General features: G+C 46.7%; 1 protein-coding gene across 1 annotated transcript; it reads right to left on the reverse strand.

Annotated features, from left to right (window-relative positions):
- Positions 1-7265: 7265 nt before the first annotated feature.
- On the reverse strand, positions 7266-241959 carry GSG1L2 (GSG1 like 2). The gene is made up of 5 exons (XM_085616721.1): positions 241659-241959; positions 121830-121877; positions 108805-108957; positions 107225-107336; positions 7266-7566 (listed from the first exon to the last, which is right to left on the reverse strand). Exons 1-5 carry the CDS (start codon positions 241957-241959, stop codon positions 7266-7268), a joined length of 915 nt encoding a protein of 304 aa, XP_085472847.1.
- Between the last annotated feature and the right edge of the window lie 46399 nt (positions 241960-288358).

The following is a 288358-nucleotide window of genomic DNA, read 5'->3' on the forward strand; positions in this document are numbered from 1 at the left end:
AGGAGTTGGTGTCAACAGTCATCTGTGTGGATACTGTTCCCAGAGTCGAGGGACCGGACGCTGCTCGACAGGACACAACACAACTGCAACAGGGTGAGTGACCACCAGGTACTGGGGGGACGGGTGGAGATGGCCGCGATGGCACACATGCACAATCAAGCAGAGCACAGTGCACACCCTCAATGAATCTGGGCCATCGCCCAGTGCTATAGACTGTCACAATGTACAATGCCATGCTGTCTGAATGCCAACATGTACCATGTGGCTACATACATGTGGACACATTGCAATACACCATCTCCCCTTCACATTGCAATTCCACCATCAACACCCCCTGCAGAGCAGTTCCAGCCACTCTTCACTGATGACGAGGAGGACAGCCCCAGCATCGACGCACAAGCCCACCTAGAAATCATTGACATCATCCGCGACTCACCTCCAGGATCAGGGCTGTCCAGCTGCATCGAGGAGACCCCATCCACCACCCAAACCACACAGCAGGAGGCACCCACGGCCTGGCAGTCTCCCAAGACCCCCCAGAAACAACACATGGCCTTCCAACGCCATGTGCTGGAGGGACAGAGGGAGACGGCTGAGCAGGTGTAGGTGGGGTTCGACCTCATGGCTACCAAACTGGATGCCATCCATGGGTGTCTAGGCCCGCTCCATGGTCTCCAACGAGCCCTGACTGACATCGCTGGAGTCCTGACGTGGAGAGAAGAACACCTGTCAGCTCAGAGGGGCTCCAGCGATACCAACCGTGAGCTGGCACGCATGCGGAGGCTCATGGAGGACATGGTGCGGATGGAGGTGGAAAGGATGGCAGCCACCGCTGCACACCAGCGAAATATAGCTGGGATCTACCATGCCCTGCAGATCCTCATCATGGCATTGCTGCCACAAGGTGTTGCGATGATGAATGCTGCTGGCCCCACACCATCCACATCTTCGCCCCCTGGTGTGCCATTGCCTCACAGTGCAGCAGACGTATCCACTCCGGCACCTGATGTGTCAGTGGCACACAGTGCCTCAGCCGGTACTGCAACACCACAGGTGGGGCAGAGCACACATCCGGGGACGAGGATGTGGATGGGTTTGTGATCAGGAGGCACCAGCATTCATTTCCGCCACCTGGCCTGTTTCTGCTTGGTGCCGCAAATGGCCCCATGACCTTCCACTGACCCCTGATGCAGTCACCTTGGACAGCGACATGGACTGCCATATCCTCTTTGATGACCAATGACATGGCGACCAGACTGCGGACTGTACCCTTTCTCTTCCGCAGTACTTGTCATCCCCGGATGGACTCTGGCTGGCCCTCCATGGGCCCATATTGTGAAGTGTGCTCGGCATTGCCCTTAAGCGCTCCAGCTGCAGAACTGCACTGGATGTGCAATAAACATCCAGTGAAGCACTGCTGTGTTATGTCTTTCATCATTAATGTATGAATGTGTGGATGAATGTAGGGACAGTGATTTTCCTTGCGTCAATGATGCTCATCCTGTGGGATGCCAGTCACAGGGTGCTACATTGCATGTTGTGTACCGGGTGCCGTGGACACTACAACAGGGACACACGCATCAGTCACTTCCATGTCCGGACATGGACTGAACCACGCCCAGGGCCCACGAGTCATTGTTGCAAGCCCTGCACTGGTCCGGTGTACGGCAGGCCAGAGCACTCTGCTTACGTTCCGAGGGGGGCCCTCATTGCTACCCATCGCAGGGGTTCTCGCTGGTAGTGTGCAGGTCACTGGTCTTGTTGTCAGCATGTCACAACCACTCCCTGAGGGCAGGTTTGCACACACGCCACACCCATCCGGCACAGGCGTCACAGGCCATGTGACTCCACCAACATAAGGGACCGACGACGTCACATTCCCCTTTGTCGTTGGTGACTGGATGACGGGCGTTCCACGGTTCTCAATCATAAAGGGCCCATGAGTTGTTGTGCACAGGGTTAGTGGCACCCGAGGCCTTGCGGCCATCATGGGCCTACCAACACATGGCGCTGACTGGGGTTGCACAGGGTTAGTGGCACCCGGAGCATTGCGGCCGGCACAGGCACCCCGCCACGGGACAGTGACTTTGGGTGCATTGAGGAAGGAGCACCTTAAGCTGCTGAGTGGGTGTGCAGCCTGCGATGATGCCCCATCCCGGCTGTCCTGACAGCTCAGGTTTTGTGTGCCCTGCTGGACCGCAGTGTAGGCCAGAGCCAGCAGCGCGGGCCTAATGCCCTAAGGCCGGGTGCACTGGTATATCTCCTGCCGTGGAGTAATCAAGACCCAGAACCAGTAGCGGTCCGTGGAGGGAGTTCGGTGGGGCAGTGAGGCGGGGCGGGGGAGCGCAGGGTGGGGAAATGTAAACACCGGTATATGGATGAACGGAGGTAAGTACACATTTAAATAAATAAAACGAATTTCGTTGCGCGCGCTACGAAATTCGTTTTATTTATTTAAATGTGTACTTACCTCCGTTCATATATATTCTGGTGTTTACATTTCCCCACCCTGCCCCTCCCCCGCCCGGCCTCACTGCCCCACCGAACTCCCTCCACGGACCGCTACTGCCCAGCACCAAACGTGAGGCCTGGGTGTGCATGGGTGGGCATGCTCCGATGGGCGGCGGGAGGGGCTGGGGTGCCTCTGCCTGGGTGTGCATGGGCGGGCAGGCGATGTTGTCTTGTGCAATTGTGTGTACTGTGCCAATTATGTATCTGGACTCTGTTTCAAATGACGGGTCTGTCTCAGATGTGTGACCTGGTGAACTGCTATACATACTGGCAAGTGGATGGAGACACACCAGTGGCAGCAGGTGAGCAGTGTGGCCTGGGTGCGCAGGGGTGGCACTCTCTCTCTCTCCCTCTCTTCTTCTCTCTCCCTCCCCGTCTCTTCTTCTCGCTATCTCTCTCTGTCCCTCTCCTCTTATCTCCCTCCCCTCTCTTCTTCTCTCTCTCTCCCCCTCTCTTCTTCTCTCTCTCTCTCTCTCCCCCTCTCTTCTTATATCTCTCCCCCTCTCTTCTTCTCTCTCTCTCTCCCTCTCTTCTTCTCTCGCTCTCTCCCCCTCTCCTCTTCTCTCTCTCTCCCCCTCTCTTCCTCTCTCTCTCCTTCGCTTTCTCTGTGTCCTTTGATGTGCGCAGGACACACCTTCTCATCATGACTTTTGTCTTGCAGGCTGTGACCTACTGATTGTCACGAGGGGAGCCGCCATGTGTCTTCATTTAATTTCAGTGTTCATTTTAATGAAGTTTCCTTTCTTGCTTCAAATGTGTGATGCTCATTTTTGTGACGACACATGCATGTCACCAGTTGTGATTGTGCGACATCAAGCGGATTATTTTGTACATATTTAGGTGTAGCTGATGTAGCATGTCTTTGGTCAGAGGGGTGCCGGGGAGGGGAGGTCAAGGGGGTGGTGGCGGCAGGTGTTGTTGCTCTTTCGGCCCTCCGGGCTGCCTGTTCAGGTGCATCTGCTGTTCTTCAGGTGTGGCTCTGAGCTGTGCTCCTTTTTGTGGTGCAGGCTGTTGTCCGACTTTGCAACAGGTCAGAGCAGGTGTTATTTTCCCGTGCCTTATCACCTGTTTTGTGTTCTTATAGCAGTTCTGGCTGGTCGTTGTGAATGTTGTGGAGTGGTGTTGTCGCGGATTTTGGCACTGGAACCCCTACTCTGCATCTCATTAGCGATAGATGCGGGGGTCATCTGTGGCAATGTTTTTTGCAGCTGCTATTGTGTGTAAACTGGTGCTGTGGGGTGCTAACACCAGCTTGTGATTGGGGCGATAAGTTTATCGCAACTTTGGCTGCGATAAAGTGCCGTTAACGCAGCGATAGTTCTTTGTGAATATGCCCCATCCTGTATTAAATCAATCTTGAAGGAGCAATGACTGGACCCAGAAGACTTTCCAAACTACAGAACCATACCTAGAGGATCACTGAAAAAGCAGCTCTTTTCCAGATTTCAGAATTCACTTAGACAAACAGTCCCTCTATACCCAATTGGCAGTATTCATACTTGGAAAACACAGCAAATCAATGCCTATTATAATCTGAGAGGACCTCAAAGACACTATTGATTCTGCTGCAATTACTCTAATAATGCTAGAATAAATCTTATCTGCTTTTTGCACTATTAACCATCAAGTACTAGCCGAAAGAATAGTACTAAGAAGAATAAAGCCACACCTCACCATTTTTACCATAACCACCCTCACAAAATGTTATGTCCCCCAAGATTACACATCTACTCTTTTTTCATATGTAACTGATACTCTTCCTGAGCCAATCAAACCCCTCATAATAAAATGTTATATCTGTGCTGATGACACCCTAAGTATTTTCAAACAGGAAAGAAACATCAGATCTTTGGACTTCAAAACTTATTGTACAAACTAACTTCACATAACTTTAAGCACATTTTCTCGCAAACACAATATCTGGGCAGAGGAGGGGTCACACATTTCCCCACAAGAATAAAGTAATGGTGGATATCTTTTGGACACAAAATCAAATAGCACAATTCTGATATTCCACCAATAGTTTCCTGTTTGAAGCACTCTGATCCTTAGAAACTAGAGGTTAAAACACTAGGTCTTCAACATCTAACAAGAACTACAGACTCATGCTACAGCAGTCTTCTTTATAAACAACATGATTCCGGTACCTAGTAAGAACTGGAATCCCCAAGCACAACCATGAACATACTGGGTAAAGCGTGCTGCGTCCCTTTTACTTACAGCTAAATGATGTAGTGTGTCCCTGAGGTACTGCCAACATAAAGCATACAATGTGACCCTTTTACTCATGGCTGAATAATCTGTTGTATCCCTGAGGGGCGACCAACCATGGTCGCCGATCCTTTCCTCATTGCTGTCACCTAAAGAGGATGAGCATAGATGAAGATGCTTAGCCCAGGCCATCTGCTCACTCTCTCTTGCTTTTTCCTCGCTCCTTGCCCACCATCCCCTTCTGGACCATAACCTGGAGACGCAAAGGTATACTAGCAATGGTTCTCCTAGGACAACAACATTAACAGTACCCCAGATATGAATCTTCAATGCAAACCGAAGGCAAATTTATTTGGATCAGTTGGATATGGTGTAGCACAAAGGGCTGTTCTTAAAGAATACTTTTCCATGGATTGCTTTTAAGCTGGTCAAAATCTGGGGGTTCAAAATCTTGAATAAAAGAGAATACAAGAGGGAAGATAAAGTTACCTATAAGTACAGGGGGCTGGTAGGTGTTTAGGGTAATGTGGGTGCACCTAGGTCTCACATTTTGTTCAGAAGTACACTTATTTCAGAAGATTTTGCCAAAAATTGAAAGTGATAGGAAGTGAAATATATTGACCCCATTGTCAAGTTCATTGGATGTATTATGAATTTAATATGTGCTAGCTTACATGACAAACATAATGTAGTTGTGCTCCCCAGACACTTATTTAACTGTAATGAATGACTGACTCATTTTCAATTAAGGACCGCCACATATAAGTGAAAGAACAACTCATATGTAGGAGGGCTGTGACTTAGATATAAGGGTAGCACGGAAGGCACTCTCCATCATCACACTACATCAGCACAATTGACTGAATTTTCGGTCATAAAATTCCACCCTCATATCTGGCAGGGCTCCAGGATAGAGGAATCACACAATTGATGAAAAGTCCAAGACACAGCAACATGCAATCTTCATACTCCCCTGGTTGCTCCGGTAAAGTCTTTCCTTTAAGGAGGAATGAGCCGTTCTCCTGGGGTTAATCAGAACAGTGTTTCAAGACACACAGAGTTGCTGACAAGTAGGCATAGTGAACCATTGCATCCTAGAACCTCAAGTAAGGTACAAAGAGTAATTTCTAGTCATTGACATATCACCTGGAAAAACTTCAAATTCTGCAACTACTGACGACTTGTGCAATATCTCTAATTTCTAAGGCAGACGATGCCATAGATATTATCTTGTTGATGCATTCACATATTCAAAACGTGCATACCTCATTGGGACCCACGTGGGAGAGAAGGCTTAGAAAATTAATAGAAAATAGGCAAAAGGATCATTAAAAGATTCTTGTCTGATACAAGTTATTCCCTTTGTCCCACCAAAGGTAAATTGGAAAAAAAAATCAAATTATAGGTATGTTATATATGAAAATTTAGAAGTCAAGACACACCTCTTTGAAGAACACTACAGCACAATGCAGTAACAATCCAATAGCCAGCTACTTCTCCAATCACTAGTTGATTGTGTGTTTGCGTTTGACCTTGTAAAGCACTATTTTGCCTTTTTAGCTAGGTTTGCGCTATACAAATCTCACATACATACAGGTTATTCTGCATACCTTAAGGGCACCCTACATGCTACAGAATATCTCATCCAGTGCCTGAAGAAATATAATCACATCACTCCCATTCTGATCAAAATCCATTGGCTTCCCTCGCTGGCCGGCACCATCTTCAAAACCAGCTGCATAATTTAAAACCTTTCCACCATTTACACAAGCTCACCATCTTTGGTTGTTCTTGGCAGACCCGCAGCCAGAACACCATCAGTCTGCAGACGAAGAAATGTGAAAAAGAAAGTGCAAGGCAGCAGACTTTCCATCTGTGCATCCAGGATCTGGAGCCACATCCGATATCTATCAGGACCGCCCTGATTCTGGTCTAAATCTTGGAAAGAGTTGAAGACTCACCTCTTTAAAGAGCAATATATCACACTGCATTAACTAGTAACAAACCACATACGTTTCCTGTCACTCGTTGACTTTATGCTTGTCTATGACCCGGTATAGTGCTCCGCTGCCTTTTGGCTTTGTTAGTCCTATAGACATACCACATAGATGCATACCTCATAGTGTCATCCTGCTAGCCTGACTTCATGCCAGGTCAATCCAGCGATAACACGACTTAAATAAAGGTAAAGAGCAATGTAACTTTACAAAGAGATCATATGGGGGTTAGTGGTTCAATATCTCTAATAAATGGGAATACAAGAGGGAAGATAAAGTTACTTAGAGGTACAACTAGTGTAAACTAAAGCTCTGATCTGAATACCACTCCCCATGAAGGCAATCTCAGTGGTAGTGCAATTAAACTGCTTTGGAGTTGGCTTTTTTTTTTATAGACCAAGAACTGCTCTTATTTTTGGTTTCATAAATGACAACAGTCTTTATAAAACTGTTCAACAGCCACTGTTGTCTGTTAAATTTGAAAATTGCCTATCAAAATGTGCACAGTAACTATGCACTGTCATAAAACACCTTTTGAATGAGCCCTTAGCAGTATTCCTCCGACGGTGCTTTGGTGACCATATTCACTTCTGCAAACATTGAGGCGCTGTTTGTGTTATGTCCATTAACAGGAAGGTCCATCAGGTTGTCTGTAGTGCTGTGGACAGTTCCAATATACATATCCCAAACCTGCTGTGCAGCTGCGCGTGCCGGCATCTTGTGTTTACTGCTCAAGGTTCTTTCGAGATTCCTCTTCTTGTGTTTGAATTCGAGAATGGTTTTCGTGTAGCGGTTAATTGTAGTCACAGAGGCGGCCATGCAGCAGGTAAAGGATCCCCATGCAAGGCTGAAAAAGAAAATCGGATGAGAAACGAGAGGCTGGATGGCTATACATGTCATTAGATCATGAACAGAAATATTCCTCTTGCAAAAGCACATATTCGAATGAACCTAAATGTTTCCCGAAAATGTATTACTAATGTAGAGATTGTCCTTCGTTTAATACACAGAGAGCCTCTGGAATAAAGCGATCCCGAGACCTCAGCATTTTCCACTTCATTATTTAAGAAAAATAAAAAAGTATTGATCAGATTGTAAAGCGACTCGCACATCATTATAAGATGATCTACTCCAGTAAAGATAATAAATCTGTTACTCAACAAATACATTAAAATGTAGTGCCAGAGGGCCTTACTGTGGATAATCACAATAATTCACCACAGTTTACCCTGAGTCAATGTGATGTATAGGTCTGCATCGTAAGCAATGGTGCTCTCCTTTAAAAGCGCGGCCTTTACCTTGAGCATAAACAGTCAAACAAAGTAACGTGCACTAGTGCTGTGATATAAGCCACAATCTTTAACAGCTAGTCATTAAAGAGCATAAAACGGACCCTCCAGCATTTCGGGGCAGATTTATGTTCCCTGGCGCATCCCTGCAAATCAGCATGGATGCGCCAGGGAAGATGCGTCACGAAAGTCTACCCTTGCGCCACAATAGATGCGCCGCATTTACAATGCAGCGCATCGTGGCGCAAGGATAAACAGATGCGTGACGCATCTGATGGCGGAAGGGTGGCGCATTGCTGGAGTTGCGTCGCAAGCGTGACGCAGCTCCAGCAAGGCTCGGGGGTGCCCTATCGTTACAATGCTGCGTTAATCCTTACGCCTGCTTCAAGCAGGCGCAGGGTTTTGACGCAGCATGGCCGGAAAAGTGACTGAGTGAAATCTTGTAGATTTCACTCAGCCACTTTTCGGAGGCGTTCCTATGCCGGAACGCCTCTCCCTACGTGACGCATCTCCCTAGATGCGTCACGTTGTAAATGAGACGCAACATGGCACAGGGTTTACGCCGCCGCTGCGTCATAAAAGGGACGCAACGGCGGCGTAAAAGTGGCGCAAGTCCGTTATAAATCTGCCCCTCCGTGATTTGCTAAATTAACGCAAAATCAGCGGAGGAGTGCGATGAATGCAATATTTATCTTTTTGGCCGCAAAAAAAGATCTCCGTCAGACAGGAGAAACATGGTGCAATTTTATTGGCTGTATGCCCAACGTCACAACGTGATGCGGTACAGCTGTGTTTGCTGCCTGCTTCCTCCTGCCGCATTAGGAATTACAGAAGTGAAAGAACAATTGTGTCCATGATTGTACAGGCCGCCTCACAGAACAAAGGGGAAAACAATGTTGAAAGAAAGAAAAGAGAACGAAAGTAGCACTTCACTGGCAAACTCTGTAAAGTGGCACTAATGTGTTTGGGTGTGAATAAAACCAACCTGGCCACTTTGCCGCCAATTTGTCTTATTTGAACATATTTGTTTTCTTTCTTTTGTGTCTATGTCCTGAGGCTGCACATTGGAAGGTAAAAATGTCTGAAATAGACTACATTTTATGCAATGTGTTTTTTCTTTTTTAAATCCATCTCACAGGGGGACGAAGGAAGGTAATGAGAGGAAAAAGAGGAACAGCAGTGGTGGCTGGTGACTTTTGAAATTGGTAGGGCGTAAAAAGTTATTTCCAACTTTCACAGCATGAGCGAAGCAGCCACATGGTCCCAAGGTCTGTACTGCAAATTGTAAAAGCAGAAATCCTGGGACCAATTCTGGCTTCCCCTTGACTAAAATGTGTGATTCTAGGCAATATTTTATTCCTCCAAGCCTCCCTTTTGTTCGTGATCACATATGAATGCACCTTAAAAAAGTTCAGGAGTATATGGTCTGTAGAAAGACGTTATGTTTCATTTAACGTTGCGTCATGTTAATGTTCATGTTTCATAAGGAACTAGGCCACATATGTGCCGTGTTTCGATACAAAAGTAAGCTGGGATACATGCCTGGGAGTATTATGGGGCATTTTAACAAGGCGGCGATATGAAATTATCGCCGCTTTTGCGTCCGTTTTCGGGCGAAAAGCGGCGATAATTTAATCGCCTTATCAGCAAAGACACACTATCGCGTGTCTTGCTGACTTAGCGCCCGTTTGCAGCACGCCTCCGATCGCATCGCTAATGAGATGCAAAGGAGGCGTACCTGACAAGACTCCTTGGGAAAATATCGCGAAGGCAGCTTCGCGATATTAACAAGGGAGGGTAGCGATATTTAAAATCGCATTAAGTATGCCTTAACGCAGGAATTTAACGTCTGTTAAATTCCTGACTGAGGCATACTTAACATGGGGGGTGGATTTTGTGGCTAAGACCACAGGCCCTATCATCTAGGATATCGCCGTTTTCCACCATGGAAAACGGCGATATCCCAACTATCTCTGGAATTTTTATTGCCTCGGTGATGCGCGTTGTTAATAACGCGCAAACTGGGTGATAAATTCCAGAGATAGCTGGCGATAAATATGCAAGCGCTAAGCGCACTTTGCGATATTTATCGCCGGCCCTTGTTAATATGCCCCCAATTGAGAGAATTCCCTGCTTATACTGGTGTGCTGCAGGTTCCACAACAGATAGGATCCATTGAGCACAGGGCATAGCACTGGAGTCTCAGCAGACAAATATTTCAGCTGCAGAAAAAGCCAGCAATATAATTTCTACATTTCATCACAGCTAGATCAACTTTCCTGTATACTCCCATCATGCTCTGGTTCTTGGGCTGTAATGAATTCAGCTCCTTTCTGCTGCACAGCCCAGGACCTCCACAGAGCCCTGCCTCGCGCTGCCCATCAGAGCGATCCCTGGACAGGAGCCAGCCAGCGGAACGCAGAACACAATGTGGCAGGAGAAAGGAGGGCACAGGCTGCGGCCAGGCGGTTGAACACACGTTATCGGCCCCATTAGTGCTGAACAGTAAACTGAAGATGTGAATTAGAATGGAAGACTAGTGTATTGCAGTCCTATCCGATTTCCAAATATTGTAGCACTCATAATGCAAATGATAAAGTTCCTCCTAAACGTATTAAGCAACTATAGTAATTATGCAAAACTGTTTTAACCTCAGAATATACAGAAAACAAAACAAAAAAAAGACTCACAGCGTGAAGGGATGATCGTCATCGTTTATTGATTACTGCCGGGATTCTTTGTGAGTAGATTTCTAGACTTCCGATGCTGTGGTCGAGGTTGCTTTGTGCCGAAGAGCTAGTGCCAACGTAGCTCTTGTGATATTTTTTTTATATTAAATAGCATGAGAGCTGTGCCGGGATTCGATGGACAAATCAACAAAGTGCCCCAGTTAAGATATAGAAGGCCGTGTTAGCTGGCCCAGCCCCGCCATGAAGACAGGATGAATTTTCAGTTGAGACGGCTTGAGTACGCATGTCAGGCTGGCCGAGACCAGATACCAGCCAATCCGTCAAGCGCAGTTAATTACACAGGTCCTCTGCTGTACATGCAGCAGCCATGTACCTCCTTTCTATTGGCATGTGGCATCATGCCATTTTCGTCCAACGGGGCCAGTGAAACAAACAATGAGGCCTTTGATCAGAGTAAGTGGCAGTGGCACGAAATGAACGAAACTTCAGAAAAAATAACAGAACAGTGTTAGAAATGGGATTTCTGGTTGGCTGAGGCTTGCGCCAAAGCCAGGCAGAAACCACCACTCTAGTCAGGGCTGGGGAGTTACACGCCAAAGATAACCCCTGCTCACCCCCTTGGTAGCTTGGCACGAGCAGTCAGGCTTATCCCTGAGGCGATGTGTAAAGCGTTTGCGCGCGCACCCAGCAACAACACCCAAGGCCCACCACAAAGGAAACTCCACACAAGGTATTCTATAAAAATAACCTTTGTATTATACACAACACATTAGATAAAAACACACACTCTACAATGTGCCAACAGGCACGGGCAGAATTTACAAGGGATTATATATACAGGGGACAGGGCCACATGGACCACTGTCAGGAATTAGCACTTTGTAGGAATAGCAATTAGAACGTAGGAATAATATTTTAGAACATAGCACATACAATCACTGTAGCACTAAATTACACCTAGCACACAACCAGTCACTACTGGTATCAGGTAAGTACCACCTACGCAACCCTAACCCCCTTAGGAAAATATTGCGCAGGGAATCAGGACCTCACTGGCACCACCTGTACTAGGGAGAAAACAACCACCTAAGTATCACTATACCTGTAGGGGTCTAAGCACATAAACACATGATGCATAACATTCAGAGGTGTAAAGCAAAGCACATGACGCATAAACACATTCAGAGGTGCAGGAAAGGTACAATGGCGCAAAAACTCACATTAGCCACTATCTGTGGCAGTCCCTGGGCCAACTGGCCTAGTAGGGGCAAGGACGCCCTGCGTCCAAATGTTAGGGCAAGGCTGCGCAAGCTGCGCCAGCCAACACACAGAGGCCACAACCTAAACGTTGCAGCTGCCCACTAAGTGCTGGGCAGCTGTAGGACAAGGATGGGGCCAACACTGGAGCCTGGCAGGCTCTGTCCAACTGACTGTCCCCTGAGCCCCTCTGGGCTCAACACAAAGGACTGGCCCCTGGGAGCCTCGCTGGGCTCAAACAACTAGAAATGCCCCCTAGAGCCTCCGTGGCTCTGAACTACGAATATGCCCTGGGGCAATGTTGGAGCCTCGTGGGCTCTAAACCAACCATGCGCCGTCGTTGGAGTCCCGCTCGGGTGACTCGCGAGCCTCGCAGGCTCTCAAAGCAATGTGCCTCTTCGTTGGAGCTACACGGAGCTCTAGGGTAAAGGTGGGGGCGACGTTGGAGCGGCCCGCTGCCTTCCGGGGCCGCTCTACTGACTCAGAAATGCCCCCGTAGCGTTTGCACAGGTAGGTGGGGGCCCCCTCTCTGGGGACCTTCTAAACGAGATCACCCCGACGTTGGAGTCCCGCTCGGGGGACTCGTGAGCCTCGCAGGCTCTTACAGTGCTTGGGGAGGCTAACCCGGCTCCCCCTTCAGCCCCCACTCACCAGGACTTCGATGGGCTGCTCCGACGGGCTGCTCCGGTCAGGCGATGGGGACAGCTGCAAGGGAACACGCAGCTCTCCCACCTCCTCTGTGGCTGTGGGGCTCTCCTGGCACACGGGAGCCCCGCTTACTCGCAGACTCCCTGGTTCCCGTCTTCCGCCCAGTGCAGGAGCGCGGGGTAGGCTCCCGTCGCTTCCTGCTTTGAAGTCCCGCCCACGTCCCGACGGAGGTCGCCTGACTTCCGGGGACGGACCGGGCCGCTGCGGTGATCCTTCTTCGGTGGTTGCAATACGGGGTAGGCTCCCGTTATCAGTTACTGCAATGTCCCTGGCAGGGTGGGCACCTGCCAGAGGACTCTGGAATCGGCACAAGCGGGGCACACGCCGGGTGGGCACCGGCTAACAGAATCAAAGCGCTCCTAGCGCTACGGTCAAAAAGGAAAGCGCTTGCAGCGCTGAAGGCCAGTCCAGCGCTCCCAGGCGCTTAGAGCCACAGGTCCAGCAATAGAGCGCTCCTGGCGCTAAACGGCAATTAAAAGCGCTTCCAGGCGCTTGAGGGACACAATAAAGCGCTCCCAGCGCTTTGGGGCAAATTACCACAAAGTCCAGCAAAGTTCTTCCCTGCATGCAGCAGGGCAGGGGTGGGGGGCAAGGCTGGACCCAGAGCCAGCTCACTGGGCCTCCAGGCAGGGAGGTAATCCAAGTGGCGGTCCTCTGGTCCAGCAGCAGCAGCAGCAGCCCCCCTCAGGTAAGATCCTGGCAGAGAACAGTTTCTGTGGGGACACAGCCCCATTTTTATACAGGCAAACCCTTTGTTCTGGGTTCAGGGTGAGGGGGAAAACCAGTCGCAGCTGGTTGGGGAGCACCCTTGATGTGCTCAGCCCCTCATTCTATTCACTGGAAGGGCTAGGGTCGTCAGTCGCACCACAGGGGGCGGGGCCAGCATTGTGTTTGGAAAACCCTGTCCTATTCAGGACTCAGGTGGACTCCTCCCACCCATCTAGCTGCTGATCTCCCCATTCACCACTGGGTGACTCATCCTGACACTGGGGAATCCCTAGCCCGTCACATGACATGACCAGCCAATCACGCGACAGACACACTGCACACAGAAGTGCCCACTTCTAGAAGTGGCACTTCCACACTAGGTACATGCACGCCGCACACATCATCGCGCAGCATTCACTCCCACGAGTCCGCACATACCAAACTCGGGCCTGCACACCCCATGCATCAGGAACTACTAGGGACACATACATTCCCCATGCATTCCTATGGGAGGGCAGGCCTATCTCACCACATGCACTCAGAGCACGCACGCACTTTACCCTGAGACACAGGGAAAGTGCGCAGAAACCAAAAAAATTACCACACCAAGTCACCAATAAAAAGCCAAAAAGTCCAGGGGTGAACCTGCCAGAAGGGCCAAGTCCAACACAACCCCCTTCCAGCCAAAACGCAGGGCAGACCAATCACCACCGTGATGGACTTCCCTGCTTGGGGCGATAGAACACGGACGCGGGCCCGCAACTGCATGGACACCCTCCGGTTCTACGCCACGGTGAACCCATGGAATTCTTTTTAACACCACTGTCTGGACCAACTGGGCTACCCCACTGGTACTCCCAAGCTGTCCGCGGCCAAGACCAGGCCCTAGGCCACCCAGGTGCCACTGGTCTTTGCCTAACCACAGAGTGGGGGGTAGTAACCCCTGGCACATAGCGGCCATTCTCCACTCTTCCTCTCTGAAAGACAGGACTAGACTGCCACTGGTTCTCCAGCCTAGGGTCTACACCCTCAGGCGGACCAGGAGTCTCAGGGAAAGCTCTCCTCCCCCTACCTCTTCTCCTAGGGTTCCTCCTCCTCTGGCGAGGGGTACACCTAGAACGCCATTCCAACCCAGGGTTTAACCCCTCAGGTTGTACCGGGGGCAGAGGTGGGCTCTCCCACCCTCTGCACCCCCTTCCAGAGCCCTGCTCCCTACCAACTGGGGCGGTACCTCTGGAAGAAGAACTGGTCGGGACGCTGGTTACAGACGTCCCACCCTTCAGGTCAGGCTGATCCCGAACCTGGCCTTCCAACCTCCGGCCTAGAACCTTTGGTGGAATAATTGCCTGGCACTCCAGGACTTCTGGGGATTTCCACTCCATCCCCCTGAGGCTATCAAAGGACACATACGTCAAGCGACTGTCTGTCTGGCGCTGATCTCCCGTCCCCTGTCCACCTGACAGTGCGCGGAGATCCCCCAGAACAGAAGTGGTGCCACCCTGGTCACTACACGGGATCCTAGCCCAACTGGGTAGTCCCTGACCCACAGGCTCTTCCACTGGGAAACTCATCCCCCAATCACTCCTCACACTGGTCTCCTGTACCCTCCCTACCGGAGCGGTACTGCCAGACTCTAGAACCACAGGAGCCCTGGTTACAGGTGCTCCAGGTCCTCTACTCACCAGGAGATCTCCCTCAAATGGGCTAACAGGACAGCCTAGGTCCCCAACTTGGTGTTCCCTCATGGAACCATCCAAGTCCTGAGGCAGGGTTTTGTACGTCAGGGGACCCTCGGTCACCCCCTCACTCCTGCTCCACTGAGCCAGGCAGTGAGCCCCTACACCCTCCTCGCTATCCTGGGACCTAGCTGGGCTACACTGAGCCTCTTCCACCACGCTGGGCTGGAAGATACCTGACCCACTACTTTTGGAGTCACTCCCTAATGACTCTAGAGAACCTCTAGCCCTTTCCCAGCGCTCTGCTTCATCTCCAAGCTCAAATGGGGCAGACACCCCACACCCCAACAGGTGTTGGCGCAACCCCGGTGCACAACAATTGAGCAGGTGTTCTCTGAGAATCAGATCACACAGTTTATCATAATCAGATTCTGCGGGAACTCTTATCCAATCAAACAGTGCATCCTCACATTCATCCACAAACTCCTCCCAAGACTGGTGAGACAGTTTCCTACTGCCCCTGAACTTCAACCTTAACTCCTCCTCCTGGGGAACAGGTACCAGACTGGGGGGACTGGGATTGGGATTTCCTACACTGGAATCTACATCGCTACTACCACTGGACTCAACCCTCCCTGGGGAGCCCAGAAAATTAAAACTGCGCGCAGGGGATAGTCTACCCTCCAGAGCTACTTTGCCTCTGGTGGAGGCCCTCTCAGCCTCCTCTACCCTCTCCCGCGCCAAGACCCACTCAGTCTCTCGCTGTTGCTTCCTGGCCTCCAGCTGCGCCATAGCCTGAGCATGCTCTAACCTGAGCTTCTCTAACGCCAGCTGGTGCTCCCTTTCTTTCCTCCTATCTTCCCACTCCTCTGGGGACAGGGAAAGGGATGAGGCGCTGCCTCCTACGCTGGACCCAGCAAGGGACGCCCTACCTATGGGGTCCTCACTCTCTACTGGCGTCCAGGTATTGTCATCCTCTACCTCCTCTTCTGACTCTTCCTCTGTACAGTACCTTTCTAACTCCTGCCTCTGGCGCCAAGCTAGCTCATAGGGATCACAAGCAGGCTCCATTCTGGCGGACGTTATGGTAACAATTATACAGGGAACCTAGGGGTCTGAGTTTCACACAGGAGCACACAATTCACAAAAAGATTCAGCAAGCTCTCTAACCCAGAGAACTCACACTCACTTGCCTAGTGCCACACACCATTTATCCACACACACAACCCTCCCCTCGGACTGGTAAGGCAGTTTCTACCACCCCTGATTCCCCAACCTGACCACCACGTGACACAGGTACCAACTCTGGGCGCAGGGCGGGGGACAAATGTACAGGACACTATTACGCTGCCACCACTGGATCCCACCCTCTGGTGAATCCAGAAACACAATGCACTAAGGGGGGTGATCTACCCTCCCGAGCTAGGGACACCTAACTCACAGTGCACACAAACACATTTCCAAAGAAATGACGAGTAAAAACAATTTTAAAACAATAATCCCTATACCATGTGATTTATCTCAATGCAGAGTTTTGTAGTGCGGCCAGTTGCCGCTGCGGTACAGCGCAAACGCAAGTCCAAATCCCACCGCTGCCACCAATGTTAGAAATGGGATTTCTGGTTGGCTGAGGCTTGCGCCAAAGCCAGGCAGAAACCACCACTCTAGTCAGGGCTGGGGAGTTACACGCCAAAGATAACCCCTGCTCACCCCCTTGGTAGCTTGGCACGAGCAGTCAGGCTTATCCCTGAGGCGATGTGTAAAGCGTTTGCGCGCGCACCCAGCAACAACACCCAAGGCCCACCACAAAGGAAACTCCACACAAGGTATTCTATAAAAATAACCTTTGTATTATACACAACACATTAGATAAAAACACACACTCTACAATGTGCCAACAGGCACGGGCAGAATTTACAAGGGATTATATATACAGGGGACAGGGCCACATGGACCACTGTCAGGAATTAGCACTTTGTAGGAATAGCAATTAGAACGTAGGAATAATATTTTAGAACATAGCACATACAATCACTGTAGCACTAAATTACACCTAGCACACAACCAGTCACTACTGGTATCAGGTAAGTACCACCTACGCAACCCTAACCCCCTTAGGAAAATATTGCGCAGGGAATCAGGACCTCACTGGCACCACCTGTACTAGGGAGAAAACAACCACCTAAGTATCACTATACCTGTAGGGGTCTAAGCACATAAACACATGATGCATAACATTCAGAGGTGTAAAGCAAAGCACATGACGCATAAACACATTCAGAGGTGCAGGAAAGGTACAATGGCGCAAAAACTCACATTAGCCACTATCTGTGGCAGTCCCTGGGCCAACTGGCCTAGTAGGGGCAAGGACGCCCTGCGTCCAAATGTTAGGGCAAGGCTGCGCAAGCTGCGCCAGCCAACACACAGAGGCCACAACCTAAACGTTGCAGCTGCCCACTAAGTGCTGGGCAGCTGTAGGACAAGGATGGGGCCAACACTGGAGCCTGGCAGGCTCTGTCCAACTGACTGTCCCCTGAGCCCCTCTGGGCTCAACACAAAGGACTGGCCCCTGGGAGCCTCGCTGGGCTCAAACAACTAGAAATGCCCCCTAGAGCCTCCGTGGCTCTGAACTACGAATATGCCCTGGGGCAATGTTGGAGCCTCGTGGGCTCTAAACCAACCATGCGCCGTCGTTGGAGTCCCGCTCGGGTGACTCGCGAGCCTCGCAGGCTCTCAAAGCAATGTGCCTCTTCGTTGGAGCTACACGGAGCTCTAGGGTAAAGGTGGGGGCGACGTTGGAGCGGCCCGCTGCCTTCCGGGGCCGCTCTACTGACTCAGAAATGCCCCCGTAGCGTTTGCACAGGTAGGTGGGGGCCCCCTCTCTGGGGACCTTCTAAACGAGATCACCCCGACGTTGGAGTCCCGCTCGGGGGACTCGTGAGCCTCGCAGGCTCTTACAGTGCTTGGGGAGGCTAACCCGGCTCCCCCTTCAGCCCCCACTCACCAGGACTTCGATGGGCTGCTCCGACGGGCTGCTCCGGTCAGGCGATGGGGACAGCTGCAAGGGAACACGCAGCTCTCCCACCTCCTCTGTGGCTGTGGGGCTCTCCTGGCACACGGGAGCCCCGCTTACTCGCAGACTCCCTGGTTCCCGTCTTCCGCCCAGTGCAGGAGCGCGGGGTAGGCTCCCGTCGCTTCCTGCTTTGAAGTCCCGCCCACGTCCCGACGGAGGTCGCCTGACTTCCGGGGACGGACCGGGCCGCTGCGGTGATCCTTCTTCGGTGGTTGCAATACGGGGTAGGCTCCCGTTATCAGTTACTGCAATGTCCCTGGCAGGGTGGGCACCTGCCAGAGGACTCTGGAATCGGCACAAGCGGGGCACACGCCGGGTGGGCACCGGCTAACAGAATCAAAGCGCTCCTAGCGCTACGGTCAAAAAGGAAAGCGCTTGCAGCGCTGAAGGCCAGTCCAGCGCTCCCAGGCGCTTAGAGCCACAGGTCCAGCAATAGAGCGCTCCTGGCGCTAAACGGCAATTAAAAGCGCTTCCAGGCGCTTGAGGGACACAATAAAGCGCTCCCAGCGCTTTGGGGCAAATTACCACAAAGTCCAGCAAAGTTCTTCCCTGCATGCAGCAGGGCAGGGGTGGGGGGCAAGGCTGGACCCAGAGCCAGCTCACTGGGCCTCCAGGCAGGGAGGTAATCCAAGTGGCGGTCCTCTGGTCCAGCAGCAGCAGCAGCAGCCCCCCTCAGGTAAGATCCTGGCAGAGAACAGTTTCTGTGGGGACACAGCCCCATTTTTATACAGGCAAACCCTTTGTTCTGGGTTCAGGGTGAGGGGGAAAACCAGTCGCAGCTGGTTGGGGAGCACCCTTGATGTGCTCAGCCCCTCATTCTATTCACTGGAAGGGCTAGGGTCGTCAGTCGCACCACAGGGGGCGGGGCCAGCATTGTGTTTGGAAAACCCTGTCCTATTCAGGACTCAGGTGGACTCCTCCCACCCATCTAGCTGCTGATCTCCCCATTCACCACTGGGTGACTCATCCTGACACTGGGGAATCCCTAGCCCGTCACATGACATGACCAGCCAATCACGCGACAGACACACTGCACACAGAAGTGCCCACTTCTAGAAGTGGCACTTCCACACTAGGTACATGCACGCCGCACACATCATCGCGCAGCATTCACTCCCACGAGTCCGCACATACCAAACTCGGGCCTGCACACCCCATGCATCAGGAACTACTAGGGACACATACATTCCCCATGCATTCCTATGGGAGGGCAGGCCTATCTCACCACATGCACTCAGAGCACGCACGCACTTTACCCTGAGACACAGGGAAAGTGCGCAGAAACCAAAAAAATTACCACACCAAGTCACCAATAAAAAGCCAAAAAGTCCAGGGGTGAACCTGCCAGAAGGGCCAAGTCCAACAAACAGAAAATAAATTAAAGAATTCAAGCTGCTTTAATTTTCATGGGGTATTGGCAGTCCAAATTAGTGGGGCAACGCTCCTCTGCTCTTATAAAGCAGCCGTCACTGAGGGTAAGAGCTGCTTCTTGAAGTAAGGTTTTCTACAGGTGAGGAGGAGTGATATAGAGAAAGAAAAAAGGGGAAAGAGAGAGAGAGGGAGAGAGAGCAGAAGAGGAGATACAACCGGCAAAAATAAGCGAGAAGCGAGGTGACTTTTTAATGTTTCCTGGTTGCAAGCCTCTGCCTCTGGCTCTTTTTCAGAATGAGCACACGTGTTCTCCATACAGGTATAGCAAAATGCTCCAGTCTGGCAGGTCTCATGTCCCTCGTCGAATATTCATACATCTTAAAACTTGAACTGCAGATGCTGCTGCCGGTCAGGTTTGAGCAGCATTGATTTGAAAGAGCTGCATGTCTCGGTCCCAATGCTGTTTAAAGATGAGGAAACAAAAGCAGCGCTTCACTGGCAAAAAGTGAGGCTAATGTGACTAAAACCAACCTGGCCACTTCACGGCTAATTTGTCTTGTTTGAATATTTTCTTTGTTCCTTTTGTTTGTGTGTACCAAGGATGCACTTTGGAAGGAAAAAAAATGTCACAAAAAGACGACATTTTCAGCAATGAGTTTTTTTTGGGGGGGAGGGATCCATTTCACAGGGGATCGAATGAAATAAAGGAGAGGAAAAAGAGAGTAAGCGCTGTTTTGTGAGGTCACGGTTTTCAGAAGGGTAGGAGGAGCGAGACAGAGACAGAATGAGGGGAGTGAGAGAAGGAGAGAGAGAGGAGAGAGAGAAAGAGAGAGAGATGGAGCAGAGGGAGGGAGAGCTGATAGCGGACTCAGTGACAAAAGCAAAATATAAGTACAATTTTATTATTGCCCCTCAAGCTCTGTTAGATAGGCTTTTACGAACATAACATGGGGTGAGTGGCCTATTTCAGTCCATCTGAAGCAGCTGGAACCTGGACCTCTTGTAAGAGTCCTACAGAACCATGTCATCGCAAGCAGAGACTGCAGCAGCCAAGGAAGGTACACTTTGAGAAGCTTAATGGCAAGGAAGCCATAAAACCAAATAACGATCTGTAACCCAAAATCTGCATTCAATAATGAATCGGAATACATTCACTCATGGAACTGTGGGTGCTAATTTCTCCCTGGAGTCAGGATTTCCACAGGTCACTTACTGCAGTTGACTAACTGCTTTGAGGCTGGGGTTCAGGTTACGCCATTGGCTGTCAAACATTGTTGGTGGTTAAAGATTAACAGTCAATGAAATGCTTGAGCAAAGCCTAAGGATGGATTCCTTGGGGGTGTAAATAAGCGACTGGAAGCAAGCAATGGAACACCATGGGGAAGATTTACAAGCCCCGTACGCCCTTTTGCGCCACTGTTGCGTCACTTTTGTGACGCAGCGGCGGCACAAAGCCAGCGCCATGCTGCAGGGTATTTACAACGTGACGCATCTAGGGAGATGCATCACGTTGTACAGCCCTGCACCACATGAAACCTGCGTCAGGTTTCATGTGGGTGTTCCGGCGCATGGGGGGGTGTTCCGGCACAGGAACGCCTCGGAAAAGTGGCTGAGTGAAATCTACAAGATTTCACTCAGTCACTTTTCCGACCCCGCTGTGTCAAAACCTTGCGCCTGCTTGTAGCAGGCATAAGGAGTGACGCAGCACAGCTAGTATAGGGCACCCCCGAGCAGTGCTGGAGTTGCGTCGTGCTTGCGACACAACTCCCGCACTGCGTCACCTTTACGACATCAGATGCGTGACGCATCTGTCTATTCTTGCGCCATGGTGCACCGCATTGTATGGTGGCGCAAGAGGTGTCTGCTGTGACGCAAAATAACTGGCGCATCCCTGCTGATATGCAGGGATGCGCCAGTTCTTGTAAATCTGCCCCCATGTGTTTACTAAAGGATAGAATGAAGCTCCTGAGACAATGTGTGATCTTGGTCAAAAACCCATAACAAACAAAACCAGAAAGAGTAGGGAGTGCACTACACACGTGTGGAGTCAGAGCCATAAGAACTGAGGGTAAGACCATAAGTGAAACCGAAGATGAACTATTGACAAGAAGTCAGTTTAAATTGAAATATCACACCTTCGTTCTGTGACTTTAAAACACCCATTGGCAGGAAATCAATATTTTATTGAGCACTTTTGGCGTGTTGGTACGCACAATAAAATAAATCGGTGGACAAGAAACCTCTGTTTGTGAGAAGGCCAGCAAAAACTGAGATAGAACACAAAAAGCGAATAGGGGCACACCCATGATCGACAAGGAGGAACCGAAGACGGGGCACGAAGAATAAAGGGGAGGAAGCTAGATGAAGAGAGCAGCAAGCAGTGGGAATTATTTTAAAGACACTTTTTTGTTCAGACGGGAATGTGCATTTTCAGGAACATATGTATTTCAAATTATTAAAAGCAGAAAATACACCTTTTTTTCATCTATTCAACTATGTGTGTAGTTGTGAAGTGGCACATTCCACATCTATTTTTTTGCCATTAGAAATTCGCATTTTGAGGACTTGTGTATCTGTCTTTACAGTAATTACCACAGGCTTAAAAATACCAGTATGCAAAATGTTGCTGGCGAAACAATCTCAAACTGGCTGAAGGTGTCACATTTGATCTGGGTCACAGCAACACAGCTCCGTATTGTTCATCATCATGTGCAACCACTGTAATCACCCAGGGACCCTGAACTGTACATCCTTCTCTGATGCAACAACATCTAGTGGTCATCTCATGCACAATGATCAGTTCTCACTCTAATCACCCCAGTGGACAGCACCTCATGCTGCCATGTGAACCCCTGAGTGACATTTCTCAGTGCCCCCTACTCTAAATGCTCCCCTGAGATGCATCACTGGTACTCATTGCTCTGTGTGCATGTGTGTTTTTATGTTTGCTGGGCTTCATTAAAATGGATGGCGTTGGCCTGTGTTATGAACTATCAGTGCATTTTTACCTGTTTGTTGCGTACCTCTTCATGCATGTTTTATACAAGAGCCATACCTACTCGCTTAGTCAATGACTGTTTTGCAAAGCAATTATGATTTGCCTTACAAAGAGCTGAACAAGTGCCTGTGTCTCTTCGCTCAGCTCCTGATAGTTAGCTGTTAAAAAACTAGTTATCTACATAAAGCTAAACACAAACTGATGACACGCTGTCCTGTGGCGCAGTTTAATCTCCTCCCAAGTTATCTGATTATGCCCTGTTAAAAGTCTCCCAACCTGATAAATCCCTTAGATTTCTAAATTACTAAAGTAGAGCTGGACAATTTCAAACCTAAAATTTGCATTCCTGTAGCCGTACAAACCTATGACAAGCTGGAACCAGTCAGGATTTAAAAAGAGTGTTAATACATTTTTCTGTCACCTGGAGCACCTTATATCTCATCCTTTTGGGAAGTTTCACTGTCTTTAAGAAAGCCGGTAGATCAATTGCCGATTCTTGCACCATACGCCTCAATAAACAATGATCAAAGACTCTGGTCCCCTTAAAGAGTCGTATTATCATATTCAGTAGTGCCAACCGATAGTAGGTCTGAAAATGGGGTAGCGCCAGGCTGCCCTGGGTATCATCTAACTGCAGGAATGAATATTTAACCCTTGAAGCTTTTCTATTCCATGTGAATCTTCTAATTAGAAAATCAAATTCTTTAAAATATGAACTGTTAATCTCAATAGGGAGATTGGAAAAATAAATAAAAATAAAAGTAGTATAGACATCTTATTTAGTTCCACCTTTCCAATCAATGTTAAAGGAAGTAGAGCTCATATTTCCCAAAATGGTTTAACCTTATGCTCATAGCAATATATTCAATTGAAAAAGATGTGAATAACTATTCGTGACAAATTTTCCCAAGTAGCAAGTTGTATGCTGAGGATTAAACTGATATTGCAAGGCTTGCTGGAGATCAGTGGGTAATGCATTAAACAAAAGCAACTCAGTTTTGCCTTGATTTATCTTATACCCTATAATGGTGAACTCTCCATTTGCATCTATTGGCCCCTGAATAGTGGACTCGTAAGCTTTCAAGTATAATATGATATAATCTGAAAAAAGCTTTATTTTCGACATCCCTTCTGACCGAGGAACAATAGAACCAGCACTACGAATTGTCGCTGCCAGTGGTTTGATTAAAAATTTAATAAGAAAAGGAGATATAGGGCACCCCTGTTGGGTACCTCTATTAATTTTTACAGAACCTCCTACTTTTGAAATAATAATAATTCTGGCCTCTGAGTCCTGATATAAATTCTTGAGCATTTTTATAAATTAATCAGAAATTCAACTTTGCCGAAAATGCCGAAAAGAGCATGCCAAATTACCAAGTCAAAAGCCTTTTCGGCATCCATCATCACTATCGCTGCTCTGACTTGATGAGTAGAAAAATCTTCTGTTGCTTGGACCAAGAAATTTGTATTTACAATCATAAGCCTGTTGGAAAAAATCAGCTCTAATCCTTGTGGATCCAAATTTGGCCTATGGGACTAATTTGAGAAGCCCATACCTTAGCAAACAATTTATAATCAGCATTTGGAAAGGTTATCGACTGATACGAATTGACATTTATTGGGGATTTGTCTTTTTTAAGAAAACTGACTCTGATAGACTATAAATGATGAAGAAATGCCTTGCCATGCCTTGGCTTAGCATATTAAATCAATTAGTAAGAAAAGGGAACATTTTGCAAATATCTTATATACCTCATTGGTATTCCATCATTCTCACAGGCTTTTACACTGGGCATCTTTTGAACCGCCTATGCTACCTTTGAAACAGAAATTTTCTTGGATATATCTTTTTGGGCAATTGACATTTGGGGTAATTCTATTAAACTAAAATATTGTTCTAGACTAAATAAGGAAACTGAGTACGCTCTCTCATAAAAGTTTCTATAATTTTGCAGGAATACCTGTGCAATTTAATCAGGACTGTCCTCTACACCTACAAAAGCACCTATACCTTGGTTTACCAACAATTGTAACTCCTGTATTTTAGTTGTGCGCATCTATAATAGATTTGCTTGTACACTCTAACACATCCACGAAAGGTAGCCTTAAAGGCCTCCCAAACTACAAATTCAGAAGCCAAATTAAGATTGATGTAAGAAAACTCCTTTATGAAAAGTCTCCTGTCTGCCACCCAAATCTGATCTGCTAACAGAGACTGGTCATACTGCCACTGTGGTCCCTCTAATCTCGGAATTACCAGGTCAAGATGGACTGATTCTATGGAGAGGTCAGAAAAAGCATTTGCCCAAATATCTGTTATTCTCAACCTGATTGTCTGAGGCTAAATGTAATGCAATATTAAACTAGTGTTAAAAATGAGTAGATTGAGCAGTATACAGGTGGTCATGATGCCAAGGAGTGTCTAATTGAAAATCCTCCTTGATAGTAGCAAGAACTCTTGCTGTTTTTGGCTTTAACTGCTTTTTGATTGAATTGAAAATATCTAAGTGCAGGTCTTGGATATAATTAAAATTGCCCCCAAAAATCAGGGGCATTTCTGAGCCCATAGCGAGATTATGAAGATGCATCAATGGTCCCACATCATCAGATAGAGGATGCTAATAATTCATCAAATTCAAGGCAAAGTCCTGAACTGAGAACATTATCCAAAGCCAAATCCCTCTTTCATCCCTAAATACATCCCGCACCGGCCAATCAATAGATCTAGCCAAATAGGAGGAATCACTGATTAAATCTTATGATTTTTATGAAGCTTCAGGAGATCTATCTATCATGAGGGGACCACCGAGACCCAGCTCAATGCTCACCTAATCTCAAATATCCACCTACTATTTTGGTGAATTTTGCTGACTACCTTATTATGGAACAAATATTAGTTTAATTATGAATTTGACACACTTGCCACATAATCTATCTTCTGTTACACAATTCATAGATTAAAAAAAATACCTCACAAAGATCAGGCCCTTTACCAAGTGTAACTGGTCACCTTTTAGTTTGATTGCTTGATTTGGGTGTTATACTGATACTAATAAGGAAAACACTCTGCCCATACAGTTTTAACATGTGAATAAATATCGAAATAATACAGTGATACTGCTACAAAATCTGCTGCATTTTGCCGCAAAATTTGCCTTTTTGTTCTTGATAATATAATATAATTATAATTTTGTTGCATAATTAGGTCATCTCTGTGGCATAAATCCACAGGTCCTGAATATATATCAAATACACATATGCCATCAGGAAGGCTAACGTTTTCTTTTCTTACTCTTTCACCCCTCATCTTGTCTAGTAACTGGGTCTTCTTGATTCTATATGCTGATGTGGTTATCAGAAAATGCTTTGTCTATGCAAATATGTGCATGTTGACTTTACTTATATTAACTCGTATTTGTCAATCTCTGTATTTTGAACATTTTAGCTAATATTTATTTTCAGTATTTTGTAAGTAACTATGGGCCCTACGCAGAAAGGTACTTTTAGCCATCATATTGCATTCATGTCTAGAAGGCCACTAGTACACATGTCTAGAATTCACAAAAGGACTCATGACATATGTCAATGGTTTTATTCCTCAGGATTTCTCCGCCATGAGTGTGGTGAAATCTGCAGTACTAAATTCCATGCAAAAGTGGATAGTGGGAGGAACAAGCTCTGGCTTGCCCTATACGTTTCTCAACTCCCGCAAATATGTACATTTTTAAAAATTCACAGAGTGAAATCCAACACCTTTCCACTGTACAAATGGTCAAAGTGGGGACCCTTCAGCACAGTACTCTGGCCAGAGAGCCCCTGATTAAACCCAGAGCGGGGGCCCCTCCATGTTCCTTGCAGGTGGACCCCCTCAAGTTTTGTTATGCCACTGGACAAATCTAGAAGTACACATTCTAACCCATGCCAGGTGCAGCTTCCTACATATACATTTGGGAATGTGTGTGAATTGAAAAATAAATGTAAAAGTATATTCCATCAGAGATGTAAATCTCCACTTCTACCTTTACCTTTTTTCACAATGCCGTCCTTTATTGTTGTTATATTATTTTTTGATCTGTCACTCTGTGAACTTCTCTTTTGTTGATCATTCATGTGAAGGCCTTTAAGCCACTTTGGCCACTGTCCACATTATATAAAACCACAAATAAATAAATAAAATTAATGATGTCATCTTCTGATCTGAAGGACACAAGTGAATCCTGTGAAGGACATCTAAGACTTCTATTATTCTGAGGTTAGTGAAATGAGTATCAATTAACTGTGTAATAGTAACAGCTAACAACTGAAATGAGCATTTCTGTAGTGTGAAAATGTGGCCCATGTGATATAATTAGGTAAAGTTGCTTGGCTACCTTTCCTGCACCTATTTCATATAATGTGCTTCTTCCACTATGACCTTGTGATTCCTGTTCTCCCCAGACCATGATGCCATTTCTTGTTTTGCAATTTTTATATATTTCTCTGGCGGCGCTTTTCGTCCTGATACTGAGACATTCCAATTTTAGGCATTGTTTTTTATTCAATCTCTAACTTAGATTCACGTCTGCTTGGTGGCAGTAAAGAATGTACAGCATTTTATCAGAATCAGATACGCTTTATAAGTGCTTGATTGGTTCGTAAGTTTATTCTGTGTCTATCTACTGTTGCTTGTTTAAACCATATGATCTAAATGAGATTACTTAATGTCTTCTGTTCTTTTTACATTAATGTGTCGGAATCGTATGTGACACTTAACATTATGCCAGCATTTCCTGTTTATTCTGTGTTTTTGTCTTTCATGGTTAAATTATTAACTGACTAGAATGTGGATGCATACGACGAATGTTCTTTCACCTATTTTGAAAGAGGCGCTTCCAGTAGGTGGTTTTTCTAGCACAGACACGTCCACCAACTGTACTGGGCAAGGATAGGAAACTGACTTCCTTCCCCACTTGTGGAACAATTCTTGGATAAAGTGAGCCAAAGAATGGGAGGAGCAAAGTTTTGCCCTAATCAAATTCCCAGGATTAAATCATCTCCTCATTACAGGCAGAAAGCTTCTTCTCCTTGTAAGTTCCAAGTGTTCCCATGAACCCTAGAGTTACTTTTACTTCCGAATCATGTAATTGCTGTGCCTACTGGCATCAGAATTATCCCAACTGCACCTATTCCAATTTCAAATTCTCACACTGCCATCCAGTTCAGCCCACCTCATATCAAAGGAGCTCAAAAAACATTTGCCAACACTATCTCAGAAAATTATGTTACACAGAAATACTAGGTATGAGAAAGGTATGACCTATCATCTTCAAAACAACACGTGCAATTAGTGCTTTCAGGTACCACATGTCCTCTTACTGACTACTATGCGTGTGTTCCTTTGAAACAAAGCAGAAAGTACTTGTGTGAAGATGGTGAAGAGGGTTTTGCTTAAACCGTATCGTCCAGGCAGAGGTGAGCAGTAGTTGTTTGGAAAACTCAGATAATTATACCTTAATTAGGGAATTTAATGGCTAGATAAGGTATGTGATCAAATTAAGAGTCTGGGTGTATGGCTGGACCGCAATCTTGATCTTAAAGAGCAAGCAAGTAAGGTTGCTGCCTGCTGCTTCGGGATTATAAGAATGCTAAGAAAGATCCTTCCCTTGCTACCCTTCACTGCAAGAAAACTGCTGGTCCAAGCACTGATCTTGTCACACCTGGACTATGCTAATGCATTATATCTGGGAGCCCCACTCACCACTACCAAGAAATTGCAGGTAGTGCAAAATTGTGCAGCACGTCTGCTTATGAACACTTCCAAGGGCCTGTCAGCTAAGCCTGCGCTTACATAGCTTCACTGGCTACCTATCCATGAGAGAATCCAGTTCAAGACTTTGTGTATCACACACAAAGCTCTCTCAGGTAAATTCCCACCCAGCATCAGATCCAGTATCCAACTTTATCGTTCCATATGGTCTTTGAGGTCAGATAATAAACATTTAGCGGCAGTTCTAAAAATAAAAAAACACGAGGCAGAGGCTGTCGTTTTTCATATAATGTGGCAAAACTGTGGAATCTTCTGCCTCCTGGTATTCGTCTCGAGCCTAACTACCTGACCTTCCGAAAGCAATTAAAAACGTACCTGTTCCCCTAACTCTGTCCGTGGTTGAAGCTGCACCGCTATTTGCGCTGGGATGCCCCCGGGTAGCTACGTCCTCTAGAAATGCCTCTTCATTCATTAATTCATTTCCCTTGTCACAAGAGGCTCAAAATTAAAATAGTTGAGTGTTTCAGGCCAAATTATATCTAATATATCATTGATATGTTAATTGGGTTTTCAAAGCTAAGATTCAAATTAATACTGAGGTATCCATAAGGTAACCTTGGAAAAATGTTGACTATGTTTTGTTAATAATATATGACATTGTGGGTTTATTATTCTTTTGAATTTGATTTGGCAGATAAGAGATTTTTTTAGATGAGCATAAAATATAGTTTATATACATTTCCTAAATGGTAATTAAACCTATTAAGTAAATAAGTATATAAAGTTAGTGAACTCACTTTTTTTCTTTATGAAGAGTCATAGGTCTGCAACCAAAAGCCTATGAGTATCATCTTAGTGCTCTGCAACATCATGGTGACCTCACACAAGTGGGGTCTGTACCAAATTACAAAAGCATACAATTTTTACAGAGTACTTGGGTCTGGACCCAATTGGCATGTTTCAGTCCACGGCAGAAGAAAAAAAAATCATGTTTTACATAATATAAAAAAATCTAGAAAATGTTGAATATGGGGTGATTATTATGAACATTTGATATCATCAGTTAGTGTCCTAACAAAGATTCACAAAAGAAATGCTGTCTGAAAACCCAAGCATCAAGATATAAGGGTTAACGAGAATTCCAAATGAATATATGTGAAAGGTTTATAAGTGATATTGCGTGCATTGACATTCACATACATATTTTTCATATACATGATCACATTTCACAGACTAACTTGACTTTTGTTGAGTGTGTGCTCTAATTTCATTTTAAGACCGGAGGTTACCATTATGCATAATATCGTTTAATGCCACTCCTGCAGCACCTTTAAAGAACAATAAACAATCTGGAGTTAGAACACTGCAGTCCGTAAGTAATCCCATCTTAGAACACACTTTCTCTTTTAAATGTTGGTCTTGGAGAAAACGCACATTTAGGTGCCGATTCCGATCCGGTAAAATGAATTTGTGTACGACTCGTATCCGTATATTTTCACGTACGAATCGTACAAGTACTGTACAAATGGCGAAGTACGATTCGTACGTGAAAAATACATACGAATAGCGTCGGGAAAAGGTTACGAGAGGGAGCCGGACATTTTTACGTCCGAATAGTGTTGGGAAAAGTGTACGAGAGGGAGCCGGACATTTTTACGTGCAAATCGTAAAACAGAAGTCTGAGCGCGCAAGTACGTTCCGTACCGCCCGTCCGAATACACAACCGCATGTAAAAGGCCCCGTATGGAGCGAACGCAGTAGCACACATGCACACGGGTAAACTTGTGCCCGGATATGTGTCATACAGCCCCGCCTCCCCCCGCATATGTCAGCACCGTACCCCCATATGTCAGCACCGTACCCCCCCTGTCCACACTGTACCCCAGCCCCGTACCTGTACGCACCGTACCTCAGGCCTGTAGTGCCTGTACGCGCCGCATCCTAGACCCGTACCCCAGCCCCGTACCTGTACGCACCGTACCCCAGGCCCGTACCCCAGCCCCGCACCTGTACGCGCCGCACCCCAGGCGCGTACCCCAGCCCTGTACCTGTACGCACCGTACCCCAGGCCCGTAGTGCCTGTATGCGCCACACCCCAGGCCCGTACCCCGGCCCCGTACCTGTACACACCGCACCCCAGGCCTGTACCCCAGCCCTGTACCTGTACGCACCGTACCACAGGCCCGTAGTGCCTGTACGCGCCGCACCCCAGACCCGTACCCCAGCCCTGCACCTGTACGTGCCGCACCCCAGGCACATACCCCAGCCCCGTACCTGCACGCACCGTACCCCAGGCCCATAGTGCTTGTACGCGCTGCACCCCAGGCCCGTACCCCAGCCCCGTACCTGTACGCACCGCACCCCAGGCCCGTACCCCAGCCCCGTACCTGTACGCACCGCACCCCAGGCCCGTACCCCAGCCCCGTGCATGTACGCGCCACACCCCAGGCCCGTACCCCAGCCCCGTACCTGTATGCGCCGTACCCCAGGGCCGTACCCCAGCCCCGTACCTGTATGCACCGCACCCCAGGCCCGTACCCCAGCCTCGTGCATGTATGCGCCGCACCCCAGGCCCCTACCCCAGCCCCGTGCATGTACGTGCCGTACCCCAGGCACGTACTCCAGCCCCGTGCATGTACGCGCTGCACCCCAGGGCCGTACCCCAGCCCCGTGCATGTACGCGCCGCACCCCAGGCCCATACCCCAGCCCCGTGCATGTACGCGCCGCACCCCAGGCCCGTACCCCAGCCCCGCACCTGTACGCGCCATACCCCAGGCACGTACCCCAGCCCCGCACCTGTACGCGCCGCACCACAACACCGTACCCCAGCACCCTCAACCAGCATCGCGTATGTACGGACCTCACCTACGCGAAAAAGACTCGTACAGAACAAGGACACTGTAAAACAGCACAAGGAGGGTCAATTCGACTCGCACAACACCACAAAACACGTCTACATGACAAAATACATCTCAATGACTGACCTGCCACATCCAAACAGAGGCCCAAAATCACAACCACCTCTTATAACACACCTACCAAAATTTCAAACCCAGCCACACCCACAAATGGACCAATAAAAAGGGCCCACACACACAACCCATGAGCCTTTGCAACAGACCCACTGCTGCCAGACCCCACAGACAAACAATTGCACCTTACTTACACCTTAACTACACCTTAACTTACACACCTTCACACAACCTCCTTCACAAACACCCCCTCTTCACATTTCCACACACACCATCACATTCACACCCACAACCATCCACACCCACACCCCACACCATGCCCACAGACAAGAATCCAAAGTTCACAAGGGCGGAGCTGGACCTCCTTGTCGACGAAGTCATCAGAGTCGAGCCACAGCTGTTTGGAACATTGGTCAGACAGACCAGCATAGCCCAAAAAACTAGCCTGTGGCAGAGGATCGCTGATAAGGTGAATGCTGTTGCGCCCATCCGAAGGACCAGGCATGAATGCCAAGCCAGGTGGTACGATCTGCAGAGGGCAGTCAAGAGGAAAATGAACAAGGAATACGCCCAGAGTAACATCACTAGAGGTGGGCTGCCCCGCAGACCCGTACATTACCATCCATGGGAGGAGAAGGCGATGGCCCTGCTTCTGTGTCGAAGGAGTCGCAGAGCCTGGTGAGTACACAAACAACTCACGTAACATGGGGGAATCACATCCACACCACAAATACACCAAATGCACGCAACTCTCCCCAAGGCCTCACCGCACACAACCACACTCAAAAACCACGCTCATGCCACTAACGTCTCCATGCCCTATTCCCAAATAAAGGCAATGCCATGTCCCAGGCCACACCAACCACAAACCCAAGACTGGATGTCCGGGATGCTGGGAGGGTGGGGCTCACACAACACATTGTGCAACTCAGAATCAGACACCAATGCCCTCAGCCCATATGGCCTAGGTACATACCCATGCACCATGCCCAATGCGCAGGGACTGGCAAAGTACTGACAAGGTAGCTGACACATGGCCCCGCTGTATGCAGCACAAGGCCCTACTGTGACCACTTTACACTCAAACACCAACTCCACAAGCTCAGATATCTAGCACAGGAACTCACACTCACTGTCATGCCAGCATGCACCATGAGGGGACAGACACATCACCTGGGAGACCCAATGACAAATCACACTACACACAACAGCAGGCCCGGTCACACACACCCCCTTACACAAGCACACACCCCCGGGGCAGGCAACGGATTCACCCACTGTCACAATGGACATGTGACACAACAAGACCAAATCCATAGCCAAATAAGCATCCTAGCCACAATTCTACTGGTCAAACACTCAGGAGAACATATCAATCTGTCCCCCGCAACATACCCATCCCCAAGTGTAAATTCAGAGGAATGCTAGGCACATCCAACTACCTGGAGGAACTGTGACAACTTGAATATGTATGAAACATGGATGTGGCATGAAACAGCATTAACATTGTCTCTCTCTCACACACAGGCAATGTCATGGACCTCCCCCCAACAATGGGGGGGAACAATCACAGTCCCAAGCTCAGCGTGAAGATGATCCCACCGGCAGCGACGACTCTCACCACTCCGTGGATGACCCAGACCAACCTGGCCCCTCTGGTGCCCAAGCCCCTGCAGCACCTGCGTCAGGTACATCTGTGCCAACCCCTACCCCCATTCCTGCCACATCCAAGGAGACACCCAGGAGCCCTGCTCGCACTGAACAACAGAGCCAGTCTGACCAGGAGGGACAAGGTTCTCCGGGCACCCAGGAGGAGGCAGACAACCCCGCAAATGCCATCCCTCAGGGGTCCTGTAGACCTGATGTGTCCACAATGGCAGGCCAGGCTCGTGTGGGCAGGGGTGGTGGGAGTGGAGGCAGGCGGAGGCGTGAACCTGACCAGGCAGCTGAGGGAACCGGTATGTCACACATACGCCACATCCTGGACACATACCGGCGTGACACCAGGGGCATCAGCCAGGTAGTGGTGAGCCTCACAGAGATGAAGGGGACCCTCGACGAGATGAAGAACCTGTAGGCCGAGCAACATGCCAGTCAACAACAACACCAAGGACGGATGGAGGCAAGACTGGCTGAGCTCCTGGCGGTGCAAACGGACATGAGCCGTTCACTCCGTCGGATTGCCGACAACATGGGCAACCCTCCCTGTGCCACCAGGGGAAGACCACCACTAGCCACAGGGAGGGAGGAGGAGGAGGATTTGTCCGACGGAGCATCACCAGCATCGTCAAGGCCTGCATCTGAGGGTCCCCCCAGGAAGGTGGGTCGTCCACGGAAAAGACCATGAGAGTCAGCGGACCATCCACATCTCCCAGGTCACCTGGCCTGGCACCTGGCCCTCTGGCGCAACAGTAGCACCTCATCCAATGACATTCTCTGCCACATGGACTTGCTGGTCACAGTCTGACCAATGATGACCAACACTGTGGTCTGGACTCTGATGACTTCCAAAGCAAAGGATCCCATCTCCCCCGTGAACTTTGAATTCTATGCACCCGGTAGAGCACCTTAGTTTATCTACCAAAACACGTACCCCACCCTAAATAAAAATCTTTATTTTTTCATGAGATGTTGCTGTCATTTTGCATTAGTCCACAAAATATGTGTGTGTAAATGTCAAACTATGCATGAGTGTTGAACTAACTCCACCCATCCATACCCTGGGATCTGAGTCTGGTACAGGACACACATGGGTCACAATGTATTATTCAATGCAGACATGGAGCACAATACTCACCTGTGATGTCCTCAAGCTGCTGAGGGGGGGCTTGCAATACTGTGCGGACAGACCTATTTGGAAGAGTATCAATAAGGCGCAGAGGTCATGGCTCATGTGGCGGTTCCCGGGGAGGGAGTTCACAGGTATGTGTGGCCAGGTGGGAGGACTATGTCCTGCATGCTGGAGTAAGGTGGATGTGAAGAATGGTGTCCAGGGCAAGGTTGGATGCACGGAGGTGGCCCAACGGGGTCTCGGATGACAGTGGTACAAGGTTGGTTTGGGTTCGGGGTTGTGGCCTGCCTCCTGAGTGTGGGTGTGTAGTGTGAAGGTCATCCTGTAGCAGACAGTGGTCCATTGCAGCTATCTCTACTGGACGGTGATGTGGCTGGTGCGCCGGATGTTGAAGCTGAGGTGTGCAGATGCACCCTGCAAGTGTCCCGGGAGTTTGGATGTGCCTGCTCCGTAGAGGGCAGGGCAGTATTTGACACGGATGTTGTCGTGGACCTGGGGGATGGTCCGTCTTTCCTTGGAGTGGATCTATCTGGGGATCATGTGCATAATGCAGAGGGTGTTGCAGGCTGAGGCACAGATGCTGGTGATTAGCATGGCAAATGTGAGCAAGCAATCCATGATGCACACCATCTTGTGTGTGTGGACACTGGGTGCTTGTGCAGGGCTCTTGCGGGTGGGACACAAGCAGTTGACCCAGCTGTAAGGGACAATCCTCAGATGTTGACCTCAGTCCTGTACAAGTCCAGCCTCAGGTGGCTGATGTTCAGCCACTCATCAATGGATCTCATGCATTCTTGAATATTAGAACTGGCAATGTCTGCGTCCTTGGTGAGGGTGAGGAGCACCTGGCTGTCAATGGCATACGAGCTGATGATGAGGTGCTGTGCGCATGTGATGGTGGAGAGGGGGGTCCTGGACACATTGTAGATTGACACGCTGAGAGATGATACCTGTGCCATGTGCCTGACGACGACACCATACTACATGCAGAAGCCTTGAGTCCCACTCCCATGGCCTTGCTGGGGTACAGAGCCGGTGGGGAGTAGGAGGGACATGACCTGGTTGGTGTGACAGGGCCTGGAAGGCGTGGCAGCGATGTGTAGACAGTTGGAGTTGCACACTCATCATGCAAAGGTGTTGTGTGTGCGCTTAGTGTGTGCCTGAGAGCAGGCGGTAGATTTGTGGATGGACATTGCTTGGAGGGTGGCTGCAACATCAGACTGTAGTGTGATGTGGGTCATGCAAGGACCTGAGGGGCGTGCAATGTGCACGTTGTATGTGCAGACGGTCCAGCCTTTGGCACCGCGTGGCCGCAACTGTTGCACAGACAAGCTGATGACAGCCAAATGAATGGGTTGAGGGAAGAAGGGAGGAGCATCTTTGATGTGTGTGTGTTGCCAAATCCGGAAACTTCGTGTGCCCTTGCTGCAGGGGCTGCAACAGCAGGTGGCATGTCCTGGAAACTATGCCACAAGTTGACAACAAAGACAAGGATGTCAGAAAGGACAACTGCAACAGGTGTATGTAAAGGAAGAAGTGTCCGGTTTTCCATGGCACACCCAGAGACAATGGATGCACAATCACCAAAGATGACTGACACCGGATCAGGAAACTGAAGGCCGAGCTGTGCACAGGAAACACACCCTCAGCAGGTGTTGACGGCCCGTTGTGGCGACCAACATGCCTAAACACATACACAGCCATGGACTTCATGCACAATAGAGAATCAAATACATGAAGAACAGCATGCATGTTGCTAATCTACACATAGACTCATATGCACAATCAACTATGCCAGAGATGCCGCATGCACAGTGGCAAGAGACCTGCATTGACAGAGATGAGGCACCTTGGAGGGTGAGGAACACCTTTATTACTCAGGCTCACACCCATGGAAATGCATCAATATGAACAGACTCACAGGTCTTTTGGATGAACATGTGGGACCTACACTGGACACCCCCTTCGCACCACAGATGCTGTAAATCCATTCAACTGGCACACAAGTGAAGGGGGTGAGCAAAACACCCCCTGCTGCACACGGAGAGGCTGCAATTCCCCATTGAGCCTCTCATGGGGATGTCCCACACTATGTCCACCCGTAGCATCCCGTATGTATCAGAGGGAAGTTTTACACACATTGAGGCCTTCATCACAATCCACAATCCCATTACAGATGACTGTCACGAAGTGTGACTATCAATTCATGTGAGTCATGCTACATGTCATGTGCCCCATGGTGAGTCGACATGTATGCATAGTAACCAAACCTGCACAGGAGCAGTGCCCACACATTACAAACAACTACCACACCCAAAATGCCTTGCTGCAATCCTTACCCAAAGGAGACTTTTCACCATGTCCGTGCATGTAACGCTGATTCAGCACACGTTGCAATACTCATGAGGAATAGCAGGAGCATAACGATGCCACGAGCAGACAGCATGCGCAACTACCTGGGGATGACAGACACACAATAAGTAAGGAAAAAGATAGTCATCCGCATGCATGGTCATGTACTCTACATGAATAAGGTTGACAACATGCTAGTTGAAAATTGAGCGTGTCAGCTAAAATGTGTGGAATGACATTATCACTCGATTGACACATCATATCACACCTCTAAGTCACTTAGCATACAGTCAGCTGGACACACACATTGCAACACATGCCACACAATGCTCCAAGCGTGCACACTCAGACCCAGGGACTCACCATTATGAGAAGAAGTTGCGTATGAGCTGACTCCGGATGTCCTCCTCCTCCTCCTCCTCCTCTTCCCCACTTGCCTCGTGACCAAGGCCTTCATCCTCCACGGGTGGATGTTCCTGCTCATCCGGATCCAGGATGAGTGGCACAGCTTTCTCCACTGCCATGTTGTGCAGCATGCAGCACACGAGGAAGATTTTGCAGACCTTCACCGGTGCATATGGGAGGGACCCACCTGTCTTGTGGAGGCACCGGAATCGGCTCTTCAGGAGACCAAACGTCCTCTCAATCACTCGCCTGGTCTGCCCATGGGCGTTGTTGTAACGGTGATCTGCAGCTGTTCTGGGGTTGCGGACAGGCGTCATCAGCCATGGCATGTTGGGATAGCCAGAGTCCCCTACATGGAAACTTCATGTAAAGAAGTGGGTCAGGAGATGCCGCAACATACAAAGATACCGCTAAATACAGGACAAACAGAGTACACCCACCAACAAGACATGCTCGTTCGTTGTGCAGCCGCAGCATCATTTCTGGCACCCTGCTACGCCTCATGATGTAGGCATCGTGTGCTGACCCTGGGAAACATGCACAGACATGGGAAATCAGCATGTTAGTTAGACACAGCACAAGGGCATTAATGGAGTGATAATGTTTTCGGTTTCGATAGGCTACCTCCTGTGCCTGTGGTGGTACCAAAGCCACATGTGTCCCATCAATGGACCCAATTTCATGGGGCATCCATCCCAGGGCATAGAACTCACCCTTGATACCTGTCAACTGCTCAGGAGTTGGAAAAAGGATGAATTCATCCAGGTGCTCCAACATGGCTTCTAAAACATCATGCAGGACACGGCTGAACATGGTCTGGGACATGCCACCCACATCAGCTATGGTGAATTGAAATGTACCGGTGGCAAAAAATGTAGGGCTGCCATCACCTTCATCTTGGGGGTCAGCGCAGTAGGGTAACTGTGTCGCGGTTGGAGGTGTGTTGCCAGCCTGTTTGTCAGGTCCTCAATTAACTGTTGGGTGAATCTGTAACGGCGTATGCAGTCATGTTCCCTCATGGCACCCAAGTCTGGCATTGGTCGGGGGAGAGGCGGTGCCCTGCAGAAATTTGGAAGTAATAGCGAAAATTGAGTACATCACAACACCAATGTCAATGAACTGAGCACATGTTCAACAGCTAATACACATCTGCTAAATACAGAGTCTGGTCTGTGCAATACATCCAGGACACGTATGCCAGCCAGGTGATACTCCTACGAAGAGCCAGCTACAAACGTTGATTGTCAAGGTCTACATGACATGCCATGAAACTAGCTGTGGGCCAGTGTAAGTGAACAGCCAGACACATTACAGGAGTGACATACATCCACATATCTGCATGCGAAGGATGTTATCTCATTCAGACAGCTTTCAGCAAGCTAGACGCACACGTCACATGTCATTGCCATGAAGGGGTACATGTCAAAACTGATAACACAGACATTGAGACAACGCAGATATGTCCTCAGGTCAAAATACCATGTTCGATGCATACAGACACACGTTACGTGGGATTCCACATGTGACATGGTGTGCGTAATTGTGTGCCATGCCCATCTACACACAGACACATGTTGGATGCAGCAACAGCAGATGCAGTTGACGGAACACCAACAGCAAGCTCATGGGAACACATGACACACACATGACATAGTCACATCGTGGCACGCTGGTAGTTAGATGTCAGGTGTAATTATCCGTGTACCTGGCATCAGGGGACAGTTGCGGGTGTTGGGGACTGTGCCATACCAGTGATGCAGTGCTTAACACGTTTGTACTACATGCAGACATGTGCAAAGTGTGAAGGGGAAGTGTGCAACATAGTGCCCCATCACACATGACATGTGTACACAGGTCACCACACATGTATTGTGCTAAAACATTAGGAGACCTGTGCCACATCACTGCCTGACACACCTAGGCCCTGCATATGAAGGACTGAACTGACAATGACTTGATGTACAACCTTGTGCGAGTCAGACACCTCCATTCCTTTCGTGTGTGCCTCCTATCACCAATGTAAGCTGTGAAACGCAACGTACACACGCTCTGAGGGCGTGTGTACGGTCATAGCACTATATTTGTTTAGGGTAGGAGTACGCGTGTATGTACGGACCGTACACACGTACGTGTAGACCAGTGTGTACATGTACATGTACTACGGTAGTACAAGTACGTGCACGACCAGTGTGTACACCTAGGTGTACACACTGGTCGTACACGTACGTGTACACACTGGTCCTATCCCCATAGTAGTGTTGGCATAGGTGTACGCCATAGTGATACGGCCCTACACGCGTGTGTATGGGTCGTATGACTATGGCGTCCACTTACAGCAACACTACTATAGGGATACAACCCATACACGCGCGTGTACGGGTCGTATCACTATGGCGTACACCTACGCCAACACTACTATAGGGATACGACCCGTACACGTGTGTGTACGGGTCGTATCACTATGGCGTACACCTACGCCAACACTACTATAGGGATACGACCCCTACACACGCATGTACGGGCCGTATAACTATGGCGTACACCTACGGTAACACTACTATAGGGATACGACCCCTACACACGCGTGTACGGGCCGTATGACTATGGCATACACCTACGGCAACACTACTATAGGGATACGACCCGTACACGCGCGTGTACGGGTCGCATCACTATAGCGTACACCTACGCCAACACTACTATAGGGATACGACCCGTACACGCGCGTGTATGGGTCGTATGACTATGGCGTACACCTACGCCAACACTACTATAGGGATACGACCCGTACACGCGCGTGTACGGGCCATATCACTATAGTAGTGGTGCCCTGGGGTACATGTGAAACGCACCGTACCTGTGTGGGGATTTGAAAATTACAATGGGGACACATAAGGGACAAGTATTAGGGCCTAAATGCATGTTGGTTGTCATGGATGCCGAGTTTCAAGATCAAATTTTTCCATCATGTGGGCTTGAAAAAGCAGTTGGACACATTATACATTGTTGCAAAGTGGTTGTTGACTTGACATGCTGCTGCAAATTTGAAAGATGCTAATGCTGTCACTGGTGTATGTTTAAAGGGATTGGAGGAAACGTAGGATGCAAATGAGTCTGACCAATCACTCTGTACTCCTGTAAATGAAATAGGCCAGCAAGGCAGATATAAGTCAGGCAGAACCCATGAGAGGGCACTTGCCTGCACTACATGTCAGTCGACACCACTGCTGCTGTCTTGTCTTCCTCTGGCACCATGTCAAGGTCTGTGGAGTGGGCCCAGCCATTCACACAGGAAGAGAATGAGGCGTTGCTGGACGTCATCCTCCCACAGTACCCCAGCCTGTATGGTAGACCAGGGGAGCAGGTGAGTGCTGACTCCACTACCTTTGACTGTGCCCCTTTTTTTGTGACTGTCACTTCTGGCATTGTGTCCAGGTGTGACAGACATACAATGTTGTTTAGAGTGGGTCCCGGTGGGGGGGGGATGGCTTATGTCTCAATTGCAGAGCATGATGTGGTTCATGTGTGCACTCCTCACTTGCATTGTGCTTACTGTGACATTCACTGCATGGTGCATGGCACATTCAGCGTGGATAATCCTCTTGGGCATTCTTGTTCTATAGTCCTGAGGTGAATCAGTGGTCCCCCCGGTGTGACAGGTGACTGTACCCACAGATGTGTGTGAGTTGAGTGGAGCTGTGGTGAGAGTGTCCAAATGATGTGTACGCCCCCTGGACATTGATGTGTGTGAATGTTCCTTGTCATCTGGGTGAGTGTCTATGTGGAGTGTTGCAACACAGCTGCATGGAGGAGGCAACTGCTCTACCCATCTGATGTGAGAAGTAAGCCATGCTGTGTGTCTGACTTGCTGGGCTAGCCCCACGCCTGTGACACCCCCCAGGAAAGTGGCACATGTGCAGAGTGAGGTTTGTATCCGCTGTTGCCAATGGCAGGTGAATGATCTGTGCCTGTGTGCGTCTGTGTACTCTGCTGAGGTTGCGTCAGTGGCCTGGGGCATGTGACTGCTTGGAGGTGCTGTCCATCAGCCTTGTGTTGCTTGTGATGCACAGTGTGTGCCATGATCAGGGAGTGTGTCGAACCCCTCATGCCACCTGTGTACTTTCAATGCCATGTAGTGCATTGGCGCTTACACAGCGGCGAATGTCCCTATGACAAAGGTGCTATTAGTTGGCAGCATACTATGCCCTGTTCAACAAATCAAAGATTTTAAAATGTGTGTCTCTGTGACATGGAGCAGGTGTAATGATGTAGTCTCACTTTGTCATCCTCACAGGTAACCGCCTACGAGAAGGGGAGAATTTGGAAGAGGGCCGTCAGGGCCGTGAATATGGTGGAGTGTTGCAGTCGGCGCCAGCCCCAAGTGAGGAAACGCTGGCAGGACATCCGGTGCTGGACCAGGAGGATCGTCCGGGTCCTGCTGGATGACTCACCACCATGCCCCCATGGCGGGCACCGGCGCCTGACCCAGCAAATGAAGCGTGTCCTGGCGGTGGTCTTCCCTGAGATGGATAGGCGATTACAGGAGAGACAGCATCAGGAAGGGGGTAGGTACATGTGTGTTTGTTGTGTGTCACCAGCTTTTGGAAGTGCTCAGTCGCCTGGATACACTGCCAGGGTTTATATATGCAGTGCATATCCTGTTCCCCCAAGTCAACCGGTGCTGTTCTTCCTCCCTTCCCCTCCTTGACATGTGTTCCCTGGTCTGTGTGTAATCACTATTACACATGGTCATCTAGGCTGCAAGTTAATCAAGGTGCACACTGCTTTCAGCATCATGGGTGGGGGTGGTCTGTGACATGTGTTGGTACCTTGCCTGTGCCCTGTCCTGTTCACTCATTCGGGGGTCAATAATTGTTGGCACTGTCCTGAGTCTCAACATAGGAGTGTGAGGTTTCAAATAAACAGACTTGCAGCATGCATGACCGATTTAGTGGCCTCAGACATGATGTGCATGAGTGGGAGATATGCATAGTGCCGGGACGGTTGCTCCTGTTACAGTCAGATCATTCCAGGACCATGGAGCAGTGTGCCCACTACAGTCCCCTGAGACACCTTTTCCTAGGAATCATGTGTGGCATCAAACACTGTGCCCATTCAGTGTGTGTTCAGCATAGGTTGGCCTCTGTGGCCTTGTTCCATGGCCTCATTTGTATTTCCGTAAAGCACGGACCAGGAGGAGAGATCGAGCACCGGTGCCACCACTGCTGGGGAGTCGGTGGAATCAAGTGGCACGGAGGGCGAGGGGAGTCAGGCGGAGGACCTGTCTAGTACCAACACTGACTACGATGCTGACGGGTCCGAAGCTGAGCTCCCTGAGGGGGCGGAGGCTGCTCCAACAGCTGGCAGCAGCACTACAACTGTCACTGCCCCCTCCGTTCCCATCACCACCCTCCCACTTGCTCGGGTCCCTTCTGTCCGTGTAGGGCAAAAACGTGTCTCCTTCGTGCCAGGCACCGCACCCCCTGCCCCTGTCTCCCCTGCTGCCCTCACTGCCGAGTCTGTGGACATTCAGCGGCAGTTGCAGGTTGGGCAGACATCGATCCTGACTGTCCTCCATGACCACATCAGACTGCTGACACAGATGGTGTCCTACATGGAGGGCATGTCATCAGCGATGTCTGACCAACGGATGTTGCTGAGGTCCATGGACTCGTCACTGATGGCAGCAGTGAGTCTCCTGCAGCGCTTCGTCCCCCCCTACCCCTGTACCATCCACACTTCCCACTCCCATGCCTGTCCCAAGCACACACAGACATTCCCAGCCACGCACCCCACCAGACACAGGCAGCACACCAACAGGGAAGGGCAAGCGCACACCTCCTGTCAATCACACTCAGGGGGAAGAAGGCCCACCCACTGGGTCTAGGGCACACAGGCAGACACGCAGCCACAGTCCAAGTCCGCATGCCTCACTCCCCAGTCCCTCCAATGTCACTCCCCTCGGCTCCCCTGCCCCACAGTCTGAGAAGGAGACATACTTGGCTGTGCTGGGCCTCAGCCCCACTGGTTCACCATCACGCAAATGGGCAAGGCACTCCACGGGTAGGGGAGTTGAGTCCCCCCCCTGTCCACCACCTCCCCCAGTAGCGCTGAAACCCATCCCTCCGACCCCCCCCTCCTTGGGGCCTGTGGTTCCTTCGGGTGCAGGGAAGACGCTGGCCAAGCTTGCGGACGTGTGCAGCGCCATGCTAACCTCCACCTTTGGCGCTGCCCCACCCCCTGTGGTGGAGTCGTCCGTCCCTGCACCCACAGCACCTACCCTTCCCCCTCCTGTCCCTGCGGTGCCTGGTCCTTCCCCACATGATGCCCCCCCTCAGTCGCTGAACCAGAGGTTTAGTATGTGCAGGCAAGCTCGTGGAGACGCGTGGACATGTGTCCCCCCCCCCAGGACTTCGCATCTGGACTGGCCTATGGCCTTTGTAAATATTGTCCTTTTATACCTTTTGATTTAATGCTGAATAAAGCATTTTGTTTTTCCTTTGACCACGATTGGTTTTCAGGTATTGATGTTGGTGCTGATGCTCCATGAGTTGGGGTGGTGATCATGTGTTAGGTGTCTGGGAAATGTTGTAGTCTGCTGCTCATGGGGTAGACCCTGGTATCTGCGTGCCATCACAAGTTCTCTGAAAATAATCTTTGGTCGTGTATGCTCTTTGTGTTTGGAGACATTGTCCCAAGGAGTGTTCCTTCCTCTGTGGCATCTGACATCTTCCCTGCAGGGAGTTGCACAATTGCTGTGCTGACCTGTGTCTACATTTCCTTTGTGGGTGACGGATCCCTTCAACTATGGCCATGCCTGCTCATCAATGTCTCCGCCTGCATCGTCAGTGCCATCCTTGGTAGCCACTGTACTTGTGTATAGAGTATGTTGCCATGCATTCATGTAGAAATTGTCCCTTTTACGCACTATGCATGTGTGTACTCCCAGCCTAGCACACATATGTTACTTGTTCTGCAGGGTATTTGGGCACCTGACTCACAATTGTGGGCATTGTATCTGTGGGAACTCCACCCTATTCCTTCCATGGGAGACAACAACTTGGTGACTGTCCCAGCACCTGTACATTCCTATCAGTCCTGGAATGTGCGTGACAGTGTGTGTTCCCTTTGGCTCTCTTAGTTTAGTAGGCTTTAACATGACTATACAGTCTTGTGGCATGATCTCAGTGTGTGTATTGTGCTGCATCCGCCAGGGGTGGGTATGCATGTGTAATTTGTCATCACACACACATGTGGTGTGTCATGCAGTGGGGGAAGGACATACATCCTCATGGGAGTGGGACACTGCTGTCAGTGATGTGTTGTTATGGCACTCTCAACATAGTCGCACATTGTGGATGCGTTCATACACTCATGGAGTTGTGGTCATCTGAGGATGATGTACACACCCCCATGTCTCTGTCCACTGCTGGTATTCCTCTGCACCCACCCCCATGTCTCTGTCCACTGCTGGGAGTGATAGACACCCACCCCTCATATGTCTGGGCACTGCTGGAAGTGATAGGCAGCCACCCCTCATATGTCTGGGCACTGCTGGGAGTGATAGGCACCCACCCCTCATATGTCTCTGTCCACTGCAGGTATTCCTCTGCACCCACCCCTCACGTGTCTCTGTCCACTGATGTGAATCCTAGGCAGACACCCACCCACCCGCCTGCACCCTTGGTGCAGTACACTGCTCTCCTGGGCATACAGCCCCCCCCAATATACTGGTTAGATGCTGCACCAGGCCCTATGACAACATTCGTGGCGTGTGTACGCCTTGTATCACTGATGTACTGGTGCCCTAGGGGTACGCGTGATGCGGTCCGTACCCACGCTCTGAGAGCGTGTGTACGGTCCGTACCCGTACATCACCACAACTATGGTGGTACGGGCCGTACCCACGCTCTGAGGGCATGTGTACGGCCCATACCACTATTGTTGGGGTGACGTAGGGGTACGGCCCGTACCCACACCCTCAGAGCGTGTGTACGGGCCGTACCACCATAGTTGTGGTGATGTAGGGGTAAGGCCCGTACACACGCTATGAGGGCGTGGGTACCGGCCGTACCCCTACCTCACCCCAACAATAGTGGTACGGGCCGTACACACACCCTCAGAGTGTGGGTACGGCCCGTACCACCATTGTAGTGGTGACGTAGGGGTACGTGTGGTACGGCCCGTACCCGTGCCCTCAGAGCGTGGGTACGGTCCGTACCACGCGTACCCCTACGTCACCACTACAATGGTGGTACGGACCGTACCCACGCTCTGAGGGCGTGTGTACGCCCGTACCACTTTTGTTGGGGTGACGTAGGGGTACGGCCTGGACCCATGCCCTTAGAGCTTGTGTATGGGCAGTACCACCATAGTTGTGGTGATGTAGGTGTACGGCCCGTACCCACGCTCTGAGGGCGTGGTTACGGGTCGTACCACACGCACCCCTATGTCACCCCAACTATGGTGGTACGGGCCGTACCCACGCTCTGAGGGCGTGGGTATGGGCCATACCACCATTGTTGGGGTGACGTAGGGGTACGGCCCGTACCCTCGCTCTGAGAGCGTGGGTACAGGCCGTAACACCATTGTAGGGGTGACATAGGGGTACGCGTGGTACGGCCCATACCCATGCCCCCAGAGCGTGGGTACAGTCCGTACCACGCGTATCCCTACATCACCACTACAATGGTGGTACAGACTGTACCCACGCTCTGGGGGGCGTGGGTACGGGCCGTACCACCATTGTAGTGGTGACGCGCGTCCACGTCCACTTCCGTTGTGGCGGTACATGGGATTGGTGGACACGCCCCCCGAAGTGACCAGACCATGGAGGTAATTTATGTGCAGGATATATATGTTTTACATTGGGTGGGGGTTATGTTTCCTGCCCCTCGCCCCACCCCCCTTTGCCCCTGGGTGTTGTTCTGACCTTCTGCGGCGTCTGCATCGGTTTCTGTGCACCAGGTCGCAGGCCAGGAGGGCCGGGATGACACGTAGGATGGGGTCCATGGCTGTCCGTCGCGTACCGGTGCTCCTTCTTCGCATCGTTCTCAATTTCCCAGGAGTTTTTGGCTGCCGTAAAAAATGAGCGGTACGGAGTGACGTGGGCACGGATCGTACTTGCTGGTCCGTAAAACGCTGCCTGACTCCGTCCGGACGTCACGTACGCGATGTCCCGGATCGGAATTGTGGGTATTTTTTTGCCGGTCGGTGTTTTGTACGACTCGTACGGAAATGGTATTTCTGTACGAATCGTACTTGTGGGTTTGTAAGGTGGTTTTCCCGGGTACGAGTCAGACGGAGAATACGCTCCGTACGACCATTCGTACCCGGGTTTTACAGGATCGGAATCGGCACCTTAATGTCTAATGTTGTTTGATTGCACTAATAGAGATGTTAAAGATTAACATGTTCTTTTCATGTATTTATATTTAGATTAATGTATCAGGTTGTGTAATTTAAGGAGAACACGGTAGGCTTCTAATTTATAGAAGCTCAATACTTCAGTATTAGTGATATTTACATTAGAATAACGTTTTACTGTGAGGATCGGGTTGAATTCCATTTTAAAACAAGAAATTTGGGTAAAAGACCAGCTGAGGGTGTAGACAGAGGGCAGGTATGCCTGTTTTTCAGCTTTGGGCCATTTTCTAAGGGGTCTTGAGGCGCGCACAGACTTTACTGTGTTGTAGCTGCGATATCCAGACTCGAGCTTTCAGTGCGCATGTGACCCGATAGGGAAGAGCTTTTTTCATGTGCAATTGGAGCTGTACTCAGGCTGACGCATGAGAAGATCTTGCGAGATTTGGGCTCATGTTGGATTGGACTCAGATCCATGAGTTTTATCCAGGATACACTAGAGCCCACCACAGAATGTTGACATTGATTTAAAAGTAACAGGCTGAGGAAATAAGGCAGATTGTAATTCCTAAGCGAGTAGCGTATTTACAGATAAGTGAAGATAGGTTGATGTTAGACAGTTCTATCGTATTCAAGAATTTTATATTTTTTTAACAGGAGGTTGATAAGTATATTAATTGAAGATTATTAGGGAAGTTTACATTTTCGGGAAGGTTCTGAGGAGTTATTAGCTTTTGTTGCATGAGGATCAGATTTTAGAAATAGATAGAAAGTAGGTAGGGTGTTGGAGCAAGGAAGAAGTGTTGGAGCAAATGGTACTTTAACAGATGAGGAGTTGGTGATGAAATTGATTCAGCAAGAAATGAAGAATAAAGTTCAGGAGTTTGATGCTAGTATTCTAAGCTGTAAGAGAAGGAAAGATTTGAAGTCTGGGGAAGAATGTTATTCTTTGTCTGAGGTGGATGATCAATTGGCAAAAAGAGGCAAGAGGTTGAAGAAAGCAAAGCATGTGGAAGACATTTATTTGTCTAAGAAGGGGAAGGACGCCCTAAATTCCATCAGAAAGAGAGCTGTCCTTCACGGCATGCAGAGTATGGATGTCCTAAGTGCCACACAGAGCAAAGGTGTCCTTCGTGATACACAAGGTGATGGAAATGGGAGTTTTTCACCTGAAAATTGGGATGAATATATTTTGAACTTGCAGCAGGTTGAGGAATTTGAAAATTAATTTGATAGTACAGAGAGTTACTCTTTGCAGAGGTGCTTAGGGAGCCTTTGGGTGAGGAGATGTTTTCTCCTTTCAATATAAGACACACAAGAAGTAGTGACTTGTGGCCCATGGAGCATGTGGGTAGATTTATTAAGGAGGAGATTTGTAAGCCAGCAGATAAGGAAGTGTGACGTGTGTCGAGAGCTGAGCCGGTCATAGAGGAAAAGGTACGCCTAATTTAGACCCTGAGTGTTGGAGGGAGGCCCACCGGGTAGTCGGGGAGACTATTCCGGCACCTTCCTACCGCAAATTTATAGCCGAGCGCCGCTGAGAAGCCTCCTCGGGGAGGTCTTTCTCCTATGATCGTACTAGGCCCAGTAACACCACCACACAGGACTCAATAGCAGTTGCGAGATTAGATTCTTTATCGGCAGTAATACGTGCAATATTTACAGAGGGATTGAGGGATCCTGTCAGAGTCTCAGTGTTCGTTCAAGAGGATAGGGTAGCGGGACAGTCTTAGTGCCAGCCAGGCACGGGAGGGCTCTGCGCCAGACCTTGGATGCTGGTCTCAGAGCGGCTCGGACGTGGAGAGCCGCGACGTCGTCTGCAGGGCTCGGATGGTAGTTCCGCTTAGGTCGAGCCGCGACGAGGTCAGCTGGGCTCTGGTGGTAAGGTTCAACAAGGTCGGGCCGCGACAGAGTCAGCAGGGCCCCAAAGGTTCGTGAAGGTCTTTAAGCACGGTGGAGCCGCGACGTCGTCAGCAGGGCTCAAGGGGTGGTTCAGGGTGAGTCTTCTTCGTAGGGTCAGCCGCGATCCGATCAGCAGGGCTCTCGACTCCAGGATACAACTACTGCCCTGTTGTCGGGTCGCCCCAGATATAGGACGAGAGCCCTTTGATGTCCGGACCCGTGCGCCCGGAGGGGGCGGAGAGGACGGGTAGGGGGCGGCCAGACGCCCAGCAGGAGAGGCGCCAGGCCCCAGAGAGCTGTGGGGTGATCACACCCAGGTGTGGAGAGACGGTAGGGGGTCCCATCGATACTGCCCTCCGCCGAGAGTGGGAAGGGCTCACGTGGTATCCCCCGAGCCAGGGGTTGGCGTCTTGATGTCGGGCCTCGCTGGGACCGAGGCCGGGTAGAGCAGGGTCATACAGGTGGTCACGTGGAGTGACGTGCAATCCAAGATGGAGGAGCCCCGATGTGCATGGGACCTCGTGCGGCTTAGCGCGGGGAAACAGGACCACGCCACGAGGCCGGCTCCCACACGCGTCCCCCCCAGCTGAAGGCAGGGAGAGTCACCCATCTTCTTGGGGGTTCTCCTCGCCGAGGCGGAAGAATCGGGACAGGCCGTCAGCATTGGCGTGGTCGTTGCCGGGCCGGTGTTCAACAGTGAAGTCCATCCCTTGTAGCGAGATGGACCAGCGTAACAGCTTGCGGTTCTCGCCCCGCATTTGCATGTGCCACCGCAAGGGCCGGTGGTCAGTCTGGACCCTGAAGTGGGTACCGAAAAGGTAGGGCCGGAGCTTCTTGAGAGCCCATACCACAGCGAAGGCCTCCCGCTCGATGGTGCTCCACCTCTGTTCTCGCGGCAGCAGTCGGCGGCTGATAAAGGCCACCGGTCGGTCGAGGCCCTTGGCGTCCAGCTGGGAGAGGACTGCCCCGACCCCGTACTCCGAGGCATCGGTCTGGACTACAAATTCCTTGCAGTAGTCGGGGGCCTGTAGCACAGGGGCAGCGCACATGGCTGCTTTGAGAGTATCAAACGCGGTCTGGCAGCGGGGCTTCCAGTGCACCGCCTTGGGTTGTTTCTTTGAAGTGAGTTCCGTAAGGGGGCCCACAATGCTGCCGTAATCCTTTATGAAGCGTCGGTAGTAGCCTGTGAGGCCCAGGAATGCCCGGACAGCGGTTTGGGTGGCGGGGGGCTCCCACGCCTGGATGGCGTCCACTTTTAACCGGAGGGGGGCCACCTGGCCACTCCCCACCTGATGGCCCAGATAGGTCACAGATCCTTGACCGATCTGGCACTTGCTGGCCTTAATTGTGAGGCCGGCTCTTTGGAGAGCGGCCAGGACTTCCCCAAGGTGTCCTAGGTGCGCGGCCCAGTGGTCGCTGAAGACAGCAATGTCATCGAGGTAGGCCGCGCTGAAGGCTTCGAGACCGGCCAGGACCTTATTTACCAGCCTCTGAAAGGTCGCTGGGGCGTTCTTCATGCCGAAGGGCATCACCCGGAAGTGGTAGTGGCCATCGGGGGTAGAGAAAGCTGATCGTTCTTGTGCGCCGGGAGTGAGCTTGATCTGCCAGTACCCAGCAGTGAGATCAAAGGTGCTTAGGTAGCGGGCGGCCCCTAAGCGATCAATCAGCTCATCGGCTCGTGGCAAAGGGTGGGCATCGGTCTTGGTAACTGCGTTCAGGCCCCGGTAGTCGACACAGAATCTGAGTTCGGGGGCCGTGCCGGGGGCGGCGGCCTTCGGCACCAAGACTACCGGGCTGGCCCACGGGCTGTCGGAAGGCTCGATGACTCCGAGGGCGAGCATCTTGGCGACCTCGGTCTTTATGCAGGCCCGGACTCGGTCAGGCACTCTATAAGCGCGGTGTCGTACAGGGGGGCTATCCCCCGTGTCCACGTCGTGGACGCACCAGGGGGTTACCCCGGGCGTGAGAGAAAAGAGGGCAGCGAAGGGTTGCAGTAGCTTCTGGCAATCATGGCGCTGTTCTGGTGTCAGGGTGGCGGAGAGGTGGGCGCCCTCCAAGGAGCCGTCTTGGCTCGAGGATCCCAGGAGGTCTGGTAGGGGCTCGGAGTCACTTTCACCCCCATTGTCGGTAGCCAGTAGTAAGCTTAGTTCAGTTCGGGCAAAATGGGGCTTGAGCCGGTTGGTGTGCAGGACCCTGAGGGGGTTCCTCGGAGACTCCATATCGACCAGGTACGTGACGGGGCTCTTCCTTTCAACTATCTTGAAAGGCCCGGTCCACTTGTCCTGCAGGGTGCAGGGGTCCACGGGTGACATGACCCAGACTTGCTGGCCCGGCTCAAACTCGACAGCTGAGGCATTCTCGTCATACCAGCGTTTCATATCTTCTTGGCTGGCTTCAAGGTTGGCTTCTGCCAGGGCACGGAACTTTCGAGTCTGGTTCCGCAAGGTCAGGAGGTACCGGTAGACGTCGGGCGGGGCACTCTGGACGTTCGCCTCCCAACCCTCCTTAACCAGGCTGAGGGGCCCTCGGACGGGGTGCCCATACAACAGTTCGAAGGGGCTGAAGCCCAGGGACTTCTGTGGTACCTCCCGGTAGGCGAACAGGAGGCAGGGCAACAGGACTTCCCATCTCCTCCTGAGGGGCTCTTCCAGGCCCTTGATCATCCCCTTCAGGGTTCGGTTGAACCGCTCGACCAGTCCGTTCCCCTGGGGGTGGTAAGGGGTGGTGAATTTATAGGTGACCCCACATTGTTGCCAGAGGGATCTCATGTACTTCGAGATAAAGTTCGTCCCCCTGTCGCTCACCACTTCTCGGGGGAACCCCACCCTGGAGAAGATGCCCATCAGGGCCCGGCCCACCACTGGAGCGGTCACAGTTCGGAGGGGAACAGCTTCTGGGTACCGGGTGGCGTGGTCGACCAGTACCAGGATGAAGCAGTGGCCCAGGGCAGTCCGGGGGTCGAGGGGCCCCACGATGTCTATCCCCACTCGTTCGAACGGGGTGTGGACGGCTGGAAATGGTTGCAGGGGGGCTTTCACGCGTCCCCCAGTCTTCCCGCTAGCTTGGCAGGTCGGGCAGGACCGGCAGTGCTGGTCCACGTCTCGTCTCATTCGGGGCCAATAGAAATGGGTCACGAGGCGGCTGTACGTCTTGTCCCGCCCGAGATGTCCGGCGAGGGGCACGTCATGTGCCAGGTTCAAGAGGAATTCTCGAAATCAGAGGGGGACCACCAGCACCCGGCTGGCCCCTAGTTCGGCGACTTTCTGCTCGCTATACAATAAGTCATTGTCCCAATAGACCCAGTGGGTTCCCGAGGGGTCCCCCGCAGCCTGGGCGGCCGCCTGCTATCGGGCCCCCTCGAGGGACGGGCAGCCCTTCTGTTCTTGCTGGAATTATTCACGGGTGGGGCCCCCGTCGTGGCGCCACTGGGCAGCTCGGGGATCTCGCTGAGGGGAGCGGCCTCGTTGGAAGAAAGTTCGGAGGGCCCGGCCTCCTCGTCAGGTTCCTCCGGGCTGGAGGAGGTGGATGGTTCGGGGCCCGCCGGTTTGTCGGGGGCCGGGGCCGCAGCTGGCTGGACGGTCATGGACCGAGTGGTGGCGCAGGCCCACTCGGGTAGTCCTAGCATCCCCAGATGCTCTCGGCGCTCCACCTGGGCCCAGGGGGAGCTCCCTAGGTCGTTCCCCAGGAGGCAGTCCACCGGGGCGTCGTCGCGGACAGTCACTTTTAGGGTGCCGGACACTCCTCCCCACTCGAAGGGGATTCGGGCCATCCGGCACATGCTCTCGGTGTTGTCGGCGGTCCGGACAGGGCAGAGGACATGTGGTAGGATCTGTTCGGGGGTCACCAGATGGCAGCGGACAGCGGTCACACTGGCCCCAGTGTCCCGGAGGGCCTCGGCCCGTCGCCCATTGATGGTGACCCACTGTTGGTACTTCTGGGTGTTGCTTGGGATGGTGGCGCGGGGCACCATTTCTCGGGAGCCTAGGCATACAAGCGACATGGCGGCTGGTTCCCACTCGGGGGACCCGTCGTCGTGGTTCTCCGCCTCGTCCTCTCCCTCCCCCAGGGCTGCGGCGGCAATTTGTCGGGGAGGTGGCCCCGTGGTCCCGTTCCGTCGGTTTACGGGGCAAGCCGGGTCACTTGCATAATGGCCGGTCTGTTGGCATCCGAAGCAGGTTACTGTCGGTCGTGGTCCAGACCGGGTGATAGGGGTCCCTCTTCGGCCCTGGGCCGGGGAAGCGGGGTTGGTTGTTTGCCCTCGTGGCGGACTTCTGGGCGGTCCAGCTGGGAATTCTCGACTGCGGTGGGACCCCCCTCCTCCGCCGCGCTGGCGGGGAGGTCCCGTGGTGCTCCGTTGGTAGTCCCCCACGGGGTTCCAGGGGACCTGGGTGTTGACCCATCGGTCCGCTTCGGCGGCGAGCTTCCGGGGCTCGGTCAGTTTACTGTCCAGGAGGTGTTGCCTTAGTTCCACAAAGCAGTTGTTGGCGAGGTGCTCCCAGACAATGAGGTTGAATAGTTCGTTATATGAGATACCATGCCACTTGATGCCTGAGGCTTGAGCCGGGCAGATGCTTTTACTTGATTCTTAAATATTCTTGTGTGATATTACTCCCTCTGTGTCCTACCCCCCCCCTGCACAGCGCGCGGATTTATCGCAGCGCGTGTCTCCACCAATTGAGGGTGGAGGCATAGATTTGTTTAATATTTTAAAAATTACCTCCTGCACCCCCCCGAATTCCGCGCTGCACGGACAGCACCTCAGCCTCCCCCCAGAGCAACCGGCCAGTTCAGGGCGGTCTTGCCGGGACACGGAAGGAATACGGCGGCGGCCATTTTGGGTAGGGCTAGATAGTATAAAAATAGTAGAAGGACTCCGTTCTCGAGATACCATGCCACTTGATGCCTGAGGCTTGAGCCGGGCAGATGCTTTTGCTTGATTCTTAAATATTCTTGTTTGATATTACTCCCTCTGTGTCCTACCCCCCCCTGCACAGCGCGCGGATTTATCGCAGCACGTGTCTCCACCAATTGAGGGTGGAGGCATAGATTCGTTTAATATTTTAAAAATTACCTCCTGCACCCCCCCGAATTCCGCGCTGCACGGACAGCACCTCAGCCTCCCCCCAGAGCAACCGGCCAGTTCAGGGCGGTCTTGCCGGGACACGGAAGGAATACGGCGGCGGCCATTTTGGGTAGGGCTAGATAGTATATAAATAGACGGCTATGACTCCGCGCAGCGGACGCGCTCAGCGGGCACGCCGCATTCACGCCGGAGTCAAGCCAGAGTCCAGCCCGTCTGCGCCCGTCCGCGCACAGGCCGGGCACAGGGCCAGGGACCCTGTGAAAAATGTCATACCCAGGTGCTATGATAGACAAGATCTGCTTGCCTTACAAACAAAGCCCTGCTGTGGCTCAAATAAACTCGATCCCTCATACTGGGCAGGCCCAGTGAGCTGCCAGGCCTGTCGCCACACTTTTCTGTGGTCCCAAGTTTCGGCCTTCTCAACACCCCAGGATAGCTTTAAAGCAGCCCTAATAAATGCCAGATCTGTACCGAAGCATGCCCAGCATATCCAGGACTTATTGATAGATGACAATTTAGATTGTCTCTTCATTACGGAGACATGGCTTAAACCCTGGTGCACCCCTGATGTGGTTCACACCCTGCCTCCTGGATATGAAATACAAAGAGTAGATAGAGAGAATGAACAATGCGGGGGAGGAGTGGCCATTATATATAGGGACTCCCTCAGCTGCTCGACGATACCACTGCAAGAGCTAACAGATGCAGAAGGGATGGGTTTCATAATTAAAATTAATGATAACTTCTCCTTCTCGGGGGCTTTGATCTATCGCCCACCAGGACCCTGTGCTGGCTTCCTGGGTAACATCGGAGAGGTGCTCAGCCCATTGATACTTAGATATTCTAATTTCACTCTGATGGGTGACATAAACATCCACCTAGAGTCCACAACCGATGCACCTGCTGCCTCCTATCGGGAAACCATGGAGGTTTTGGGCCTCACTATTCGAGACACCCTAGCCACCCATGAGGCAGGGCATACAATAGACTGCATTGCCACTAACCTAGACACTTTGACAACTAACCCCCTTAGACCCCAAATTTGGACTGACCATATGCTGATTCCTTTTATGCTTCCCCTTATGTCCTACCGAGAAAACGATCATAAAAAGGAACACAGCAAGGTCACAAGGGATGAATGGAAAACGATTCTGTCCCACCCAGAACTTATAACTATAGCCAGGAACTGTAGACCCCAGCTGGTAGTACCTGTAAATCCCATCAGTTTCAGAACATGGATGAATGATCTGAAAGGTACAGTTGGGCAGGGAAAAAACAGAACGAGGCAGGGTAGAAAGAAAACATCTGCACCCTGGTTCGATCGAGATCTCAAAGATAAACAAGGGGAGCTTAGAAGAGCTGAACGAAGCTGGCGGAAATACTACTCTAGCCTAGAACGTAGCAAATACAAAAGGATAAAAAATGCCTATCATGCGCTAATTAAACAGGCTAAAAAAAGGTACTTCTCGTTGGCAATAGAAACAGCCAGCAGCAAACAAAAGGAAATATTTAAAATTGTAAACGGCTTTAATAAGCCTAAATGTTTAGCGCAGGATATCCCGCCCTCGCAGGCACTCTGTGACAAGATCGCAGATTTCTTTGAGGGAAAAGTACAGGGGCTGACGAAGGACTTCGATGTCCCTATATTAGAGCCAAGAACAGAGGATGATATAGTGAGGCAAGGGGCCACGCAGTTGACAACTTTCCTTCCAGTTAGCCTGGAGGATACCAAAAGAGGAATTCTGGCAACAAAATCCGGATCCCCCTTCGATCCATGCCCAGTTAGACTTTTACACCTCATTGTGGACATTGCCAATCCAATAATAAATGCCATTGTCAACACCTCACTGTCCACAGCCAAAGTCCCCCCAGAGTGGAAACTGGCAGCGGTGAAACCACTGCAAAAAAAACAACTCCCTGACCCCACCACATTGTCGAACCTACGACCCATCTCACTACTTCCGGCTCTGTGCAAAGTCACAGAGTCAATTGTAAATAAACAACTTACTCGTTTCTTGGAAGATAGTGATGTATGGCACCCCAACCAGGCAGGTTTCAGGGCCCAACATTCCACCGAATCGGCCCTCCTGTTCACTACAGAAACTATCCGCTCAGCCCTAGACCAAGGCAAGAAGGCCGTCCTGATTTTATTAGACCTATCGGCGGCCTTCGACACGGTCTCACATGCCATCCTATTAGACCGGTTAATAACATCTGGTGTCACAGGGACAGTGCTTGAGTGGATAAGAAACTTTTTAAGTGACAGGAGGCAAGTGGTGACCCTGGGGGAATTCTGCTCCAGTGAAAAAGCGCTGTTGACGGGAGTTCCGCAGGGTTCGAGCCTGAGCCCGACCCTGTTTAATGTTTATACTGCACCCCTGATAAAACTGATATCGTCATTTGGCATAGACGCTATAGCCTATGCCGATGACACACAACTTATCCTGGTAATGGATAAGGATAACCAAGCCTGGGAGGATAAGCTCAAAGGTTGCCTAACGGCCACCTTTGAATGGATGCGCCTAAATCACCTGAAATGCAACACAGGTAAAACAGAGATCATGCCTATAGGCCCAAAAAATGAGTTCACCCCACGATTATGGTGGCCAGAAAAAGCTGAAATACCACCTCATACAACCAACTCGGCCCGTAATCTGGGGGTGCATTTTGACTCTGACCTGTCTTTTAGACAACAAGCAGCTAGAGTGGCAGGCATGTGCTTTGGGGTAATAAAGGGACTGAGGAAGTTCTTTGATCTTTTGCCCCTTGAAGCAAGGAAAACAGTTACGGTTGCACTTGTAACATCGCGCATCGATTACTGCAACAGCCTCTATGCTGGTACAAATAAAGTTGTCACACACAAACTTCAGATGGTGCAACATGCAGCAGCGAGGCTGGTTCTAAAATGGCCGAAAAGATCATCTGCAACCAAAGCCCTCAAGGCATTACATTGGCTGCCCATTACAAAAAGGGTTTTGTTTAAAGTACTGTTAATTACTTTTAGAGCTGTTCACAACCTAGGCCCGTCCTATCTGAGGAAAAAATTCAGCAGATACTGTCCAACCAGAGCACTGCGTTCTTCAACGGCCAACCTGCTTACCGTCCCGAGTTTCAGACTCAAAACTCGAGGGGGCAAATCCCTGGCGGTACTGGGAGCAAAAGCATGGAATACTCTTCCCCCCCAGTTGAGATTACTGGATAAAGAAATAGACTTCCGTAAACATCTAAAAACCTGGATCTTTAATCTCCAAGATATAACTGCCAGAAGCCTAGTGTAATTCGGGTTCTCGGTCAAGTAAGCATAGGGACTACCTAACATCTGGTGGTCCTTTCTGGGCGCCTAGATGCTCCTTGGAGCGATTGCCGCGCGATACAAATTGGCACTTACATTACATTACATTACCTTGCTCCCTTTGATCCATCCCTCCAACGCTCGGCTGAAGAAGTCCACGTATTCGACCCATGTGGTACCGGGGATCTTCTTGCAGTCCTGGAAGCGTTGCCGGTACATCTCGGCCGACAGTCCGTAGCGTGTGAGTAGGGCTTCCTTCATGTGGTCGTACGAGGTCATCACTGCGTCGGGGAGTTGCAGCAGGGTATCCCGTCCCTCGCTGTGGAACCTCCCCCATAGGCCGGCGCCCCAATCCTTCCGGGGTACCCGATGGGAGGTCATGGCGACTTCGTACGCTCGGAACCATTGCTGGATGTCGTCATTTTTATAGTACTCCTTGACGACATCCTTGGGGATGTGAACCTTTGGCTCGGTCGGGGGCAGAGCGTCCCGGGCTCCGGGGTTGCTGGTCTCCCCAGCTTTAGCTTTTAGGTCAAGTTCTTTAAGGCTCCTCTTGTGCTCGAGGGTTAGCCGTCTCTCCTCTAGCTCCCGATGCCTTTTCTTCTCCTCGATTTCTTCTTGTAGTCGTAGTTGCTCCAGGGCTATCTTTTTCTCCGCCAGTAGGAGCTCACCGTCCAGCCGGAGTCGGGCAAGATCCATTTCGTGTGTCCGGGCCCTTTCCCGTTCTCGTATCTCTTCGGGGGAAAGGCTGGTGTCTGGGATGGTTCGCTCCCCGTTTGTCGGGGCCGTGGTCGGCAGGTTTCCGTCCCGGGCCGAGGTCCCTTCGGCTCGGGGTGGAGGGGTCTCGGGTTCTGCCCAGGCTTTCAGGGCTTTCTGCATTTCCTCCTTGGTGCCCAATCCTGTGGTTGGGATTCCTTTGTCTTTGCAGAATTGTTTGAGTTCCTTGTGGGTGTATTCCTCCAGTTTCTCCAACTGGAAGGTTGCGGCCATGGTTGCTTCTTGGCCATCCATGGTTCCCTTTTTCTCTTCTCGTCTGGTCAGGTAGTGGTTGCGTTACTTGCTTGTATGATTGCGTTTGCTCGGATCCCGCCGCTGGCCACCAAATGTTGGAGGGAGGCCCACCGGGTAGTCGGGGAGACTATTCCGGCACCTTCCTACCGCAAAGTTATAGCCGAGCGCCGCTGAGAAGCCTCCTCGGGGAGGTCTTTCTCCTATGATCGTACTAGGCCCAGTAACACCACCACACAGGACTCAATAGCAGTTGCGAGATTAGATTCTTTATCGGCAGTAATACGTGCAATATTTACAGAGGGATCGAGGGATCCTGTCAGAGTCTCAGTGTTCGTTCAAGAGGATAGGGTAGCGGGACAGTCTTAGTGCCAGCCAGGCACGGGAGGGCTCTGCGCCAGACCTTGGATGCTGGTCTCAGAGCGGCTCGGACGTGGAGAGCCGTGACGTCGTCTGCAGGGCTCGGATGGTAGTTCCGCTTAGGTCGAGCCGCGACGAGGTCAGCTGGGCTCTGGTGGTAAGGTTCAACAAGGTCGGGCCGCGACAGCGTCAGCAGGGCCCCAAAGGTTCGTGAAGGTCTTTAAGCACGGTGGAGCCGCGACGTCGTCAGCAGGGCTCAAGGGGTGGTTCAGGGTGAGTCTTCTTCGTAGGGTCAGCCGCGATCCGATCAGCAGGGCTCTCGACTCCAGGATACAACTACTGCCCTGTTGTCGGGTCGCCCCAGATATAGGACGAGAGCCCTTTGATGTCCGGACCCGTGCGCCCGGAGTGGGCGGAGAGGACGGGTAGGGGGCGGCCAGACGCCCAGCAGGAGAGGCGCCAGGCCCCAGAGAGCTGTGGGGTGATCACACCCAGGTTTGGAGAGACGGTAGGGGGTCCCATCGATACTGCCCTCTGCCGAGAGTGGGAAGGGCTCACGTGGTATCCCCCGAGCCAGGGGTTGGCGTCTCGATGTCGGGCCTCGCTGGGACCGAGGCCGGGTAGAGCAGGGTCATACAGGTGGTCACGTGGAGTGACGTGCAATCCAAGATGGAGGAGCCCCGATGTGCATGGGACCTCATGCGGCTTAGCGCGGGGAAACAGGACCACGCCACGAGGCCGGCTCCCACACTGAGTTAATACGCTTTTTGTTTAGATTGAGCAGAGATCCAAGGAAGGGTCTAGAACGATCATTGAAAATATGTCAGGATAAGGTTTTGGATGTTATTGGGACCAATAGCCAGGATTATGGATATGGCTGAGGAGGGCCATCGTAACGATATTCCTTTAGATGTGGATTTGCTCAGGGCATGGATCCAAAGACTGTGATACTGTTGGGTAATGTGAATGCAGATTTACTGAGAGCGAGAAGAAAGGCAATTTTTATGAAGATCAGTCCCTATCTGGGGGACATGGCTCAAAGAAAACCTAGCAATGATGCTAAGGGGCTGCTGTTCGCTGAATAACTTGCTAAGAGCCTGGGTAAATATGTGTCAACATTTACAGCCCAGGATAAAGCTCAAACAAATATCAGGAAGGTATTTGGAAGTGGAGTTTTTGGAAGGGCCATTAGAAGAGGACCTACTGTTTACCAATACTTCCAAAATCCCAATCTTGCAATCAGTCTAGAGGCAGAGGATTTCATTTGTGGGAGAACAGGAAGATCTGGAATGGGAATATTTTCTCGCAGACAAAGTCAAAGTTCAACCAGAACTCAAGGTGAGTACGGGGATTATTTTTGGTTCTTCCCAAGGAAGAGTAGGGGGCCAATTAAGAAAGTTAATAAAAGAGTGGGAGAAGTTAATCAAGACCCCTGGGTATTGGAGACAGTACAAGGTTACAGAATATAATTCATGGAATTGCCACTTCAGAGAAAGGAACCAAGAGAGTTGACATTGAAGAAAGAATTAAGGAAGGTAGTGGACTTAAAGATAGTGTCTATGATTCAGAAAGGTGCAGTGGCTCACTTAGAAGAGACAGCAAAGTGCATTGTAAGTACAATTCTTTTGGATAAAAACATGTACAAGGGATGGGGACTAGTATTCAATCTCATGGAGTTAAACTAATCTTTGGTTTACAGGCATTTTAAAATGGAGGGAATACATTGTCTGAGAGATTGGTTGTTAAGGACTGATTGGTTGGTGAAGCTAGATCTAGAGGATGAATACTTCACGTTTTCCTGGGGATGGAGAATCAGAAATATTTACAGTTCCATTTCAGAGGATTGTTGTACCAATTTCAGTGTCTCCCAATTGAGCTTTTGAGCAGCACTTTGGTGTTTTATGAAAGTCATAAGAGTAGTGATGGCATACTTGCGGGAGAGAGAATTACAGATGATTGTGTATTTGGACGACATCTTGATTATGTCCCAGGATATGAACGAGCTGAAGAGAGATTTAACACAGGTGATGAGTACGTTGGAAGGGTTAAGATTTATAGTAAAAAGAGAGAAGCCTATTTTGGAACAGACTCAGAAGTTGGAGTTTTTAGGTTTCAAGTAGATATGAAGGAAATGATTTTACAGCTTCCAGAGAACAAGGCGAAGATAATAAAGAAGGAGATAGTGCAGGTTTTAAAGAAAGAGTTTCTTTCAATAAGAGATTTGACATGGATGATAGGATTGTTTTTCTCTTCAATCTAAGGTATTTTTCCAGGTGCTGTACATTATCATGCTTTACAGAGGTTAAAAGGGGATGCTTGGAGGAAAGGGCTTTGGTTTGAAGACAGGATAACGCTGAGTTCAGAAGAAAAGGAGGAATTAATATGGTGGTTGAACAATATGCCAATTTGGAATGGCTGGGCCAATTTTGGATTTGCCCCAAATTTTGTGTTGAAAACAGATGCAAACCAAAGAGGTTGGGGAGCTCGGTTTGGGATCTCAGAAGACAGGAGGAGTGTGGACACAGAAGGGGAGAATGAGACATATAAATTGCCTTGAAGTGACGGCATGATTACATGCGTTGAAATGTTTCAAAGGAGTTTTGAGAGGACAAACAGTGTTGATGGAGATGGACAATGTGTCAACAGTTGTGTATATCAACAGTTTAAGAGGGAGAAGATCCAGTGGGTTATCGGAGATGTCAAAAGATTTCTGGTATTTTTGTCTAGTGCATAGGGTTTCTTTAAGAGCAGAGTATTTACCTGGAGAGATGAATATGTCAGCAGATTGGAATTCTCGAAATATGAGGGATTACAGTGATTGGCAGATGGATCACTGATGTTTTTGCAAGATAAATGAGATTTGGAGACCATCGGCGGGTGATCTGTTTGTGAGCAGCTTAACTTAGCAGTTGGGAATTTAGTACAGTTGGATGCCAGATCTAGAGGTGAGTGCAGTGGATGCATTTCAACAAGTATGGAAAGGGAAGAGCGCTTATTCCTTTCCTCCTTTTGAAATGTTGTAGAGAGTGCTCTTGAAAGTGAGGGAGGAGAGATGTCATATAAGTTTCGTGACACCAGTTTGGATGTCTCAGGTTTGGTTTCCAATGGTGATGGAGTTGGCATGTGTAGTACCTTATTTGATACTTGTAGGAGAAGGTCTTTTGAGCATCCATTGTTTCAGGATGGAGTGTTGAAGGTTCTTGTTTGGGAGGTGTCAGGGGATCTGATTGTCTGCAGGGACTTTTGAGCTGGGCTGCAGAATTATTGGAGGAGTCTTAGGCTCCAGGGACTAGAAGAAGATGTAAAGAGATTTGGAGAGTACCTGCTTGGAGAAGAGTTTGGATCCTGCGGAATCTCCTATCATGGAAGTGATTATTTTTATAGTGGAACAGTATGAGAAAGGAATAAGTTACAGGACTATGAATTGTTACAGATCAGCAATTTTAGCAGGTTATGCTCAAGTGGATGGTAAGTCAGTTGGTAGGAATGTTTTTGGTATGTAGAATATTGAAAAGTATGAGGTTGAGGAGACCTCCCAGGGCACTTTATGATGTTTTATAGGGCGTAATTATGGTTTTGTCATCTTTTTAGGAATGGCCTCTAGTGTGGTTTTTGGATTTGTAGAAACTTTCTGGTAATTTAGCTACTCTTTTATGTTTCATATTGTATGGAAGGTCTTCAGATGTAAAAGAATTGGAGCTAAGTAGTCGAATTTATGGGTCAGAAGGAGTTTATTTCGAAATATGGAAGAGGAATAAGACCATGTCAGAATCAGTCTTTTATCCAAGATTTCCAGAGAAGACAAAGTTTTGTGTAGCGGATTGTTTGCATGAGTATGAGGGGAGAAGGATGGAACATAGGAAGCATGGAGAAAATCAATCATTAATTTCATATGTAAAACCACACAAGGCAGTGAGTACGGCAATAATTGCCAGATGTGTAAGAGACCTTAAGAAGCAAGCGGGTATTGATCTTGAAAAATTTACACTGAATTCATTGAGAGGTGCTATGGCAAAAAAGTTGTATATGTCTGATGGGTGTTTGGAAGAGATTCTTAAAGTGGCTGATTAGTCGAATGCAGGACATTTGCAAGACATTATTTTAGGTCAATAAAGCATGTGTCAAATGTAGTGTTGAAGGGCTTTTTCAACATGCATAATGGTAGCCTCAGTCCTGAAATTAAAAGGCAATTACCCAAAATAAATGAATAGAGAATCAAGATTTCATTAAAGGCAGAGAGGCTAACATTATCCCACCTTCCACGACCCTGGAATAAAAAGGGAAAAAAAGGTAATGGATTATATGTTGTAATAGGAGTGACTAAACTTTAGAGGAAATTTAGTAAAGTTATACATCAATGGTATAATTTAGATTTATTGATTAAGTAGTAGTTAGTTGAATATGGTAGTAGAATTAAGTGTTTAGTAAAGATTGCAATAGTGACATATATGGTGTTCTCTGTAGAGACATCATAGAGCAGAAGAGAGAAAAACAGGAGTTGCAGAAAATAGAGGAAAGTAGATACATAGGAAGAGTGCTTTTCACTGCATTTAAAGAGGAAGAGTGTTCTAAGATGGGATTACTTATGGACTGTAGTGTTCCAACTCTAGCTTGTTTATTGTTTGGATGCTCTGTAAAGGTGCTGCAGGAGTGGCATTACTGAAGTGGCTCTCGAGTGAAGCTTGCTGCAACTTTAGGACTACTTGTCTTACTCATGTAAGCTGCAGAAAAAAAATGTATGTGAACTTCTGTAATGTAACTGGTGATCATGTGAAGCACCCCAATAAGTCTAATTCCAGCTAAATAAAAATGTTTAAAAAAAAGAAATGGTGCCTCAAGCACAGAGAATGGACACTAATTAAGGTAAATCAATATGTTCTTGGTACATGCTACACCCAATGACAAGGAAAAGATGGAATTATAAGGCAGAAAAGAAGAGTGCTAATGATGCTAACAAATGGTAAGTAATATACAGGCTATAAGCCCTTTCTTAAAGAGGTTGTTTTTCAGATACAACAGATCATCACCATAGCGACAGCACATGTGCTCTACCTGCAAGCTAGATCTAAAAAGTAGAATAGCCTGATTCAGTGTTACCTCCCAGTCTGAGTGCTGCAGGATGGTGGGAGGGAATACTGCCACAGGTAAATACTGCTACTGCACATTATGGTCATTCTCCTTAATGATTTTACCGTCCTATGCCAGGTCAAAATAACAGTTAAGTTGTGGTGCTTATTTTATCACATGGCTAAAGTGCATATTTTCCCTTGTCTGTGCAAGACCTGTCAGCCTTAGGGTGGTCTTTCACCAAGCTTTCCATGTTACTCCTCACTTTTTGCTGATCTTGTTGCAGGGCCAGACTGGGAACGCCAACCGGCCCTGGCAATTAAGTCAGACGGGCAGCGGAGGGAGGGGGGGCAAGGTGGGTGCTGCTGGTGGGAAGCACTGCTATTTTGGTACAGGAGGCCGATACCAAAACCGGCCCCCTGTAACAAAAACATCCCCCACCGGTCCACAACCGGCCCCCACCCTTCTGGCCCACCGGGAAACCGGTCCTGTCTTGTTGGCTTTAGGACACTTTTCCACTGCTAACCAGTGCTAAAGTGCATGTGCTCTCCCATTTAAACGTGGTGAAATTTGCTTGCACCCAATTGGCACATTTAATTTACTTGTAAGTCCCTTGTAAAGTCGTACTATATGTACCCAGGGCCTTTGAGTTAAATGCTGCTAGTGGCCTGTAGCACTAATTGTGCCACCCACTTAAATTGCATTTAAACATGTCTCAGGCCTACCATTGCAGCCTGTCTCTGCAGTTTCAAACTGCCATTTCAACCTGGCAAAATAAACCTTTTGCCAGACCTAAACCTTCTTTTTCAATGCACATAAGTACACCTAGGGTAGGCCCTCAACGTCACATAGGGCAGGGTGCAGTGTATTTAAAACTGTGGGCATACACTTTTAACTTTTGCTCTAAAATGTGTTTTTCACTACTGCCAGGCCTACAAATCCCATAGGATAACATTGTTAGTTGATTACATTTAGTAAGAGATCATTTTCAAGCAGGTAGGAATGTCAGGTTTGGTGTCTAAAGCATTGTAATTCAAAACCATCTTTAATGGTAAAGGCAGATTTTAAGTCAAAGTTCTGAAAATGGCACTTGTAGAAAGTTGGCATTTTTTTATCCCAACCATTTGGTGTCTGCAGCTGGTACCCTTGGTCACATGACTAGGTGTAGTGGACAGTAAGGTGCCGATCACGATCCGTTAAAAAATTCCCCCGTGCAACTCGTATCGGGTCTTTTTACCGTACGAATCGTACAAGTGCCGTACGAACTGGCAATCACGATTCGCATGGTAAAAAGTCCATACGAACCGCACTGGGAATCATTCCCCACACGTCCTCGGGTCGGAAAATGTGTCCGATACGTCCTCGGACGATTTACCTTACAAACGTGAAAAACCAAGTCCGACCGAGGAATCACGATCCATCCCGTGCGTCCGAGGTTACAACCGTATGGAAAAAACACCGTCCGCACCGAACTCCTACAGCAACCATGGAGACATGTGCCCGCATACGCGCCCAACACTCCCCCCAGCCCCCGTACGTCCGACACGTACCCCCCGTATATGAATACCCCCACCCGTCTAGGTACACCCCAGTACGTTCCAGTCGAACCCCCACCCCAGTACGTGCGAGCCACACCCCCACCCCAGTACGTGTCATAGCCCCGTCTACCTACACCCCAGTACGTTCCAGTCGTACCCCCACCCCAGTATGTGTCGTACCCCCCGTGTACCTACACCCCAGTACGTGCGAGCCACACCCCCACCCCAGTACGTGTCATAGCCCCGTCTACCCACACCCCAGTACGTTCCAGTCGTACCCCCACCCCAGTACGTGTCGTACCACCGTCAATGTACACCCCCCCACCCCTGTACGTGTCGTACCACCGTCCATGTACACCCCAGTACGTTCCAGTCGTACCCCCACCCCAGTACGTGTCGTACCACCGTCAATGTACACCCCCCCACCCCTGTACGTGTCGTACCACCGTCCATGTACACCCCCCCACCCCTGTACGTGTCGTACCACCGTCCATGTACACCCCAGTACGTTCCAGTCGCACCCCCACCCCAGTACGTGTCGTACCACCGTCAATGTACACCCCCCCACCCCAGTACGTGTCGTACCACCGTCCATGTACACCCCAGTACGTTCCAGTCGTACCCCCACCCCAGTACGTGTCATACCCCCCGTGTACCTACACCCCAGTACGTGCGAGCCACACCCCCACCCCTGTACGTGTCATAGCCCCGTCTACCCACACCCCAGTACGATCCAGTCGTACCCCCACCCCAGTACGTGTCGTACCACCGTCAATGTACACCCCCCCACCCCAGTACGTGTCATAGCCCCGTCTACCCACACCCCAGTACGTTCCAGTCGTACCCCCACCCCAGTACGTGTCGTACCACCGTCAATGTACACCCCCCCACCCCTGTACGTGTCGTACCACCGTCCATGTACACCCCAGTACGTTCCAGTCGTACCCCCACCCCAGTACGTGTCGTACCACCGTCAATGTACACCCCCCCACCCCTGTACGTGTCGTACCACCGTCCATGTACACCCCCCCACCCCTGTACGTGTCGTACCACCGTCCATGTACACCCCAGTACGTTCCAGTCGCACCCCCACCCCAGTACGTGTCGTACCACCGTCAATGTACACCCCCCCACCCCAGTACGTGTCGTACCACCGTCAATGTACACCCCCCCACCCCTGTACGTGTCGTACCACCGTCCATGTACACCCCAGTACGTTCCAGTCGAACCCCCACCCCAGTACGTGTCATAGCCCCGTCTACCTACACCCCAGTACGTTCCAGTCGTACCCCCACCCCAGTACGTGTCGTACCCCCCGTGTACCTACACCCCAGTACGTGCGAGCCACACCCCCACCCCAGTACGTGTCATAGCCCCGTCTACCCACACCCCAGTACGTTCCAGTCGTACCCCCACCCCAGTACGTGTCGTACCCCCCGTGTACCTACACCCCAGTACGTGCGAGCCACACCCCCACCCCAGTACGTGTCATAGCCCCGTCTACCCACACCCCAGTACGTTCCAGTCGTACCCCCACCCCAGTACGTGTCGTACCACCGTCAATGTACACCCCCCACCCCAGTACGTGTCGTACCACCGTCCATGTACACCCCCCCACCCCTGTACATGTTGTACCACCGTCCATGTACACCCCAGTACGTTCCAGTCGTACCCCCACCCCAGTACGTTCATGGCGCACCCCCAACACAACCTCCTAAGTACGGAGCGCACCCCATGCCCCACCATCACAACCGCATGTACGAGTCGTACAAAGCCACACACAAGGACATAATCGTACAACCAAATGGCCCATGTACACACCGTACACACGCTCAAAACGCACGTACACAACAAGGACAAAACAAAACAACACAAGAATACACCATTCGAAAGGCACACAGCCACTAAACATGGCCAACAACCACTAAAATAACACAATCACTGACCTGCAACTGTCAAAAACAAACAGAGGCCCAATACACCACCACTCCTTATAACACACCCACCCAAAATTCAAACACTGCCACACCCACCCATGGACCAATGAAAAGGGCCCACACACACAAACCATGAGCCTTTGCAACAGACTCACTGCTGCCAGACACCACAGAACCAGACTACAAGCTACACCACATCTTACACTTGCACACCTTCACACGACCACCCTCACAAACACCCTCTCATCACATTCACACACACACGCAACCATCCACACCCCCCCCAACATCCACACCCCCCCCACACCCACACCATCCCCACCCACACCCCTCACCATGCCCACTACCAAGAATCCAAAGTTCAGTCACCGAGAGTTGGAGGTCCTTGTTGATCAAATCCTCAGAGTCGAGCCACAGATCTTTGGAACATTGGTCAGAAGCACCAGCCAGGCAGCCAAAACAGCCATGTGGCAGACCATCGTCGATGCTGTGAATGCTGTTGCGGACACCAGGAGGACCAAGCAGGATTGCCAGAACAGGTGGTACGATCTGCGGAGGAGGGTCAGAGCCAAGAGACAGGAGGAACACGACCAGGCCAACGCCACCGGAGGAGGGCCCTCCCGCAGAGCCGTACAGTACCATCCCTGGGAGGAGATGGTGATGGCCATACTGCCGGTGGAGGCAGTTGAAGGAGTAGAAGGACTCCGAGACCCGGGTGAGTACACAAACAACGCACCTCACATGGGGGGAACTGCAACCACAACCAAAATTAATAACAGGCACGCAACCACCACAAGCCATCGCATTACTCAACCACACTCCATGAGCAGGCACATGCCACTGCTGCCACCATGCCCCATGCACCCAGCTGGACAATGTCAAGTCACAGGCCACAGAAGACAACAACACATGACACGGTAACCCGGATGGCGGGAGGCTGGGCACCAAGAATCACATAGTGCGACTCCAAAGCGGACAACAATGCCCTCTGCCCATATGGCCTAGGTCACAGCCAGACAAACACTGTGTCCCAACACAGGAATGACTTGCCAGCAAATGGCGGACGCCTTGCATCAACACATGGGGGTGAAGGCACTGTTTTGCACATGCCAGCCTCTAATGAACAGCCAACATTGTGAAAGAGTGGCAGCACACACCACCACAGCAGCAGCGCACAGACACACAGCAGACAAAATGGGTGCCTGGAGATCAGAAACAAACTCACATCAACAGGCCAAGGGCCACTCAAAGATCTGCTAACAGTGTGTGCCCAGGAAGCTGGGCCAAGGTGACAGAGGGTGACACACGGAGGGAGGGAGAGGGGGACACAGAGGGAGGGAGAGGGGGACTGAGAGGGAGGGAGACGGACAGAGGGAGGAGGCTGACACACAGAGGGAGGGAGAGGGGGACAGAGAGGGAGGGAGAGGGGGACAGAGAGGGAGGGAGACACAGGAAGATGGACACAGGGAGGAGGCTGACACACAGAGGGAGGGAGAGGGGGACAGAGAGGGAGGGAGAGGGGGACAGAGAGGGAGGGAGACACAGGAAGATGGACACAGGGAGGAGGCTGACACACAGAGGGAGGGAGAGGGGGACAGAGAGGGAGGGAGAGGGGGACAGAGAAGGAGGGAGACACAGGGAGAGCAAATCAGTCCTTTGGTGTGTGGGAATGTCTGCTCGTCAGCAGGTGGACTGCGTGCATGTAGACAAGGGTGGCCAGTGCCAGAACCCCCCCTCTTCATCATGGCAAAACGCAGGGCCATGTCACAACCTGTACACGAGCACAAGGACAGCCACCTGCATCATATAAGTGTGTGGATCCACTCCATGTGCACATGTACAGTGCTACAAGGAAGGCGCAAATGCATGGCTCGCCACACATGCACACTCCACTGCTGACTGCAGTCACACTTGACGCAGCAAGTAAGACTGTGCCACACATAGTTAAAGGGGCCAAATTGGTGCCCAAGGGACACACACATGCACAAGTGCACTGTGAGTGGAATGCAAGACAGATCCTAATTCCAAGAGGAAATGTGCCAACTTTGTAACGGATGAAACATGGATGTTGCATGGATCAAAATTAACATTTTCTCTCTCACACACAGGTCAACGTCGTGCAGCGCCCCCCAACACTGGGGGGGAACACTCACAGGACCCGGATCTGCAGGAGACCGATCCAACCGGCAGCGACCACTCTCACCACTCTGCGGACGACCCCGACCGACCTGGCCCCTCTGGTGTCCAACCACCTGCAGCACCTGCGTCAGGTACAACCGTGCCAACCACCACCCCCACTCCTGCCACATCCCAGGAGACACCCAGGATCCCTGCCCCAACACCACAATGCAGCCAGGCTCGCCAGGAGGGACACGGTGTCCCGGGCACCCAGGAGGAGGCAGGCGACAACGCCAATGCCACCCCTCAGGGGTCCCGGAGACCCGATGTGCCCACAAGTGCAGGCCAGACGCAAGTGGGCAGGGGTGGTGGGAGTGGAGGACGGCGGAGGCGCGAGCCTGACCAGTTGGCTGGGGATCCGGTATTTTCCCATGTCCGTAACATCCTGGACTCATAACGGCAGGACACCACGGGCATGGCCCAGGTTGTGTCCGTCCTCGAGGGGATCAAGGTCCAGCAGGCCCAGCAACATGCGGAGCTAATAGCCTGTCTACAGGTACACCAACGGAGGATGGAGGACAGACAGGCTGAGCAAGTGACGGCGTCCCAGGGGATTCACGCTGAACTCCGTCGGATGGCCGACACCATGGCCGACCCTCCCTGTGCCAGAAGGCGGAGAACATCACCACCCACAGGGAGGGATCATGAGGAGGAGGAGGAAACATCCGACGGAGCATCCCAGACGTCGTCACGGCCTGCTGCTGAGGTTCCCCGCAGGAAGCCGGGTCGTCCACGGAAAGGACCGTGAGGGTGGCTGCTATATCACCATCTCCCAGGACACCTGGCCTGGCACCTGGCCCACTGGAGCAACAGCATCACAGCATCAAGAGACATTCTCTGCCACATGGCCCTGCTGGTCACTGGCTGACCAATGTTGACAAAGACTGTGGCATGGACTCTGAGGATTTCCAATGGCAAGGACACCAACTCCCCTACTGAACTTTGGATTCCCTAATCCCGGAAAGCCCCTCACTTTGTCCCCCCCCCCCCCAATAATAAATCACACTATTAAGAGTAGATGCCTGCTGGTAGCATTATTACCTAACATGTGTCTTGTACAGTCTAAACATGCCTGAGTCATCTGTTCACTTCAACCATCCACACCCTGGGGCCTGAGTCTGGCACAGGACACATGGGTCACAATTTATTAGGCAAGACAGACATGGAGCACCATACACACCCGTGATGGTCAGAACCAGCTGAGGGGGTGGCCGAACAACCGTGCTGACAGACACATTGAGTACAGCAACAGTCATGCGCAGAGGTCAGGGATCCTGGCCCGTGTCCTGGGGCGCACCCAGGTATGTGTAGACAGGTGGCAGAACCATGTCCTGCAAGCTTGAGTCCGGTGGATGCAGAGAATGGGGTCATGGACAACGTTGGATGCATGGGGATGGCACATGTCACAATACCCACACAGTCATGGACATCATGCACAATACACAGTCTCAGCACACACACACAGCTTGCATCTTGCCACTCGACACATTGACACATAGCCACAATCAGGGAATACCATGCCAGACATGCAGGATGCACCGTGCCAACACACCAGCATTGACTGAGAAGAGGCACCTTGGAGGCATAGGGACACCTTTAATAGTCATGTTTTTGGGATTGCAGAGGCAACTTGAAGTACACATGAACACATCATGTGGAGTAACATGTGGCTCCAACACTGGCACCCCCCTTCTGCAGCACAAATGCGTGATAGCCATGGAACTGGCACACAAGTGTCGGCTAACAGCTAAATACCCACAGCTGCTCACGGAGAGCCTGCCATACACCATACATCCGCTGATGTGGAAGTCCCACGCCATGTCAAGACAATGTTAACTGTATGTGTCCGAGGGCAGTGTCACACACATTGATGCCATCATCACAATCCACTATCCCATCACTGATGACTGACAACCAGGCAGCCCATCTATTCAGGTGTACCCAGCTGCATGTCGTGTCCCATGGGGATGCCAAATGTCTGCAGAGGAACCAAACCCCGACCGGGGCAGTGTGCACACATCGTGAACAACTGCCACACCCAATACACCCCAGATGCATCCCTTACCCCATGGAGACTTCCAAACGTGTCCGTGCCCGTAACGCTGAGTCAGCCCACGATGTCATGTCCATGAGGAATAGCAGTGCCACAACAATGCAACCAGCAAACGGCATGCGCAGGTACCTGGGGAAGAGAGACACACAAGAAGTCAGCCACAAAAAGCACAGCCACTTGCATGTGCAGTTACTCGACACATGTATGGATGACAACATGCTAGGTCACAATTATGACTGGGGAAATACTACCATCACTGCCACCATCACTCCAGTGACACACCCACACACACCTCTGACCCACGTGCCATACATGCAGGTGGAGACACACATCACAACGCATGCCACACGGGGACCAATGCGTGCACACTCAGACCCTGGTACTCACCACTAAGCAAAGAAGTCGCGTATGAGCCGAGTCCGGATGTCCTCTTGCGGCTCCACATCCTCCACATCACTAGCCCCATTGCCAAGCCCTTCGTCCTCCACGGGTGGATGGTCCTCGTCATGTTGATTCAGGATGAGTGGCACAGCTCTTTCAACTGCCATGTTGTGCAGCATGAAGCAGACCATGAAGATCTTGCAGACCTTCGCCGGGGCATAAGGGAGTGCACCGCCGGTCTTGTGGAGGCACCGGAATCGGCTCTTCAGCATGCCAAACGTCCTCTCTATCACTCGCCTTGTCCGGCCATGGGCGGTGTTATAGCGGAGCTGGGCCGGCGTGATGGGGTTGCAGAGAGGTGTCAGCAGCCAAGGCATGTTGGGATAGCCAGCGTCCCCTACATGGGAAGCACATGGACATCGTTAGAACTGGTGTAGCCGTCGTGCTGGTCGGCTATACAGAATACAGGACAGACAGACTGTACCCACCAACAACACATGCCCGTTCGTTGCGCAGCTGCATCATCATATCAGGCATCCCGCTACGCCTCATGATGTAGGCATCGTGTGCTGATCCTGGGAAACGAGCACAGACATGTGAAATCACCATATTGGACAGACACACCACAAGGGCATTGATGGAGTGGTAGTGCTTCCGATTGCGGTACGCCACCTCCCGTGCGTGTGGTGGTACCAAACCTACATGTGTCCCATCTATGGACCCAATGACATGGGGCATCCCTCCCAGGGCATAGAATCCACGCTTGACCTCAGTCATCTGTTCAGGGGTTGGGAACTTGATGAAGTCATCCAGGTGAATCAACATGGCCTCCAAGAAATCATGCAGCACACCGCTGAACATGCTCTGGGACATGCCACCAACATGAGCTATGGTATTTTGGAAGGTACCCGTGGCAAGAAAATGTAGGGCAGCCATTACCTTCAGCTGGGGTGTCAGTGCCGTAGGATACCTGTGCTGCGGTTGCAGGTGTGGTGCCAGTCTCGCCGTCAGCTCCAGAATCAACGGTTGGGTGAAGCGGTAGAGCCGGATCCTGTCATTCTCCTGCATGGTGGCCAAGTCTGGAATTCTTCGGGTAACAGGAGGCGCTCTGCAGTAATTTGGAAGTGACAAGGAAGAGTGAGTGCACTACGAGAACAACTCATGTCTACTGAGCACATGTAAATCTGGCAATACACACATGCCACATAGGGAGTCAGGCATGTGCTACATGCCCAGGACACGTATGGATGCAAGGTGACACTCCTTCCAAGACCCAGCTACACACGGTGATTGAGAACCTCCCCATGCCACGCCATGGAAATAGCTGTGTCCCAGTGCAAGTGCACTGCCCGACGCAAGACAGGAGTGACATACACCCACACATCAGCAGAAGTGTGATGCCGATTGCAGAGACTGGTAGCGGAACACTTGAGCCACAGGTCACATGACATTACACTAGTCCAGCCCACACACCTTGCCATGAAGGTGCACATGTCATGACTCACCACACATTCTTTGTGAGTTTGCTGACATGGCCTTGTCACGCTACTCCGTGTCCCATGCATACATGTGCACCTCACATCCGATGACACATGTGGCATGGTGTTGGGAACAGTGTGCAATGACAATCTACACACAGCCACATGTTGGTTGCTGCAACGGCTGCAGCTTTTGAGGGTGCTACAACATCAACCTGATGTAAATCCCGGACACATATATGGCATAGTCACATTGTGCACTGTGGGTAGTGACAAGTCATGTGTCATGACCCCTGTACCGGGCATCATGGGACACTTCCGTGTGTTGGTGTCCGTGCCATGCCAGTGACGCTCACCCCAAGTGCGCAGTCCCACATGCACACATGTCAAAGGAGTCAAGGGCATGCCTGGCACACATTGCACCCTCACACAGTACACATGTACACATCTCATCATACATCTGGTGCCTTCTCCACTCAGGAGGCATGTTCCACATCACAGCCTGTGACACCTGTGCCCCACACATGTAGTAATGCACAGACGATGCCTTGATGTCCATTCCTGGACAAGTATGTCCATCCATGGACAAGTATGTCCGCCCTATTCCTACATGTGTGTCGCCTATCACCACAGTGATGTGTAAAAACCGCCGTACTGCTGCTGAGAGGGCCTGTGCATGTTCCCAAATCACTGTGGGAGTGCTGCCGTATGTGTACCCATCGTGATGGCGAGCGTACAGGCATTTGTACGGTCCGTAGCACTACGGGTACGCATACGCGTGCAGACCCATAGTGATAGTGAGCGTAGATGCGTGTGTACGTTCCGTACCACTACGGGTACGCATACGCGTGCAGACCCATAGTGATAGTGAGCGTAGATGCGTGTGTACGGCCCTATCACTATGGGTCTGCACGCGTATGCGTACCCGTAGTGTTACGGACCGTACACTCGCATCTACGCTCACTATCACTATGGGTCTGCACGCGTATGCGTACCCGTAGTGGTACGGACCGTACACTCGCATCTACGCTCACTATCACTATGGGTCTGCACGCGTATGCGTACCCGTAGTGTTACGGACCGTACACTCGCATCTACGCTCACTATCACTATGGGTCTGCACGCGTATGCGTACCCGTAGTGGTACGGACCGTACACTCGCATCTACGCTCACTATCACTATGGGTCTGCACGCGTATGCGTACCCGTAGTGGTACGGACCGTACACTCGCATGTACGCTCTCTATCACTATGGGTCTGCACGCGTATGCGTACCCGTAGTGGTACGGACCGTACACTCGCATCTACGCTCACTATCACTACGAGTACGCATACGCGTGCAGACCCATAGTGATATAGAGCGTACATGCGTGTGTACAGTCCGTACCACTACGGGTACGCATACGCGTGCAGACCCATAGTGATAGTGAGCGTAGATGCGAGTGTACGGTCCGTACCACTACGGGTACGCATACGCGTGCAGACCCATAGTGATATAGAGCGTACATGCGTGTGTACGGTCCGTACCACTACGGGTACGCATACGCGTGCAGACCCATAGTGATAGTGAGCGTACATGCGTGTGTACGGTCCGTACCACTACGGGTACGCATACGCGTGCAGACCCATAGTGATAGTGAGCGTAGATGCGAGTGTACGGTCCGTACCACTACGGGTACGCATACGCGTGCAGACCCATAGTGATAGTGAGCGTAGATGCGAGTGTACGGTCCGTAACACTACGGGTACGCATACGCGTGCAGACCCATAGTGATAGAGAGCGTACATGCGTGTGTACGGTCCGTACCACTACGGGTACGCATACGCGTGCAGACCCATAGTGATAGAGAGCGTACATGCGAGTGTACGGTCCGTACCACTACGGGTACGCATACGCGTGCAGACCCATAGTGATAGTGAGCGTAGATGCGAGTGTACGGTCCGTACCACTACGGGTACGCATACGCGTGCAGACCCATAGTGATAGTGAGCGTAGATGCGAGTGTACGGTCCGTAACACTACGGGTACGCATACGCGTGCAGACCCATAGTGATAGTGAGCGTAGGCATGCATGTACGGGCCGTTGCCATGCATTTGGGGTGCCCTAGGGCCCCCAAACGCACCGTACCTGTGTGTGATGCTCCAAATTACATAGGGGACAAGTATTAAGGCCTACATGCATGCTGGTTGTCATGGAGACCAAGTTCAAATTTCGAAATTGTTCTGGAAGGTGCACAGCAGAAGTCAGTTGGAATTCTTCTACTTTGTTGCAATGTGTTTGTGGGGCTGACATCATGCAGGAGAATGAAACCGATAGAGAACCCACAGACTGCTAGCTTTGAAGGGATTGGTGGAAACATAGGATGCAAATGTGAGTGACCAATCACTCTGTACTCCTGTGCATGAGACTGGGCAGAAGGGCACATATAAGGCAGCCAGGTCCCATGAGGGAGCACTTGCCTGCACATCTTTGCATTCGTCGACCCAGCTGCTGCTACTGATTCCCTGGAACCATGTCAAGGGCTGTGGAGAGGACACAGCCATTCACCCTGGAGGAGAACATGGCTCTGCTGGATGTGATCCTCCCACAGTACTCCATGCTGTATGGGCGACCAGGGTATCAGGTGAGTGCATAGGCCACTGCCACAGACTGTCCCTATGTTGTGACTGTGACTCCTGCCATTGCGTCCAGGTGTAACACACATGCCATGTACTGTCGGGGGGGTCCCAGGGGGGGGTGCCTGATGTCTCCCAGCAGTGCCCTGAGACAGGAGGGGTGGGGGCCTATCACTCCCAGCAGTGCCCTGAGACAGGAGGGGTGGGGGCCTATCACTCCCAGCAGTGCCCTGAGACAGGAGTGGTGTGTGCAGAGTCCTCCCAGCAGTGCCCTGAGACAGGAGGGGTGGGGGCCTATCACTCCCAGCAGTGCCCTGAGACAGGAGGGGTGGGGGCCTATCACTCCCAGCAGTGCCCTGAGACAGGAGGGGTGGGGGCCTATCACTCCCAGCAGTGCCCTGAGACAGGAGGGGTGTGTGCAGAGTCCTCCCAGCAGTGCCCTGAGACAGGAGGGGTGGGGGCCTATCACTCCCAGCAGTGCCCTGAGACAGGAGGGGTGTGTGCAGAGTCCTCCCAGCAGTGCCCTGAGACAGGAGGGGTGGGGGCCTATCACTCCCAGCAGTGCCCTGAGACAGGAGGGGTGGGGGCCTATCACTCCCAGCAGTGCCCTGAGACAGGAGGGGTGGGTGTGATGCACAGTGTGAGCCTTGATCATTGATTGTGACATTGCCATCATTCCACCTGTGTACCCACTGTGGCACGTACTGCTTTTTCCCTCACCAGGGGATGATGTCCCTATGACAAAGGTGCAATGCGTTGGCTGCATGACATGCCTTGTTGTAACCAGCTAATTTGTACCCATATGTCTCTCTGTGACATGTGGCTGGTGTATTGATGTGGTGTCACTTGTTCCTCCTCACAGGTAGGCGCCACTGCCAAGGAGCAGATCTGGCTGACCGCCGTCAGTGCCGTGAGGGGTGTGGATGGTCGGAGGTGGAGCCTGCCCCAGGTGAGAAAACGCTGGCAGGATATCCGGTGCTGGACGCGGAGGATTGCACGGCTCCTGCTGGGGGACTCACCTGAGAGCCACAAGAACCGCGGCCGCCGCCGTCTGAGCCACCTCCACAGGCGTGTGCTGCCGGTGGTCTTTCCAGACCTGGAGAGGCGCTTACAGGCGATGCAGCAGCCGGAAGGGGGTAGGTACATGTGTGTTCGTTGTGTGTCACCGGCATTTGTAAGGGCACAGTAGCATGAATTAACTGGCAGGGTTTAAAGGTGCTGTGCAGATCCTGTTTGCCCCAGTATAGCGCTGTGCCCCTGCCACCCTTCCCCTCCTTGCAATGTGTTCCCTGGTCTGTGTGTAGTCACTCCTTCACAAGGTGATGTAGGCTGGCGCTTTGTCCACGAGAACAATGACTGTAGCATCATGTGTGGGGGTGGGGTGTAACAGGTTGTGGGACCTTGCCTGTGCACTGTCAAGTTCACTGCATGTGGGTTCCATGTCAGTTGGCACTGATGCTGACTCCAGACATGGGAGTTGGTCTCTCATGTGTCATGCCTTACAGCGCGCATGTCCTATGTGGTGGCCTGTGACATGATGTGCATGAGTGTGCGATACACATAGTGCAGGGATGGTGACGTGTGTTGCAGTCATTACCATTCAGTAGCATGTAGTTGCGTGCCCACTACTGTCCCCTGGGGCACCTTTTCCTCAGTGGTGTATGTGTCATCATACACGTGGACAATCTCAGTGTCTACAGCGTAGGTTGTGCTCTGTGCCATTGTCCCCTGTCACCATGTATATAGACGTGCTATTTTGTACAGGTGTCCACTGTGCAGCCTGACCTGATTGTCCTTCTACATACTCACAGTTGCCAGTGCCTGTGTGTCTTGTTATACTCATCTGAGGATGGGCACTGGTACCTCATTATTTGTACAGGCGCACCTTGGCTGTTTGGCGTACACTCTTGCTTTTTGCCTGCCCCTGTGTGTATCAGCCAGACTATGAGATGTTGGTGCCACCTGTGTCTCAACAATTTGCCTCGTGTAGGGTCTTGTTGGTGCGGGCAATGCCTATGTGTCAAATCCTGATTTCTACTTGCTGGGTCTGGGCAGTGTGTGATGTGTCTGGACACACACGCAATGTGCAGTGACCGAGTCATGTTGGGCATGTTTTCAGCATTACCTATGCAGCATGTGTCTCAAGTTCATGGATATGGTCCCTGGTCATCGGTATTTTCGCCAACGCTGTGTGGTGCAGATGCAGTGCAGGATTGTCCCCAGGGCCTGGGTGCTATGTCAGACTCCGTTTCCTGTGTTTAGCTATTGTCTCATGCTCTCCATGGTATTTCAGTGGCATGGTGGCTCAACCAACTGTGTGTTTCATGCCCTACATCGGTACCTTGTTTAGTAGATGTTAGGGATCTTCCTTTTCAGGCTATGCAGTGTTACCTATGTCGATTGTACTCATGTGACTGATGTGTACAGCTGTCTGATTAATTTCTGTCTCTCCACCCTGCCCACAGCATCGTCGGGGGACACAGAGGGAGACATGGACACAGGCAAGGCGGAGGGACCGAGCACCAGTGCCAGCCGTGACATCGGGGCTGGCACATCGAGTGGGACAGAGGTGGAGGATAGTGCGGCCGAGGACCTGTCGACTGGCACGTCAGAATACGAAGCTGACAGGTCCGAGGAGGATGTCTCCGAGTGGGCGGAGGCTGCACCAGCAGCTGACAGCGGAACAACACCTCGCACCGCCCCCTCAGTTTCCACCAGCCGCCTCCCACTTGCTCGTGTCCCTTCCCAGCGTGCCCGGTCACAGCATGTCTCCTTCCTGCCAGGCACCGCACCCCCTGCCCCTGTCTCCACTGCTGCCGCCAATGCAGAGTCTGTGGACATCCAGCGGCAACTGCAGGTTGGTCAGGCTGCGATCCTTAATGTCCTCCATGCCCACGGCAAAACCCTCACCAACATCGAGGCTTTCTTGGAGGGCATTCATTCATCGCAGGCTGACCAACGCAACTTGCTGAGGTCCATCGACTCCACACTGACTGCAGCAGTGGGTCTCCTGCAGCGCGACCTCCCCCCACCTACCCCTGCCCCATCCACACTTCCCACTCCCATGCCTGTCCCACGTACACCCAGACGTCGGCATGCACCCACATCAACGGACACGGGCACCACACCAGCAGGGAAGGTCCACCGCACTCCTCCTGACACGCACACACAGGGTGAGGTAGGCACACCCACTGGGTCGGGGGGCAAACGTGTGACACGCAGCCATAGTGGGAGTCCGCATTCCACCCAGTCCACTCCCTCCAAATCCCCTCCCCTCAGCTCTCCTGGCCACATCTCCCCCAAGGACTCCTTCATGGCCGCTCTGTCCCTGAGCCCCACAGTTACACCACCACGCAAGCGGTCAAGGAGGTCCCCGGTCAGGGTGGTTGAGTCTCCCCCCCTGTCTCCACCCTCCCCCGGTGGCGCTGCGACCCATCCCTCTGACCCCCCCCCCCTCCTTGGGGCCTGAGGTCCCTTCGGGTGCAGGGGACTCCCTGGATGACCTTGCAAAGGTGTGTAGTGCCATCCTGGCCTCCGCCTTTGGCACTGACCCACCCCCTGTGGTGGAGTCCTCCATCCCTGCACCCACAACGCCGCCCCTTTGCCCTGATGTCCCTGCGGTGCCTGTTGCTTCCCCCCCCCCTGATGCCCTCACCAGTGTGGAAGACGATGCCATTTGACTGTGCAGGCAAGGTAGGGGACACGCATCCCACTGTGTCCCCCATCCAGCTGAGAATCATTGACTGCCCTATGGGCTTTGTGAAGATTGAACTGCCTGCGATCCACGGACATTGTGCTCATGCTGAATAAAGCTTAATTTTGTTTTCATTATCACACTACTGCTATGCTGGTATTGGTGTTGGTGGGGCTGCTACATGGTTTTTGGTGGTGTGTAAGGGTTTGGGTGTGTGGGATATGTAGTAGTGTACTGCTCATTGGTGGGACCCTGGGATCTGTGTGCCATCACAAGGTGTTGGCTAACTTTCTTTGTTCATGTAAGCAGTTACTGCATGGTGCACTTGTCCCAGGGTGTATTCCTTCCTCTGTGTACCCAGCTTTCTTCCCTGCAGGGTGTTCCCAATGTTTAGCGCAGAGCTGTGTCTACATGAGCTGTGTGTGTGACGGAGCCCTTCTACTTTGGCCATGCATGCAGGGTCATGTCTCCACCTGCAACAATCGTGGCATCCTTGATGATCACTGTACATGTGTGTGGAGTCTGTTGACATGAGTTCATGGGGACATGTTCCCTTGTAGCCAGTATGCATGTGGATAATTCTGGCCTCACACACATGTGTTACACCCCTCCTGTCTCAGGGCACTGGTGGGAGGACTCCACACCCACCCCTTCTGTCTCAGGGCACTGCTGGGAGTGATAGGCACCCACCCCTCCTGTCTCAGGGCACTGCTGGGAGGACTCTGCACACACCCCTCCTGTCTCAGGGCACTGCTGGGAGTGATAGGCCCCCACCCCTCCTGTCTCAGGGCACTGCTGGGAGGACTCTGCACACACCCCTCATGTCTCAGGGCACTGCTGGGAGGACTCTGCACACACCCCTCCTGTCTCAGGGCACTGCTGGGAGTGATAGGCACCCACCCCTCCTGTCTCAGGGCACTGCTGGGAGGACTCTGCACACACCCCTCCTGTCTCAGGGCACTGCTGGGAGGACTCTGCACACACCCCTCCTGTCTCAGGGCACTGCTGGGAGTGATAGGCACCCACCCCTCCTGTCTCAGGGCACTGCTGGGAGGACTCCACACCCACCCCTCCTGTCTCAGGGCACTGCTGGGAGTGATAGGCACCCACCCCTCCTGTCTCAGGGCACTGCTGGGAGGACTCTGCACACACCCCTCCTGTCTCAGGGCACTGCTGGGAGTGATAGGCCCCCACCCCTCCTGTCTCAGGGCACTGCTGGGAGGACTCTGCACACACCCCTCCTGTCTCAGGGCACTGCTGGGAGGACTCTGCACACACCCCTCCTGTCTCAGGGCACTGCTGGGAGTGATAGGCACCCACCCCTCCTGTCTCAGGGCACTGCTGGGAGGACTCTGCACACACCCCTCCTGTCTCAGGGCACTGCTGGGAGGACTCTGCACACACCCCTCCTGTCTCAGGGCACTGCTGGGAGTGATAGGCACCCACCCCTCCTGTCTCAGGGCACTGCTGGGAGGACTCTGCACACACCCCTCCTGTCTCAGGGCACTGCTGGGAGTGATAGGCCCCCACCCCTCCTGTCTCAGGGCACTGCTGGGAGGACTCTGCACACACCCCTCCTGTCTCAGGGCACTGCTGGGAGGACTCTGCACACACCCCTCCTGTCTCAGGGCACTGCTGGGAGTGATAGGCCCCCACCCCTCCTGTCTCAGGGCACTGCTGGGAGGACTCTGCACACACCCCTCCTGTCTCAGGGCACTGCTGGGAGTGATAGGCCCCCACCCCTCCTGTCTCAGGGCACTGCTGGGTGGACTCTGCACACACACCTCCGATTTCTGGATATGTACGCTTGGCACATACACGGTGGGGGTACGCTCAATGCATTCGAGGTGAGGGTACGAGTCTACTTACACTGGTGTGGTGGGGGTACGCTCCATGCATACGCGGGTGAGGGTACGGGTCGTACTTACACTGTTGGGCTGGGGGGTACGCTCCTTGCATTCGCGGGTGGGGGTACGGGTCTTACTAACACTGTTGGGCTGGTGGGTACGCTCCTTGCATTCGCGGGTGGGGGTACGGGTCGTACTTACACTGTTGGGCTGGGGGGTACGCTCCTTGCATTAGCGGGTGGGGGTACGGGTCGTACTTACACGGTTGGGCTGGGGGGTACGCTCCTTGCATTCGTGGGTGGGGGTTCGAGTCGTACTTACACTGTTGGCATGGGGGGTACGCTCCATGCATACGCGGGTGAGGGTACGGGTCGAACTTACACTGTTGGGGTGGGGGTACGCTCCGTACGTCCGCGGGTGGGGGTACGGGTCGTACTAACACTGTTGGCATGGGGGGTACGCTCCTTGCATACGCGGGTGAGGGTTCGCGTCGTACTTGCACTGTTGGCATGGGGGTATGCTCCATGCATACGCGGGTGGGGGTACGGGTCGTACTTGCACTGTTGGGCTGGGGGGTACGCTCCTTGCATTCGCGGGTGGGGGTACGGGTCGAACTTACACTGTTGGGGTGGGGGTACGCTCCGTACGTCCGCGGGTGGGGGTACGGGTCGTACTAACACTGTTGGCATGGGGGGTACGCTCCATGCATACGAGGGTGGGGGTACGGGTCGTACTTGCACTGTTGGGCTGGGGGGTACGCTCCTTGCATACGGGGTGGGGGTACGGGTCTTACTTACACTGTTGGGCTGGGGGGTACGCTACTTGCATTCGCGGGTGGGGGTACGGGTCGTACTTACACTGTTGGGCTGGGGGGTACGCTCCTTGCATTAGCGGGTGGGGGTACGGGTCGTACTTACACTGTTGGGCTGGGGGGTACGCTCCTTGCATACGGGGTGGGGGTAGGGTCCGTACATATCCGTCCCCACGCTATGTGATGTTTGTGCGGCCCGTACCCAGGCCTTTGCCACGTGGGTGCGATCCGTCCCGCCATTGTTGGGGTGACGTGTGTGGGCGTGGTCCGACTCGTACCCACGCTCTTCAGGCGTGGGTACGGGACGTACCTGTCTGGTTGTGTTGCCGGTTCGCGTGGTGACGGACTTCCGTTGTGGCGGTCGCTGGCTTATCAGGACACGCCCCCCACCCCCTCGTGGTGACCAGGGCATGGGAGTCAGGTATGTCCAGGCCATGTGTGGTGTGTGACTTATGTGGTTGTTTTGTGGCCTGCCCTGGTCGTGCCACCCCCACCCCACCCCACTTTCCCCCCTCCCTTAGTTATTCTGACCTTCTGCGGCGTCTGCGTCGTAACCTGTAGAGGAGGTGTACTGCTATGAGGGCAGGGATGACTCGTAGGTTCGGGTCCATGTCTGTCCGTCGCGTACTGGTACTCCTTGCTCGCGTCGTCCTGTCGCGTACGGGTGGTCCTTGATCGCGTCGTCCTGTCGCGTACGGGTCCTCCTTGGTGGCGTCGTCCTGTGTGTCCGTCACGTACTGGTCCTCCTTGTTCGCGTCGTCGTCTGTCCGTCGCGTACTGGTGGTCCTTGTTCGCGTCGTCCTGATTTCCCGGCAGTTTTTGGCTGCCGCAAAATATTCACCGTGCGGGGTGACGTCGGTGCGAATCGTTGGGTCGGTGGGTCGTGAATGGCTGGCTGCGAGCGTCCCGACGTCAGGTCGGCGCTTTCCCGGATCGCATTGGTAGGTGTTTTTTTGTTCGGTCGGGCTTTTTTACGATTCGTACGGTAATGGTGTACCCGTGCGAATCGTAATTCCTTGTTTGTGAAAATTGACGACCGGGTACGCGTCGGGCGGAGATTGTGCTCCGTCCGACGGTTCGTACCCGGTTTTTGCAAGATCGTGATCGGCACCTAAGTGTTTTTGTATTTCTCCCAGACTGTGAGGCAAAGGGGTATAGGTGTTACGAGGATGGGCCTTCTCTGGCTTGATGAGGGGGAGGAACTATCACCTACCACACTTGCACATCACAAAGACACTGCCTGAGCATACTCACAAAGGGTTGTCCACTAGTCCTTTGGGACCCCAGACAAGCTGGGGCTAGGACAGGGAGGCAGGAAATTCCAAACACGTCTGGTGGTGGAAACCTCCAGAGCCCTCTGCAATTTCAAAGTGGGCATCAGAAATTAATATTAGACACTCAGACCTAACTCTTCAGTGCACCTCTGAACCTGTGAAAGCCTAATAAGGGCTCCTGTGCTATTCTGCGAGCAGACCTGCTACTCTGTTTCCCTACTTCCCCGCTGCCCCATTATCCCGCTACCAGAGTGACAGCACTGGACCTATATCTAGATCTCAGGACCACCACAGTGACTCCAAGAACAAGTTGGCTGGCTTCCTTATCAAAGCTTTAGGGACAGAAATAGCTCCAACCACTTGAAAACCAGCACCTGGACTCTGTCTGCTGTGATTTCCAACCCTCAAGTGGTACCACTCCAGTCCTAGACCCCGGGATGTGGACCTGAAGGTGCTCTGCCGGCCAATGTGTGGTCCTGTGGACAGAACCAATCCAGCACAATGCTTCTTCTTGTAGCTGTGCATCTGAATCGTTGCAGTGCAATGCCTCCACAATACTGTACCTCGCATCGCAGCCCTCAGTCTCCTCAGAACTGCTCCTGCACAACACATCCTTGAGGCAGGCCTTTGCATTGCAACCCCCTTGTAGACTGCATCCTTGATGACGACGCAGGACACCACATCACAGCCCTGCATCTTCTACGGAACCACCGGTGTGAAATGTATCTTCGACGCAGGACTTTGCATCGCAAGCCCCTCTTCAACGGCACCCTTGGCCACGACAAAGAACTTCGAATTGCAGTGTTGCAGCATCTCATGACAATTGCGGTTCACTGACAAAACATTGACATCCAAAACATTCCATACAACAATATTGAATCATAAATCTCAATGTCAAAAATATCAACATCCTATATTTATAATGGTAAGTACAAAAATATTGGAAAGAAATATCGATATCATACATATATATGTACAAAATATAATTATATATATATACAAAATTGAATTATAAATATTAAATATATTAAATAATAAAATTACATTAAAACAATCGATTTAGTATACATTTGAACAAGTATAACAAATAAACCTAACTTAAAAAAGTCAAACACAAATACATAATAATTATTATATATATTTACTGTAAAACAGTTCATAAGCTATTAGTTTTTAATTTATTTCATAAAAATGTAACAAAAAAAATATCTATATATATGCTACATACATATATATGCTACATATATATGCTAATAACATACAAATGTTGTTAAAACAAATTCTATTATTAATTAAAACATTACACTATTTATAAATATTTAAACTTAAAATTACCACTTTAGTCAATGCATCAGTAGGGAACGTGTTGGATAGCATAGGGATAAAATTTACTATGGGTGCAACATTCGGGAAAGTGTTGGATAGCGGAGGGCAAAATTACTATTACCACGCCAGTCAGTGTAACAGTAGGGAAAGTGTTGGATAGCGTAGAGATAACATTTACTATTTTCACTCCAATGAGGGCAACAGTTGGGAAAGTGTTGGATAGCGTAGGGGAAAAAACTACTATTCCCACTCCAGTGAGTGTAACAGTAGGGAAAGTGTTGGCTAGCGGAGGGATACATTTTACTATTACCACTCCAGTCAATATAACAGTAGTGAAAGTGTTGCATTGTTGAGGGATAAAAATTCGTATTCCCACTCCAGTCAATTCAAAATTGAAAACAAACAAAATATCAACAGCAAAAAATATTTAAAAAACAAAACAAATTAAAAGATATATAAATATGTTAAAAATTGAAATTCAAATATATTTAATATAACCTTTCAAAAAACATATTATAATCAATCAATCAATCAATCAGGGGAATTGTAAGCGCACTACTCACCCGTGAGGGTCTCAAGGCGCTGGGGGGGGGTTAAGAAGGTCCATTCAGTCATAGAGCCAGGTCTTGAGTGTCTTCCTAAAGATATTCAGGGAGGGGGCGTGTCTAATGTCGATCGGGAGTTCGCTCCAGGTCTTGGCCGAGATGTAGGAGAAAGCTCTTCCCCCCCCCATTCTGGCTCTGCGGATCCACGGGATTATGGCAAGGGCGAGGTCGGTGGATCGGAGGTTTCACTTGGGTGCGTGGAAGGAGATTCTCTCATTGAGGTATTTGGGTCTGGTCTTGTGAAAGCATTTGTAGGAGTGGGCGAGTATCTTCAAGATGATTCTCTTTTCTATAGGGAGCCAGTGGAGGTTCTGCAGGTGTTGGGTGATGTGCTCGTTCCGAGGGATGCCAAAGATGAGTCTGGCTGTGGTGTTCTGTATGGTCTGGAGTTTGCAGAGCAGGGACTTGTTGATCCCGGTGTAGATGGTGTTTCTGTAGTCCACTCTGCTGGTTATGAGTGCATAGGCGACAGTCTTCCTTGGTTCAGGGGGATCCATTTGAAGGTCTTTCGGAGGATGCGGAGGGTGTTGAAGCAGCAGGAGATGACAGCATGGAACTGTCAGGTCATTGAGAAGGAGGAGTTGAGTAGGATGCCGAGGTTATGGGCATGGTCTGTGGGGGTGGGAGGGCTGCCGAGGGCAGTGGGCAACCAGCTGTTGTCCCATGCAGAGGGGGAGCGTCCGAGCACGAGTGCCTCTGTCTTCTCCGAGTTGAGCTTCAGGCAGCTGTGCTCAGCCCGGATGCAACACCCTTCATTCCTTCCTGGAAGTTGAGCCTGGTGATGATGGGGTCCTTGGTGAGGGAGAAGATGAGCTGGGTGTCGTCGGTGTAGGATACTATGCTGAGTACCTGCTATCTGACGATGGTGGTGTGGGTGGCCATGTAGATGTTGAAGAGCATGGGGCCTAGCAACGATCCTTGGGGTACTCCGCCAATGATTTCCGTCAGTTCGGAGAGGAAGGGTGGCAGTCTGATTCTTTGGATTCTGCCAGTGAGGAAGGAGCAGATCCAGTCGAGGGCGGTTCCCTGTATTCCGACGGGGCAGAGTCTGGTTGTGAGTGTGCGGTGGGAGACAGTGTCGAACGCTGCAGAGGGGTCGAGTAGGATCAGGGCCGCGGTGTGACCTTGGTCGAGGAGCATACGGATGTCGTTTGTAGCAGCAAGTAGAGCAGTCTCGGTGCTGTGGTTGCTGCGGAATTCGAATTGGGAGGGGTCGAGGATGAAGTCTTCTTCGATGAATATTGTCAGCTGGGCATTGACGGTCTTCCAGTGACTTTGCCTGAGAACGGGAGGAGGGAACTGGGTCGGTAGTTCTTGAGGTCAGTGGGATCTGATGAGGGCTTCTTGATCAGGGGTCTTACTTCTGCGCGTTTCCTGTCGTCTTGAAGGTGGCGTTGATTGTGTGTCGTAGTTTTGGAGCGATGGCAGTGGCGGCTCTGTGGTAGATGTGTGGCGGGCAGGGGTCCGTGAGGGTTCATCAGTGGATGCCTTTCATGGTTGAGGTGGTGTCTTTGGTGGTGACTGGGGTCCAGGAGGATATTGTGGGCTGAATGGCATTGCTGGAGAAGAATGTGGTTTCGGGGTCAGGCATCTTGTTGTTGAAATTCTCGTAGAGGCCCTTGATTTTCAGATGGAAGTAGGATCCGAGCTTGTTGCAGAGGTCCTGGGAGGGGGTAATGTCTGTGGTTTCGCTCGGTGAATTCCTAGATGATGCCGAAAAGTTCCTTTGAGTTGCTGGAGTTGGCGAGGATCTTGTTTTGGATGAAGTTCCTTTTGAAGGATCTGATGCGTTGGTGGTGTTCCGTCATGGCGTTCGTGTAGGTGGTGCGATCTTCAGGCGTTTTGCTGTTTCTCCATTTCTTCTTGAGGCGTCTGCGGGTGCGTCTGGATTCTTGGAGATCGGCGGTGAACCATGTGGCCTTTCTGCGGCGCTGTCTGTCGGGGTTACGTAGGGGTGCGAGCTCGTCTGCGCAGTTGGAGATCCGTTTGTGGAGTTCCTTGACTGTGAGGTTGGCGTTGCTGGAGGTGGTGGAGGGTTTCAGTTGAAGGTGGAGTTGAGCTGTTCCTCAGTGACTTTGCTCCAGTTCCTTTTGGAGGGCGCGGTGCAGGTTTAGGCAGTGTGGGTTTTTGGAAGCAGAAGTGTACGCAGTTGTGGTCAGTCCATGGGGGTTGTGTGGTGTGGCTGAAGTAGATGTTGTTACCTCCTGTCCAGGGTGTGTTCTGCCTTGTGGGTAGGTGTGGTGATGAACTGTTTCAGTCCGATGTTAGAAATATTACATTAAATAAAATATAAAAATATTTTTCAAACAAATATTTTTTGTAAGAAATTATTTATAAACAAAAACATTATTACATACATTTATTGTATTTACATCCTACCCTATAACACTACACAATTGACAAACCACATATAATTTAAAAATAAAATGTACTTCCATAATGGAAATGATTAACTATCAATTAAATAAATATTAATTAAAAAACACATCAAAACACATAAAAAACTAATTAACTTCCCACCCTTTACCCCTATAAACCCCAGAACCCACACCTAAAATTAATTACACAATTTCCATATTTAATTTTCAATTAATTAATTAATTAATTAATTAATATTAATTAACAACTAATTATTAATCTATTCAAAATAAATTAATTCCCACACTTTACCTTTATAAACCCCGCAAACTGCACCTAAAATTTATTAAACAATTTCCATATTTAATTTTCCATTAATTAGGTAATATTAACAACTAAATATGAATTAATAAAACATAAATTACTTCCCCCCCTTTACCACTATAAACCCCACAACCCACACCTAAAATAAATTACATAATTTCCATATTTAATTTTCAATTAATAATTAATATTAATTAACAACTGTTTACTAATTAATTCAAAATAAATGACTTCCCACCCTTTACCCATATAAACCCCACAACCTAAAATTATTCACACAAATACCATAATTAATTACCAAATAGAATTAATTAACAGCAATTTAATAAACAATTAAAAATATATTATTTCCCACAGTTAACACTATAAAATCTCAATTAAATAATTAATAAATACAAATATATAATTATTCAATTCAAATTAAATTACTTCCCACCCTAATCACCTATAAACCTACAACCCACTACGAAACTAAAAAATGCAAATTTTAATTAAAATAAAATTGATAACTATTAAAAATGTAACATATATTAAAACAGATAAACAATACTATTACAAAACAAACATCAAATACATTTAAATTATATAGTAAAATACATAACTAATTTAAAAATCGATATTTTAAACATCTATATTTTTGCAAACAATATTAATGACTTCTTAATTTTCAAAAACGATATTTATTACCTTCAAATCGATATTCTTGACCACAATATTCTTGCTGTCGATATTTCTGACTCACAATATTTAGGACTCGATATTTATTTCGTTTGACATTTCCAACTTGATATTTTGTCTGCACACCGACAATCGCAACACTCTACAACTAGAATTGAAGATACTTTGTTCAGCGGCCCTAACTTGGTCCCGGTATCCGGCTTGTGCCCCATCACGGTCAGCCTGAGCTTATGACTTTGTCGTGGTCCAGCATGATCAGATAACCAGAATTGGAGATTTGTGCTTCTACACATTATTTTTACTTAAAACTTTGAAATTGCATATCTCAAATAATTTATTACATTTTAATCTATTTTTCAAAATTAGTGGTGTATATTTCTTGTTATGTTTTTACCTTTTCACTGTTTTTAGTGCTACAAAAATACTTTACACATTCCCTCAAAGGTTAAGCCTGACTGCTTTGTGTCAAGCTGCCAGAGGGTTAGCACATGTTAATATGACAAAGCTGTTGACTTTTACCTGACAGGAATTGTGGTTTCTGCTTGAGTAGGGTTTCACTCCTGAACCTGTAATCCCATTTTCTACACCCCTGTACTGGAAAATCTGAAATCTAGACATTTTACAATCACAAATTGCTCCAGGTGAAACATGGAGGCATTTGTGGGGGTAAAAAAACAAAAGAGTATGAGTGCAACATTTGCACTCAAGTTAAAATATCAGATTGGGCACAAACAGTGTTGGCATCTGATTTTATAAACTCTGCATGTCTGTGTCAGACTTCTTCACAAAATAACACCATCGCATTGTCAGTTTTTGCACCATGGTACATGGATTTGCTGTATATTTATAATTTACTTTCAGATAAACTATAATCTTCATCCACAAACTAAGGCTGAACCAGGAAATCAGGCCCTTCACTATTTCACTATTTCAGGTCAAGATTGTGTGTCTTCTTCACAATTTCCTGCACTCACAAGACTTGCCATACCCATGAGGCATTAGATAAAGACATGAGTGGGTGACTCGAAGCAAGGATCTGATGCCTTGCAATGACTGTTCACCCATTGCTGCTCATAACCATGAACGGCAGCGATCATCTTATACTGCTAGGTGTCAAGTGTTGCCCTTTTTACTATTTAAAATTTGCAATATCCCCACTTAATGAAAGTTGGCAAAACTTTAAAAAAATTAAGTTGCTATTGGTCTGGGCCCTTTCTGTGGGGTCACCTAAGATGTTTGCCTTCCTTTGGAGAACCTATATTTCTTGGCTTTAGGACTATGCAAAATGTACCCCTGCTTTCCAGTGGTAAAGTACTTCTGCTCTCCCATCTCAACATGGCTTTATTGGCCTAATCCTGATTGGTGCATTTAATTTACCTATAAGGGCCTAGCAAACGGTACTATATGTGCCCTGGGTCTGTAAATCAAATGCTACTAGTGGCTGCAGCACTCACTGTACCACCCACTGAAGTAGCACTGTGAATCATGCCTCAGGTGTGCCACAGCAGCCTATAGTGAAGTTTTAAACTGCATTTCAATTGGGCAAAATAAACATTTTGCCAGCCCTAAAACATTTTAAAAGGTAAAAGGGACTCCTAATGTAGGACCTGAAGGCTCAGACGGCATGGTGCATGGTATTTAAAATAAATGAAGGACATGTTCACATAAGTTTCACATGTCCTGAAGTAATTTTTCACTGTAGCAGGGCTATCTCCCCTGGAGAGTATTACTGGGTTGCTTAAATGCACGTAATAAGAGATAACTAATACTTGAGAATAAGTAGAGAAATACCTCTTCCATTCACTTGAATTGTAATTTAAAATCCTCTTTAATGGTAAAGTCAGAATTTAAATTACTATTCTGAAATGTCACTTTTAGAAAGTATGTACGTTTCTGCCTAAACCAAATGTACCTTCTTGCCAGTGTCTGGGGTCACATGACTGTGAATGGCACTCCTGTGGTGTGCTATATATATTCCTTACCAGTCACAGGGACAATAGGGGCCTGAATGAATGAATGAAATAGAATTTATAAAGCGCAATGGCTACCCGAAGGCCTCCCAGCACTGCGGACAGAGAGCAAGCAGAGAGCAAAGGCAAAGGAAGAGCTAGAACAACCAAGTTTTTAGTAGCTTACGGAAAGATAGAAGGTTAGATACCTTCCGTAAATGAATCGGGAGGTCATTCCAGCCAGTGGCGCCGTTAAACGCGAAGGACCGACCCCCACATCTGGCCCTCCTTATTCTAGGTTGACAGACAAGGAGGGATACAGATGACCGGAGGTTTCTTTTTGGATGATAGGGGGTGATCAGGGGCTGAAGAATAGGAGGACTATTCTTCCAGAAAAGTTTGTGGACCAGGCACAAAGCTTTAAACTGGATTCTTTCCCTGATAGGCAGCCAATGCAGGGTCTTTAATGCTTGTTTGGCTGAGTGCCAACGGGGGATTTGAAGCAGTCTGCGAGCAGCAGAATTCTGAATGACTTGGAGCTTATCAATGGTGTACTGCAGAGCTCCTAGGTATAATACATTCCCATAATCCAGGCGGGAGAGGATCAAGGCTTGAACCATGATCCTTCTGGCATTTAAGGGAAGAAGGGTTAGAATCTTATGAATCATCCTTAGTAACCCAAAGCAAGTTGCAGCGAGTTTTACTGCTTGGTGACTAAAGGTAAGTGAGTGATCAATCCAGATGCCTAGGCTCTTGATTTGCTCTTTGGGGGCCGGGGCGGGGCCTAGGCAGTCCGGCCAAAGAGAAGCCGGGTTGAAAACAGGAGAATTACCCAAGAGCATCAACTCTGTTTTGTCCCCGTTAAGTTTGAGGCACGAATGTTCCATCCATTTGGAGACCTCCTCTAAGCAACTGCTTAGAGTGCTAGAAGGCCCTTTATGGTGGTTAAGTGACACCACCAATTGGGTGTCATCCGCGTAGGAAACAATTTTTATACCAAACGGTTGGACGATCTCTGCCAGAGGTCTCAAGTATCTATTAAAAAGCGTGGGAGTGAGGGCCGAGCCCTGTGGGACTCCACAATTAAGGGGAAACTCGTTAGAGACCACATCTCCCTCAAAGACCCTAAAAGAGCAGTCACTGAGGAATGATTGAAACCACTGTATTGCCATATCTGATACTCCCACATTCTTAAGTCTGAGGAGCAGGGTAGCATGGTTGACAGTGTCGAAGGCGGCACGGAGGTCAAGAAGGATAATGGCTGCCGTGCCACCTTGATCCAAAATCCTTTTCGTTTCTTCTATCACCGTAAGGAGAGCAATTTCCGTTCCCAATTGGGGACAAAACCCCATTTGAGACGGGTGGAGCAAGTTATGAGTTTCCAAGAAGGCTACCATCGAATTATTTACGTGCTTCTCTAGGATCTTGCTCACCCAGGGAAGGAGAGATATGGGGCGATAGTTGGAGAAATTATCCTGATCCAGATTGGGTTTTTTTAAAAGGGCTTTGACCAAAGCACATTTCCATGCTACCGGGACCGTTCCTAAGGAGATGGAAGAGTTCACCATATCCAAAATTAGAGGGCGTACAATGTCGACAACTAAGGTGAGAGCCGGGGAGGGGGGGGGGGCAGGGTCCACAGGGGAGCCTAATTTTATATGTGCCATGATTAAATCCAGCATGGCAGGATTGAGAAGAGGAAATTGGGCTAGTGAACAAAGGGGCCCTACAGACAGCTCAGCAGAGGAAATACTGGATATAATAGGCTGAGGGGGCAGAATGGCCTGATTGATACTTTGGATTTTCTTATGGAAGAATTCTGCCAAAGTGTTGCAATGCGACACAGGATCCTGTAGCCTAGGCTGATTTTGAGGTAGTTTAGTAAGGGTTCTGGCAATTTTGAAGATTTCTTTGGGAGTGTTAGCAGCTAATTCAATTTTCTGTTCATAGAAAATTGCTTGGGTATTTTTAATTTCCGATTTATAGCATCTAATGGATTCCCTGTATTCCGTTTTACTAGAATCAGAGTAATCCAGCCTCCACTTCCTTTCCAGCCGTCTACAGCGCTGTTTAAGCTCTCTCAAATTATGAGTGAACCATGGCGCAGTTTTTGTCCTATTAGTTCTATACGTTGTTTTTTTTTGGAAGGACTGTATCTAAGGAGCCTTGTATCCAGGAATTAAATCTCTTATTCGCATTTTCCAGGTTAAGGTTTTCATCCAAGGATGGCCTGTTGATTTCCAGGACAGACTTCCACTGGTGAGTAGGGAGTTTAGACCAGTTTCGCTCATACACCGGGATCACATTAGGGGGGCGAGCGGGGCTGGGGATCTCCCAGTTTAGTGGAATTAAAAAATGGTCAGTCCAGGGAAGAGGGATAGGAAGCCCACAGGTAAGTTCCCTACAATTACTGAAGACTGGGTCCAGAAGATGACCTTTGGAGTGAGTGGGGTTCGATACTTTCTCCGTGAGCTGCATGGCGGACAAACTCTCAGTCAGCTCCATGGCCGTTTTGTCAGATAGAGTATCTAAGTGTACATTAAAATCACCTAATATGGGAAAATTAGCAGGTCCTAGGGCTAAGTCTGCTACTGCGAATGCTAGCGCATCAAGAAATTGTCTAACGTTCCCAGGGGGGGGCGGTACAGCAAAATACCAGAAAAGGTACTAGTAGGAGAAATCACTAAGGAGAATGCCAGACTCTCCCTGTATAAGAACGGGTCTGCCGTGATACAGCATAAAAAGTTTTTTTTATAGATGATGGCTATACCCCCTCCTCCACCGGTTTTCTGATCAATCCGGTTTATAGCATAGTCCGGGGGGATGGTTTGCACCAAAACAGGGTCAGACTCATCATGGAGCCATGTTTCGGTTAGAAAAAGAATATCAGGTTTAGCATCGTCCAGTAGCATAGCTAGTTCCGTTGAGTGTTTAGGGAGGGATCTACAATTAACTAGAAACATTTTTAACACAAGAGGGGAATCAGGGCAGTCAGACAACTTAATAGGAGGCGAGAACGCAAACTCACTGTGAGGGCATTGCACAACTTCATTTAGTACATTCATAGAGTGACAGCAGGCTTCGGTGATGGCTGTGCGAAGTGCATAGAGAGAGTGAGGGCTGTAAGTGATAAATCCGACCCCAGGGCTAGCAGGGGTAGTGGCCCCTGGACCCGGTCGGGCACGGACGGGTGCTGACGGGCATGCCTTTGGCACGCCGCCGGCGCGTCCTCTGCGCGAAGGCCAGCGAATCCGGTTAAATGGAGGGGGAAGCGCGAAGACTAGAGTGCTAACCCCCGCGACCGGAAGTTGCCTTTTCCTCCCTCCACGCAATCGGGACAGCACCCGTGGTGGACCGGGGAGAGGCAAGTGCAAGGTGGCAAACAGTACAATAATCTCAGATAAAACAGATTTTTAGCAGCAGTGCAAATAGCGCGGTTAAAAGGCAAATGTTAGCATACAGTGCACTATCTCAATAAAAGCAGATCTCAGTTAACAGAGAATTATTTAAAAAAAGGGTAAACACAGATAAAAAATGCGGGGTCTGATATTAGCGTTTTTACTAGCGAAGTGGTGAGAGCAAGAGCAACCAGTGCTATGTCTTGCCTACTGCGTCCCCTGCGCGAAGGCCAGCGCATCCGGTTAAATGGAGGGGGAAGCGCAAAGACTAGAGCGCTAACCCCCGTGACCGGAAATTGCCTTTTCCTCCCTCCATGCAATCGGGACAGCACCCGTGGTGGACTGGGGAGAGGCAAGTGCAAGGTGCAAACAATACAATAATCTCAGATAAAACAGATATTTAGCAGCAGTGCAACTATCGCGGTTAAAAGACAAATGTTAGCATACAGTGCAGTATCTCAATAAAAGCAGATCTCAGTTAACAGAGAATTATTTAAAAAAGGGGCATCCGGTTAAATGGAGGGGGAAGCGCGAAGACTAGAGCGCTAACCCCCGCGACCGGAAGTTGCCTTTTCCTCCCTCCACGCAATAGGGGCCTGGGTGTAGAGAAACTGGGTCTTCCTGACAGGATGGCTTGGCTGGAGTTGTGCCCTGCCTGATTACACTTCTAAGGACTCTATCTGCAGCACACACAAAGGAAACTGGCACCAAGCCTGCCCTTGCCTTTGTCCTTCTAGACAGATTGCCAGATTGCACCCAAACCCATGGGAAGGGGAAGAGTTGTCCAGAACTAGTTTGGGAGTAGGCCAGGGATTACCCCACACAAAATCAGGCACTGGGTTTAAGAATAGCACTCTCTGAACACTCTGGAGTCCTGGACCTGTGGAAGGACTGCCCTGCTGTCTTAAGGAGGAAGACTGGACCTGCTTCCCTTTAACCCACGATCCCCAGAAGTGACTCCAAGGGTCAGTTGGCTGACCTTCTGTTTGAGTTGCAGGGACACAACAAGCTTCCAGAGGCATTCCTTAACAGCAGCGGTTGGCGCAGGTAAGCGCGGTGGGGCGGGGGATGTCAACAGATGACAGAATATGATTGAATGTTGTATTTAATTTTCCTTATTCTGTCATCTGTTGACTTACCCCCTCCCGCTCCACCCCCCCCCCAAGCTTACCTGCACCAATCGCCACTGTTCCTTACAACTGCTCAACTGACCCGCGGCCACTGGACCTGCCTGATCCCTGCAGCTGGCCTCTGCTGGAGTGAGTCTTGATCCTAAAGAGGTGCCCCTCAAGTCCTGGACTCTTGGCTGGCATCAGCCTCTACACCTCCTGCCTTGAAATTGAACTCCAGGTGAAAATCCAGATGTTTGGGGCTCTCATCAAACGTGCGCAGGCTGGTTGCATCAGCACTGATCACAGCATAGCCCACCAATATGAAGTTCCAATAGTGACCTGCTTTTCGCACAAAACAGCAACTGCCCACATCTTCGCCACCACCAACCAACAGATATGACCTGCTCCTCATGCTGACAATGATCTCCTCATTGCCCCAGCCAACATAAAGTTCTCACTGAGGCTCCTTATGAAAACTTGGACCTTGAGAAGGTAAACTCTTGACCGGGAAGAACCAGGTCCCAAAATGAGCCCCAGGCTCCATTGTGGTCAGCCTCAACTTGTGCCTTTGACAAAGTCTAGCGTGACTAGATAACCACAAGTGGCACTTTGTGCATTTTGGCACAATTTCATCTGAAATTTTAAGAATTCATAACTCTAGTTCTACTGTGATTAGATTTTTGTTGTGCTGGTGTCATTTCATTTATAAAATGTTTCTCTTTTTTTTCCGGAGTTTTATATATTGCGAAATTAACCCGAAGGTATCAGGACGCCTTACATGAGCATCAGTTACACAAGGACACATTCATTTTTGTTAGACACAGGGTGATTAAGTGATTTGTCCAGAATCACAGGATCTTTGGCATCATTGCCGAAATTCAAACCTGGTTCCCCAGATTTGAGATGGGCTGCCGTAGAAGTCAGTCCAATTTGGGATTTTTCTTATGTTGTGTTTTTAATTTATTAGTGTTTGCGCGCTGCATAAATACCTTACCCATTGCCTCTAAGTTAAGCCTGGCTGTTTTCTGTTCCAAGCTACCAGAGGGTTAAACGCTGCTTAATTTGCTATATTGTGTGGTTCTTCCTGGCATCCAATAACCCAATTTGTTGCAGTTGCAAAGTGCCAAATTTGCAATTTTTTCAATATCATATTCCCCTACTTCCCTGCTTAATTTTGGAAAAAGATCTGTAAGTCCTACTTCTCATGCAAAATCTATCACAACAAGACTGAACACTCAAACTCCCTGCTGCAACCAGCATACAAATTGGTTGCTGTTTCCCAATTGTTTTGATCCCTGTTCAGTGAAAGAAAAACTTGTCAACCTAGTATCCATTATAAGTGATGACTAAATTGTTTCCGTTGTTTATAAAAAATCTAAAGTAAATAATATGTTTTGTTGCAGATTGTGACAATTCTTATATAATCATTCATCCAATTATTGTTGCCAGATGGGATATGACCAGTCAATTGTTGCATGCTGTAATAATGTTTCTGTTTTGTAAACCTCATGGCTGCCTGAGGGCTTCACTGCGCTGGTGAGTGCTGTAATAAAAACGGTGCCCACTAGTGAATTAAAGAGGAAACAGTCAGGTCTTTTTCCTAAAGGAGAGTTCATTTTGCAGTCATCTGAGGCCAAGTGGGAGCTCATTCCACAGCTTTGGTACCAAATGTGCAAAAGATCTTCCTCCCCATCTTGTACTTTTGACTCTGGTCATACTGAGGAGCTGTAGTTGAGAGGACCTCAAAAGAGCTTTGCTGGACCTTTATTATTTATGGCCCTGTGTGATATGCATAAGGGATTTGAACTTGATTCTTGCCTCGATCAGCAGCGAATGGAGCTGTTTAAAGGATTCTCTTATGGAGACGTAACTTGGAACCTTTAGCAGGAACCTTGCTGCTGCATTTTGCACAACCTGAAGTCTCTTTATTACATATTTGGGCGAGTCCTGGTAAAGAGAGTTGCCATTGTCCAAGCGCGAGTCTATGAGGGAGGGAATAACGGTTTATCCTAAATGATCTGGGATCAGTGCAAGTATCTTCCTGATGATTCTTAGTAGCCCGAAGCAGATTCCAAACAATTTATCTGCTTGGTAATCCATTGCGAGGGTGCTATCCATTAAGACTCCTAGATGTTTCATAACTGATTTGGGGTGAGGAGGGTTGCCCATACTGGTTGGCCGGCAATTTAGTGGTCTAGGTATGGCCAGGTTACCTAGTATCATTAGTTACGTCTTGTCTCTGTTTAGCTTCAAGTAACAGTTCAACATTCGGTGGGCCACTTTATCCAAGCAGGGGACCAAATGTTGGTTTCTTTAATAGGGACCATTAGTCAGAAAGCCAATCAACTGGGTGTCATCTGCATAGGAGACAGCGGAAATGCCAAACTCCTGCAAAAAGGTGGCAAGCTGTCGAACGTATAGGTTAAACAGCGTAGGACTGAGTGACAATCCCTGTGGCACACCATATATAATCTGCCTTCCACAAAAGAGATGAGCCAGTCCATCGTTTTATCCTGAATTCCTACTTCCGTTACCCTATCTTTTAGGACGGCATGATCAACGGTGTCAAATGCCGCGCTCAGATCGAGCAGAAGGATGGCGGCGGAACCTCGGTTATCTAATAGAGCTTTGAGCTCCTCTGTCACCACCAGAAGTGCTGCTTCTGTGCTATGCTGAGCACGAAAGCCCATCTGGGTGGGGTGGAGAATGCTATTGTCCTCAAAACAATTGTCTAATGTCCAATTGAAATGTTTTTCCAGAAGTTTGCAGAGAAAAGGAAGTAATGAGATGGGTTGCAGATTACAGAGTATAGCTGATCACGATGAGTTTGTTCAGTAAAGGTCTGATTACAACATGCTTCCAGTGTTTTGTGAGTGTATCACTGTAGCTTTAAGATCACTCATCATTTCTTCTTTCAGAAATCCAATTATAATGATTTAATAAAATCTTTTAAATGTAATCTATGTTTTATTGTTTTATTTCTATTTGCTTTTTATTCTTCTGCCTATTTTAACACTACATATATCATTAGGTTAAATGTCTCTTTGTTGTTATCAAATCTTAACAGACATTTTCCGCATTTCAGTGTCTATTCACTTATACAAAAACAATACCATAAAAAAAGCAATACTTTCATGTATTCATAGTTCACAGAATCCAGGTTATTCAAAACCGCTTACTGCTTTTGTTAATCTGATTTTTTTCTGTTTCTATTACAGTTAAGCCTCCATCTCCTCCTAGGACATGCATAATCCTCAAGGACTGTCCTTTGCTTTTATAGTCACACAGACATGTGGCCTCTCCCTCTGAAGTACTATTCACATTGCTAAAGAACATGAAAGGAAAAAAACAAGGGCACGTGAGGACGTGCTTCATTGTGAACATAGTCCCTGCTTGCCATGAACCCTCACATTTCTGGCTGCACATTTAAAGATGCTGCAATAAAAAGGCAACATACTTGGCATATTTTTTTCATAACAATGTGTGCATAATGTCAACAGCCATTTTATTGAAGAAGGGCTGGGAAATCAGGAGCATATTTACAAGCATTGATGCATCAGATTTCTTGTAGCTGTCGCAAATGCCCTAATGACGCCATGGATGCACTGTATTTACAATACAGTGCTCCATGGCGCATATATTCACAGATGCATCAGAAATTCTGCCCCATCTTTTGGCGCTAAAGTGGAGCATTGCTGGAGTTGGTCGTAAGACTGAAGCAACTCCACTAATGCGCCAGAACACAGAGGCGAGTCCCATGTTTGAAGCCCTGCATCAATCCTTGCACCTGATTTGAGAAGGCGTAGGGATTTTGACACAGTCAAGTCGTAGAGTGATGCACTGAAAAGTTGAATGTTTTATTGCATCAGTCCTATGTGGCTTTTAATGTGGGAACACCTTTCATTATACTTGGCGCAGGTATAATTTGATGCAGGCCTCTACAAACTGACGCATTGGGCCCAATGTCTCAGTTTGTAAATATGGAGCAGTGTGAAGCATAGATTGCACCACCACTGCAAAAATTCAAAATTGGTTAAACTTATAATTGGCACAATCAATTTACCTATACATCTCTAGTATAATCTAGTATAATGTACAAAGGGTACCCAGGGGATGTAGGTGAAATGGTAAAGAGAACTGCAGCACCTACTGTGCCATGCACTGCAGTAACAATGAAAACATGGCTTCAGACCTACCACTGTAACCTGATTGTGACCCAATTGACATGTCTAAATCTTCCTTAGCCTTAAGTAAGCCACGTAGCTCATAAGGCAGAGTATATAAACACAGGGCATGTAGAAAGTTGATATTAAATACGAGCTTGGAGTGACTAGCATACATAAATGGATATTTTCACTGTAGGAAGGGTGGCTGTTCTAGTTAGAAACACTGGGATGCATTAATACATGTAATAATGCTAACTTTGGCTAGGAAACAACTAGGATGATCATTCAAAATCTCTCTGTAATATTTATTAAAAGCACAATTTATTGGTGAAGTTAGACTTTTAATACATATTAAGGAAAAGGAACTTTTAGAAAATGATGTTTTCCCTGCCAAAAGCCTCGGGGGGCTAATTTGCATTATCCTCCAGTTACATCTCTCTGACTGCTCAAGCCATTAATGACGTGAAAAATACTCCCAAAGCAGACAAAAGCCTGTGTGTGGAGAGGTGTTTCTGTTCCTCTGGCAGGATGATGATTTGGGCAGTTCTCATGAAGTTGATTAACTTCCAAGAGGCCTGGCTTATCACAGGGAAATGTTGGCTGACACCTGGACAAGCTCCTCCTTTCTGCTCCAATCCCAGTATGGATGGGCTGCCACTAAAACTGGTTTGAATTGGCCAGAGTGGAGGGATTACTTATTTCCCTGTCCACACCTTTGAGGTGGGAACACAGGCTCTGAACAAAGAAAGAAGCGTTTCACCATCTTACATTTAGTTAGAGAGTTTGCAATGGGGCAGGTAAAGAGGGCATAGGTGCCCCAGGAAGATTTTCCCTATTGGTTAAGAAGGGGCCAGGAGTAACCTCCAGCCTCAAGCTAGTGCTGAACATAAATGTAGCATCCCCTGGCACACTCCTCAGAACACTCTGTGCCTGAGCAAGAACAGAGGATGGACTGTATCTGCTATTTGAGACCTGTGAGGAACCTGAGGGCTTGGCCCGCTTCAACATGTACCCAGGACCAGGAAGTGGACTCCAAGAATCAGTTTGCTGACCTCCTGTTAAGCTACCAGTTCCTAGTGGACCTACACTGGAACCTGCTCTGCTGGTGACTTCTGCTGGAGGGAGTGTTGTTCCTGAGGTCGTGGGACCCTTACCTGTAGCAAAGTATACTCCTCCCAACATCCTAAAGAACGTGAGACTTAGTAACGTTTTGACTATAAACAAGTCTGGACAGCCAGGACAAACTTGCCAAGTCAATGCGACCAAGGTAGATTGCCACTGGGCAGAAGAATCAGGGTTCTCCCACTCAAACCTTTCCATAGCAGCAAATCTGTTTCAGCACCACCTCGAGGAGAAGATTTATGGCTTCGTGGAGCCTTCTTCATCTACAGCTTAAGGTTTGTCACACTGGAAGATTCCAAGCTCTAAAAAAGGGACTAAGTCTTAACGTAGTAAATATGACCTGGCAAATGTACCAAAAAGTATACGTTGAGCAAGAGGACTTTCCTGGGTAAACATTTTGAATGTTCAAATATGAGCTTTTCCTGCCTAAATAAACAGCATCACCATGACATCGTCCAATATCTATCCGACGTCAAGGAGCCCTGTTCAGATACAGCCTAATGCCCTCCCCCACTCTTTACAGTCGGGCAGACCATCCTGTTTCTGCCAACACTATGCCTTGTAACTCCACCGGTGGGAACTTTGGACCAACAGCCCAATGGACATTGATCCAACGACCTTATTAAAGGTGGAGAATCTGAGTTCATTTTTTCCTGTTTGGGGCTGTGAGTAAAAGCCTAGAAGTCCTGAACAGAAAATAAAAAAACACCTTCCACATGCACCATTATTTTTGTTCTTCTGTAACAAACTCACACTTTGGGAACCATTGTCACTGCTCAGAAAACTTTCATTGCCTTCAGAGGAGCTGCTGTCGTAACGTATAAGCAACCTCATTTTACCAATTGCAATAGCTCCCATGTGATATATGCCATCCTTTGCCCCTGTGGCCTGATATATGTTGGGCAAACTATTCAGAAAGCCATGGCTAGAATCCTTCAACATATGAGCAGAATAAGGTGTAAAGTACAGGGCGCACCCATGGTTGAACACTTCATGACACATAACCATTCTCCCAACAGCATAAAATGGTGGATTATAGAAAAGATCAGTCCCAATGCAAGAGGAGGCGCAATATCTGGGGTCCTAAACTACAAAGAATGCAGATGGGTTCATTCGCTCAACTCTGTTCAGAACGGGTTGAACGAGATTGAAGAGACCGCAAGGCAAATGGGACAACTCTAGCCATGTAGTTATTCATGTCCCGTTCCCAGTTAGGAATGTACTTTTATTTAACACACTGTACATATCTTGAACGAGATTGTAGGTAACTTAAGACAACTCGAGCCACCTAGCTATTTATGTCCTGTTCCCATTTAGGAATGTATTCATAATTAACACACTGTATATATCTTGCATATTATGCCAAAAGTTCTGTGTAACTTTCATCTGATAATGTCTGAAAATATTTTTTTGCATTTATTGTAAATGGTTTTAATTAACGTATGTTCTGTATAACGAAAGTATGGTCGCTCTAATTGTTCACTCGATCTTGATCTTACTTTTGATTGGTGCAGCCATTCTATTTTACAAGAGAGACAATCTCCTCCCTGTACCTCACCTCAAAAATTTAAGTCCTTAATCATTTTCAGATTTTTACTAAACATGGCCTTTTCTTCATGCCTAAGAGCCGCTTAGTTTCCCGGAACAGACTATGGCTTTGCGCGCTGCAGATCTGCCTTGATCATTCACCCTACTGAACTGGTCTTGACCACTCGGTCTATTTAGAGTTACATTGCTTTTCGAACTTGTTTCGTGAACTGTGGTATGATTATCAATACCCCATCTGACTGCAATTTTAAAACGGAGCCACGTTACACACGTAGCAGGTCTCTTAGCAACGAGCCACGGACGCTACTGTGTTACCTCTTCTGACTCTAATCTCATGACGGAGCCACGTTACACGCGTAGCGGGTCTCTTAGCAACGAGCTACAGACGCTACTGCACACGTCACATACACGCGCTCCATCTAGCTTGATAACCGACAGAAAATCGGCACACTCGTGGATAGAGTTGGATGAGACAGGACGTTCGCCTGCGCCTCCTGCCCGGAATAATTCGTTTTTCTGGGTCTCTCTCTTTTTCAAGGTAAGCGCTTTAAACAGTATGAATGCGGTCCTGCATAGGCGCTTAATCTAGATGCGATCTCTACAGAAGGGGCTAATTACCTTCCACCTTTTCTACACAGAACCGCACAGTGATCTATATGATCATAGGAGACAGGACGGTTGCCTGTAATCCTCCACCACCCTCACCTATATTGCAAATTCCAGAATCTTTGGAAGACAGGAGTCGATTCCCTTCACTGGGTGAGTCGGCTTATGCCCCTTTCCTGACTAGCGCATGTGTGTATATAATTCACAGCCATTTTTAGGTTCCCTTACAACGCTTCATTTCCCAACTAGGAAGCTCCGCTGGGAAGAATTCTCGCTGCGCAGTATACCTTCGCTAGTGTGTGAACGATTAAACAAGACAAAGAGAAATAACACGCCCCCTGAATCGCATTGGGCACCGTTAGGTGAGTCTTCCACCTTACCTGCCTTGATTAATCTTAGCTTCTTATACTTCAACACACCTGACCATAACCATTACTATCCCATAGGCTGTCCCTATTGTCCCTGTCCTGATGAAGACCCGCATTGACTAAGACAGTAATGCCCCCTTGGGTTGAAACGTCGACATATCCCGTGGACCAGTTGAAAGACTCTGTATAAAGACCTACTTATTCAGTCTGCAGAACTATTCAAATATCTGTGTTTTTCTGGCCTTTTGAAAACGACAATACCACGAAAGTCACCTTGTATATATTACGCACCCTCACCACAGCACTGAGCACCACATGTCACTTTGTCACAAATTACAGCTCACTTTTTGTCTTGACAGCCATGCAAATTAATGTGGGTATTTATAAATGACGTAATTTATAAAACTTTTGAATACCCTTTTTTGGTCTCTATGTGTGTTGTTTATGATAATTTGTCTTCCATGTGAATTAACCAATGACTGGTTTAATGTTTTAAGAAATAATCTACACCCGACAGAACCAATTGTTAATTTTGTATATGATTGCCCAGGTTCTGAGGGATACTGGGTTACCCCATTGTTACTATAATCCACACATAGGACTGCATACCCCCTGTAAATAGTCTGGAGCCATGGACAAGAAGGCAGGGCACCTGCACTTGAAAGGCATGCCTCTAGAAGCTTCTTTCCACTTCAAAGGCTCAAATGGGCATAAATATTGGGCCTCAGATGTCTGCTCTACTGGATGACTGCTGGGAAGGACGGTTGCCCTGCTGTGCTGACCTGCTGCCTGCTGCCCTCCTGCCCGTGTTAGAAGGACTGGACCTGCATCTGTTGAACCCAGGATCCCAAAGTGACACCAAGGTCTAGTTGGCTCGCCTCCTTACTGCCAAGAACATTGAACCCAGTACCTTGACTTTGCCATCTGTGAGTCTACCCTACCAAGTGGTGCCACCCCAGTCCTGAACCCTTGGAAGTGGGCCTAAGGTGCTCTGCCAGTCTCTGTGGATCCAGAAGACCTGATGCATCTCCTCTGCTGTGAGGCGCAACCCATAGCAGAACCAACACATTACTGCTGCTGCATGGATCAGTACAGCTGCAATGACCTGCATAACATCACAGCCCATTGCCTCATCAGAACTACCACCGTTTTATGCATCCTTGGCACAGGCCCTTGCATCCATTGTCTACAGCAGCCTTGACAACGATGCCAGACTCTGCATTGCAGCTCCACAGAACCGACACATTGCCCCGACTGCGCAACGCAACGTCAGTGCCAGACTTCACATCGCAAGCCCTCATTTATTGGATCCTTGATGATGACACAGGACCTGTCAACGCAGCCTTACAGAGGAACTGATTAATTGCTTCCACTGCATGATGCATCTTTGCCACAAATCCTTGTAACGCCATGCAAACTGGGATTTAACATACTTTGTTCAGCAGGCCTAAGTGATTTCTTGTATCCAGCTGGCTGTCCAACGCAGACGGCCTGAGCTTGTAACTTTTTCCCGGTCTGATGTGATGAGAAATCCACAGTTGGCGCTTGGTGCTTTTTGGTGCTATTTTCACTGAAATCTGTAAACCTGCATATTTACTGTTGTACTGATTGGATGTTTGTCATTTTGATCTTTTTTTTATTTATTTCAAATAACTCTATTTATCTAACATGGTGCGGGATCCTTTTTGTGTGCTGTTTTGCACTTTATTACTGCTTGAAGTGTTTCGCAAATAGTTCAAACATTTCCTCAAAGTTAGGCCTGACTGCTCTGTGCCAAGCTACCAGGGAGTTGAGTACAGGTTAATTTAGGATTTGCATGGGCCTCACCCTTACAAGAATAGTGGTTGCTGCTTGACCAGGGCTCACATCCTAGTAAACCAACAACAGGGTGACTGAAAAACTCAGCGAGATTCCATGGAATTCCTCCAATGAGTAGAAAATATACAGCTTCCACTGCTGGCACTACAATTTAGTGCCGGGAGTGTGAGCAGCGCTGAAAATCAATGCAAACAGCACAATAAATTGCACAAGAGTGCACTGCCATTACAGTTGATTTTCCTGCTGATAGAGTAGAAAATCTATGAGCTACTTGAACGACAGCCACCTGACCATGACCTCTCGCAAAGTCTACCAACTGCCTGCATTAGAAAATCACGCTAGAGGATGCAAATCTTGCTCTCGCTCACCAGCTCACATATTCTGGAGCCTCATGGGAGAAAAATTCTGCCACCCAGCTGATTGGCAGAATTTTGCCAGAAACCTGTGTTAAACAGTAACACAAACTGGCCAAAATCCTGCCAATTCTGCAGATGGAACGGAATATTTTGCTCACCACTACGAACAACCCAATTTCTTACTGGCACCATGCTCTATATTTGGCACCTATTTCCATTACTCTGCCATTAAGCTCAATGTTTAGCACCTATTTCTATTGCTCTACCGCTCTGCTCAATGTTTGGCACCTATTTCCGTTACTCTGCCACTATGCTCAATTGCAAGTCTTGGATTCTGAGGGGCATATTTATTAGAGGGTTGCATCGTGTTTGCTCCACGCAATATGGTACATGCATGACACAAACCTCTAAGACAGATTTATGAAGCCACACAAAGCCACTTTTGGTAGCTGAATGGCTTCATAAATCTCGAGAAGCGCAACGCAGCACAAATCTCTTTGTTGCACTACTCTGCCCTGGGTAGGCATTCCATAGGCGTTGCGTGCATGTTCCCACTCAACTCCCATGGATTGTGACGCATTCTCAGATTTAGGAGCACTTATAAACCTGGAAATGTGCCAGAATATTATTCCTTCCCAGGGGATGCGTAACAAGGAGAAATTCCTTTATTACTCCTCACTACTTCCTCTTTCTATCTGTGGTGCATTCTGTGGCACACATAGTAATATGCCTCCTGAGATTTTGTTTCTGCAGGAAGGTGTCCCTTCCTGCACAAAAACAACTCTGCCTACAACACAGGCACCCTTCAACATGGTGAAAGGCTGCCTGCAATGAGGCTAGGCTGCCTAATGTGCACCAGCGTCCAGGGAAAAGGCAGGAATGTGCCGTATTCCCTTAAATATGGTGCATTCCTGCCCTTTCTCTATGACACAGCATAGTGAAGCAAGATGACTTGATGTGCTACGCCATAGTTTCATAAATATGCCCCATAGTATCTAGGAAGCTTATGTTTGGCATTTTTTCAATCTGGAACCTACTTACTGTAGCATGTCCTCACACTGAACACAATTCATCTGAAAATGTATAGGATGGCAGGTGTACTTTGTAACAAAGGTTAGGCTGTCCAGTTCACTCTCTCTTGCTCATGAAAACATATAATTAGGTACATCATACTCTGGCCCTCAGCTTTTCTTTTACATAACATTATTTTTCAGTGGCAGACGGTACTTTTAGCAGGAAGGGGGGCAGACAGGGCACACACGCACACATACACATTCACTTACACCCATTCCTCTACACATGTGAACACACACACATCCATTCACAACACTCACTCCCAAATTTTCATATATACATGAGCAATAAACATTTAAAAAATCACACTTACTTGCTGCAGCTCTGCTTAGATGTCTCATGAGGGTTGGGACTGCTACCTTCTCTTACTGGCTGAACTTAGGTCAGCCAATGAGAGAATGCAGCTATCCCTACCTTGTCACAGATTGGGATGGGGTCATTGAGAGTTGCTGACTCCCCCACTCCGCCCTGACATTTCAGGGCTTAAAACTGAAGCACCAAGGTTTGAGGAAATCAGCAATGCTTCCCCTCATCATGAGAGGTAGGGCCTTGAGATGCTTTGGAAGGCAAAGTAGATCACTCCCACAGGTGATGTGACATCTTAGGCCCGGCAAAGTTCACCTCAGGCAGACAGGAGCATGTGCATTTAGCGCATGCCTAGTTCCTGGCTGCCTGACCTGGACAAGAAGAATGTCTATCAGGTTGAACTTTGCTCAGCCTGACAGACACTCTTCTTGATGTGCAAAAGGTAATGGGGTGTGGCACGTCCACCTGTTAGGACGGGGCAGCAGCTGTTGTTTTTGTGTGTGGTTGTCCAATTGGTTTAGATGATGCGATTTAAGAATACAGCTTCCAAACTGCATTGGGTTGGAAATCAAAAGGCAGGAATGTAAAATAGTACCCCTAATAGTAGGAGGTTGTGCGGTATTTTTAAGAACCAATCAGCAGCTAAGGGCGTGCTACATTGGAAAGCTTTTTTAACGATAACGGAAACTTAAATTCAAAGGAAATACTGAATGCATTAATGAAGTCATAGATCTATCCAGTAATAGCTTCAAAACATATACACAACATCTCCACAATAGGTTAAAAATAATTACTTTTCTATATAACATAGCACAATAGCAGAATGCAATATTTGAAATCTGCAAAACATGCAACCATTTATTTTCTTTGATTTTAACCACTCTTCAGCGAATGTCTCATGCGTTTTTGAGAAATAAAACTTGTTTTTATTCTTATAGATCGTGCTTCATTTCTTCAATCTTGATGCATAGTTATAGGCATGTTCTATGAGTTGCACATGATCATGGGCAATGTTAGGTTGTTTTATATTTAGATGATCACTGGAGAAATGTTTGGTGTACACACTGTACAGATGATCATATGGGCAATGTTTAGTTGGCATGTAGGTGGATGAGACAATGTTTAGTGTGTAGATGATCATACCACCATGGGTACTTGAAATACAGATGATCAAGAGAGCAATGTTTAGTTGGCAGGTGTATTGATTATTACTGGGCAATGTTTGTTGTGTAAAGGATCATGTGGCAATGTTTGCTTACTTGGTGTGAAGATAACAAGCATGGGGGAAATGTTTAGTTGCCTGGTATGCTGATGGTCTATGAGGCTATATTTGATGTGAAAATGATTAAGTAGCAATGTTTAGATGCTTGGTATGTAGGTAGGCATGGGGAAATGTTTGAGTGTGTGGAATGGAAATGATCATGTTTGTAATACATCTTTTCTATTTACATATTTATGAGTCGCTCACCAGTAAGACCACCCGTAATCCCATGTCTGTGGCTTCCAGTCCTCTGGGCCGAGGTTCACCGTCATTTGAAATACCGTTGTGTACATCATGTGTGCCACCATTCCAAAGAGTCCTTTGCAAATAAATATGTATATGAACAAAGAAGAGTAAATACATTTTTCAACTAGATAATTGTAGTAGAGTTGTCTTTTAGTGTAACTGTGGGCTGCAGTCGAGCTAGGTCTGGCTAGTCACACACAATTATCTTTCTTTCAAACAATCAATTTGAGTTTTCAATACCAAAATATTGTTGTTCAGGGTAGAGGAGAAATGACTAGTATCCAGATGAGTGCTTAATTAACTTATAGACCCAGGATTCTAAAAGAGTGGAGGCCAAGTACTTTGGAGGTTTGTTACTGTCTGAAGTTTTTTGTTCCTCAGAAAATGCTCCTCCTCAGAGTATCGTATGTGACATTAGGGTGACCACCTCACTCCAGGTCATTACAGACACACTCTTCCGTCCTGAACTTCTTACCTACAAATCACAGATTTCAGGTGTGTTAGTCTCTTAAGTTAAATGAAAGGAAAACAAAACCCCGAATGCATTATCAGAAAAGTCCTAGATTGAAAACAGTCTCTTTATTAACCAGGAGGGAGGTGGCAACCCTATGTGAAGTACAGTTCTAGAAACATTACTAAACATAACCAGTAAGACAAGTAATGGTTAGTTTACTTCAATATTCCATGTGCGTGTGGTTAGGGCAGGACTTTAATTATACTCACAACATGTAGGTGTTAACCATTATTTTTTCTTTTCATATAGTGTCTATTGATGGTTAACTCATTTTTTCAAGTTAACAAATGATGGACTCAAGCAGCTACAATAATTTTCCAAGGATTTCACAAACTAGTCACACTAGCGAGCCAGAAATAAAACTTTGCCTTTTGATTACTAAATGGGCACACAGCTCCTATTTGCTTTTAGTGGTACCCTCTTACAGTCCATCACACATATGCAAGGATCCAATAACCAAAAATAAATGATGGATGTGCTATCTCAAGAAGCTAGCACACAGAGATAATTCACTAGTTGCTCAAGGAAGGAGGAAGCGATATACTAACACCTTACCATTTCAATTTGCAAACAAGAACGTGACACTGATGAGTGTGAGTGCGAAATTGAATAGGGGTTGTAAAAAGCTTTATTAGAATAACAATTTGCATAATTCTCGATTACTAATTACTGCACACCTTTGTGTAATCTTTCTGTTCAAACTGCCAATATTTTCTATCAAACACTATTTGCAGCAAAGATCAATGCTCACTTTTCTTGCATATTCATTTTAAAACTGTTTTTTGATCATTTAAATCCAGGTTTATTCTATTTGGCCAAAAAACGTAAAACAGGTGTGACAGTCAAGATTTAACTTAACCAATATACAGAGCATTTTGCGAACATTTTGGCAGCAGTAGTAGTATGTGCGAGAAAGAGGGTAGGTTTGCAGTAGAAACACTTACGCACTCACTGAGTAATGATTGACACTGTAAACCAGTTGACTAAAGGAGTAGTGATAAAACAAAAGGAAGTATTGTAAATGTACCTGACAGAACGGTGACTATTGCTGCAAACGCATTCAGCTTTAACCCATCGATAAACGTGGTGTAGTGGCAAACTTCAATGGACATGAGACTAACTCCAGCGAGAAGCAACATGATATAAAGTAACTCAGCCACAATCGAAAGCCACAAGACACCTGAATAGAAAAAAGCACAGTAACAGCATGAATATTCCATCCAGAACAACGACATTACTATAACTATCAGAGATTTGTTTGCACACATGCACTGAAGATTGCTTGGAGAAACTAATCTTACCACATTCAGCCAGCACTTGATGGAATTATAGATTAGGCTTAGAAAAGGACCAACAACATGTAAGGAATCATGTTTATTCAATTACTGCATTTGTTTTAAAAAGAAGTACTGCCTAGTGAAATGTAAGCATTTGTGTGCCGGCTGAATGTGTGTCTTTTTTATTTGTATTTTCTTAAATGATTCTTTGGGCATTCATAAATTGTATTATATTGGGGTACTTATGAGAGAGACAATTGTTCGAATTATACGGGTGGTATTTGAAATACACTGCTAGAGCATGAGGAGCACAGGACACCTGTGGGTACATCAGCAAGTCCTGGCCAGAGATGTTTAGGTGAACTTCTAAAGGTGAGAACAGACTCTGAAGTGAAGAGAAATAAAACCATCATTGTAATGGGAGGAGAGCAAGTGGACTGTATTCACTGTGCTCCCAACTATTCCCCTTGCTAGCCCCTTCTTCATCACCAAGGTAGCAAGCCCTGGAAGATTAGTGGAAGGACCAGCCAATAGTTCCTAGAAAGAACAGAGGTTGGTCTACTCTGCTACTGGTACAGTGAAGCCTGTAAGGATATTATATTAGAGGTGTTTCTAGAATTTATACCCCCTACACCACCTCTTTAAGGGTTATTTGTTGCTTTGTACATTCATCAACAAGTGAGTGAAAGGCTGAATGCAGCATTGAGAAGGCGCTACCTTAGATGATCTTCTTTCTTAAATAAGAACTAGCAAGTAACACTTTCTGGCCTCAAGGACACTAATGTCATAGATTTTCCAGAAGAAGAGTCCTTTTGTGGCGAAGGGGTATTTTTAATATGAAACAGATTTTTTCTTTGGTTAAAATAACAATTTAAACGATTCTCCAAGATATGAAACAATAGCATTTACTATGATATTCCTACAAAACAGTGAAGTAGCTAAAAGCCAAGCCCATGTTTAAAGCAACAACAGCTTAGCTTGGACAATGAGGAGGATGGATATGAAGCGAAAATACTTTCAAACACCACGAAAACAGCAGACTAAAATGAAGATCTAGATTTTACCTCCTGAGACAATGTATTGATTGCATACATCAATCGTGTAAATCTGTCTCCATACTCATCAGCAACCTGTTCTTCACAGCATGCTAATCCTTCCTCATTGTCTGTACTGCATCAATTATTATTCATAAACCCATGCATATTACACTAAAGAGTAATCCAACCGTTATAAACAAGGACATTGATAAAGAAATGTTGTCTTCAATAATCCATGCTTGATGCAGGGTCTTTCATTAGAAACGTGTACTTCTTCAAATGAGAATTCTTTAAACAAAGAAAGGCATGGCATAATTCAGGTTTACTGAATAGACTAAGAGAAGACGTGAGATGTAATTCTATAGTATATCAAAGCACAGTCTAGACAAATTTAAACAATGATCAAAAACTTCTATTCAAATACAGCGATAGAAGAAGGAAATTGTTAATTAAAGCTGGAATTAAATACCTTAGACAATAATATTTAATTGATCAATACAGGGTATTGTAACCCTATGGAGGAATTGTTTCAGGAATTAGGGGCCATATGTATCAAGCCTTTTTCCTGTTTGCAAACAGGCAGATTCTGAGAATTAGCCCATTTGCGAATGGGAAAAAGCCTTTTGGGATGTATCATCCCAAAAGACAATCGCAAAATAGAGAATCGCAAAATTTGCGATTCTCTATTTTGCGAATGCAATTAGGGAATTGCAAATTGTGTTTCCTTAAATGCAATTCTGGAAGCACCAGAAATTTGCTATTTGGCCTTGAGGAATTGCAAACTACCACCAACTTTAAGTTGGTGGTAATTTGCGATTTTCTTTAAAAAAACACTTTTTTGATTTTTTTAAAGTGCCATATGTTGCACATACGTGCCCTTAGGGCATGTATGTGCGCAAAATGTGAACACATACATATTTCAGGGGTGTAACAGGGTGTCCTTTTGGCACCCTTGCAACCTTGAAATTGCATTCTCAATTTGCGATTCTCTAATTGGCAATCGCAAATTGAGAATGTCTTCCCATTCATTTCCTATGGGCCTCCTAGCCCATAGGAATGGATGGGAAGGTATTCTTTATTGGCGAATATCAATTTGCGATTTGCAAATAAGGAATATGTGGGATTCGCAAAATTTTTTGCAAATCCTACATACATTGCATTTTGCGATTCTCTAATTGCGATTCCTTAAAAATCGCAATTTGATAATCGCAAAACTCTTTTTTGATACATATGGACCTAGGTCTCTGGGATAGTTCAGGATCGCTATCTATTAATGAATTTTCATCTACACCAATTCATTTTACCCATGTTGTCTACATTTTGTCTAAGTAGGAAGTCCTATATGCAAAATCTAAAAGCTGTATTGGAGAAGATTCATATTCTATATCGTGAGTCTACATAAACTTATATAAAATAAGTAAATATAAGAGTATTACATTTTTTGCACAACTACTCATTAGATGAACATTTAATTCTGTTATATAATTCAAATTGTAACCATTGTTCTGACATTATACTATAATATATGAAGATAAAATATGCGCGCAAGGTAGTGGTGCAACCCCATTTTTATGTACCCACCTCTCTCCAGGTTACCACAGACACTGTCTTCAGTTCTGGACTTTGTGCGATACCTAATTCATGCTGGGTGTTGTAGTCCTCTCTTGCTTTCATTGATTTTATTAGACAAATACATATACAATCAATGATCTGTAGGTGAATAATGCAGGTCAGGGACCAGTGTCCATAATAACCTGGTCTGAGGTGGTAACCTTAACCAACTTTGTCCCAAAATATTGTAACCTATAGATTGGTTGACAAGAGGAGACAATGATGTGGTAGCCCTTCTAATACCACTGTCATTCTAAAGTCACTAATAGGTTGAGATATATTGGCAAACTTTGTATTGTATGGTTGGGGAAGAGTTTTCCTTGTTGGAATGAAATATGTGGACATTTAAAATGTTAATTAACTTAATCTGCAATATGTAACTATTATCTCTAAAGACTCTTGAATGTACTTTAATTTAGAAATCAGATTTAAAGAAGACTAGTTAAATAGGGCAATTGATTATAAACTACACTCTTACAAAAATTAATATGGTACATCCACCATGGGAAATTATTGTGTGCAAGCAAACTTATAAAGAGGGAAATTTCTTATGAATAGAGGAAAGCAAAATGTCAAAGCTTGTCTGACTGTTAAAATGTCTTTGTGATAAAGTAAATGTACTCCCTCTTCATAAATAACTACTGCATCTCATGGGATACCGGTAGGTTTTCAAGTAACATTAGAATTAGATACCAAATCCAAGAATTGATGCAATGGAATACGAATTCTAGAGCACAAGCTACGCAAGATGCGTAAATGTTACAAGGATACTGAGCGTTTCCTATGTCAAGTTACAATTAGGGGTTTGTGATACGTGGCATAATAGTGTAATTAGGGAATTTTGTGTAATGTGAAATGCCGCACAATAGGCTACATTATGCCAGCATATCACAAAATTGTCTGAGGCCTAGGAACAACAAGATGGATTGTACAGGCACAATAGCATATGTAATTAGATGATCAGGGACACAAAGAGAGCTGGTCACTTAAATATAAGATGTATGTATGTACATGGTATTTCTTTAGCATGAAATTAGACAATAGGCAGGGGAGCGCAGTACAGGATCAAAGAAAAAGCAAGTATAACATACATGAGTGATAGGAGAGGTAACTGGGTTCAAGATAATTGATTACATAAACTACAATTCTAATTTGTACTGTCTTTACTCAATTGTGTCTCTCTACACAGGAAGGGATATTAGAAGATTAAAGACATTGTAAATCACAACTGATTTATAAGGAATGATGCTTTGTTGTGTCCAGTATAAGAGCACTTCAAAACCTTAATAAAAGTTATTTCTACCTTTTGTAGCTGCTCAAGAGCTATAGATGCAGAGGTAAACAAGAACAAAGATTAACATTCAAAGCCGGTTGGGGGGGGGCGTGGCTTGGCTGCCGAGCGGAATGGCTGCCTGAAACCGCAGCTCCGCCGATCGAGCACAGAAATCCTTCAATTATTAGCTGAACTGGGGTGCGAGCTCGGTCCTCCCCGCCCGAGACGGTAGTCCTGGGTGTCCGCCCTGTGCTCTGACCCCGTCGTCGGCTTGTGGACGGAGAGCGGCCCGCGGGCGGCGCGGAGTCGTGGCGGCCTACACCATTCGCTAGAGCCGGGGCCTTGCGTGTTGAGTGCCCGAAACCTATCCGAGGGGTGAGGCAGAGGCTGTTCGCTCGCCCAAAGAAAAGCGCACCCCGGCGAAGGTCTCACCCCCTACGGCTGTCGGAGTGAAGCTGAGGAGGCGGCGGCTGGTGTGGAAGACTGCCGAACGTCCGCCCCTGGATTGCACGACGGCGCACGGCGACGGGCCCGGGCGGCTGATCGCAGTGGCGGCCATTTTGCCTGAAGCAGAAGTCCCATGGTCGAAGGTTCCAGGGAGACGATCGGAGAGACGAGGCCGGCTACCGTACATGCCCCGACAATACTGTGGTGAGGTTGGAGCGTTGACCTGTTATGTGGAAAGTGCACGGCTGTACTAGGGTTGTCCTGCTCCGGCGGCCTGCGCTGTGACTCTCCCCGCCTGCTCTGCTTAGGGTGCGCGCCCCGCTATTGGAGGCCCAGCCATTCAGCCTACCTACTGGGACTAACCGACCTGCTGCCCTCGGTGAGACGCTGAGGGTCGGCGACTGGCGGCGACTGGTCGCGGCCGCCAGGGCATACTCGCGGCGCCGGGTGGCGGCTGGTGAGTGGCCATGGGCAAACCGGACACGCGGCAGCCGAAAATCACTTTCGACAAGTCCAAGCAGAAGCCGCCGGACCCAGACCCAGACCTCCGTGAGGCCGAATCTACTCGAGCGGACCAGAGGGGTGCTCAGGAGGCGGACATTAAGGCCATGTTTCAGGAACTGAAAACAAGCTTACATGGCATCGATGGCAAAATGGATGCGCTGGCTGCCCGCATGGACGGTATCACGTCCCGCATGGACAAACAAGAGGGGAGAGTGGAATCGCTCGAAACACGTGTGGCCGACACGGAGGAAAATCAGACCGGCCTTGCCGGCCAACTTCGGGGCATGGAGAAGATTCTAACACTCATTCAGCAGAAAAATGAGGATTTGGAGGCGCGCTCGCGGCGCAACAACGTCCGCATCACGGGTGTGGCGGAAACGACGGACATAACCAGCATGGAGCTCTTTGTCGAACAAATGTGTAAGGATCTGTTTGGGTCGGGATTGTCTCCGATGTTCCTGGTCGAGAGGGCTCACAGATCACTGGGGCCCAGGCCTAAACCCGGTGCACCGCCCCGGCCTATTATTGCACGAATCTTGAATTATAGGGACCGGGACGTGATCTTACGAATGGCAAGGGACATATCGGACTTGCAATACAGGGGCAACCACATTGCACTATACCCGGACTATACGATGCAGGTTCAAGCCGCTCGAAGGGAATTTTTGCCGGCGAAGAAACTTTTTCAACAGGCGGGCACCAAATACTCCCTCATCTACCCTGCTAAACTCCGGGTCCAAGGTCCCGGTAAGCCATCCTTTTTTGTTGACGCTAAGGCGGCTATGAAATATGCCAAACAACTGTTAAAGGACCAAAAGGCTCAGACACCGGCAGTTGACCCGGACCAGCGGGACAGGCTAAGTGACGTTGAATGACTACTCCTGTTTGCTTCTTGTTAAATCGCTGGGTGTCGCCTGGCTACGCTGTGCTGGGCCATATTGAGAATGTTTAATTCCCTGGAGTTCCAATTTCAGATGCTATGAGGGAGCTGAGCAGGGCTGCGGGATTGGGGGGGGATGGTCCTTGAGCTGGTACACTAGTCTCGCGCTCGATCGCCCTGTCACAAGTACAGGGCCTGTAGGTGGCCAACCTGCGTACCTCAAGGGATGATTCCCATTCACTGTTCACATTTAGAGACTGTAGTTACAGTTGTTGTAGTTGGGAGGGGGTCCAGGGAGTTCATTGCACAACCTGATTGGGGGGTTGGAGCGGGAGGGTTAGGGGTTTGGCTGGGGCTGGGGGTTTTTGTTGTGTTTTATTTAAGTTTCAGAGCCGGGTCGGAGGTGGCGAAAACTGCTATTGAATCACACGTTGTGCGCAGCGCGCTGTCATGTCGACAGTCACCTAGCAAGAGGTGTACTGGCATTTACCGGGCAGGCTGCCCAGCTGGCCGGGTGGGATATGTGTTGTCTGACAGGGACGGGCTGCAGGATTCGATGCAACGAGGAACGGGTCCGTGGCCTGCTCGAGTTCTATTTCCCTGCTTGGTGCCTGGTGGAGGTTCCCTGCCCTGTTGGCGGGCGTGCGGATTGCTGTGGCATTGCCGCCCTCATATATTGGGACCCGCTGGATTGGAAATGCGTGCTTCGAGAGTTGGTGTGACTTGGCCGGGTGACTCGGGGGTAGGTGTATGCTTGAGGCTTGCCCGAACTCTGTTAACACGTATGGTGCGGTGAATAGCATAAAGTGTATTACCTGGAATGTACGGGGCATGAATGATAGGCGGAAAGTGAGACTGATACAGGCCTTTCTGATTAGGAAGGGTGCGGACATTTGCCTTCTGCAGGAGACGCACCTGACGGACAATGCTGCGCAGCTGCTCAGACACAACCGATGGGGTGAGGTAGTTCACGCTCACTACTCTAACTACTCTAGAGGGGTGGCGATACTTATCAGAAAAGGGCTTCACTGGAGGACGCATGAGGAAATCAGGGACGTGGGGGGCAGGTTTGTTCTGTTGGTAGGTTCGCTGTGCGGCGCGAGAGTGATTCTGGTGAATGTTTATGGCCCGAATGACGATAATCCAGATTTCTACGAGGGATTGTGGCATAAGGTGCGGAACTGTGGACCTGCTGCGATACTGTGGGGAGGAGACTATAATGTGGTACTGTCAGATACTGCAGATAGGCAGGGCACCACTCGGGAACATCACCCTAGGGCGTCGGAGGCGCTTGGCCATATTATGCAAGAGGCAGGGCTGGTGGACTCCTGGAGGACACTGCACCCTGAGACCCGCGCCGGTACGTGTATCACAGCTCGTCGTGCGGCCTGGTCCAGATTGGATTTCTGGCTGCTGTCCAGAGATCTGCACTCATCGGTGTTAGAGGTGACTCACTTGTCGCGGTCACTTTCTGATCATGCCCCGGTTTGCTTAACGATATCCACCCCGCCGCAGTACATTCAGCCGTTTAGTTGGAGATTCCCGTCCCGGGCTCTGCGCGACCAGGTCTTCCAGCACTCTTTGCGGGAAAAACTGGAGGAATACTTCGCACTAAACGAGGGCTCAGTAGATTCACCTGGCGTGCTCTGGGAGGCCTGTAAAGCTGTGACAAGAGGCCACTGCATGGCGCTCAAAACTGGGGTTTTACGCTCCATTAGAGCTACTCTCGGCAGGTTGGAGTCTGAACTGGCTCGGCTTGAAGCTGCGATGGTGGCAACCCCGTCTGGTGGTGCGAGTGCAGACTTCAGGACGAAACTGACCGAGTATCATGAGGAGGCTGAGAGGGAGGTCAGGTTCTTGTCCAAAGATTCTCAGGCCAGGCGTTACGGAGAGGGTGATAGAGCTGGCCGAACACTAGCAAATCTGCTGCGCCCGCCACGCGGGTCGGAGCATATTCTTGAGATACAGGAGTCGGGGGGTGCAGTAATTCGAGATCCTCCGGCTATACTGGCGGTGATGACAGACTACTATAAGGACTTGTACACCTCTAAGGTGTCCCCTGACGACACCATTATTAGTGATTACCTGGACACCATAGCTCTTGCGTGGTTCAGTAATAGTGCCCGACAATATATGGACCTCTCCTTCACGCAGGAGGACATTCGAGCGGTTATAGCCGCTATGCCGCTCAGCAAGGCACCAGGCCCAGACGGGCTGACGGCAGCCTTCTACAAGGAATACGCAGACCTACTGGTCCCTCGCTTGCATAATGTTTTTGAGGAAGCGATGGAGGTTGGCATCCTCCCTGCCTCGATGCGAGAGGCCCTCATCATTACGCTGCTTAAACCTGGCAAGAATCCTGTTACCCCGGACTCATATCGCCCACTCTCGCTAATTAATCTTGACGCCAAAATCTACGCGAAACTACTCGCTGACCGCCTGAAACTTATGCTGCCTCAGATAGCGTTGTCCGATCAGTCGGGCTTTGTGATGGGGCGGTCCACTTCCCACAATCTTAGAGTGCTGTTTGGGCTCCTGCATTATTTGGATCCCAAGGTACAAGCCGCGGCCGCATTGCTTGACGCCACTAAGGCGTTCGACTCACTAGAGTGGAAATTCCTACGGGCGTTATTCACTCGCATGGGTTTCAGCCCCTCCTTTGCCAGGCGTATTGGAATAATCTATAATCACCCGACGGCTAGGGTACGGGTTAATGGTCAGACGTCTTCCCCGATCCCCATAACAAGAGGCACTCGGCAGGGCTGCCCCTTGTCGCCACTGCTGTTCGCTATTGCGACGGAGCCGCTGGCGGCTCGTTTGCGCCAACACCACACTCATCGCAGTATCGGCTTCACGTCGCGTGGCCTGCTGGTCTCTATGTACGCCGACGACATAACCATATATTTGATGAATCCATCGGAAAACTTCGACCCACTGATGCGTGAGGTGACGAGGTACAGCGGCCTCACGGGTATCGATATCAACTGGTCAAAGTCGGCGATGTTCCCGCTGACGGACGGTACGAGTCAATGCCACACGGAATTCCCGATCGACTGGGTCACTGATGAGATTAAATACCTGGGCATACGGTTTAGCCGATCGATACAGGACATATGGCTGGCCAATTTTGGGGTGGCCGTGGAATGGCTGGAGTGCAAAGTGAAGCGCTGGAAAGCGCTGCCACTATCTCTGATGGGCCGCATAGCAATTGCTAAAATGGTGGCCGTTCCTAAGTTTCTTTACTTATTCGTAAACATCCCCGTGCCACTCACTAAGTCGTTCTTTCGCCGGCTCCGCTCCGCCTTGATTGAACTGGTCTGGGCGGGTAAGCAGCCCAGAGTGGCCTGGAACCTCCTCACACTTCCCTTCCGTCAGGGGGGACTCGCGGCCCCGGACATGGAGCTATATGCGTACAGTGCTCAGGCCCAATATCTGCACTACTGGCAGCACCCGATCCCTTACCAGCCGCACGTGGCCATCGAGATGGATGTTGCGGCCCCCTGCCCCCTTCGTGCAGCGGCATATCAGAGATACAGACGCTCCAGGGACGACATTGACACTGTTGAGATGGTACGCTGGGCCTGGTCAAGCATTGCCAAACGTGCAGGCGTAGATGACTTATATGCGCCGAGTATGCCCCTCGCGGATAATCCACTATTGGGGCCATTGACGGACGCGGCAGTGGCGCGGCGGGCGCGGGCCTGCGGACTGAAGGTGGCGGGAGACTTGTACCCGGACGATACCTTCCTCACAGTGCGGGACATGGCGGCAGCGCCGGAACCGACGGCCTCGGAGCTCCTTCTCTACTATCAACTGCGGTCCGCCTGCAAGGGCAGGTACCCTATGTTTCCAGAGGCTCCGCCGACGATTGCGGCCTTGGAGGACGTACTCTCGAACTCCTCCGCGCGCAAACTGATCACACGGATCTATAGAGCTACTCAAAGCACGGCTCCGGTTGCGCACACTGACTCCAGATCCGCGTGGGAACTCGAAGCGGGTATATCTATTACCGAGAAGCAGTGGGAGTACTGTTGCTCCCAACTTGAAAACCTATCCCCTAATTATAGGCTGCGGTTGGTACACTTCAACTATCTGCACCGGACCTACCGGACGCCCATTCAATTGTGTAGGATGGGTCTGCGGTCTGATGCGTGCTGTTGGAGATGCGGTGAGCAGGATGCCGCGTTCTATCACCTTGTCTGGGTGTGTGGCCCCATACGCGACTTCTGGATAGCAGTCTTCAATGCCGTGGGGCAGATCGTGGGGATGGTGCTGGGGCCGGACCCACTTGTGGCCCTATTGGGATTCGTTAGAAATGTGCCCAAGACCTCACGTAGGCTTGTGGCCATTTTATTATTACTTGCTAAGCGTCAGGTAGCGCTACACTGGAAGAAGACAATGCCGCCAAGCGTGAAGGCCTGGATAAGATCGGCGGTGTACTGTAGGGAGCAGCTGACCTCATACTGGGACCAGCTGCCGCAGCGCTCGCGGCCTGTAGATATCTGGCAGCCACTGGTAGACTGGTTGGCTAGTACGACAGCGTTGGAAGATGACCAAGCGGGCTGATCGTGGCTTAAATGACGTGGAGAGGTTGGAGTTCGACTGTGGGGTGCTGTAAGTGGTGCTCCGCCTGGCATAAGTGATCTGGGATATGGGGTTCGTTCTCTGAGAGGGGTTGTCTGTCGCTTGCTCTGTCTGGGCGGGCTGTGGGCGCAGCGTGAAGATGATTATGTCATATCGATCATTTACTGTTTGCTTTCCTTCGACTCGGGCTCTTTATTAGTTCTGTTTTGTTTGTTCCATTGTAAGATGCTGTATTGCCGTTTGAAAGTACGATCTCAAATGCTTGGGCGGAGTTCCGCCTCGTATACTAGCTGCCTGCCTCCGGGTTGTTGGCTGAATAGCGGTGTACTCTTCGATGGAACAATAAAGGTTTTTGAAAAAAAAAAAAAAAAAAAAAACATTCAAAGCCGGTTCCATGAGATGGACTTTGTTTCTTTCTTTACTAATAATTGTGACCTGATGAATTATTTTGCTTCATGCATTTTGAGAGATTAGTGCTCTTAATAGCAATAAAAATCTATTTTTTTAATTTGGTCTACAATAGAAATGTATGGTTTTTGTCTGTTATTGACACGCTATGAACATAAAATGTTGGTGGAATATGAGAAGTCTGGAACACTGGAATAGTGGAATAGTGGAATACTGGAATACTGGAAAAGGACTAAAGGAAGCCAGAAGGTGCAGAGTCCCATTAACGCATGCTACTTTCCACTGGAGAGATGACAAATAGGACCCTTAGAGCATCGAACAAGTGGGTGCAGGCATTTCCCTTCTAATACTCATAGGAATTGACTCTCAGACCTCCCTTATTTGCTACAGCTGTCACTCCAGTTATTTTGGGTCAGCATTTGGCTCCTTAAGCTAATTTAAACTCTTGCCTCCATTATTCAATTCTGATGTCAAGAACCATATGCAAACTCCCCAAGTCTCAATGAATAACATTCTACTAATTGTAATGACATGAGAAGTCACCCTGCTGAAACACAGGATGTTGTTCTACAAGCTCTGATCCACAGGGTTTTCTGCCCTGCTATGGCGGTTCAGAGATGCTGTTCATTTACTTTACCTCTTCTTAGTTTGCAGTCCCTGTCAACACAAGCTTCTGGGTCATGCTCAGTGAAATGGAAGAAAGACACTTAGCAAGAAAATGGGCAGCAGCAGCTATTGATCATAAGGTTCCCCAGTCCATCTATGAAGTGCCCTTTCTGCCTGTCCTTCAAGTACAGTCGTTATGCTTAGGTAAATGTGCCAAGGATGATATATGAGGAATCATTAGGGTGGTTAACACTGTATGTCTGACTAGGGATGCGTTGGAGCGCTGTCACAGCTCACATCAACACTCTCACGCTATCTCGCATGTCAAGTGGATTTGCTACATGACACATGATGACATATTGCTACAGGTATACATATAATTTTCCCTTTGCAACTTGCTTCAATATACCAGATTGCCAAATTCAAAGTACTAGCGGGGGCGTCTCAAGGTAGCATGGCTGTGTTCTGAAAACTCTCCAGGATGGACTTGCTTACAGGAATATCTCTCAATTACCAGAAGACACTGCCTATAGGAGGGCCTATCAGCAATTTCTTGCCATGAATTACCTATGTGAATTGTCAAATGCCACAGTTTACCTCAGACATTAACATTTTCCTCTTGTGAATTAACAGGATTCCAAGAGACTAGAATAATTTCAGAGAGGCAAACTGTCAGCCACATGCAATCAGCATAGAGGCCCATAGAAAGGTACAGAAAGTGGAATTGACACTCCAGCGTACACATTCATAAAACTGGATCAATTGCAATATAAATATTTGGCTAATGGGAAAACATGAATGCATTTTTAAGAAAGTGGAAATATTTCCCTGCTCGACTACCAAGCATCAAAACAATATTTTATAGGGAAGTAAAGTATAATTCTGTTGGGAAGAAGGCCAACAGTGGCCCTGCATATAAAGCTTAATTTCCCTCTAACAGTACCATATTACTGTTAGTTCAAATCCCCATCCATGGTATACAATTTTACAGGAAATCACCAGGATTGTTGCATCGATTAGAAGCAAGCTATATATTTTTAGATATCGCTATTAGGATTATCATTGCGCATTTTCAAAATCGAAATGTATCAACAGGTTAAAATCAATCCTGATTGTCAAAGTTATAGATCCACATTCTAATCTTTCAATTGGAAACATACATAAGTTCAGCATAAGTGTTCACAAGAAGAAAAGTTCATAATATATCATTCAATATGAATAGTTTGTTTGTGTATTTACACGTTAAAGGCTAGTGGAATTATTCCATTCCTCAACAGATCTAAAGTAGAAGAGGCAATATCTTTCAAATGAAGGTCCTAATATGTTATGTCACAAGACCACCATCATAGCGTACCGGCCTATTACCACACATGCTGCTTCTGTATGAGAAATGCTGACGACTGTATAAACTCAAAATATATTTACCTCGATCCTCTAGTGGCGTTAGAGTAATAAAGCTTCGGCATTTTTCACCTATAAGAAAAATTATCCAGTGTTAATAAATAATAAAGAAGCAGATAAGACCCCCTCTGAGGTAATGACATAAACATCTGCTAAAATGTATACAGAGGCACCAGGCGAAATTCGCTACATCTACTTGACAAACCTAACAACACAACTGCATATAAATACAGGAGCAGTTCCTTGTGCCTGTTTCCCCCTACAACTGTTCTCGAGCCAAGCTTGCTCACGGTCCACTATCCTCTGCTACCTGTCTACCTGCTGCCATCTGTTTGCGCCTATTCTGCTCATTTCTTGCTCTGCTTTGCCTTTCCTGTTCATTTCCTGCCCTCTGTTTTGCCTTTTTCTGCTCCTTTTTCCGCTTGTTTTTCTGCCCTCGGTTTTGACTTCTCTGCTTGTTTTGCGTTTTTCTGCTCATTTTTCAGCCCTCTGTATGTCCTTTTTTTGCTTGTTTTTCTGCCCTTTGTTTTGCCTTTTTTGTATTTGTTTCTTCCCTCTTCCTGCCGTTTCCTCAAGAACTGGCTTTTCACTGAGACCTTGCACCCCAGTGCCCATATACCCACAGGGGTGGCAGTTCCACACTCTACAAATGCTACTTGATTGATTGATTGAATATTATGCACAGCCCTTAAAAATAATCCCCCCTGTCATGGCATGGTAAAAAACAAGAGACACCAAGAGAAAACTTCATTCTATGACTTATAACCTAGCTATTACCATGTTAGGCATTTCAAGTATTGCTCCTGCTGGAAAACAATTTTCAAACAATTTTAATAAGATTTCCATTTTGTTCTTCCAGACATAAAAACCTGTAAATATACCAGAGTTTAGATTTCTTTATATAGCTTTTAGAGAATTAGCCTCATCTTTGATTTTACAAAACTTATTTGGTAATTCATAAATTAATTTACTTATTTGATTATTAGCTTGAATTTGGGGGAAAACTGTGGTTTTTTGCGTTACAGATAGTAAAGATACAGACACATTTATAATCTACTGTGCTTTACCCCGGTGACAGTAGCTTGAGTTCCGCCCTTAATCAGTGCAGATTTGACCTTGCCATTTTCACCAATTATTATTATACTTTCCAATCTATGTGCCCCTATAATGAGCTCTCCCGGCGGGAGTGAAAGCAGAAATTTCCCGCATAGTGCATTCTTGGTATTTTGAAAATATTTATTACAAGCCCAATTCACAGAAAAAGTTGGATTTGTAATAAATATCTAGAAAATGTACGTTTATAAGACTATATTTTCCCTACATTAAGCCTCTAGCAGCCCATTTACATGAGCTCCAATTGTCCTCAGGAGCTGAACAGCCCAATTAATGGGGTGCAAACTTGCTTCCAGAGCTGAAACAAAGCCTTTGGGTATGACAAGGTGCTTTTTTCCTCTAGCAGTATGACCATCTGAGCTGTGCCCAGAAACTTGATTAACTTCAAAGAGGCCTACCCTGTCACAGGCATGTGTTTAGCTGACACCTGCCCAGGGCTCCTATATGTCCTCTTTGTCAGGCAGGCACCAATCCCAGTGGGAAACGAGCTGCGCTCAGAACTTGCTTGAAGTGACCATAGGGGAATGATTGCTCATTTTCCTGGAGACAGCTCTGGGTTGGACACAGGAGCTCTGCACAAGGAACAAAATGCCCTTTGTTTTAGTTAGAGAGGAGGCTGTGGTGTTGTTTGCAGTAGTGCACATAGGAACTGCTGCAAAAGTAGGTAAGGTTATAGAGGAGCCAAAAGTCACCCCCACCCACAGGCTAGAGGCAGGCGTAAATGCAGCACTCCTGGGAACCCTCATCAGAACACCATTGTACCTGTGGAAGACAGAAAAAGGACTGAAACTGCTGTTGAGACCTGTGAGGAGGCCCAAGAGGCTACATCTGCTCCCATTTGTACCCAAGACAAACAAGTGAACTCCAAGAGTCAGTTGGCTGAGCTCCTGTTACGCTACAGGGGCACAACAACCTGCCAGAAGCCTTTTTCCTGAAGAGCCCTGCTGCTCAGTTCCAACGGAACCTTCCCTGAACACTGCTGGTGGCTTCTGCTGGACTGAGTCTTGAATCTTAAAAACAGTTCCTGAGGTCCTGGAGCCCTTGGCTGGGTCAAAGTGTACGCCTCCTAACATCCTGAAAAACTTGAGACATGGAAAGTTTTGGGCTCTAAAGACCTCCAAAGGACGTAGTCTAATCACTGAAAGTTCGTTGCTGCGGGGCCAAAGGTTCAGATTCCTGCCACTTGCAGATTTTCCACAGCAGCAAATCTGGAGGACAGGTAGAGCAGATCCGCCCTTGTGGAGTCATGTTCGACTACAGCTTGTAGCCTTGACGCACTGGAGGAATCTGATTTCTAAAAAAGTGACTTGGGCCAAATGTAGAAATCTTCACAGTGTGAAGGTGCCAAAAGTATCTGGCCCATGGTCAGCCTTCCTTAACTGCAAATTTAGAATCTCTCACTCAGAGCTTCCCCTAAAATGTTACTGGTTTCACCGGACCTCGCTTGATGGCTATCTGGCCTCATAGAAACCTCCTCTGCCACAGCCTGTTGACCTGCCCCGCTGATGAGTTTTGATATCCATTTTCCAGACTAAGTCTGAAAGTGACATTTCTGACTGGTGCAAACCAATTTGCTGTATCTGATCCACGCTCCTTCGTGGTCAGTTTAAATCGTGTCTAGTTCCAAGTCATAGTCAAGCACAACAATTGACTGTGTTTGTAGAATACGGATATTCAGTGCTATTTTCAATTAAAGCTTTAAAAATGTATATCTCCATTTCCCCTTATTGAATTTCTGTTGCTTTGCCCTTGTCATACAGCTGCTCTATGCCAGTGCTTCCAGGGGATGGGATCAGGTTTAAATTACTGAAATCTTTACTGGACCTAACAAAAATACTGACAATATTACTTGTTGTGGACTACCATCTATACCAATTAATCATCCACTTTCTCACACAATCCCATACTTGAATTCCTTCTATGGAACACAAGTGAGGAATAATGGTCAATGCATAATTGGTGAGTAATATCAGGACCAACCAAAATACACATGAACTGCATATGTGTGTGACAACAGGGAGCGAGGGCAGGCACTAATGTTCACAGCCTTGGATCTGCCTGAGCACAAGTCACTGCCTCTTCTTTAGAAAAATACTGCTTAGCGAGTAGGAGTTAGATGGAGGTGGGGACGAGTGAGTGATGTTGGTTGGAAGACTGCAGAGTTTTTCAACCAGCATTTTTTGTCTGTATGAGACGTACACTGATGCATTCTGTATAGGGTATTGATATTTTCTACTTGAACCGCTCTCATGATGCCTTCTCTCCTTACAAGACGAATCCAGTCCTATAAGAGCGGGACATAATTTTCCTAATGGCAAATACATTTCCTGGAGCTGAGGCTTTGGGCAAGAATACAAAAATTGACACCGTGATGTTAATTTGCATCGAGGTGCTATTTACCGACTTGTAATATAAAGGTGTGCTACTTTGCACCATTTCTGTTTGCTACCATGAGTCCTCACCTGGGGCAACAGCAATACATATGTGTGTTTACCTAAATTGAGAGAATACCTTTTCAGTTTCAGTGATTACATGAATGTGGGAACAATAAGAATAAGAGGTGATTAGAGGCTTCTCACAGAATACCACACCTGGCACATAATACATGAGTTACTTTGGCACTTTGTATACACATCAAAAGGAGTGCTAATCCATCTCTCAACCTCTACATTCCCTATGACTATGGGCAATGGTTGGCAGGGGCTAACCTCACATATTACTGAGGGGACATTGCATGGGAGCAGGCAGACGGAAGCAAAGATGTTGGGAGAGATGCTACTTAGGCTTCTTTCATCATAACCCTAATTAGTTTATCCTGCCTTCTTCCCCTGATGGCACCATCTCCTCTGACTTACTCCTTTCTCCTTCACCCCAAGTTACTCACAGAAGGCAAGCAGAAGTGCTGTTAATGAAATGTCACAAGGTGCATTATATCATCAGCTTTGTTATTGAAGCTCACAAATGACATAAAAACAATCTGCGTGGGTTAAGCACAAATCCTAATGAGTTCTGAAAAAACATGTTCTAGCAGAAGCTGTTTCATGCATGAGAAACCCACTCAATAGCGGCGACGTTGATTCCATTCTATGCTCTCAAGGGCATGGCTTGCAAAATATATTGATGTTGCCCTCTACAAACCCATAAAGGGCTCACATATTAGGTATTTGCAAGTCCTTCATTTGCTTGTACACCATAATGAGGGCATTGGTGCCCTGCACAAGATCCTCGATAATTCAAAGTATTTCTTCTGCATTTGCTCGTGCTCTTTACGTTAACCCGTGTACCCTTATAAGGATAAATTTTCTTGATTGATTTTGTCTTTGCATCACATTATTCAAGTGTAACCTAGATTTCGCACTTGTAGTGAATTTTATTTGCAGAGGACACCTTTTACATTTCTCACTCAAACACACACACGAAAATTCTCAGCCTTTAGGAATGTTTCTTCAAATGTGCTGCCATGCGTTAAATGGAAAAATAAGTTCTCTTTCCCATCTTCATTGTGGCTTGTGGTAAAAAAACAAAACTGAACTTGCTTATTTCTTTATACTTTATCTGTTTAAAAAATTTGGCTCAGATTTACTGCACTTGTAAGCGGTGTTTAGCCATAATATCGATATAAAAACTTGTGGAAGAGTAATATTGTTAGAAAAGCATACTGCGGTTACAGTAATATCATGGGTCATAATATCGTATTGGTATGAATATTGTTTAAAAAAAAAAAATGTAATATCATTTAAATATTTAATATTGTTTTATGTAATATTGTATATATCTGCTTTTGATCTTTGGAGGAATGCTAAATAGTTTTACTGGTATAAGTTAGCATTTTATTGTTATGTTTGAATATATTAAGCTAAGTTTATTAATTTTGGCATTTTGTTAATTAGATTATTTATTTAAAATAATCAATTAATTTATATGTAATTTTTTAAAGTATATGTTTGCATATACTATAACATATTAAATGTATATTTTTTTTATTGTTTTAGCATAATTTCTGTGTATAATTTTATATCACAATATTGTGAATTATTTTTAGACAATGCTTTTAATTTGACAGTTTCTAGGTTTGTAGGCAAAAGAGTAGTAAGTATTTAAAAAAATATATATATACATATGTATGTATGTATATATATATTCACTGAAGAAACCATAGGTTTCAGGGGCGTTATAGTTAGCTGGACTTTTCACTCGTACCAAAACATTGAAATTCCCCCGTTATAGTTAGTTCTGCTAACTATAACTCGCGCGCCCACAATGCACTGCCGATGACGTCACATATTACATCACTCATGACATGGTCAGTGACATCACTGATGACATCACTGATGATATCTCAAATGACATCACTGATGACATCACTGATGACATCATCCAGTGAATGTGTATTTTTCTGAAAATTACATATGTTTTATATATGTATATCTAAAGGTCGATGGAAGAATAAATGGGTATATAAGTGTCTAAATGGATGATTTGTTTTTGAAAAATTGATTGTATAACTGACTGATTAAGTGTATCTTAGTGAATACATGGCTTAGTGAGTAATGTTTAAATATGTAAATATCTGTATCAGTCTCTCACTTTGTGTATAAGTGGCTGCATGGGTTGGTGAGTAGCTACATGAGTGTCTATATAGTTAATTAGCTGTTTTTTTGAGTATCAGTATGAGTGTCTGAGTGTCTGTATGGTTCGTGGAGGGTATTACGTAGTGCATAGGTGCATGAATGAGTGACTCACTGTTTGTATGTGTTGAAGACAGCATCTGTGCAGGACTGTATGGTGGATGAGTGTGTGCATGGGTGTGTACAAGTGAATGACTGTCTCAATAGTGTCTTTATGAGTAACTACATATGTTTTACACTAGTATATGTGACTATTGGTGTATATAAGTGAGTACATGTGAGAGTGAGAGATTGGAAGAGTTCCTGTATGAATAAGTATGTGTTTCTATAAGTGATTGTTTAAAAGACTAAGTATGTGTACGTTTCTGTAGAAGTAAGTGTGGTGGTGTGTGTATAACTGTATATGCAAGTAAATGGATATTTGATTCTTTATTAGCATGAGTGACTATGTGTGTGAGTAACTCTATGGATGAGTGGCATTGTGTAACAGGATGTATAGGTGAATGAGTACATATGATGAGTGAGTACATGTATGAGTGACTGAATAGGACTGTTGGTGAATGAGTGGATGTGTATGTGGATCTTAGAATTACTGAATAGGTTGTTGTAACTGGTATTGGTATGTCCATTGTTTTGAAAATTATAGTTTCTATTTTTGAATGTGTGTATCAAAGGTTATATTAGGGGGAGAGGAGGTCTGCCATTCTATCGCAAGGATGATGTCATCAGTGATGTCATTTGAGATGTCATCAGTGATGTCATGAGTGATGTCACTGACTATGTCATGAGTGATGTAATATGTGACGTCATCAGCAGTGAATTGCAGGCGCGCGAGTTATAGTTAGCTGAACTAACTATAATGGGGGAATTTCAATGGTTTTGTACGAGTCAAAAGTCCAGCTAACTATAATGCCCCTGAAACCTATGGTTTCTTCAGTGAATTTCTAAGGTTTTTTAACCCCTTCAGTGCCCGCCCCTTTCCCCGCCCTGTGCCGGCCGTTTCATTAGCGGGCGGGGTTTATGACGAGCTGGTCTCGTCATGGGCACAGCGCAACCGCGGCCCATGACGAGACCAGCTCGTCACGGGCATTGAGGAGGTTAAATGCTAATTCCTAACTATAACATGCCTGAAACCTATGGTTTTTTCACTAAATTTCAAAGGTTTTTGAAATGCTAATTTGTAACTATGCCTACAGAGATAGGACATGTGAAGAAAGAAGAAAAAACGCACAGAAAGAAAAAAAAGAAATGCAGAAAGAAGCAACAGAAGTCCTCAAAGACGAAGAAAAGTTCAGGAAGAAGGATAATGTGCAGAAAGAACAAAAAAGAAGAGCAAAAAGAAGCCTTGTTGCAAAATCATCCTGTACCCTCAAATTTTTCAGACGGATACTGGTGGTAACTGAGTCTGACTAACCAGTCCTAGAGCCAGTGCTATGTTAAAAGACACTCAGAATACAGTGAAAACACCTACATACACTAGGGAACAGTATGCGTTGGGTTCCCCCTGTGATTAGCATGACCTCCTCTGTAAGCCCCTAGTATATAATAGGGCAGGGGATTAAAACTACCTCTTAAAACGCGCCACAGGGCGTGTTTGCACACATCACCTCAGGCCCCGTCCCCTCCCTTCCCCACTGTGTAAACACGCCCTGTGGCCATTTTAAGTTGGGAGATTAAATCCCCTTGAATCCGAGGGTCCCTAGGGTCCAACTAGACCACTAGGTACCTCCAGTAAGCACCACAGAGCTGCGTTGCAGAGAGATGTAAAAAAGGGCACGGCCTAGACCACCTCTCTGCAACGCAGCGCAGTGGCGCTTACTGGAAGCACCTGGTGGGCTAGTTGGCCCCCAGGGTCCCTCAGGATTGAAGGGGAATTATTTCCCCAACTTAAAACGCGCCATAGGGCGTGTTTGCACACGTCACCTCAGGCCCCGTCCCCTCCCTTCCCCACTGTGTAAACACGCCCTGTGGCCGGTTTAAGTTGGGAGATTAATTCCCCTTGAATCCTGAGGGTCCCTAGGAGCTAAATAGCCCACTAGGTACGTCCAGTAAGCGCCATTGCAGAGAGGTGTAAAAAGGGGCACGGCCTGCACCACCTCTCTGCAACGCAGAGCAGTGGCGCTTACTGGAAGCACCTGGTGGGCTAGTTGGCCCCCAAGGTCCCTCAGGATTGAAAGGGAATTATTTCCTCAACTTAAAACGCGCCGCAGGGCGTATTTGCACACGTCACCTCAGGCCCCGTCCCCTCCCTTCACCACTGTTTAAACGCGCCCTGTGGCCGTTCTAAGTTGAGAGATTAAGTCCCCTTAATCCTAAGGGTCCCTAGGGTCAAACTAGCCCACTAGGTACCTCCAGTAAGCGCCACAGAGCTGCATTGCATAGGGGTGTAAAAAGGGGCGTGGCCTCAGACACCTGTCTGAAACGCAGCTCCCTGGCTCATACTGGAGATACCTGTTGGGCTAGATAGCCCTCGGGGACCCTCAGTATTAAAGGGGAATTAATTCCCCAACTTACAACTGGCCAGGGGGTGCGTTTGCAGAGTGCTGCAAGGAGGGGGAGTGGCCTCTGGCGCGATGACGGTCTTTTATTTATTTAATTTTTTTAAGAAGGAGGACTGTGTGGCCCCCATTCTTTTTCTAATTTATTGGCCCTATGACCCCATCCCCCTGGGCCTGCACCCTAATTGTTTTTAGTTGAAATAAATAAATTTGGAAGGGGGCCGCGTGGCCCCCCTCCCAAGGCCTTAGTCGGCCCCGGGGACCCCAACCCCCGGGTCATGGCCTTTTTTTTTTTATTCTTTAGGAGGGGCCTCCTCAGGCCACTTATGGCCCCGGGGACCCCATCCCTCAGGGCCGGCCTTTGTTTTTTATTATTTTTAAAATAAAATTTTTAAAATAAAATTCTTTTTAAAAAATATAAATTTATAGAAACACCTAGGACATGCTGGGCAAACCGTATGTACCTATCACCATGACGATTTGCGTGATATTCATTAAAAGGCGACTATGTATACAATCAATCCACGTGGAATGTATTTACACCGCTAGTGAAGCTCTGACGTGTCTTACGCCCTACCGTGCCTAATCCCGGCGCCCCCGCCGGTGGGTACTCTCCAAGTAGATACCCTTGTCGTTTATTTATACAAACATGGGTAGCTATTGACGGGCACATTTAATACACACACACACCAAGCCATTCAAAGGGGATTCGACAAAAATTCGACCAAACTATGCAATAAACCCTCCTCACGGTTAATAAAACACACATCCACCGCCGGATGTGTAATACTTTTTATTTTACTCTCTGGAAAGGAGACAAACCTCACTTGAGAGTCACAGCGTGCTCCTGGCTGAGCCCAATGCTGTGTTACACCCACCAGTGCCCGCCGTGTGCCACTCACCTCTGTGTTGTATTACACCAGCTAGTGCGTATGCTATGACACTCTGTAGCCCATGTGCACTGTAACACCACCCCGTGAATATGTCATGCCACACTTGCCTTCGCACGGGTTATATTGCCCCATCTAATGTGTCTTCCTCGATGCGTATGTTATAACGCACAGCGCTATGCCATACATATTACAATCTGGGATCCATATCTTTGTCACAGTGCATATGCAATGTTACACTCCCCAGCACATATTTTATATTACAACTTTAGAGACTAGTTAAGTTAAACAACACTGCCCTGTGCATATTACACTCCAAGGCGCATATCTCATAGAACGCGCTAGTGCCTGTGCTATCTCGCTCTCTCCAATGAATCTGTCATTGCGCACAATGTATTGCATATTATATTTCACGCCCCGGTTCATCTTATATCACACTTTTTGGTGCCTAGTTTTTACCATATACTATAGCTAGTTTTCATTTTCAATCGTGCTCTCAGGACTATGTTCTATATAACACTGCGTCCACCTACCTTTTTCACAGGCATTACATTTTGCGATGGGGGTGGAGGGTCAGGGGGTGTTTCTGCCAAGTGAGCCCGGAGTCACAGTCACAAACGTCCTCTTCTTCATGAATAAAAGTGAGATTATGCTACATACTTGTTCATATTTTAAGAAGTTCGCACAGACACACATTTTAAAAACAATAAAGTTCCTAATACCCACCTTCTCTGAACAGTTAGCTTGCTACCCCATCCACCTTCTCCCTATCCTCGGTTGTCTGAATCCATGGGCAAGCCTCCTCCCTCCTGCCATGCATGGTCTGATGTGCTGCCACTGCCCTCCATTTAGCATGATGTACCAGTCCACTCCTCCTGCCCTCCATTGCCCAATTCTATGCCCCATCATTGACCTCCTGCTTAGCCTCTGTGCTTAGCTTGCTGCCCCTATTCTCCTTCCCCCTGCCCTTCGATGTCTTTGTGCATGCCCCTGCTCCATCCTTTTTGCCCACCATGTTCCTTGGACCTGCCACTCCTATCTACTCTGAGTGTTCTGTTGAGCTGCCACTCCCCTCCCACCTACCTAGCATTGTCAGATGACTGTCACCTGTCCCTGCCACCTCCACCTTGCCTGTTCACATGCCATGCCCCTATCCCCTTCCTCTTGTCCTCCATGGTCCATTTTACAGCCACACCCTTCTGCCCTCCCTGGTCTGTTGTGCTGCAACTGCTCCTCCTACCTGCCCCGCATGGTCTGTTGTGAGGCCCCTTCCACTGAACTCTCTTGTCTGTGCCCAGGTCCTGACCCTCTCTTCTATCCTCCATGGTCCTTTGTGCATGCCCCTGCACCCTCCTTCTTGCCCATCATAGCCATTGTGCTGCCACTAACCCTCCCGCTTGCCATTCATGGTCTTCTGTGCTGCAACAGCCCCTCCCACCTTCCATATGTGGTCAGCTAGCTGCCCCTGACCCCCTCCCACCTTCCCTCCATAATCTCTGTGTATGCCATCATAGTCTTACTGCAGCTCTCCATGGTGTGTCCTGCCTGACCTCCATGGTCATCGTGCTGCTTCTGCCCTGACCCCTTGCCCCCAGCCCTCTGTTTCCATGTGCAGACCCCTAGTCCCTCCCTCCTGGCTTGTCTGTTCCATTGTAATGCCCCTGATCCGTCCCTCCTGCCCTTAATGGTCTCTTATGCTGCAGCTTTCTCTCCTGTCTGTCCATTATGGTCAGCTAGCTACCATTGCCTCTTTCCCCTCGGTTCTCTGTTGTCCATGTGCATGGTCCTGTCCCCTCCCTATTGCTTTCTATGGATTGTTGTGCTGCACTCCCGTCCCGCATGCCCTGTGTGGTGTATTGTGCTGCTGCAAACCCTGATGCCTGCCCTGCATGGTCAGTTTGGTGCACCTCTCCGTGCCCCTCCTGTCTTCTGTTATCGAAGTCCATGTCCCTACCCCAATTCCTCCTGCCTTCCATGTTCCAATGTACCATACTTGCGAACATTTTGAACTTGGTAAGAGGGAGATTTTGAAAAAAAACTGGGGTATTGATTTTCCCCTTTGAGTTACATTGAAAAGAGGAGATTGTAAACAAGAGACAGATCAAATAAAGCCCATTTGAGCTTAAAAACATTGGACGTTTCCTGGCTGAATCAGGTCTGTTGACATGTATGGTTGTACTACCACTGCCTCTTCCTTCTGCCCACAATGGTCTATTATATTGCCACAGCCTCTCTTGCCAGTCCTGTATTGTTGGTTTGTTGCCCTTGCCCCCCTTTCCACTGCCCTCCATAGTCTGCTGTGCTGCCACGGCCCTTCCTGCCTGCCCAGTGTGGTCAAATTGTTGCCTCTGTACCCTCCTACCTGCCTTCAATTTTCAGAGTCCGTGCCCCTGGCCTCTGCCTCTCAACAGTATCCTAATGAACAACTAGATTGCTAACATTCTATATTTATTACAAAAGTGTGGAACGCCTGACGTCATCTTGATGTAATCAAAACTGTAATACCTAGAGCATTTCCTTTAGAAATTACATATATGAGAGGGTCTTATTTGCATCAAAATTATGGTTAGTGCTCTAAAAAACTAAAATGAGGACATCTTTTCTAAGTTTTCAAATAGTGACAAAGCACTTTTAAATTATTTGTTATCTTTATGTTTTTTTATCCAGTTGACCACTTGATTAAATGTTGCACTTAGGGGAGAGGATGTGCTGTTACTTCCAGAGCTGCAGACTATGCAACTGGGTAACCAGGTTGGAGTTTCTGCTTCAGCTCGACAAACAATAAGTGTTTTGCACACTTCTGTCATTGGGCTATACTTGGGCTACCTCTGGGTGATATGTGGACCACACGAGTGAGGCACCGTTTTTTATCGGGAGACCCGGGGGAACGCCTGGTGGTAGGAAATTTGTGTCGGCCCGGTGATGCCACAACATTCCCACACAAAAATGTGTGAAAAAGGTGATTTTTTTCAGCTAAATTTGAGATCTGCAGGGCATTCTGGGTAAGGAAATGTTGGGGGATCCACGCAAGCCATACCTCCCTGGAATTCCCCGGGTGTCTAGTTTTCAGAAATGTGTGGGTTTGGTAGGTTTCCCTAGGTGGCCGCCGAGCACCGGGCTAAAAACCCAAGTGACCCCCCGTGCAAAACCAGGTCGTTTTGAATAGGCAATTTTCATGTCGCCTCACTACATTGTGGACCCTTGCCTGTCGCGGGTACTTGGGCCTCCCACACGAGTGAGGCACCGTTTCTATCGGGAGACCGGGGGAATGCTGGGTGGTAGGAAATTTGTGCCAGCCCGATGATGCCACAACTTTCCCACACAAAAATGTGTGAAAAGGGTGATTTTTTCAATTACATTTGAGGTTTGCAGGGCATTCTGGGTAAGGAAACGTTGGGGGATCCACGCAGCCATACCTCCCTGGAATCCCCCGGGTGTCTAGTTTTCAGAAATGTGTGGGTTTGGTAGGTTTCCCTAGGTGGCCGCCGAGCACCGGGCCAAAAACCCAAGTGGCCCCCCCTTGCAAAACCAGGTAGGTTCGAGATAGGCAATTTTCATGTTGCCTCACTACATTGTGGGCCCTTGCCTTGAGGGGGTACTTGGGCCTCCCACACGAGTGAGGCACCATTTCTATCGGGAGACCCGGGGGAACGCTGGGTGGTATGAAATTTGTGTCAGCCCGGTGATGCCACAACTTTTCCACACAAAAATGTGTAAAAAAGGTGATTTTTTCAGCTAAATTTGAGGTTTGCAGGGCATTCTGGGTAAGGAAACTTTGGGGGATCCACGCAAGCCATACCTCACTGGAATCCCCCGGGTATCTAGTTTTCAGAAATGTGTGGGTTTGGTAGGTTTCCCTAGGTGCCGGCAGAGCTAGGGCTCAAAAACTACAGCTAGAGACTTTGCCAAAAAAGGTTCATTTTTCACTGCGAAATTGAGGTGTGTCCACGTTACGTTTTGCGCCGTTTCCTGTCGCGGGCACTTGGCTGACCCACACAAGTGAGGTACCATTTTTCTCGGAAGACTTTGGGGAAGGCGGGATGGGTGGAAATTTGTGGATCCACGCAGATTCCAGAACTTTCCACCAGAGAAATGTGGGGAAAAAGGTTTATTTTGGGTAATTGTTTAGGTTTGCAAGGGATTCTGGGTAACAGAACCTGGTGGGAGGCAGTCAAGTCACCCCATCCTGGATTCCCCTGGGTGTCTAGTTTTCAAAAATGTATAGGTTTGCTAGGTTTCCATAGGTCTCGGCAGAGCTAGGGTTAAAAAACTACAGCTAGGCACTATGCCTACCCATACAAGTGAGGTGCCATTTTTATCGGGAGACTTAGGGTAATTCAGATTTGTAAAGGAACTGTTATTACCTATTGACTTTCGATGCATTTCTGCCTTCCAAATGAAAGACATTGTGTAAAAAAGAAGTCATTCTAAAAAATGACTGATAATTCTCATGCTACTATGAGTATTCCCAATTATGGAAATGTGCAAATATCTACTGCTTCTAAACTCTATATTTTGTTCCCATTTCAGAAATACATAGGTGTCTTTCATACCGATTTTTTCATGTACACATTTTTACAGAATAATTACTATATACCCGGTACATAATAAAAAACCATTGCAAGTTGCTGCTCAGTTTTTGGCTCTGGGTTCGTCGGGTTCTTGGTGAACCTACAAGTCCTATATATCCCCACAACCAGTAATGTCCAGCGGATGTAACGGTATATTGCTTTTAAGGAACTGTCATAATTAGAAGAAGTTACAGGTGAAAACGTTGACACAAAAGGTTTTTTTTTTCAACAAATTTTCAATTTATCTTATATTTAAGTGTTAGTTTCTATAAAGAAACCTTGATAGATCTACACAAATGACCGCTTGCTGAATTCAGAATATTGTCTACTTCTCTAAAATGTATAGCTTTCCAGGATCCATTATTGCTTTTGTACCCATTTCTACCATTAACTGGAAGGAGGTCTAAAGCACAAAAAATTGCAAAAATAGTCTATGTCCCAGAAAAATGCCAAAACTGTGTAAACAATGTTGGGTTTCTGACAAAAGTCTGGTATCCCCTAAAAGCTGGGAAAATTGTGATTTCAGCCCCACAAACCCTTTTTTGATAACATTTGCAGGGAAAAATCCAGATGCTTTCATTTGCAGCCCGTTTTTCCCATTTTCCCCCCAAAAATCTAAATTTTGCTGTATTTTGGCTCATTTCTGTGACCCCTCCAGGGGAATCCACAAACCCTGAGTACCTTCAGAATCCCCATGATGTTGGAAGAAAAGGACGCAAATTTGGCGTGGATACCTAATGAGGTCAAAAATTTATAGGGGCCTCAGCGCGCACTACCCCAAATAGCCAAAAAAGGGCATGGCACAGGAGGGGGAAAAGGCCTGGCAGCGAAGGGGTTAACTGCAATGCTTTTTAATGAGGTGCTATCATGGATATTGGTCCCAAGATGGCTGCCAACACTTCTTGAATGAAGTACTGACAGCCAATCAGATCTCACGACGAGATGTGTGGTTAGGCTCCGCCCAGATATATCTATCTTTTTAACTGTAATTTTCTCAGGAACTACTGAACGGATTTACACCATTTAAGCAATAGGCACGAGTCTGAACTGAGGACTACCTCTTTGCCAAATTTGGTGTAATTCTGTTCAGCAGTTCGGGCTGTACATGCGTCAACATGTCCTATGTGAAAATGCATGGAGAAAACGCGTTTGGGGACCCCATTTTTCTCGGCCCCTGCTCAACGAATCACCGTGAAATTTTCAGGATAGGAGCGGACCGGAGCTGGCCAAAAGTTTGGAAAATTTCGCGAGGATTCGTCAATCGGCGCCAACGTTATTCCAAATAGAATGTTGCGGATTTCCTATGGAAAATAGGTCCTAACTATAACTACCTACTGGCGACTGCCAGTAGGTAATATACATACATATATATTATCTATTGGCGGTCGCCAGTAGATAGTTATAGATAGGACCGTGTTTCCATAGGAAATCCGCAACATTCTATTTGGAATAACTTTGGCGCCGGTTGACGAATCCTCGCAAAATTTTCAAAATAGGTGGGGCGCTCCGCTCCGCTCCTACCCTGAAAGTCTCGGGGTGATTCGTCAAGCGGGGGCCGAGAAAAAAGGGGGGTCCCAAAACACGTTTTCCCCATGCATTTTTCCATAGGGACCTTTAGTCCAAGGTACAGCCCGAACGGCTGAACAGAATTACTTGAAATTTGGCAGAGAGGTAGTCCTCAAGTCAGGGAAGTGCCTTTTGCAGGTCTGGTGTCAATCTGTTCAGTAGTTCCTGAGAAAATCAAAAGTAAAATCATATATATGTGGGCGGAGCCTAACCACACATCTCATCCTGAGATCTGATTGGCTGTCAGCACTTCATCCAAGAAGTGTTGGCAGCCATCTTGGGACCAATATACATGATAGCACCTCATTAAAAAGCATTGCAGTTAATAGAAGGTTTTAAGACTTTAGTTACATTATAAATCATTTGTTGATGGTACCATACTCATTTTAGGAATTGTGGTATGTTCTAAGGTGATTTCACCATGTGAAAAAGCCTTCTGCTGGTATATCATGATAGAGAGAAAAATATTTTCTCATGCTTTTCCCACAGAGGTTTGGAAGGTGATCTATAAGCTAAACTGAGAGCATATTTTCTGTAAATTCACATTATCTTTCTCAGTCATGTGAGAATGAAGTCTGACATTCTCAGTAAAACATGTACATCCAACAAGGGCAGAGACTGTCAGTTGATTCCTTTGTGTTCTACTGAAGCTTCCCAGAGTGTTCCAAAGAACAACTAGAGTGCTAACAGTCCTACTTATGATAAACGTATGGCACACCTGAAGCCATCTTGCTTGGATTAAAGTGGTAACTCTTAAAACATTTAATTTAAAAAGGAACAAAATGAGGGGGTTCATTTTTCCATAAAAAGTATGATTAGTGCTGCAGAAAGAAAAATTAGGGCACATTTTGAGTGACTTCTCAAATCCTCTTCTATTTCATTAAACAATTCTGACATGCAGACTGAAACATGCACTTTCAATACCAGCAGCAGTTTTCCCTGGTGAGCAGTAGCTTTACTACAGTGATCTAATGAGCAAAAAGAGTGCTAACATTCTGAATTTATGGCAAATGTGTGACACATCTGAATGCTTTCTTGATGGAATCAAAGTAAAAAACTGAAAGTATTTCCTACTGAGGAGACTGCAGTAAATGAGGAAATTAGGAAACTTCACAACAAATAAATCTCCCAAAATGGCCACCGGAGACAAAAGAGCCCAAATGTAGCCCAAAATCACCCGGATGTAGCCCAAATATAGCCCAATGACAGAAGTGTGCAAAACACTTATTATTTTGTGTTTTTGCAGTGTTATATAGTGCAGACTTGTCAGGTATTGGAGTGCTTTACATGAGCATCGGTTACATCACACAAGAACAAATTCATTTTGGTTGTAGACATGGGGAGACTAAGTGATTTGACCAGAATCACAGAATGTCGAGCTGAAGCAGAAACTCCAACCTGGTCCCCAGTTGCAGTTCTGGAAGTAACACCACATCCTCTCCCCAAAGTGCAACATTTAATCAAGTGGTCAACTGGATAAAAAAACATAAAGATAACAAATAATTTAAAAGTGCTTTGTCGCTATTTGAAAACTCAGAAAACTTGTCCTTATTTTAGTCCTTTAGAGCACTAACCATAATTTTGATGCCAATAAGACCCTCTCATATATGTAATTTCTAAAGGAAATGCTCTAGGTATTACAGTTTTGATTACATCAAGATGACGGCAGGCGTTCCACACTTTTGTAATAAATATAGAATGTTAGCAATCTAGTTGTTCATTAGGATACAGTTGAGAGGCAGAGGCCAGGGGCACAGACTCTGAAAATTGAAGGCAGGTAGGAGGGTGCAAAGGCAACAATTTAACCACACTGAGCAGGCAGGAAGGGCCGTGGCAGCACAACAGACTATGGAGGGCAGTGGAAAGGGGGGCAGGGGCAACAAACCAACAATACAGGACTTGCAAGAGAGGCTGTGGCAATGTAATAGACCATTGTGGGCAGAAGGAAGAGGCAATGGTAGTACAACCATACATGCCAACAGACCCGATTCAGCCAGGAAACGTTTGTTGTTTTTAAGCTCAAATGGGCTTTATTTGATCTGTCTCCTGTCTACAATCTCCCTCTTACCAAGTTCAAAATGTTCGCAAGTATGGTACATTGGATCATGGAAGGAAATGGGGTAGGGATATGGACTTGGATAACAGAGGACAGGAGGGACATGGAGAGGTGCACCAAACTGACCCTGCAGGGCAGGCATCAGGGTTTGCAGCAGCACAATACACCACACAGGGCATGCGGGATGGGAGTGCAGCACAACAATCCATAGAAAGCAAGAGGGAGGGGACAGGACCATGCACATGGACAACAGAGAACAGAGGGGCAAGAGGCAATGGTAGCTAGCTGACCATAATGGACAGACAGGAGAGAAAGCTGCAGCATAACAGACCATAAAGGGCAGGAGGGACGGATCCGGGGCATTACAATGGAACAGACAAGCCAGGAGGGAGGGAGTAGGGGTCTGCACATGTAAACAGAGGGCTGGGGGCAAGGGGGCAGGGCAGGAGCAGCAAGATAGCCATGGAGGTCAGGCAGGATGGGCACTAGAAGCAAGACACACCATGAAGAGCAACAGTGAGACTGTGATGGCATACACACAGACCGTGGAGGAAAGGTGGGAGGGGGTCAGGGGCAGCTAACTGACCACACAGGGAAGGTGGGAGGGGCCATGGCAGCACAGAAGACCATGCATGGCAAGTGGGAGGGTTAGTGGCAGCACAATGGCTATGATGGGCAAGAAGGAGGGTGCAGGGGCATGCACAAAGGACGATGGAGGATAGAAGGGAGGATCAGGACCTGTGCACAGACAAGAAAGTTCAGGGGAAGGGGCCTCACAATAGACCGCACGGGGTAGGCAGGTGGAGCAGTTGTAGCACAACAGACCAGGGAGGGCAGAAGGGTGTGGCAGTACAATGGACCATGTGGACAGGAGGAAGAGGATAGGGGCATGGCATGTGGACAGGCAGGGTGGAGGTGGCAGGGACAGGTTACAGTCATCTGACAATGCTAGGCAGTTGGGAGGGGAGTGGCAGCTCAACAGAACACTCAGAGTAGATAGGAGTGGCAGGTCCATGGAACATGGTGGGCAAAAAGGATGGAGCAGGGGCATGCACAAAGACATCGGAGGGCAGGGGGAAGGAGAATAGGGGCAGCAAGCTAAGCACAGAGTTTAAGCAGGAGGTCAATGATGGGACATAGAATTGGGCAATGGAGGGCAGGAGGAGTGGGCTGGTACATCATACTAAATTGAGGGCAGTGGCAGCACATCAGGCCATGCATGGCAGGAGGGAGGAGGCTAGTCCATGGATTCACACAACAGAGGATAGGGAGGAGGGGGATGGGGCAGCAAGCTAACTGTTCAGAGAAGGCGGGTATTAGGAACTTTATTGTTTTTAAAACGTGTGTCTGTGCGAACTACTTAAAATATGAACAAGTATGCAGCATAATCTCACTTTTATTCAGGAAGAAGAGGACGTTTGAGACTGTGACTCCGGGCTCACTTGGCAGAAACACCCCCTGACCCTCCACCCCCTATCGCAAAATGTAATTCCCGTGAAAAGGGTAGGTGAACACAGTGTTATATAGAACATAGTCCTGAGAGCACGATTGAAAATGAAAACTAGATATAGTGTATGGTATAAACTATGCACCAAAAGGTGTGATATAAGATGAACCGGGCGTGAAATATATTATGCAATACATTGTGCGCAATGACAGATTCATTGGAGAGCGCGAGATAGCACAGGCACTAGCGCGTGCTATGCGATATGCGCCTTGGAGTGTAATATGCACAGGGCAGTGTTGTGTAACCTAACTAGTCTCTAAAGTTGTAATATAAAATGTGTGCTGGGGAGTGTAACGTTGCATATGCACTGTGACAAAGATATGGATCCCAGATTGTAATATGTATGGCATAGCACTGTGCTTTTTAACATAGGTATCGAGGAAGGCACGTTAGATGGGGCAATATAACCCGTGCGAAGACAAGTGTGGCATGACATATTCACGGGGTAGTGTTACAGTGCACATGGGCTAGAGAGTGTCATAGCATATGCACTAGCTAGTGGAATACAACACAGAGGTGTGTGGCACTCAGCAGGCAATGGTGGGTGTAACACAGCATTGGGCTCTGCCAGGAGCGCGCTGTGACTCTCAAGTGATGTTCGTCCCCTTTCCAGAGAGTAAAATAAAAAGAATTACACATCCGGCAGTGGATGTGTGTTTTATTAATCGTGAGGGGGGTTTCTTGCATAGTTTTGGTCGCATTTTTGACGAATCCCCTTTGAATGGCTTGGTGTGCATGTGTATTAAATGTGCCCGTCAATAGCTACCCATGTTTGTATAAATAAACGACAAGGGTGTCTACCGGGATTAGGCACGGTAGGGCATTAGACATGTCAGAGCTTCACTAGTGGTGTAAATACATTCCACGTGGATTCATTGTATGCATAGTCGCCTTTTAATGAATATCACGCAAATCGTCATGGTGATAGGTACGTACAGTTTGTCCAGCATGTCCTAGGTGTGTCTATAAATATATATTTTTTAAAAATAATAAAAAACAGTGGCCGGCCCTGGGGATTGGGGTCAAAAAAATATAATTAGGAGACAGGCCCTGGGGGATGGGGTCATCAGGGCCAATAAATTAGAATAAGAAGGGGAACCACACAGCCTCCCTTCTTAAAAAATTAAAATAAATAAAAGACTGCCATTGTGCCTGAGGCGACGCACCCTCCTTGCAGCACTCTGCAAACGCGCCCCCTGGCGAGTTGTAAGTTGAGGAATTAATTCCTCTTCAATACTGAGGGTCCCTGAGGGCCAAATAGCCCAAAAGGCATCTCCAGTATGCGCCAGGGAGCTGCGCTGCAGACAGGTGTTCTGAGGCCAAGCCCCTTTTTACACCTCTCTGCAAGCAGCTCTGTGACGCTTACTGGAGGTACCTAGTGGTCTAGTGACCCTAGGGACCCTTAGGATTCAAGGGGACTTAATCTCTCAACTTAGAACAGCCACAGGGCGCGTTTACACAGTGGTGAAGGGAGGGGACAGGGCCTGAGGTGACGTGTGCAAACACGCACTATGGCACGTTTTAAATTGGGGATATAATTTCCCTTCAATACTGAGGGCCCCTGGGGGCTAACTAGCCCACCAAGTGCTTCCAGTAAGCGCCACTGAGCTGCATTGCAGAGAGGTGGTCCAGGCCGTGCCACTTTTTACACCTCTCTGCAACGCAGCTCTGTGGCACTTACTGGAGGTACCTAGTGTGCTAGTTGGACCCTAGGGACCCTCAGGATTCAAATGAACTTAATCTCCCAACTAAAAGTGGACACAGGGCGTGTTTACACATTGGTGAAGGGAGGGGACGGGGCCTGAGTTAACGTGTGCAAAAACGCCCTGTGGCCTGTTTTAAGAGGTAGTTTTAATCCCCCTGCCCTATTATATACTAGGGGTTTACAGAGGAGGTCATGCTAATCACAGGGGGACCCCAACGCATAATGATCCCTAGTGTATGTAGGTGTTTTCACTGTATTCTAAGTGTCTTTTAACATAGCACTGGCTCTAGGACTGGTTAGTCAGACTCAGTTACCACCAGTATCCGTCTGAAAAAGTTGAAGGTACAGGATGATTTTGCAACAAGGCTTCTTTCTGCTCTTCTTTTTGTTCTTTCTGCACGTTATCCTTCTTCCTGCACTTTTCTTCGTCTTTGAGGACTTCTGTTGCTTCTTTCTGCACTTCTTTTTTTTCTTTCTGTGCATCTTTTCTTCTTTCTTCACATGTACTATCTCTGTAGGCATAGTTAGAAATTAGCATTTAAAAAACCTTTGAAATTCACAGAAAAAATCATAGGTTTCAGGCACGTTATAGTTAGGAATTAGCATTTAAAAAACCTCAGAAATTCACTGAAAAAACCATAGGTTTCAGGGGTGTTATAGTTAGCTGTACTTTTCACTTGTACAAAACCATTGAAATTCCCACGTTGTAGTTAGTTCAGCTAATTATAACTCGCGCGCCCGCAATTCACTGCTGATGACGTCACATATTACATCACTCATGACATGGTCAGTGACATCACTCATGACATCACTCATGACATCTCAAATGACATCACTGATGACATCATCCTTGTGATAGAGTGGCATACCTCTTCTCACCCTAATATAACCTTTGATACACACATTCAAAAATAGTGACTACATTTTTCAAAACAATGGACATACCAATACCAGTTACAACAACCTCTTCAGTAATTCTAAGATCCACATACACATCCACTCATTCACTAACAGTCCTATACAGTCACTCATACATGTACTCACTCATCATATGTACTCATACACCTATACATCCTGTTACACAATGCCACTCATCCATAGAGTTACTCACACACATAGTCACTCATGCTAATAAAGAATCAAACATACATTTACTTGCATATACAGTTATACACACACCACCACACTTACTTCTACGGAAACTTACACATACTTAGTCTTTTAAACAATCACTTATAGAAACACATACTTATTCATACAGGAACTCTTTCAATCTCTCACTCTCACATATACTCACTTATATACACCAATAGTCACATATACTAGTTTAAAACATATGTAGTTACTCATAAAGACACTATTGAGACAGTCATTCACTCACTAACACACCCATACACACACTCATCCACCCATACAGTCCTGCACACATGCTGTCTTCAACACATTGTGGTAAATAAAATAAATATTACCTGACTGAATTTCGTACGGAGTCTTAAAATAAAGTAAAATAGCTCAAAATAACAAGAGGCAGAATCCGTGGTATAAGAGGTTTTCTAATGGGCTTTATTCCATTCAAAATGGCCGACTCGAGTGGCGGCCTTCAGGTTCCGTCACCACGAGGGTTCAGGAAGTGAAGTACAAAAACTTATTAACAGACATACATTTTTATAATAAGTGCATTACAATGAAACGAATGTAGAAGGCGTAACATTTGATAAGAAAAATGACGTAACAGTGACATAATCGAAACTAGGCGTAATAAGGAATAAAAGAAACATAATTGGCTTGCATTATCAGACATAGGTGGATCTATAAGATAATACTTGGCATAGATGCGCGCGCAGCAGCATGACGTGTAATTGACGTGTAACTAGGGGGTGAAGGGGACTTGACATTTAGCTCTACATGTGGAGACGAGAAGTCTGGGGTCAAGTCATCCTAATCCCAAATCATATCTAACATCCTATGTTTAAAGAACTATGTTATCCACAAGGAAGAGACTCTCGGACAGAATCTATTCTATACTGACTATGTGCGTGTACAAGCGTCTAAGTGTCTATATGAGATGCGAGGGGCAGAAAACTTTCCATAGCAACAGGGCTATGAATCACTTGCATGAAGACAGAGAAGCCTGGCCTTTTGCTTGGTAACTGGAGGAATGTTTACTTAAACTACTAGGCAAGAATGCATCGGCTGAAGAGCAAAATAGATAATTCGAAGGTGAAATACAACTTCTTGGCAGACAGGCGAAAACTAGCCGAGGCAGGCACCGTTAGCTGCACAGGGAGTAGGACAAAGTTCATGGATACAGATGCGAGCTCAAGCTGAAGCTGTCAGAGACAGAGAGCAGGGAAAGGCTTTGAGGACAGAATCGGGCCTACTCGCCTGAACTGTAAAAATGGAGTAACTTGGCCATATAAAGTCGGTGGCCTTTTATACTTAGGAATCGAATATCCAGCCCATTGATGGCGGATCTGACAGAGAACATGTTGACGGTAGACACACATATGTTTGCGTCTTAGAAACTGGAACTGGAGGGAACATACATGTACTTGTAACATGCATATAGAACCGTTGGGGTCCAAGATAGGGGACATAACTGACCAGGAAAATCCACATTTCCACATTCCCTCCTTGTCCCCTTCTTGCCCTTCACGAGACATCAATCTTCATCATTCCATCGATTTGCTCATGGAGCATCATTTCTTCTTCCTTCTTCTTCCGGGATCTTGAGCGAAAACCTTGATGTGGGATACACGATGTGGCACACAGACCACAAATCGCTGGTCCACATTGCAAACATATGCAACAACTGAAAAGCATAAGAAGGCCAATACCTAGGAAGGATAGAACTCTCCATCCCCAGGCTGATATCACACTCCAAAACCACCCGGACCACGTCCAAGTGCCTGGATTCTCGTGTATCTGGCTTACAATCTTATGAAGGCGTGTTATAGCTTTATATACAGATGGCGAATTTTCTGGTATGAAAATGCAGCAGCTGGATCCGATGACCCTGCAAGCTCCGCCCCTATCGGCCAGGATGACGTCAAGGACAAGACGATTCTGGAGAACAACAATTCTCATCACTGATTGTTCCTCTGTCAGATTGCCTAGGGCGGCTATAGTCTCGTTTACTACAGCTTCAAGAGTCTTGGTGAGTCTGCGTATCAGCTTACTATTTGATATCGTACCTATATAGGGAAAGATACCTTTATTGAAATCTACATACTCGTCCCATGCCGTCTCAGTATAATCGACAACTGGGAGATCTCTTCGCTCTCTATTGTGTACTAAATGAACATTTCGATAATAATCAGGAGGAGCTAGGAAAACAGGTGGCAAAAGGAATGCTATGTAACAGGTACCATCCCAATCTAGAGGCAGACGCATATATGCCGTCTGACCACATATAAAGTAAGAATGGCGAGAAGCTCTAAATGAAGATTTGCCTTGATCACTATATTCTACTGTAGTAACGCATTGGCTATGGCCCATATGTATGGAACCAACTTTTCTCACACATAATTCACCCTTTACTGGAAATACTGACATAGTGGGCAGAATTAGTTCAACTTCGGATTTGACATTCAAAATCATAAGATTAGGCGTAAAATTACCTAATTTATACACTTCATTTTCTAAATCAGTTCCTGTTCTACTGGGGTGACCCTCCTTATTAGGGTGACAGACTTTGAATAAAACTAGATTTAGATTTCCCCATATCCAATGTTGTTGATAAACTGCTGTGTCTGGGTCTATGGAATTTAATAAACTAAACCATGCTCCACAGGAGCCATTGCGTGTAAACGGATGTGGAAAGAAAGGCAGAACTCCTTTGTTATTCTGATAGGGAGGGAGTCGGCCACACACCCAACAATTGGTCGCATTACTAGTCTGATGGGAATGATGTAACATACTAATGAATGTGTTATTGCGCAGCGCAAGTCTATAGGACAACTCATGTGGCGGTAGGTCACTAAAAGAATGTTCATCAGTTATATTGAAAACACGTTTAGAAACAGGATGATATATGTGCAAAATCATACTCGTAATAATTACTAAAATACTCAATAAAAACAAAATTAATAATGTCACAATACAGTGGTTACGCAGTAATTTACAATAAGCATGTCGTTTCATTATGATTCTGGACTCTGCATCATTCAGACCTAAGGGATACATGTCGGGACAGATTCAACCGCTTCACCTTGGAGAGGACTTAAACAATCAAATCGTCCGACAGTTTAGATCTGGACCTGAGTTTCTGTTTATAGCACTGAGAGTCATTTTGTTCAACAAAAGGAAGTTTTGAATCAGTCTGTGAGGGAGTGCAGGGCACAGTGTCTATATCTGAAGGTAGTCCATGAAATTTTTTTATATGGGTGGAATGCACCCATCCTTTCCGTCCTTCGATCTTCACAGCTGTTCTGGTCGTCAGCAGGACCTGCTTAGGCAACTTCCACCTAGGATCCAATTGGCTTTTCCTATCAAAATTCCGAACCAGGACAAAGTCCCCGGGGACCACGTCATGGGGTTTCACCTCAGTGTTGTCAGGAAAAGCTGCGACCACCTGTGAACGAGAAGATTGTAGTGCAGACATCAAGGAAGCCAGGTAATCTGTCAGCATATTACAGTCAACATCAGTTATTTTACGGGGTATAGGCGTCCCCCACATATTCGGTGGTCTACCAAAGATCACCTCATACGGGGATAGCCCTGTTCGAGAGTGTGCTACCATTCTCATGTAGAATAGCGCAACTGGTAAGGCTACTATCCAGTCCACACCTTTTTCCTGACATATTTTGGACAATCTGATTTTTAAAAGTTGATTATGTCGTTCCACGAGACCTGCTGCCTCGGGGTGTCGGACACAGTGGAATTTCCACTGATATCCCAACAAAAGTGAGACATGTTTCATTAATTCGGATGAGAAAGGCTGGCCGTTATCTGAATATACAACACGTGGTAAACCGTACCGTGGGAAGAATTCTCGAACTAGCTGCTTGGCAGTAGTCGGGGCAGTGTAATCTGATACGGGATACGCCTCTGTCCAACGGGAGAGAGCGCAGACAACTACGAGGACATATTTGAATCCTCGACAACGTTCCATCTGAATATAATCCATCTGGAGGACTTCAAAAGGATGGTCAGGAGGCTGAAATCCACCCTGCTCTACGGGAACACTCTTTCCTGGATTAAACTGACAACATATCATATAGGTACGAACTTTTTGTTTAGCTGCTGTTCGTAAATGTTTGTTGAACCAAATGTGCTGAATGCTGTCTAGCATAGCCTTCTCTCCTAAATGTGCTGGACTGTGAACTGTAGCTATAATGGCTTGAACCATGGAATCAGGGAGAAACCATACAGATTTCTCTTTCGTCATCCATCCTTGATCTGTCTGGATCCCTCCTAGTTCAGTCCACTTCTTTATTTCTTCTGCTGTGGCATGTGTCTGTATGTCAATTACATCAAGTGTGGGATCCTTAATTGTCATACACTGTGTTGGTGTCTGAACTATTGGCTTTGTCATGTCGGATGTGCGATTCTGAGCAGTCTGTTTGGCTGTTCTGTCAGCTAAATCATTGCCTTGAGAAATGATATCAGTAACCTTCGTGTGTGCTTTACATTTCATAATTGATATTGCAGTCGGTAAATGAATCGCGTCTAACAGAGCATGAATGAGGGACCCGTGTTGAATATGTGTTCCATGAGAAGTTAAATAACCCCTCTCCCGCCAAAGCACTCCGAAGTCATGTACGACTCCAAATGCATAACGTGAATCAGTATATATGTTGACTTTCTTGTCCGTGGCTTGAATACAGGCTTGTGTTAGAGCAACAAGTTCTGCTGCTTGGGCTGACAAAGTATCTATACAATTTGTCTCAATAACTTCAGTGTCTGTTGTGACTGCATATGCGGCAACTAAATTTCCTGTACTTGTCCTCATACACGAACCATCTACATATAACGTCAGGTCTGGATCTAGCAATGGAACGTCTGTCAAGTCTTGTCTAGGTTTCGTCTTTATTTCAATGATTTCAACACAATCATGAGCTAGTGGGTCTGTTCCAATTACAGGTAATAGTGTAGCAGGATTCAATGTATTACACCGTCGGATCTCTATGTGTGGTTGAAACAATGTCAGTTCATAACCAGTAAGTCTTGCTATGGTCAAGTGTTGTGTTTGTGTTCGGTTCACAAGAACCTCTACTGCATGTGGTACTTGTACTGTCAATGGGTGTCCTAATACTATGGCATCGCTTTGTCTAATTGCTAAAGCTGTCGCTGCCACTGATTTCAGGCATGCAGGCAAAGCCTGAGCTACGGGATCTAATGTACTGGAAAAATAAGCACATGGCTTGCGTGATCCTGCTTGATCCTGAGTGAGTACTGATAAGGCAGTACCTTCGCGTTCTGTAACAAAGAGTGTAAAATGTTTGCTATAACATGGTGTTGCTAAAACAGGTGCTTGACATAAAGCTTCCTTTAGGCTTTCAAAAGCTTGTGTATGTTCCTGAGTCCAAGGGAGAACAGTCGATGTGGCTGCCTCCTGTGTGGTTAACTGAATGAGTGGTTTTGCTAGAAATGCGTACTGAGGGATCCACTGCCTACAATATGAAGTGAGGCCTATGAAAGCCCGCACCTCCTTTTGTGTCTGGGGTATTGACATATTAGCAATTAACTGGATGCGATCTGGTGTAAGCTGCCTTCCCTCCTTGGACAGCGAGTGACCAAGATAAATAACTCGCTGAACACAGAATTGCAGCTTAGAAGGGGACACCTTGTGCCCCTTGTCGGCTAGGAAATGTAAAACTGTCAGAGAAGCTTTTTCACATTCTGGCTCGCTTCTCGCGGTGATCAGCAGATCATCGACATATTGAAGCAGTGCTGTATTGACTGGCATGTGGATACTGTCAAGTTCTCGTTTCAGTGCTTGGCTGTAGATGCTGGGGCTTTCTGTAAATCCTTGGGGAGCGCGTGAGAATTTAAAGCTGCGCCCATTTAAACTGAATCCGAACAAGTATTGGCTTTCCGGATCTATTGGGACGCTGAAAAAGGCATTCTTGAGATCAATTACAGTAAAGAATGTTGCTTCGGAATCAATTGCTGTCAATAACGATGATATATCAGGGACCACAGGGAATTGTGGTACAATACACTTGTTTAGTTCACGCAAATCAATAACCAATCGGTACACTGGTGGAGCAGTAGGATCAGTTCGTTTAAGAATCGGAATTATCGGTGAATTACATACATTGGAGTCTGTTTCTACAACTACTCCCTGGGCAATTAGCTCATCAATGATTTTCAGCAAAGCCACTACAGCATCATGCGGTAACTTGTATTGTCGCATTCGTGGTAGTACCACTCCTGCTTTCAGTGTGACTCGATAGGGTGTAATGTTCATGCAGCCAACATCCGTAGGGCCTTGTGCCCATAGATGTACTGGTAAAATCTGTAGTCGGGGATCCATGTCTCTAGACACATAGTGACCTTTAAAATCACGTAAAAACAACCTTACTCCTTCCGGAGAACAACATATTATGGCTCCTAGTGCTTTCAGAGTTTTAATTCCTAACAGATTTTCTGGGCATGATTTAGTAAGCAATAAATCTGTAATTCGTGTCAAAGGTCCTATCGTAAGTGGTAGAGGCTTTGATACTTCGTTAACAATAGGTTTTCCTGAAAAACCAAGGGAAACATTTTGAGAGCCTGAGAGGGGTGCCCCTGGAACTTCACTACGTTTTATGGTTGTTCGACTTGCCCCTGTATCGAGTAAGAATTTTCTATCTTGACCTAATAATTCACTATGTACATAAGGTCCTTCTTGATCTACCGGAATCTCGATAAGCGGTAAGTCAACTTCCCTCTCTAGGCTGGTTCATGCGTAACGCTGATACTCAGGGTATTCATACTGTGCAGTCTGATACATTTGTTGTGTTGTGGTTTGTGTGGCAGTAGCAGGCAACGGTGGTGCAGCTGGCACAAACTGTATGGGTTGCTGTGAGGCTGGCATGGACTGTTGCTGAACTGGCACGGACTGTCCATGCAGCATAGCTCCTTGTTCATTCTGATCTTGTCTAACTAATCGTGGTCTCTCCTTTGTAATGCCTGTAGCTATATTACGTTTCAGGACTGGACAATCGTGTACATGATGGCCCAGTTGTTTACAGTAATTGCAGGTTCCTTTTACAGGAACTGCAGAATCACCAGAATGTGTCACACTCTTTTTGTGACCATCTGCTGGTACTGTCTGAGAAACTAGCATTTTCATTTTTGTATCCTTCATGCGTCTATGCTCGTGTTCTTGTTCATCCCTAATTCTATTGTGATGATACTGTAACATTTGTAGCATTTGCGACGGAGTGTTACTTTGCCAGGTACTCTCGAATTTCAATATTCTATTCTTCACTGGAGGTAATGCATTTTCCACTAATTTTGTCACAAATAAATGTGGATATGAGTCACTACTTGCTTTTATACCACTATTTATACCAAAACATTTTTCAAATCGAGCATAATAATCGCTTGTGTCTTCATCTTGCTTTTGTTTGCAGGCTGTGATTGCACCCCAATCTTCCTTTTTTGTAGTTAATAAACGTGGCAGTACCTGTACTAGTAAACCTGGTAATAGTTTAACTTTATCCCCGAGCCCTGAACCTGCAGTTCGGCCCCTTTCTTCCTCTGCTAATGCTGTCCAGTCTATCTTTTGGTCTCCCACTTCCCACTCTTTTTCTTTCAGTTTTTCATAAATGCCAGCAGGCAAAAGCACCTTTAATATCGTCATAATATCAGGAAAGGTGTACTCTCCCATCAGTAACATGTCTTTAATTTCTCGGTGGAAACCCGCTGGGTCTTTATCATGGCTAGGTACTACTTTCTTCATTTCTAATAATTCCATTTTTGATATGGGTGTGTAAACAAATACACGGTGAAACTCATTGTCTTCGCCTTTTATTGGGTGCACTTCTCGTAAAGGATTTTGTCTATCCATGTAGTACGGTGCTCTTTCTCTGGGGGGCAGGGAGAGAGAATCTGGATTTACAAAAAGGACGTACTGCTTACGTGACACTAATATCTCTTTAATTAGCTTGTTACTAGAACCTCTCCATCTGTACGTAAGTAGTTCCGTTAATATATCAGGTAAAGGACCAGGGTCAGCATGTTGGCTCTTATATAATATGAGGAGTTGCTGAATCATATAGATTCCAGCTAAACGTTGTTCATCTGTACTGAGATTGAGAAACGTGTGTGCTACGGTCTCATCACCATATTTTTCAGGACTAACGATCCAGTGAACGGCTGATCTGGCTAATTCTTGCTCATCCATGGAATCGAGGAGGTGGTAACCCCTTCGTTCTCGTAGTATTTTATCTGCGGCTTGAAACGAATGTTCAGGAGACTTCAGATTTATTACAGGCGTTGGATACGTTCTGCTATTATTTGGACATACAGAATGTATGGGATCAGAAAAACATCTAGTATTTTCACAGGATCTTCCTCTGCCTACATAGGCTATGGTCTCTGACTGTCTTGCAGAGTCCCCTGATTCGGACACTTCATCTTGCTCAAACTCGTCTGTTCCCAATCTTTCTGCATGAATACGTTCTATTTCTTTACGGATTTTTCGGCACATGGCTATTATACAATTTTGCTTATCGTGTCTCCCTTCTGATATATTCTGACTCCATCTTGTAAGAGTAAGCATTACGTTCATGTCTACCCCCGGACGATCTTGATTTCTGATCACACAGTTTATGAGGAAACGTAACAGTTCCCCCTGTATTTCTACTTTCTGGAATTCCATAGCTCTGTTAATACATCCTGGATCTCGTCCTGTTTGAACAAAATGATATATGTTATCCAGATGCGTAGTCATCCCTGGTAACCTTGCTAAATACTCTGCGGCTCGCCTAATACGTAATGATGCCAGGACCATTTCATCCTCTTTACCAACCACCGGGTCATATCTACAATTTACAAGGAGTTCCTTAAGCGTACGTTCATTTACGAACTTAGGTGTACGTGAATGTGCTGACTCTTGAAAGACAAGTTTATTTATTCTAGGTGGTGTAAAAGTACTGCTAGCACCTCCCGTGGCCCCATCTGGGGCGTCGGGTGTGAAAGGGTTCGTTGAACGTGATACAGCAACTATGGGCGTCGATACCCCTGTAGAGTCGACTGCGGAAACAGATGCGGAAACAGATGTGCTTGCCGAAACTTGCGTCGGGACTTGCTGTTGCACGGGGACAGATACCTGATCCTGACGTTGAACCCCTCCGCCAGACGGTCTATGTGGTGTGGCGTTAGCATACTCGGGGGCTGCATCATCTAGATATGAGGAAAGGAAAACGTCTTCTGCGGTTCTGGGACGCCCTTTTGGATGTACCTTAATTGGAAATAATGGGGTTGGCAAGTCTTTTGGTATCTCTGGAGCAGCCTTAGGTAATCCTTCGGCTAGAAGGGGATACATACCATTCATAAGAGCATTACTTTGTCTATTTACTTGTTCTGATTTCACTCGGATACCTTCCTCAATTAATAGATTTTCTTGAACTTTATTTGAACTTTCTTTACTCCTCTCTTCTTGTCTACGTGCTTTTTCTGTTCGTCTATGAGATTCTTTACGCCATAACTCGATAGCGTCTTTCTGTGACTGTCTGACCTTTCTTTTCCATAACTCTTCCTCCACTTTCATGATGCACTCTGCATCCCAGGTTCCCGCTATGGGCCACCTTTGACTTTCCGGTAATCCCTTGGTATAATCTACCCATAGATCAAGAAACAATATGGCATCTATGCCATGTTTATGGTACATGAAATGTCCTGGAGTGTCTCTAGGAGGAATAGGAACTGCTTCTTCAAGCACCCCTTTTCTGGTGGTAATCTGTCTTAACTTCGAGAAGAGCGGCATATTAACAACTGATCTGATACTTACTCTTGAACTTACTTAATACGAGAAACACAATAATGAACAGTGAACAATGAACAGTCATTCATACCACAATATGCAAGACATTTTCTGAATACTTTAAACATTAAACATTAAACATTTAATAATGGTCGACAATGATGACAGTCTGCTTAACTAATCACCACGCTGAATTCTTGACAATAACTGAATACTTCGGAATACTTGATATACTGCTAAACAGTACATATACACTGCTAAACAGTGCAGACCGGATTTGTGTACCCAAATCCGTCTTGACCGGCACAACCTATGTGCACGTCAACATGCCTCCCCGGCGATGGTACTCACCGAGTAGCTCCTTGAAACGGAAGGCCTCAGAGAATGGACAGGACTCGATAACTGCGGACATCGGACCCTCTGGACGTCGGAATTTCGGAAAACCTGGTGGGCCTCTGTATACCTCGGATCTTGCTCTCTCAGCTAGGCTCTGGTCGGGATACTTCGCACTTCTCACCGCCTCGTCTGGGTTGATCGCAGCCTCAGTCGCCCCCGCTTGACCGGAGGGAGCTTACAGGAAATCCTGCTGGTACGCGTTTATGGTCCGTCCAGCTGTGGCAGGAGACCGGGCCTGCAACGCACCGCCGGCGCGTGAGATGAGAAAGTGTCCCTGTTCGGGCGCCATTATGTGGTAAATAAAATAAATATTACCTGACTGAATTTCGTACGGAGTCTTAAAATAAAGTAAAATAGCTCAAAATAACAAGAGGCAGAATCCGTGGTATAAGAGGTTTTCTAATGGGCTTTATTCCATTCAAAATGGCCGACTCGAGTGGCGGCCTTCAGGTTCCGTCACCACGAGGGTTCAGGAAGTGAAGTACAAAAACTTATTAACAGACATACATTTTTATAATAAGTGCATTACAATGAAACGAATGTAGAAGGCGTAACATTTGATAAGAAAAATGACGTAACAGTGACATAATCGAAACTAGGCGTAATAAGGAATAAAAGAAACATAATTGGCTTGCATTATCAGACATAGGTGGATCTATAAGATAATACTTGGCATAGATGCGCGCGCAGCAGCATGACGTGTAATTGACGTGTAACTAGGGGGTGAAGGGGACTTGACATTTAGCTCTACATGTGGAGACGAGAAGTCTGGGGTCAAGTCATCCTAATCCCAAATCATATCTAACATCCTATGTTTAAAGAACTATGTTATCCACAAGGAAGAGACTCTCGGACAGAATCTATTCTATACTGACTATGTGCGTGTACAAGCGTCTAAGTGTCTATATGAGATGCGAGGGGCAGAAAACTTTCCATAGCAACAGGGCTATGAATCACTTGCATGAAGACAGAGAAGCCTGGCCTTTTGCTTGGTAACTGGAGGAATGTTTACTTAAACTACTAGGCAAGAATGCATCGGCTGAAGAGCAAAATAGATAATTCGAAGGTGAAATACAACTTCTTGGCAGACAGGCGAAAACTAGCCGAGGCAGGCACCGTTAGCTGCACAGGGAGTAGGACAAAGTTCATGGATACAGATGCGAGCTCAAGCTGAAGCTGTCAGAGACAGAGAGCAGGGAAAGGCTTTGAGGACAGAATCGGGCCTACTCGCCTGAACTGTAAAAATGGAGTAACTTGGCCATATAAAGTCGGTGGCCTTTTATACTTAGGAATCGAATATCCAGCCCATTGATGGCGGATCTGACAGAGAACATGTTGACGGTAGACACACATATGTTTGCGTCTTAGAAACTGGAACTGGAGGGAACATACATGTACTTGTAACATGCATATAGAACCGTTGGGGTCCAAGATAGGGGACATAACTGACCAGGAAAATCCACATTTCCACAACATACAAACAGTGAGTCACTCATTCATGCAACTATGCACTACGTAGTACCCCCCACCGAACCATGCAGACACTCAGACTGATACTCAAAAAACCAACTAATAACCTATATAGACACCCATGTAGCTACTCACCAACCCATGCAGCCACTTATACACAAAGTGAGAGACTGATACAGATATTTACATATTTAAACATTACTCACTAAGCCATGTATTTACTATGATACACTTAATCAGTCAGTTATACAATCAATTTTTCAAAAACAAATCATCCATTTAGACACTTATATACCCATTTATTCTTCCATCGACCTTTAGATATACATATATAAAACATATGTAATTTTTAGAAAAATACACATTCACTGGATGATGTCATCAGTGATGTCATGAGTGATGTCATTTGAGATATCATCAGTGATGTCATCAGTGATGTCACTGACCATTTCATGAGTGATGTAATATGTGACATCATCAGCAGTGCATTGCGGGCGCGCGAGTTATAGTTAGCTGAACTAACTATAACGGGGGAATTTCAATGGTTTTGTACAAGTGAAAAGTACAGCTAACTATAACACCCCTGAAACCTATGGTTTTTTCAGTGAATTTCTGAGGTTTTTTAAATGCTAATTCCTAACTATAACGTGCCTGAAACCTATGGTTTTTTCTGTGAACATATATATATATATATATATGTATATATTACCGCTCCAAAACACCAATGTGGTGCACTCGCAGGAGGGTGCTTCTAAATGCGGGGGTGCTCCTGCATACCAATTTCAGCTCCAACTCTCCTCCTCATTCCGATTTGCATCAGGAAAGAAAGCACTCACGGGGGATCGTTTCTGTTAATTTATTAGGCGGAAACTATGCACGTATATACAAACAGACGCGTGTCGGTAACAACCTTCCTCTATGTTTACCGAAGTGCCGAAAATTCATGGTTTTTAACATTTCACTTCCTGCATAGGCATAGAAAGGGGACTATCGCGACATCGCGAAGACTCTAACAGCCCATTCTAATGAATTTTGGTACAGCACTGGAGTATGAACATTACCTATTGTGAGGTGTGATAGATGATTGATGTTCATACCCGATGTGGCAGGTCATTTACTCTATTGTTGGTATTATGACAGATAATCACTGCCTTTTGTAATGTTTTTTATATATTTAGAAATTCAAAGATGACGCGAGTAGGCTGTATGGGCTGTTAGGGTCTTCGCGATGTCACGATAGCCCCCTTTCTATGCCTATGCAGGAAGTGAAACCCATGACTTTTTGGCGCTTCTGTAAACATAGAGGAAGGTTGTTACCGAAACGCATCTGTTTGTATATACGTGCATAGTTTCTGCCTAATAAATTAACGGAAACGATCCCCCGTGAGTGCTTTCTTTCCTGATGCAAATCGGAATGATTTTGGCTAATTTCGCGTTCTCCGCGGAACGCGAAATTACCCAAATTCCGCAAATTCCGCGAGCGGAACGGAATTTACCGCCCAGGCCTACAAAATACCACAAGAAACAAATCACAGATATATAAAATGTATACAACTAACAAAATGTTATAAGTTTAAATTACAAAAACTGTAAATGTTGCCGCTTTAAAATATTTACCGAATCTGAGGAAATTTTTTGCAGAAGGCACCACGCCCACAACGTTTTTCATCAGTGGTGAAGAAATTTTTAATTTTTTCCAAGGGGCAAACAAAGACCAATGCCACCTTCTTCATTCGCAAGATTTGCCAAAGAGTTCTGTTACAAGGGGATCCTAACAAAAAATACTTGTGCGGCACAGCAAGTATGATGAAACACCTAAGGACCCTTCATCCAAACAATCTTGCACGAGAAGAGTGCAAACAGATGAGAAACACTCCTGTTCTGTATCTGTAAAAAAGAATCACAAATAAATGTATATTCATAACTTTCAAATTTATACTATTCCATTACTGTACAAACACATTTGATATAAAAACTGACTAAGAAACTATTGCCCTGAACCACAAGTGTGACGATCGTTAAATCACTACATGCATAGTGCATACTACTTTGAAGCAGTTCATGCCCTAAAGCCTACCTCACTTAAAGCCTACATGCTAACTGACTACATGATTACAGTACTATAAGGAGACACACTGGGTGAGTGACAGGGTGTTTGCTAGAAGAGTATGAATACTGTTAGACCTGACATCCTTGGCGTGGGTTTTCCCCTATCTTTTGCCTCTGCTACATGGATTTTTGATGCTGTGCTGGATTTCGTTTTGCTGGTTTAGATGCTTTGGACACTCTGCCACTGCTAATCAGTGCCAGAGTGTAAGTGCTCCATGTGTAAAATATCGTATCGATTGGATATACCTGATTGGCATATCTGTATCACCATGAAGTCCCTAGTAAAGTGCACTGTGTGTGCCAGGGCTGGTGATGACGGATGCTACTAGTGGGTCTGCAGCGCTGATTGCGCCACCCACCTGTGTAGCTCTAAAACAGTGTCTCAGGCCTGCCGCCGCAGGCCTGCCTGCAGTCCCCGGACTGCCATGTCCCCCTGACCAGTGTCCACACTGGCCGGGCCTAACCCTTCCCTTTTCATACACGTCAGTCATCCCTATGGAAGGCCCAAGGTACCCCCCTGGGCAGGGTGCAGTGTATGTAGAAGGTAGAGCATGTACTAGTGCAGGTAACATGTTCTGGTAGTGAACACCGGCCATTTTGTGTGTTCACTACTGCAAGGCTATCTTGTTCCATAGGCTAACATGAGGGAGGCGGGTGCCAATGGCTATCCGCCTATCTTCTCATACGAACAAGATAAGACATGAGTGTTTGATATCCCTGAGCTCAGCATTTAATAACACATCTTTTAGGAGAGATTGTTTTTAAATCCTGAGTTGGAGAACAGTACTTTTTAGAGAGTAGCTGTTCTCTTGTCTGACCCTTCTGTGTGCCTGGGCGCGCTTGTGGATTGACTGTCTGGTTTGAGAGTGACAGGGGCTGGGGATCCCCCGGGAGGTTGGCTGAGTCAGCCCTCTGCTGAATGGCGACAATCGCAAGGAGAGTGGAGGGAGGAGATAGCACCTGGGATTGAATAGGGCGGTGCCTGCCTGCCACTCTGCTGGCTCCACCTCCTGCTGGGCGGCTGACGACCTTGCCCCTCGCTCTGAAAAGAATGTAGGAGCCCGGAAAACAAGGTGCTCCAGCAACAACCAGAACTGGATCAGACCGGACTCAGGACCCACTTGCACAAAGACTTCTAGGGGTATAAGTACAAGACCCCTGACAACAGATTTTGAGATTCGACCATCGAGAGGAACCTCTGCTGAAAGACGGACCGCTGAAGAACTAAAGGAAGATTGCCGTGCTGTGTGCTCTAAAGGCTGACCTGTTCTGGCGTACAACTGAAGCTAAGGAGAAGAAGGGGTCCTGCTGTGTGCTGACCCTATCCCCTTGACCCAAACAAGACTTTGCTGTGTGCTGTGTCTTCAACTGAATCTCCAAGGGCCTGAGAAGAGCTGGCCTCCTGTTTCGCAACCCAGGGATAGAAAGGTTGTCAAGAACTCAAGACTCTGCTGTGTCCCACCTGCGTTGCTGTGTGCCGCAGGGACCGTGGACTGTTCTACCAAGCTTCTCAACATCTGCCTGCGAGGTGGGCTGGCTGCTCTCTGTCTTGCTAGAGAGTACCACACCGAGCCGGGCCCGACACCGGTTGCCGCATCAAGAAGATCGACGTGCTCATCGGCACGTGCCTTGCCGCGACCCGGAGGCCTGAAGCAGATCGAGAGTCGTATTTCCCTGCTCTACGAAGCCGCGCTGTGAGTGGCTGACTCCGGTGACGTCGACATCGTCACTGGGGGCTCGTCGAGGGAGTTGTGGAAACCTTGCACCGAACAGCCCGAGGAGCGCTTGTATAACGAGCGCAGTGACACCGCCGGAGCAACGTAGCTGCCTAAAACATCGAGAGCCTACAAACTGATTCATTCTCAGTGATTATCGAATCACTCAAGAAACTAGAGACTATCGTCTGACGGTCCCGACCAACTAAGAAAAGCGACTATTGTGGAAACCTGTGATGCTTGATTTCAACTGCGGAAACTAGATAAAGATATATTATTTTTGATATAACTCACCTGTGTGGTCTAAGTTTGTGGTGTGCGGAGGGGGGGTCATTGTGGTGTCTACGTGCAAATACCTTACACATTGCCTTGGGGATAAGCCTGTCTGCTCGAGCCAAGCTACCTAGAGGGTGAGCAGGGGTTATCTACCGTGTGTGTCCCTGTACCCTGACTAGAAGCAAGGGTCCCTATTTGGTCTAAGGTGAATACCTCTGCCAACTAGAGACCCCCAGATCTAACATTGGTGGTCAGCGGTGCGGATTAGAACCAGTATTTGCGCTTGACCTGCAGTGACTCTTTGTACATCACTAATCTAGTAAGCAGTTGCATCGCACGAAGTTTTTGCGAAGACTATTCTTGGAGGATCGACGAAGCATCATGTCTCTGAACGGAGTAGGCGAGGAGCTGGAGTTGCAATTTGAGGTGAAAAAGTTGCTCGAGTATAAGAAGGAGCAGCTAAAGCAATTCTGCAAGCAGCTTGGATGCCCAGCGAAGGGCAGCGCCAACAAGACGGAGCTACAGAAAGCTCTAAGGGCCTGGTGGGAGGCCAAGAATGGCGCAACCGAGGAAACTACGGAAGGGGATGGCACACCGGAGCACGGATTTGGATCCGATGATCTGCCAGTGAATAGGCCAGCGTCTAGGGCTGGCAGCGCCCATTCCAGTAGGAGCTTCTCTCCAGAGGAGCTGGAGGAAAACCAAAGGGTCAGAGCCCATGAGATTGAACTTTTTAAACTCAAAGCTCAAGCGGAAGAGAGGAAACTGCGCCTTGACAGTGAGAAAGAGGCGGAGGAGAGGAGGAATGCTCTTGCGTTAGAAGAGAAGAAACTCCAGTTGGCTCATGAGTTGAGCATGAGGGAGCTGGACATTAAAGCCAAACAGGTGGCGTCCAGTCCGAATGGTGGCAGCGCACAACCAGTACAGGCGGGTAAAGTATACATACCGAAAGATTTGGTGCAGAATTATCAGAGGGGTGAGGATATCTATGCGTGGTTTAGATCCTATGAGCTTGCCTTAAAGATGAATGAAGTGCCTGAGAAAAGTTGGGGAGCGGGTTTGTGGAAGCATTTTGAGGCCTCTGGGAGGGATGTCTTAGCACCCTTAGAAGCAGCAGGGACCTTAACCTACCCCACGATGAAGGAGGCCTTATGCCTCAGGTATGGGCTTACACCAGAACAGTACCGACAGAAGTTTAGGAACTTCAAGAAACTTGATTCGAGTACGTGGGTGGAGTGTGTGAGTATGTACACGCGTGCACTGGAAGGTTGGATAAAGGGCAGCAAAGTTACTGATTATGTGGGGTTGTGTCACTTGATTAGTTGGGAGCACTTGAGTAGTCTATGTGTTCCAGAGCTGCGCCAGCATCTTTTAGACAGCAAGTTAACTGATCCCAGCGAGCTTGCTAAAGAGGCAGACCGCTGGACTAGCACCAGGGTCAACAAAGGGGTGGTAAGTATGCCAGCCAAGGGTGGACAGGGTCCCCAGCAGAAAGGTGGGGAGGACAAGGGTAACAGTAAGGAGTTCTCTAAAGGGCCCCAAAACAGTTCCCAGGAGAAGGAGTCCCAAGCCCCCAAGCCGAAGAGGTCTTGGCCCCCTAAGGGCAACAGACCACCGCCTACTTGCTATGCTTGTAGGGAAGTGGGGCACATCGCCCCTAAATGTCCCAATAAACCCCCAGCACCAGCTGCTGCTCCAGTCCCAGGGTTAGCTAGTGTAGCTTTGGGAGGGGATTTGATTTCCAGTGGGGAAGCGGGATTAGCTATGATGACCCTTGTCTCTTTAGGAGACCAAGAGATGGTCCAGGATACCTTGATACCCGCTAACACTAAGAAATACGGGCAAAAGGTGACCATCAATGGGAGGGAGATAGAGGCTCTAAGAGACACCGGGGCTAGTGTGACATCTGTCAGGTGTCAGTGGGTGTCTGAAGAGCAAGTAATTCCCAATGTGCTCCGCCCAGTAGTGGCAGCTGACACTTCAGTTCGCCTCTGCAAGATGGCGCGTGTTCCCTTTACATGGGGGGGAGTCTCTGGTACCTTGGAAGTCTGTGTCAGTGATGCCCTGCCGGTAGATTGTCTGTTGGGTAACGACCTGGAGAGTTCTCCATGGAAGGACGTAGAGCACAGAACTCACTTGGAGATGTTAGGACTGCCCGCGTGGATCTGTGTATCCACACGTGCCATGACAGCCAGTAAGGGTGGATTGGTAGAACTGGAGCCTGGAACGATGGCCCAGGAACCTACCAGGAGGGGAAGGGGCAGAGGGCGCGGGAAACCGGCCCCCACTGTTCCCACGGCCCAGGAGGAAGCGGAACCTGAGGGGGATGCCCTGGAACCTACAGGGGAGCAGGTGGCCGAACTGGGGGAGGTACCTGAGCTGACCCATTGGCAGCAAGAGGGTGGCCCCTCCAGGGAGGAATTCTGCCAGGCTCAGAAGGAGTGCCCTTCTCTCATTGGTGTGCGGCAGCAGGCTACAGACCAGGCAGCAGGCCTAGGGTCCAAGGAACATTTGATTTACTGGGAAGATGACTTACTGTATAGTGAGCCTAAGTTCGCTGAGCCCGGTGCAGCCCGTGTGCTGGTGGTACCCGAGCGCTTCAGGAACTTCTTACTGGGTCTGGCTCACGACGTGCCTCTCGCAGGACATCTGGGGCAAGACAAGACCTATCACAGGCTTGTCACCCACTTCTACTGGCCCCAGATGAAGAAGCACGTCGGTACCTTTTGTAAGTCATGCCAAACCTGTCAAGCCAGTGGCAAGAGCGGAGGGAAGTGCGTGGCGCCCCTCCAGCCGTTTCCTGTAGTGAGCACCCCTTTCGAGCGGGTGGGCATTGATATCGTAGGGCCCCTGGATCCCAAGACCGCCTTAGGCAACAGGTTTATCCTGGTCTTGGTAGATCACGCCACTCGGTACCTAGAAGCAGTCCCTCTCAGGACAATCACAGCACCCGTGGTGGGCCGTGCATTGATGGGGATCTTTTCCCGTGTAGGGTTCCCTCGAGAGGTGGTCTCCGACCGGGGTACCAACTTCATCTCTAGGTATATGAAGTCTCTGTGGGAGGAGTGTGGAGTAACGTATAAGTTCACCACTCCTTACCACCCTCAAGGAAATGGATTGGTTGAAAGGTTCAACCGCACCCTGAAAGGTATGATTATGGGCCTAGCGGAGCCCATGAGACGGAAGTGGGACGTCTTGTTACCATGCCTGTTGTTTGCCTACAGGGAGGTGCCTCAGAAGTCCTTAGGGTTCAGCCCCTTTGAACTGCTGTATGGCCACCCTGTTAGAGGACCTCTCACACTGGTGAAGGAGGGGTGGGAGAAATCCCGTGGGAAAACCCCCCAGGATGTGTTCAGCTATGTGCTGGCCATCCGCAACCAAACGCAGCGCTTCAGGAAGCTCGCTCAGGAGAACCTAGAAGCCAGCCAGGAGGAGATGAAAAGATGGTACGACCAGAATACCACTCTGGTAGAATTTCATCCCGGGCAGAAAGTGTGGGTGATGGCGCCGGTGGAGCCTTGTGCGCTCCGCGACAAATGGACCGGGCCATATGAGGTGGTAGAGCGCAAGAGTGAGGTGACCTACCTGATCAACATGAAGACTCCTAGGCAGCCCCTTAGAGTCTTGCATGTGAACCGCCTCAAACCCCACTTCGAGAGGTCTGAAGTGACGATGCTCATGGCTACAGATGACGGTGGGGAAGAGGATAGTGATCCACTCCCTGACCTCCTGGCAGCGAAGGAGCAAGACGGGTCAGTAGATGGTGTGGTCCTCTCGCCCACGCTGACCCCGGAGCAGCAGAGCGACTGTCGCCAGGTGTTGGGTCAGTTTGCCTCCCTGTTCTCCCTGACACCAGGTGTCACCAATTGGTGCGTCCATGATGTGGACACTGGAGATAGCCTGCCTGTGAAACAGAAGTTTTACAGAGTAGCTGACAAGGTCAGGGCCAGCATCAAGGAAGAAGTTTCCAAGATGTTGGCGTTAGGGGTAATTGAGCCCTCTAGCAGTCCCTGGGCTAGCCCAGTGGTCCTCGTTCCCAAGAAATCTGCTACACCCGGTGGCCCGTCAGAACTTCGGTTTTGCGTGGACTACCGCGGGCTCAATGCGGTCACCAAGACTGACGCGCACCCCATCCCCAGAGCTGATGAGCTCGTGGATCGGTTAGGAGCTGCCCGGTACCTCAGCGCCTTCGATTTGACTTCGGGGTACTGGCAGATTGCCTTAACTGACGGGGCAAAGGAGAGGTCGGCATTTTCAACACCAGAGGGGCACTTCCAGTTTCGAGTCATGCCCTTTGGATTGAAGAATGCCCCTGCCACCTTCCAGAGACTGGTCAACCGGGTACTGACCGGGCTGGAGCAATTCAGCGCCGCATACCTGGATGACATTGCTGTGTTCAGCTCCACTTGGGACGAACACTTGCAACACCTCTGTGAAGTGTTGAGGGCGCTGCAGAAGGCAGGCCTCACTATCAAGGCTAGTAAGTGCCAGATAGGGCAGGGATCAGTGGTGTATTTGGGACACCAGGTGGGGAGCGGCCAGGTGGCGCCCCTACAGGCGAAGATCGATACCATTCTGGCTTGGGAACCCCCCAAGACGCAGACAGAGGTGAGAGCCTTTCTAGGACTCACCGGGTATTACAGACGGTTTATCAAGGGATACGGCACCATTGTTGCCCCCTTGACGGAACTAACCTCTAGAAATCAGCCCAGGAAAGTGAATTGGACCGAGGCCTGTCAAACTGCTTTTGATGCCCTGAAAACTGCGATGTGCACAGCACCGGTGCTTAAGGCGCCTGACTTTTCGAGTGAGTTCGTAGTGCAGACAGACGCTTCAGAGCAAGGCGTGGGAGCAGTACTCTCACAGATGGACGACGAGGGCGGGGACCAACCCGTAGCTTTCATTAGTAGGAGGCTACTTCCCAGGGAACAGAGGTGGAGCGCTATTGAAAGGGAAGCATTTGCTGTGGTCTGGGCCCTGAAGAAGCTGAGACCCTACCTGTTTGGGACTCACTTCCGTGTTCAGACCGACCACAGGCCCCTCAGATGGCTAATGCAGATGAGGGGTGAGAATCCAAAACTGTTGAGGTGGTCCATCTCCCTACAGGGAATGGACTTTACGGTGGAACACCGTCCCGGTACAGAGCACGCCAATGCTGATGGTCTGTCCAGGTTTTTCCGCCTTAGCGATGAGAACTCCCAAGAGGGTGGGTAGTTCTCCCCGCTTTCAGCTGGAGGGGACACGTGTTAGACCTGACATCCTTGGCGTGGGTTTTCCCCTATCTTTTGCCTCTGCTACATGGATTTTTGATGCTGTGCTGGATTTCGTTTTGCTGGTTTAGATGCTTTGGACACTCTGCCACTGCTAATCAGTGCCAGAGTGTAAGTGCTCCCTGTGTAAAATATCGTATCGATTGGATATACCTGATTGGCATATCTGTATCACCATGAAGTCCCTAGTAAAGTGCACTGTGTGTGCCAGGGCTGGTGATGACGGATGCTACTAGTGGGTCTGCAGCGCTGATTGCGCCACCCACCTGTGTAGCTCTAAAACAGTGTCTCAGGCCTGCCGCCGCAGGCCTGCCTGCAGTCCCCGGACTGCCATGTCCCCCTGGCCAGTGTCCACACTGGCCGGGCCTAACCCTTCCCTTTTCATACACGTCAGTCATCCCTATGGAAGGCCCAAGGTACCCCCCTGGGCAGGGTGCAGTGTATGTAGAAGGTAGAGCATGTACTAGTGCAGGTAACATGTTCTGGTAGTGAACACCGGCCATTTTGTGTGTTCACTACTGCAAGGCTATCTTGTTCCATAGGCTAACATGAGGGAGGCGGGTGCCAATGGCTATCCGCCTATCTTCTCATACGAACAAGATAAGACATGAGTGTTTGATATCCCTGAGCTCAGCATTTAATAACACATCTTTTAGGAGAGATTGTTTTTAAATCCTGAGTTGGAGAACAGTACTTTTTAGAGAGTAGCTGTTCTCTTGTCTGACCCTTCTGTGTGCCTGGGCGCGCTTGTGGATTGACTGTCTGGTTTGAGAGTGACAGGGGCTGGGGATCCCCCGGGAGGTTGGCTGAGTCAGCCCTCTGCTGAATGGCGACAATCGCAAGGAGAGTGGAGGGAGGAGATAGCACCTGGGATTGAATAGGGCTGTGCCTGCCTGCCACTCTGCTGGCTCCACCTCCTGCTGGGCGGCTGACGACCTTGCCCCTCGCTCTGAAAAGAATGTAGGAGCCCGGAAAACAAGGTGCTCCAGCAACAACCAGAACTGGATCAGACCGGACTCAGGACCCACTTGCACAAAGACTTCTAGGGGTATAAGTACAAGACCCCTGACAACAGATTTTGAGATTCGACCATCGAGAGGAACCTCTGCTGAAAGACGGACCGCTGAAGAACTAAAGGAAGATTGCCGTGCTGTGTGCTCTAAAGGCTGACCTGTTCTGGCGTACAACTGAAGCTAAGGAGAAGAAGGGGTCCTGCTGTGTGCTGACCCTATCCCCTTGACCCAAACAAGACTTTGCTGTGTGCTGTGTCTTCAACTGAATCTCCAAGGGCCTGAGAAGAGCTGGCCTCCTGTTTCGCAACCCAGGGATAGAAAGGTTGCCAAGAACTCAAGACTCTGCTGTGTCCCACCTGCGTTGCTGTGTGCCGCAGGGACCGTGGACTGTTCTACCAAGCTTCTCAACATCTGCCTGCGAGGTGGGCTGGCTGCTCTCTGTCTTGCTAGAGAGTACCACACCGAGCCGGGCCCGACACCGGTTGCCGCATCAAGAAGATCGACGTGCTCATCGGCACGTGCCTTGCCGCGACCCGGAGGCCTGAAGCAGATCGAGAGTCGTATTTCCCTGCTCTACGAAGCCGCGCTGTGAGTGGCTGACTCCGGTGACGTCGACATCGTCACTGGGGGCTCGTCGAGGGAGTTGTGGAAACCTTGCACCGAACAGCCCGAGGAGCGCTTGTATAACGAGCGCAGTGACACCGCCGGAGCAACGTAGCTGCCTAAAACATCGAGAGCCTACAAACTGATTCATTCTCAGTGAGTATCGAATCACTCAAGAAACTAGAGACTATCGTCTGACGGTCCCGACCAACTAAGAAAAGCGACTATTGTGGAAACCTGTGATGCTTGATTTCAACTGCGGAAACTAGATAAAGATATATTATTTTTGATATAACTCACCTGTGTGGTCTAAGTTTGTGGTGTGCGGAGGGGGGGTCATTGTGGTGTCTACGTGCAAATACCTTACACATTGCCTTGGGGATAAGCCTGTCTGCTCGAGCCAAGCTACCTAGAGGGTGAGCAGGGGTTATCTACCGTGTGTGTCCCTGTACCCTGACTAGAAGCAAGGGTCCCTATTTGGTCTAAGGTGAATACATCTGCCAACTAGAGACCCCCAGATCTAACAAATACTAACTAGAGAATTGAAGGTGTGAAAGACAACTGTGTAGGTGATTAGAGGCCTGCATCAATACTGCATAGGCATTTAAAGCAGTCCATGTGCTAAGGCCTGGCTCACTGCATGAATACTTGGGTACTGACTGAATGATTAGAGTACAGCAAGGAGAGTGCCTAGGTGAATTTATAAGTGCTAGGATTTTCGCACAGGGAATGGATTAGTACTTGGTACTGAATGAGTCACTAGAGGAGTGCAAAGGCAGTCACAAGTGCTGGACTGTATGGATACTGACTATGAAATTGAAAGTGTGAAAGACAAGTGTCTAGGTGGTTAGAAGACTGCATGCATAGTGCATAGGGGTTTGAAGCAGTCCATGTGCTAAAGCCTGACTCAGTGTATGAATACTTAGGCACTGACTGAATGATTAGAGTACTGAAAAGATAGTTTATTAGTGAATTTATAAGTGTTTGGGTTTTAGCACAGTGAATGGATTAGTACATGGTGCTGAATGGGTCACTAGAGGACTGCAAAGAGAGTGACAGGGTATTTCCTGGAAGTGTATGGATACTGACTAGGGAATTGAAGGTGAGAAAGACAATTGTGTAGGTGGTTAGAGGACTGCATGCATAGTGGATAAGGGTTTGAAGCAGTCCATATACTAAGGCCTGGGTCACTGGATGAGTACTTGGGTACTGACTGAATGATTAGAGTACTGCAAGGAGAGTGCCTGGGTGAATTTATTAGGGTTTGGCGCAGTGAATGGATTAGTACATGATGCTGAATGGGTCACTAGAGGGGTGCAAATGGAGTGACAGGGTGTTTGCTGGAAGTGAACGGATACTGACTGGGGAATTAAAGGTGTGAAAGACAAGTGTGTAGGTGCTTAGAGGACTGCATGCATAGTGGATAGGGGTTTGAAGAAGTCCATATGCTAAGACCTGGCTCTGTGCATGAATACTTAGGCAGTGACTGAATCATTAGAGTACTGGACAGAGAGTGTCTTGGTGAATTTATAAGTGTTTGGGTTTTGGCACAGTGAATGGATTAGTACATGCTGTTGAATGGGTCTCTAGAGGACGGCAAAGGAAGTGACGGGATATTTCCCGGAAGTTTATGGATACTGACTAGGGAATTGAAGGTGTAAAAGACAAGTGTATAGTATGGTAGAACACTACATGCATACTGCATAGACATTTGAAGCAGTCTATTTGGTACTTAGAAACTGACTAAATAATCAGACTACTTCTAGGACAGTGCTTAGATAAAACTTTTACATTTTCAGTTCTGCCACAGTAAACAGAATAGTACATGGTACTGCACCTTAGTGTCAAACCATGACTCATTTTATCAATTCATAAGCAAAGACTAGCTTCTAATGCTACTAAAACTTGACAACATAACATGTTTTACAACACTTATCTGTCAGCAAATACACGATGTTACCAAATGCCTCTCTCCCAGTGGTTCTCAAATGCACACAGACTCACAGTGTGATTCTAGACAAGCACCACTATCCCTAGGACTTTACCAAAACTCATTCACTACAGTGGAAGTGGTAAGCGAACTGCACACAATCTTCATATTTCAGGAGTGCACTTTAATGTCAATGCCTGACTCATATAATCAAAGCATAAGCAAAGACTGGCTTCTAATGCTACTAAAACTTGACAACATGACAGGTTTTAAAACAGTTATCTGTCAGTAAATACACAATGTTACCAAATGCTTCTCTCACAATCCTTACCCAAATGCACACAGACTCACAGTGTGATTTTAGACAAGCAACACTATCCTAGGAGTTTACCAAAACTCATTCACTACTCTGGAAGAGTTAATGGTACTGCACACAATCTACATATTTAAGTACACCACATCAGTGTCAAAGCATGACTTATTTAATCAGCGCATAAGCAAAGACTGGATTCTAATCCTACTAAAACTTCACAACATGACACGTTTTAAAAGACTTATCTGTCAGAAAATACACAATGTTACCCAATCCTTCTTTCACAGTGATTCCCAAATGCACACACACTCACAGTGTGATTCTACACAAGCAGCACTATCCCTATGAGTTTACCAAAACTCATTAACTACAGTGCAAGTGGTAAGTGAACTGCACACAATGTCAATGCCTGACTCATATAATGAAAGCATAAGCCATAACTGTCTTCTAATGCTACTAAAACTTGACAACATAACATGTTTTACAACACTTATCTGTCAGCAAATACACAATGATACCAAACACTTCTCTCACAGTGGTTCCCAAATGCACACAGACTCACAGTGTGATTCTAGACAAACAACACTATCCCTAGGAGTTTACCAAAACTCATTCACTACAGTGGAAGTGGTAAAGGAACTGCATACAATCTACATATTTCACAACTACACTTTAATGTCAATGCCTGACTAATTTAATCAACACATAAGCAAAGACTGGCTTCTAATGCTACTAAAACTTGACAACATGACAGGTTTTAAAACAGTTATCTGTCAGTAAATACACAATGTTACCAAATTCAAAACACTACCCTAGGACTTTACCAAAACTCATTCACTACTGTGGAAGGGGTAAGGGGACTGCACACAATCTATATATTTAAGTACAGCACATCAGTGTCAAGGCATGACTCATTTAATCAACATATAAGCAAAGACTGGATTCTAATGCTGCTAAAACTTCACAACATGACAGATTTTAAAACACTTATCTGTCAAAAAAATACATGATGTTACCAAATGATTCTCTCACACTGATCCCAAATACACACTAACTCACAGTGTGATTCTAGACAAGCACCACTATCCCTATGAGTTTACCAAAACTCATTCACTACAGTGCAAGTGGTAAGGGAACTGTACACAATCTACATATTTCAGGACTGCACTTTTCTGTCAAAGCCTGACTCATTTAATCAAAGCATAAACAAAGACTGGCTTCTAATGCTACTAAAACTTGACAACATGACCGGTTTTAAAACAGTTATCTGTCAGCAAATACACGATATTACCAAATGCTTCTCTCACAATCCTTATCCAAATGCACACAGACTCACAGTGTGATTTTAGACAATCAACACTATCCTAGGAGTTTCCCAAAACTCATTCACTTGTCTGGAAGAGTTAATGGTACTGAACACAATCTACATATTTAAGTACAGCACATCAGTGTCAAAGCATGACTCATTTAATCAACGCATAAGCAAAGACTGGATTCTAATGCTACTAAAACTTCACAACATGACAGGTTTTTAAAAAGTTATCTGTAAGCAAATACATGATATCACCAAATGCTTCTCTCACACTGATCCCAAATACACACTAACTCACACTGTGATTCTAGACATGCACCACTATCCCTAGGAGTTTACCAAAACTCATTCACTACAGTGCAACTGGTAAGGGAACTGCACACAATCTACATGTTTCAGGACTGCACTTTTCTGTCAAAGCCTGACTCATTTAATCAAATCATAAGCCATAACTGTCTTCTAATGCTACTAAAACTTCACAACATGACAAGTTAAAACAGTTATCTGTCAGCAAACACACTATGTTACCAAATGCTCTCTCACAGTGGTTCCCAAATGCACACAGACTCACTGTGTGATTCCAGACAAACAACACTATCCCTTGCACTATATCAAAACACAATTCTTCATCTAGAAGTAGTACTACATTTTAGTATAGAAACATAACATAACTCATTTCACAAATTCATAAACAATGACTGGTTTCTAATTCTACCAAAATATAAAAACAGCACAGTTATCTGTCTACAAACACATGAAAAACACAAATGCTTATCACAGAATGTTTTCTACATGCACACACATTGTAGAGAAAAAAAGTACTCCCTACACTTTAGCAGGAAAAATACATTAGTCTGATTAAAATCAAAATAGTCTACATACACCCCCTCACAATTAAATAACTCATCTTTCAAGTTCTTTTGTAGATTAAGAAGTATATAAATCACTCACCTTACTTTCTTTTACAGAATGTCTGCATTGTGCACCTCTCAGCAAAAGCAAAGAATGAAAAAGTTTCCCTTTCATTTTCCACACATAGACATGTAAACATCAAATCACAATCCTTCGCACATAAACTCAAAAGCAAACACACATTTCTATTGGTTAAGCATTTCAACCCTTTCCAACTGAAATACTTTTCAACCCTTCCCCCAATCTGCCTTCTGCCTGTTACCATAGAAACAGGTCATGGAACACTGCACTGAGCTCACAGGTCACAAGTTCAGCACACAATGTTCCTACACAAGACTGGAAGTGTGCTTGACTTTTTAACATATCAGCTTATCATATATTATGTTCCTTACAATCTGTTTTTGTTAACCAATAACAATCATACCTTTAAAAAACAGAAATATACACCCTACCTTTCAGTGTAGAAAGTTATCATACAACCAATGATTTCTTGTTGTTTTTCAAAAAACGTTGCCGTTGATCCGCGCACCCACCGCGAGAGGATCCGTGCATCCAACGCGATAGGATGCGCGCACTATGCGCGCATTTCGCCGTTTTTTTTTTAAAAAGAGGGGCCCCAGGGGGTCCTTCTGGGATCCCCTAAGAACCTCTAGAGGGTCAGAGTATTTCCACTCTGCCCCCTTTATATGTTTTACACACTTATTCCCCTTGCATCTTCAGCCTCGCTTCTACCGAGGCAGAAAATGGCCGCCAACAGTTCCTGGTTTTGAATGTAGAAAGACACTCAACAGCCAATTAGCATTCAGCGCGCGATCGGGAAGGTGCACGCTCAGTTCAGGGAGGGTGCGCGCTCGGTTCGGGGAGGGTGCGCGCTCGGTTCGGGGAGGGTGCGCATACGGTGCGGGTACGGTCCGCGGATCCTCCGTGGCCATAGATATCACTAACTTTTTTATCCTAATTTTCTCAGGAACTACTGAACAGATTCACACCATATATGCAAAAGGCACGAGTCCGAACTGAGGACTACCTCTTTACCATAAATTTGTTTTTCTTCCGTTAAGCGGTTCGGGTTGTAGCTGCGTCAACAGATCCTATGGGAAATTGCATGGGGATAACGTGTTTTGGGACCCCCCTTTTTTCTCGGCCCCCGCTTGACGGATCACCGCAAAACTTTCAGGGAAGGAGCGGAGCTGGCCAAAAGTTTTGAAAATTTCGCGAAGATTCGTCAACCGGCGCCAACGTTATTCCAAATAGAATGTTGCGGATTTCCTATGGAAAATAGGTCCTAACTATAACTACCTACTGGCGATATATATATATATATATATATATATATGTATATATATTATCTACTGGCGGTCGCCAGTAGATAGTTATAGTTAGGACCGAGTTCCCATAGGAAATCTGAAAATTCTATTTTGAATAACTTTGGCGCCGGTTGACTTATCTTCGTGAAATTTTCAAAACTAATGGGGCGCTACGCTCAGCTCCTACCCTGAAAGTCTCAGGGTGATTCGTCAAGCGGGGGCTGAGAAAAAAGGGGGGTCCCAAAACACGTTTTCCCCATGCATTTTCCCATAGGACCTTTAGTCGAAGGTACAGCCCGAATGGCTGAACAGAATTACTTGAAATTTGGCAAAGAGGTAGTCCTCAGGTCAGGCATGTGCCTTTTGCATATATGGTGTCAATCTGTTCAGTAGTTCCTGAGAAAATTGCTGTTAAAAGTACATAAATATCTATATGCACACACCGTGCGCGCACCGTGCGCGCATCAAATGTCCGCAAACGTAATTCTGATTGGTGGTTAGATGTCAGTCAACGTTTGAATCGGTCGAAATCAGGAAGTGTCGGACGCCATTTTGTGTGTGACAGTGAAAAAGAAAGGTGGAGAACGTGAGAAGGGGGCAGGGTAGAGAGTTCCTGACCCCCTAGCCTTTGTCAGGGGGTCCCTGAAGGACCCCGAAGAGTGAAAAAAATTTTTTTTTATTTTTCAAAAAATCACGGGCTGCGCGCAAGGTGCACGCACGGTGCGCGCACGGTGAAAACCCCTTAAAAAAACATTTTAAACTGTTTATAAGTTTATAAAAGATATTAACTATGCTGTTCAACTTTATCCAAATTCAAAAAAAAAGAGCTGAGCCATTCCATATTACAGGATACAGTCAATCTACAACTATATACATAGGTAGTTTATTGTAAAATAAATACATAAAAAATAAATAATACATACATAAATTAGCAATTAAAAAACCTTACAAATTCACTTTAAAAAAAACATAGGTTTCACACACGTTATAGTTAGAGATTAGCATTTAAAAAACCTTGCAAATTCACTTGAAAAACCATAGGTTTCACACATGTTATAGTTAGGAATTAGCATTTAAAAAACCTTGCAAATTCACTGAAAAAACTATAGGTTTCACACATGTTATATTTAGCTAGACATTTCACTCGTAAAAAACCATTGAAATTCCCCCGTTATAGTTAGTTCAGCTAACTATAACTCGCGCGACCGCAATCCACTGCTGATGACGTCACATATTACATCACTCATGACATGGTCAGTGACATCACTCATGACATCACTGATGACATCTCAAATTACATCACTGATGACATCACTGATGACATCATCCAGTGAATATGTGTCTTTCTAAAAAATAAATATTTTTTATATATGTATATCTAAGGGTTAATGGAAGAATAAATGGGTAAATAAGTGTCTAAATGGATGTTTTTTCTGTAAAATTAATTGTGTAACTGACTTATTAACAGTATCTTAGTGAATACAGTGATGTAATATGTGACGTCATCAGCAGTGGATTGCGGTCGCGCGAGTTATAGTTAGCTGAACTAACTATAACGGGGGAATTTCAATGGTTTTTTTACGAGTGAAATGTCCAGCTAAATATAACATGTGTGAAACCTATGGTTTTTTCAGTGAATATATATATACACATACATAAACACACACACACACACATGCACTGAAAGAAATAAATATTTTTTATATATGTATATCTAAGGGTTAATGGAAGAATAAATGGGTAAATAAGTGTCTAAATGGATGTTTTTTCTGTAAAATTAATTGTGTAACTGACTTATTAACAGTATCTTAGTGAATACAGTGATGTAATATGTGACGTCATCAGCAGTGGATTGCGGTCGCGCGAGTTATAGTTAGCTGAACTAACTATAACGGGGGAATTTCAATGGTTTTTTACGAGTGAAATGTCCAGCTAACTATAACATGTGTGAAACCTATGGTTTTTTCAGTGAATATATATATATACATACATACACACACACACACACACATGCACTGAAAAACACAAAGTCTACAGGGACATTATAGTTAGGATCACATTTCACTCGTTCAAAACTAGTGAAATTCAGCAGTTACAGTTAGCTTAGCCTTTTGGGCTTAAAACATCGGGAGTCTCCTGCCTGTTGGCATGTATGGTTGAACTGCCACTGCCTCTTCCTTCTGTCCTCAATGGTCTTTTATATTTCTGCAGACTCTCTTGCCTGTACTACATGGTTGGTTTGTTGTCCCTTCTCCCCTTTTCCCTGCCCTACATGGGCTGTTGTGCTGCCACAGCCCCTATGCCTGCACAGCATGGTCAGCTTGCTGTAAGTGCACCCTCCTCCATGAGAGAGTCTTATTCCCATAGAAGTTATGGTTAATGCTCTAAACAACTAAAATAAGGACATATTTTCTGAGTTTTCAAATAGCAGCAAAGCACTTTTAAACTGACTGGGTTCTGACTGGCTCAGGAGCCCGTCGGTCAGTCAGGAGCCACTCAGAATCCCTAAGGACAGCAATTCATCCGCTGCTTTCCGATGGACTTCCCATTACAGCCTTTCTGACATGAAAAGGCTGTCAGACAGCGAATTTGGAGCCGCCTAGCAGGGTCCCCTTCTCCTCTGGCCCTATGATTGAGGCCTTGGGGGGCACCTATGGTGCCCCCCTTCACATCACTGCACCATGAGGCAGGCGCTGTAAGGTGCATGTTTCACTCTGCATGTGTGCCTGTGTTAAAAGTGCATGGTTCAGCCTGCATGTCAGAATGTCTTTATGAAAAAGAAGAGGAAGATATTTGAGAACTCACTTAAAATGTGTCCTAATTTTTCTTACTACAGCACTAACTATAATTTCTATGACAAGCTGAACCCTCTCATTTTGTTCCTTTCTAAATTAAATGTTTTATGTTTTACCAGTTTGTTTCAATACAATTATGATAACTTCCTGATGTTATTGTGCCATGTTTCCTTTGCGGGCGGGAGGGTGGGTAGGGCTGCTCCACTCACGGAGCAGGGGCGGAGTGGCATGCCCACTCAAGTGCGCAGTGACTGTTTGATCGGCCCGCTCAGGCCACACAAAGCAGTCATGCGCACTGTCCTGTTCGCAATGCAGGTTGCATAACAGCCTGCATGGAGAACATGCCCACACCTCCAGCCCCTGGCAGATCGCCTCGTCACGGCGCCAATGAGCAATCCCAATGCCGCATTGCAGCATTGTGATTGGCTTAGGGGATGGAGCCTGGCTGCCTACTTCCTGTTCCTGGAAGCAGACTCAGGAGAGCAGGAGCAAAAAAGACACGGGACCCGGCCTCGAGTAGGATTTCTCTCATTTAAATATTTACAACACACACTCAAAAACACCCCCGTCCATGCCCCATCCAGTGTTCTTTCCGGCGTTTTTCACCTATCAGCTGTCCTGTCCCTCCCCGCAGCATGTGCAGCGGGCGTACCACTGGTGTGCCAATGGGATATATGGAGTTACGACGCATAGCATTATATCGCATTCCATTACAATGCATACTAATACTAGGGCTATTGCAACAGTAGGGAAAGTGTTGGATTGCAGTGATGTGAACATTACTATTCCCCCTTCAGTGGGTGCAACCCTAAAACTGGCCCCTGCACCCCAAAGCAAACCCTGAACCCTAAAATTCATCTTTGAGCCCCCAGAACAAACCCAAAAAATCATATTTGACCTAAATGCACACCCCAATTCTCATATTTGACACAAATGCATACCCCAATTGTCATGATTGACCCCAAAACACACCCCAAATTTCAAATTTTACCCCATAATACACCCCACATTTCTTCTTCGAAACCCGAAACCCATATCCACCCTAAAAATTAAAAAATACCCCATTACTGACCTCACAATGCGTTGTAATGGAATGCGATATAAAGGCACCTGCGTTGTTGGATTTACGTTCTAAAGGCATTAGGATTTAATGCTTGCGTTGTAATGGACGTCTCCCGTGTCACAGGCAAGCCATAGGCAAGCCCGTATGCGTCTGTCTGCCCCTGGACCATGCTCAGCACCAAGGACACTTCCTCTCGGACACTCCACCCCTACAGTTCCAGCACCCTCCTCGCCACCAACCCTGGACGCCACATCGCCTGCCAGGACCAACATCTGCTTCGACCGAACATCGCCATCACCATTACTGGTGACTACAAATCACCCGCAAGGACCACCCCCGACCATCCAGGAGGAGGCATTGCCATCACCTATAGCAGCACACTCTGACTGACCATGCACTCTAATGACCCAACGTTGACTATGGAACACCACAACTTTCAGATCCGGACCAACCCTATCCTCTGCGGCACCCTCATCTGCAGACCCCCGGACCATGGACACCCATTCTCCGATACCATTGTAGACCTCATTGCACACCAGGCTCACCCATCCACCGACGACATCCTACTGGGCTGACTCAAGTTCCTCCTAGATAACCCCCAGTGACCAGAACACTACCCCCTCCTGGGGTAGCTCCCAACATCAGACTCAAGCAGCAAATCACCGCAGCAAGCCATATAGCAGGACACACAGTTGAGCACGTCTCCTCCACCATCGTGGCCTTCAACTACAGCCACACCACCGGACTCTCTTGGGCCGACCATCATTGTATACATCACGTCTTCACCATGCCCACCGTACACAACCTCCATCATCGCCCTCTCGCAGCTGGATCAAGGCCACCAACATACGTCTCGTCAACTCCCTCAGCACCTCCACTCCCCCAACACTTACAGACGAACACACCGCAGTGCGCAACCAACACCAATGGATCTTTAACTGCACCGACACCCAGGCACCTCTCAAGAACAGCACTGCATAAGTACCTTATGCCTGCATGATGGCAGGAGTACGGGTGATGCAGTGCCACTGGATAGGCTGGCCCGATGCATTGCTGGACTTGCGTCATGGTTGTGACACGACTGCAGGAATGGGTAACTTTAGCGCAGACAGCTACGTCAGGATTTCAGACGTATCTGTCATTACTTGCGTCATGGAGCTCTGTCCAGTAAATACAGCGCATCCGTGGTGTCACAAGAAGGGGGTGGTGAAAAGTGTTGCAACGCTGTCTTGTAGCAGAGCTGCAACACTTTGCATGAGTGAGGCCCAGGAATGCGTACTATTGATGGTGTGCAATCCTGCCCTGTTGTTTTGTCGCAGGGCAGCGAAGCAAAATTGTTTGCAGCACGGTCCAGCAGCAAAACCTCCTGGAATGAGGACCCAAGGGTTATCTCCATTTTTAAGACCGGCTATTTCCTGGTCATAAAAAACAGCCTCTGACTGCAGTTAGAGGCAGTCTTTTGGTGCACCAACGTTCAGGAATCCCTTAGTACATATCGCGAAGTGGGGTTAGCGGCCGTTTTTGCACGGGAATGCCTCCCTTGCATGTTATTATCACTAACAGAGGGAGCGATCTTTAAAATGGACGTTTTTGCCAGAAAACTGCCGCTAAATGAGGTTAGCGACTGCTTGTACATTCAGCGATTACAATATCTCCGCATTAGCGACAGAAAGTGCTGCTAACGCAGCGTTCACTCTTTGTACATATGCCCCTTGTTGTTCTTTAGAACACTCTGGGAGGCTGCAGTAAATGAAACACAAGGGAATCAACTGTCAGATGTCATTTTCATATGACTTTGAAATATAGTGTGAATTTACAGAAAAAATGCTCTCCTTTTAGCTTCTGGAGCTCCTTCCATAACCAATATGGGAAAATCATGAGAAAACTGTTTTCTCTCAAACATGATTCTTGGAATCGCAGCAGAAGGCTTTTCCATAGGGTAAAATCACCTTAGAACACACCACAATTCCTAAAATTAGTATGGTGCCATCAATTAATTATATATATTGTAGCTAAAATCTCTTATCACCCTTCATACGCTCTCTTTTTTGTGACCCTCAAAACCTGCCATTCACTACAATGCTCAATAGGGGGCTTCATGTATATTGGTACCAAGATGGCTGCCAAAACTTCCTAGTTGAAGTGTTGGCAGCCAATCAAATTGCAGTAGGAATTAAGTAGACTTTTGGGCTCCCAGATATCTGTATTGTTTAAACCTGAAAACCTGAACGGATTTACACCAAATCACAAAAAGGAATACTGCAATCCACGACAATGTCAGTATCCTTGAGGGTACCATTAGAGCACACCACAATTCAAAGAATCTCCTGAGAGTCCCCCAGGCTGATGGATCTGAGGTTATGGCTGCATGAATTATTGGAACGTCTCAATTTCTTCGGCATCGACCATTTCATGGTCATTGTAGTTCAGTGTGAATCCGCACCCAATGTTTCCACTCGGGCATCAGCCTCCTCAGGCGTCAAGAAGAATAATGCCTTCCCTTCATGCAGGACGCAAAGTTTAGCAGGGTACATTAAGCTATATTTCAAGTTCAGGTCCGGCAATCAGTGCTTGACTAACAAATAGGTCTTGTGGAGGTTCTGCACTTTTTTGGTATAATGGAAATACTCCTCTCTTCAAACTGGGGCAGTCCGTGCACCTGGACATGCTGTAGAATTGCACTGTGATCTCTGAAATGAAACAGTCATGTGTTCTTGGATCTGGGAGATGCTGCAGCAGTGGGGCCAGAGCTCGATGTGCTCTCTTGGCTGTGAAAAACCTTAAGAGGAGCTTGGGTAATAAAATCTTCCTGGAAGAGTTCAGTCGATTGCCCTTCTGGTCTCTCTGGGAACCCAAGGAACCACAGGTTGCTCCAAAAGGACCTGCTCTCCGCACTCTGCAGCTCAAGATAGTTTCATAGGATTTTTAAATATATTTTCATTTTTTTTAAACCCTGAGAAATTCACTGAAAGAAGCAAAGGTTAAAGTTATGTTATCGTTAGGTGTAACAAAAATATGTGATTTCAATTAAAAGAAAACCTTAAAGCTTCACTGAAAATACCAAAGGTTACAGTGACACGATAGTTAGTTAGCATACAAATATGTTTTTTGGGAGGCCCAGTTAAAGGTGTGCAGCCAGAACGCAACAGCCATATCAATTTGTAATTGTTGTTTGACAATTTTGGAGAACACTGGTGTTCACATAATAAATTTTAACCACCTTGCATCACCTACCTGGCTGTAGATGATTCTGTGCTGTACCACCATGTCAGCAGCGTTCAAGGAGGATTCTGTGTGTGTGTGTGTGTTTGTGTATATGTATATATATATATAGATTATGAGGAGGCAAAGAATCAAGCCCTTCTTAGATTTAGAGCTAGAGGTTACACCAATACTGATTATGCCAAGCAGAGAGAAAGGCTGATCAAGTCGGTAGATTGTAACTGGTGACAGCCACTAAGCCTAAGAAACAAAAACAGGAGGGCGTGACCAGAATGATAACCAAGTTCAATGAGAAGTCGGGAGATATTGTCTAGATCTTTAAAAAGAACTGACACATTCTCCAAACTGATAGTGTTTTAAAACAAATCCTCCCAGTACATCCTCAGATTACATACAGACGATGCCAATCTCTAAGTGACCATCTAACACAGTCATTTTGCTGCTACCAAAACCTCAACAGCAAAGAAGATTGTAGGCTTCTATCCTTGCATGCACTGTAAGGCATGCAAATACAATCATAAGGTTACTAACTGTAAAAGTGGAGAAGGGGATCCCAGACCTACTAGAGTTATCAAGAAATTTCCGAACTGTAACTCAGAGGACCGAGTTCCCATAGGAAATCTGAAAATTCTATTTTGAATAACTTTGGCGCCGGTTGACTTATCTTCGTGAAATTTTCAAAACTAATGGGGCGCTACGCTCAGCTCCTACCCTGAAAGTCTCAGGGTGATTCGTCAAGCGGGGGCTGAGAAAAAATGGGGGTCCCAAAACACGTTTTCCCCATGCATTTTCCCATAGGACCTTTAGTCGAAGGTACAGCCCGAATGGCTGAACAGAATTACTTGAAATTTGGCAAAGAGGTAGTCCTCAGGTCAGGCATGTGCCTTTTGCATATATGGTGTCAATCTGTTCAGTAGTTCCTGAGAAAATTGCTGTTAAAAGTACATAAATATCTATATGCACACACCGTGCGCGCACCGTGCGCGCACCAAATGTCCGCAAACGTAATTCTGATTGGTGGTTAGAAGTCAGTCAACGTTTGAATCGGTCGAAATTAGGAAGTGTCGGACGCCATTTTGTGTGTGACAGTGAAAAAGAAAGGTGGAGAACGTGAGAAGGGGGCAGGGTAGAGAGTTCCTGACCCCCTAGCCTTTGTCAGGGGGTCCCTGAAGGACCCCGAAGAGTGAAAAAAACATTTTTTTATTTTTCAAAAAATCACGGGCTGCGCGCAAGGTGCACGCACGGTGCGCGCACGGTGAAAACCCCTTAAAAAAACATTTTAAACTGTTTATAAGTTTATAAAAGATATTAACTATGCTGTTCAACTTTATCCAAATTCAAAAAAAAAGAGCTGAGCCATTCCATATTACAGGATACAGTCAATCTATAACTATATACATAGGTAGTTTATTGTAAAATAAATACATAAAAAATAAATAATACATACATAAATTAGCAATTAAAAAACCTTACAAATTCACTTTAAAAAAAACATAGGTTTCACACACGTTATAGTTAGAGATTAGCATTTAAAAAACCTTGCAAATTCACTTGAAAAACCATAGGTTTCACACATGTTATAGTTAGGAATTAGCATTTAAAAAACCTTGCAAATTCACTGAAAAAACTATAGGTTTCACACATGTTATATTTAGCTAGACATTTCACTCGTAAAAAACCATTGAAATTCCCCCGTTATAGTTAGTTCAGCTAACTATAACTCGCGCGACCGCAATCCACTGCTGATGACGTCACATATTACATCACTCATGACATGGTCAGTGACATCACTCATGACATCACTGATGACATCTCAAATTACATCACTGATGACATCACTGATGACATCATCCAGTGAATATGTGTCTTTCTAAAAAATAAATATTTTTTATATATGTATATCTAAGGGTTAATGGAAGAATAAATGGGTAAATAAGTGTCTAAATGGATGTTTTTTCTGTAAAATTAATTGTGTAACTGACTTATTAACAGTATCTTAGTGAATACAGTGATGTAATATGTGACGTCATCAGCAGTGGATTGCGGTCGCGCGAGTTATAGTTAGCTGAACTAACTATAACGGGGGAATTTCAATGGTTTTTTTACGAGTGAAATGTCCAGCTAACTATAACATGTGTGAAACCTATGGTTTTTTCAGTGAATATATATATACACATACATACACACACACACACACACATGCACTGAAAAAAATAAATATTTTTTATATATGTATATCTAAGGGTTAATGGAAGAATAAATGGGTAAAGTGTCTAAATGGATGTTTTTTCTGTAAAATTAATTGTGTAACTGACTTATTAACAGTATCTTAGTGAATACAGTGATGTAATATGTGACGTCATCAGCAGTGGATTGCGGTCGCGCGAGTTATAGTTAGCTGAACTAACTATAACGGGGGAATTTCAATGGTTTTTTACGAGTGAAATGTCCAGCTAACTATAACATGTGTGAAACCTATGGTTTTTTCAGTGAATATATATATATACATACATACACACACACACACACACATGCACTGAAAAAAAACAAAGTCTACAGGGACATTATAGTTAGGATCACATTTCACTCGTTCAAAACTAGTGAAATTCAGCAGTTACAGTTAGCTTAGCCTTTTGGGCTTAAAACATCGGGAGTCTCCTGCCTGTTGGCATGTATGGTAGAACTGCCACTGCCTCTTCCTTCTGTCCTCAATGGTCTTTTATATTTCTGCAGACTCTCTTGCCTGTACTACATGGTTGGTTTGTTGTCCCTTCTCCCCTTTTCCCTGCCCTACATGGGCTGTTGTGCTGCCACAGCCCCTATGCCTGCACAGCATGGTCAGCTTGCTGTAAGTGCACCCTCCTCCATGAGAGAGTCTTATTCCCATAGAAGTTATGGTTAATGCTCTAAACAACTAAAATAAGGACATATTTTCTGAGTTTTCAAATAGTAGCAAAGCACTTTTAAAGTGACTGGGTTCTGACTGGCTCAGGAGCCCGTCGGTCAGTCAGGAGCCACTCAGAATCCCTAAGGACAGCAATTCATCCGCTGCTTTCCGATGGACTTCCCATGACAGCCTTTCTGACATGGAAAGGCTGTCAGACAGCGAATTTGGAGCCGCCTAGCAGGGTCCCCTTCTCCTCTGGCCCTATGATTGAGGCCTTGGGGGGCACCTATGGTGCCCCCCTTCACATCACTGCACCATGTGGCAGGCGCTGTAAGGTGCATGTTTCACTCTGCATGTGTGCCTGTGTTAAAAGTGCATGGTTCAGCCTGCATGTCAGAATGTCTTTATGAAAAAGAAGAGGAAGATATTTGAGAACTCACTTAAAATATGTCCTAATTTTTCTTACTACAGCACTAACTATAATTTCTATGACAAGCTGAACCCTCTCATTTTGTTCCTTTCTAAATTAAATGTTTTATGTTTTACCAGTTTGTTTCAATACAATTATGATAACTTCCTGATGTTATTGTGCCATGTTTCCTTTGCGGGCGGGAGGGTGGGTAGGGCTGCTCCACTCACGGAGCAGGGGCGGAGTGGCATGCCCACTCAAGTGCGCAGTGACTGTTTGATCGGCCCGCTCAGGCCACACAAAGCAGTCATGCGCACTGTCCTGTTCGCAATGCAGGTTGCATAACAGCCTGCATGGAGAACATGCCCACACCTCCAGCCCCTGGCAGATCGCCTCGTCCCGGCGCCAATGAGCAATCCCAATGCCGCATTGCAGCATTGTGATTGGCTTAGGGGATGGAGCCTGGCTGCCTACTTCCTGTTCCTGGAAGCAGACTCAGGAGAGCAGGAGCAAAAAAGACACGGGACCCGGCCTCGAGTAGGATTTCTCTCATTTAAATATTTACAACACACACTCAAAAACACCCCCCGTCCATGCCCCATCCAGTGTTCTTTCTGGCGTTTTTCACCTATCAGCTGTCCTGTCCCTCCCCGCAGCATGTGCAGCGGGCGTACCACTGGTGTGCCAATGGGATATATGGAGTTACGACGCATAGCATTATATCGCATTCCATTACAATGCATACTAATACTAGGGCTATTGCAACAGTAGGGAAAGTGTTGGATTGCAGTGATGTGAACATTACTATTCCCCCTTCAGTGGGTGCAACCCTAAAACTGGCCCCTGCACCCCAAAGCAAACCCTGAACCCTAAAATTCATCTTTGAGCCCCCAGAACAAACCCAAAAAATCATATTTGACCTAAATGCACACCCCAATTCTCATATTTGACACAAATGCATACCCCAATTGTCATGATTGACCCCAAAACACACCCCAAATTTCAAATTTTACCCCATAATACACCCCACATTTCTTCTTCGAAACCCGAAACCCATATCCACCCTAAAAATTAAAAAATACCCCATTACTGACCTCACAATGCGTGTTAATGGAATGCGATATAAAGGCACCTGCGTTGTTGGATTTACGTTCTAAAGGCATTAGGATTTAATGCTTGCGTTGTAATGGACGTCTCCCGTGCCACAGGCAAGCCATAGGCAAGCCCGTATGCGTCTGTCTGCCCCTGGACCATGCTCAGCACCAAGGACACTTCCTCTCGGACACTCCACCCCTACAGTTCCAGCACCCTCCTCGCCACCAACCCTGGACGCCACATCGCCTGCCAGGACCAACATCTGCTTCGACCGAACATCGCCATCACCATTACTGGTGACTACAAATCACCCGCAAGGACCACCCCGACCATCCAGGAGGAGGCATTGCCATCACCTATAGCAGCACACTCTGACTGACCATGCACTCTAATGACCCAACGTTGACTATGGAACACCACAACTTTCAGATCCGGACCAACCCCATCCTCTGCGGCACCCTCATCTGCTGACCCCCGGACCATGGACACCCATTCTCCGATACCATTGTAGACCTCATTTCACACCAGGCTCACCCATCCACCGACGACATCCTACTGGGCTGACTCAAGTTCCTCCTAGATAACCCCCAGTGACCAGAACACTACCCCCTCCTGGGGTAGCTCCCCAACATCAGACTCAAGCAGCAAATCACCGCAGCAAGCCATATAGCAGGACACACAGTTGAGCACGTCTCCTCCACCATCGTGGCCTTCAACTACAGCCACACCACCGGACTCTCTTGGGCCGATCATCATTGTATACATCACGTCTTCACCATGCCCACCGTACACAACCTCCATCATCGCCCTCTCGCAGCTGGATCAAGGCCACCAACATACGTCTCGTCAACTCCCTCAGCACCTCCACTCCCCCAACACTTACAGACGAACACACCGCAGTGCGCAACCAACACCAATGGATCTTTAACTGCACCGACACCCAGGCACCTCTCAAGAACAGCACTGCATAAGTACCTTATGCCTGCATGATGGCAGGAGTACGGGTGATGCAGTGCCACAGGATAGGCTGGCCCGATGCATTGCTGGACTTGCGTCATGGTTGTGACACGACTGCAGGAATGGGTAACTTTAGCGCAGACAGCTACGTCAGGATTTCAGACGTATCTGTCATTACTTGCGTCATGGAGCTATGTCCAGTAAATACAGCGCATCCGTGGTGTCACAAGAAGGGGGTGGTGAAAAGTGTTGCAACGCTGTCTTGTAGCAGAGCTGCAACACTTTGCATGAGTGAGGCCCAGGAATGCGTACCTTTGATGGTGTGCAATCCTGCCCTGTAGTTTTGTCGCAGGGCAGCGAAGCAAAATTGTTTGCAGCACGGTCCAGCAGCAAAACCTCCTGGAATGAGGACCCAAGGGTTATCTCCATTTTTAAGACCGGCTATTTCCTGGTCATAAAAAACAGCCTCTGACTGCAGTTAGAGGCAGTCTTTTGGTGAACCAAAGTTCAGGAATCCCTTAGTACATATCGCGAAGTGGGGTTAGCGGCCGTTTTTGCACGGGAATGCCTCCCTTGCATGTTATTATCACTAACAGAGGGAGCGATCTTTAAAATGGAAGTTTTCGCCAGAAAACTGCCGCTAAATGAGGTTAGCGACTGCTTGTACATTCAGCGATTACAATATCTCCGCATTAGCGACAGAAAGTGCTGCTAACGCAGCGTTCACTCTTTGTACATATGCCCCTTGTTGTTCTTTAGAACACTCTGGGAGGCTGCAGTAAATGAAACACAAGGGAATCAACTGTCAGATGTCATTTTCATATGACTTTGAAATATAGTGTGAATTTACAGAAAAAATGCTCACCTTTTAGCTTCTGGAGCTCCTTCCATAACCAATATGGGTAAATCATGAGAAAACTGTTTTCTCTCAAACATGATTCTTGGAATCGCAGCAGAAGGCTTTTCCATAGGGTAAAATCTAACCCCGGGCGTAGCACTACGCTTCGCCCACGTAGTGTACGTAGCGCTGCCTGCTTCGCACTTTCCGAAGTAGGCGAAGCAGGGCAGCGCTACGCACACGCCGAGGGCGAAGCGTAGCTGCTTGCCACCCGCCACCCACCTCCCGCCCGCCCTTCTTTTAAATATATGAGCAATGAAAAATAAAGTAAAGTAAGTCGACTTACCCGTAAGCGCGGCGTCTCCGGGGCTCCCTCTTTCAGTTTCTAATTTCTTCTGGCAAATGCGCATGCGCGGACACCCGCGCATGCGCATTTCTCGCGAGAAATGCGCATGCGCGGGCGTCCGCGCATGCGCATTTGCCAGAAGAAATTAGAAACTGAAAGAGGGAGCCCCGGAGACGCCGCGCTTACGGGTAAGTCGACTTACTTTTACTTTATTTTTCATTGCTTATAATATTTAAAAGAATGGCGGGTGGGAGGTGGGTGGCACGTAGTGGGGCTACGCGAAGCGCGTAGTGTGCGTAGATTTGGGCACACTACGTGCTGCTTCACGTAGCCCCACTACGCCCACTACGCCCACCCTTAGTAAAATCACCTTAGAACACACCACAATTCCTAAAATTAGTATGGTGCCATCAATTAATTATATATATTGTAGCTAAAATCTCTTATCACCCTTCATACGCTCTCTTTTTTGTGACCCTCAAAACCTGCCATTCACTACAATGCTCAATAGGGGGCTTCATGTATATTGGTACCAAGATGGCTGCCAAAACTTCCTAGTTGAAGTGTTGGCAGCCAATCAAATTGCAGTAGGAATTAAGTAGACTTTTGGGCTCCCAGATATCTGTATTGTTTAAACCTGAATATCTGAACGGATTTACACCAAATCACAAAAAGGAATACTGCAATCCACGACAATGTCAGTATCCTTGAGGGTACCATTAGAGCACACCACAATTCAAAGAATCTCCTGAGAGTCCCCCAGGCTGATGGATCTGAGGTTATGGCTGCATGAATTATTGGAACGTCTCAATTTCTTCGGCATCGACCATTTCATGGTCATTGTAGTTCAGTGTGAATCCGCACCCAATGTTTCCACTCGGGCATCAGCCTCCTCAGGCGTCAAGAAGAATAATGCCTTGCCTTCATGCAGGACGCAAAGTTTAGCAGGGTACATTAAGCTATATTTCAAGTTCAGGTCCGGCAATCAGTGCTTGACTAACAAATAGGTCTTGTGGAGGTTCTGCACTTTTTTGGTATAATGGAAATACTCCTCTCTTTAAACTGGGGCAGTCCGTGCACCTGGACATGCTGTAGAATTGCACTGTGATCTCTGAAATGAAACAGTCATGTGTTCTTGGATCTGGGAGATGCTGCAGCAGTGGGGCCAGAGCTCGATGTGCTCTCTTGGCTGTGAAAAACCTTGAGAGGAGCTTGGGTAATCAAATCTTCCTGGAAGAGTTCAGTCGATTGCCCTTCTGGTCTCTCTGGGAACCCAAGGAACCACAGGTTGCTCCAAAAGGACCTGCTCTCCGCACTCTGCAGCTCAAGATAGTTTCATAGGATTTTTAAATATATTTTCATTTTTTTTAAACCCTGAGAAATTCACTGAAAGAAGCAAAGGTTAAAGTTATGTTATCGTTAGGTGTAACAAAAATATGTGCTTTCAATTAAAAGAAAACCTTAAAGCTTCACTGAAAATACCAAAGGTTACAGTAACACGATAGTTAGTTAGCATATAAATATGTTTTTTGGGAGGCCCAGTTAAAGGTGTGCAGCCAGAACGCAACAGCCATATCAATTTGTAATTGTTGTTTGACAATTTTGGAGAACACTGGTGTTCACATAATAAATTTTAACCACCTTGCATCACCTACCTGGCTGTAGATGATTCTGTGCTGTACCACCATGTCAGCAGCGTTCAAGGAGGATTCTGTGTGTGTGTTTGTGTATATGTATACATATATATAGATTATGAGGAGGCAAAGAATCAAGCCCTTCTTAGATTTAGAGCTAGAGGTTACACCAATACTGATTATGCCAAGCAGAGAGAAAGGCTGATCAAGTCGGTAGATTGTAACTGGTGACAGCCACTAAGCCTAAGAAACAAAAACAGGAGGGCGTGACCAGAATGATAACCAAGTTCAATGAGAAGTCGGGAGATATTGTCTAGATCTTTAAAAAGAACTGACACATTCTCCAAACTGATAGTGTTTTAAAACAAATCCTCCCAGTACATCCTCAGATTACATACAGACGATGCCAATCTCTAAGTGACCATCTAACACAGTCATTTTGCTGCTACCAAAACCTCAACAGCAAAGAAGATTGTAGGCTTCTATCCTTGCATGCACTGTAAGGCATGCAAATACAATCATAAGGTTACTAACTGTAAAAGTGGAGAAGGGGATCCCAGACCTACTAGAGTTATCAAGAAATTTCCGAACTGTAACTCAGACCATACAGTGTATTGTCTGGAATGTCCCTGTCCCAAACACTACATAGGTAGCACAATTCATCCAACAAAAAAATACATTCTCAAACACATGCGTGCGATCCCAAAAAAGGATGTAACCTATCCCGTTGCCCGCCACTTCAAAACTTTTCAACAAAGCAAACCTCCTGAAATTCTTTTGTATCGATCAGATTCAGAGATGCGAAAGGGGAGGAGATAGAGTTAGGAAACTGCGTATCCTGGAGTCAAAATATATAATAGATCCTCAAACCAAGACTCCTATGGGCTTGAACAATGATAAAGAGATGTGGGTTCATTTGGACTCCTGGATGAGGATTATGAGATACATAGAGCAGATCCCTGTTAATATAGAATATTGCACTTTGTCCCCATAAACCACCCCTCTGAGCTTAAGTGAAATGTTTGCCCATTCAGGGCTTAATAATTAAAATGAGGGAGACACGTTGTCTATGTGTATATAAATGTATTTAAGTGGAAGATACAAACACCCATGTTACACATGCAAAATGAATTATGAATTATAAATATTAATTGAATATAATACGTGTGTGTTTGGACAATGAAATAATATTGTTCCCCCGTAAGAATTATTTTTAATTGCACTTATCACTTGTTTGGTTATATTTATGTCTTTTCCACTCGTCCATGTTCCAAATTACGTTACAAAATGGCCGCTATGATATCTAGTATTTAACTTTGATTTGTGGGCTATCGTTTAATTCAGTAACTTACATGTGACACACTGTTGGGTAAAGATGTTGCCGGGAACAACAACTAACTGACACAGAAGAAGACGCAAGCCGCAGCGCGTCTGTCAGTGCAGGGGGTCTGCACATTAAAGCACTTTTTGCTCTATCTGCTCCCATGTGTGCTCTCATCATTGGCGTTGGATGACAAGCTCCATTTGTGTTCGTATATATATAAATATATATATATTTTGCAGTGATATTATCAATGAAATATGTCATGAGTGATGTAATATGTGGGTTAAGTAGCTTTCCATGGCGAGGGCACGAGTTGTAGTTACCTTGGGGCACAAGTTATAGTTGCTTGAGATAACTTTAACTAATGAATTTCTATGGTTCTGTGTGAGTAAAATCTGAACCTAACTATAAAGTCCCAGCAACCTTTGTTTTTTAAGTGAGTTTCTACGGTTTATTTTAATACTATTTCCTAACTATAACGTCTCTGTAACCTTTGGTTGTGTGGGTGTGTAACTGGGTGTTTGATTGTGTGGTGGGTGTGTTAGTGGGTGTGTTCTTGCTTGTGTGGATGTTTGAGTAGTTCTCTGGGTCTGCAAGTGGCTGTGTGAGTGGCTGTACAGGAGTCTGAATTGATGTGCGAGTGTTTTCTGCTTCTCTGAAAGGGTTTGTGACTGACTGTATGGGTATGTGAGGAATAGAGGGAGAGGGGTGGCACAGAAGCCAGGGTGGCTGACTCTGGAGCATGGGGCTCAAGGTTTGATCCTTGGAACTGGAGTCAACCCAGCATCATGTGACTCTGGACAATAGCCCAGTTAATCTCCCCGACGGACCCCAGTGCCTTGAAACGCTTAAGGGAGTGATATGTTCATGCTTTACAGATAGGAATTACAATTAATATTTTTCTGTGAGAGTGCAAGTGTGTTTGAGAATATGTGCTGGGTGTATGAGTGGATGTATAAGTGGCTGTGGGGGGTTGTGAGTGGGTGTGTCACTAGCTGTACAAGTGTGTATGTGGGTGTGTGAGTGTCTGAATGATCTGTGTGGGTCATTGAGTATGAGTGGTTCTATGTGTCTGGAAGTGGGTGTGTGAGTGGCTTTGACCAGGATGATCCTTTTACTGTATCCAAACTTGGCTCTATCATGGTCAGCCTGAAATCGTGCCTAAGTCCTGCTCAACCTCAGAGAGTGACTATTTGTGCCCTAAAATGTAAAAAAATCATATCTCTATTTCCACTTACCAGATTTTAATCATTTTTTGTATCAATTTTCTAATTAAAATGTTTTCTTTTTTTCAAATTAATTAGTTGTGGGATTTTATTGTGTTGTGTTTAGACTTTAAATTGGCATGTTTCTGCTATATACTTTGAAGACTTTATCTTACGTTAATCCTGCCTGTTCTGCACCATAGGGACCTGGGATTCAGCTCACATTTAATTAATGGACTTTCATGGTTTTAGACCTATTACTTAGGAAGGATTTTAATTATATGTTATTTGCCACTATGCATTCCTCTCCATCAAAGGTGCAATTCTCATAAGGTGCATTCACACTGCAATTTTTTTGTTAACAGATATATGTTTGTTAATGGGCAGCTCTACAAACACATGACATGGTTATTGTTTTTAATGCTAGTTGTCACTAATATTCAAACATTAATATTTTCTGATGATTCGTTGATTAAACTACCACAAGGGTAGAATGTGCACTTTATAAATACATGTTATATTTTAGATATTACCAAATTTACACTTTAACCACTGATATTTGATCAGAATTGGCAATTGGATACACAGCATTCCGAGATTTCATAAGGAACGCACTAATACAGTACTATGCATTTAAAAAAGTATATCTTCTCTTATGCGGGATATTCTCAAAGTGGATGCTTGGGATGTTATTATGGTTATTTAGTGAATGGACAATTTCGTTCACATATACCTTTCATTGATAGGTGGCTTGCTACTCTTAAACTCATTCACACATCCCAGTCACAAACAGGCCCCCTGTGGCAGCTGAAGTATATTTTACGCTCAGTCAAATTCAGTAGCAATCGCAGGGCTTGTTTTTAGGTAAGTTAATAGCTAAGCCCCATTGAACTGGGCGGAGCTGTATCAATATTGTAAATCTTTAGAATGTCCTTCTCCCTCAGATTAAAAAGAAAGAGCAGATAGTCCATAGCTATTGCATATATTCAAGCTAAAATGTTTCACAGTAGGGTGAAATACTTAAGTATTTCACAGAATATTATGCTTCACTATATGTACATGAATCACACAGTCGCCCTTAGTGAGGCATAGGTTTTTTCTGAATGATTTTCATCCCTTATATCTAGAGATCATACAAAAAGCGGAGCTTTTCTCTCAAATTGCATCTAAGGGGCATATTCTCAAGGACCTATCGCAGAGTTAGCAGCACTTTATCACCGCCAAAGTGGCGATAAATTCATTGCACTATTCACAAGCTGGTGCTAACAGCAGATATCTCCAGTTTTCCAGCGATAGCAGCCGCAAAAAACATCGCCACAGATGACACCGGCAACTAATGCTAATGAGATGCAGAGTAGGTGTTCCCGTGCAAAAAGCCATGACAACACCACTGCGCAACATTCTCAACGACCAGCCAGATCGTCAATAAGTTCACAAAACATGCGATAAGGCGTGTTAGCAGCAGGGATTTAACACCTGCTCCAACCTGGTGTTAAGTCGGACGACACACTGCACCATAAAGGGAGCCCAGCCCAGAGCCACACCTGAAGAACAACAGATGCCATGGAGCTACTCATCATGCAGCTCGGAGCCCCAAGAGGGCCACAACACCCACTGCCACCACACCCAGACCTGCCACCCCCCCCCCCTGGATCTCCTCCGGACCACCACAGAGGCAGTGCAGACAAAGACAGCGGACCTTCAGAAAACGTACCAGCCTCACAGACTTAACACCAGAGGATGTCATTGCCCACTACAGGCTCAAAAGGACAACCATCCTACAAATCCTGGCCATCATTGCCCACAGGCTGACGGTACCAACACAGCGGACAACCAACATCCATCCGCAGACAAAGCTGCTGTCTGTGCTGCACATGTTGGCCTCTGGGACCTTGCAACAACTGCCAGAGTCGGAGGAGTCTCACAGCCAGCCCTATCCCAGTTCCTCACACTGGTTTTGGATGCCATCATCAGCTTGGTACTCCAGTACCTTCACTTCCCACAAACTGCGCAGGAACAGCTGGAAACCAAGCAAGGCTTCTACGTCATAGCTGGCTTCCCCCACATGTTGGGGGCAATTGACTGCACACATCTACTCCTCATGACCCCTGCCGCCACTGCACACAATTACCGCAACAGGAAGCACACGCATTCCATCAATGTGCAGGCAATAGTGGACCACCGGAGACTCTTCACCAATGTTGTTGCCAACTACCCACGCATTGTGCATGATTCCTTCTTCTTCCGACAGTCAATCATCAACCAGCACTTTGAGGCTGGCACCTATGGAAATGCAGTGCTCATTGGTGAGTACCAAATGAACAGACCACACACCTCAACTCCATAATCATGCAACTCACAACTCTGGAAATGCACACGTTCCAAACTCATGCACAACATGCCAAACAACATGCCCACCTACCAGACACAACAGCACAACTTACTGTGGTGACCTGGGCAACCCATGTACACGAGCCATCAACGGCATGGCGCCTCAGCCACACAATAGCAGAATGTGGGGAGAGATGTGAACCATGCATGTGCGAAGGAGGCAAGTGACCCAGGAATGAGAATGTACACAATGTCAAGTGTGGCAGGGATGCACTGGCCAGACTACAGTATGCAGACCACAGACATGCCCATGCCAAAAATATACCGCTGGTGTTTGGAGTGTACTGAACAGGGGACGCAACCATGTTATCCCAGGCAGTGGGGAAAAGTGCGGAAAGTAGCTCATCATGTCCCCCCCTGTGAGCGTGAGCGGAGTGGGCTGGCCCGGCGTATGCCAGGCCAGCGTAGGGGTGTGAATAAAAAGCCCGTAGCTCTGGGCGTGGTTCTCTTCCGGAATGGCCAACGTGTCTGCCAGGGCGGCGCCTCCCAGCACGCCATGAGGTTGACGCAGTGCTTGCGACCATGTGCGCCTGCTGCAAACCAGGCCGCAGGTCCCCAGACCCATCTTGGCCTCCCCTGCACAACCAGGCCACACCACTCACCTTCAGACACCAGCGTGTGTCAAAGAGGGCCCACCACGTGCCTGTGTAAGCTCCAAGCCTGTGGCCCGCTACTTTGGCAGCCTCCTCAGACCATCGCTGTCCTCCCCGAGACAAGCCCGCAGCACTCCTTTCTCGTTGACAGCAGTCAAGTAGGTGACACATTTGGAACTGAGTTTTGATTATACAATGGCTGGGTAGACATGTTAATGTAGAGTTTAAATCACTATACTCCCTTCTATATGGTGCCACCAACTCTGTGCATAGCATTCCAACCATACTTGTCTGTGGGCCCTCGCTGACTACGCCTTTGGACTACACTGCGGTCCAGCACCCCATGGTCTCCTGTGTGCTGCCTACACTGCGGTCCAGCAGGCCTCACACCAATCCAGTCCAGTCCGCACCAGGCAGGACATGGCATCGTCGCAGGCTGCACACCCGCTCAGCTCTGGTGCTTCTACCTCCGTCAACCACAAGTCATCTCCACATGCCATCTCAACGTTGTGTGTTAGAGTTCCAAGAGGAGCTTGCTGAACAGCGGTTGGCCCGCGAAGACGGCTGCCTCCGGCCTACACAGCGGTCAAGTAGATTACACATTTGGAACCTTGATTATGCAATAGCAAAGTACACACTTTATGGCTTACTTGATATCACTGTAGTCCCGCGATGTGGTGCCACCAACTCTGTGCATAGCATCCGAACGACACCTGTCTGTGGTCCCTTGCTGACTACTGCCCTCGGCCTACACTGTGGTCGAGTAGGTCACACATTTGGAACTCAGTGTTGATTTCTGTATGGCAGAGTTCACATCATTGTATGCAAGGAGAGGAGTAAGAGGAACACATGGTTTAGTCTGGAGGAAAAAAGGATCCTCGTTATGGAGGTGATCGAACACTAACAACAACTGCTCTGGTGCCACTAACTCTGTGCATTGCAAGCCAACGACGCGTGACTGTGGGCCCATGTGGACCGCTGCCTCTGGCCAACACTGTGGTCAAGTAGGTCAAACATTTGGATCTGAGCCTTGATTTATTCATGTCAGAGTTTATATCATTGCACAGGCCTCATCGCAGACTGCATCCCCTTTCAGACCTGGTGCCACTGACTCTGTGCCCCGAACATCATGGACACTCTCTGCTTGAACTTTGATGGCATCTGAGTCCATGGCCTGGGGGTCGTCTCCATCATCATGTAGCTGATACTGACTTGGTGGTAAAAAGGAGTCTGTAGCATTCTACTCCTCCATTTGCCTGTTTCGGCTTGCGTCTGTCCTCTGCATCATGCCCTGGAAGGACACCTTACACTGTCTCCCAAAACACTCCACGACATTCCCCTTCGACATCAACAAGGACCCGCTCAGCTCGTGTGGCCCTTCCTCAGTGCACCGCAAGTCATCGTCCCATGGCGGTGTGCCTGTGCCAGCGGCAGTGCATCACGGGCCACTAACTCTGTGCAGCTCAAGTCATGGACCCTGTCTGATTGACTATTGGATGGCCTATGTGCCAATGGCCTGGGGCTCATCAGCGCCATGTGTCTGTGGCCCTGCGCTGTCCGCTGCCTCGTGCTTCAACTGCGGTCCACCAGGGCTCACATATCAAATCGAGTCCTGACCTGCCCGGTCGACGAATCACCGCAGGATGCACATGCCACCACCACCAGGACCACCTCCAACCAACAACTGCCAGAGTCGAAAGAGTCTTACAGTCAGACTATCCAAGTTGCTCACACATGTCCTGGATGTCATCATCAGCTTGGTACCCTGCACAGCTCTTCAGGTGCCACCAACTCAGTGCACCACAACTCATGGACCCTTTCCAATAGATCTTTTTTGATGTGGACAGCTCACGCAACAATGTCACCTCAGGAAGTGGGGAAGACCTGGGACGATGATGGGGAAGATGTGGCCAGTGTGCGGAGGTGTGCGGAGGCGTGAAGACACAGACAATGGGAGGGAAGGAGGAAACAACGAGAAGGCAGCAATGTAGACTGGAGGTGGTAGTCCAGCTACACACCAGGAGCTATGAATGAGGTACGTGCTGTGGACTGGGGACACAACTATGTCACCTCAGGCAGTGGTGAAGACCTGGGACGATGATGGGGAAGCAGGTGTAACAAACCCTACTGCAGCTGCAGCAGGAATATCCCGATGGGACACAATGATGGACATTTTATTCACCTGAGCACGATGAGCTCCTGTGCCCCTACCTCAGTGCACTGCGACTCGCCGACCCTTCTAATTGAATATTGGGTGACCTCTGTACTTGGTCCGGCAAACAACATGATGCTTTGCAGTTGTTTGTGTTATGTTGGTGTTTCCTGTTTCCGCTTTAATGGTGAACACTGTTACATCTTCTGTGAGGGAACTCATGCTGCAGGCATCCCTTGAAAATCCTGGTGATTGTAGGAGTCTAGCCAGTTTATGTAAGATCCAATCATTGAATGGCCTCTAGCTATTGGTGCTGTGTGACTATCGTCAATCCCTCTAGGATCCTAAACTTGTATAAGCAACCACTTCTTTGTGAGCAACCCCTGATCCTAAGTCTTTATTCTATACGTTATGTGTCTTTAGAGCAGCATTTGAGACTGTAGTGTGAGCTCTGTGCATCAGTATGTTGTTTGCCTAGCAGGCTGTAACGTTTTGGGCCAGCAACATGAGGCGTTGCATACTCTGCCAGACTATTTTGAGGTAGGCTTGCTGGTAGTGGTGTTTCCATGTAGTGCAGTCAATCTGTCCTTTATCATGGAAGTTGTAATTTCAAGCTGACAGAACATTATTTCTTGGTTGTCTTGTAGCAGGTTCAAGATGAAAGGTGGCTCTGTCTGAATGCATGAGTCTGGGTTGTTACAAGTGTGCTTTGCACAGCCATACTTGTTGACCAGTATGCTTATGTTGATATTACAAGTTGTATGCATTTCACTGGGCTCCAGGAATATAGTATGGATGTGTCATGCAATAACCAAGATTCTTGTGACATATGACTGTTTTGCTACACAATGGCCCTTGGTTTATGTTTGGTTGGGATTGCTAGCAATTTTATATATGTTTAGTATGTTGTTGGTGTTGGTTATGTAATAGAAGACATGACAATTTAGTTCATTCCTGTCTCAGCCTCTAACCTCAGGGTAGTATGATGGCTTCTATCATCAGGGTGGACAGTGGCCCAGTGGATGATTCCCCCAACAGTGACGCGGCTTCCTTTTTCCAGCTGTCTAGATTCTCTTTAACCCCTTGAGTGCCCCGCCCTTTCCACGCCCTGTGCCGGGCGTTTCATTAGCGGGCGGGGCTCATGACGAGATAGTCTCGTCATGGGCACAGCGCAACCGCGGCCCATGACGAGACCATCTCGTCATGGGCACTCAAGGGGTTAACTTTTGGAGTGGAGGTCCTACAACCTATTGCATAGCTCCTCAAAATTCCATGTTGTGCCTTAAAACAATATTAATTTACCCATTCTCCTCTATCTGCTCCTCTTGGTGGTCTTTGGTCCTGAAAATGAGTCCTGGCAATTCTAATATCGCAAGCTTGCTCCTGCTAATCTAATTTTCATTTCTTTTGTTGTGATCCTGTGTGTTCTGCCTCAAGGCTTGTCATTCCTAGCATTCTTTCTACAGGACTCAAGCTCAGTGAACTCCTGTGGCCTGTAGTGTTCAAGGTGTGGTCCATTTACAGGGTATAATGAAAAACATGTGGCTGGTTTACTAACTACTCCGTTTACTAGGAGCAGCTCATTATTACAGCTAATAAGTGCTTGCGGCAATAATAACTATCTATATAACTCTGTGGCCTGTGGTAACCTCACAAGAATAACAGACAGAATTTGATCATCTAAATGTGTTGTACGTGGCCCTCTCTACATGGTTACCCCCAAACCTTTTGCTTTCACGCCTCATGTTTTCTGAACTCGTTTTTGTTTACTTTTAAAACTTTGTGCACTTTACCAGTGCTAACCTGTGCTAAAGTTCTTGTGCTCTCCCCCTAAAATATGGTACAATTGGCTTACACCTGATTGGTACATTTAATTTACATGTAAGTCCCTAGTAAAGTGGCACAACATTTAACCAGGGCCTGTAAGTTAAGTGGTACTAGTGCGCAGCGGCACTTAGTGTGCCGCCCACTAGAAAATCGCCTTTTAAAATATCTCTCAGGCCTGCCACTGCAGCCTGTAGTGCACTTTTAAACTGCCAATTCGACCTGGCAAAATGAACCTTTTGCCAGGACTAAACCCCTCTGCATATAAGCCACCCCTAAAGTAGATCCTTAACAGCCCATAGGACAGGGTACATTGGATTTAAATAGTTGGGCATGTGTTTTTATATGTGTTACACGTTTTCTGAAGTTTAACATGTCCTGGTAGTAAAACCAACTCCTAAATTCATTTTTCACTACGGCAACACCTACCTCTCCTATAGAGTAACATTGGGTTGCCTTATTACATTTAATAATAAATAATAATAATGAAATGGCCTATAGAGGATTCTACTTTGGCTATAGAGGTCTGGCTACACCAGCTACTTGAAAATTAACTCTGTCTAATGAACCAGGATTTGAGTTTTTGCAAAAAGAGAGGTTCTGAGCATTCCAGTCTTAAAGATGGGGGCAGGGCTAACATTTGATTGGGAGCAGCAGAGCTAACGTTTGATTTGGAGCAGGTACAACTGTCATTTTTGGACTAAAATGAATTTTAATTTAAAATCCCCTTGAATGGTAACAGCTTTCTAGGAGTTTCCATCAACCTGGGTCTGTTCATTGTTACCCCATCAGGAATTCATATTGGGCCTGGACAGTGAACAATAAGACCTGTCTGTAGCTGGGAGAGGGCCATCCTGTGAGTATAGGAGGGGTGCAGCTGTTCATTACCCCACTTACATTTCAACGGGCTGCCTCCAACACACTCATAAATAAACTTAAGACTGTCCTTTGTCACCCTAGACCACTTGGACCCTGGGCAGGGGAAGAAAGGGGAAGGAGGGAACTTTCCAGATCCAGATGTGGTTCTGGTGGCACCAGGTATAAATATTGAACCTCCAGAGTCACTCACCAGTTCACTCCAGGACCTGCGGAGGACTCTCACAAGCACTGCCTAGTAGAGGAGTGAGGCTAGGCCTGGGTGAAACTGGGAAATTGTAATTACACCAGAGTAATTAGAGTAGTTTCAGTAATTACGCAATACTCTTGTGATGCAAAATTACTGAAATTATGCAATTATGCCAGCTTGAACAATTAGGAGCAATTTGGAGAACAAATCCTACCACAGGTGTATGGGAACAATGAACTAAGAGAAAGCGAGCAGCTGCTGACTACTCATGTTCCTGTCCTGTAGCATTTAGTGCTATTTTCTTAGTGCAAAATGCATCTTTCGGCCCATTTTGGAAAATAGTGTTAAATGCTTGATTACGCTTTACACATAATTACACATAAATAGTAGTTTTGAGGTAATTACACCAGAGAGAATTACGTTAGTTATGCCCACCACTACTTTAGGCCTTCTTGATACTTCAGGGGACTGTCCTGCAGCTGCCAGAAGATGTCCCTGCTGCTTGAAGCTTGTCTTGTACTCTCAATGTACTGCCCTGCTGCCTGAGGCCTGCCTTCCTGCTTTATCCCAAAACTACCAGATTGACTCCAATGGCTAGTTGGCTAGGCTCCTGTTCTGAGCTACAAGGACACAACAGAATCCAATAACCTGCACCTGGGCACTGCCTAAAGTGAGCACTGCCCTCCAAGTGGTGCCCCAGCAGTTCTGGACCCTCAGTAGTAGTGTTAAAGGTGCCCAAACAAGCAAAAACTGAAACTTGGGACTTCGAAAGTTATTCACTAGAAAGCGGCCTGAGAACAGACAGGAGATAGGGATTTACCTGCTCATCAAACCACCCAAGGTACATCGCTAGTCGGCCTGACTTCATGGTAGCTCCCACAATGTTCTGCAAGGGTATGGGGCCTCGCTGTTGTAAATTAAGGCAGAATGTGATTAAGCATTTACTGAAAACATTAATGCTTTCCCTTGCGATCATGTTTTCTTCGTTATGTTGACCGAAGTCCGGACTCCATTTTGTATTGATATGCTGCCACGTGTTCGTCACGAGGAGAGTCCGACCTCTGTGTTAGTTGCTCTTGTAATCTGCCTAGCAACAGTTTATAAATAGCTCCCTCTTGTCCATCTGGCGCATGCCCAGACTTGACCACATCTGTTATAATTAGCCTTGCTTGACCATGTGTTTCGCGGGCTCAAGGAGCGTGTTGGCTCCGCCCATGTATTGATTCAGTATCGAGAATGACCATAAATGGTAATGTTCTTCGGCCTTACGTTGTATCCACCCACTATGAGCCCCTCTGTTGTGTATAAAAGGGGACTGTGTACGAATGTTCTTTGTGCTACTCCAGGCAATACTGAAGAGTGTTGTGTGGATTGTAGGACCACCCTTAAGGGTTAATAAACGTTGTCTTTGTACTTTGCAGTTTCCGTGCCAACTTCCTTATAGATTCCGTTACAGGAGAGCGAACCCTTGTTCTTGCGGGCCTAGCTGGGGCCTGTACTCATCAATTGGCGCCCGTCACGTGGGGCTCATCGGCGACTCGGATGCTCGAAGGACTGGTCGCGACGAAGGTGAGGAGTTTGGCCGGGGACGTGATCACTGCCAGCGGCGTCTTAGCCCTGGCATCCCGAGGTTTTTCTTCCTTCCCTTCCGAGCTGACCGTCTGGGTGGCGCCGGTCATCGACTGAGACCTCTTCTGTCGGTCCTGCCGTGAGAGCCGTTTGGGCGATTGTGGAGCTTGGCAGTTGGAACCTGGACTCTTGATTGGTAAGAACCGTTGTACGGTACTTGCTCCGAGTTTTTGAAGCCTGGGATGGCTATTTGAGTTTGATTGATGATGACTAGTCATATTTTGAATTTGTCTTTGTGAAAATATATGCGTTGCAACACATATAGGCAGGTAATGTGGAGAAATTTCTCCAGGAGCTGTGTTAACTCTGAACGGCGCAACGATTAAGTGCCATTTTCTTTATAATATTGCATATTTTGCATTATTCCTAGCATGCCTGCTTTTAGCGCACTCCGTAAGTGGTGCTGCTGTTTTGGAAACCGGTTGAACCTCGAGGAATCTGCTCCAGCTCCCCCAGAGGGGACTCCTAATAGGGATATGTATGTGAAGCATGGTCTTTCTTCCATAATGTACAGCACGCTATGGAGGAAATACACGAGGAAGGATCCTGAGTTGCGATGGCCTTTGTATGGATCGTTTGATATACGTAAGATTGAGTATGTGGAACAGTGTATGTGTAAGCGACGTGCTCGTCAGGATATGTTTGAATGTGTGCGATTATGGGTGAAGGAAGTGCGTGAGCGAGAGAAGCGTGAGAAAGCGCTGTTTGATAAAGAGCAACGGAAGAATGATCATGTGCGAGCGCAGGAAGCGAAGCGTCGGGAGGACAAAGAGCACACGGACAGACAAGAGAAAGAGCGTAGGCTACAGGTTTCGGGTCAATATGTTGTTCGTCAGCCACTTTATCCTGTCCTTAATAATCCTGATGATGATTTTTATTTGCTAGATCGCTCTCCGCCCCCTTATGTTGGCGCATCTGCTCCACGGCCGCAAGATTCTGACCCGGTTTCGGGTAAGGTAGACACACGGTCCATGCTGTCGGCCGAGCAAATGGCTGAGCTTCGGACACTTTCCTTCCGTGCGCTTAAAGGCAAGGTATCTATGGAGGACTTATTTCAGACTTGGGGGCAGTGGCAGGAGAGAGATAAAGTGTATTTTCTGGGTCATTTCGCGGAGGAAGTGATTACTGCTTTCCGAAAATATTCTCATGTTCTTGAGCCTGACGAAGTGTCTTCGGACGCTAGAGCAATACGTAACGGTGCTTTTTCTCCCTCTAAGGCTCCTGAGGCGGCTCGGCGGCTGTTCGCCTTGCGGGACGAGGTGCTGGCCCTTCGAGAGAAAGCACGTCAACAAACGGAGGAGGAGAAGCAGTCGGATTCGTCTGCAGCAGGGGGCCACCCATCCGCCTCCCAGTCAGATAAGAATGACATAGTGCATGCTAAACCAATGCGAGAGGCGGCGCCTTTGTATGTTCCTCCTAAGGGAGCAGGGACTAGCTCGGATATTAACTCCGCCGATGCAAGGGGATATTTCGTATATAATTGGGTTTACACTCCATGGCATAGGGCCGATGTTATGGCACTAAAAAATGCGTTGCCTGACCCCCGCAAGAATCCAGCGGCCTTCTATGAAGAAGTCGAGGGGGCCTTGAATTCTTGCATTATGACCTTAGCGGATATAGACCTGTTCTTTGGCCTTATCCTACCGCCGGATACGTGGCGCTCTATCCGAAAGGTAGATGATGCGGTTGCCTTCAAGGCCCGGTGGTCTGACCTTGAGGATGAGGATAGGGAACGGAAGCCCGCACAGAAACCACCCCAGAATATTTTAGATCTCCCTGCGGCTATTGTGGCTAAGTTGAAGACGATTATCCCCCCTAAAAAGATTGACTGGAATATGTTAACTGCATGTAAGCAGAAAGTTGACGAGTCAGTTGCGGACTTCTTTACGCGCTTTGAGGAGACGTTTCATGATTTTAGTGGCCAGTCGCTTACTGACGACACGGGCCGCCACCTTTTCGCGGACAAATATGTGGCTAATCTGCTACCGGCAGTTGCGGCCCGGTTAAAAGCGAGTGAAAGTTCTTGGTCCTCCGCGACACCGACGGCCCTTCTGACCATCGCTCAGTATTATGAGCGTCAGGAGCACGAGGCGCAGGGCCAGGAGGAGAAGAAATCGAAAGATCTCAAAACCAAGGTGATGTTAGCACAAGTATATGGCCCGCCCCGACGGGGTAATAATAATAGAGGAAGGGGCGGATCTTATGGTCCCCCTTCGGGCCGCTCTGATTTGAATAGGAACCAGTGTGCGTACTGCAAGCAGTTGGGCCATTGGGCCAGGGATTGCCCAGCGTTGCGTGCTTCGCGTCAGGGGCACACTCCGGGTGGCCCGAGAGGTAGAGGGGGCTTCTCGAACTTTAGAGGGAATTCTAACGATAATGTCCGTTTCGATACTGCCGGGCGGCACCGAGATGGCTCAAATGTTTTTGATCGCCAGCACCAGTATCATGTATCGGACATCGATCAATCGGGATATCATGATTCTCAGCATGCATAGGAAGGCGTTGGATGGGGGTCCGAATCAGTTGAGGTGCCGGTCGATCAGACGGGTCCTTATGTATCGGCTGAGGTTTTAGGTTCTACTGATCAGTTCCTAGTGGATACAGGAGCGACACGTAGTGCATTGTCTAGGTACTTGGTTCCGGGGGCTCCCCCATCCGGCTCAATAGTTACATCGGTAGGGTTTGACGGTACACTCTCCCGAAGCCCTCTTTCACAGCCCCTTACATTTAAGGTTGATTCTTTTTCTGCGCCCTGTCCGTTTTTGCTTGCTCCGTATACACCGGATAACATTATGGGCCTTGATATGTTAAAGTATTTTAGGGCTACAATCCGCTGCTCCCCTGAGGGTGTGAGGGTGATCTTAAATGACAACTATCCCAGGTCTGGGCGGATGTGTACGATATCAGAGGATGCGTTGTTGGCTACCCTCCCCCGAGCTTTATGGGCGACTTCGGACACAGATGTGGGACAAATGGTGATTCCTCCGGTCCACATTAGTGTCCAGGAGGGGGCGGTGCTCCCACGCCTCCCGCAGTATCGTATTTCCCAGGAGGGCGAGGAGGCTCTCATACAGATTGTGCAAGACTTGATAGCAGTAGGGGTGGTGGAAGAAGTTCCCTATAATATCTGTAACAGTCCGATTCTCCCAATTTTGAAAAAGGACACGGATGCAAAGGTCTATCGGTTCATAATTGATTTGAGGGAGGTAAACAAGATCGTGATACCTCAGTACCCGGTGGTTTCTGATATCACGACGTTGCTTACCTTGGTCCCGCCTACGGCGACCATGTTTTCAGTGATTGATTTGAAGAATGCCTTCTTTTCCATTCCCATTCACCCTGATTGCCGATTTCTTTTTGGGTTCACATTAAATAATAGATCTTATCGTTTTTGTAGAATTCCCCAAGGCTATACAGAAAGCCCTAGTATTTACAGTCAGGCTTTGAAACGACAGTTGGATTCCTTTGTTTTACTCGAGGGGGTCGCCCTCATTCAATATGTCGATGACATCCTGTTGGCAGCTGACACCCTGGAGTTGTGTGAGAAAAGCACGTTATCCTTACTTTCCTTTTTAGCATCCCACAATCACAAGGTCTCTAGGAAGAAATTGCAATTCTGTAGACCAAAGGTGACTTATTTAGGTCACCTTTTGTCTAAGGAGGGGCGTGCACTCACACCAGATCGTATCCAAGTAATTTTGGACACACCGAGACCATCCACGCAGAAGGATGTGCGTGCATTTTTGGGTCTTGTTTCTTTTTGTAGACAGTGGATATTGGGGTTTTCACACATAGCTAAGCCATTACTAGCTCTTTTGACAAAAGACACGCCCATTCCGATCCCCTGGTCAGATGAGTGTGATGCTGCGTTTCAGCAATTGAGACAGGCCCTTTGTTCAGCACCAGTGTTAGGGACCCCTGATTATGCAAAACCCTTTTCGTTGTATGTGCATGAGAAAGATGGATGTGCATTGTCAGTCTTAGTACAGATGCACGGCGATAAGCAGCGCCCTTGTGCATACTTTTCAGCTGTGCTTGATCCTGTCGCCCGAGCATTACCAGGGTGTTTTCGCTCGGTAGCGGCGACAGCTGTGTCAATACGCCAAAGTGAAGGAATTGTGTTGTCCCATAAATTGTTGGTGTTAGTTCCCCATGCTGTGGATGCCCTGCTTAATCAAACAAAGACGCAGCATTTGACCAGTGCCCGTTTAACGGGATATGAGCTGACGCTTTTGGCTCCTCATATTACGTTGAAAAGGTGCGTGACATTAAACCCGGCCACATTGTTGCCATACCCCGAGACCCAGTCTGAGGCGCAGAAAGCGCATGATTGTATTCTTGTGACTGAGGAACAAACAAAGGGTCGTATTGATCTCCAGGATACGCCCTTTTCAGAGGTAGATGGAGAGTTGTGGGTAGACGGATCATGCCTGAAGCTACCAGATGGTACGACTTCAGCAGCGTATGCAATTACCACATTACACACGATAGTGGAGACAGCACGCATACTACAGAAATCAGCTCAAGCAGCGGAACTGATAGCCTTAACACGAGCATGTGAGCTCAGTACAGGATTGTGTGTGAATGTTTACACAGATAGCCGCTATGCCTTCGGAGTAGCGCACGATTTCGGCCTACTCTGGAAGGAGAGAGGGTTCTTAACGTCACATGGGGTACAGATAATGCATGGGGAGCTAGTCCACAATCTCTTAACCGCATTGACATACCCGAAGAAAATTGCCATTGTTAAGTGTAGCGCCCATAGGAAAGTAGTTGATAAAGTTGGAGAAGGGAATGCGTTAGCAGACCGAGTAGCACGGGAGACTGCGATGCAGCCCGGCGCTACTGCCATGTATGTAGTAAAGTCACAGGTGGAAAGATGGCGAGATGCGAAGGAAGAAGTGCGAGAAATACAGAGGACCGCTTCTGACAAAGAGCGGGAACGATGGGCTAGCGAAGGGGAACTGGATGATGAGGGTTGCTGGAGAAATAAGCAGATGGATAGATGGAAATTACCCACGGCCTTTGTACAACCTATGGTTCAGATGGCACATGGGCTAGCACATGTTGGAGCTTCCGCAATTGTGAAATTGCTTACCCAAGTCTGGGAGCATCCAGAGATTGCTAGCACAGCAAAGAGGGTGGTGCAGACCTGTATGATCTGCCTGAAGTATAACCCAGGGAAAGGCACTCGAACTCCAGCAGGAGGATTTGCGACGCCCACTGCACCCTTTGAGGTTCTGCAGATGGATTATATCCAACTGGAGCGCTGTAATAATCTGAAGTATGTCCTAGTAGTGGTCTGCGCTTTCAGCAAATGGGTTGAAGCGTACCCTACGAAAGACAATACTGCAATGACTACAGCGAAGCTATTGCTGAGAGAGTTTTTCCCTCGATACGGCGTCTGTAGACTTCTGTGGAGTGATAATGGGCCTCACTTCGTGGCGGATGTTATAAAATATGTCTTGAAGGGCCTAGGCATCACCCAGAAGTTCCACGCCGTATTCCACCCCCAGTCTGCAGGACTAGTCGAGAAGTATAATGGTACACTGAAGCTTAAGATCGCCAAAATCCAAGCTTCAACATCTTTGACTTGGCCAGACGCCCTGCCACTGGCATTATTGTCAATTAGGTCGGTGCCACACTCTCGAACCGGCCTTACACCATATGAAGTTGTATTTGGACGCCCAATGAATATTTGGGGTCCACCAAGGCCTAAGGCTGTGTATGATGTACCTTGTGTAATGATGAGCGATTATCTGGCACAGTTAACGGATAATTTGGTTTCTATTCATCAACAGGTCCGAGAGGCGCTCCCTGATCGGTCTACCGGCGAAGGGCATGGTCTCCGACCTGGCGACCATGTGATGGTGAAGGTCTTCGACAGAACGAACAGTTTGGAGCCGAGATGGGTCGGACCTGAGCAGGTTCTCCTTGCAACAAGGACGGCAGTGCGAGTCTCGAACAGGAAGAATTGGATCCATTCCTTACACTGTCGAAAGGTACCGCCCGGATTGGTGGAGTCTGCCGTGCTGACCGATCAACGAGAAATCCTAGCAGCAGAGACAGGCCGTGCTGCGGAGCCAAACGACACTGAGGAGCTCTTTCCGGACCACGCGACTTCTGGAGGAAGGCGATATCATCTGCGACCAAGGAAGTGAGGTTTCCAGTACCGGGACATACTGTCAGAACGGCCCTTGGGTTAGTGAAACGGAGAGCCGATGAGGCAAGGGGGGGGGATCAGCCCTGCATTAGTGTAGCGACACCCGTCTTGGCCCGCTGGTGAAGAAACCAACCGCTGCCCAAGGGGAAGAGTTCTGACAGACTTTTTAGTTTCAGGAAGATATCAGGGTATTGTTTCTTTTGACATGGAGAAGAAGAAAATCCTTTGTGCGTTGGGGTTCATGCTAACAGTAGCTATCGTTGGTATAACCACATGGTTTGTAGAGGAGGCAACTCCTGCTCGAAAGACACTTGTGTTGACGACTCCAGTGCCTGCGGAGCACTACTTTTATACATTGCCATATCAAGAGTTGAAGCATCGACAATCCTATTTGAATAACACTTTCATTCAGATGCTGCATCATACCCACGTTGCTACGAACGCTACGAACTGTTGGATATGTGGGATGATGCCAGCCCATCAGAAGAAAGGAGGCACGCCATTCATACCACTTCCTTTCTCTCATAATGGCTCTTGTAGAGCATGGTACACTTTGCTGTTTGCCACTCGGAAACCGACAGTGGGACGATTGCTTTTCAGACTCAATAAAGAATGTCATCAAGATAAAAATGGATATCCACAAGCAAATGGGACAATTTGGGAATGGGAAGAGTACCGACCGGACAATGAATCCATTCCCTATATCTTCACGAACACAAGAGACACTGTGGGGAAGGACAAATTCGTAATCCAAGTAGCACAAGCTCAAGCGGATTTGTGTGTCCAGAGTGTGGGTTTTATCCCTGTTGGTGTCAGTGATTGCATAATCGTATTAAACATCGACGGGTTAAATAACAGTACCTTCCTAGCGTCCCATAATACCTATTTTGTATGTGGAAATAAAGGTTATTACCGTTTGCCGGCTGGGTGGTCTGGGGTATGCTATGTATCATTCCTATTACCTCCTGTATTCCTAGCACCCGCGTCATATCATAAGGATTTAAAACTGTTGAATAATGTCACTGTAAATAGATATAAACGTACTCTATCAATTGATGATGTGGATCAAACAGATACAAGCTTGCAACAGTATATTGATTTTAACTTAGGACTGTTTTTCTTTGTTGGAGCTGCTTTGAATAGTAGGAAGATCCGAAGATTGACAAGAGTGGTAGAAGCTGTGACAAATCAGACTGCTGCCGCTCTTGGGAATCTTACGGAAGAGTTACAAATAACGAGGATTGTTGCGTTGCAGAATCGTATGGTGTTAGATGTAATGCTAGCTGATCGAGGAGGAGCCTGTAAAATTATTGGAAGTAGCTGCTGTGTGTTCATCCCTGATCATACGCCATCCGTTTATAACGCCATTAACAAGCTGCATAAAATAGCAGCTGAAATCCATACAGAAAACGGCACTTGGTCCTTTTCTGGATGGTTTTGGGCGTTGGTTACTGCCTGGGGATGGAAGGTCTTAACTGGTCTCTGCATTATTATAGCAGTTCTGTTCCTTTTCTGTATGTGTATTCAATGTGGACCATTGTGCTGTTCCATATGCATTTCATTCTGCATTCCAGATAAGAAAGCTATTGCCGATGTTGCTCGCCAGAAGGGTCTAGCTAAAGAGGTTAAGGGAATGATGATAATTGATATATATGATGATTATTCTTGGAAGCCGGATGTCTTCAGTAAATGCTGAAAGGGTCGTCTGTTGTAAATTAAGGCAGAATGTGATTAAGCATTTACTGAAAACATTAATGCTTTCCCTTGCGATCATGTTTTCTTCGTTATGTTGACCGAAGTCCGGACTCCATTTTGTATTGATATGCTGCCACGTGTTCGTCACGAGGAGAGTCCGACCTCTGTGTTAGTTGCTCTTGTAATCTGCCTAGCAACAGTTTATAAATAGCTCCCTCTTGTCCATCTGGCGCACGCCCAGACTTGACCACATCTGTTATAATTAGCCTTGCTTGACCATGTGTTTCGCGGGCTCAAGGAGCGTGTTGGCTCCGCCCATGTATTGATTCAGTATCGAGAATGACCATAAATGGTAATGTTCTTCGGCCTTACGTTGTATCCACCCACTATGAGCCCCTCTGTTGTGTATAAAAGGGGACTGTGTACGAATGTTCTTTGTGCTACTCCAGGCAATACTGAAGAGTGTTGTGTGGATTGTAGGACCACCCTTAAGGGTTAATAAACGTTGTCTTTGTACTTTGCAGTTTCCGTGCCAACTTCCTTATAGATTCCGTTACAGGAGAGCGAACCCTTGTTCTTGCGGGCCTAGCTGGGGCCTGTACTCATCATCGCCAAAACCTGCAGCTTCCTCCTGCTAGGGATTTTTGACTTCCAAAAAAGGGACTAAGACCAAATGTAGACATCTTCACTGCAACTTTGTCCAACGTCTCCCCAAAGTCTCATCCCATGTTTATACTAGACAAGGCGCTGATGTTAGGAAGGTCTTTCATGGTGTCCTTTTTCTTAGCCAGGTTGGATCCACTTACAACAGGAAATTATGATGTCTCCAGAATCAGATAGCATTTGTTTTCCAGGAGAGTTCCAACAAACAAAACAAACCCTTGACAGGAGTCCAGAGTTCCAAACACTAACACTGGGGCCCTGCCGTCTTGAATAACCTCCTGAGAAAGTTTTCGTTGAATTATACATTGTAAAACAGGAAGTGCTATCAAGCAAATCTGTTTGACTGTGGATTTTTTTCCTTATTATTTGAATTAGGATTTATTATTTACCTATTATAAGAAAGGCTTCCTACCTCAACCAGGATTGCGAAAAAGGTGATGTCAATAAAGGTAACATGCAAATGGTTGTTGGTTTGTAAGGTATCCCTACTGCTCATAGAAAGGAAGTGTGAACACCTGGTAATTGTGAATGTTTACATACAATGGGGTTCCAACGAGGAGTATGAGGTGGAATTGGGGCATTTCAAGGAAGATTTGGATATATTGTGTGAAATATATGAGAATGATCTGATTATTGTGATGGGAGATTTTAATCATAAACTGAACCCCAAAAAACAAGATCCCTGGTTTAAAGAAATATTGGGCTCATATAATATAGTGCCAGCTGTCTTCCCCATTTGTACCACTTCTAGACAAGTTGTAACACTAGGGAAGTATTTGGGGTTAAAGGGGTTGTTTTGTTTAAATGGTAGGTTGGAAACCGACCGCCCAGCCAAACAGTCCTACAGGATAGGCACTCAACTTTTCCCCATTGATTATATGTTTATCCACACATGGAATGATGCTTTAATAAAAGGGTTCCAGGTAACCCAGAGTGAAGGCAGCAATCATAACACCCTGTACTTTGAATTATCCAGGGGGTCAATCAGCCACTGTGAAATAGTACTTCCCCAACAAATGGAGTACCCCAAATGCCTGACACCAAGATTGACAGATGAATGTGTTGAAAAACTGGCTAGCTTCCAACAGAAATTATATATGGAACACACAATGGATCAGAAAGTGGACTTGTTTGAGGAAACTATATGACAAGTTGTACAATGCCTTAGACTAGAATTAAAAAGTAAGAACCTTCGCTCAAATGATAAGCAAACAACACAAGGAAGAAAATCAAGCTGGTTCAACTGGGAATGTATGAATAAGAAAAGATCATTAAGGAGAGAAGAAAGAAGCCTACGAACAAAGTGTGACCAGGGAAGACAGCTAAACTTGATTAAATTGAGAAAAGAATATAAAACGTTAGTTAGAAATCAGAAGAGAGTTTTTAAAGAGAAATGTTGGGCTAACAATGGAAACAATTGAAGCAAAAAATATATGAAAGTTCTGGAAGCTGATACAGGAAGCATCTGGACGGTCCTTAGGGGCTTTGAGCTGCGTAGTGGAAGAATCAGCATGGGAAGAGTATCTAGGCAAACTGTATGGGACAAGTGAAGTGTCTGAGGTAAGCAATACATTAGGGGGTTGTCGAAGACTTAAAAACTCTCTTTACAGTAGAAAAGGTAAAAGACAATGTAAGCAAGTTAACATTAATCCATGCAGCAGGACCCAACAACCTCCCTGCCATTATAATAAAGACACAGTTAAATTGGTGGGTGGAATTCCTATCCTACATGTTCTTAGCCATATTGGACTCTGGTCAAATCCCCAAAAAGTGGAGAGCCAGTAATTAGACCAATCCATAAGAAGGGAGATAGGAAACCCCCGAAGAACTACAGATTGATCAATCTGCTGGATATCGATGAAAACATTTTTGCCAAAATAATCCTGTGCAGTTAGTAGGATTGGGTGGAACAACGGTCGATCGCGCGGATGGAACAAAGAGGCGTAAAGGAGGGACACTCTGCGATTGACCACTGTTGCACCAAAGTTTATGGAGCAGCGAGGAAAGTTGTGTTTCTGCTTTGTAGACTTCCGCGCGGCATTTGACCTGGTCAACAGGCCGACAGGAGATGCCTTTGGGAGACCTTGAGAAAATATGATATCTCAGAAATGCTCCAGAAAGGCTCCTAGTTGTATTTTAAATATGGTGTGCTTAGCGGACCCAAGCAATCGAACTTCTTATAGATATGTCAAAACTTGAAATAGCAATAGCCATTGCAAAGTATATGAAGGCTGTAAAAAGATTTTTTTTTCTGGAAAAGGAAATGGATGGTTGAAAGATAGGATAGAAGTTATGATGCTTGTAGATTTTAAATACTTTGTATCTGATATAAAATTTTAGAAATATATTTTAGAATAGGATTTTTTTTATTGTTCTTAAAATATCTGTGTATATTTATAGGTGTGTCTATGACTTATGTATGGAGTATGGTGTAAATTTGAAAGGAAGCAGATGGAAATCAGACTATTACAATGGGTATTCCCAGACGTGGGACCCGTGCTCACTACGCCACTGGAGTCAAGCTATCCTGGCTGATGACGGCTGATAGCCAGAAACCGGTCCTAGGATGCTTGATTCCGGTCCAGGGAAGACATGGCTTGGCAGTTCGGGCTGGACTGTTCCCATGAGGCACAGGGTCAAGACTGATTTGCATATGGCCATGTCTAAACTGGGGTGGTGTAGTGGGCAAAAGAACGATGGATTTAACCCAGATCTCTTGACTGGGGGAGAATGTATGCATTGTCAGCATTCCGTCCATCAATTGTTTGTTGTAACGCTGATGACTTTGTAATGATTTTAGAATTTTTATTTAGTATGATATGTTTTTATTTTTTTTCAAAGACGTATGGTCTATGTAAACATACTTTTTTGACTGACTGACTGACTGACAATAGATTCTCAGAGCTTTCGCAAACAGTTTCAGAGTTACTCAAAGGGTCATGAGTGCCTGGAACTTGGAAGAGGTATAGGAGTGCATGGTCAGTTTGGCTACATTAGTGCATTGCAAGGGATGTGGATCCTGTGGAGGTTGATGAGATGGTGGTAGCTAATTTTCTAGCGGAGTTGTTTGAGAAGGGTTTATTCTACAGAACAGTAACCTGTTATAGACCAGGGGTTTCTGCTGTTCATGCTTTAGTACAGGGTATGTCTATAGGAAAATGTCCTATGGTGTGCAGAGTGATGAAAGGGATCAGGTTGAAAGGATCCCCTAAAGCAAGGACACATTTGGTTTGGGATGTGCATTTGATTTTTAAATCTTTTCAATGTTGGCCAGCAAATAGATTTTTGGTTTTGAGAGAATTAACTTGAAAGTTGGCAACTTTGTTTGCATGATTTATCTTAGGAGAGTGTCCAATGTTAGGGCTCTTGATATTAGTTCTAGGTATTATCAACCACAGGGGATTCTGTTTGAAATCTGGAGTAGAACCAAGAAAATGTCACTTTCAGTTTTTTTTATCCTAGGTTTGATGCAAATTCCGAAGCTTTGTATTGTCAAGTGCTTGAAGGAGTATGAAGGTAGAGTGTTGGAGTTTAGTGGTCATGGTGTAGATCAATCATTGATATCGTATGTGAAACCGTATAAAGGAGTTTCTACTGCTACTATAGCTAGATGGGTAAAGTCAGTTATGAAGGAAGTAGGTGTGAATTTTGATCTTTTTACAGCGCAATCTGTCAGAAGTGCAATGGCTAGTAAGGCCTACGTTGGTGGTGAAAGTCTAGAAGAAGTCCTCAAGGCGGCTGATTGGTCTAATGCAGAGATTTACAGGAAGGTTTTATTTCACACCTATACAGCATGTTGCAAATAAATTATTGAAAGGCTTTGAACATGCATAATGCTAGTCTCATGTCTTGTCATAAAATGTCAATTCTCATAGATTTACTGCATAGAGAATCATAAGTTTCTTAATGACAAGGAGACTAGCATTATCCCTCCCTTCTGCCTTCTTTTTTTGGGGCTTGGGAGTTTGGAAAGTGTGTTATAATTGTACTTCTGTAAATGCCTTTTATTATAACTATTTCATTAGGATTTCTTTTAGTGCATTCGTTATAAAGCATATGTTAAGAAAGATTTTACCTTGAGAAATGGTATTTTATTGTCATAGGATTTTTTATTCCTCACAAAGAATTAGGATTTGTTTATAGACATGAGTTTTGTTCCATTTTTACTGGTTTGGATAAGGTTACATTTGTTACAAGGAGAAGAATGGAGAAGAAAGAAACAAGAGAGGGAGAAGATGGTGGACAGCAGGATTATATAGGGCTTTAAAGTTCTATTTCTATTGTTTGATATTCATAATTATATTCTGAAGTTTTTCTTTCAAGTGTTTGTTGCTCAGAAGTGGTAAATGAAGGTATAATGCATTACACTAGCATCCTTGTCTTTCATAAAATCATGATCCTCTATGCAGTAAACCTATGAGAATCAACATTTATTGACATCTTCTCTCTGTCTCCTCTCAGTTCCAGGTCAAGCAAAGGGAAAGTTTCTGGAACTTTCTGTTCACGTTCCACAAAGAACCGGTGTGTTTATGATGACATTTTCTAATGATGTAGTCTAGTACCATAGAGCTTTTTAAATAGTGTGGGTGTGAAATGAGTCCCATGGGACTTCCTGTTGCATGTATTATGATTACCCAGGTCCTACAGGGTTAAAGGGTTTTCCTCGTTTGCATGTAGAAATAAGAGAATGCCCAGCAGTTCCTTCTAGACTGTACCAAGGTGAGTGGGAGTCTCCACCACTCTTTGGCACGCTGTTAGTTCTTCTTTTTAAGCTGGCATACTTTCATCATTAGTACTGTTATGTCTACAGGTTCCCTTAAAAGGAAAGGTGCATGCCTTAATATTTTTGGGAAATATCTCTGTAAAAGGTAATAGGGCTCTGAACTGCAGCTGCCAGACTATTTAATGGGTATAATATCTGTGAGCGGGTGTGTCCGTTTTAGGGGGCACCCGGAAGGTACTTGTATCATATTACAAACACATGAAATTGTCCTTCAGACCCAAGTTTTTGTTCTTCACAAGAGGAAAAGGGTTGGCTCGAGGGGACGTTGTTGTGCCCAGGATGGGCCCTGGGCTTGCCGGCCCAAAGAGTGATTTCAGCCTTGACTAATTCACCAGCTCCTCGGAGGTCTATGATTTGTATAGTGAAAGCATCTTCTGTGAGCGTTCCCAGCGTGAAAGGATAATGTGTGGCTAGAACTTTTTTTTACATTTCAAGGTGTGTTATTAGGTTATAGGCTTCTCCTATAGGCTAGATTACACAAAGTTTAAACAGCATTTGCATCAACTAGCCAGTGCTAGACCACCGCACTGATCAATATGCGCACAAAATGATTCGGTTCAAGTTTTGTCTTTGAAGGGCAGAAGAAGTAAAATGTGTATGAGCGTCCTCTTGGTTAGGAATGACAGTGACAAAGGGCGGAATTCAGAACATCAGGGACACAAGCAGGCCGGAGAGAGAATACAGAGCAGTGATGAAGGTGAGAGAGGAGAGAGGGAGTACGTGGAGAGGAGAAAAACAAGAGAGGAGTGGGTGAAATGGAGCTTAGCAGAAGGAATGGAGGAGAGCAAATCAAAGATGGAGAGAGAGTGCAGACATGGGGGAAGAAAGGAAAGACAGGGAATGAAAGGATGCAGGGGAGAGGACAGAGAGGAAAAAGAGCAGAGAATGGGTGGAGGGAGAAAATGAGTGTAGGGATAAAATATAGAGATAAATAATGAGTGCTAGGCAAGAGATAGAGAGCAGTTCATGGTTGGAACAGAGGAGATAAAGGGGTAAAGGCAACATGGATACAGAAGAATGGGCAAATCATAAATAGAGGGGGAAAGGAAAACAGGTATAGTAGAGAGGATATATTATTAGAGCAAAGACAGATGGCAGAGAGAAAAGAGCAGGGGTGGAGGAAATTGCATGAGGGAGTACCTGTTGAAAGTGGTCCACGCCAGTGGTAGAAGTGGGAGTCGGCCTCCTTGGACAACGTTTTGGGAACAGCACTATTTCCCTTTTTTACAGATAAAACAAAGGAGCCCTTCCAACTTCTGACTAGTAATCCAGATAGATGTAATATCTGAAATTACAGCATTTCTTCACCTGTTTTCTTGCTTTATAATACTCTAGTCCAAGTTGCCGATAATGTGCACATGAGAGCCGCCTGGCCTCATTAAAGGCTGGATTGTTTTTTTGCTTTTCAGTTCCTGAGCCAGGTGTGCCAGTAAAATATTTTATGTTCTGCGCATGTAATTGTATTTGGCCTGCCTCAACGTCCTACTATTCACTCACCCGTCAGTGTGTGATATCTCGGTGTAACCGGTCCTGGCTTGTCCATCTTCCTCAAAACTATTTACAAAGCCATAATGTGCTCATTAATTACAAACACATACAAAAGGAGGTTGTTGATTAACCTAGTCTCACTCAAAGATGTTGAAGAACACAGTCACTCTTGATGCTCTTGAGGGAATAGGGTACCATTGAGCCTCCATCCAGTGTCACTCAATTTCTGAACAAGTGCATCTCATGTCATCCTCAAGCAATAGCGATGCGGATGGCTAGGGGCATTTTTTAAGCTGAGTACATATGTTTTACCGACTCATTTATGTGAAGAGCCCGACTGAATCTCTTCGTAAAATATTTTCAAAACCTCTTAAGTGGAATTTGTGTGGGGATATTATGTTAGTGTGAGAGAAAACAGTGCCTACAAATTGTGCTCTTTTTTCTAATTTTGCTATGCAGCGAATCTCCAGTTTCAGGGGTCACAGAACAACCTGCCTAATGCATACTGATTAGGGAGGTCATAGCTGCCCTGCAAGCAACAGAAGACTACCATCGCTGAATTTATGTTTGTGAGAAAGTGCCATCTTTCTTGCATGGTATGCCCCCACTTTTTGCTGAATTGCTGATGTACTTTGACTAAGTGAGCCCTGGGCTCCTGCCAATCAGGTACCCAGGGCCTTTGTTCCATCCCATAAACTGCATGAAGCCTAAACCCAATTGGCATCTCTGGCCACATGTCAGCCCCTGGTAAATGGTACCCTAGGTACCCAGGGCCTTGTGACCAGAGAAGGCCCCTAAGGGTTGCAGCACTTATTGTGCCACCCTTAGAGGCCCTGTACCCTGACACACACACTGCCTTTGCAGGCTGAGTGTCTTGGTGCAGAACAAAACAGAGAGTCAACATGACACACATCCCTGTGTGCCATGCGCACAACACACACTGCCCTGGCATGCCTCAGTCACCCCTGTAGCTGTGTGCCCTATGCCAGTGGTGTGGGTAGAGGTGCTTGAGCCCTGTGCCCCTACAGTACCCAGGTCCATTCCTGGGCACTGTAAGTGCAGTGCTACCATTAAGAGTATATGGTGCTGGGAGGTCGTCAACACGAACTCCACAGCACCATGATGGCTACACTGAAGACTGAGAAGTTTGGTATCAAACTTCTCAGCACATTGGGATTTAATGTAAGATGCACGACAGAGGGCAACTTAGAGTTGTCCCATGAACCTAATCTACAATCCACGTCCTGTCTGAGAGGCTGCCTAGGCTGCCACACAGCAGTGTCAGGAACCTGGTGAGTGCCCTTACCATAGGGCAGTGTTATCCCAAAAGACATAGAGTAGTAATTAAACCGGCTACTGTAAATTATTGGTTTAATGTTAACCCGGTGAAAAAGACCATTTCAAGATGGCCGCCGCGTTGCCCACGAGGCATCAGAGCCTCCGAAAGTGACGTTCTAGTCTTGAAGGCTTTTCGGAATGATGCGGCTCGCGAGCGCGCTCAACTGCGCACTTCAATTTGAACCTGAGGTAGAGAAGTCCGAATTCGAAGCGCGCTTCCTTTTAAGCAATTAGTGGAAGCGGCGCTTATTCAAAGACTTAATTTCACAGAGGGAATTATTTCCCATTCAAGTGTGCGGTGTTCAGGTGTCCAATTCATAATTGGGACATTACTAATTCGCATTGTGAGAGGCCAGTTGTTGAAGCCTTCCAGGAGTTTCGAGAGTACTAAACTGGTGAGCCCGAGAACCTACACAGTCAAGTAAGCCAAGAATTTCTCCTGCTACAGCGTTTAGGAGACTGCAACTTTGGAGAAGCGCGTTTGCCTCTGTACCCATTCTTCCTAGCGTTCTTCCCTTTTCCTTTCCTTCCACTCTATCCTTCCTTGATCCTTCTTGCGCGTACCTCCCTGAAGCCATTTATCTTCACTATTTCAACGTGAACTGTACCAGACTTCAGGAAGAGAGACTTCGTGAGAGACTTCATTCAATTAGACAAATATCCCGAACCTTTTATGAGAACCATATGAGATAGGTCTAGCTACCAGTTAGGTAGGAGACGTCCATTTCCCAGTTAATAGAAGAATGGTAGAAAGTAGTGTTGTGATACTAATGTAGTGTCTTCCATGTGTACTAGGAAGCTACAGTTCCAGGCCAGTAGGAACTGAGAGACCTCATTACAGAAGAGGAGCCTATACTCCAGCCATACCTGGTAGGATAGACAAGAAGTGATTAGATAAGTAATGAGCAGAACGGTATGTGTATTTGAATGCTTCTTCCCCCTTATGTGCATTAGGAATCCCAGAAGACAGAAAAACGGAAGACAAGGGAATTCAGGTCCAGCTCGAGTGTCTTTCTCTTCTCTGTCCACTCCCCTTTCCCCCTGCTTAGAGCAGCTGCTTTACGCAGTGTGTTCTGAGAGGAAGGAATTGGAAATAAGCTTCTTCTGCCTCTGTGGAGAATCGACGGCCTTGACAAGCAGACATGTTGCTGGACCCCTGGGTAGAGAGCCATCTGCTCTCCTGGGCCTGCAACAATGCACATCCTGGGCGAGGTGCTAGGTCTCCTCCCCCAGGATGGGCAGGGGAAGCTTCAAAGGCATGCTGCCTTTGTGAGCTTCTCCAGGCCACTTGCTGTACTCAGTTCTGACCCCCACTCTGGCGGGTAGACTGGCGGGAAACCCCAAGGGAGGAAAGGGGGTGTGCCAGCCTCTGCCAACCCCACCCCTCAGGTGGGGGAGGCAAGGTGAAACACATCTCCGGGCTCTAGCCATCTTGAAGATGGGGAGCCCTGCCAAATCAGGACTAGGCTACTGTCCCCCTCCCACAGGAGCGTGGTGTCAAGAATTCCTGTCATACAAGGGAAACACGCCCTTATGTAAACAGGAGAGCTGTTACATAACTCAAGGGAAACACGCCCTTATGTAAACAGGAGAGCTGTTACATAACTCAAGGGAAACACGCCCTTATGTAAACAGGAGAGCTGTTACATAACTCAAGGGAAACACGCCCTTATGTAAACAGGAGAGCTGTTACATAACTCAAGGAAAACACGCCCTATAAAGGGAGGAACCGGGAGGTACAAGGCTGTCGGATATTGTGTTTACACCGACGTACCTGCTTCGTGAAGAGCAGTGTTCCGGAGTGGTGCTCCAGTAAGGCAAGAACGGAGGTAGGTCGAGTCGTTACTCCCTGGGCCGTGTCTTGCCCCATCGTCACCTGTGAAGGACCCGGAAGCTCTACCGGTCAACCATTGAGCTTCGCTTTTTGACTCGGCTGAGTCCAAGCGCAGTGGCGCTTTTGCTGGTTGGAGTCGTAACTCCCAGCCCGACCAGAGACACAGGGACTGCCAGCTGTAACGCACACCAGGAGGTGTTTGCCGCGTTACAGACTCAGAAGTCCACAGGATCGATCGAGCGGCTGCTCTCGGTTCAGTCTTCTTGCTTGTGATTGGGGTATCGGTGACGCATCACCAGGAGGTGACTCCGCGTCCCGGTGCAGTCTGAGGAAGAGGTTGAGCGGCTGCTCCCTTCAGGTAGAGACCCCGGCTGGGTGTTTCCCTGACTCCTCGATTCTCCCCAACACTCTTCGTGCCCCTCACAGCCTACCGATTGGCATTGTCGGCCATTTCATTTCTGCCCTCTGTTGGCATACGCCGGGATCGGCGTATATGCAGAGGACGGTTAGGACCATCCGTGCTGTGGACTGGTAACGTACTTAGCCTGGAGGATTCCAGTGACTATAACTTTTGTTTGTTCTTTGTATTTTATTTGCCTTCATTAAAAGAACTAACCCTTCACAAGTGGTTGCGTCCTCATTGTCGTGTCTGTTAAACGATCCTGAGACGTTCAGGGCGTTACAAAATATCCGACCTTAATAACACTAACTGTCTCCCGGTCGATAACAGACATGGCAACACTTGATGATGTGCTGGCTGCTTTATTGGCCATGCAAGTTGAAGTGGCTGCCTCTAGGCAAGAAACAGCCGATGTAAAAGCCAGACTGGATGCTATCCAATTGGACCCGCTCACGCCCAGCACCTCCCTCACGAACCAGACCCCTGCGGTAGTAGTGGAAATGCCGTTAGCCATCCCCTTGGCAACACCAGAGAGGTACAGTGGGGATCCTAACACAGTGCAGGTATTCCTCACACAAGTGGCGCTACATTTATCGTGCAAACCAAAGGCGTTCCCCACGAGTCAGGCTCGTGTGGCTTTCCTTATATCCTATTTGGCTGGAAACGCGGCACAATGGGCCGTACCTCTGGTGAGCAGGGACGACCCCCTCTTATGTGATTGGGGTGCTTTTCGCGAGGAATTCCTGAAGGTATTCGACAGAAGGGCTGACTCGTACACGGCGGACCGTGAAATGCTTGAGTTGAGACAGGGATCCAACGACCTGGTGCAGTATCTCAACGCGTTCCGAAGGCTGGTTGCGGAAACCAAGTGGCCTGTTGCTAAACAGACGGCGCTCTTCCATCAAGGGCTGTGCGATGAGCTCAAGGACGCCGTGGCTCATATTGACCCTCAACCCAAGACATGTGAGGGCCTTATCAACCTGGTATTACGGCTGGAACATAGGCTAAGTGAAAGAAAGGGGGATCATGGGAGAAAAGGAAAATCCCTTCCATCCTATGTGACGGTGGGAAGTCCTGAAACTTCCACCGCATCCAAGGGAGAACCCATGGACATCAGCGCAATACGAGCGAGCCTCACAGCCACGGAGAAAGAGTCACGCCGTAAACAAGGATTGTGCCTATATTGTGGCAAAAAAGGCCACTACGTACGTGAATGCCCTGCCAAACCGAAGACGTCACGTTATCGGGCCAACCGGTCGGTAACAGCCGTGGTGGACATACCGGCGGAAAACTAGAGGACTCCAAGACCAGAGAAGGGGCATCTCGGAGTCTCTCATCCATCCCTTCACTTTCCAACTCGGTCACTAAGGGACAACGACACCTGTTTATCACGGTGCACGTGGGAGTGCATGACCAGTGGATACCCGTTGTGGCCATGGTGGATTCAGGGGCCACTGGCATGTTTATGGACCACAACGAGGCATGCAGGCTAGGGCTAGTGCTTCTTCCCAAAGCAGTACCCGAAGACGTCTATGCGGTAGACGGAAGGCGATTGGTGACGGGGCCCATCGGACAGCACACGGGGGTCCTTCCGATGAGATATGGGAGGAACCATTTGGAACAAATCGATTTTAACATCATCCGAGCGCCCCAATATGGCGTCATATTGGGATTGCCGTGGCTACAGAAACACAACCCCTTTGTGGATTGGCCAACACATCGCATCGAAATGACGTCACCGTATTGCATCCTGCATTGTGGAATAAGAACGGAATCCCTTGACGCAGATGAGAGCGGGAGTCAGACGGTGGCTACAGCAGCAGAAAAAGATGTGGCTCTCCCCCAGGCTTATCACAGTTTTGAGGATGTATTTGATGAGGTGAAGGCGGAAGTGCTACCACCACATAGACAGTTTGACTGCCAGATCGACCTGGTGCCAGGGGCCAGCGTTCCCAGCGGCAGGCTGTATGCCCTGACGGAGCCTGAAAACGTGCATCTCCGGGGGTACCTGGATAAACTCCTCAAGCTAGGATTCATCCGCCCGTCCAAGTCTCCGGCCGCCTCGCCACTCTTCTTCATCCCGAAGGCTAATGGGGAGCTGAGAGCCTGTGTGGACTTTAGGGCATTGAATGCGATAACCATAAAAAATCGGTACCCCTTGCCTCTCATCAGTGTACTTCTGGAACAGGTCAAGAAAGCTCGTATCTACACCAAGTTGGATTTGAAAGGGGCATACCATCTGGTGCGCATGAGGGACGGAGACGAGTGGAAGACCGCCTTTAAGACCAGGTTCGGCCTTTTTGAGTACCTCGTCATGCCGTTCGGTCTGTGCAACGCCCCGGCAGCCTTTCAGTACTTTTTGAATGAGGTATTCAGAGAGGAGTTGGATATCTACGTGGTCGTATATATCGACGACATCCTCATCTATTCGTCCAGTGTGGAGGAGCACGTACACCACGTCAAAGCTGTGCTCCAAAAGCTGAGGGAAAACATGCTGTTTTGTAAACTCAGCAAGTGTGACTTCCACGTCACATCCGTGGAATTCCTCGGAGTGATGCTGAGTCCAGAGGGACAGGAGATGGCAGAACGAAAGATCAAGGCGGTGAAAGAATGGTCGGTGCCCCAAAGCGTGAAGGACGTCCAAAGTTTCATTGGCTTCGCCAACTTTTACAGGCGGTTTATAGATGGCTTTTCAGGAGTGGTGGCCCCAATCACACAGCTACTGAGGAAGTCCAAGGAGTTTGTCTGGTCCCCTGAAGCGAACAAAGCCTTTGAGGCCCTGAAAAGCGCCTTTGGTAAGGCGCCGGTGTTGGCTCACCCCGATCCGGATCTCCCCTACGTGGTGGAAGCGGACGCGTCGGATGTGGCGCTGGGGGCTATCTTGTCCCAACGCAACCACGACACAGGGGTGCTTCATCCCGTTGCGTACATGTCCCGCAAACTCAACGACGCCGAACGCAACTACCATATTGCGGAGAAGGAGCTTCTCGCAATCAAGGACGCCTTCACCGAATGGAGGCATTGGTTGATGGGGGCAAGACATGTGGTATCGGTGTACACGGACCATCGGAACCTACAGTTCATGACGGCCACTAGACACCTTTCTCCCAGGCAGCTGCGGTGGATGATCTTCTTTGCGGGGTTCAACTTCCGCATCACATATCGGCCGGGGACGGAAAACCGGAAGGCGGACGCCCTGTCCCGTCAATCTGCAGTTAAGGAACCATTGCCTGCAACCGAGCGTTCCATCATTTCCCCGAGGATGGTATTGGGGGTTATCCAACCGGATACTTTCCTGAGGGGAATAAAGAGAGGGATCAGGTCATTCGCATGGCGGAGGTGGCTCCTCAGTCACAGAGAATGGCAGCTGAAGGACGGGATACCCCTGAAGGGCAGGTGCCTATTGATACCCACGCCTAGGCTAAGGAAACAAGCATTCATCTGGTGCCATGACTCTCCATGCGCAGGTCATTTGGGCTTTGAAAAAACGGTGGCTAGCATGGGACGGCATTTCTGGTGGCCAACCATGAGAGTGGATGTCAGGAGGTGGGGACAGGAGTGTCCTACGTGTGCTACCATGAAGGCCGACCATGGCCGAACCCAAGGGCTCTTACATCCACTTCCGACCCCGGATAGACCATGGGATAGCATATCACTGGACTTCGTGGTGGGCCTACCGGTAGACCAGGGGATGACGGCAATACTGGTGGTGGTGGATTACTTGACGAAAATGGGGCACTTCATCCCCTGCAAGAGAGTCCCTACGGCCGGGGAATTGGCGTCACTACTCCTAAAGAATGTGGTACGACTGCATGGATTACCTGGGGTGATCGTGTCGGACCGGGGGTCGCAGTTTACTGCGCAATTCTGGAAGACTTGGTGCACTGCGCTGCATGTTAAGACCGCCCTGTCCACCAGCTACCACCCTCAAACGGACGGCCAAACCGAGCGCCTGAACCAAACGCTCAAACAGTATCTGCGATGTTTTGTGGACCAGGGCAGGGAAGAATGGGTCGACTTGCTATGGGTTGCAGAGATAGCCTATAACAACGCCACTCACAGCTCCACACAGTCATCTCCGTTCTATAGCAACTATGGCCAACATCCCAGGTTCTTGCCATTTCTACATCCGTTCAGAGAGGACAGGATTCCCGCCACAGCGGACAGGGTGGCACACATAAAAGACACGTTGATGCGCTCAAGGGCTGTCCTAATAGAGGCCAAGAGAAGATACAAGGCTGCGGCAGATAGGAAGAGAAGGCCCGGGCCACTGTACCGCACTGGAGACTACGTCTGGATATCCACAAGAAACATGAGGTTTCGAAAGAACAGTGTGTTCAATCCCAAGTACATGGGCCCCTATCGAATTACCAAGTGTATGGGTCCCGTGAACGTGAAGGTGTGCTTGCCCCAGTCATTGCGGATACACCCTGTCTTTCATGTATCATTGCTCAAACCAGCACCCTCCAAGCCGTCTGGGACACCTAGGCCGGTATGCGTGGAGTCGGAGGTGGAGTATGAAGTGTCGGGCATACGGGCGTCCAAATGGCGCAGGGGGAAGCTGTGGTACCTGGTTGCGTGGAAAGGCTATGGCCCGGAGGAGCATTCATGGGAACCGGCTGAAGGGGTTCATGCTCCGCGCTTGGTCTCCTTGTTCCATCGGCGTTTTCCTGCCAGCGCTGGACCCGTGGGGAGCCGCTGAGAGGGAGGATGTACTGTCAAGAATTCCTGTCATACAAGGGAAACACGCCCTTATGTAAACAGGAGAGATGTTACATAACTCAAGGGAAACACGCCCTTATGTAAACAGGAGAGCTGTTACATAACTCAAGGGAAACACGCCCTTATGTAAACAGGAGAGCTGTTACATAACTCAAGGGAAACACGCCCTTATGTAAACAGGAGAGCTGTTACATAACTCAAGGAAAACACGCCCTATAAAGGGAGGAACCGGGAGGTACAAGGCTGTCGGATATTGTGTTTACACCGACGTACCTGCTTCGTGAAGAGCAGTGTTCCGGAGTGGTGCTCCAGTAAGGCAAGAACGGAGGTAGGTCGAGTCGTTACTCCCTGGGCCGTGTCTTGCCCCATCGTCACCTGTGAAGGACCCGGAAGCTCTACCGGTCAACCATTGAGCTTCGCTTTTTGACTCGGCTGAGTCCAAGCGCAGTGGCGCTTTTGCTGGTTGGAGTCGTAACTCCCAGCCCGACCAGAGACACAGGGACTGCCAGCTGTAACGCACACCAGGAGGTGTTTGCCGCGTTACAGACTCGGAAGTCCACAGGATCGATCGAGCGGCTGCTCTCGGTTCAGTCTTCTTGCTTGTGATTGGGGTATCGGTGACGCATCACCAGGAGGTGACTCCGCGTCCCGGTGCAGTCTGAGGAAGAGGTTGAGCGGCTGCTCCCTTCAGGTAGAGACCCCGGCTGGGTGTTTCCCTGACTCCTCGATTCTCCCCAACACTCTTCGTGCCCCTCACAGCCTAACGATTGGCATTGTCGGCCATTTCATTTCTGCCCTCTGTTGGCATACGCCGGGATCGGCGTATATGCAGAGGACGGTTAGGACCATCCGTGCTGTGGGCTGGTAACGTACTTAGCCTGGAGGATTCCAGTGACTATAACTTTTGTTTGTTCTTTGTATTTTATTTGCCTTCATTAAAAGAACTAACCCTTCACAAGTGGTTGCGTCCTCATTGTCGTGTCTGTTAAACGATCCTGAGACGTTCAGGGCGTTACACGTGGCAGGATAGGGGGTGTACCCACCCCAGGGAAGGGACCCATTGGTCCCTGCCCTTTACCTACCTGTAACACCCCTAAATCTAGTATTTAGGGGCTCCCTGAACCTTCCTTCCTCAGATCCCGAATCTGAAACAAGCAAGAAGAACAAGAAGAAAGAAGACCTGCCGTGCAGCTGCTAACAAGATGACAACATCAACTGACTTGGCCCCAGCCCTACAGGCCTGGCGACCCTCAAACCTGCTCCTGCTAAACCACGGCATCTCCAGTGGTCAGCAACCTCAAAAACCCCGGAGGACCTGATGGCCTTGTGACTCTAAAAGACTGGGACTCCCATGAGCAGTGGTTCTGCTCAAAGCAAGTAACAGACCCCTGGCACCAGTCAGGAACCGCGACTCCTGCACATTCTGCACCCGCCAAGCCTGGCCTGTGCTGGAGTGGACAAAGACCACAAGGTGTCCCCCCGGTGACTGTGACTCCAAATCCAGCACCCAACGACCCTCCTCGATGCTCCTGGCGACGCCTGCAGCCTCAACACCAGAGACCCCCCAAACCGCAACCAGCTGAGGGTAAGATTTCCAGACGCAAAAAAACACCCCTGCACCCGGCGCCCTGCGGCCCTCTGTGCCCAGCTCCTTGGTGCCTACCTAACCTACAGCTTCCCAACTTACCTCTCGATGTGGTGGTCGCGCCTGAAGAATCTTCGTCCCCGAGCTTGCAGCCTTTGTTCGTCTTGTAGCTTCTCCATAGAAAGCCATTGAGTGCCCGACGGCTCAAAAGCACCCTGCACCCAGCCGCCCGAGTGGCCCTGGGAGTGCAACATCTATCCTAATGTACTTCCCCACTTGCCCTGAGTAAGTGACCAGGAGCCCAGCTCCCACAGCCGCGTGGCCTGCTTGCCAGCAATCACCAACCAAAGGCCCCCTGCCCGCCATAGGATAACATTGGGCCTAACTCTCTCTGCACCCGGCTGCCCCTGTGCCGCTGAGGGTGTAACAACTGTACCTACCTGACCCTGGGAGACCCCTGAGTCTATGCCCAGACCCTTAACTCTGCCGGTCGAGTACTTACCCAAAAGCCAATAACTCACTTTTCTTCCATAGGGTAACATTGACTGGTTTCACTTGGAAATTCTTGTGTCGAGTTTTGAAACTTTAATATATTCACTAAAAATCAGCTGATTAACGATAACAAAATTACTCACCTGTTATCAGGAGAGATCCCAGTGCAGGATCATGGTGCCCAGCACTGACCCTGAAACGTAATCACAACCGTACTTACCGATAACTTGATTTTCCTCCATAGGATAACATTGCCTGGTTTTTGCCAGAAATTCTTCTGTCGATTTTTGAAACTTACAAATATTCCTTAAAAATGGCCTGTATAACAAAAATGATTTCTTTCAACTGTTTCCAGGAGATGCCCCAGTGCTGAATCAAGGATCCAGCACTGAGTACGAAAAAGTAACGATAACCCTACTTACCTGCTAAGTGAATTTCCTCCTATAGGATAACATTGGTGATTCTATGTGAAAAGGTTTCTTAGTGTCAACTTTTAAAATACAATAACATACCTTAAAAATCATACCTGTATCCAAAATGTATTTACTCACCTGTTTCCAAGAAATGTCCCAGGACTGAATCTAGCATCCAGTCCTCTGGTTAGAAAAGTAATCCTAAAAGTAATTAATTGCATTTACATCGAAATTCCCATTGAGCTCAATGTTATAATTGTGCTTGAATTGTGTTGCCTATTGCAACAACTGTAACTATTGCATTCAAAAGGCTATTGCCTATTGAAAGTATTTAACTAAAGCATCTCATTCTGAGAAAGTATATTTTGATACCTATTGTTGGTTCTAAAATAAAACTATATATTTTTATACAAAACCATTGGCCTAGAGTTCAGTTCTTGAGTGTTTGAGACCATTTGCTGGCTGAGTGTGTACAACAAATGCTTTACACTGTCCTCTGATACTGCCTTACTGCTCGACCAAGCTACCACTTTAGAGAGTAAGGTTATATCACTTTAGCCTCTGCCAAACCTCTGGGGACTGTGGACTCTGTGCACACTGTACCTATTTGGGAACAGTATATACAGAGCCACTTTCTTACAGTGTTTCCAAACCAGACAGCTGCCTGAGTTCCTTAATGAAACAGATATTAATATATATTTTTTTTAAACAGGCGGACCCCTGAACCACTGCCTGCTCCCCCCAATGTTGCCTGACATGATTCCCAAATTAGAAACTGTCAAAGGGGTGCATGATTCTCTTTGCAAAGCAGTAACCACCTTCTGTGAGGAGTCTCTGACTGATGTATACCATCCATGCCTACACTACTGATTTGGGGTTGGAGGGGAAAGACCTCTTCAGACGCTTTCCTATTTCCGATTGGTAAGTGCTGCTAAAAAAGAGGCAGAACTGTTTTTTAATCTTGCATAACTCTGTTATTCACTAGCAAAAACGCAATTTGCAGTTTCAGATTCTGTGATTTAGCCAAACATAGGGTATGTGAACTCAAGACTTCAGAAAATCAAGTGATTCAGCACACAGAAGAGTATTGTTAGTCCATATCTATTAGTACCATCGCATGTGTTTCCATTTTTGACTTGCAGATGTTTGATCTGATATGCCCAATAATTAACCAGTCTCCACTGACCAAACCTACCCTGCCTGCCATCCTCCCTCTGTTCTACCTCTGAATAATGCCTAAAATAAGACGACTGCACTGGGTAAGATGCAAACAAAGTAGTTCTCTCATCTGGGAACTAGTTTTCCTCCAGTGATGCCAACTTTGGCACCAGGATCATGTACCACGATTGACTTTTGACTCGGAGCGGTGAGTTATAGGAGAGCTGACACTGACTGCTTTCCAGGACCCGGATTCAGTCTCAGATCTCAATTAGGTTAGGACAAGCCTGAAAGGCATGTTGAATTTGTTGAAGCTGTTATGCTCTGCCATGAGGATCTAACACCAAAGCTGCCTTAAGCTTCATGGGCAGGCTCACAGCAGAGAGAGCCAACCAGAGGAGCCAGGAGCACCTGAGACCCAGCTGACTGAAGAATTACCAAAGAATAACCTGCATTTAGGAAAGACGCAATGATGTGCAGGTGAGCTTGTTAGCGATGACTCAGTCTAGCTAGTGAGGTTCACTACAGAGGCTCTTCAAATAAATTCACATGAACCAAACTATCAGTGGTTGGTAGTGAATGCTGGGCTCATCAGTCGTAATGTACCCGCAGAGTGCCTTGACCACTTGACCATATCATCTCTCCACAAAGCCCTGCACTAAAGCAGAGAACACATTTCAGGACCCAAGTCCCACTTCTGTAGCTATTAACCCATCAGAATAAGAACATTGCAGGCATGGAGAGGGGTTCAACACTGCATTAACCAGCGGTCCACGAAGCAGTTCTTGGAAACAGAACAATGGGCATGCCACACCCTAAATCTGACTAACCAAAATGTGGTTGTAGCACATCGTCTTTTGGGCACTCTGTGTGGATGTTAAGGACTAGGGGGCAATATTAAACTGGACTTCAATTTTTGGTGAAACTTTGGCGGGGAAAAGCAATTTGCCAAATAATGAACTTGCTGGTGAATAATTGAAACGTTTTGTGGTAATTGAAAGACAAAACAACGACCCCTTCATAATAGGATATATTAACGTCACTTTCAATGTGCAGTATTTCCTATGCATTGAATGTTTCATGTGAAGTAATGCACAAAAGAGTACACATGACATGATAAGGTTCACTAGCTCGTGTGAAAAAACATTGTGCACAAGAGCCACGTTGAACACTATTTCATTGCCTATATGTCTATTTCAATATTTCCTTAAAAAATGAAATACTACGAAACAATGAGATAGGTCTCTTCAAAACTGCCTACACCAATGAATAAACCACCGAAAATTGGGAAGATATTTAAGAGCTACGAAGATGTGCATGGGATAGAGGGAGAACATGGCAAAAGTATTTGAGTATTTGGTCAGGAGCACAATCCTGGTACTATATTTTGATTTTTTCAACAACGCTGGGACCTTTGGAATATTTTGGTCAATTACTTTTTTTTTTCAAAATCTTTTTATTTAGTTTACAAAAGGGTACAATCTTTGCAGCTCCGACGAGCTCAAATAACAAAACCAATGCATGCCAAGATCATCAGTTAGCTAGAGATAAAGCACAGTTTGATCATAAGTTCCCAGCATGCTTTTTACAGGAATCTGCAATGATTTCTGTCATCCCCTCAAGGGCTAGGGCTCGCCATAGACGGGTATGCCATTGGGTCAGAGAGGGGGCTTTGGGTTTTTGCCAGGCAGCTGCTATGGCCATCTTAGCCGCCCCCAGGCATAGCCGCATAATTGAGCGCTCTCGTTGTGTTTGGTGCTTTAGGCTGGGGTCACGGAATCCCAAAAGTGTATGTTCTAGAGAGGCAGGAATTGGGTAGCCCAGGATTTGTTTAATTTGAGAAAGCATCTCCTGCCAGAAGGGGTGAATAGTGTTGCAGCCCCACCAAATGTAACGGAAGTCTCCCAAGAGCCCACATCCCAGCCAGCATCTATCAGACGTATTTGGAAAAATAGAGTGTAGTTTCTGGGAGTGGAGATACCAGTCATACATATTTTTATAATGGGCTGTTCTCAAAAACATGGAGCGATTATATTTGGTGATATCTTTGTAGAGATACCCGGGGGCGTGGCCAAGATGGCGGCTAGAGTGGATGCAGAGCTCTGAGCTCCGCACTCTGCCCACCGGCATTATCCTGTTTTTACCCTGCCTGGACCAACACCCTAACCTGCAATCAGTGTAGGAAGCGACCGACGCCTGCCCATGCAAAATTTGTCATCCGCTGCTTCTGCGTGGAGCCGCTACGAGCTCTGGACTCTGACCGGCAGCTAGGGGTGCTCCCGAAATCCGGAGCTGTGCGGAGCGGCAGAGATGCCTCGGCACGGGCCGTGCATCGGCCGCGCGGTGCACGGCCCAACTCCCCCCCCACACCTGGATGCTGGGTGTGTCATGTCCTGTGGCCCTGGCTGGCGACATCTGTAACCACCACCGGCCCGCCGAGAACTTTGTGGATCCGGGCCACCATCTTGGATTGAGCGGCCCCTGCTGACTGGGCCCTTGGGCTTCGCGACGAAGCCAGAAGCCGGTCACGCGGAGCGGGGGCCCATATCCCCATTTACTCCTGTGGGCTGGTAGTGCTGTGCCCTAAGACCCTGATTGGCGCTGCCCGTGACCTCGACCTGCTAAACTCTGTGCACCCGGAACCGTCATTTTGGGTCAGGCGAACAGTGGCGGCCGGGACCCTTGTGGAGGAGCTGCGGGCCCGGCGTACCTGACGGGCAGGTAGTGGATGTACCCTGACAGTGGTGAGTGGACGCCCGGGGCCTCACCCCTTTCCACCGCATTCCTTGCGGCCCCTGCAGAATGCGCAGAGCGCTCTGATTGCATGACTGCACTCACGGAGCGCATACCTATTGCGACCCCCCGCTCCATGGTGAGTGTGGCTACGGTGGATTGTCCTGGCCACGGGAAACCTTTGGGACCTGCAAGCACTGTCTCGCACAGTGGGTACGGCCGCACATGCATCCCTGACCAGTGGCACCAGCGGCTACCTGAGTGGACCACAACTGGGGCGCCGCCCCTGGCCCTCCGGCGAGAGCCACTACACAACCCCACCCGACTTGTGATCTCTTGGAGGTGGCACAATGGGCAAGCCCAGGTCAGACAGATCGCAGGCGCATCCTCCGGAGCTGGACCCAGAGCTCCGGGAACACGGGCACACAGACCTCCCCATGGACATCTGGTCAGGGGGACCACGCTGATCACGCACACCGCTTTGACGAGATCCTAGCGGCGATCCTGAACATCAAAACTACCTTGGGCTCAAAAATCGACTCCCTCAATATCGACATGGGGTACCTGCGAGAGGACCATAAGAAACTCATGGGCCGGGTCGACGAAAATGAGTCCGCCTTGGCATCCTTGCGGCCCACAGTGTCCGCGACAGCCTCCCAGCTGCGGACCCTCCAACAGGAGGTGGACTACCTTCAGGCCCGCGTAGATGATCAGGAAGGGCGCTCACGCCGCAATAATGTGAGGATAGTGGGTCTTCCCGAGCAGGAGGAGGGGCCCAGCACGGAACTTTTCCTGGAAGACTGGTTTACACATGAGGTCCTACAGGGCAAAATTTTGAAGTTCTTCTCCATCGAGCAGGCTCATAGGGTCCCGGGGGGCACCCCTCGCCCTGGCGCACCTCCTTGGCCGGTGGTGGCCAGATTCTTTCATTACCGTGACAGGGATCACGCACTGCAAATCACCAGGGCCAGGGGCCCCTGGCAGATCGAAAACACCACAGTCCACATATATCCGGACTACACCTTGACCGTACAACGTCAAGTCTGTTCTTAGGGGCCATGCCATGAAGACCACGTATGAGGCTCGTAAGAGCCTGACTGCAGCGCTAGACACCCACGAGTCTGCGATCCAGAGTTATGAGCAGCGCATTCCGACCGATCCCCTGCTTGTCCCCTCCCTCGCCCAGGCTCGATTAGCGTATAAGAACGCGATGGACGATCTTGGACTACAAAACGTATTTGGCGCGTAGACACGGAGAGGGGGACAAGGCCAGGAAGCTCCTGGCGTGGCTCCTTCGATCTGACACAGCCCAGCCACCCATTACTACCATCTGTACGAGTGCTGGGGCCCTAGTGAACACACAGGCAGATATCAATCTCTCCTTTTATGAGTACTACACCATATTTTACACAGCCCCGGCCCCCCCCCCGTCCGTGCTCGCATTCAGGAATTCTTGGAGGGAGTCCGGCTCTCACATATCACCCCAGCCCACCGGGACGCCCTGGAACAGCCTGTTGTGCTAGATGAGATCACGGATGCCATCTGACAGCTGGCATCGGGCAAGATGCCGGGGACGGATGGGTGGCCGGCAGAATTCGATCGTACCTTCTCTGCCCAGCTGGCACCTAGGCTGGCCAGGGTGTATGCTGAGGCCTTCGAGACGGGTGCGTTACCGCACACCATGAGAGAGGCGATGCTGGTTATCTTACCTAAACCAGGCCGAGACCCCCTTCTCATGGCCTCTTATCGTCCCTTGTCGATGCTAGACGTTGATTATAAGATCCTGGGGAAATTACTAGCTAACCGACTACTTGTTACTGTCCCTCTACTGGTCCATGAGGACCAAAATGGTTTAATTCCAGGCCGCAGTACGGGGTTGAATCTGTGGTGGTTATTCACGCTCCTGGAGTGGGCGTAGGGTTGGGAGGAACAGCCTTGGATCACCTCGCTTGACATAGAAAAGGCATTTGATACCTTAAGCTGGGCATACCTTGAGGCGACCCTGGCAGGGTTTGACATAGGTCCCCATTTCTTGCGGTGGATACGACTATTGCTCTAGTCATGGTGTGCTTAAAGATGTCATGCATGGGTAGTAGCACATATCGTGTCCTGAATCAGTTGTATTTTTGCTCTACTGTGGAAAGATGGCAAACTGATTGCTATACATTTCACTTGTTACAATCCATGGATTTAGTTGCATTTGCTCCTCCCCATCGCTGTATATTTGTAGCACAGCCTTTTTCAAGGGGACCTGTCTATCATAACCAAAAGGTACCCTGATAGGGAAAATGTTTGGGTCCCACTCACAAAGTAACTACAGAAGTGTTTTTGTGGAAGAAAATAGGCCTGTTTGTGAATGCAAAAGAGGGTTTTAAAATAGACAAAGCTCTATTTGTGATTCAGTAACCTATTACTGAATCACAATTTGGGTTTGCGATTCGTCTTTGGAAGGGGCGTGATTAGGGTGTCCCTTTCTAATACCAAATCACAGTGGTATGTAAGAATGTTTTGCAATGAAAATGTAGTAGCAAAACATTTGCATTTGATCACCATCTTCAAGTAGGTGGCAACCCATTCGCAAATGGGAAGGGACATCTTTATCTTTGAGAATGGTTGTAAAAATATTATTTAAGAGCAGGCAGTGGTCACAGCAACCACTGCCCACTCTTAAAAAATTAAAAGAAAACTTTTCATTTTTCTTTTCGAAACACATCCCATTTTCTTTTAAGGAATATGGGCTGCATTAAAAAAAGATTTCTTTATTGAAAAACAGTCACAGAGATGATGGTCTGCTGATCCCAGCAGGCCACCATCCCTGCGATTTTTGTGATTCTCCATTGGTCACAAACTGATACCTTCCTAATTAATATTCATGAGGTAGGTCTATTTGTGACCCTATGGGAATTGCAAAATGTGTAAAACACACATTTGTACATTGCTGTTTGTAACTACCAAATAGCAAATCATAAAACTTTTCTATTTGGTCATCGCAAACGGAATTGTTTACACGTGTCCTCTAGGTCACTGTTTGCCTCAAGACTCTGGCCTCGCTCTTCAGCATATACTACCGGATGAATTCTCTATAAGTTACTTGCTGGACTTTTGTGAGTTGTGTAGGTCGCATGCAGGGCTTTAGCTGGGATGAAAAAACTGGGGGTGTCACAAAGTGGCGTGGCCGATGTAATGAAGGGAGTGACTTGAAAACACTTAAGCTAAAAATCTGTGCTTAGCATAGTGTGCCGCCTGACTGGTATTTTGCTGCTTCTGGCATTGCATCCAGCAATACAATATAAGTCACGTTACACCTACACAACGCCAGGACTAATAAGGAACAACTATGGCTGTGTTGTAGATATTATTCAAATTGTTATGATTTTTTTTTTTATTCTTTTTTATTAAACTAGCTCATTACATACCATTGAAATAAGTAACAGTTGCAGAAATAGTCACGTGACATACATCAGTAATTAACTTTTCATCATCTCACAATAATACAGGTGGGTCTTTTGGAATCTTAACAGTAAGTTATAAGCATTAAAAGCAAGCATCATTAACATTTCTCTCTGTTAACTACCGGAATTAACAATCATTGTCAAGTTGTACTCCTTCCAAGGACCGTCCTTGATATATTTGCCATGGGTTCCATATTTTTTCCCATTTTTTGGTGCATCCTCCAGTACGATACACCATTGTATTGTTTGGCGTAAGGGCCAGAGCTGAAGACTTTGGAGCTGGAGAAGCAGACTGAGTCTCGGGTCATCCCAACATCCTGTGATTCTGGGCAAATCAGGTTCAGATTATGAGTCTGCCGGTCCATGCACCACCAGAATCATGGGGGCGCGGCAGTGGCAATATCCCGACTGCCCTATAATGAGTAGGGCAGTCAGACCGCCCCAGCCCCGCTACAGCCCCGCTACAGCTGCCAAGGAATCTCCGTTCCCTGGTGGTGTTGCGGCGGTGTAGAGGCATCAATATGCTTGGCTGGACCCTGGAGTTTCCTCTATTTCCTCTATTCCAGGGTTTTCATGACGATTCCTCCTCCATGAAAACCCGGGTGGAGAGGAAAAGTCCCCCTGGTGTCTCTGCACCCTGTGGATGCACACCGTGGGGCACAACATGTGGTCCACCTGCGTGCATGCACACCAGTTCCTGCATGGCATGGACTTTTCAGTCCATTGCATGCAGGAACTGTGTTTGGCATTCCCATTGTGGTACCCGTTTTTAGAGGCACCATCATAAGAATGCCAAAAAAGGAAACCAGACTGGAGAAAACTCCTAATCTGGTGGGCTGCTCGACCGCGGCTTTGGCAGTGTGGCAGTTGGGCAGACCTGGCGCCACATCTCCAAAGTCGTTATCAGGCCCTTAATCTCCCGAATATGTCTTTGTGCAATGCAACTGGCGGACCTAGTTTGTGCAATAATAAAACTGCAAAGAAAAGAAAATGACATCGAAAGCAGTAAACTGCTGCAGTGCTAAGATTTTCTTTTCCACCCTGAGGGTAAGGGCAAAAATGGAGAGCCCGATAGGGACTTGTCTTAGCACCTGCTTTTTAGAGCTGCTGGTGCTGAGCACCGGCTGGACTCGGCCCGCTTAAAGACCTGGCCATGTGCTTAACTCTGCTATTGTATTTTTATCCCTGCAAGATCCAAGTAATGTTATAGCAGTTTTCTTTTATTAATTGCTCTTGGACTTTTTGTGGTACTTTGCTGATATTTGTATTTTATGAATGCCCTTGGAATGGAACCATGCATTCTTTACTCTTTTAATGGACGTTATTTTGATCTATTGATACTTGCCACCAAGCCCTCTGTCCCTACGCACTCCACCAATAGGAATTTCTCAGGTAGCCTATTCTCTGCAAGGGTAAGCAATGATGCTTGAAAGCGATTATTCCTTCCTGGCTGTGGAACTTAAGTGGGAAGGGTGTCGCTAGGACACAACAGCCTGCATCAAAATCTTTGGCGATGGGACAAAGGATGTGAAACATGGACAAGTGTCTCCATTTTGTTTGCAAGTGTTATATGCATATTTAAGACGGGGAACCCATCAATGCATACAGTCACTGCCTAGGGTGCTGACGTGGCTTCAAACCCTCTAGCATACAACATCCTGGCCTGGCATTGTTTGTTAAGAGCAGCCATCTTCAATGATCTTGTCAAGTGTTTAACAATCAAGCCAACCACAAAGTCCTTTCAGTCGATACAGCACACCCTACAATCACGTGACCCTACATTTGCTTGTCTTTAACCCCCCCTCTATATGTAAAGGATCAAGGCACTCTAGTGTAAGGAGACTACTTCAGTGCAGGGTATTTGTATTTGTATTTGTATTTGACTCTTATTAAGCGCATCTGTCACCCCAAGGGTATCCTGGCGCTGAGACCCTATTTAAACCACCGAAAGAATGTTTATAATGCCCTAGGGAACAGATAGGTCTTAAGGTCCCTTTTGAAGGAAGTCAGATCTTGCTTACCCCTCAGCACTAGCGGAAGGGAATTCCATAATGAGGCGGCTGTGTGGCTGAAAGCTCGGCCACCTATCCTAACTCTAGTGATCCTTGGGATCCGCACCAGAAACGCCGATGAGGATCTCAAAGGCCGGGCAGCTTGGTACCAAGAAAACAGGCCCTGGAGTGGGATTGGTCCAAGTCCATGCAGCGCCTTAAATACAAGACATGCCGCCTTAAACGCGATCCTCTGTTGTATCGGCAGCCAATGTAGGTCAGCTAAAGCTTCCGAGGAGGAAGCAGATCGTGGGCGCGATAGAGCCAGTTTTGCCGCCATGTTCTGGATCCTCTGCAGCTTCAGGATCAATTTTTTTGGGGCTCCTAAGAGTAGTGCGTTGCAGTAGTCTAATCTACTGAGTATAATACTCCGCACCACCTCAGCTCTAAAACCTTTAGGGAGAATAGGCAAAATTTTGCGTAGGGCATGGAGCAGGCCCATACAAGTCGCTGCGGTCTTATTAACTGAACCATCCAACTGTAGGTCCGGTTCGAATACCACTCCTAAATTACGGGCCGACTTAGCTCCTGCCACAGAGCCAGGAATGGAAGGTGGCCAGAAGTCGTCAGGCAGCGCCCGGGGAAGGCGATCAGGAGAGCAATGGAGAACCTCTGTTTTAGCCCCATTGAACTGGAGTGAGTTGGTTCGCAGCCATTCAGCTGTGGCCGACATACAGCGATGAAAGGTGTCTTTCAAAACCGACTCACTACCCTCAAATGAAAAAATCAGTTGAGTGTCATCGGCATAATTGATGACTGATATGCCGAATGACTTAATCAGTGCTATAAGGGGTCGAAGATATAAATTAAACAGGATCGGACTAATCGCCGACCCTTGAGGAACTCCCTGCTTCACCTGTCGAGTGGCTGATTGAAAAGGTGGTAAAGCCACTGCTTGCTGTCTGTCACTGAGATAGGACGTTAACCAATCTAAGGCTAGACTGGTTACACCCGCGCTATGGAGACGCTCCAGGAGAACCGCATGGTCAACCGTGTCAAACGCGGCCGACATGTCCAGCAGTACCAGAAAAACTGACCTGCCCCTGTCGACACGCGTTCGCAGATCATCTAACACGGTGACCAATGCGGTCTCCGTGCCATGTGCCGGCCTAAAGCCATACTGAGTTGTATCCAGGCAGGAGTTTAATTCCAGATAGTTGGACAAGGCTTTTGTGACCCATCTCTCAAGGACCTTTATTACAAAAGGTAGAAGCGAGATGGGCCTATAATTAGCTGGACAGGATGGATCTAAGGAAGCCTTTTTTAATAGTGGAGTTACTATTGCCACTTTCCAGCTATCTGGAACTGTCGCCGTCATCAGTGACTGGCAGCAGATGGAATGAAGTGGAGGAAACAGCTCATCCTGAAACGCCTTCCAGATCTTATGAGGCATTGGATCTAGTGGTGAGCCCGATGACACTCCATTGGCCAATGAGACAAACTCCTCCAATGTTGGAATGGGAAAGCAAGGTAAACAAGATGTATCCACCTTGTTGTTATCCCAAAGCGATACCGAGCAGCGGAGTGGTTCCAGTGAAGGAGGTAGCGGCGACCCCAGTTGTCCAGGCACTGAGAGTCCGTTCAAGATGGTTCTTATTTTCTCCTCAAATGCAGCGGCCAACGAATCGCACAGGTCCTGAGAGGCCGGGATAGCGGGAGCTGTACAGGACGGATTAGATAAGTTGTTGACCAGCTTGAACAGGGTTTGCGATTTATTTGTGGCCTTATCCAAGGTATCTTCTAAGAACTTTGCCTTAGCACTTCTCAGCTGGTTCTTATATACCTGTAAGGCCACTCTATACGCTACCCTGTCCAACTCCTTATATCCTTTCCTCCAAGTACGCTCAGCCTGTTTGCAGCGGATCTTATGCTGTCTCAGATCGTCGTTAAACCAGGCATTAGTCGCTCTAGGTCTCTCCCTCACCCTCCGCATAGGGGCCAATTCATCTAGGGATATCGAGATTTGCTGACAGAGTGCAGCGTAGCTCTTATCTACACTGTCCTCCACCTGAAAACCCCTGGGCAGTAGAATAGGGCGGGTTGGCTCTCTAAGTAGTCGAGCCCATTGGCGCTTAAATTTAAAGCCACTTGTAGTAGTTGATTTTAACAGCCCGGGTACACCAATGGACATAGTGATCAGAAAATGATCTGTCCAATCCTGCTCCAAGATCTCATTCACCACCACCATCTCCGGCTCAGCAAAGATCAGATCTAACACGTGTCCCTTAACGTGCGTGGGTGATAAAATCAGCTGTATAAGTTGAATATTACCGCACGATTGGCAGAGCTCTCTATAGGCCAGGTCTTGGGGGCCGGACGGCCAGAGGTTAAAGTCTCCCAATATTAAAACTTTAGCATGGGAGTTTGAAAGATCGTAAATTAAGTCAACCAATGGCTGAAGAGAGGTTATGGTCGAGGAGGGAGGCCTATAGCATAGCAACCCTGTAATCAACGAACCACCCTGGGACATAATGGAAAAGCCCATAAGCTCAAACCCCATTACTTCCCTAACCGCTAGCTCCACCAGGGAAATCGAGTCTTTGAAGATGTAACCTACTCCACCTCCCCTACCAGAGGTACGAGGTACATGCCTGATCAGGTAGCCCGGTGGGCAAGCCCAACCTAGTTCCAATCCACTATCCGCCGTAGCCCATGTTTCCGTAACGAATAGTATGTCCAATTGTAAGGACTCCAATAGCAGGGCTGTCTCGGCATGGTGCTTCACAAGAGAGCGGACATTCAGTAGACCGCAAGAAAGATTTTTGACCGCTGAAGGGCGCGATCGATGTTGAACCACGTCCCCCGTGCGGTACGATAAATTGTTGACATCCTCATGGTTATCGACCGGCTGGGTGGCCAGAGGCGCCCCTGACGCGCCCGGGACGCGAACGGGCGCAAACGGGCTTACCTCTGGCGCACCTCCGGCGCAGCTACGGCGCGACCGCTGCGCGCATCCGCTGCGCGCCTGCTTCCCCATGCCTATTAATAGTATTACGCCGCGCGGGCTTCCGGCTGCTAGAGCCTCTAGCCCCACCCAAAATGGCGCTGCGAGTATCCAAGCCTCAGCCCTACCCAAGATGGCGGACGAAGCACGGAGCACCCCGACCCCACTAGCTGAGTCCCGCAAAATGCGGGTGAAGGCACAATTTACAATGCAGGTGAGCCTAATCTAAAACCCCCGCTTGCTATCCCCAAGATGCTGGATGAAATAACCAATATCGCAAGAGCAGCAGCAGCGCGATATGATAAAGCGCAGTTAAAATATACAGCGTACGCCAGCTAAAATGCTGTCAGGCAAACACGATGGTAGAAGTCAGAAGGGTGCTTTCTTCATGTGCCAATTGCTTCATAAAGTTTATTGAGTTTTAAACGGTGTGGGCCCTGCCCCCACCCCTGCCTTGTGGAAAGCCAATAGATTGCTGTTTGGACGCATAAATCAAAGTGGAAACTGTTGTACTGAAAGTAAAAAAAAAATCACCTGCCGCAAACTAGCTACTTAACCTGTTTTATAAGTAAAGAGAAAAATGTTCCTTTCCCATCATCAATTTTGTTTTGATGTGTAAAATTTATAAAATTATACTCGAGCATCACATTTCTTTATATTTTTGGTATTTTTTTGAGGAAAGTTAGAAACTCAGGCAATAACTTAGTCACATTTTACACGTTATGCATGTTGAAAGAGAGATGGCTGGATGGGCGGGTGCATTTTTAAAGATTTACAAGCTCCTTGCGCCACTTTTGCGTCACTTTTCCCATGTTGAAAGTGACGCAAATGTGGCGCATGGGGCTTGTAAATCTGCCCCGCAGTATTTACTTGCCAAAATACCAATTTTAACAGACTCTCATTCCACCCATTGGAAATGCACGTGGTGCTGCTCTTCTCACTGACATCCTGTCTCACCTTTCGCACAGGAAGTGCAAATACTTCCTCAAATGCCGGTTTTATCAACTGGTGACCAACTCCTGCAGAATCATTTATGAGGTTACTAATGGCAATGTTGGTGATGTCAATAATAGAATTTACGCAAATTTAAGACAAGCAAGCTTGTTGCTGTCAGTCAGCTACACCTTGTGAGCATGGTGTCTTTCTGCAGGCTATTTGGCTTGGAGTCAGTGAACTTCTGAAAAGACTTGTACTTCTGAAAACTGTCAACTTCTAGGCACCCACGGGCTGAATTGTTGCCAGTTATTTTGGTGTATTGCCTGATACTACGTGTGGCCGTTTCCCAAGTCCCCGGAATTTCGTCTGATAAGGAAAGCTAGACACAGGAAGATGAACTGATGTCCACAGGGTCACACAAATTTGATGCTCTGGAGTATTCCAAGCGGCGTGAAAAGTCCAAGCTGCAAGGTGGGCACTGGACCACAGAAACTCAAAGGGTGTGATCCCAAGAACAGGTTCTCTCTGCGAGTAACTGTCCAATGAACAAGCTCTGGTCAGCCTGGTCTGCTGAGGGTCTGATCAAATAATGAAATATTATTAGCTGCTTTAGTGTAATGAGACATAGAGCTAAGGGGTGTTGCTGTGCACAATCATCTACGTTTTTGGCTGTATAAGGAGTGAACATAGCTACAGAGCAATAAGACCATGTGGGTTACAACCTCGTGGTCAGATCAATGAAGATGCCAGGATCCTAGGACTGGCAAAGGGGCAGTGTGACGTCATTAGAGTCAGTGTGCGCGTGGTTTAGCCAGATAGTGCAGAGTGAGCTAAAAGTAGCACAAACACAAGCCAAAAATACAATGATCAAGCATTCATAGGCTGATGAGGTGATGTTTAAAGGGCAGGGTCTGGCACTTTTTCCTGAAGCCAACGAATGGTGATGCTTGGCCGACTTTGACAAATTAAGAAGGGAATTGTGCTCCCATAATCTGGCATGGGGGAGCTATCTTCCTCAATCTTCCTTTTCAGATTCTTGCAATTTTACCACCTAGCCACCTACAAATAACAAAGGTCCTATCAGTAGAACGTGGTGCGGGGGTGGGGGGATAGGGTTGAGTAATTGCCCTGGCCCTTGTCCAAAGACAGTGCATTCGTGGTACTAAGGGATTATTTGCCAACAAAGAAGTGCACATTTTACACCTAATGTTTTGTGAACTGCCTTTAATTTTGCAATGCACTAATCAGTCACTCACTGCATTTGTAGAGGGTCGCAAAACGTCCGACCTCATGCTCATTTATTAGGCACTTTACATTTGGCCATCCTCTATGATTGGCAGCGAATACAGAGATGGAGCCCGCCCAACGTCCATTCCCAAAGAGGAAGCTGTCCCTCGAAGATAGCTTCCACTTTACAATTCAGTTAGCTACCCAACTCGAGTGTCAATACCGGAGCAAATGTTGTGGCTGCAATTTCCACTTTCTAATTTGCAGTTTCCATCACAAACCATTAATACCCCGACACCCTCCACCTGGGGTGTAGTTACCGCTGTTACAGCAGGTAAGGTGGCACAGGGGCCCAGAGTTGGCCCCTGGAACCCTGATCATTCCTGTATTTCACTAATCCAGCAGCTGTCTAAGGGGCCACACCTTGCTTGTACCATGGCTCATTGCATCCTTGCTGCACGACTGCACCTCCCATTGCGACTCACAAATAGAGGGAGGAAGCGCCTTTCATGCGCATCCTATTTGCAATTCGGAAATGGGCGCAAAACCCCTTTTGAGAGTCGGAGTGACTTTCCTGAATTGGAAAAAGGACTTTGTACATTTCAAAAGGGATTTTGCAGTTGCAAACCCTGTGTTTTTATGATTCTAACACAAAACACCATTGTACATCAGCTCCACTGTTCCTAAAATCTCTTTCTTTCACTCTCAAGGCGTAAAAATGCCTGGTACATTTTTCTGTAGAGGCATTTATTGATGTCAAATGCAAGTGTTGTTCGATTCAATGTAATGCTTCCCGAGTGGCCCTTATTCAAAGTTTAAAAGTGAGTGTGGACAGCCCAGATTTTCCAAAGACGTATGTCTTACTGGAAAAATTCAAAGATGCTAGATGACGAAATATTCAAATGGCAGTGACTGAAAAATTATATTACGATAACCAGGGAGCTTCCTATACAGAAACCATTCAGCACATGGCCACATAATTCTTCCCGAGCAATCGAATGCTTCTAAAACGCTTTAGGAAATCCTCTAAGCCAATTATTGCTGGACATTGCATCGTTCTTTAGATACCAGGCCCTGACGTAAACTTTTCTTATATGTACTGGCTCAAAGTATTGGTATAGAAGTTACATCTTTTCACTTTTTTCCTGCTCATGTCTTTCTTACAAACCTTGAACAATCGCCTTGCAGGTGATAGGCTACGCTTGTCACTAAAATCACTTTAACACCTCTTACCAACCACTCCATTAGATAACAGGGCCATCTACATTGACTCTGATTGATAGAATTGATTCTTATGGCCTAATTTCGAGAATGGCGCATGGGATAGTCCATCACGAATTTTATGGGTATCCGGTATTCTGCATTACATGGGATTACATACTTGTAATGCGGAGGAATATGTAATATGTAGTATGGAGTTCGGCAATCTCTAAATTAAACCATTAGAATAAAGAAACCTATCAATGTATCATTTCTTGATTACAAATGAACAAAAATATTGATTCGCATGGTAGGGGAGGAGCCTCTGAATATTAATAACACAACTTAGATGTGTTAATGGAATATTGTATAAGTAACTACAATAGTGGTAACTCTGCGTTGTGCTTTAATGTATCTAAACAAGGGTGACCACGTTACAGGCGAGTCTACACTTGCCCAGTCTTGTTAATGCTCCAAACAACAGACGTAGATGCATAAAATTAATAAAATTACTTAACTTTGGTTGCACTCTTGAAACCCAAGCGCTGTCTCCAAAATTAGCATTTAGATTAAATAGCCACGTCAACCACTTTTAAAAAGGTTCCAAGTGTCGTATGTTGATGGCTTTAGAAATGTATGTTCTCTGTTTTAATAGACATCACGTGAAAATAGCAATAGAATAACGACAGTAATACATTTCATTGAAAAATTAAAACATTTGTGAGTCACAATCAGTGCGGGCTCATTAACGTCTTGTTGATTTCTAACATTATTCCGTTTGAGCTGTAAAGTAGTTTCATCATTCCTTTGCCACCCACTCACAACCGAGAAGAAATGTGAGGGGCGCGCGCCTTGCAGCTGGAGACACATTCATCAGCCGGCACAGACTTGCCACTAATCAAAACACGGCGCCCATGCTTCAATGATAGGCAAAGGTGATTCAAAGCACACGCTGTGACAGACCATCAACCGATGACATCAGCATAATTATCGCCTGAAGTGCGAGCCTTAACAAGTCCTATATCCCACATCTTCTAACTCTGCGGCTAGCAGATTTTTGGTACTCACCGTTGCTCCCAAAGACCTCCTCGCAGGAGTACCAGATCCCAGCGTGGAAGTGCCGTTGGATGAACTTGTCGTCACCCGCTTCCCAGCTGTACTGGACCACGCTGGTGTCGTTGGAGTCGGAGCCGTTGACTCGGATGCAGTACGTCTCGCGCTCTTTCACCTTGCTGGAGCAGAAGGGTTTGGGGACCTTCCTGGTCCCTTGGCACCAGTAACTGCTGCTGAAGGCGGTGATGGAGAACACGAGTGAGAGGACATTGAGAGTGAGGGCCACCGATGCCCTGTGCCTCCTGTCCATGCCCATCTCACCGCCAAGCCCTCGCGCAGCGAGGAGACGAGCAGACTGAGATCCCGTCGACGCACCTGCTCCAAGTGCCTTCGCTCTACTGTCATAAGCAGTCACTTGGCGGGAAGCGGGCTGCCTAATTTGCTTTCAACCAATGACATTCTCAGCAAGTCAAAATGTACACAGCTTCATATACACTAAGGAAAGCATGGGTACCGAATCATTTTGTTTAGGCACTCATAGAGGTAGAATAAATAAAAGAAAAAAATTCAATAGTACATTTTCGATTAAGAAAAAAAATCTTCTATAACAATAGTTTTTCAACGGAATGGGGGAATGTGACTACGTGTCACTGATCCATTAACTCCAGAAGCTCAGCCGCTTGAACTATTAACCCCCGAAGCCTATTTGGAGACTGGCACGACTGGTGCTGAAAGGGTCCCTCCATACCTCCCTTTATTAACATAAAACTCCCCTTGCAGTTTAACTGGGTCTCTATAAATTGTGCCTCCTGTCGCCAGAGATAATCCCTGATCAGCTGGCGGAAGGGCAAGGAAGTATTTCAATCAAGGCACTTGTACAATGTCTCGCGCCGCTCGGCGTCCCCTGCACGTTGGGGATTTAGCATCCAATCAGCCCGTAGACTGTTCATGTCTGGCTGAGCCGTGATTGGGATGCGAGGGTCAGTCTTTCCGGAAGCAGGAGCATCCCGCTAGGAATTGGGTAGTTAGAGAATTTTCAGTGCTGGGCCGAGTGCTGGTTTGCTCGCTGTGAAAGGATATTTAGCATGCACGATGGTTCGATGGGGGACGGCTCTCATCACGCCGCCTATTAGGGAGATTTATGGGAAATATACTGCAACTTTAATGAGTTTTGGGCCTTGCAAGTGCAACTGTACGTTAGCAAATTTTATACTCGTGCAGCTTTTCTAAGACCCGGGATAAGGAGTACAGGAATTTGCATCTCTGGGAAAACAATTGTAATTAAAATAAGCGCTGCCTAGGGAAATCATTCTTGTTTTTTGGTCTAATAACAATGAACATTGACAAACCCAACAGGCAACAGGTCTAGCTTTTAATTTGTACATAGAGACATATGCTCGCGTAAACGGAGAGGGTGATTTAATGGAGAAAAAGCCAATAATTGAGATGTTAATAGAGAATGAGATTTAACGCAGAAGGTAATATAGGCGAAATAATGCCCGATAGCCTTATTCTATTAGAAGCACGACATATGGTGCTGAATATATTTACTGTTTAATGCGACCAACGGAACACGCACCAGTTTTGCCTATACATTCACTGAAAAGTAAACATAATGGCACGAAAATATGTGACCTTTGTTCTGTTGGCTTTTTAGTGTTACATGTTCAAAGTTGTTAATATCTTTGATGTAGCGAGGTACATATGGGCCAATCTAGGTGGAAAGTACTTATTTTACATTAAATTGGAAAAAGTATATTAAGGTACATATGGAAAAGGGGTTAGTGGATGAAAATATTATACAAAAGAATTACATAGGAAGCAAGCCAATGTTGATTTTCTTCACGCACAGTATCTTACTCCGCTGCTATACATGTACATATTCTAGGTGTATCATAAGCGTAAACTGGTGATGAATGTTTTGTAACTGTTCTTTTTGTTGAGGAAGCTTCCATTGTTACTTCTCAAGTTGTCGCCGCGTAGTATGTTACTGAAGCTTATTAGTCACTTTTTTCCAGTATAAAGATCAAATCAATTAGCACTGAGAAGAAAGTGCAGGGTGCAAAAGGGTAGGTAGAGCACATGGTGCTAACGAGACAACAGAGTCCACAGGAGTAAAAGTAGAAGTGGATGAAGTAAAAGTGTTCATGCTTCTTACAACATAGGCAAAACATAGAGTGAAGCAGAATGTTGGCATGGGGGAAGTGCGCATGTCAGATGGAGTCACCACTCATGTCACATGCACTTGAAGATAGTTGGTTCTTGGAGAGGACTTCCTGAATCACTGGAGAATGTCTTGGTCCTCTATGCCCTCATCCTTATACTTCTCTCTTTTGACTAGCAGGAGGCTTCCGAACAAGCAAGGGCAGTAGCAGCAGCTGATAAACCCAGCACAGCTTCGGAAGGGCATCTGGCTAAGTTCTTGCTTTTAGGAGATAGGTCTGTAGTTTAATCTGGTACAATGACCCTCTACTTCATAATCACGGTTTTTGAAAGTGAGAAAGCCACCCACTGTCAGATGGTGATAGTAATTCTTTACAACCAAACAGTTTAGGACATATGGGTTTATGGCAAGAGATCCCAGATTGAACTGACGAATCATGACACTGGGTAATTTCCAATGGCCTGCTATGATAGGAAAGCATGTGTAAGGAAAGCTCGGACAGGATTTTAAAGACAAAGGAGTTGGTAGAGAAATAATGAGGGAGTATGTTGTGCTGGTCTATCTTTGTGCAGCATACATCATCCATTTTGCATTCACCATTCTACACATTAAATGATGTTTGTGATAGTCTAAAGGAAAACCGAATAATTGGTGCACAAAAGGTTCTCACAGTCAAGCTTTCTAATGCAATACTTCAGATGTCTGTGATCATTATTACAGAATAATGCACACTAATTAACAGAAATAGGCAAAAGATTATCCATTTGTTGTGGGTGGCTTTACATGAGGAAGACAGTAGGCTGTAATGTCCGTCCTGAGCAAGATGCGTGGGGATGAACCCAAGTGAGACGGGCGAGCCAGTAGATACCAGCCAAATGTGTATGTTTTGATTTGGCTCGCGCTAGAGTGGGCCATGCAATAAAGGCGGTGGGCGGAGCAGCGCTGCCAGTCACATACCAGCCGGAGAACCGAGAGCAGTGTGTATGTGCCTCTGTTTGGTACGGAACATGCAGCATGGCCAGCAAGGCTTGCAGACTGCACTAGGCCCTTTCGGGCGCACTACATTGCAATCACAACATTGGCAATGAGGTGCGATACGAGGCCCACCTTGCACCAACGCTGCCTTGCTCATCCTCAGATAGTGACAGCCCTTGTGGTGATCGCCCGGTGCTTCATCGCTTACGGTGATCGTGCTACATGGTGCTTGATGCAAACCAGCTTCCCCTACTGTGCCTGCAACGCTATCATCTCCTGGTGAGCAACACCAAAGAAGATGTCAATAATATGGGGAAAAGATGGGGGGGGCGTTTGAGCCTCCAGCACTTCAGTGCCATGTGTAGATGTGGGGTGTAGTCCTCAATGAGAGTGTATCAGGTCTGCCCTGTAAGGCAACCGCCTGGTTTGTGTATTTCCGACGACAGTGCTTGTGCCACAGACTCTTAGTTATCCCACGTCCCCCCTCTTCAGTGGAGGCAATCCAGCCTTGCTCCCCACTAGCCATACAGTGTCAACTGGGGTAAAAGCACTCCCCTATTGGGTGCCATGGCTCAAGGGCCCCCTCTTGAGCTGTTTGTCATTGATGGTGCTCCTTCATCACAAGGGCGCTGATGGAGGGACTGGGTGGAGCACCATAAGTTCTACTTCGAGGCTATGGACGTCACTGCTGCAAGACAATGATGAGCCCTGCTGCTCCATTTAGGAGGCAAAGCTATCCACAAAAACGTAAAAAATTTATGGAAGTGGAACCCAGAACATATGCCACAATTGTAGATGCCATGAATGCACACTTAAAGCCCATAGTCAACAGGGACTACGAGCATTTCATATTTCACCTGGCTTGTTAGGAACCAGAAGTGTCCATTGATGAATTATATGGCAGGTTGAGGGAGCTCGCCAGCATCTATGGTTTTAACTATGAACAGAAGGAGATCAGAGGCCGGATAATTCATGATTGCACCACGTCACAGCTGCGAGAGAGTATCCTTCAGGAGTCTGTCAAACCCCTACAGGACATACTTACTCAGATCGAAGGAACTTTCCAAATCAAGGGCTTCAAGGTAGAGCCCATCAATGCAGTGCAACCAGGAGCTTCACCAGACAAAGGAAAAAGGCCACTTGTGTCCAAACTACCATGCCACTACTGCATGAGTGGATCCCACAGACCAGCTGATTGCCTGGTGAAAGGTAGAAGAGGTACCACCTGCAGCAAATATAATTGCTCAATGAAGGTGTGATGGTCATCCATGCCACAGAAGCCCAAAAAGACAGTCAATGCTGGTCCAGGCTCTCAACAGGCAGCAGAGGATATGGACGATGATGTCGCTGAGTATACAGTGTACTCGGTGGTTACCACTGGCAACACCACCACCTCTCCCAAACCACTACCCCAGTGTCAGCTACTCATTGGACACCACCCAGTCACAGCCACTATAGACACTGGAGCATCAATCGGCATAATGTCAGCAGACATTTACAAGCACATGCCGGAGCCTCTGCCATTAGTCAAGGCGAAGGTTAGAGTTGTTGCCTGTGGCCAATCTCAGTTATTGCCCATGCTAAGGAGATTCAAATCTGGGGAGAGGAGTTGGCCTACTGGCTACGGCGGTCGACCCCGAATCTGGGGTATCGGGTTTGAGTTTCGGCAATGACACTGAACATCCTGTGATTCTGAGCAAATCACTTAATCTCACCGTGCCTAACAAAAATGAATGTACCCTCATGTGACGCAACTGGTGCTCGTGTAATGTGCTCTGATACCGGATACCTTCGGGTTTAAGTTTGTGCTATATAAAACTCCGTTAAAATATAAAATAAAACATTTTCAAATCTTACGTAGGGACACATTTACCAGCACAACCATATACGTGGCGCAAGGAGATCAGGGCATGCTAACTAGCTACACTACAGCCTAAATTCTGGGACTTGTTACTTTCGCTCTTGGAGTGCATACTGAGACTCTTTCCCGCATCCTTGCTGAGTTTGACTGCCTCTTCAATGGCATAGGATTCATAAAAGATAAGGTGGTACTACTGCACACTGATAAATCGATACAACCATTGGCATTGTTGCATCAAATAATTGCTTTGCACCCATGACCCAAGGTTGAGAGGGAACTAGAGAATCTGGAGAGGGTGGAATAATTATAAAATCCACCAGCCACCCTGCATGGGTGTCCCCCATTGTGCTGGCTAAGAAGTAGAAACAACCTAGATAAGTCTGCAAATGCGTAGATATATGGTTACCAAACATTGCAAAACAGCATTAAAGCCACTTCACCCCCACTACAGATGACCTCACCGTAGAGCAAAACATAGCCAAATGGTTCTCCAAGGTAGACCTGGGACCAGAATGCCATCAATGTCCACTACACCGTCATTCAAGATACATTACAATGTTCTTGACACATGCTGGACTCAGGCTGTACTGCAGTCTGAATGACAGAATATCAAGCACTGCAGAGGTGTTTCGAAACATGATCCACAAACTTCTAGCAGGGCTGCAAGGCATCATCAATGTCAGTTATGATATTCTTATATTTGTGAGTTCCATCGCGGAGCATCATACAGGAATCAGAAAGTGTTATGCAGGATCCAAGATGCAGGGCTGGCCCTCCACCGGGAGAAGTGTGAGTTCCTAAAACAGCAGATCAGTTTTTTTGGGTACACCTTCTCAGCAGCTGTTAGAGCTCCTGACCCAGATAAAATATGAGATTTCAGAGAAACACCTGCCCCAAGCAATGTGTCAGAAGTGAGAAGTTTCCTTGGGATGGTGAATTATTGCAGCCAATCTCTCCCAGACGTGAGCACCCGCATATAGCCGCTGAGGAATCTCATGAAAGCGACAACCCTGTGGTCCTGGGGTGACAAAAAGTCCAAGGCTTTCACTGCGACTAAGGATGCCCTTTCAGCTGACACAACTCTGATGCATTTTGATCCTTTCCAATCCGACCACCATTGCAATAGACACGAGCCCCAAAGGTTTAGGAGCTGTCCTTACTCAGCAACAGACTCAGACTGGGTCCTCATTGCATATGCCAGCCGGTCACTGACTCCTGCAGAACAGCGATGTTCACAGATAAAAAGAGAAGCCATTGCTATTCACTGGGCTTCTCAGCACTTCCATCTGCATGTCTGCAGCCATTCTTTCACAGTCATGACAGATCATAAACCATTTGTTCCTTTCTTCCAAGAGAAGAGACCTATTCCAAGCTTGAGGAATACGTGAGATGTATGTTTGAGTGGTCTCAGCCATTGCCCTTATCCATTCAGATGATCCAAGAAGTGACAGCACAGGATTAGTGTTTGTAGATCTCTCAAAAAGGCTTTATAGTCAGGGAAGTGGAACTCCCTCAAGGAGCATCAAGCACACCGCAATCCAGAGGCCAAGCGGATTTTGTACTCCCTTTATCAAGTACGTCACAAATTAGTGAGAGATGCAGAAGGGTGCCTCCAGTGAGGATCCAGAATAGTGATTCCCACCAGCCTCACCATGCAGGTGGTTCAATTAGCACACAATGGACACCAAGGCATGGTAAAGGCAAAGAACCACCTCAGGAACAAAGTTAGGTTCTCACTCATGGACAAGATGGTAGAAACCTTGGTGCAGTCTTGTCAGAGGTGCCAAGTCACGGGGTCAACAGAAGCGCCACCCTCAGTAATCACTGAACAAGGCCCCCGACAACTGTGGACATGCACCAGCCTCAATTTTGGTTGCCTGCCAGATGGACGTTATACTCTTGTTCTAATTGACGATTGCACCAAATACCGGTTCACTGAGAAAATATCGATGAAAAAATATAGAATGCAAAAATATTGAATCCCTATACTTAAACAGTTAAGTACAAAAATAGCAAAATATTGATGTAAATAATATAGTTGTACAAAATATTGAATTTTATATATATATATAACATAAAATAATAAATATTAAATATATTCAATAATACAATTAATATAAAAAAGAAAGTATATTTAATAAAAATGTTAAAAAAATATAATAAAGTAAATTAATTAAAAAAGTTAAACACACATACATAATAATTCTAATATATTTACTTTAAAACAAATAATAAACTATTAATTTTAATTTATTTATAATTTTAAATTATATAAAAATTTACAAATATATATGCCTGAAAGGGTTTTTGTTTTGACTTATACTGGGTGCTCCCTTGTGTATGGACAAAGCTATACCTCTCTGAAGAGCTCTAATTAGAGCGAAACACGTGTCAGGGGTTGCTTTTATTCATTTCAGTTTGGCCTGGATGGTATTTCACCAATCCAAAGCTGTTATACTGTGCCTGGAGTCGTAAAAGACTTTGGCCATTTTACAGCTATATATATATCTATATATATATATATATATATATCTATATATATATATATAACATAAAGAGTTCCCAAACTCCAGCAGATAACTGGAACAGGTACAGACCACCACACGCTGAGAAATATATTTTAGAGCAGGTTTATTCGTTCAAGTCAAACGGCATGACGCGTTTCGGCCGTGTTGCCACGGCCTTCATCACTTGACACCTGAAGAACCATACAATGCATATATAGTAAAGTGTTGACTCCTCCCTTATATAAGTGCCAATGAAATAGTGGCATACAAAACAGCAAACTTTCAAATTACACAGAGGGTGATCATAAAAAGAGAAGAAGTACTCGAACTGTGCAAAATTTAGAAACATATTGGATGACAAAGTCAAGCTCAATTCTACCATAGTGGATACACAGTCAAAATTCACCCTGAAGTAAAATATTGTGCTCGCATATCATTAGCATTCGCCTTTATGGGTCAACCAGAGTGATTCCAAATATCAAAGTAGTGGATCCAATATAACAAAAAGATCTCTCCATGCGGAGCACCCTCTTCAACGTAAACCTATAGAGCCCTATATTTTACATAAAGCAAATTCGATGTAAACCGTCCTGCAATTTTCCCTGTCTAGATATGTAATTTTGTTCCTTCATAAAAATAAAGCTGAAAACTACAAAATGGCATTAATATACACATGAGAATATATACATACATATAAATACACATTTGCACGCATACTAATTAAACCGGTTCAGAAATATAAAGTGCAAATGCATTAATATAGACATTGCATAGTTTGAATACTATATCCAAAATAAAGTGCAAATGCATCAGTGCAAATATAGACATGTATGGCACAGGTCGTCTTTTGTGCAAATGCGCAGAATAAACAATATATGTATCGGACCGGTATAAAGGAATAATCCTTAAATAATCAAGTGGCCATACTACAAAACAATGTCTACTAGAAACAACAGTACTAGAGATAAAGTGCGAGTGCATTAGTGCAAAATAGGCAACACATGTGCAAATGGCAAAGTAGTATAGCAGCAAAAGCAATTAGGAAACAAAGAGGGAAACTTGACCAGACGGGATAAATTGCAAGTTAAGTAAACTCAACACTCAAACTGGGGCTGCAAGATTAAAAAACCTTAAAATAGCAGTTCATTAATTATACATACCAACCCAACACATTTTCAGGACCAAGGAGAAAAGTCTAAATATACCCCAAAGGTAGAGGTGTTTAATGGAGTAATCTCCATAAAACAGTTGTAGATATAAGTTTAGTAAAATTTGATCATCTAGAAAGCTAATGTATTCAATGCAGTAAAGTCCAATTTTTAACACACACAAGGAAGGATGTATCCTAGAATAATTTTCAAAGAAAAGTATGCATGTCTTCCCCTGTGTTAATGCCATTAGGCATCTTAGTGTCTAATAAAATGATATATTGGGTTTCCAATTGCCTAAGGCGCTTTTCTCTGTTGCCTCCTCTAATTAATTTAGGTACTGCATCGATCACAAAATACTTTAAATCATTCAGGTTGTTTTTATGGAGTAGTTTAAAATGACGGGCAACAGGGTAGCTTGAATCAGAATTGACAATAGCCCTTAAATGTTGTAAAATTCTGACTGATGCCTGTAATTTCGTGCTACCTACATACTTTAAGTTGCACGAACATTCAAGAACATAAACTGCATGGTCAGTTTTACACGTAAAAAAGCCTTTAAGAGCAGTGGGGGTTAGATCAAAAGCGCCCAAAAATTCGTAAGTATTAGTGCCAAACTTGCACGCTCGGCACGAACTACATTTGAAAAAACCCTTACGATTAGATAGCCATGTGCTGGTAATGGTAGTCTCAGGGCTAGTCCTAACTAGGGCATCCCTCATAGAGGGTGCTCTCCTGAACGTGATTTGAGGTAAATCAGGTACTAATTGGGACATACTAAGGTCGGTTTTCACTATGGGCCAGTTTTTATAAATCAGTTTTCTCGATTCCTTGTCCTGATTACTGAAGGTAGTGATGAATCAAATGCAACCAGGTTCGCTACACTCACTCTCGTTTTTAGGGGTGGATTTGATGGTGGTAGTCCTGATTACCGATTTAAGGTAATCATCGCGGTTAGTAGTGTTAGCTTTCACTAGTGCTGTTTCCAAATCGTCTGTGGTATAACCGCGAGCTAAAAACCTCTGAAATGAGTCTTTCTGACAGTTGTTACAATCAAAATCTGTACTACATATGCGCTTGATGCGTAAGAACTCACCATACGGTATACTTTTAAGTAAATGATATGGATGGGAGCTCTGCGCATGGAGTACTGAATTACCAGCTGTACTCTTGCGATACATTAGAGAGAAAATGCCCCGTATCTTTGATGTAGGACGGAAGTTCCGCCACAAATCCACGTAAGAAAAAGTCAACATATTTAGATATGTTCTCACATAGACTTCGTTGAGCTGAAATGATGGGTCTCCCTGGAATAGGCTCTTGTTGTTTATGCACTTTTGGGAGGAAATAGAGAACTGCAGTGGTAGGAAACTCAATTTTTAAGAAACTGTGTTCATCTTTGTTCAATAATCCATCCCCCCATATATATATATCTATTACCTACTGGCGGTCGCCAGTAGGTAGTTATAGTTAGGACCTATTTTCCATAGGAAATCCGCAACATTCTATTCCCAATAAGTCTGGTGCCGGTTGATGAATCTTCACAAAACTTTCCAAACTTTTGGCCAGCTCCTGTCCGCTCCTATTCTGAAAGCTTCGTGGTGATTCGTCAAGCGGGGGCTGAGAAAAAAGGGGGGTCCCAAAACGCGTTTTCCCAATGCAATTTCCCATAGGACCTGTTGACGCAGCTACAGCCCGAACTGCTGAATGGAATTACACCAAATTTGGCAGAAAGGTAGACCTTGGTTCAGAGTCATGCCTTTTGCTTAAATGGTGTAAATCCGTTCAGTAGTTCCTGCGAAAATCAAAAGTAAAATCACATATATATGTGGGCGGAGCCTAACCACACATCTCATCATGAGATCTGATTGGCTGTCAGCACTTCATCCAAGAAGTGTTTGCCGCCATCTTGGGACCAATATACATGATAGCACCTCATTAAAAAGCATTGCAGTTAATAGAAGGTTTTAAGACTTTAGTTACATTATAAATAATTTGTTGATGGCACCATACTCATTTTAGGAATTGTGGTATGTTCTAAGGTGATTTACCAGTGAAAAAGCCTTGTGCTGAGATATCATGAATCATGTTTGAGAGAAAACTATTTTCACATGCTTTTCCCACAGTGATTTGGAAGGTGATCTATAAGCCAAACTGAGAGCATATTTTCTGTAAATTCACATTATCTTTCTTAGTCATGTGAGAATGAAGTCTGACATTCTCAGTAAAACATGTACATCCAACAAGGGCAGAGACTGTTAGTTGATTCCTTTGTGTTCTACTGCAGCGTCCCCAGAGTGTTCCAAAGAACAACTAGAGCGCTAACACTCCGACTTATGATAAACGTATGGCACACCTGAAGCCATCTTGATTGGAATAAAGTGGTAACTATTAAAACATTTAATTTAAAAAGGAACAAAATGAGGGGGTTCATGTTGCCATAGAATGTATGATTAGTGCTGCAGAAAGAAAAATGAGGGCACATTTTGACTTCTCAAATCCTCTTCTATTTCATTAAAAAGTTCTGACATGCAGACTGAAACATGCACATTGAACCAGCAGCAGACTTCCCTGGTGAGCAGTAGCTTTACTACAGTGATCTAATGAGGAACTAGAGTGCTACCATTCAGAATTTATGGCAAATGTGTCACATCTGAATGCCTTCTTGAGGGAACCAAAGTAAACAAGCATTGAAAATGCAATAGGTCTCGCCCTCGTTTAAGTTAAAGCAATTCTGTTTGTAATTAGGTGGCTTTTTAGCTTTGCTTTTATTAGTGTTTTTCAAAATTTCATGTACATAACATGCATATATGTATATGTATGCATGCATTTATATTTGTATTTATATAGATATGCAGATTATATATATGTTTATATATGTATGTATGTATATATATATACACACACATATATAAATGCATATGCATATATGTGCATATGTGTGCGTGTAGAGAGGTAGAGAGAGGTAGAGAGGTAGAGGTGTAGAGGTAGAGACGTAGAGGTAGAGAGGTAGAGGTAGAGAGGTAGAGAGTAGTAGAGAGAGAGGTGGAGAGAGGTAGAGAGGTAGAGAGTAGAGGACGAGTAATAGAGAGTAGAGAGTAGAGAGAGAGTAGTAGAGAGTAGTAGAGAGAGTAGCAGAGAATGAGTAGGAGAGAGTAGTAGAGTGAGTAGTAGAGAGTGAGTAGCAGAGAGTAGTAGAGAGTGAGAAGTAGAGAGTAGTAGAGAGTAGTAAAGAGTGAGTAGTAGAGTGAGTAGTAGAGAGTAGTAGAGAGTGAGTAGTAGAGAGTAGTAGAGAGTGAGTATTGGAGAGTGAGTAGTAGAGAGTAGTAGAGAGTGAGTAGTGGAGACTGAGTAGCAGAGAGAGAGGAGTAGAGAATGAGTAGTAGAGAATGAGTAGTAGAGTGAGTAGTAGAGAGTAGTAGAGAGAGAGTAGTAGAGAGTGAGTAGTAGAGAGTAGTAGAGAGTGAGTAGTAGAGAGTAAGTAGTAGAGAGAGTAGTAGAGAGAGTAGTAGAGTAGGAGAGTCGTAGAGAGTGGGTAGTAGAGAGTGAGTAGTAGAGAGAGAGTAGTAGAGAGTGAGTAGTAGAGAGTAGTACAGAGTGAGTAGTAGAGAGTAGTACAGAGTGAGCAGTAGAGAGTGATTAGTAGAGAGTAGTGGAGAGTGAGTAGTAGAGAGTAGTAGAGAGTGAGTAGTAGAGAGTAAGTAGTAGAGAGAGTAGTAGAGAGAGTAGTAGAGTAGGAGAGTCGTAGAGAGTGGGTAGTAGAGAGTGAGTAGTAGAGAGAGAGTAGTAGAGAGTGAGTAGTAGAGAGTACTAAAGAGTGAGTAGTAGAGTGAGTAGTAGGGAGTAGTAGAGAGTGAGTAGTAGAGTGAGTAGTAGAGTGAGTAGTAGAGAGCAAGTAGTAGAGAGTGTGTAGTAGAGAGAGAGTAGTAGAGAGTAGTAGAGAGTGAGTAGTAAAGAGTGAGTAGTAGAGAGAGTAGTAGAGAGAGTAGTAGAGTAGGAGAGTAGTAGAGAGTGGGTAGTAGAGAGTGAGTAGTAGAGAGAGAGTAGTAGAGAGTGAGTAGTAGAGAGTTGTACAGAGTGAGTAGTAGAGAGTAGTAAAGAGTGAGTAGTAGAGTGAGTAGTAGGGAGTAGTAGAGAGTGAGTAGTAGAGTGAGTAGTAGAGTGAGTAGTAGAGAGCAAGTAGTAGAGAGTGAGTAGTAGAGCGAGTAGTAGAGAGTAGTAGAGTAGTAGAGAGTGAGTAGTAGAGAGTGAGTAGCAAAGAGAGTAGTAGAGAGTGAGTAGTAGAGAGTGAGTAGTAGAGAGTAGTAGAGAGCGAGTAGTAGAGAGTGAGTAGTGGAGAGTGAGTAGTAGAGAGCGAGTAGTAGAGAGTGAGTAGTAGAGAGTGAATAGTAGAGAGTGAGTAGTAGAGAGTGAGTAGTAGAGAGTGAGTAGTAGAGAGTAGTAGAGAGTGAGTAGCAGAGAGAGTAGTAGAGAGTAGTAGAGTAGTAGAGAGTGAGTAGTAGAGTGAGTAGTAGAGAGTAGTAGAGAGCGAGTAGTAGAGAGTGAGTAGTGGAGAGTGAGCAGTAGAGTAGTAGAGTGAGTAGTGTAGAGTGAGTAGTAGAGAGAGAGTAGTACAGAGTAGTAGAGAGTGAGTAGTAGAGTAGTAGAGAGTGAGTGGTAGAGAGTAGTAGAGAGAAGTAGAGTGAGTAGTAGAGAATAGTAGAGAGTGAGTAGTAGAAAGTAGTAGCGAGTGAGTAGTAGAGAGTGAGTAGTTTAATTTAAAAGGAACACAATGAAGAGGTTCATTTTGCCATAGAAATTATGATTAGTGCGGAAAAAAGAAAATTAGGGCACATTTTGAGTGACTTCTCAAATCCTCTTCTATTTCATTAAAACATTCTGACATGCAGACTGAAACATGCACTTTCAATACCAGCAGCAGACTTCCCTGGTGAGCAGTAGCTTTACTACAGTGATCTGATAAGCAACTAGAGTGCTAACATTCCGAATTTATGTCAAATGTGTGATACATCTGAATGCCTTCTTGATGGAATGAAAGTAAAAAACCTGAAAGTATTTCCTACTGAGGAGACTGTTGTAAATGAGGAAATTAGGAAACTTCAAAACAAATAAGTCTCCCAAGATGGCCACCAGAGACAAAAGAGCCCAAATGTAGCACAAATATCACCGAGATGTAGTCCAAGTATAGCCCAATGACAGAATGTCCCAGAGTGTTTTAAAGAACAACTAGAGCGCTAACAATCTTACTTATAACAAAAGTATGGCACACATGATGCCATCTTGATTGGAATAAAGTGGTAACACTTAAAACATTTAATTTTTAAGGAACAAAATGAGGGGGCTCATTTTGCCATAGAAATTATGATTAGTGCTGCAGAAATAAAGATTAGGGCACATTTTGACTTCTCAAATCCTCTTCCATTTCATTAAAGAATTCTGACATGCAGACTGAAACATGCACTTTGAATACCAGCAGCAGACTTCCCTGGTGAGCAGTAGCTTTACTACAGTGATCTAATGAGCAACTAGAATGCTACCATTCAGAATTTATGGAAAATGTGTGACACATCTGAATGCCTTCTTGATGGAATCAAAGTAAACAAGCATTGAAAATGCAATATGTCTCGCCCTCGTTTAAGTTAAAGCAATTCTGTTGGTATTTAGGTGGCTTTTTAGCTTTGCTTGTATTAGAGTTTTTCAAACTTTCATGTACATACCATGCATATGTATGCACATATGTATATGTATATGTTTGCATGCATTTATATTTATATAGATATGCAGATTATATTTATATGTTTATATATGTATATATATATATATATATATATATATATATATATATATATATATATATATATATATATATATATATATATTCACTGAAAAAACCATAGGTTTCAGGGGTGTTATAGTTAGCTGGACTTTTCACTTGTACAAAACCATTGAAATTCCCCCGTTATAGTTAGTTCAGCTAACTATAACTCGCGCGCCCGCAATGCACTGCTGATGACGTCACATATTACATCACTCATGACATCACTGATGACATCTCAAATGACATCACTGATGACATCATCCAGTGAATGTGTGTTTTTCTGAAAATTAAATATGTTTTATATATGTATATCTCAAGGTCGATAAGTGTATCATAGTGAATACATGGCTTAGTGAGTAATTTTTAAATATGTAAATATCTGTATCAGTCTCTCACTTTGTGTATAAGTGGCTGCATGGGTTTGTGAGTAGCTACATGGGTGTCTATATAGGTTATTAGTTGGTTTTTTGAGTATCAGTCTGAGTGTCTGCATGGTTCGGTGGGGGGTATTACGTAGTGCATAGGTGCATGAATGAGTGACTCACTGTTTGTATGTGTTGAACACAGCATTTGTGCAGGACTGTATGGGTGGATGAGTGTGTGTATGGGTGTGTTAGTGAGTGAATGACTGTCTCAATAGTGTCTTTATGAGTAACTACATATGTTTTAAACTAGTATATGTGACTATTGGTGTATATATGTGAGTATATGTGAGAGTGAGAGATTGAAAGAGTTCCTGTATGAATAAGTATGTGTTTCTATAAGTGATTGTTTAAAAGACTAAGTATGTGTAAGTTTCCATAGAAGTAAGTGTGGTGGTGTGTGTATAACTGTATATGCAAGTAAATGTATGTTTGATTCTTTATTAGCATGAGTGACTATGTGTGTGAGTAACTCTATGGATGAGTGGCATTGTGTAACAGGATGTATAGGTGTATGGGTACATATGATGAGTCAGTACATGTATGAGTGACTGTATAGGACTGTTGGTGAATGAGTGGATGTGTATATGGATCTTAGAATTACTGAATAGGTTGTTGTAACTGGTATTGGTATGTTCATTGTTTTGAAAATTTTAGTCTCTATTTTTGAATGTGTGTATCAAAGGTTATATTAGGGTGAGAGGAGGTCTGCCACTCTATCACAAGGATGATGTCATCAGTGATGTCATTTGAGATGTCATCAGTGATGTCATGAGTGATGTCACTGACCATGTTATGAGTGATGTAATATGTGACGTCATCAGCAGTGCATTGCGGGCGCGCGAGTTATAGTTAGCTGAACTAACTATAACGGGGGAATTTCAATGGTTTTGTACAAGTGAAAAGTCCAGCTAACTATAACACCCCTAAAACCTATGGTTTTTTCAGTGAATTTCTGAGGTTTTTTAAATGCTAATTCCTAACTATAACGTGCCTGAAACCTATGGTTTTTTCTGTGAATTTCAAAGGTTTTTTAAATGCTAATTTCTAACTATGCCTACAGAGATAGGACATGTGAAGAAAGAAGAAAAAATGCACAGAAAGAAACAAAAGAAGTGCAGAAAGAAGCAACAGAAGTCCTCAAATACGAAGATAAGTGCAGGAAGAAGGATAACGTGCAGAAAGAACAAAAAGAAGAGCAGAAAGAAGCCTTGTTGCAAAATCATCCTGTACCCTCAACTTTTTCAGACGGATACTGGTGGTAACTGAGTCTGACTAACCAGTCCTAGAGCCAGTGCTATGTTAAAAGACACTTAGAATACAGTGAAAACACCTACATACACTAGGGAACATTATGCGTTGGGGTGCCCCTGTGATTAGCATGACCTCCTCTGTAAGCCCCTAGTATATAATAGGGCATGGGGATTAAAACTACCTCTTAAAACAGGCCACAGGGCGTTTTTGCACACGTTAACTCAGGCCTCGTCCCCTCCCTTCACCACTGTGTAAACACGCCCTGTGTCCGTTTTTAGTTGGGAGATTAAGTTCATTTGAATCCTGAGGGTCCCTAGGGTCCAACTAGCCCACTAGGTACCTCCAGTAAGTGCCACAGAGCTGCGTTGCAGAGAGGTGTAAAAAGTGGCACGGCCTGGACCACCTCTCTGCAATGCAGCACAGTGGCGCTTACTGGAAGCACTTGGTGGGCTAGTTAGCCCCCAGGGGCCCTCAGTATTGAAGGGAAATTATATCCCCAATTTAAAACGTGCCATAGTGCGTGTTTGCACACGTCACCTCAGGCCCCGTCCCCTCCCTTCACCACTGTGTAAACGCGCCCTGTGGCTGTTCTAAGTTGAGATATTAAGTCCCCTTGAATCCTAAGGGTCCCTAGGGTCAAACTAGACCACTAGGTACCTCCAGTAAGCGCCACAGAGCTGCGTTGCAGAGAGGTGTAAAAAGGGTCTAGGCCTCAGATCACCTGTCTGCAGAGCAGCTCCCTGGCGCATACTGGAGATGCCTGTTGGGGGCGCGTTTGCAGAGTGCTGCACGGAGGGGGCATGGCCTCCGGCACGATGCCAGTCTTTTATTTATTTTAATTTTTTAAGAAGGGGGGCTGTGTGGTTCCCCTTCTTATTCTAATTTATTGGCCCTGATGACCCCATCCCCCAGGGCCTGTCTCCTAATTATATTTTTTTGACCCCAATCCCCAGGGCCGGCCACTGTTTTTTATTATTTTTAAAAAATATATATTTATAGACACACCTAGGACATGCTGGACAAACCGTACGTACCTATCACCATGACGATTTGCGTGATATTCATTAAAAGGCAACTATGCATGCAATGAATCCACGTGGAATGTATTTACATCACTAGTGAAGCTCTGACATGTCTGATGCCCTACCGTGCCTAATCCCGGTAGACACCCTTGTCGTTTATTTATACAAACATGGGTAGCTATTGACGGGCACATTTAATACACATGCACACCAAGCCATTCAAAGGGGATTCGACAAAAATTCGACCAAAACTATGCAAGAAACCCCCCTCACGGTTAATAAAACACACATCCACTGCCGGATGTGTAATACTTTTTATTTTACTCTCTGGAAAGGGGACGAACATCACTTGAGAGTCACAGCGCGCTCCTGACAGAGCCCAATGCTGTGTTACACCCACCATTGCCTGCCGAGTGCCACACACCTCTGTGTTGTATTCCACTAGCTAGTGCATATGCTATGACACTCTCTAGCCCATGTGCACTGTAACACCACCCCGTGAATATGTCATGCCACACTTGTCTTCGCACGGGTTATATTGCCCCATCTAACGTGCCTTCCTCGATGCCTATGTTATAACGCACAGTGCTATGCCATACATATTACAATCTGGGATCCATATCTTTGTCACAGTGCATATGCAACGTTACACTCCCCAGCACATATTTTATATTACAACTTTAGAGACTAGTTAGGTTACACAACACTGCCCTGTGCATATTACACTCCAAGGCGCATATCGCATAGCATGCGCTAGTGCCTGTGCTATCTCGCCCTCTCCAATGAATCTGTCATTGCGCACAATGTATTGCATATTATATTTCACGCCCGGTTCATCTTATATAACACTTTTTGGTGCATAGTTTATACCATACACTATATCTAGTTTTCATTTTCAATCGTGCTCTCAGGACTATGTTCTATATAACACTGTGTTCACCTACCCTTTTCACGGGCATTACATTTTGCGATAGGGGGTGGAGGGTCAGGGGGTGTTTCTGCCAAGTGAGCCCGGAGTCACAGTCACAAACGTCCTCTTCTTCCTGAATAAAAGTGAGATTATGCTGCATACTTGTTCATATTTTAAGTAGTTCGCACAGACACAATGTTTTAAAAACAATAAAGTTCCTAATACCCGCCTTCTCTGAACAGTTAGCTTGCTGCCCCATCCCCTTCCTCCCTATCCTCTGTTGTGTGAATCCATGGACTAGCCTCCTCCCTCCTGCCATGCATGGTCTGATGTGCTGCCACTGCCCTCAATTTAGTATGATGTACCAGTCCACTCCTCCTGCCCTCCATTGCCCAATTCTATGCCCCATCATTGACCTCCTGCTTAAACTCTGTGCTTAGCTTGCTGCCCCTATTCTCCTTCCCCCTGCCCTCCGATGTCTTTGTGCATGCCCCTGCTCCATCCCTTTTGTCCACCATGTCCCATGGACCTGCCACTCCTATCTACTCTGAGTGTTCTGTTGAGCTGCCACTCCCCTCTCACCTGCCTAGCATTGTCAGATGACTGTAACCTGTCCCTGCCACCTCCACCCTGCCTGTCCACATGCCAGGCCCCTATCCTCTTCCTCCTGTCCTACATGGTCCATTGTACTGCCACACCCTTCTGCCCTCCCTGGTCTGTTGTGCTGCAACTGCTCCTCCTGCCTGCCCCGTGTGGTCTGTTGTGAGGCCCCTTCCCCTGAACTTTCTTGTCTGTGCACAGGTCCTGACCCTCCCTTCTATCCTCCATCGTCCTTTGTGCATGCCCCTGCACCCTCCTTCTTGCCCATCATAGCCATTGTGCTGCCACTAACCCTCCCACTTGCCATGCATGGTCTTCTGTGCTGCCATGGCCCGTCCCACCTTCCCTGTGTGGTCAGTTAGCTGCCCCTGACCCCCTCCCACCTTCCCTCCATGGTCTGTGTGTATGCCATTACAGTCTCACTGTTGCTCTTCATGGTGTGTCTTGCTTCTAGTGCCCATCCTGCCTGACCTCCATGGCTATCTTGCTGCTCCTGCCCTGCCCCCTTGCCCTCAGCCCTCTGTTTACATGTGCAGACCCCTACTCCCTCCCTCCTGGCTTGTCTGTTCCATTGTAATGCCCCTGATCCATCCCTCCTGGCCTTTATGGTCTGTTATGCTGCAGCTTTCTCTCCTGTCTGATCATTATGGTCAGCTAGCTACCATTGCCTCTTGCCCCTCTGTTCTCTGTTGTCCATGTGCATGGTCCTGTCCCCTCCCTCTTGCTTTCTATGGATTGTTGTGCTGCACTCCCGTCCTGCATGCCCTGTGTGGTGTATTGTGCTGCTGCAAACCCTGATGCCTGCCCTGCAGGGTCAGTTTGGTGCACCTCTCCATGTCCCTCCTGTCCTCTGTTATCCAAGTCCATGTCCCTATCCCATTTCCTTCCATGATCCAATGTACCATACTTGCGAACATTTTGAACTTGGTAAGAGGGAGATTTTGAAAAAAACTGGGGTATTGATTTTCCCCTTTGAGTTACATTGAAAAAGAGGAGATTGTAGACAGGAGACAGATCAAATAAAGCCCATTTGAGCTTAAAAACATTGGACGTTTCCTGGCTGAATCGGGTCTGTTGGTATGTATGGTTGTACTACCATTGCCTCTTCCTTCTGCCCACAATGGTCTATTACATTGCCACAGCCTCTCTTGCAAGTCCTGTATTGTTGGTTTTTTGCCCCTGCCCCCCTTTCCATTGCCCTCCATAGTCTTTTGTGCTTCCACGGCCCTTCCTGCCTGCTCAGTGTGGTTAAATTGTTGCCTGTGCACCCTCCTACCTGCCTTCAATTTTCAGAGTCTGTGCCCCTGGCCTCTGCCTCTCAACAGTATCCTAATGAACAACTAGATTGCTAACATTCTATATTTATTACAAAAGTGTGGAACGCCTGACATCATCTTGATGTAATCAAAACTGTAATACCTAGAGCATTTCCTTTAGAAATTACATATATGAGAGGGTCTTATTGGCTTCAAAATTATGGTTAGTGCTCTAAAAGACTAAAATAACGACATATTTTCTGAGTTTTCAAATAGCGACAAAGCACTTTTAAATTATTTGTTATCTTTATGTTTTTTTATCCAGTTGACCACTTGATTAAATGTTGCACTTAGGGGAGAGGATGTGGTGTTACTTCCAGAACTGCAGGCTTTGCAACTGGGGAACCAGGTTGAAGTTTCTGCTTCAGCTCGACATTCTGTGATTCTGGTCAAATCACTTAGTCTCCCCATGTCTACAACCAAAATGAATTTGTTCTTGTGTGATGTAACCAATGCTCATGTAAAGCACTCCAATACCTGACAAGTCTGCACTATATAACACTGCAAGAACACAAAATAATAAGTGTTTTGCACACTTCTGTCATTGGGCTATATTTGGGCTACATCTGGGTGATTTTGGGCTACATTTGGGCTCTTTTGTCTCCGGTGGCCATCTTGGGAGATTTATTTGTTATGAAGTTTCCTAATTTCCTCATGTACTGCAGTCTCCTCAGTAGGAAATGCTTTCAGTTTTTTACTTTGATTCCATCATGAAGGTATTCAGATATGTCACACATTTGCCATACATTCTGAATGTTAGCACTCTAGTTGCTCATTAGATCACTGTAGTAAAACTACTGTTCACCATGGAAGTCTGCTCCTGGTATTAAAAGGGCATGTTTCAGTCTGCCTGTCAGAATATATTAATGAAATAGAAGAGGATTTGAGAAGTCACTCAAAATGTGCCCTCATTTTCTTTCTTCAGCATTAATCATAATTTCTATGGCAAAATGAACCCCCTCATTGTGTTCCTTTTTAAATTAAATGTTTTAAGTGTTACCAGTTTATTCCAATCAAGATGGCTTCAGGTGTGCCATACTTTTGTCATAATGAAGACAGTAAGCACTCTAGTTGTTTTTAAGAACATTCTGGGACATTCTGTCATTGAGCTATACTTGGGCTACATCTGGGTGATATTTGGGCTACATTTGGGCTCTTTTGTCTCTGGTGGCCATCTTGGGAGACTTATTTGTTATGAAGTTTCCTAATTTCCTCATTTACTGCAGTCTCCTCAGTAGGAAATACTTTCAGTTTTTTACTTTGATTCCATCAAGAAGGCATTCAGATGTGTCACACATTTGCCATAAATTCAGAATGTTATCACTCTTTTTGCTCATTAGATCACTGTAGTAAAGCTACTGCTCACCAGGGAAAACTGCTGCTGGTATTGAAAGTGCATGTTTCAGTCTGCATGTCAGAATTTTTTAATGAAATAGAAGAGGATTTGAGAAGTCACTCAAAATGTGCCCTAATTTTCTTTCTTCAGCATTAATCATAATTTCTATGGCAAAATGAACCCCCTCATTGTGCTCCTTTTTAAATTAAATGTTTTAAGTGTTACCAGTTTATTCCAATCAAGATGGCTTCAGGTGTGCCATACTTTTGTCATAATGAAGACAGTAAACGCTCTAGTTGTTTTTAAGAACATTCTGGGACATTCTGTCATTGAGCTATACTTGGGCTACATCTGGGTGATATTTGGGCTCTGTTGTCTCTGGTGGCCATCTTGGGAGACTTATTTGTTATGAAGTTTCCTAATTTCCTCATTTACTGCAGTCTCCTCAGTAGGAAATACTTTCAGTTTTTTACTTTGATTCCATCAAGAAGGCATTCAGATGTGTCACACATTTGCTATAAATTCAGAATGTTAGCACTCTTTTTGCTCATTAGATCACTGTAGTAAAGCTACTGCTCACCAGGGAAAACTGCTGCTGGTATTGAAAATGTATGTTTCAGTCTGCATGTCAGAATTTTTTAATGAAATAGAAGAGGATTTGAGAAGTCACTCAAAATGTGCCCTAATTTTTCTTTCTGCAGCACTAATCATACTTTTTATGGAAAAATGAACCCCCTCATTTTGTTCCTTTTTAAATTAAATGTTTTAAGAGTTACCACTTTAATCCAAGCAAGATGGCTTCAGGTGTGCCATACGTTTATCATAAGTAGGACTGTTAGCGCTCTAGTAGTTCTTTGGAACACTCTGGGAAGCTGCAGTAGAACACAAAGGAATCAACTGACAGTCTCTGCCCTTGTTGGATGTACATGTTTTACTGAGAATGTCAGACTTCATTCTCACATGACTGAGAAAGATAATGTGAATTTACAGAAAATAAGCTCTCAGTTTAGCTTATAGATCACCTTCCAAACCTCTGTGGTAAAAGCATGAGAAAATATGGTTCTCTCAATCATGATATCCCAGCAGAAGGCTTTTTCACATGGTGAAATCACCTTAGAACATACCACAATTCCTAAAATGAGTATGGTACCATCAACAAATGATTTATACTGTAACTAAAGTCTTAAAACCTTCTATTAACTGCAATGCTTTTTAATGAGGTGCTGATGTGTGGTTAGGCTCCGCCTACATATATATATATGCTTTTAAATGCTATTTTCTCAGGAAATACTGAACAGATTTACACCAGACCTGCAACAGGCACTTCCTTGACCTTATGGCTACCTCTCTGCAAAATTTCAAGTAATTCTGACCCCCCTTTTTTCTCGGCCCCTGCTTGACCAATCACCCCGAGACTTTCAGGGTAGGAGCTGAACGGAGCGCCCCATTAGTTTTGAAAATTTCGCGAGGATTCGTCAACCGGCGCCAAAGTTATTAAAAATAGAATTTTGAGATTTCCTATGGAAACTAGGTTGTAACTATAACTATCTACTGGCGACCGCCAGTAGATAATATGTACACATACATATATACATGCATATGCATATATATACATATATATATGTGCATATGTGTGCATGTACAGAGAGGTAGAGAGGTAAAGGTGTATAGGTAGAGGTGTAGAGGTAGAGAGGTAGAGGTAGAGAGGTAGAGAGTAGTAGAGAGAGAGGTAGAGAGAGGTAGAGAGGAAGAGAGTAGAGAGTGAGTAATATAGAGTAGAGAGTGAGTAGTAGAGAGTAGTAGAGACTAGTAGAGAAAGTATCAGAGAGTGAGTAGTAGAGAGTAGTAGAGTGAGTAGTAGAGAGTGAGTAGTAGAGAGTGAGTAGTAGAGAGTGAGTAATAGAGAGTAGTAGAGAGTGAGTAGTAGAGGGAGTAGTAGAGAGTAGTAGAGAGTAGTAAAGAGTGAGTAGTAAAGAGTAGTAGAGAGTGAGTAGTAGAGAGTGAGTAGTAGAGAGTAGTTGAGAGTGAGTAGCAGAGAGAGAGTATTAGAGAGTAGTAGAGAGTGAGTAGCAGAGTGAGTAGTAGAGAGTAGTAGAGAGAGAGTAGTAGAGAGTGAGTAGTAGAGAGTAGTATAGAGAGAGCAGTAGAGAATTAGTAGTAGAGAGTAGTAGAGAGTGAGTTGTAGAGAGTAGTAGAGAGTGAGTAGTAGAGAGTGAGTAGTAGAGAGAGAATAGTTGAGAGTAGTAGAGTAGTCGAGAGTGAGTAGTCGAGAGTGAGTAGTAGAGAGTAGTGGAGTAGTAGAGAGTGAGTAGTAGAGAGTAGTAGAGAGTGAGTAGTAGAGTGAGTACTAGAGAGTAGTAGAGAGCGAGTAGCAGAGAGCAAGTAGTAGAGAGTGTGTAGTAGAGAGAGAGTAGTAGAGAGTACTAGAGAGTGAGTAGTAGAGAGAGAGTAGTAGAGAGTGAGAAGTAGAGAGAATAGTAGAGTAGTAGAGAGTGAGTAGTAGAGAGTAGTTGAGAGCAAGTAGTAGAGAATGAATAGTGGAGAGTGAGCAGTAGAGAGTAGTAGAGAGTGAGTAGTAGAGAGTGAGTAGTAGAGAGAGAGTAGTAGAGAGTGAGCAGTAGAGTAGTAGAGAGTGAGTGGTAGAGAGTAGGGGAGAGTAGTAGAGTGAGCAGTAGAGAATAGTAGAGAGTGAGTAGTAGAGCGAGTAGTAGAGAGTAGTAGAGTAGTAGAGAGTGAGTAGTAGAGAGTGAGTAGCAGAGAGAGTAGTAGAGAGTGAGTAGTAGAGAGTGAGTAGTAGAGAGTAGAAGAGAGCGAGTAGTAGAGAGTGAGTAGTGGAGAGTGAGTAGTAGAGACCGAGTAGTAGAGAGTGAGTAGTAGAGAGTGAATAGTAGAGAGTGAGTAGTAGAGAGAGAGTAGTAGAGAGTGAGTAGTAGAGAGTAGTAGAGTGAGTAGTAGAAAGTGAGTAGTAGAGAGTAGTAGAGAGAGAGTAGTAGAGAGTGAGTAGTAGAGAGAGAGTAGTAGAGTAGTAGAGAATGAGAGGTAGAGAGCAGCAGAGAGTAGTAGAGTGAGTAGTAGAGAGTAGTAGAGAGTGAGTAGTTGAGAGTGAATACTAGAGAGAAGTAGTAGAGAGTAGTAGAGAGAGAGAGTAGTAGAGAGTGTAGTAGAGAGTGAGTACTAGAGAGTAGTAGCGAGTGAGTAGTAGAGAGTAGTAGAGAGTGAGTAGTAGAGTAGTAGAGAGTGAGTGGTAGAAAGAAGTAGAGTTAGTAGTAGAGATTGAGTAGTAGAGAGTGAATAGTAGAGAGTAGTAGAGAGTGAGTAGTAGAGAGAGTAATAGTAGACAGTGAGTAGTAGAGAGTAGTAGAGCGTGAGTAGTAGAGAGTGAGTAGTAGAGAGTGAGTAGTAGCCAGTAGTAGCGAGTGAGTAGTAGAGAGTGAGTAGTAGAGTAGTAGAGAGTGAGTAGTTGAGAGTGAGTAGTGGAGAGTGAGTAGTAGAGAGTAGTAGAGTAGTAGAGAGTGAGTAGTAGAGAGTAGTAGAGAGTGAGTAGTAGAGAGTGAGTAGTAGAGAGAGAGTAGTAGAGAGTAGTAGAGAGTCAGTAGTAAAGTAGTAGAGAGTAGTCAGTCAGTGTCAGTCAGTGTCAGTCAGTGTCAGTCAGTCAGTGTCAGTCAGTCAGTCAGTGTCAGTCAATCAGTATCAGTCAGTGTCAGTCAATCAGTGTCAGTCAGTCAGTGTCAGTCAATCAGTGTCAGTCAGTGTCAATCAGTGTCAGTCAGTGTCAGTCATTCAGTCAGTGTCAGTCAGTCAGTGTCAGTCAATCAGTGTTAGTCAGTGTCAGTGTCAGTCAATCTGTGTCAGGCAGTGTCAATCAGTCAGTGTCAGTCAGTCAGTGTCAGTCAGTCAGTGTCACCTAGAGCAGCTCTGCTGACCTGGTTCTCTGGCTCTAAAGCAGCTCTGCTGACCTGGTGTCTCTGGCCCTACAGCAGGTCTGCTGACTTGGTTCTCTGGCTCTAGAGCAGCTCTGCTGACCTAGTTCTTATGCTACAGAGCAGCTCTGCTGATCTAGTTCTCTGGCTCTACAACAGCTCTGCTGACCTGGTTCTCTGGCTCTAAAGCAGCTCCGCTGACCCAGTTCTATGGCTCTGAAGCAGTTCTGCTGACATGGTTCTCTGTCTCTAGAGCAGCTCTGCTGACCTGGTTCTCTCCCTCTAAAGCAGCTCTACTGACCTGGTTTCTCTGGCTCTGCAGCAGCTCTGCAGACCTGATTCTCTGGCTCTAGAGCAGCTCTGTTGACCTGGTTCTTAGGCTCTAGAGCAGCTCTACTGACCTGGTTCTCTGGCTCTAAAGCAGCTCTGCTGACCTGGTTCTGTGGCTCTAAAGCAGCTCTGCTGATTTGGTTCTATGGCTCTAGAGTAGCTCTGCTGACCTGGTTCTCTGGCTCTAAAGCAGCTCTGCTAACCTGGTTCTCTGGCTCTAAAGCAGCTCTGCTGGCCTGGTTCTCTGGCTCTAAAGCAGCTCTGCTGACCTGGTTCTCTCCCTCTAAAACAGCTCTGCTGACCTGGTTTCTCTGGCTCTACAGCAGCTCTGCTGACCTGGTGTTCTGCTTGGGTTTTCTGATCAGATAGAACTCGCTCATCAGAGCCTCACTAACCCAGCCAGAACGTTACCCCTTCCCTAGAACCTATTTACAATCCTACCACCACATAAATCTATCACCTAAGGACAGGGGATTCCTACTATGCATACCAAGATCTCATTATCGGCGGCCTCGCGATCCCATACGGATCCAGACCTCTCTGCCCATACGACAGTATCACAAATGGCGGCCTCGCGGTCCCATACGAACCCAGACCTCTCTGCCCACACGACAGTATCAGCACAATCGGCGGCCTCGCGATCCCCTACGAATCCAGACCTCTCTGCCCATACGACAGTATCACAAGTGGCGGCCTCGCGGTCCCATATGAACCCAGACCTCTCTGCCCATACGACAGTATCACAAGTGGCGGCCTCGCGGTCCCATACGAACCCAGACCTCTCTGCCCATACGACAGTATCACAAATGGCGGCCTCGCGGTCCCATACGAACCCAGACCTCTCTGCCCACACGACAGTATCACAAGTGGCGGCCTCGCGGTCCCATACGAACCCAGACCTCTCTGCCCATACGACAGTATCACAAGTGGCGGCCTCGCGGTCCCATACGAACCCAGACCTCTCTGCCCATACGACAGTATCACAAGTGGTGGCCTCGCGGTCCCATACGAACCCAGACCTCTCTACCTAGATGGCAGTCTCATACGACAGTTCATCCTATGATCACCATAACATACAAAAAGGGAATCAGTCTCACTATTCATCAGATCACACAAGGATTGCCAGTTCGGGCATAGCCTGTTCTCAGGTTTGAGGGGCTCCTCTTTTCCCTTATTCAGCTACCACTTACCTGATCAGGGTTAACATCTGTTCATGTAGCCGCAGCTGACTAGAAGAATAGGCTTCCCTCTTATACAAGAACACACACAGCACATGTTGGTTCACTACAAACTGGATACTTTATTACCCATTACATACACAATCACATAACATTACGATATAACACATAACCTGCAAAGAAAAGTGAAAGATTAAGTTGTACACTCTAATAAGAAAGGGTCGACATCACCTTAGTAGTATGTAGCCTGCACTCAGTGGTCATCTAGGCTCCCTTCTCATCTGTGCCTCGGCTCGCCTGGAATCACCCTTCTCCGAGTCACTGGGACCTCTTCCTTATTGGCTACTCTCTCCTCTCTGGCTATTCTGTTAGGAAAGCATCTGTCTCTTAGCTCTTCTCCGCCTTCAAGATGGCGTCTGTCTTCCCTGGAATAAGTAGTAGCTCTACTGCTAACGGCTAGATGCCGCCTACGGACTGAACATGTAACTGCCTCAGACTTTCACTAATATAGAGGTGCGTTTCCTCATGGAAAATTCCGGCCCGTAACCTGCCGCCCACCAAATTCTTGTACCTCCCCGTACCAAGGACACGTTCCCAGCCGGCCGGCCTGATGTAGTGTCTTCGGCATGAAGAAAAATACAATCCTTCGATAAGGGCCGGCCTGAACCGGTTCTCTCCAAGCGAATAACACCTCATAACTAAAACATTACGTTTGACCTAGAAGAACCCCAAGCTGCCAGAGCAGAAAGAACGATGGAGTCTCTCCCGTTTGAGGCCTACCAGGCCTGAATTCAGCACGGCTCCATGAAATACCCTCACTACAGGACAGGTTATCCCTAATACTAACGAATCTATCCCCTAGGCTATATGTGCAAGCCCTGATCTATGGGGAAGAGCACAGAATCATGTCGAAGTGCCTAGTAAATAGGCTCCATTCACTACTCTAACCCTTAGGCTTGAATGGTAAGAGACTGAAGTCACATTCAATCACCTGTTAATACAAGAAGACCGGGAAAATCGAGCAGAACATTTCACCCTTGACTTCAGTCTATTATACATTCATTAAACAGAACTAACATCTGTGGAAGAATAATATGAAACAAGACTAACTGATCTATGCCTAGTACCAGGTGTGCAGAATTGAAGTAGTGAAGGAATACACTGAATAAAGCAACAGATAGAAATCAAAATGCCGATAGTAATCAGAATACCTCCTAATATTTGACGTAACATATGCAAATCAGGTAACCAATTAAAGAGCCAGTCAAACCAGCCCTGGTCAATGTGTTTTCTAACTTCTTCTGTCAAGTCATGTAATTTGTCAATGTGAACCTGAATGGATTTTGTATGATCCGACAAGTTAAAACAACAAAGACCCTCAAAATCAGAACAATCGTGTCCATGTTTAAGCAAAAGATAATCAATGGCCGCTCGATTTTGTAAGATAGCCCTTCGTTCACCCTGGGCGTCTAATAGCATGTCAGACAGGATTGTAGAAGTATGATTGAGGGATTTTACCATTCAGCAGGCCATTTTCCCAATAGATTTGGCATTATAAACTGCCAAAGCAGGAACACCAACAATTGAAACAGCCAGGCTAAGGTATTCAGACTTGAAATATAAATGCAAAGACGAGTCACAATCCTCCTGTAACCTCACTGTATCTCGAATCACACGAGAGTTGGCATTTGGATGTGAGGAAAACATGAGCAAGCTCAGTCTAGTAATGGCACAAGGGCCTCCAGAAATATTTGCGGGTATATATGGCCAGGAAGTATTACCACATGAGAAAAGCCATCCGGCAGGCAGTAACATCGTGCGATAGTGACTGGGAGTAACTACCATACTCTTGCAAGTTATGCTATTCTGAACAGAAGTACATGTTTTCGGTGTCCTTTGAAAGCACAAAGTTCGTTCACGAGCGGTGAATGAGGTGGCACCTTTCAATTTTAAACGCATACATTCAGAAATCGCACTAGGATCACAAGTAAGGAAAAAACATAAATCACCTTGTGTGATATTATAGGTAACTATCTGGGACTGGACAGGCAGTATTGGGTCCGACAGTACAGTACACAAGGGGCAATACTCATGGGCAGCGAAATCGCCCAGAAGAACATTGGGACGAGCATTTGTTATATTAAAAATATAAGTCAGGGTCTCCAATGAAGCAGGGACAGCAACCAAACAAGTTGCCAATATATCAGTTACCGATCTCATCGGTGTCAAGCAGAAATAAGGGGTCTTCGTCACTTGCTTGGCCAATGTAACCCAAAAGTTTGGCGACGAATCCCACGCAGCGAAGGAACGCGACACTCTGGTTCTCAACTCAGCCCGGTTTGATGGGATCCCTCTTCTCTCGTCGTACCATCCCAAAAGGAGTCCAATGCCGACACATCCTGCAGCAACAGTCCAAAGAATGATCTGAAAAAGAATCAAATACAGGCATTATTCATTCTCGTAAGTAACATTTGTCAGCCGGGACTGCTTCCCAGCTATCTTTCCCTGGTCTCATAACTAAAATGGTGTTATCTTGACCGGTTGCAATCACTTCTGCTCGTTCAGGGGGATTCTTAGGCGACTGCACCCAAACTCTGGCCCCAGGATTATCTGAGGAGCCAAAACCTTTCTGGCCTCGTACCGTTAGCAACGTTGGGGCAGTGCCTTTTGTGATCTCACCGCTGAACACAGGCATTATTAGCAATTGAGCCACTCGGTCAGTTTTATGTATCAGTAAGTCAACCTCACTGCTATTCAGCAGGAGCACCTTAATCTCTCCCTGATAATCACTATCAATAATTCCTCCAAGCACCTGAATGCCTTTTACAGCCAGCCCCGATCTAGGGGCAATTAATCCGAAATTTCCAGGTGGTATCTGAACACCAACACCTGTTTCAAGGATGACTCGATCTTTACTTTTTATAATGGTGTCATCCATGGCATGCAAGTCTAAACCTGCCGACCCTGGGGTCGCTCTGCATGGAGCCAAAGCTCCGGGAGTAATCTCCCAGTACATCACAGTCTCTCTGATCTCATTAGGTTGAGCATCAACATTCGGAGGAAACAAACGCATAAGTGGGGATTCAGCATTTAGAAAAGGACGGTTATTCAAGATCAATAGCGCTTGAGGCAAAAAATCTCGCCAATTCTTATACTTGTCATCTGTTAATTTGCGAAGTTGGTCTTTTAACAGGCCATTCAACCTCTCCACAAGACCCGAGGCCTGTGGATAATATGGTATATGAAATACCCATTCAATATTGTTTTCCACACAGAATTCCTGTACCAATCTTCCACGAAAATGGGATGCATTATCAGATTGAATTTGGAATGGCACACCATAATACATCATAATCAATTCCAATGTTTTAATAGTATTCAATTGAGTAGCTTGCTTACAGGGAAGGGCCACCAACAGGCCACTGTATGTATCAACAATAGTGCAAACATATTGACAATTCCTACTCATAGGAAGTGGACCAATGTAATCAATCTGCCAAATTTGAGCGGGCAATTTCCCGCGATGTAAATGACCTTTAACAATTTGGGGCACTTTGCGCTGCCTGATATGCTGACAAATGGGACAATGTAGAATAACATTTTTAATTAAATCTAGGGGAATATAAATTCCTCGATCAGCAGCCCACCTGCTAGTGGCTTTTTCTCCAAAGTGTCCTGCTTTCTGATGGGCCCATTTCGCCAATCCCGCAATATCAGAATCTTGCGAGTCCACCACTGCCTCAGCAATTTTAGATTTCTCATCTGCAATGTTATGAAAGAATTTGTCAAGAGAGTCTATCGGGGTATGAGCATCCACATGGAAAATTGTAACAGTACTCTGTGGGAGCATTTCCCAAATCTCCTGCCATAATTCTTTTCCCCACAATTCCTTGGAATGGATTTTCCAACTATGGGAATGCCAAGTCGGTAACCAAACTGCCAGTCCATTGGCAGTAGACCAAGAATCAGTAAAAATATGACATGTGCCAGGTAACTCTTGTTTCAGAACTTGATAAACAGCATAGAGTTCAGCAAATTGACTGCTCTTACCCTCACCAGTTGTACTCAGCAATTTTTGTGTGATCGGATTATAGGACACTGCCTTCCAATGCCGTTTCGTCCCTATGAACCTTGCTGAACCATCCGTAAACCAGACATGGTTTCTGTCCTCTGCGGACAAATCATCAAAAGGTTTACCCCACTTAACAGGAGATTCCTGTACTAAAGGTACGGAACATTCACTCTCAGTTTCAGTTGATGGCGCCCGTGCCACCTGCTCATGCAAAGATGCAACTCCTTTTTGTCCCACACGTGCCCTGTCTTGTATATACCATTTCCATTTAATCACACTCGCCTCTTGAGCGTGTCCAATTCGGTGAGTTTTCGGCGAACTCATAACCCACTGCATGATAGGAATTTCAGGTCGCAAAACTATATCATGTCCCAAAGTCAACTGCTCGGTATCCACCAGAGCCCAATAACATGCAAGTAGCTGTTTCTCAAAAGGTGTATAACGCTCACCAGCATCAGGTAACTTTTTGGTCCAGAAACCTAACGGTACTCTACTCTTGCCTTGTTTCTGCCACAAACTCCAATTCGCATAAAGGCCTTGTACAGACACATTCAAATCCACATCACCATCACCTACAGGCCATAAATCCAGAGCATGCTGAATTGCTTCTTTAGCCAGATTGAACGCATCGTGCTGTGGTGTACCCCATTCAAATGTATTCTTTTTACGAGTGACCTGGTACAAAGGGGCCAATATTTGACTCAAATGAGGAATATGCTGGCGCCAAAATCCAAACAAACCAATGAAGCTTTGGGCTTCTTTCCTATTTCTCGGAACTGCAAAATCAAGAATTTTCTGTTTAACCTGAGGGATCACTTCTCGGTGCCCTTCATGCCAATTAATTCCCAAAAATTTCACAGCCTGGGACGGACCTTGTAATTTATCCGGGTTGATTTCCCAAACCTTTCTCACGCAAGCAATCAATGACTCTATCCAATTGGGTCTGAACTTCCTCTTGTGATTCACCTTGGATCAAAATATCATCAATATAGTGACATATCTGAATTTGTGGATGAACTGGTACCTCAGCCAGATGCTCTGCCACCAGCCGGTGACATATCGTAGGACTATGCACATAGCCCTGAGGAAGACTTCTAAACGTCATCTGACGCCCGTTCCACGTAAAACTGAATTGTTCCTGACACTCAGGGGCAATCGTAATCGAAAAGAAAGCATTAGCAATATCAATGGACTCATACCATGTACCTGGATGTTTTTGGATTCTTTCAATTAGGGTAATAACATCCAGTACTGCAACAGTCAAAGGGGGTGCGTGTCTATTCAATTCTCGATAATCAACAGTCATGCGCCAAGAATTATCACTCTTACGTACAGGCCAAACAGGATTATTCCAAGCAGAAGTAACTGGGGTTATAACTCCTGCATCCACCAACTCCTGAATAGTGGTACTAATCTCTTCATGACCACCTGGAATACGATACTGCTTCTGACGAACCACTTTTGTCGCCTGGGGAACTTTTATGGGGGGCATTCTTAAACGACCAACCCGTACAGCCCTGGACGATATATAATGTTTAGTTCCAAATTGGTAACATCCATCATCTAAGTGCAAAGTCATTCCTTTCAAAATATCAATTCCAATTATGAATTCTAAGAGTGGCACCACTGATACAGAGTATTCTTTTCTAGGTATTCTACCTATTCTCATTTCAAGTAAGGTTTGAACTGCGGGAGTTTCCTTTCCACCTAATCCGGTAATTGTAAAAGGCTGACCTTTAAACTTCTTTGATTTTCCATGAATAAGAGTGGCCTCCGCTCCTGTATCTACCAATGCTCGGGCCCTTTGGATATTACGATGTCTCCAATAAATATCAATATCTACATAGGGTCTATTATCTCTGTGAGCCCATCTGTGTACTGGAGCTTGACCTATTTCCTAGTCCTTTTTAGTGTGTTCCGTGTACCAGGATAAATCAGGATAAAGACTCTCACGGTACCTAGGTATCGATACCTCCTGTTCATATCCATCTCCATTACGAAATGGATTACTGTTCCCTGCATTGTACTGCGGGTTTCGATCGGCCAATATGTGTCGATCCTCTCTCCTTCTCAACTCAGGGGATTGATCCCTATCATCTCTACGTCTGCTGTTAACATAATCATCACTCCCCCTCTCTCTTTCCCCCTCTCTCTCCCTGTCTCTGTCACGACGGGGGGACAAATCACTCGCATAACGTCGATCATTATGACGATCAGAGCGCCCACGGCGGTCGTCATCACCGCTACCGTCAGAAAAACCACGATCACACTCAGTTGTCCGAACACGCCGGGCACCCTCCTTTCGATCCAAACCACGTTTGCGAAACATTTCCCACAAACGAGAAGTAGTCTCACCATCAATGACCTCCTTTCGCACACCATCAGCCAGAAGAGCAAGAAACATATCACGTCTAGTAAATTTATTTTCACCAGGAGTACGAGTGTCAGGCCGGGACTGCCGTTCAGGTTTAAACCACTCACCCAACTCACCGAGTTGGCGTACCGATTCCAGCACCACAGATAACATGTTACCAGTCTGATTAATCAATAAAGTCATCATGACCTGCTTATAAGCAACAGGGGAAGAACGAATAATACGATTCCGCACAGAAGATGTCAAGAAACCATCAAGCAACCGGTCAGCAGTATTCAGAAAAATTGCCGTTTTCATCACCTCCTCTTTGAGACGTTGCGCAGCATCGCGCAAAGTATACCACGGTTTGTCATGCACAGGCCAGTCAAACTCAGTAGGATATTTTTGATTACAACCCTCAGTCGCCAATTGAAGCAAAGAAATTTGCCCACCACCATTAAAGTTACGAAAATGATCCTGTACAGTAGAATCCGAACTCAAGGAACAAAACTTCAAACAATCGCCAGCATCCAACATAATGCCCGCAGCGCCCAGTTCATAAAGGCGCACCATCCATGTGAGTAAGGTCTCACCAGCTCGCTGCCGAAATCGCTGCAAAATATCACTAATTTCTTGTTGAGTAAAATCCTCCAAAGAGTCTAAAGCAATACCATTCGGAGCACCGGGAGCCTGCTGCACCTTCTGTCGAAAAACTGGATGCGCCGAGACTGCGGGATGAGCATCACAAGGAGCTCGACCAGTACACGTAGAGGAACAATCAGTGGAAGAAGCATCGACCCCTCTCAAAGGACGAGCGCAATCACGGGGTGCACCATCAGAGGCGCAAGAAGCAGAGTTACAAGTACGGCCGGAGCGAGAGGACTCGCGCTTGGCAGACTCCTCACCCGAGGAAGGAGAATCACTCGAGTTCCAGATATTACCATCCCATTCATCAGGATTCCAATCCAGTCCGGCTTTCGCCACGACCAAACGCACCTTCCGCGTCGAAACCCGACCACGCCGATTTTTGTATTTATAACGAGCAATTCGCACAGCCGCCCTCTCGGCAATAGTTTGGTACGTCTCAAGTTTATCAGCAAGCAACTTATTTTGACACCGCAACAAAGTATGAGCATTCTGAATCTCAACAAAGTTCGCTTCCACATCCTTATGCGATTTCTGTAACTTCAACAACCTCTCATGGAGAATCCTGTACGCAGATAGAACAATCCAACCTCTGCGCCCTAAAACGGGAAGCTTATCACCCTTAGATACCGGCGCCTTCTGTAAACAAGTAATCACAGTAGCCGGCTCCGCCAGCTCCAAAAAAGAATACCAATTCTCTCTCAAACCAGTAGAATCAGCCCACTCACGGGCTAAGGCTTCATAAGGCGTTGAATCCCAGCCGGGAATATCAACGGGCAACTTAAAAGTAGATTTCGACTTTCTAGAAAACATTTTTGAAAAGAAAGAAAAAGAGAAAAAGAAAAAGAAGAAAGAGAAAAGAAAACTACACGCAGGTAGATATAAATAATAGACAAACAAAATCACGCACGCGCCGAAGGCAAATATAATACAACCACAACGCACACAGGTTTCGTAAACGGTTTGTGACGCCAAATGTTCTGCTTGGGTTTTCTGATCAGATAGAACTCGCTCATCAGAGCCTCACTAACCCAGCCAGAACGTTACCCCCTCCCTAGAACCTATTTACAATCCTACAACCACATAAATCTATCACCTAAGGACAGGGGATTCCTACTATGCATACCAAGATCTCATTATCGGCGGCCTCGCGATCCCATACGGATCCAGACCTCTCTGCCCATACGACAGTATCACAAATGGCGGCCTCGCGGTCCCATACGAACCCAGACCTCTCTGCCCACACGACAGTATCAGCACAATCGGCGGCCTCGCGATCCCCTACGAATCCAGACCTCTCTGCCCATACGACAGTATCACAAGTGGCGGCCTCGTGGTCCCATATGAACCCAGACCTCTCTGCCCATACGACAGTATCACAAGTGGCGGCCTCGCGGTCCCATACGAACCCAGACCTCTCTGCCCATACGACAGTATCACAAATGGCGGCCTCGCGGTCCCATTCGAACCCAGACCTCTCTGCCCACACGACAGTATCACAAGTGGCGGCCTCGCGGTCCCATACGAACCCAGACCTCTCTGCCCATACGACAGTATCACAAGTGGCGGCCTCGCGGTCCCATACGAACCCAGACCTCTCTACCTAGACGGAAGTCTCATACGACAGTTCATCCTATGATCACCATAACATACAAAAAGGGAATCAGTCTCACTATTCATCAGATCACACAAGGATTGCCAGTTCGGGCATAGCCTGTTCTCAGGTTTGAGGGGCTCCTCTTTTCCCTTATTCAGCTACCACTTACCTGATCAGGGTTAACATCTGTTCATGTAGCCGCAGCTGACTAGAAGAATAGGCTTCCCTCTTATACAAGAACACACACAGCACATGTTGGTTCACTACAAACTGGATACTTTATCACCCATTACATACACAATCACATAACATTACGATATAACACATAACCTGCAAAGAAAAGTGAAAGATTAAGTTGTACACTCTAATAAGAAAGGATCGACATCACCTTAGTAGTATGTAGCCTGCACTCAGTGGTCATCTAGGCTCCCTTCTCGTCTGTGCCTCGGCTCGCCTGGAATCACCCTTCTCCGAGTCACTGGGACCTCTTCCTTATCGGCTACTCTCTCCTCTCTGGCTATTCTGTTAGGAAAGCATCTGTCTCTTAGCTCTTCTCCGCCTTCAAGATGGCGTCTGTCTTCCCTGGAATAAGTAGTAGCTCTACTGCTAACGGCTAGATGCCGCCTACGGACTGAACATGTAACTGCCTCAGACTTTCACTAATATAGAGGTGCGTTTCCTCATGGAAAATTCGGGCCCGTAACCTGCCGCCCACCAAATTCTTGTACCTCCCCGTACCAAGGACACGTTCCCAGCCGGCCGGCCTGATGTAGTGTCTTCGGCATGAAGAAAAATACAATCCTTCGATAAGGGCCGGCCTGAACCGGTTCTCTCCAAGCGAATAACACCTCATAACTAAAACATTACGTTTGACCTAGAAGAATCCCAAGCTGCCGGAGCAGAAAGAACGATGGAGTCTCTCCCGTTTGAGGCCTACCAGGCCTGAATTCAGCACGGCTCCATGAAATACCCTCACTACAGGACAGGTTATCCCTAATACTAACGAATCTATCCCCTAGGCTATATGTGCAAGCCCTGATCTATGGGGAAGAGCACAGAATCATGTCGAAGTGCCTAGTAAATAGGCTCCATTCACTACTCTAACCCTTAGGCTTGAATGGTAAGAGACTGAAGTCACATTCAATCACCTGTTAATACAAGAAGACCGGGAAAATCGAGCAGAACACCTGGTTCTTTGGCTCTAGAGCAGCTCTGCTGACCTAGTTCTCAGGCTCTAGAGGAGCTCTGCAGACCTGGTTCTCTGGCTCTACAGCAGCTCTGCTGACCTGGTTTTCTGGACTCACGATGCACGCACCAGACTTCGCGAAAAAATATTTAAAAATAATATAAGTTTATTATAAGTACAAATATATTATTTTGATGAATATCTTACATAATCTATTGCCTTAATATGTATATGATAGACACATACATATCATTTTGGAACATAATTTTTTTTTGCGGGAGTCGTGCACCCAGCGCGCCCCAGCACGTATATGATGTCACGCGGGACCCGCAACCGCGCAAACATCTCGTACCGTAATGCGCATGTGTCACGAATGCGCGGAGCAGGAGTCGCAGACTGGTCGCATACCAATCGTGCATATCACGTGATATTAAATGTATATGATGTAACTGAAAAACCCGCAGCTGTCGCACACCATACGCGGATCCTTCATGACTTTTCTAAAATGGCGGCTAGAATGCGCGCACCCACCGTGATGTGTAAACGTTGAATGCGCGACTCCAAAAAAATGTGGATTTTTTTTTTAAAGAAAATAATATAAATATATTAAAATAAAAAATTAAAACAAGAAAATTAATCAATATTTCAGTTTTAATTAAAAAAAAAATGTGTGCAATTTTCAGAAAAATATATAATGTTATTTAATGAATAAAATATTTATAAATAAACAGTTAAAAAACTGTAGAAAATCAGTAAAATATATATATATATAACTACTATCACACTTAAAAGTTAGCATTTAAAAAACCTTTGAAATTCACTGAAAAAAACATAGGTTTCAGAGACGTTATAGTTAGAAATTTGCATTTAAAAAACCTTAGAAAATCACAGAAAAAACCATAGGTTTCAGGGGTGTTATAGTTAGCTGCCCATTTCACTCATACAAAACCATAGAAAATCGTCCGTTATAGTTAGTTCTGCTAACTATAACTCACGCGCCCGCAATGCACTGCTGATGATATCACATATTGCGTCATTCATGACATGGTCAGTGACATCACTGATGACATCACTGATGACATCTCAAATGACATCACTGAGGACATCATCCACTTGACAATCTGATACACCTCATCATACACTAGTATAACCTTTCATCACTCACTGTAAAATACAGAGTACCATATTTGATACCATTGACACACCAATACCAGTTACTACATACCCACTCACTGATTCCTAAGTCTACACACACAACTACCCATTCAACAACAGAATCATCTATACATGCAGTCATTAATTAATAGAACACTATCAAATGCACTTATACACATATATAGACATTGACACATCAGCAGTCATCTTAGTCGGTTAAGCAGTCATATTACTCACTCATGAAAAAAATGTATCGCACTTAAATTTACTCACTTACACAATTATCCAACAACACCTCATTTATTCAAACACATAGTAACTCATCGGTAATATGTTAAAAAAGCACCATTACAATTATACACTCATTCATATAGTTACTCTCACAATCACTGACTCTTACACATACTTATTTATATACACCAACTCTCACATACAATGCCTTTTATTTTTTTACTTTGTTGAAGATGTACAACTAAAACATATATTCGCTCACCAACACACAAATAAATACACTCAGTCACCCAAACAACTGTTTCCACATGCACTCTTAAACCCATACACCTAGTCAATCAACCATTCACACATCTATGCATAGAGTTACACACACCCCATCCAACCACACACAAACTCAGTGTCCCATACAAATACTCACCCAACTAATCAATAACTAATATACACACTCTTGTATTTAGTGACCAACTGATGCAGCATGTTATACAACAACAGAGACAGTGCTGCACACGTTCACATAGTTTAGTTACTAATCCATGTATTAAGTGAGACACTTTTAATTACTCACTTAAAAAGACAGTCAGACAGCTACTAAATCCTCCATCCAGACAGTTATATATCCACTCAATCTTCAATACAGATTGGTATATATATAATACATATTTAAATTTCAAACTAAACCACATTCAGTGGATGATGTCATCAGTGATGTCATCAGTGATGTCATTTGAGATGTCATCAGTGATGTCACTGACCATGTCATGAATGATGCAATATGTGACATCATCAGCAGTGCATTGCGGCCACGTGAGTTATAGTTAGCAGAACTAACTATAATGGAGGAATTTCTATGGTTTTGTATGAGTGAAATGGGCAGCTAACTATAACATCCCTGAAACCTATATTTTTTTCTGTGAATATATATATATATATATCCAAAAACCTCATTTCCCTCCAGCGCGGGAAGGAAAAAAACGGGTCGCACTCGTGTCTGAGTTGTTTAGCAGTTTTTTGTTTTAATTTTCAATTACGAATACATCATTAGGAAAGGCAGATGATCTACGCGTTTCGGTCTTAGCATAAGACCTTGGTCACGATCAAGATGGTGATAGACACAAACAGTAGTAATACTTTTTTTTGAAAACTTTTTTTTACAAAATAAACTGATGTTATTTCCTGTTTAGTATTTTTGGGAATATATGTGTGTCAGCCTCCTAGCATTCTGGGATATGTAGTACTGATGACTTATTTTTCAAATTAAATTAAATTGTGCTCAGTGAGAAAAAATCATCATTATAGTAATTGAAACATTGTGTAAACATAAATACATATGAAATCAAGAATTCGTTTTTCACCTAATTTTCAAAAAAATATTCATAACGTAAATTAATTCTGTTTTACTTGATCTTGTTTCCAACCAATGATTTTATCATTTTCCACATTTTCAATTTATCTATATACTATTTTCTTTTGAAATTTATTCATAATACAATCTTTCCTATTCCTATTTCATAACAAGGTTTACCCTCCAGTGGGTATTTATTGGTCAGTTATTTCAATTCTTCGTTTTTGTTCCATATGATTTTATAAAAGTGTTAAATTTTATTTTTTCTGTGTTCTAAAAAGAATTTTTTTTACTACTTTGATGAGTTTTTTCAACGAATGGGTCAGGTTTATCGATTTACAAGTGTATATACATCTCTTCACTTTGATTCAATCCATATGGTGCGAGACTTCTCAAGTTCAAAATATGACGCGATTCTTTCTGTCGCAATGTTCTTTCTCTGTTTCCTCCACGAATGGTTTGTGGCACAATTCCAATCAATAAGGACAAAATGAATGCAGTGGCCAAACATATGGAACAATTCCACACAAGTGATTGGAAAACTTTGAAATTCTACGGAATTGAGACAGTGCCACAAACCATTCGTGGAGGAAACAGAGAAAGAACATTGCGACAGAAAGAATCGCCCATATTTTGAACTTGAGAAGTCTCGCACCATATGGATTGAATGTGATCAAGGCCTCCTGTAGGCTGAAACGCATCATGGCGGACAAAACGGGTCTTTAATAAAAAGTCTATTTCATGCACTGATTCTGGGTCTGCATCGTCCCTCTGTTGTGATCTGCAGCGACGAAGAACGTGTATATATATATATATCTATACATACACAATAAAAAGTTGCCCCTCTATTGTTTGAAGACCACAGAGACACAGCCTCGTACCCCGATCACTCTGTAGAGATGCCTGACACATTTCAGACGCTTGCCGTCCTTGTTCAAAGGCTATGAAATTAGTGAGACAACAGAGTTGTAAGACTTCTGCTTTTATTAATCAAATCCAACCCCAAAGGGTGTAGGCCAAATTGCCTCCTATGGGTGTGTTGGTGAGTGAATGGATGTCTCAGTGGTATATGTCCAAGTAACTACATATCTAAAAAGAAGTGTATGTGAGAGTTGGAGTATATAAATGACTATAAGTGCGAGTCGGTGATTGTGAGAATTGCTGTATCGATGAGTATGTACTTGTATGCGTTAATATCTGTATGAATAAGTGAGGAGGTGTTGTGTGTATAACTGTATAGCTGAGTAAATGGAAGTGTGACTGATTCTTTGCATGACTGACTAGGTGTGTGAGTAACTCTGGATGAGTGACGATGTGTGTGTGTCTGTATAGGTGTATGAGTGCATATGATAGTGTTGTATTGATGAGTGACTGTATGCGACTGTATGTATGAGTGACTGTATGGGTGAATGAGTGGATGTGTGTGTAGACCTAGGAATCAGTGAGTGCGTATGTAGTAACTGGTATTGGTGTGTCTATGGTTTAATGGTAGTCTGTATTTTAGAGTGGGTGTATCAAAGGTTATATTAGGGCAGGTGCCTTCAAACTGTGGGGCGCGACACCCAGGGGGACTGTGGAGCGATGCAAAGGGTGTCACTGTCAAGCCTTCCCAGTCACACTTCTGAGCAGGCCCAAGGGCTTCAGCCACCCTCTTCCCCATCCTGTGTCTCAGCCCGGGCTGCTGCAGTGCAACTCGAGCTGCTGGGGGCTCAGCTGGGCAGTGTCTGGAGTCTTATCTCCGGCACGCCTGAGTTTTTCACAGGTCTTTAAAGACCATTTGCATTTTTACATGCCTTTGTAAACTGGTTACAGAGGCTTAGTTTTTTTCCTGGTTCCACTACCCACTGGGTCCCCACTTGGCCTATTCCTTACATTTGTATTTTACATTTACTGCTGTAGTGTGAGAATGCATGTAATGAAAAGGAATATAAAGTAGGGTTGCCAAAAGAAAAATGCCTACCGTATTTTGTTTAAAGAGCCTGCAAAGATCTCCTCTTGACACTAAATAGACTTATAAATAAAAAAGTATGTATGCATTCGTTATGTGACTTTTCTGTCTTTGTTCTCTGTGATTATCAGTATCATTAAGGCAGCCCTAGAACACAATTAAAGGTGCTTTCTATTTATATTTGCCGTTCGAAGTATGCACAGATAAGTGCTGAAAATACAGCTTTAGGTGACTGCTTATTTTTGTACCGACTGGGCCATCAAAATAATCTGCTGGCAACCCTAACCATAGGACTGTAAGTTTGTTGCAGGATCAGCACATTATTTATTTCCTTCACCCTCGATCCCCGATTAATGCCGCAGTAGTTTAACTTAGATCTTAAACTCTATGCCGCCGTCAATAACTTGCTGAGTTACTTCATGGGTCTGGGAATGCACCCTGCACTCAGACAACTCATTCCTCATTCTTGCCCTTCACTTTCACGCTCACCCTGCACTCACAGTGATCACAATGCACTCACACTGATCACCATGCACTTACACCATTCACCCGCTCACCCTGCACTCTCAGTGATCACTCTGCACTCACAATGCACTTGCACTGTTCACCATATACCTCACCCTGCAGTCACACGAGTACACTACCCATCCTGCACTCATGTGACACTTCACTCACCTGTCCCCCTCACTGCTTAATATGCAACTCACTCAAACAAGCCCATCAGTAATCATACATTGATTCATCCCATTCTGAACTTGCATTCGCACCCAAATTCATATGCCACCTCACTCACCCTGCAGTCACTCCTCTTGCCGTACTCTCACACTGTTGCATCGCTCACCATGCACTCACACGGGCACTCTTGTCACCCACACAGTGCAGAGGGTTAATGTGCCTGCTACAAAGAATATGTACCATGCAGATCACAGAAATGAGTGTGAGTAATCTATGAGTAGCGCTATATAAAAATGAAATGTTTGTCAGAAAGTTGCTATAGAGAGATGAGGTGCACTGTTGGTGAGTGGCAGTGAAGGAATTCATGGAGAAGGAGGAAACAGGGGTGGGGCATCAAAAAGACTGTTGAACCGGGTGCGACCAGTGTTAGGACCAGCCCTGGCTGGGAGTGTTAGCCCCCCCCTCCGAAGTTCTGGTCTAGTGACTTCCCTGCTTCTGCCTATTATTATTATTATTATTTACATTTGTAGTGCACTACTGTTACCAAAAGATGTCCTGGGGCTAATAACCCTCTGCTGCCTGAAGGCAAATGAGAAACACACAGAAGGAGAACCAGCCAAATGGGGTAACCTACAGAGCATAGAGAAAGGTTTTTATATCTTCCTAAAGGATAATAGATTCTTGGTGGAGCGAAGCAAAGGAGGGTGCACGTTCCATAACTGCGCGGCCTGCATCAAAACAGCGAGACAGACAACTCATGCCTACTTGAATTAGGGAACAATAAGCAGAGTGGCACAAGCCGAGAGGAGCATACGGGTCCGACCCGTATGCTTGGTGAGGAGAGATGAGAGAGGACAGCAAGGAAGTGAGAGAATTTGATTGAAGAGGTCAGGGATGAGGAGAAATGTGAATTGCCGAAGAGAAGTGTAGACACGCAAGAAGTGAGTATGAGCCAAAGATGAGGGCTTCTGTTAGAACAAAGGGGAGATGTGAAAGATGAATGGGGGGACTGGAGAGGTGTAAGATACAAATAGACAAACATTTGAATGGAGAGACGAGGTGAATGAGAAGTGCTGAGGGGCTTGGGAGGTGACAGGGCCAGAGAGGCCATGAGATAAATGTGAGAGACTGTTAGAGATGAGGGCAGTGAAAAGACAGAATGGCAAGAGGTGATTATAGGTGAAATGAGAGGATGAATGGGGAGAGTTCAGAAGTTGTAAAAAGGGGTGAAAGAAAATGGCCTGCAAAGTGAGAGAGAGATCCGGGGTTAGGAGAGGAGAGAGGGATTGAAGGGAGGGGGTGAGAGGAAAGCTGCATGGGTAAACTGCTTAACTCTGCACAAAACCGCCAGAGTTTTAAGGGACCCCTGCTTCTCCCTGCCAGGGCCAGGTTAGCCTCTAATGTGGCAGCACGTATTCCTGCAGAGTGGAAGGCCATTCACAAAGGTTGACTAGAAATCTTTCTGATGATAATTGCTGTATTTTGGTTAGAAACGGGTACTGATTGGGTGAAATCTTTCCTCAGTGTTACTGTGTGTAAAAAATGTCAAAATAATGAAGCAATGCTATCCCAAAATACACGGCATCACATAGCCTCATTTACATTTTCTTCCCACACAATTTAGTCAAGCCTGTCGCGTAATTTGATCCTCACCTGCCTCATAATTCCAGTAACACTTCCTACAGGTTTATAAATTTTTGTCAGGAGGGGGTCCTTATGCCTCAAAATGTTGACGGGCGGTCTTGGCATCCAAAAGTTTGAAGACCTCTGTATTAGGGTGTGAGGAGGTGCATCAGATTTTCACGTGGATGATATCATCAGTGATGTCATTTGAGATGTCATCAGTGATGTCATCAGTGATGTCACTGACCATGTCATGAATGATGTAATATGTGACATCATCAGCAGTGCATTGCGGGGGCGCGAGTTATAGTTAGCTGAACTAACTATAACTGCGGAATTTCACTGGTTTTGTATGAGTGAAATGTCTAACTAACTATAACGTCCCTGAAACCTATGGTTTTTCCAGTGAATTTATAAGGTTTTTTAAATGCTAATTTCTAACTATAACGTGCCTGAAACCTATGGTTTTTTCAGTGAGTTTCAAAAGTTTTTTAAATGCTAATTTCTAACTATAACGTCCCTGAAACCTATGTTTTTTTCAGTGAATTTCAAAGATTTTTTAAATTCTAATTTCTAACTATACCAGAGCAGTTGCGTTTTCAGAGTGGTGGAGAAAGGTGAGCGTGGCCTCCAAACACCTTTTAACAATCCCACTGTGTGGGATATACTGGAGGTAACAGGAGGGGTAGATAGCCCCCAACGTAATCCTTGCGGGCCAACTACCCTTTTATTACCTCCAGTAAATCCCACACAGCAGGATTTCTAACTTGTTATATCAGGCCAACCCCTCCCTGCAGCACTTTGCAAACGCGCCCCATGGCGTTTTGTAAGTTGGGGTATTAAGTCCCCTTGAATCCTTAAGGCCCCTGGGGGCCAACTAGCCCACCAGGTACCTCGAGTAAGCACCACAGAGCTGCGTTGCAGAGAGGTGGTCGGAGGTCATGCCTCTTTTTACACCACTCTGCAAACACGGCTTCTGGTGCACTGCTGCTCGGAGGATGAAGTCCACTTGTGTCCCGAGGTCCTCAGGACACAAGAGGACCTCATCGTCCCACCAGCAGTGCACCAGAAGCAGCGTTTGCAGAGTCGTGTAAAAAGGGGTGTGGCCTTGGACCACATGTCTGCAACGCAGCTCTGTGGCACTTACCGAAGGTACCTGTTGAGCTAGGTGGCCCCAGGGACCCTCAGGATTGAAGGGGACTTAATCCCCCAATTTACAATGTGCCAGGGGGCAGATTTGCACATTTGTTATGTCAGGCCCTGCCCCCTCCCTGCACCACTGTGCGAATGCATCCCCTGGTGCATTGTAAATTGGGGGATTAAGTCTCCTTGAATCCTGAGGGTTCCTGGGGCCACCTATCTCACCAGGTACCTCCAGTAAGCTCCACAGAGCTGTGTTGCAGAGAGGTATAAAAAGGGGCAATGGTAGGGATACCCTGACTCCCTAGCCCTTGTAAGGAATTCCAGAGGGAAACTGGGAAAATAAATTTAAAAGTCTGTGGCCTTTTGGCCACTCATCGGGGTGATGGCTGCCCACAGGGATTTGCTGCAGGCCTTGCGGCCAAGCTGATGTGCACAGCAAAGGCCTGGCTGCCCTCGGAGCATTGGATGCAGGGCCTGGCCACACACCAGGTGACAAGCCCCTCTCTCTGCCCACTGAGGGTTTGGCCACAGATGTATCATCAAATGATATTAATTTACATTTAAAACAATATAATTCATGGAAAAAAACAAAGGTTAAGTGGAGGTATACGTAAGTGAATACGATTGTAACTTATGCTAAAAACCAAAAGAAAATGAAGTTAACCAGTTAAATTTAAATCACTTAAGTATAACTTGTACAGCTATGATGCACTGCTATGACATCACAGAATTTATCAATGGTGACACCTCATATCTATGTGAGTGCAAGTTATAATTCAATCATTTATGTATAAGTGTTAAATGTCAGTTTTTTTGTGCTTAAAACATTTTTTTCAGTATTTGAAGACTTACAATAACTCCACTTGAAACTTTGTGTTTTTTAGTGAAAATATATATATATTTAGGCCTTGACTTCCTTAGTGCTCTGGTCACTGCTTTCTAAAGCTACATAAACATGTAAGTAGGTGGCTGGCACCGGGCAGCTGGCACAGACCTACTGGCTCCGGTGCCAGGCCATGAATTGCTGCCCTGCCCCTTGATGTAATCGAGAATTTCCCTTCTCTTAGAGAACACAAGAAAGTGAAGCGCCGTGACTGAGAGAGACTTCTTTCTGGAGGAACTGAAACGGCATGCGAGGAAGAGGCTCACTGTTTGTATTTCAGCCCTTGAGCCAATGGTTGTCTCAGAGGAAGATCTTTGAGATACAGGGCATGCTCGCCTCCGAGCCCTGGCATAAGCATTCACCTGCCTGGACTAGCGGTCACTCGAATCTGGGGCTCAGTTTATATCCGACTTCCAGTGCGCTCACCTGGTGGGATTGAAGCCTGCGACATGGCAACGGATAGCTGCAGCCGATGCTTGAACCCACTGAGCTATCTCCTGCCGTCAGAGAATGTACAAGTGGGGATGTACGCATGTTCTGACCTCTGGAAACAGGTCGAGTACCTTTCTGGCGTGGACTTAGAGGAGCTCTGCAATGACTGCGCCCTGTGAGCCAGCGGTGCTGGGTGACTCCTAACGCCACCCCTCGGTCTCTGACCTAATGCTGTCACTGTAGATCACTTGTGTGAACCCAGACAGGGCCAACTCAATCCCCCATCCTTCCGAGGTTGGTAAACTGAGAGCCTCTTTCTTAGATAATAGTAGCGCCTGTTTGCAGCACTTGGAGACGATTCTCGTGCGTTATAAAGCGCTACACAAACATAACCAATCCATTATCAGTATACAGAGAGTGTCATTTCCTTCCCTAGGCTCTACGCGTAATATATTATGCGCTATCCCTCTTCTGTACAGAGATGCTATGTCTTTTCGAACGGTCTCTAGATCTGAAAGATGTTCATTACCGCGCCCTAACGCCCAAAGGGGTTTTCGTGGCGCTTCATTAAAAAGTATATAGATGCAAATGAATGAATACTTCCAAGGGAGAAGCCCGCCAAAGCTTATGTATGCCCAGTCAGCCAATCTCGAGCAGCCCCCTTTA

This window comes from Triturus cristatus, chromosome 7 (assembly GCF_964204655.1).
Source record: "Triturus cristatus chromosome 7, aTriCri1.1, whole genome shotgun sequence".
NCBI lineage: Eukaryota > Metazoa > Chordata > Amphibia > Caudata > Salamandridae > Triturus > Triturus cristatus.

Excerpts from the sequence above, each read along its gene's own strand:
- GSG1L2 (XM_085616721.1), bottom strand. The coding sequence starts at position 241,959 with ATGGGCATGGACAGGAGGCACAGGGCATCGGTGGCCCTCACTCTCAAT. Across the intron at positions 107,337-108,804 it reads AATAGTCACCGTTCTGTCAG|GACTCTTTGGAATGGTGGCA; the intron begins GTACATTTACAA and ends TTATTTGCAAAG. Across the intron at positions 7,567-107,224 it reads GATTACGGGTGGTCTTACTG|CCTTGCATGGGGATCCTTTA; the intron begins GTGAGCGACTCA and ends TTTCTTTTTCAG.